Consider the following 274,569-nt stretch of genomic DNA (forward strand, 5'->3'; position numbering starts at 1 on the left):
AACGACGGGTAGGAGCCCCGCTGAACTACTCATGGGTCGCCGCCTACGGTCTCACCTGGACCAGCTCCACCCGAATTACTCTGCCACGGCTCCCCCAGACTCTACAAGTAAGGTCCGGTCTTTCAGAGTAGGGGACTCAGTATATGCTCACAACTACACAGGGGGGACATTGTGGATGCCAGCAAAGGTCATTGGCATCACGGGTCCTCGATCGTATTTGCTGGAGCTAGAAGATGGGCGAAATTGGAAAAGGCACATCGATCAACTTCGAGGTCGCCTTGCACACTCCAACATCAGGGATGAAGGCGAAAGTTTCCTGTCTACAGAGAGCCAACCGCAGGAAAACTCCATCGCAGGGAACAACGACACCGGCGAGCTAAGCGTGGAACAGGACAACACGCACGCAGCTAAAGAACCCCCAGTCAACGCAGCCGAACTAGCTCCTGAATGCCCAAGCAACGAAAGCGGAAGACCTCCAGAACGGGAAAATGGAAATGCACCCGATCCTGCAACTACTTCGAACCAACATGCACCCGATCCTGCAAACACTTCAACCCAACCTGAACTACGACGTTCCGCCCGAGCAAGACAAACACCCACCTACCTAAAGGACTATGTCACCTACCGTAACGTCCCATCTAGGAGGGGAGGGGTGTTAGATATTAACATATATCAGGATAAGTCTTCCCTCTGGTCCGCTCCTACCGCGGGAAACAGGTATTCCTCTGATTGGTCGAGGGGCGTGCCCACTCCCTATAAAAGGGGAACCCTCCGACCTCAGAGCAAGCTGGATCACTATTATCACTAATAAAGAGCTGTTAAGTCACTTCGTGTCCGCAGTCTGTCTCTCGTTGCCCAGATCTAACAAGTTTTATAAAATAAACCTTAAACATTGAATAAAGCACGATGCAAATTTACTGTTCTTTGCCCAAAAAGATGACATAATTTGGCTGAGTAATTCTATTTAGTGAAGTCAGTCAAACTTGGTCTTTTGGTCATAGAAAGGCACATCCCATTCTATTTTAATGGTTTTACACAAACTTGATGGCAGTTTGTAAAAAGTTTTCTGTAAAATTGTCCGCTAGGTGTCCTCATATACCAGTTTGCAAAAAAAGAATAATAAGGGTTGAATGCTTTGTTTCAAGCAATACAGTATTCAGTCTTACATTTAGGACATGTCATTTGTAATTTAATTGGGACATTCCTTTCAGGTAGGGGGCCAGCTATTCTTGATGCAGCTCAGATAAAAGTAAATACTATGTTCAGAGTCTTAATCCACTTAGCAAACAGCAGTGCACACACCACAAAAATGTGTTGGAGAATGGGGAAATGAAATACCTGGCTGAGAATTCACTGATTCTTTCAGCCAGAGATACTGCAACATAGAAAGATTTTTTACTTTAGGTCTCTGAAATAAATTTATAATTTTTACCATTTTTACATGATTCACACTAACAATGGACATATATTGCAAAGATGGAGCTTACAGTTAACAATTTTTTTGATCAAAGTCCCAGATTCTTAAATTATATTTTACAACATTTTAAAATAATGTTTTTCATTTTCTTCTGATATACATTTTGTCATGGATACTATCTAGGATACTTCATTAACAAAGTGGTTGGCATCATGTTCAGGAGATGCTGTTGGCATCTTCTGAACATGGGTGTACTTTCCTCCCCTCCCTCACTGAGGACCTTCCTGTTGCATCTCCCCATATGCCCTCCTCCATGACCGTGACTCAGTCTACTTTTGCACACACGCTTAATGTTCTTTGAAAAGTTGTTAAACATGTTCAGAAATCACCTGACTCTATGTATCACTTGTCACTCTGGCAACTTGAAAGGTGTCTAAATCCTCCATCCCAGGCACCTGTCCAAGTCTGCCCGTTATATGTTAAGGAAAGCAATTGATTGTTGTTTTTCCTGCCAGTAAATGACATTTAATAGGAGCGAAATCAAAGCCTGGGGAATCACCAATGCCTCACATTAAAACTACAAGGGTAACACGTATTACCTAAGGCAGACTAGAATCCAAAAATATATATGATACACTTCTATTTTACCTTACATAATTCTTGCAACAGCAAAAATGCCTATTCTGAGGCTCTCTTATAAGAATGCTTTGTTCAGTCCTGTTAACCATAATATTTTCAGTATATTATTTCACATCAGAAGAGCGTGTTTTTCTGAAAATAGTAGGAATTTCTTGTAAATATTAATATCAGAAACTCCAAAATCAATGTCAATGTTTCACATTTGTTATATTTTTCTTTTCCATCTTCCTTCTTTCTGTGTATCATGTAATTCTGAATTTATCTGAAAGTATATTTCATTTTAACTGCAATCATACTGTATTATATTATGACAAAAATTATACCATATATTCAGAAGGAATAGAGACCTTTTAAAAATAATACTTGAAATTATCTTGCTAACCTTAGAATAGATTTGGGTTCCTTTTTTGTTAATGTAAACCCATACGTGAGACATGAATCACTTAAAAAAATCCCTGTGCCAAGCTTCCTTCAGGTACTAATTTATCAATGTATAGAAAAATGCCTTTTAGAATCAGTTATCAAGTATCACACATTTTTAAAAGGCAGCAAGAACAAGTTGTTGATTAACCTACAGTCCATTGCTGAAAACAGGGGATAATACAATAATTTAGTCTTATCTAATCTGGAGAACATCTCCAGTACATTATTACACTACAGTCCTGTATTTCCCAACCAACACAGTGATCAGATCTAGAGGAAAGCTGATGAAATAGCTCCTCTTAAGACTCTTCCCTGCATCCTGGAAGATATAATTTCCTTGAGTTTCTAGAGCCATTCCAAGTGTCATTGTGGCAAAATAACAGATGTGGATGGGCTTTATATCACTAAGAAGAGCTTGTGTTTATCTGGTCAGATAACAGTAGCTGTGAAAACTCCCTTTGCCTTGTGGCTCTGATAAATAAAGGCTATTCATTTGTGGGGATTATTCATTGCTTTTGTGGTGCTGTATTCCTCACTAGGCAGTGTTTGCTTGGGCACGTAAATCTGGGGAATGGGTCTGCAGTCTATTCATCTGGCATTGCCTGTGGAGATTCTCAACTATCCAGATCATGGTTTTCCCAAAGATGCGGTTCAAAGGCAACTGGGGTTTCTTGGGTTTTTTTCCTCTTGAAAATGTTTCACTTCACATCCAAGAAGCTTCTTCAGTTCACTTCTTGAATGAGAAGCGAAACATTTTCAAGGGGGAAAAAGCCAAGAAAGTCCAGTTGCCTTTTGAACAGCTACCTTTGGGACATCTGGCATTGCATTTCGTGCTTTCCTCTGCCTGTTTTTCAAAGCCTTCAGAAACAGCAACAACTTCCTGGTTACTATCTGACAATAAGCATTTGAGTGTTTGGAAAGGGTGTGAACTGGACTGGAATAGAGTGGAGAAATAAGAGCTGCAGTTATGCTCCCGCTAACACGTTTTTCCTGGTTGCCGAAAAGTGGTAAAGAGAATGAAAGCTTTTTTTTTTTTCAGAGAAGTCTGAGGATGGGGGTGGAGGGAAGAAAAGCTCCTATACATTTCCTCCTCCTTGAAGAAATACTCTGCAAGATAAAGGTGAAGAGCCAAATTCTTGTCAGACAGAATCCCAGCAACAAAGTCACAGCTGGAAGGAAGAGAAGGAGGGGTACCGGAGAACGGAAATTAGTTATCCCAGTGGTGGCCTCTTAAAGATATACCAAGAAGCTGCTAAATTATTAGGCCAATATTCTATTATAGAATATTGCAGTTGCCCAGTTCTGAAGAAAATGAATTGCTTGTGAAGGAGCATTATCATAATAGTTGATAGTATATAAAGCCTAAATGATAGTATAAAGTAATGCCCAACTTTAGTCATATTGTTATACCAACATTACTTCTCCTGCTGGCAGTTTTCTCTTTCGGGAAGTGAAATAAGCCATAATAGGATCATTTGTTGTTAACCTGGTGTTAATTAATAGGAAGCCTTCACCGAGGAAGTAAAAGCAGCAGGAACACAGAGAGAAAATGATAATGCATGTTGTTGGAATTGTTGATTTAATAGATTACACGTGAGTATAGTTGAATGTGTGTCTTGGACTTTCAAAAAAACAAATTTTAAAAAGCATTAGTAAAGTCACATAGCAAAGAAGCTAATAGGGAAGAAAAACTTAGAGGAGATGGGAATTCCTTAAATAAATCCTCAAAATACAATTTCAATGTGTTAAAATAATGAAAAACAGCACATATATAAGGTAGAAGTTGTTAGATTGGGTAATGGATAGGCACACACAGGCTAACGGTAACAACAGCTCTTTATCAAATACAACAAGTGAGAACAATCCAGCGAAGGTTGAGTCTGACAGCAGCCCTTTTATAGGAAGCTGTCAGACCCTTCGACCAATAGGATTAAACCTCTGTTCCCGCCAGAACAGAGGACCTTGGTGGAAACCCCTGTAGTTAGAACAAGTATCTAACAGAAGTGACCTGTTCTTAGGTCGCTAAGGAAAAAAAAGTGTAGAATTGTAATCTTACGCAAAAGCTTAGAATGAGCTGAGATTAAGGACATTAATAACAAAAAAGTTATATTTGGGTATGTTCAAATTAAAAGAAAGAAAAAGAAAACATCATACATTCAGTGGTGCAATTCAGCCGGTTCTATCCGGTTTGGGCCAATCAGTAGTGGTAGTGGCAGGAGCCCACCCATCCGGATGTCATTGTGTCCCATTTTTGACGCTCTGCGTATACGTGGAAGGTCTGCTCACATTTGTGAACCGGTAGCAAAGGTAAATTGATTTCACCCCTGCATACATTTGTTACTTTTAGTAACAAAAAGTGAATTAATTTAACTCTTATTTTACCTCAGTCTTCTCAGAGAAAAGGGTATGTCTTTAACCAGGCAATTGTAAAACTCAGTGTGAAATGGCAAGGTTGAAGCTTGAGACTGATTTGAAACATGGTACTGATAAAAATATACCTTTAAAAAAAAAATAAAAACCTACATCTCTAGGAGCAAATGAATTGTGTTCTAGAATCGGGGGGGGGGGGGGGCTTTGCTGGTTAACCGGCAAAACCTGTGTGCATGATCTTTGAGAAATTCTAGTGAACAGGTAAAGTGCCACATGCTTGGAGGAATGTAAATTCTCTTCCAAAGAGGAGAAAAAAGAGGGACTTAGAGAATGACAGTCAAACTGAAATCAATATCTGACGAGATTCTAAAACAGATTATAAAATGATTAATAAAACAAGAAAACATTATTTTCAAGGTGCTTAAGCTTAGCTGAATATAACTACATCATTTTCCAAACGTTGAGTCATTGTTAAAATTCAAACAATGCATAAATATCAATGGCAGTATAATTTTCGAATTGCTTCATTTCATTCACCAGTATATCCTCTTGCTTTTTTCATAGCTGTCTTTGATGCCAGAAAGATAAAGGAACTTCTCATAAAAGCTTTGCTGGAGTCCCATAATTTACATACAATGACATAAATTGATTTGGAAGAAGCTCTTTCATACCTGTTGGCATTTCCATATGATACTGTAATGATTCTTGTAATAATAAAAACATGTTGTTAAGTCTCCACTTCTTCAGGCTGCAAATTCCTCAGTTTAACCTTAGAATTATTGATTATGTTCTATATATTAGGCACAATTTCTACATTTATGAGATTGGTTAGCAATTATAAATCTAGCATGTATTCTCAATAGGTTTTATGAACTGAAAAATAATACTGTAAGTATATATTTGTATCTCCACATTGAAAAGAAATAGTAATGACATGTAGTCTTAAAATAATTCAAGAATATTTATATAGTTTCTTCTAGATAAAATGGATTTGTCTGTTTAAAGGGGGAGTTGGAAATCAAGTATTAGAATATCTCCTTCCACAATTTCAAGAAGCAATTGAAACAATCTTACTTGGAAATTTATTTTGTTGTCATTTGAGCCATAAATTGAAGCAATTGTTGTTTTCCAAAAATTCTATTTGAAAACACAGTATTATAGATCTCCCTCATTGTCTTGGATTTCTTTTCCCAGATTCTGTATACTTTTGTTCACATACATAGCTACTTCATTTTCTTCCCTATTTGTCTGAGGCCATAACTTTTGGCATTACATTTGCCTAAGGCAGTGGTTCTCAACCTTCCCAATGCCGTGACCCTTTAATACAGTTTCTCATGTTGTGGTGACCCCCAACCATAAAATTGGTGTCTCAGTTCCTAAGACCATCAAAAATATGTGTTTTCCGATGGTCTTAGGCGACCCCTGTGAAAGGGTCGTTCGACCCCCAAAGGGGTCCCGACCCACAGATTGAGAACCACTGGCCTAAGGCCACAAGATACTAACATTCAATAGATTTATATGCTTGCTTTTAAAATACGGTATGTCACTTGAAGACACATAATATACTGTGTTCTTTTAGCCCATCAATATCAGTTGAGAATGTATTAATTTGATCCACCGTATCAGTTCTCAAATTAATGTAGGTGTCATAGTCGCTTCTCCTAACTCGTACTCCTAACCCCTAATTCAGAAGGTATCAAAAGCTGCTGAAAATCAAGAAAAGCCAGGATGGAGGCACCACCGTATCCCAATCCCGCTAGAGATAATCTACATATATGATCAGTGTCATCACACTACAATACTTTGTGCCAATCTGAAACTTGACTGAAAAGGTCTAGGTAGTCCTTTCTTCCAGGACCTTCTGAAATGGCAAACTGACCATGTTTGAGGAAGGACAGCCAGTTCTGGTCTAGTGTTTAAGGTATGAGGCTAGAAAGTGGGAGACCATGAGTTCTGCATTAGCCATGAAAGCTGACTGGGTGACTTTGAGCAGATCATTCTCTCTCAGTCCAGCCCACCTCAAATGGTTGTTGCTTTGGGAAGGTGAAGGGGTGTGGGTGGGATATTTCACAGCCTTGAGTTATTTGTAGAAATAATAAACACAGTAAGTAGGAAAAATAAGGTTTTCATGCTTTCAAGGTAAATAGATTGGATTTTATATAGATCCAGAACCTGTTCCCACTGAACCTAGAGAACATGGACTCAGATTAGATTTTTAAAAAGTTTCATGGCTTTCCAGATCCAAAAAAAAAGGACACCACAGTAATTATTGCTAACAATTCAACTTGATGAGTGACCCTAGTTCTAGCAGGAATAATTTTGTAAAGCACATGGAAGAGAACAGAATGCCATAGGGGATTATTTTAAATAGTTGGGTTGAAAAAAATGTTGGTCAGCATGTGTTTTTTTTAATTTTCTACAGTACTGTGACTTCTAGAAATGCTTTTCTCAACTGCTTCTTCTCTATAAGTAAGGGAACATATAATTAATATTTACAAAAGATGCCCACAGAATAAACTAAACTGATTTATTCAGCTAGTTTAACTGTATAGTCTGCTTTACCAAATATGGGTTTTTAAAAGTGTCCTTGAAAGCGTGCTTATCCAGAGAGGAAAACAAATCATTTCAATGTGATTTATCAATTCTTATAGTAAAGTAGCATTCTTGTTACTGCCGTGGACAGTTTAAAGGAGAATATGAAGAATGTTTTGCACTGCTTCAGGGAGCCACAGTAGGCATGTCTGAGGAATATCTCTTAGAAAGTACTGCTGCTTTTTATTTCAGTAGGGGCTCAAATGGCATACAGTAGGATCAGCAATGTGACTTAGTGAACATGTTAGTGTGTGCATGAATGTGTGCATTCATGCATACATCAGTATACATATATGTTTCAGGACATGTGTACATCAGTATGAAGACTATGGGAGAGTTGATTTATTTATCCAGAGTTACTGCGTTGTGTAAGAAGAAAACATTTTTTGGAAACGTATTGAGAAAAAGTAGATGTAGTAGTTTGTCATTTGTGAAAATGCTATAGTCAAATCAAGACAGTATAACAAGCTTCCAAAGTTTACATCTTAGGGACTTTTCTAGCTGATATAAATCTACTTTGATCTGATTTTGAGCATAAAAAAATAGTCTCAGTCATTTGATCTTCACAACTCATTGCTTTCTTTCTTTCTGCAAAATGAAATTGGGGCTGCAAAATTTAATCAAGATAATTAGAAGATTCATCAACTAAAACATATAATTACAGATTAAAACTTTTCCCTAGATAATTAACTGGTCTAGGATCGATGAACACACAGTGGTACAGATTGCAGAGACTGAGTTTAAACAAGGCTTTCAAATCTGTGCTTTTTCACATTATTGATGGGACTCTGGGATGTGAATGAGCCTTTGCTCCGGCTTAAAATGCTCACCACAGCCCTCTTGATCTGCTTGTACTTATGGAAGATCATAGGTTTCCATTATTTCATTGTTAGGTTGTTTCCCTGTTTTGGAATTACTGCTACCACAACCACAGATTTGTAATTCCACATCAAGTAAAAAAAAAAAAATCCAACCCAATACAATATAATAGCAGAGTTATATGTTTGAAAACTGCCCTTACTAGAATCCATCAAGTTCTGCAGTAGGTCTTAGAAAGCTTCTTTAATAGTTAAGCCATATTTACATAGATCCGGGAAAGCCTTTTTGATTCGGGATCGTGTCCTGCCCCATACATCCCTGCGGCCCATTCGCTCACACAGAGAGGGTCTCCTCCGGGTGCCGTCCTCTAGAGATTGTCAGAGGGCGGTGCCCAGGAGTAGGTCCTTCTCTGTGGCGGGCCCTACCCTTTGGAACAACCTCCCCCCAGACATTAGAACAACAACCGATCTCCGCTCCTTCCGCAGTAAACTGAAGACCCACCTGTTTCGGCTAGCCGGCCTGGCATAACTCAACAACTTTTCCACCCCTAGGTCATTTTTTAATTGTTAATTTTAGTTTTTAAACTATTAATGTTATTGGGGTTTTAACCTTTTTGAGTATTGTAATTATTTATTTATTTTTTACCTCCTCTGTATGACACTGTGCTGATTGTTGCTTGTGTACGTCGCCCCGAGTCCCTGTGGGGAGAGGGGGCGACTAATAAGTTTAAATAAATAAATAAAATAAATAAATAAATTTGCATCACAGTGATACAACCAGTTGGCAAATCTGGCCAGGGATTTTGTTTTTCAAGCAGAGAGTCCCAAAGAACATAGTATTAATCATAGAACTTTCTTGACAGTGATACAGCTAACATTTTTGGCCTGCCTTTTTTCCCCTCTGAAACTTGGAGTTTTTAAAAAGTAATTAATTACCTGATAATGCTTTTCAGATTCCTAATGCTTACAGACAGGTACAGACTTCAACGAATAGATGGAACTGCAGAAAAAAAACAATTGCAACTAGCTCATCTTCTATAGAAGACCTGAATATTGCATGGATCAGAAGGAGGGCTGAGAAAATTACTACAGATCCTCACATCTTGGAAGTAAACTGTTTCAACTCCTCCCCTCCGGATGCCTCTATACATGCCAAAACAACTAGACACGGGGCCAGTTTTTCCCCCTCATGCCATCACTCTGCTGAACACCTAATCCTCACAGTACTGTTTTGTGTCTAAGGATATTCACCCATGTTGTATGGCTATAGAATTATTATTATTATCTTTCTCATCTTCTATACCACTCACTCTTATTGGTATCTGAATTATGATTATTATTCTGTTGCTTTGCAAGTACACTGAGAGCTCCTGCATCAGAGAAAAATTCCTCGTGTGTCTAATCATGCTTGGCCAAATATTCTATTCTATTCTATTCTATTCTATTCTATTCTATTCCATTCCATTCCATTCCATTCCATTCCATTCTCTTCTATGCAGCCTAGATGTCCTATCCTCCTTTCCTCACCCTCAGAGAAGCAATGATAGAGCACAAAAATCAGCAGTTCAGCCAACACTTTGTCCCCTCCTTTAACTACCTAGCTGCGTTTTGTGGTTAAGGATAGTGGCAAGAGAGGCAACAATTCATCATGGCACCTTGACTTCCAGGCAAAGGAGAAGAAATTCCCAAGAACCAGAAATTAGAATTTCCCACCAATCAGCAATTACTGATCCCACAGCTCCAGAGGAAAGAGTGCAAGCGTATCTTAAGGGGGTTTCCTCTGGAGTAGAAGATGGGCTGATTTAATTTCTGAACCAGATCAGCTTGTAAGGACTGACAGAAACTCTTACGGTTTCATGCAGATATAGAGATGAAATGTCAATTTCAAACTGATGCAACTCTTGCAAATGGAAGTGACTAGGACTGGTCTAGAATAGCAGGAAGCCTCCAGACCCTCTAAGGGTAGTGGATTCTGAGATATTTAGTATTGGGATCAAAGTATCCAGAATTGACTCTTTAACTTTTTTAACGTTTCATGAACTTTCTAACTGCCTAATGTTCTTGTCCTTTTGTTTATTTAGGCACTTCATTCCACATCATATGATACTATTGAAGGGAACATTTTTATCCAAAAGTATCTGAAGAAAAGGAAAAGGTCTTCTGTGTTCTGAAGAATAGATAGATCTTTCTGCTAAAAACATTTGTTTAATTTGTTCTGTCCAGATAGACACAGTGGCTCAGTAGCTAAGACACTGAGCTTGTCGATCAGAAAGGTCGGCAGTTTGGCAGTTTGAATCCCTAGTGTCGCATAACGGGGTAAGCTCCCGTTACTTGTCCCAGTTTCTGCCAACCCAGCAGTTTGAAAGCACATAAAAAATGCAAGTAGAAAAATAGGGACCACCTTTGGTAGAAAGGTAACAGTGTTCCATGCGCCTTCGGCCTTTAATCATGCCGGCCACATGACCATGGAGACATCTTTAGACAGTGCTGGCTCTTCGGCTTTGAAACAGAGATGAGCACCACCCCCTAGAGTTGGGAACGACTAGCCGATATGTGCGAGGGGAACCTTTACCTTTACCTCACTAGATAGATACATAGATAGGTAGATAGGTGGGTGGGTAGGTAGGTAGGTAGGTAGATAGGTAGATGATAGATAGATAGATAGATAGATAGATAGATGATAGATAGATAGATGATAGATAGATAGATAGATGATAGATAGATAGATAGATAGATAGATAGATGATAGATAGATAGATAGATGATAGATAGATAGATGGATAAGAGAGAGAGAGAGATCATACATATATACAATCATACATAGGCCCAGACCCTTACCTATCTGTATAATTTAGGACCTTTCATACACATGGCTTAAAACAGAACTTGCAATTGGGAAAATCTCTATTGAGCAGGGTGCTCATTTGCATTTATAAGAGAGTCTCCAGGGCAATTTAAACCCCACGTATAAACATGCAGTTTGGGTTAACATAAAATTACAAGATTTTCATTATTTGGTTGAAACCAAGGACACTTTAGTCTGGGAACTCCCTTTGTAATTCCCCCCCCCCCCCTTCGTATGACGTTATGATGGTTTCACAATGAAACAATGTGTGAGAACAAGCTTCCAAGTGCCAACTGCACCACTTTCCCATCTCCCAACATGCACTTTAATCTTTTTTATCTCAGCCATCACCTTTGAGCGTGATTACACTTTACCCATAAAATTGTAAGTTCAAGGTTTTCAAAACATTGGGAAATTTCAGTTCTTCTCTCCAAAGTGGTATGTAAGAGAGGCAGGGCTCAGAATCTATCAACATGATGCAGTTTTCTCCCATTGCAGGATTATTTGTTTACTGAAGTTAAAAAGTTTATATCCTGCCTATCCTCTGTAGACTTTTAGGTGGCTCACAATATTCATAAAAACACAGAAATTATTAAAGGGCAAATTGTTGAAAAACACTCCAGCATTTAAATTATTTAAAGCAACAGTTTGATAAAACCAGCAACAAGTGATACTTTAATAAAAAGTTTCCTAAAACATCTTCATTAATTTCTATAAAACTGCTTGTAATGAAATAAGGCTTTCGCCAATGCAGATAGTCAAAATGCTCTTTGAATCATACCATCGAAAAAGATCTTGAGGGTTGTGGTTAGAGCAATCAAAGTCAAACACATTCCTCAGGTGGACCTCAAAAGAAAGAATATTTACAGGCAAAGATAGTTGTTCAGGCATTCGATCCTAAAACCACTCAGGTTTTAAACTTCAGTGCTGGGACTTTTAAGTTGTACCAAAATAAACTTGAACCCAGTGCAGATATTTCAGTAAGGAGTTATATGCTGCTTTATGCAGTTCCTTTTAGCAAATCCAATTCAACATTCTGGACCATTCAGAACTTATCAATATCTTTCAAAGGCAATCTTGAATAATTCACATTGTGACAGTGACGTGCGGTGAGGTTTATAGCTGGTGAGGCTGGTGACGTCATCAGGAAGGCGGGGAATGGGACCACGTGTGCAGGAGGCTGAGGCAGCCTCAGCCTCCTGCACACATGGTTCCATTCCCCGCCTTCCTGAGTCAACATGAAGGGGACCGCAGAGTGTGAGCCGCGGGACTGCGGAGCGCGCTGCACGGTCCCCTTCATGTTGACTCAGGAAGGCAGAGAATCGGACCACGTGTGCCTTTTCCCTTTTCCCTTTTTTTTTTCATGATGAGAGCGGTGAAGCTCTGCCTCCCCTTCCTCCCCTGACCGCATGTCCCTGCATTGTGATCATCCAGAGATGAAGCGAAACCATGACAAAAACCTCCATTTTTGAAGAGTGGACATAGTTGATGCACCTGGCCCTTCTATTACTGATTATCTGATGTTTTCTCTGGGGTCAGGTCTAGGTCCAAAATAACTTGAAAGCTACATCTCTGTGTTTTCAAAGAGAGTGTTACTATCCTCCCTACAGAGTGAACTCCAATTCTTGAATTAACTTTATTGATCAAGAGCACTTTTGTGGTGTTTCCATTTGAGTTTGAATTGCAACCCATATCTACTCTAGTATGTCCACTAGCAACGATGTCCTTTGAGTCAGGAAAGAAAAAATAGAATATTATCTGCCTATTTATTTAAAAGGTTCAGATAGCCATCCATCATCCTATTGGTGACACTAAATTCCAAAGTCCTAGATAGTCTTGTGCAGTAGTTTCCTGCATATATTAAATAGCACGGGGGAGGGGGGCAGTGGTGGGTTACTACCAGTTTGGACTGGTTCGGTAGTGGTTTGGTGGCCTGGGCTGCTGGAACCAGCAGTGACCCAGGCCTGCCACGCCCCCTGCACCTACGGTGCCGCCATCTTGTTTTTTAAAAATTTTTTAATTAAAAATTTAAAAAATGAATGCACAGAGCAATTTGCATATGGGGCACATCCAGGAGTGAACCAGCAGTAGAGACTGCCAGAACCCATCCATGAGGGATGGAGGAGATAGAATCTGGTGGAATCTCACAGACCCATATGTGTGAAGCTGAGGAGATATTTCCTTTCTGTGAAATCAACCTTTCAGAAGGAATTAAGCCATCATCAAACTATATGTGCAACTCCCTTCTCTGAATATCTGTCAAGAAGATACTATGGCCAATTTAACAAGGCCACTAAAAGATCTAGCACGGTGGTTCCCGACCTTTTTTTGGCCATGCCCCACCTAAGCATCTCTAAAATCCTGGTCCCCCCCCCCCCCCCCGGGGACATATCATTCTTACTTTACTCAAAAAGTGAACTCTACTCATGTGGAGGAAGCTTAAAAGGCCATTAACTTGGTTTAAACAAGGTTCAAATTGCCCCCATTAAAAATCAAATTGCCCCCATGGGGCATGGGCCCCACGTTGGGAACCATAGATCTATCAGGACAGACCTTTTTTTCCTTTGATAACTACTAGCAAGTTTGCACATGAGAGGTGTCTTCGGGTTTTTGACTCCTGGTGACTCCCTGAACAAATTCCTGCAGTTTTATTGGCAAGATTTCAGAAATGGTTTTTCCTTGCCTTTTTCTTAGGGCTGAGAGAGAGGGACTGGCTCAAAGTCATTCAGCTGGCTTCATACCTAAGGCAGAATTAAAAGGTTCTCTCATTTTAACCTTCAATAAAATCCCTGTGAAGTCATTTGGGCTGAGTGGAATTCATTATTCAATTCCTTATTGAGGTTTGCAGAGTGCAAAAACTTTTTTTTAAACTTTCCTCTTCAAAACTTTGCTGCATCTTATACTCCGGTGCGTCTTATACTCCAAAAAATACGGTATATAAAACACTTAAATGTACAGCATACATCTTCCCTTTTCAGGCCAGCATAATTGGAAGTCAATCAGATGGTTAAATGATTAAAGAACAACCAAAGACCTCTCTAAATGACCTAGAAAAGTTATGTTGATAGTATTTTAAAATAAGTGATGATGTCATTGATAAATTATAATTTATTATTAAGTGTAATTCCTGCTTGGAATTTCTGTAGGATTTTCTGCAGTAACTAACACACTCCAGACTTCATATAGTCAGAAGTTTCAGATATTTCTGGTGATTGAAGCTACTGCTAATCATATTCTTATATAGTGGAGCCAAATGACCTTTGGATATTTATACATTCTTCCTTGTTAATATGTCTCATAGTGAAAGCTGCCACAGCAAAGCGCTACCTCCTGCAAACCAAGCAAATGAGCCATGCACAACTCCCAGATTCCTTTGGCTAATCCCCCTGTGATCTTCTACTGCACTCTTGCCCTTTACTGACTTTGCTAATGAATAGAATAAAGGATCTGATACATCTACTCATCCATACAATCTCTCTCCAATCCCTTGTTCTGGAAAATTCAAATAGGATGACCCTGTTCTTGAAGACCACCCTTTTTAACACAATCAGTTGAAAAGCAATTTGAAAGTCTCTGGTATAACCTTGGTTTTGATAATCTTATAAAGTTGCCCCACAGACCAATGTCTAATAGGACAGCCTATTAGCTTCTGAGTCAATCTGTCCCATTATCAAATAGCACTTATATACCACTTTACAGTGCTTTTACAGCCCTCTCTAAGCAGTTTTACAGAGTCAGCATATTGTCCCCAACAATTTGTGTCCTCATTTTACCCACCTCGGAAAGATGGAAGGCTGAGTCAACCTTGAGCCTGGTGGGATTTGAACTGCTGAACTGCAGCTAGCAGTCTGCTGAAGTAGCCTGCAGTATTGCACTCTAACCACTGTGCCACCGTGGCTCATAAAATAAAATAGCCTTTATCATTAGATATTTCTCCTCATGGTTTACCAAATCTCTTATGAGATTTATACTGTTTGGCTCTGGATCTATCTGTGAATGTGGAAATTTTTAAAGACAACCTATTTTACTTTTTAAAATTCAAAGAATGGAACATTCCAGCCCATTCCCCCATCAAGCCTGAAAGCTTCTGTGCACTCACCTCAATGAATTTTTAAAAGTGCATCTCTGTTTGAAAAGTTGTACAGACCAAGGATGAATGAAATGGAAGAACCATGAAGAAAAAGGCCAGGAATTGGAAAAATTACCTGTCTTCAGATAGTACTTGGTAGGAAGACAGAGCAAGTAAACAGATGTGTTCAACTTATCACACTCTTTTGGCTAAGTCACAATGTATCTCATTTCTGTTTAAATCGTGGTCATTATTTCTAAAGTTGTAGCTTTCTATATAGCATGCAAATCATTTTGCAGACATGTATTTTGATATGCTTTTTGATATGCTTCTACTTTAAAGGTAAAGGTTCCCCTCTCACATATGGGCTAGTCATTCCTGACTCTAGGGGGCAGTGCTCATCTCTGTTTCAAAGCCAAAGAGGCAGCACTGCCCAAAGACATCTCGGTGGTCATGTGGCCGGCATGACTAAAAGCCGAAGGTGCATGGAACGCTGTTACCTTCCCACCAAAGGTAGTTCCTATTTTTCTACTTGCAGTTTTACATGCTTTTGAACTGCTAAGTTGGCAGAAGCTGAGACAAGTAACGGGAGCTCACTCCCTTACTCGGCACTAGGGATTCGAACCACCGAACTGCTGACCTTTCTGATCGACAAGCTCAGCGTCTTAGCCACTGAGTGGTGTCCCTTTCTATCTTAGCTTGTTTAAAATTCATGAGTGAGTCAAGCTGAACACTTCTTTTGGAGGTAATTTCCACAGTCTAAGCGCCTACAGTAGAAGGCCACCAACCATGCATGAGAAAGTGATGCCAGACCACTGAAAGTGACTCTGAATGAGATCAATGCAGTAGACTTTTATTAGTGTGAATTATGAGACATCCCATTTTTGGATCTGTAGAAGTTAATGCTCTGAATACATTTTATGCCATTCTTCTTTAATCAAAGATTCCCAACCTACTCTTTTCTTATTAATACTGATTTACAGGGATCAAACTGCCACAATCAATCAAATATCGCAACCCATAATTAAAACCAGTCTTTAAAAAAAAAACTCAGCAAAGGGAAAAGTCCTCAAAATGTTTAAATATCAAAAGGCTGCAAATTGTCCACAGGAAAGTCAGCACAACCTTACTGTATGTCCTCCAAGATTCTTTGTTTCTGCCAACAATTCATTTTGTCTCTCTCCATGTCTTTCCCCTAGTATATGAATCCTGGTTTTATGCAAATGAAATGTATGTGTGTGTGTGTGTATATATATATATATATATATATATATATATATATATATATATATATATATATATATATATATATATATATATATATATATATATATATATATATATATATATATATATATATATATATATATATATATATATATATATATATATATGACTATGTGTGGTTTAATATACTTTTTACTCTATTTTAAAACTTGGGATCAATTGAGATGGGATAGGAAGGAGATCATCGACTATAAGTGTGTGTTAAAAATAAAAAGTTAAATAATAATGTAAAAGTAATAATGTTGACATTTAATTTAATTACTGGTATTTGCCACCTTTTAACACCTTTTGCTACCCTTTTCCACTGCATCCATCAACAAGTCAATCAAAACCTGGTGTGGCCCTGGTCCCCAGCAAGTTGCCCATCAACTTAAACAAACAGCACGGAAGATGGAATTCCATCATAGAAATTATATATACAACGTTGTTGTTTTTTATCCTGGTGTATATAATTGTACATGAGCAGAAAACGTCATTACACCATTTTTACTTCCCTCTTCTCTGTTAGCATTTGTCCATATCAAAAAGATTTAGAATGCTTTTGAATTCTACTGTTTTGTAATAAGTACAATCCAATTCATTGCAAGATTAAGCATCTGAAGTATGCCTGTATTAGGAGAGGGGGAGAAGCTGATTTTCAAAGCCAGTGCTTGACAAGCTATTGTAGGTTAAATAAATGCAGCAGCATGGGCTGCAGCAATGTGTAACTGGGGGAGAGCTCAGTCTGTAATCTTTCAACGGAGAATATATGTGTTGTCAACACAGAGAAGTGTGTCTATTTTCTTCTATGGAAAAGGTCAGGGGGTAAAATACACATTTGTTCTGTTAAGCGTACAGATACACAGTGAGAAGGTGTTCCAGAAACATTCCTCTTAAGGAGGAGAATTAATTAGACAACTGAGTTTTACACTTTGAGATTTCTTTGCTTCCATCCCCAAAGGAAGATCCTGAGAAATGTAACGGGTACATATTTTATGAGGAATCTTGTGTCTGTTTGCTACTGACCCAGCCACAATGTAGTGATGGAGACTGAGATGGAATGTTTGTGATGTCAGCTAATGACTGCAAGGGAAGGGGTATTCTGAAAATCCTCCTTTACCATTGCCTGAGCAGAATCAATACTCAGCCTATATTAGATGAGTAGGAATTTATGCATTAGACATGAAGAGGCACAACGTTACTCATTCTGTTGCCCATGCAGTGCCTTTGTTGAAGGCGAAGATTTATGCAGCAATCACTGTCAACTAGAAGATGGAAGTCTTGGTCAAGATCTTTCTGGCAGAATCGCTTTCCCCAGTCTGGTGTTTGCCAATTCATTGCAGGAAATTCATTTCTAGAAATGGTAGTGATTACAGTCACAAGCACCTGGAAGGTGCCTGTTTATGAAAGTCTGCTCTGGAGCAGAGATGGCAGCTTGTATTCTTCCCCATTGGAAGCTCTTGTTTTCTCTAAATCCAGTGAAATGCCATTTTGTTCTTATTCTGGTTCTGTTTTATGGTTGTATCAATAACATGCCACTCAGCAGTAGCCATGGGGAAAATGCTTACGGATCACAGCCCTGCTCTAAAAGCTGGAGATAACTCCAAAGGATCTTCTTCAGAAGCCAAATCTACATTTTGAGGAATCAAGGGCCTTTGGTCACCCTTTGCCCTTACCAGGATGTGAGCTAAGTGAACTGGATTTGACAGGCTATTTTGCTGGTAAACCTGATGTGAAAAGGACAGGCTGCACCTGTGATTTGAGGTCATTGGTCGACTATTCTACCTAGCCCCTTCTTCTTTTCATGGGCATGCCTTGGCTTGCCTGCTGTATTGTGCCACCTCTTTGTCTCAGCTGAGAAGCATGTCATCCAGTAACGGCTGGGTGCCATAGTGGTTGTTTATATTTGTTTACCTCCCTGGCCTCCCTTGGGTGCACAGAAGGAAGGAGGCACTCTAATTACAGAGCAAGGCTGGAGTAAAGAGCTCCCTGGGGCAGGTTGCTCTGCAGGACACACAGCAGAGCTTTACAATACCAAATGCCAAACAGGCCAGCCATGAGTTAGGACCTCTCTTAGTTTGGCTATTCTTATGCCACCTTGATTTGAGAGTGGATTCGTGGCATTTCTCTACTACTAGAGAGTTCCAAGTATTCATAAAGGGACTCAAATGAAGGATTGAAAGGAAGGCATGGGGAAGATGTTTAAAGGAAGGCAACAGGCACCTAGGAAGGAAAAGGGTATCAAGGAAAGGCTACTAGTGCTTAGAAAAATCCTTGTGGTGGATTTTCTTGAAAGTACAGAAAAAGGAGATGGGCTTCCTGAAGCAGGATTCTTTTCCATGAACATTTTTTCAGCACAAACATGAATGTTAGCTAACCAATTGGCTAGGTGACATTGAATTAAGCCTTGATTCCTGGTGACTGCATGAATGGGTAAAGACCAACTTGAATTACAATTTGTAATTCTTCCACAGATATTCCTATACTCTCAGACTCTATCCACCATATCCATTGTCTTCACCTTATCTAATTATGTTGCGTGACAATATCCATAAGTATAGTAGCTGAAAAGGATAGGAACTATATCCCTAAATGTCTATGGCAGGGCTGTCAAACTCCCAGCCCGTGGGCCAGACACGTTACCTGCTGGCCACAGCCACTCCCGGTTTAGTGAAGGGAAAAAAGTCCCGATACATCATGTGACGCCACCATGATGATTTGAGTTTGACACTCCTGGTCTATGGAGATTCTCAGCCATCCAGGTCATGCTTATCCCAAAGGTGCTTTTTCAAGAGGCAGTTGGACTTTCTGGTTTTTCTTTGAAGATGTTTCGCTGTTAAGGTTCTAAGTAACACCCCCAATGAAAGAAGACTCCGAGGGTTGAGTTTCTTCAAAGTTCCATTTTATTAGAGACGTCATATTGGCACATTTGGGGAAACCCAAATCTGAAAGTTTCCAGTTTTTCCCCATCCAAACCAAAGTTCAAGTCCCTGCCCAGCACCCACATGTCCATTACATGATCCAATCAGGCATTTATCCCCACCCTGCCACTGCAGGTGCAGGGCAAGATGTCCTTGACTCGCAGAGAAAGGAATGTTGTTTTGACTACAGCTGAAACTCGAAAAATCAGAATATCGTGCAAAAGTTCATTTATTTCAGTAATGCAACTTAAAAGGTGAAACTAATATATGAAATAGACGCATTACATGCAAAGCAAGATAGTTCAAGCCGTGATTTGTCATAATTGTGATGGTTATGGCTTACAGCTCATGAAAACCCCAAATCCACCATCTCAGAAAATTAGAATATTACGTGCAATCAATAAAACAAGGATTGTACATAGAACAATATCGGACCTCTGCAAAGTATAAGCAGTACTTGGTTTGGGCCCCTTTTGCAGCAATTACTGCCTCAATGCGGCGTGGCATGGAAGCTATCAGCCTGTGGCACTGCTGAGGTGTTATGGAAGACCAGGTTGCTTCAATAGCGGCCTTCAGCTCTTCTGCATTGTTCAGTTTCATGTCTCTCATCTTTCTCTTGACAATGTCCCATTGATTCTCTATGGCAGTGGGTCTCAACCTTCCTAATGCCATGAGCCTTTAATACAGTTCCTCATGTTGTGGTGACCCCCAACTATAAAATTATTTTATGTTTTCCGTATTTTTTGAAAATATGTGTTTTCCGATGGTCTTAAGCGACCCCTGTGAAAGGGTCATTCGACCCCCAAAGTGATCCCGACCCACAGGTTGAGAATCACTGCTCTATGGGGTTCAGGTCAGGCGGGTTTGCTGCCCAATCAAGTACAGTAAGGTGTGCGGCGGCGGAAGCAGGGGCGGGGGGGAGGCTAGCTTACACCAGCTTGCGGCTTTTGTGAGGAAAGGCCTTCAGGCCTTTGCTCACGAAAGCTGCCAGATGGCGTATACCCGTAGCTGAAAGGAGGTGGGCTGTGGCGGCGGGGGAGGAGGCTAGCTGCTCGTGGCTTTCGCAAGGGAAGGCCTTCAGGCCTTGCCTCGCAAAAGTTGCGAGCTGGCGTAAGCCGCATGGCCGAAAGGGGGTTTCCTGTTATCCCCCCTCCCCCTCCTCCCATCTCCCGTCTCGCCTGGCTGGCTAAGCCTGCCTGGCGGCAGGCCTAGCTGACCTGGTTGTCCCTTGTCCCTTCAGTCCAGCTTCCCTGCTGCCTCATCGCCTGCCTGCTTCCTGCAGCATCCATCGCATCAGAGAGCTACTGGTTCTGCCTGCTGGTAAGTGACCCTTTTTTTTTCTTTTATGCTTTTCATGTTTTTTTTAAAGAATATTTTATTTATTGTGTATAGAATTTTTTTAAATCGTTTTATTTAAAAGTATTGAGTATAGAATTTTTTTTTAATGGTTTCTTTCAATTTATTGTTTGTAGAATCTTTTTAAAATGATCTTAGACTATTTAAAAAATATTCTATCAACAATAAATTAAAATAAACCATTTAAAAATATTCTATACTCAATACATTTAAAGTTTATTGTAATGTATTGTGTTTGGAATGTTTTTAATGGTTTTTAAGGACTTTTTAAATTATTTATAGAACTTGCTGTACCCGGCCACGCATTGCTGTGGCCTAGTCTGGTTAAATGGAAAAGAAAGAAAAGAGAAAGCGCAAGTCCCGTGGCAGAGGTGGCCCCGCATGGAAGTGAGCCACCACGGAGGATGTTCCCACAGGCCCCGGCCTGGCCGAGCTGAGGAGGAAAGGAGGAGGAGGTGTCCGCCACCCCTGACCCGGCTTCCCTCAGTGGTGGCGGCGAGAGGAGGCATCCGGCATCCCCTGAGGAGCAGGAGGAGGAGGAGGAGGAGGAGGAGGAAGGAGCCGCCTCTGGCGATGCGGACGTAAGGCAGCCCCTGCTAGCCACGGCCCCATCTAGAGATGCCATTGCGCTGCAGTTGCTGCCTCATGGGGCACCCAGCGGCCGCCCCAGTCCCACTGCACCTCAGGCTGACACCGCCGCCACTCTGTTGGAGCCACCTTGGTGAGGCTGTAGCTGGCTCCCTGTGAGGGGGGTGGAGAGCGCATGCAACTGGCTGGGCTGAGAAGATGTTCCGCCTCCACCTCCTCTGGAGCTCCACTGGGCTGGGCGGGGGGAGGCCGTCTTAAGGGTGGGAGGAGGCGGCCAAGGGATGGGGCAGGCGCCGCCCCGCCGCAGACAGCAAAGGCCTGGCGGGAGGGGAGAAGAGAGAGGGGAGGGAGAGGCCAAAAGGCTTCGGCTCCCCTTGGTGGAAATGGTGAAGCTCGTCGGAGGAGGGGCGGAAAGGGGAAAGGGTGCAGCCGCAGCCCAGCCACACATATAAAGGGACCGTCGGGACGAAGCTGGAGAGAGGCTGAACTGTTCCGAATATACTATACTCAAGAAATGAACACTATGGTATAGCGTGTGTTGCTTTTATGTCCAGCAGATGGTACTGGTTTTCAAAAAAGCATGTTTTTACAAAAAAACATGTTTTTACCTATCACAGGTGTGACATCTATATAATATATGTATATAAAAACATTTGTGTAGTCGAATGCAACGTTGTTTCAAAATTTCAAAGCAATCGGTGAAGAACCTTCAAAGATTTGAGATTTTGAACAAACAAACATTACATTTTTATTTATATTTAAATTATTTTAGGGGAATTTTTATTTATTTATTGTTTATAGAATATGTTTATTACAAGAAATGTTATTCCTTTTTGCAAATGGTTTATTTGTGATGCAATATGTTGCTTTTAAGTGTGCAGGTTGGTGCATGGTTATGTGTCTCAAAGTGGCTGCTTTTCTATGGGCAGGCCAGCTTGGTGCAAGGCAGCTTTGCCAGATTTTGTGTGTTTCTGTGTGATACCTGATTATTTAGATAATTGTGAGGTGGTTGCTGATTCTGTGAGCTTCCTGGCACTGTCCTTTATAATTTCCCACAATGCCTTGATGGTTTTTATTCCAGTGGCTTTGTCTTTCCTGTCCTTAGGGTTAGGGAAAAAAACTGATTTCATCTGCAGTCTTTTGGAGGAAAATTGTTGTTTTTTGGTGTTTTCCTGGGACTGTCATAGTTTGTTGGTGTGTAATGTACCACAGTTATCTACACATTAATAATGATCAAGTACTAATAATATTTCCTTATACATTTTAGTGACCTTTCCTTACATAATTGGTGTTTTCTTTCATACTTTTAGATTTCTAATTTTTGTTTCTGTTAGTTAGCAATTGCTAAAACAAATTCCATGTGAAAAGGTATTCAAAGCCTTCTTGATTTTAATTGTCAATTTATTTATTCCTGCACATTCTAATATTTATTCATTTTCATATCTCTGTTTTTCCACTGTTGTGCAAACACAATTCCAGAAGCTGCGAACATGTGTAAAATTAAATATGTATTGTATTCCCTTTCAAATAGCCAACAAAATATTTCTGGTTTTAAATCCATATCTTGCTTTACCATTGCTTCTAACCACTAACTCTTGAATAGCTACTTGGACCGACCTAAGTACTGAACCTAATTCATATATTCCTGTTTTTTTGAACTGAGAACTAAATTTCAGAACAAGAAATCTGTATTGCTTTGTGAATCTACCTATGACATTCATTCTTGATCTAACTTCTTGGATGAAAGACTATATCTTTCCTGTTTGTTGGGGGACATCCTTCCTGAAAAGACTGTACATTGTTGAGTGAAAACAGAGATGCCTTCTGTTACCTGTAGTGTAGTCCTCAGCTTACAACCACAATTGAGTCCAATATTGTTTTATTTCTTCTGCAGTTAGTATTATTTAACAGGATGAAGAGGCAACAGAGTATGACCGCTAGGACAGTCATCTTTCCTATGTAAGTAGCTGTTTTATTGCTTTGTGTGCTTGTTTCATCCTTAATATAGTAGTGCAAGCAATTAAAGTCTTCCTTTCTGTATCTCTTTGTGCAGGCCATTCATTGAAGCAAGGTGGTCAGTTGGTGACTTCAACACACAAAAGGAGAGTAACCTTCATTTTCTATTATTTTGTGTGCTTGTTTCATCCTAATGCAGTTCATGCGATTAAAGTCCTCCTTTCTGTGTCTCTTCTTTGTGCAGGTTATTGGAGCAAGGTGGTGAGGTGGTGGTGTGCAGAATACCCGGCATGGCAGTAATCTTCCCTCTGTAAGTAGCTGCCTTTATTGTTTTGTGTGCTTGTTTCATCCTAATGCAGTTCATGCAATAGAAGAGTTCATTTCTGTGTCTCTTCTTTGTGCACGCCATTCATTGGAGTCAGTGATACTGAAGACTGGCAAGGACAGTCATCTTCCTTCTGTAAGTCGCTCTTTTATTGTTTTGTGTACTTATTTTAATCTTATTGTAGTTTATCCATTGGGGCAAATAATTCAGTGACATCATCTTGGCCACTCCACCCGGTCACATGGGCGGCAAGCCACTCCCACCCGGTCACATGAGCGGCAAGCCACTCCCACCCAGTCACATGGGCAGGAAGCCACTCCCGCCCGGTCACATGGGCGGCAAGCCACTCCCACCCAGTCACATGGGCAGGAAGCCACTCCCGCCCGGTCACATGAGCGGCAAGCCACTCCCACCCAGTCACATGGGCAGGAAGCCACTCCCGCCCGGTCACATGAGCGGCAAGCCACTCCCACCCAGTCACATGGGCAGGAAGCCACTCCCGCCCGGTCACATGGGCGGCAAGCCACTCCCACCCAGTCACATGGGTGACAAGCCACTCCCACAAAGCAGGCCACACCTACAGAAGAGGTTCCAAAAAAATTTGAAACCCACCACTGAGTCCACTCCTTGTGAAAGTCCCCAACACTTTTGAATGGCCTTTTCCTGACAATCCTCTCCAGGCTGTGGTCATCCCTGCTGCTTGTGCACCTTTTTCGTCCACACTTTTCTCTTCCACATAACTTTCTATTAATGTGCTTTGATACATCACTTTGGGAACATCCAATCTCTTTTGCAATTACCTTTTGAGGCTTTCCTTCCTTATGGAGAGTGTCAATGATGGTTTTCTGCACAATTGTTAGGTGAGCAATCTTTCCCATGATTGTGATTCCTACTGAACCAGACTGAGAGACCATTAAAAGGCTCACAAACCCTTTGCAGGTGTTATGGCTTAATTAGCTGATTAGAGTGGGATACTTTGAGCCTTGGATATTGCACCTTTTGAGATTGTGGATTTGGGGTTTTCATGAGCTGTAAGCCATCATCATCACAATTATGACAAATCACGGCTTGAACTATCTCGCTTTGCATGTAATGAGTCTATCTTATATATTAGTTTCACCTTTTAAGTTGCATTACTGAAATAAATGAACTTTTGCACGGTATTCTAATTTTTCGAGCTCCACCTGTGTATCTACCCCGCTCCATATAATCCCCCCTCCCAGTTTCCCACCGTAATAAATGTGGCAGGCCTGAAGGCCCAATGCGAAAGTTGGTTTCCAGGCCTGACATTCGCTTCTCATCCAAGAAGCTTCTTCAGCTCTGTAAGGCTCTTCATTCTTCAGCTCTCATGAAGCTTCTTGGATGAGAAGCGAAACATCTTCAAGGGAAAACCAGAAAGTCCAGTTGGCTCTTGAAAAAGCATCTTCGGGACAACTGTAGCCCTAGTATAGCAGGTTAAAAATGACTGGTATTAGTTTGCAGTCTTATTTACAGCCTTGCAACCTAGTAAGCAAGTAGGAACATAACTTTCAAACAAATTTTGGCAATTCAGAGCAAATGAGCTCATCTTGAAAGCAATACTGACTGCCTTGTAGTGTGTTGTGCCACCTTTTCTTCTGTTTCAACCAGATTTTCCTTTTGTGCCTTGCTCTATAATGGCAGGTTCATGGTGCTTATCTCCAAGCCAAGGGAACACTTTACCTATTTTGTTTTTATGACTTATTTTGATGTCTGTCGTTCAGGATCAAGACTGCCCATTCCTTCCACCCCCTTTCTACCTGACACAAACCTCCCCTCCAGGCCCTCTCCTGCATCCTAGGAGAGGGGGTTTAGGTAGGTTTTTCAACAAATTGTATTTCTCGAGGAATTACTGCCTACAAAAATTGGCCCTAGCCTGACTGCACAACAGGAGTAGCTGGCTGTGAATTAGGAGTGTTGTAATTCAACACATCCAGGAGTCACTACTACTGTCAGTAAGAGAACACTCCATTTTAGCTTTTTCTGGACAGTTGTTGAGGAATAATTGGGGTTTTTTGTCCGATGAATTGTCAGCATTCAAAAAAAGATGCTGAATTCTTGCATCATGATGATCACTTAAAATTTGAGTTTGTCAAATTTGGGGAAACAATTATGACCTGAAAAGCTTTAAATGACAACAAACTGTTACTCTAGTCAAAATCCAGCTCCTCTTGCCCCTACACCTTCTTGCTTGCTTTAAGCCATTTTCCAGTCCCACGTCATACAAACACAAGTCAACCCATGTTCCCTAATGGGTCTGTTATCTGTTTCAGAGTTATACATACCTGTTACATACAATCCTTTCCAGTTTGGGATATGGAGTTGTCTGGTGCACAAGTAAAGCAGGATAAAATGTGAATTAAAATATAAAAGCGAGACGTGACAGAAGGAAGAGATAAAAGCTGCTTGTAAGACATGTACAAAAAGAGGAAATGTCAAAAGGCCCAAACCACAGAGTTCAGCTAAAGTTCTTACAAAGCCATGTAGTCAGTACCTGTGGCCCGAGACAAAAGGAGAAGCAAGACAATATCTACTTATGAGGCTTCTTTTCTCAACATGACCAATAAGAAATGGGTTAAGTGTTTCAGTGTTGTGCTGCTTTTGAGAACATATAAGAATGTGTGCTTCCACGAGGAGGGTTGTTCAGAAGTTGCATGCTAGCCTTTGACTAGCTTTTCTGAACCTGGCTGCCAATAAACCTCTCCTTGATCCCGAGACGTCTAAGTCCTGTCATTTTCTGCAACACAAGGAGGCCTGTCATTTTCCAAAAGCATGGTTTATTCATGGCTGAACCTTTGCAGTACATTCTCTGTGTAAGCTTCACTGGTACAATTTCAGCCACATTTAACTTTTCAAATCAAAGGCAGTTTAGATTCAGCCCAGCAATTTTGGGAACCTTATAAACCTGAGCACAAAAGATGACACTCTCTCCTTCCATTGCTGAGCTATCATAGATACTCCTTCTGCAATCATCTAAACATCATTAGTTCTGAGCACTCTCTTGGTAGGGAATTTCCATCCCAAGGGATTTTGCTGAAGACGTACTGTGCCAGTGCCTCTGGGTGTTTGGCTTGCCCTTGCAAAGAGCAATTACTTGGGTCAAAAGTATTGTCTGCAGTCTGGGGTGCCTGGATTATAACGCTGGATCAGCAATACTTGCTGTGTTTTGACCTGTAGAGGTTTTTGTTTTAAGTGTATACTAGCTTTGCATAAACCAACCAGTAATTTTTAACTCAATTAAATTATCTGAGCCCAACCAAGAAGGTTAGATTTTGGCTCACAGTGTTGTGTGAACAGCACAAAATGGTAATTATCCATGGATATTTCATGGCATAAAGAACAATAGGAAAGATATTTCTTAAAATGATTAATAGGAAGTTGGCTTATAAAAGAATGATCAGATCTATGATGCAAAAATTCCAGATGACCAAACAACCTCTCTTTGTTACCACCTAGTAACCTAGTGAATATGTGAAATGGCTATTAGTTTGAATAGGAAAGCAAAGCTTGTCTAGTGAATCCTAACATTATTTAGGATGCAGAATTAAAATTCAATGATATCAAGACTGGAGAAAGAAAATTGGATAATAAAACTATCACGCTTTGAATATCCTGCTTGATCCTGGATTAGAATCACTCACACCAGAGGTGGTATTCAGTAGGTTCTGATCAGTTCTGGAGAACCAGTAGCAGAAATTTTGAGTAGTTCGGAGAACCAGTAAATACCACCTCTGACCTCCCCCACCCTCATCTATTCTCTGCCTCCCGAGTCACAGCTGATCAGGAGGAAATGGGGGTTTTGCAGTAACCTTCCTTTGGAGTGGGCAGGGAATGAGATTTTACAGTATCCTTCCCCTGGAGTGGGGGAGGGAATGGAGAGTATCCTTCCCCTGGAGTGGGGCGGAAATGGAGATTTTACAGTATCCTTCCCCTGCACGCCCACCATGCCACGCCCACCAAGCCATGCCATGCCCACCAAGCCATGCCCACAGAACTGGTAATAAATTTTGAATCCCACTGACTCACAAAGACACACACTTTAGAAAGTCCATGCTTGTGATGTCTCATTATGCACAATAAGGAATCAGGTGAACAGAGAGTATTTGAACTTCTGGAACCCTCTTCACACCAGAAGCTGGAAAGTCCTAAACTTTGAAGTCTAGTTTCTTCATTACTATGCGGCATGTGTCCACCCCTTCTGCTCCTCTGCACCATTCCTTACTTTTTTTCCCTAGCAAGAAATGTAAAAAGGCGCTGGATTTTCAGAATGAGAGGGGGGGAAATGTAAACAGAAGAGAGTGGAGGGAAGGTCCGGAGATCCATCAGTTGTGACTTGCTCAGAAGGCAAGGCTTCAAATCCACAGAAGGAAACAAAGACGACTAGATTAGCATTTCCAAACTGAGCAAAGACTGGCCCCATTGCAGAACTGTTTATTCTCGGCGTTGATTTTCAATATTTAGAATGATTAGCAAGTGAAAGCAGATTGTTGCCAAGATGGATTGATGCCAGCCTCTACGCTCAGTGAAAAGGGGGGAGGGGAAAAAAGGACAGCAAGAACCAGAGAGAAAAGAAAGGCTTATGGTATATTTTCTCCCAGTCAATTAAGTGCTTTGAGGTATTCACGTTTGACCAATTGGGAAAGAAGATAGATTGTAGAAGAGCTGGGCAGGGGGGAGGAGAGGAGGAAAAATATTGTAAACAACCAACCAAATCATAAACGTACTGATCCAAACTCCTCTTATGTAGAAACTTTGGTCTTCAATTCCATGCTGTATAGTCACTGCTCAAGATTTTAGGGACTAACTTCAGACAATTCAGTCAATATCTAAATGTAGGAAATTATTTGCTCTTCCAAGAAAAGCCATCATTTGGAACAAGATTAGTTATTTCTACTACCTGCTCACAGTTATCTCTGGACCATTCGCAATATAAAATTGTCTGATGTTAAATTTACTATGGATGGATTCTTGATTTTCATAGTATTTCACAAATACAACAATTTGGGCTAGATGACCTACAAGGTATCTTCCAGCTGTGTTACTCTAAGTGCTAAGTTCTAAAAAAAAGCATAGGTATCTCACTAAAACCTAAATCTGGGAGTAGATCAAGTAATCCCAGGGGATCTGAGGGAAGTAGATGGGGGAGTCCTATCCCAGGTGTCACTTTTCATGCATAAGAAAAACCTTGAGATCCTGGTTCATATTTATAGTGTGTGCCTTGCCATTGAGATTTATTCGGTAAACCAGTAAAGCTGAGCATATGAAAAAACAGTCCAACCTATCAAAAACAGCACCACAAAAATCAGATTAGGAACACGTTAAAATAGGAAAGAAAATGGTAAATGAGCACCTGTCTACCCTAGACATGTTCAAATCACCAGGACCGGATGGATTACACCCCAGGTTTCTGAAGGAACTGGCAGACAAGATCTCAGAACCACTGAACTATATCTTTCAGAGATCTTGGAGCAGCAGGGAACTGCCAGAGGACTGGAAAAGAGCTGATGTGGTTCCCATCTTCAAAAAAGGGGAAAAATAGTTCCGGGAAACTACAGACCTATCAGCCTGATCTCAATACCAGGGAAGATTCTGGAAAAGATAATCAAGCAATGAATCAGTGAATACATAGAAGTAAACAAAGTAATAACCAAAAGCCAACATGGTTTTGTCATAAACAGATCATGTCAGACTAATCTCATTGCATTCTTTGACAAAGTGACAAAATTAGTGAACCAGAGGAATGCTGTCGATATAATTTACTTGGACTTCAGGAAGGCATTTGATAAAGTGATAAAGATCATAAGCTACTAATAGATAAAGTAGAAAAAAGTGGGTTAGACAGCATCACTACCAGATGGATTCGTAACTGGCTGACCAACCGCACTCAACATGTAGTCCTCAATGGAACTGCATCTTCATGGAGGGAAGTATGCAATGGAGAACCCCAAGGCTCTGTTTTGGGCCCAGTACTCTTCAACATCTTCATAAATGATTTGGATGAGGGGATAAATGGGGAACTCATCAAATTTACAGAAGACACCCAGCTGGCAGGAATAGCCAACATTCCAGAAGACAGGCTTAAGATACAGAAGGATCTTGACAAACTTGAACATTGGGCACTATCTAATAAAATGAAATTCAATGGTGAAAAAAGTAAGGTTCTACATTTAGATAAGAAAAACGAAATGCATAGGTACAGTACAGGTGGGTTGCAGGTGGTACCCCCCCGGTGCGGGTGTATCGGTGCCTTCCGGGAGCACCGGGTACCATTCTGGTATGGTGCTCCAGAGGGCCCACCTGCCTGCCCAAGCTCCTTACCTGTATTTGAGCTCTTCCCCACACGTACACGGAGAGTACGGTACCTGCGCGACGCTCCGCCGAGCAGCTGGAGCATCACGGAGGCATCGTGGAGGTAAGGACGCGCGAATGTGTGCATATGGGAGATGCCGGGCCCCGTTGCACCGTACCGGTTGCACCGGGATCCGGAACCCACCACTGCTACAGTATATGTGGTACCTTGCTCAACAGTAGTAACTGTGAAAGGGATCTTGGAGTCCTAGTGGACAACCATTTAAATATGAGCCAGCAGTGTGCAGCAGCAGCTGCCAAAAAGCCATCACAGTTCTAGGCTGCATCAACAGAGGGATACAATCAAGATTACGTGAAGTGTTAATACCACTTTATAATGCCTTGGTAAGGCCACACTTGGAATACTGCATTCAGTTTTGGTCACCACGATGTACAAAAGATGTGGAGACTCTAGAAAGAGTGCAGAGAAGAGCAACAAAGATGATTAGGGGACTGGAGACTAAAACATACGAAGAACAGTTGCAGGAACTGGGTGTGTTTAGTTTAATGAAAAGAAGGACTAGGGGAGACATGTTAGCAGTCTTCCAATATCTCAGGGGTTGCCACAAAGAAGAGGGATTCAAATTATTCTCCAAGGCACCTGAGGGTAGAATAAGAAGCAATGGGTGAAAACTAATCAAGGAGAGAAGCAACTTAGAACTGAGGAGAAACTTCCTGACAGTTAGAACAATTAATCGGTGGAACAGCTTGCCTCCAGAAGTTGTGAATGCCCCAACACTGGAAGTGTTTAAGAAGATGTTGGATAGCATCTGTCTGAAACGGTATAGGGTTTCCTGCCTAGGCAGGGGGTTGGACTAGAAGACCTCCAAGGTCCCTTCCAACTCTGCTATTCTATTCTATGAGCCAGCCAAAGAAGGGGGTGATCAGGGTTTATCAATGAAACTTTACAAACCTTGCAGACACACACACACACACATGCCATTTAAGGCCTGACCCAGGAAGAAACGAAAGTGCATTGTCCTCATTATAAAATGGACTTTACCAGTTCAGGTCCTCCATGCATTTTGGATAATAAAATTCATAGCATGACAAATGACCCTGGCTGATAATACTGAGAATTACAATTCTAGCGTATCTGAAGAGATATAAGCGGGAACTAATTTTGTCACTTATTTGGGAGAAATTCCATTTCTCCTCAGCTTAAGCGCTGGCCTAGAACTAGATGTTTATACTCTATGCCACAGAAATCCTTCCAAGGAGGCATTTATTAGGAACATGCCTGCTAATGTAACCGTATGTGGCAATGACCTTGGGAGACAGAAGGAAGAGTTGCAGACAGTCAGTTAAGAGGCAACTGAGCCTGCAGGAGGAGTGGGTAGTGGGGCAAACATCTCAGAAGGGACCTAGTTTCTTGGATGCTAAATTTGAAGGGGGAGATAAATACATCCAGACTTGCAAGATTATGTTAATGTAACCTTACAATAAAGTGGGATTTGCTATTTTGGGGTGGACGTCTTGCCTGAGCTTCCTCGTAGGGCTGAGAGCCTCCTTCATGGATATCTTGCCATCTTGCACTGGCAACCCTCTCTTCTTCCCCATCGCTTCTTCTCTTTCTTACTTTAGCTTGAAATATCCGTTAAACAGAAACATACGGGATCACTTGATTTGCTGCATTGAGGTGCCCCCAGAATGAGGCCATCCGCAAGGAGCCTATTGTCTAGAAAGACTCTGAACTTTCCTTCTGTGGGATCATATTGCCCTCAGCCAAACGGTGGATTTCGCTCCTTGTGCGGATTTATGGGAAAAGACCAGCAGCGTGATTGCCATTGAATAATACCGTTGCACAATTCTGTTTGAGCAGCCCCGCCAATGGTAATACATTTGCGCGGTTCGCCAAACTCCCTTTTCTAACAATTCCTCCCCTGCTCCCTCCCACAGCTCAAGGAGAATAGTGCTGGGCTCTTTGTGAAACTGACTGGCTTAAACAAATAAATAGATTCCACAATGTCTTTCTCTCCCTCCTTTGCCTCTCCCCCCCCCCCAGCCACGGTTTGCTCATGGTTTAGGAGGAGGGAAGCGCGCTATTTTCCCCAGAATGGAGGGAAGCAAAGAAGGCCAAGGGTGGGGAGCGGTCCTGCTCACAAGCATTGGTGTTTGAAATCATACTTTACCCAGGCAAGCCTGGGCAGGCTCAGTAACCAAGAGGCCATGACCTGCCTTTCTCGTTGATTTCTTTCTCTTTTTTCTTTTTTCCCCTCCTTCTCCTAAGTACACATCGTGCTTTGTGAGAGGCAGGGTAGTCTCCCCAGCTCACATTGGAGGGCAAAGTTTACAACCCAGGGGGAATTTTTATTGTCTCACATTCTTTTGCTCAATCCCTACGTTGGATGTTGGAAAGCCTTACAAGTTATGATGGAAGCAAAAGAGTTTCTTCTCCCATTTCCCTGATCATATGATCTCTTACTCCCCAACAGATATGCAGTTTGGAGGTTCTTGTTTTACAACCATGGAAAGCGGGAGCGCCAAACCCAACCTTGTGCGCTGGGGGGAACACCATTGAGAAGATTGTTTTGCTAGTTTTAATTTGGACAAAAGAAGGTCCTTCTTTCTTCCAAGCCTCATATGACACCGCTTTTATTTCTCTCTCTCCCTCCCAGGGTTTGGCTGACTTTTTCTGCTGCCTGAATGTCACAGGATATTTTTCATTGGTTTCCATGTTTCCTGGACACGTAGGATTTCAAGGGGTGTGTGTGGCTTCTGTTTTGTGGAAGAAGGAGAAGAAGGCATGGTTGAATAGAACCCACTTTTTTGAACTCTCCCAAAAAATATTGAATACCTTGTCATTTATTTTTATTTAAAGTAAAGAAGGTTGATTTGGGGCACTGGTGCTGGATGTGGTAGTGGTGGAGGAGTCTGTATCTTTCTTTCTTTCAATTGGCAGGAGCTCCAGCATCCCCCAGCTATTCTGGGCTTCCCTAGATCACATGACACTGCCCTTATTTTCCTTCCAAGAATTTAAACATGTTTTGTCCTTCTTGTTTTAACAGCAATGATTCTTTTTTCTTGCTGAAGCCAGCAGGGTCCTTCCATCACAACAATAATATAACAAGCATGAAAAACTACAGGGTTTCCCTACCCAGTTTGAGGGAGATAGATCAGGTGACACAGATATGTCCAGAATTCTATCTTGGGCATCTGGGAAAGATATGGTCAACCCCAATCCTTTGGACACTGACTGATTGGATATATTAGCCATGCCATTCATCAGACGATGACCAATCACTAGCCTGGCATGCAAACTGTAAAAATGAGAAATTAGCATGAGAGAAAGCTTTTGGATGGAGATCAAAATCTGGAAGAAAAAAAACTCTTTAAAGGAGGCTGTTCTTTTACCAGTGAAAGCACATTAATTCATCAGCAAGGAAAGGCCTTTATCACATTTCTCGATTGTTTCTTAAACCAAACCTGCTCCTACTTGCTGCAGTACGAAAAATGTTAAGCTTCCTGAATCTACCACTTGCAGGGTAAACTGCAACATCTAAGTTGGAGGTGGTGGAGCTGGTGGTGGTGGAGAAGGTTGCTTTTGGTTGAGAAACCACCCAAGAGAAACAATGGAGCATTTGTTCCTGTGTGTGTTACTCTTGGTACTCTGTTCATTTCCCCCCCCCCCCCCCCCATTCTGCTACTTCACTTGATTGTAAGTACAAAGGGAAAGAAGGAGAAAAATAATGGCCTAGCTAATTATTCTGGATGATGAAGAGTTTGAACTCTATTCAGTAGGAAATTGGTCACTGGAGCTGTTGAACACCTTCAGATGTTTGTGAAATAAAGATCAAGGACATGCTGCATATGTTCTGTGGTCAATTATCAAGTGACAATAATCTTCCCTTTTCTTGTTATCATCTATTTCCAATATCAATACAATTTCAGGAAAACTGAGTAATAGGGTTTTTTTGCAATTTGTTTTCTTTTTATTTAAATTCCAAGCACCAAACAGGGTTTATTTGATCTTGAGCATTGAGGCACATGGAACTGATTGAATGATTGATTGATTGATTGATTGATTATGTGGCATCAAGATATTTTTAACTGCTGGGGGCCACTTAGATTTATTTTATCCATGGAAATATATCCTTAAGATGGATACTCAATTCTTCCAATGCTGCCCTTGGATTGGATGAAATTAAACCATAAAAATGTTTCCTTACTTTAATTCCCAATACAAGGGGAAACAGTGTGCTAAAAATTGATGGCTTTGCTTTTACGTTTTATCCAAGTATTCTAAGGATGCACTAGGAGTCCAGAATGGGGCCTGGGGAAGCACATGTAGCTCTCATATGCTCCATGTCCTCTGTGGCAGGCTCTGTTTTAGAAGATGTTCCCAGGCTTATGCCAAAACAGCAGGAAAGATTGAAAAGAATTATGGCACATGAATGTCATCCATATAGAGCTGCCTTACTATGGGAATGGAGTACCATCTCCCCATGTGTCCTTTACACTGGCTATTTTGACCCAGTGCCTTTGTAACCTGAGCTGCTCTCTCTCTCTCTCTCTCTCTCTCTCTCTCTCTCTCTCTCTCTCTCTCCCTTTGCTCACCCAATGTCTTCAGGGATCATTAACAGGCCATCCTCACTAACCTTTCATGTCCTATTCCCCCCTCCCAGGCTCCCAGAACCAATTGCTTCTGATCATAATTAACCTCAGGTGGTTTCGTTTATTAGCATCCTTTTTGTAGTCTTGCTCTAGTGCTTCATTCATACAGGTACCCAGTTTCTTGTCGTTTACACCCAGCTCTGTACATTGCAGAAAAAACAGGTGTTTTCCTCTGCAGAGATAAATGTAACTGATATATTTTTGGAAAAACTGACCCTTTTCATCCAGTCCTACTTCTGTCCTGTTCCTCTCTTTAGAAAATGTACCAGTGGAAAAAAACCACTGAGATCTTTTGTTCCATTTATGTTAAATGCTATGACCTGGAATCTGTGGATGAATGAATCTGTGGATGGATGAATCTGTGAAATAATTCCTGGATAATTGACAGGATTTTAATCAGGAAAGAGGAGCACTGAGGAGAGAAAAGGAAACAAGCAAGCAAGTGTGTAGGTATCTATACTTAAACCTAACTCCAGCAGATGCCACTGAGAAAGAAGAGCTTGGAGCAAGATCCTTGTACAGGTGGGTCTACTCTTGGCCTACTCTGCCTCTCTTGTGGCTTGGTTGAATGATAGTGCAAAGGTGAGAGGTGAGAGCAAACAACCCCCAATGGAGATGGACTCATTCCAGCAGATGGAGTATAGTGTTCATATTCCTCATGATGAAAAGCATATTTGAGTGTGATGGCCACTTTTTAAATTGACCTCCCACAGCTGGCAAGTGTATAGGGCTCTTTGACTCTGGAACCTTTCCCTTGTACCATTCTGCCACTTGGTGTTTCCCTGAGTCCAGTTTCTTATTTCTTTGTCCCAAAGGCAAAGGATGCTGACATGCCTTATTTTACTCAGAGGCAAATGTTGAGCAAATTTTATCTGACAAGACCCAAGTTAAACTACAAATGACAGGCCAAGAGAATGGTTTGAATAAGGATGCTTTACTGGATGTGCAAAAGAACCTGACTAAAGTTTTAAAAACTAAAAAGGAAATAGCAAATTATATTTGTGGAGAATGACCTGGAAAATGTTTTCCCATTGGATTTAAAAAAGAGGCTTGTTAAAGACTCAGTGGCATCTTGAATAAATCTATACGATGGGATAAAGAAGAATGGAAAAGAAATCAAATTAAATCAGATTAAGACTGTTAGAAGTAAAAAGAAATTGGTTTATTTGATCAGAGTTAAATAATTTTTTGCAAAGTTTTGGCAACTGTTTATGAACTTTTTGCTGACACTAGTTGTTGAACAGTTGATATTTGATGAATTTGTGATGGGATAAGGGATGGGATATGTTTGAAGAGATACCTATTTGTAACCACATAGGGGGTGTAGAGTCACCAAGTTTGTTGATGCTTGTTCTGATGAAGGTTGAAAACCACTTCTTTATGTTTGTTTTCATTCTATTATATTCGTTCTTCTCTTTATATTCTTTCTTTTTCTCTGCACTTTTTATTCTTTTCTATTCTCTTTCTCTTAGTTTAGTTTGTTTTCGTTTTTACTTTTCTAATCAAGATTCTTAATAAAATTATATGTAAAAAAAACAAAAAGAAAATGGAGCTACAATGAAGTAAGACAGATAAGAAATAAGAGGGGGTGGAAGAAATAAGAGATTTCTGAATCTACTCAATCTACTTGGAAAACCTTAAACTTATCAGAAATGCAATAAAAGCTGAAGTTTTGTTTTTAAAATAGAATACAGTAATTTTTCTAAGGATATGCTTATATTGCTAATCATGTTTCCCAGATATATTTCATGAGTTTTAGTTTTGCACTACTTATAAATATTTGAGTTTTAATCTTCTGCTCCATTTTGTGGTTTTATATATATATATATATATATATCTTACAGGGGGTTCCACGGTGCCTTAATGTATGCAATTGAGCTGATTTTAGACAAATATTAGTGCATATTGCTTTGCCAGTTGTGTCCTACGAAGCAAACAATTGCAGAATCTTACCTTTTGAAGGATAATAAGAACTATTCCAATTGAAAAGCATTGGACCTATGTGTGGTGCATCCTTGTTGTAGAATAGTCTTGTTAAATAGATGAGCTGGTAGGGATAGGTATATGAAGTAAAAGCTGGCTCAGATCCATTCTTTGTTGATACATGATAAGCCATATTCTGAAAATCTTTCAACTGATATAGTTACCAGAGAGGGTTTTGATTGGCATATGAAAATCAGAGCATATCGCCCTATTCTTATTCTAAATGTATTGGCTCACTCCCAAGCTTTGCTCAGGATACTAGCTATGACCTTTACAGAATTAAATGGCTTGGAACTGTTTGCTTCCATATGAATTTGACTGGCTTGTAGAAAAATCTATAAAGCTTTTGTATGAAGTGAGTTTCCCACTCCTTCTTAAGCCATTTAAAAAGTTAACCGTTTTAATGACTGATCCCACTTGAGGACTCCATACATCCTGAAGTTGTTTAATGCAACTTTTCACATTACTGCCTTATTTGCAGTCATTTTTACCAGTTGTATATATATATATATTCTTCTCTCTTGTCATGCTTCTACATTGAGATTTTAAATGTGCATTGTTGTATTTTTCAATTGTGATTTTAAAACAATATTGTAATTTGAAATCTAGTTCTGAAATTGTCTTCCTCGGCCCCTTTGAACTTACTCACATTAGGGAAGGATGATTTAGTGCCCTGATGGTGAACTTATCATGGGTATGAAAGGTGATATGCCATGGCATCTTTGGGTGACATGCCAGTGTTCACCAACACCCACCAACAACTATTCTTGAAAGCATGCCTTGTTCTCATATGATTTTTGAAGGCTGTAAAGGTAATGAGAGAATGGGGTGTACTCTGAAACTCACACAAGGCATGCTGCTGTGTGGTTTTTGGAAGCTGCAGAAGCTGTGGAAGAGTATGCTCCAAAGCCAATTCAAGAATGAAGGCCTTGTGCGACCCGAAACAGCCTCACGTAATCCACAGGGGTCTGTCAACAGAAAGAAAGTATTGGCTGAAGGTAAGTGGCATGATAGATTCTGGAGAGCACTGAGCCGCAGGTGCAATTTTCTTGGGGAATGGCACACGGTGGCCTTCTTGAGTAACAAGAGTTGTGCTAGGGCAGAAGTCGAGGCATATACTCTACATCAGACCCAGGCTTAGCGTAACTGCCAAGAGCCTCTGTTCAGGGCGGCCTTGATGGAGGAGAGATAGGGGATTGTTTCTCTTTTATATATGTTTGTGTGTGTTTGTGTGTGTGTGTTTGTTTGTGTGAGAGAGAGAGGGAGAGGGAGAGACAGACATGTCAGCAGAGTCAAGTTTGGCATTTTCTGAATTTTTGACATCCTGAGACCATCCTCGAATCCAAAAATTCCTGAGCTGACTATAATGTATATTACAAAGAAATGCAGTTTGTACATATTTACTTGGTTATTACTGACTGAGTAGTGGAAATGAATAAGCTCGGGATAAAGCTCCGTGCAATTCCCAATCATCAGTTTCTCCATCTCCCTTTCTCTCTCAAAGCTATTTCAGAGTGACCCCCCCCCGTCACTTATACCAACCTTGAAATGATGAAGAGATTATAACTCGGTTGATGCTAACTCCCCTTTTCCTCCATCTGACCAATGGGATCTTATCTGAGCTATAATCAGCTGTGGTATAGCAAATATCTCCTTCATTCCACACAAAATAAGACAACTGAGTGTCCCCTATTCTGTGTCTTTTAGTACAGGAAGTATGCCTTTATTTAATGATTTTCAAAAAAAAAACCTTTGAGAGGTTGCTATGAAGTGAAGCTATCTGAGGTCAAATTGATTATTTAAAAAAAAGGACTAGACAACAGCCCTGAAGGGGTACTGAAAGCTTCCCAAATGCCTCATCCCCATTTCTCTCTTTCGTTTAAAAGCAACTATGAATGGTGAAGGGGAAATGATAGCATCTCATCAGTTGTGCAAGTTGGCACGTTTTCCGGTAGCTGCAGCTACAATTGCATATTGATATAACCGCTGGATTGAGTGATGGGGGAGATAAGCTCTAATAATGAAAGCAGGAAGAGACGAGGTATAGGATAAGATGCTGAACCACTACCAGAGGGAAAGCAAGTGATGGTTAATTTAAGCCCAAGAGGTAGGAAGCACATTAAAGTGAAAATCCTCACCAATGGCAAAATGGATTGCTTTCAAGATATGCAGAGGGAAGTGAACCAACTTGGATATAAATTCCACCGAAGCAGAAATAGGAATGACTCGGCTCGCCCAAAACACTAGCGTGGGATTAGAAAGCTTCAGAATTGACCTTGAAGTGGTGCAAAACCAAGAAGACACTCCCTGGTATTTTCCTGGGTGCATTGTGGGGAAAGGGATTCCATGAGGTCCGCTGCAGCGTATTTCATATCATTTTAAGTTTTTGCAAGAGTGGGGGAGAGAGAGAAAATAAATCTGAGCACCCAGCATAGAAGTAGGTTGTCCTGGTGATAGGAGTAGCTATTTCCGAAGTAGTTAGTAGTAGTGGTCTCCAGGAATATAGAACAATCTCTTGGTAGATCAGATTGCTTTGGCTATATATCACGAGCTGAATAGCCTCAGAGGGCTATTTCAACTATACTGACTCAACGGAGAATCTTGCAACTGCTCCAGAACTAAGAACAACTTTAAGTTGCAGGCTGAAACAAACTTCAAGAGCAAACAAGTGTCTCGGATCCCATATAGAGTGGACATCATTGCATCAGATATACTTCTGCTAATGAGATTGCTGCTGTGTAATGATGCATAATGACCATATTTGGCCTGGTATAATCGGATGGCCTCCGTGTTACTAGTGGAAATGCTGTATTTTGCTCTGCATACTTGCTTTTGACTATCCTCGCAGAGCACTGCCGAGAACAATGAATGTCTTTTAATATATTATAGAGCAGGAAACAAAGTGTACCAATGTTTTGTTTTGTTTTTATTTTTTTTAAATAGCAAACAGCTTTCCATAGTTAAATTGCACACGTACTGTTGCCGTTTTTCATGAGTAGGAAACAAACCCCAATCCAAGCCAATAAAATGGAACAGAAGAGAAATAATTATGTTAAGAAAAAGCAAAAAACCAACCAACGCTCCCCCTCTCCCCCTATGTCTGGTTTGATATCCAGCAATGGTATAATTTCATTGCCAGTAAGTTTCCACAGTCTTGAAGGATGTGCAGTGCACTTCTCTTAAGTTGGATCGTTCAACCTACTCCTGGAGCAATTTCACGAGTGAACGATGACAGAAGAAATAACTAAATCTACAAAGTGAGATAGATTTGAAACCAGACTCAAGTTCTGTCGGTGCTATATTACAGCCACTAGTTTTGACAGAACTTAGTAGCAAATCTATGAATCCAAAGCCTAAAACGAAAGCATGCTACCCATTGCAGTTTGAAATCCTGGATGCAATACAATGTGTAACTTGCTATGGAAAACAGTACATTTACAGCACAAAAGCCCCCTGCATAGAAATTGCTCATTTTCACTCTTCGGTATCCTGTTAGAGTTCTTGTGGAACTGTAGTTCTGTCAGGTGCAGAGATGTAATTGACAGGTTCACTGCCATTAACTTTTAGCGTTCCTTGGTTGGGAATTAAAGAGGCCGAACCATTACAGAGGCTTTACATTTGTACTATAGCCATTCAGAGAGAGCCCTCGACTTGTTCCAATAGCAAACTGGCTTTGCTCCATAGTACTTCACTTAATCTTGACAGCAGCTGGTGGTCCAAAATGCTGACATTATGTTTATTATTACTATTACTTTAAAAAAAATAAAGGAGAATGGAAGCAGAGTTTCCAGCAACAGTCAATCCAGAAACATAGAACCAGTTTCACTGGCATCTGCTTCTGCTGAAAAGAGCTGAGACAAATTCAGGATTCTAAATTTACAAAATAAACATTAGTTCGATTACCTAATTAGAACATTTAAATTAGAATATACAACTGTCACAGGCTTCTAAATTAGGTTGGAGTCATTGTATATACCCTATAGAAATCAATAGCAAAGCTCCAATTAATTTGAATATAAGGACAGCAAATGTACATAAAGTTGCAGCTTTAACCATATTGCTAAATTACATTTCTATGCAATTATTGGTAAGGGAAAGGTAAGCTATTATTCAGATGCCTCAAATTATTTGTTTTATGTGTTCGTGGGTGGGCCTGAATTTTGAAGGGCCATATCCTATGGTAAAAAAAAAAAAAAACATCCATTGGCTGGACCAAGCCACATCCAAATGTGTATTAACTTAACTGACCTCAGTAGAAAAGTGTAGTTAAACCAACAGGATTTTAAAAGACTAAAATCTGTATAGATCACAATTATTATTGAAACTATTTCATATCTGAATTCATGGAATTACAATATTCCTAATTTTAAATGTGACATACTAGTCCTTGGTTGTTTCAAAACTGATGCTGTACAGATGGTCCATTTTGCACATAAATTCCATTTTCACATTACTTTTAAATTCTATGTTATTCCATCACTTACTAAAAATAGAGGTTTTCCAGCAGTTATTCCATTTTTTTAATTTTAAAAAATTCATGTACATGTATCTTCTGATATGGTTAAGACTGCTCATATTGTTTCCAACAGCAAAGCTTCTGTCTCATTCACAGATTCCCCCTTCCCTATTTTTTTAAAAAAATCTAATATTTTAATTACTAGTAAGTTGACTACATTTTGATTAAGAAAGAAGGGGGGTTAGAACCTGAAAATAATAGCTTGAATTCCAGATCAGTTCCCCCTGCCCCAATAATGGGTATACCTCTGATGCTAAAATATCGTACAATTCTTCCACAACAAATAAATTTGTGGGCTGAATCTTATTCAATGCCAGGAAACATAATTGTTTTTACCAACACCATTATTACCAGGAGTCCCACATCTGTTATGAAATAATAGGAATGTACTTCATTCCACAGTGACTGTACTTTTTCAGCTCCTGAAATGGAAGCAATATATTTTAGAATAGGTACAGCCAGGTTCCTAAAACTGCCCATAATCCTTAATGGCCAAATTGTCTTGAAACGTCAGCTACTGGAAGTTGCAAAGAATCAATTTAATGCTGGATAAGGTGAAGGAAAATAGTATTGGTACTATTTTTTTTGTTGCACTACCAATTCCACATGCACATTTATTTCAGGGAATATTTCCAAGATTTTTCCATATGCCTCAAAGTTGTTCAAGAAGAATAATGAGTATGTGTACTTTATTTCCCTTAAATCAGGGGTGTCCAAACTTGGGAACTTTAAGACTTGTGGACTTCAACTCCCAGAATTGGCTGGCTGGGGAATTCTGGGAGTTGAAGTCCACAAGTCTTAAAGTTCCCAAGTTTGGACACCCCTGCCTTAAATAGAGACCTAATTTGGTGTTGCCCAGAACTGCAGGCCAAAAAAACCTGCAGACTCTTGGAGAGTACATCAAATAATCTTTGAGGATGGATGCAATCTAGACTCTGCCAGTTGGTCATCCATTTTCTTCTAGACTGCTCAGTACAGATTGAGGAAAATACTCCATTTCCTCCAAATACAAATTATTGACTTTCATGTTGCATGATCAGAAGCCTCCGGAGAAATCGTCTAGGCAGTACAAACCAAACCAAAATCACATGCACATTTATTGTGCATGCCTCATTCACGCTTACTCTCCAGCTGATTTGGAAAGGCCTTGAAATCTCTCTCTCTCTCTAGAGAGAGAGGGAGACAACTGAAAGCGGGATCACTGTGAGAATAATTGTTAAAAGACTTTTGTAGTGCCAAACTAATAATACATTTTTCTTTGCAGACTAAATGTGAATTCAGCATTACTATTTGTGGCACAGCACAAAGCTCTAAATTTAGATTCTCTCTTTCTGCAGAAGATAAGACATGTATCCATGATGTGGGTAATTTCTAAAATTAAGAGCATGCAAAATATTCAAATTGAGCTCTTTCATTCACATAATCTAAGGGCACGTGTTTTTGTTTTCTCTGTATAGATTTGATCAGAAGAGTGTTTTTTTATCACACACAAATCATTGTATCTGCTGTAGAGTAATGTAGCACCATAACTTTTGCCCTGAGGATGTGACTCTTTCCACACCAGAGGTTTAAGAGTGAGTAAGCGTATGAAAACATACATATTTCAAAATGCTTTTTGTAGCACTTAGGTTAACAGCTTTAAAGATATGTAGGCAAGAAAAAATGGTGCAGAATTTTTCAGTACTGTAAATTCTACTTGGACGCTGAGCCTTAACCCGAATGGACCCATTGAAGAAGCTCCTTTAAAAAGTTAACTTCTATGAAATACCATTGTGGTGTCTCTGATAAGGCTATTATTTTTCAAGACATATTTTACATAACTACCCTAAAGGTCCTCATTTTACTTTATTTGAATACATTCAAAGGCTATTATGACAGCTGATTCTAGGCTAAAAGTGCCTAGTTAGATGAGAAGAAAGTTCAGTTTTAGTTCAAAAGCAAAAGTAACTCATCAGAGTGAAGATTTAAGTTGTTCTTTCTTTAGCATTTTCTGCTGTGTGTATAGTGGTCTATAGTGTTCCGCTGTTGTGTAGAAACACAAAAGAACATGACAATTATGAGTAGTTTTGGTTTGCTTACATTAATCAGTTCTACATTGCTACTGGTTGGTGAGTCACATAAGACAAGGCATAACTTAAAACAGAGAAATGTTTTAGCAATTCTGACCAGAAGACAAGAAAAACAGAGCCCTGCATAATCAGCCAACTGAGCTGATGACTGAGTTGTTGAAGCATGCCACAAATCCCTTCATAAGCTTCTACTTATAAAAAGGTGTAATGTTTTTAAAATAAACTTTAACATCAGAGGGTTTACCTACTTTGACTTTTATGTCTAGGTATTACAGCGTACAGAGTCAGTCAAGAAGTATTTTAGATACAAAAATAAGTAAAAAGGAACATCTAGAGTAAATCAAGTCCCATGTATAGATTTTTTAAAAATCTAGTGGCAGATGTTCCCACATATGTATTATATTTCCCTCTGAATAACAAGCATTTGATACACTTCAATCTGAATTTCCATTATTACAAATAGTCTTCCCTTCCTACCCAACCCAATACTCTACTGATTGTGCCCTCTGTAGCTAAAAATATAACTTTCATTACAGGTCTATAGATAGATAATAGCTTCTGTTTTAAAAGCTGGAAACAACTTGACCTATTGATTTATTTCACAGCATATAAGTTTTAAAATCTAAATTGATCTAGTGTGGTAGACAGATGGTTGCAACTCCTTGAACAGAGATGGAAATTGTACTTGCCTGCTAGATTGTCCCATGTTTTAGCTAGCGATCCTCCCTGGGAAAAACAAATACAAGCACACTTACCCAAGAAAGGAAAGAAAGAAGGAAGAGGAAACGGTCAATGATCTAGTATATGCTAATCATCAGAAAAGGCCTGCTCTTCCAACCTCTTCAAATGTCCTCCCTTCTCCCACAAAGAAATTATCCCCTTTTCATTTCCCTCTAGCCCCAAATAGGGGAAAAAAACCTGTATTTCTTTAAAAGAACACAAATAGACACTGTATTATTATTATTTGTTATCTGTTGGGGTATAGTGTTCCCCATATCAAATGTGTTACTTTGAGATACATCCAGCCCCAATTATCCAGATCTTCTTTTTCCCCCACCCTAACTTTTCAGTGAGACAGCAGGTCCCAATACTAAAGCTGTCTCATTTCTCATGGATTCTTCCTTTTGTCAAGTCCTTCAGCCCTGGTACCATCTTGTTCTTAAGAGTTGGTCAATCTTGAACCTTCCAATCAGGGAACGGTCTTTCATTAAAGACACCCAGCATTGCTCCAGTCATTCATTTCTGTTTGCAAAGAAGGGTCATTGAGTTCAAATAGTGGATCCATGTTGACAGAATTTGAGAGGTAATCATTTCTCCCTTCATCCCAGGGATGCTGAAGAAAAGAAGTGGCAATAAATGTTTCATCAAAGTCCAAGCTACTCTGGTTAGATTCTGTGAGCACGTAATCTTGGCCAGCTGGGCACCACTCCTGTGGGCAATCGATATGTCTTCCATGCACTGTCAAGTCTACATCCCTGGTTATCGGACTGATTGGAGGAGTAATTTCTAGATCCTCAAAGGTAGAGAAATCACCATTTAAGGTGGTATCAAAGATAGCCTCCCAGTCAAAATCACCTTTGAGAGAGCCAAGCTCTGTCTGTTCTTCCTGAGTAAGCATAGGGGAGCTGGAGAAGCGGGCTGCCTTATACATTCGTTTCGGCAGAGGCTGCTTGCGCTTATGGCTCATTTTTCCATCTGCTGGGTTCCAGTTCTGGTCACTGGTCACTTCTTCAAATTCTTTGAGCAGCTGCTGCTGGGACTCTAAATTGATCTTCAGGATGCTGCTGTTTTTCCAAGAGGTTGCCGATTGGTGAGCTGAAGAACTGGAACTTGCATCCTGTTGGATTCTTCCGGTAAAGGCTGGGTGTATCTGCACGGGGGGCATCCTGCGTTTTTTGAAAGCTCCGTTCATCAGTCTGTCCGCGTACTGAGGATCAATCTTCCAGAAGCCACCTTTTCCCGGTTCATCTTTCTCTCGGGGTACCTTGATGAAGCACTTATTCAAGGACAGGTTGTGCCTAATGGAGTTCTGAAATTTAAAAGGCAAAGCTTAATATGAGTTGTTCTGGAAAGGGTGCTAATTTGTAGGGCACCTCTCTCCACTGACATGAATGCAGTTGGGTATATAGACCCTTTGGGATGACTATGTTCTTCCCCCAAAGGAAAGATGGAACCCTGAAATGGTCTACAAGCTAAAACAGATCTGGTTCATCATTTAACAAGTACATTACTCATACCAAACTATAAGGATCTGAAGGTCATTGCCTTTAAGATTAAGCAGCATATCTTTTAATGAATGGATTACATTCATATTGTGTTTTTAGCGGATGCCCTGCAAGTGAACTAGGGTAAAAGCCATTTAGCCGTTGAGTACAATCTCCTGCGTATTGCGGGAGCTGAAATTAAAACATCTCAGGCAGATAAGAGGGTTATTTATCCTCTGATTCCATACTAGAGTGAAGGGGAGTCCATTATCTCTCTGAGGAATTGGTTCCCCTGTTGAATTGCTCTTCTGCTTAGGAAGTTTTTTCAGATGGACTTTGCTTTTCTGTAACTTAATTTTCTAGAAGCTTTATTAAATGAAAAATAATTTTGTATATCACTAGCAACTGTTTTTTAGGTTAAACAAAAAAAAGTCAAACAGAATATTGGTATCCAGGCTTTATCCACTTTCTATTGTACAGGTAGGATGGATTTTCCAGACTGATTATCTTAAAATGCAAGTTAATAATGAACTATGGGAAAAAGACATTTTCCACCTGAGTTATAAGTTTATACCTGTTTTGACTGCTTAAGGAACCTTCAACCTGCAGTTCACTAATGTCTCTAATACTCCAGAATTTTGAAAACCACTCTTCCTAAATTATACATTGTTTAAAAAGATTAAGCAACTAAACAAGTTTTAAAATTCAAATTAATGACTCGAGACAAATACTGAATTATAAACCATAAGGAGGATCACTCTCTTCTCAACCTCATATTTCTAATATTAAACTGATACTAGGATAACGTCATACCGGCAAGTATATAAATTTCAGCTAAATAACCCAGTCCTACATTCATATTTTCTAAATATAATTCTATGGTTGTTGTATATTTCTGTACTCTACTGAAAAGAGGGGTTGTTGTGTTTTTTTTAAATCCCCCTATATTTCATTCCTTACTAAAAAGTAAGAAATGATTTAGTGCACAGAAATAGGAACCACAGCCAGTATTATTTCTTTAAATTAAGGTTATGTTTATGTCTTGTAACTTAAGGAAAATAAAGCATCAGTGAGCTTTTTTTTTTACCTCTAATGGACCCTAAAATTGCATGCAAAAATAAAACTAAACCATGATTTGTTGAATAAGCCAGTGCCAATCTGGCAGAGAAGTAAAATAGTTCTGGTTTGCCTGGCCAATTCTTGCTTTGTTCCCTTTTCTTCTCTTCTGCCAGAATACAGATGCTTCCCTACTTCCCAGCAGCAGTAAAGAACTAATCTGCCAGTCTGTGTGTGAGAGGTGTTTTCTCTTTTTTTTGTATAGTGGGCTCTTTGCTTTTGTGTCTCTGGAGGTTTTGTGTGTGGTTCTCCGTTTAACCTCTCAATATGTGTGAGAATGTTGCTGCCAGAAAGAATGAGAAATTTTGGGGGAGAAACAAGCAGGCTTCCTTTATTCTGAGGAATGGTTTCTCTGCTGGCTAATATGTACTGCCACATACTTCTCTATTTTGATGAGAAACATGGGTAGAAAATGAAAACAATTAATCAGATATTACTTGCTATGATTAAACCAGTCATTCATTCAGTCAATTTCAAGACCAGCTTTGCTGTAAAAAAATAAAATGTGGTTTGTTTTATCACCTAAGGTGGAGTCATTTTTAAAAGTCACATAAAGGTGATTTCGTCACTAGCGCCATAAAGTATCTTCATAGCGTCACCCAAGTGTGGCTGAAGTGATATAATGCCTGTCCTTGCAGTTGTGACTTTGGCACGATGATGTTTGGGAGACCCTAAAAGATCCTGTTAATTGCCAGGGAAGAAAATGTAACTTTAATCAAAACAAATCTTAGATTAGTGCCCAGTGTGAGTCAGGGCTGTCTGTTTTCGGGAGTCACTGGTGAATTCACGGTTCCTATTTCATGGATTTTAGGTATGCATAACCACAGCAATTTACAATGGAATGGAAAACATAACCTTCATTCCATACCTTCAGCTTTGGGGAAAAAGCAACTTCCTTGCTCTCACAACACTAGAGAGTAAAAAGGCTAGCTAAATATCTATTACAATTACATGATGGCCAGAAAGCCAGCATTATCAGATTCCACCCCCACCCCGAAATACATCTGGGCTATTTTTAATGTGCTGTGGCCCTACAGATAAGAATGATGTACTGTTGGATTTAGTTTAATCCAGGACAGATACAGGTAAAAGTAAAGGTTCCCCTTGCACATATGTGCTAGTCGTTCCCAACTCTAGGGGGCGGTGCTCCTCTCCATTTCAAAGCCAAAGAGCCAACGCTGTCCAAAGATGTCTCTGTGGTTGTGTGGCCGGCATGACTAAACGCCGAAGGCGCACGGAACACTGTTACCTTCCCACCAAAGGCGGTTCCTATTTTTCTACTTGCATTTTTACATGCTTTCGAACTGCTAGGTTGGCAGAAGCTGGGACATGTAATGGGAGCTCACCCCATTACACGGCACTGCCAACCTTCTGATCAACAAACACAATATCTTAGCCACTGAGCCACAGATACAGATGGGCCCACATAAAAAACGCTTACTTTACCCACTTGCTTGCCTATTGAATTATATCTGCACCCCTCTGTGCTACATCTCGGGCATCCAAAGATCATCTAATCATTTTGTTGAGCTTTGCACAAAATGGTGCTCGCGTTCACGATCAAAATGCAAAATCATAATGATCAAGAACCTCAATAGAGATTGATCCTCAAAAGAGACATTTCCAATTTTACAAAAGAAAGAATGTGTCTAGAGTGGTGGAGCCCAATCCCCAAAGAAATTCAGTTATCCAGTAAATAACTTGGTCTTTCAGTACACAAAGCCAGGCGGGTGTTAAGAGATTGGATATGGTGAAGGATTGTGTGTGGATTTTTTTTAATGTTGCCTAGATATCTTTATGCTTATTCATCCATAATCCTTATTGCCAAAGAGCAAAAGCAGGACTTGAATGCCTGGAGGGCTAAATAAAAATCTATTCCTCCAGGCTGAATTCCCTGGGTATCTTGGCTCTTTTCCAAAACATACAACTGACTCCCACAGGAATCTCCTTCCATCTCACCACCACCACCCCTCCGCCCGCCCTGCTGATGGGAGGCCTGACATTTTGACTTGGAGTCTGTATTTACAGGAATGGGAGTTAGTGAGACGGGTGAGAATGTGGACACCAGTGGAGGGGGAAAAAGAGAAAGAGAGAGAGAGAGAGAGAGAGAGATAAATTCTTGCAAACAAACTGATCTTGGATGAGTTAGAATTTATTGTATAATGAAATCTTATAAGGGTCAGTGAATACTCTCTTCCCCTGCCTTAGAGTCATTTCAAATTTGCTGGGCCGTTGACAGCTGCTTGTGCCACAGCTAATTAGCATTTTTATAATTTTCCCTGCAACTATCAGCCAAACCACCTGCATCTTTGCAAAGAGATATTGAATGTTATCAGAAAGAAAGGAAAAAGAGAGAAACAGGTGTCTAATCTAACAGGTTGCACATACCCATAAGATCAAGCTTTTCTTTCCCATCTCTCTCTCCAAATGTTAGCGTTCACTTACGTTATTTATTCCTTAAAAAAAACATAGCATCTCTCTGTTCTATAAGAATCTCATGGGAAGCTAGGAGATTTAAACATCTGGCAATATGCTCGAAAACCTGGTACTGTACTTCATGTTCATTAATTTTTCGCTTTGTGCCCTTTACTCATATTCTAGTAATTGTTGTTCTGTAAACAGAATATAAATTTTGATTCTGAAAACTTGTGTCAACCATTAACAAAAATCTGAGTCCCTCATTTAGTCACCTATATAACAACTATGGGAGCTTTAGGTGATGTTTGCATTATTATGATGCTATTCTGCCAAGTTCATGGGTACTTTATAGATTGATTTCCAGTTCTCTACACATCTTTATTTTTTAAATTTTAAATAGATCTATCTATCATCTATCTATATCTATCTATCTATCTATCTATCTATCTATCTATCTATCTATCTATCTATCTATCATCTATCTATCTATCTATCTATCATCTATCTATCATCTATCTATCATCTATCATCTCTATCTATCTATCTATCATCTATATTTATTTATCTATCTATCTATTTGTCTCCCTCCCTCCCTCCCTATCTATCTATCTATCTATCTATCTATCTATCATCTATCTATCTATCTATCATCTATCTATCTATCTATCTATCTATCATCTATCATCTATCTATATCATCTATCTATCATCTATCTATCATTTATCATCTATCTATCTTCTATCTATCTATCTATCTATCTATCATCTATCTATCTATCTATCATCTATCTATCTATCTATCATCTATCTATCTATCTATCTATCTATCTATCTATCATCTAATTTGCACAGCCAACTAACATGCAAAAAGTGGCTATGGACTACATATAACAAAGCTAAAACAATGATAAATAATAGAATGGAATGGAAAGGAATGGAATGGAATAGAATAGAATAGAATAGAATAGAATAGAATAGAATAGAATAGAATAGAATAACAGAGTTGGAAAGAACCTTGGAGGTCTTCTAGTCCAACCCCCCTAGGCAGGAAACCCTACACCACTTCAGACAAATGGTTATACAACATCATCTTAAAAACTTCCATTGTTGGAGCATTCACAACTTCTGGAGGCAAGTTGTTCCACTTATTAATTGTTCTAACTGCGGGAAATTTCTCCTCAGTTCTAAATTGCTTCTCTCCTTGATTGGTTTCTACCCATTGCTTTTTGTTCTACCCTCAGGTGCCTTGGAGAATAGTTTGACTCCCTCTTCTTTGTGGCAACCCCTGAGATATTGGAATACTAGTATTATGTCTCCCCTAGTCCTTCTTTTCATTAAACTAGACATACCCAGTTCCTGCAACTGTTCTTCATTATGTTTTAGCCTCCAGTTCCCTAATCATCTTTGTTGCTCTTCTCTGCACTCATTCTAGAGTCTCAACAGCTTTTCTACATCGTAGTGACCAAAACTGAATGCAATATTCCAAGTGTGGCCTTACCAAGGCATTATAAAGAGGTATTAACTTTTTTCACCATTGAATTTCATTTTGTTAGATAACAGCTAATGTTCAATTTTGTCAAGATCCTTCTGTATCTTAAGCCTATCTTCTGGAGTGTTGGTTATTCCTGCCAGCTTGGTGTCATCTGCAAATTTGATGAATTCCCAATTTATCCCCTCATCCAAATCATTGATGATGTTGAAGAGTATATATAATAATACTTATTATATGTTACATGTAAGTGTTACTTTCAATATTGAAAACAGTAATATTATAAAAAGGCTTTTTCAAGAATATGCCAGATTTCCTTTAAGCCTAAAAATTCATTATCCACAGTATTTGTGCGGGTTTTCCAACAAATTACTGAAAAACCAAATTATGTGACTCCAGAAATTTCATCAGATTAACATTTTTATCACTTAAAGATGTATGGAATTTGTTCAGATTTAATTTAATTTATATTTAATTTAGGACAAATTAAATTAGGACTAGGGAACTGGTACACTACTTTGGGACCAAAGGGAGTCCAATATGGAGGGGAGCCAACATCACCTGGCGGGTGACTTCTTGATATAAGAAGCCCTCTACTTAAGAGATCAAACTTCATTTGATGATTATATATTTTGTTGGGATCTACCTAGAATTACATAAATACATATGTTTGCATATATGGATGAATGACAGTAATAGGAAGCTGCTTATGGCCATATCAGGGTATAGAGAGACATAGAAATGAGCAGAAAGTTCTTTTAAAAACTTTCTCAAAGAAATGCGTCCTCTCAATAGGTCGGAAGTAATGTCAATCAGCTCAAGACATGACATTCCTGTATGTAGATAGATAAAACAAAGAAATTATCATAGATTTATCTTCAAAAACAAACTTACAGGAACACATATCCCAGTAATATCACCGAATAAGAACAATTTACTGACATAAATGTCTTACATGAGGAATCTCTACACCCTTCTTCCATAGTGGGAACTCATGACATGAAGGAAAAGAAGTGCATATATGAAATAGTTGTTTTGTGCTCAGGGTAGGAATTATTCAATATATTACAACGAGGTCATTATTGGCAACATAGTGGCAACCCTGGAATAAAGACTGACCACAGTCAATTGTTAGCACTTCAGAAATTAGGTTGAATTTGAACATCTGTGAGGGGGTTGGAAAGAATTTCAAGTGGTGTTGGTATCTTTGGACAGGCAATAAAATTGTATTACTCACCTTTGGTATCTTCACTATAATATCCAGCAACTGACTTACTACTAATCAGTTACAAAAAGAGAAAATGTTAGCGGTTTTCTCTGCTATGCTGAGATTCAACATTACACCCTAATCTGTAATGTTACAAATATAAGGGAAGTCAGATACAAGAATGCCTGAATGAAATACATTTTATTTTGGTTGAGATTAATTGGGGATGGTGTTAAAAAGATTTTTGCTTGTATTATGTTGGCTTTTAAGTATCCATCTTCTCCTGGGAAATGTGGACAAATCACAGGCAGGAATCATATACACTAAACTAAATTATGTTATCATTTGTTTGGCTTTGCTGTGCATTGTACGAACTTAGCGGCTCGGATTTATAAATTATGTCTTAAAGTAATGTGTAAATCCATAATGACTTACTCAACAAACAGTGAATTTAGTGTGACGCTTGAAATAAGCTACACTTCTACAAGCATTGAAATTACAAATAAACATGAGATATACCATGTCTCCTTATATAGCACTCAGCCAAAATTGAATAAGTGCATTAGAAAAGATCTGGCTATTACCCCTTACTTGGTCTTTTCTGGTTTTCCTATTTACTTCACTTTGACTCAAGTATATTTTAACAAATCACACAGAGTGAAGTATAGGATTAGGTGTGACAGCTATGGTAGTAATTGGAGATTCAAATAAGTATATGGCAGATTCCTATCTGTTCCTTCTGGGCGCTCCTAACTACTGACTCTTTGATTAAAGTGGCTATGACCAGTACTGACATAAGATTCAACTGTAAGTTCAGTTGGCTTCTACATGGAATGAGGGAGGATGCCATCTTGTTTTCTGCTTCAGGAAACAAACTGTTTTGGGCTGTTCTTGTGTCGAATAAAATAGCCCATCGCTTCTGTTCCCTTCTTTTCTCCCATTATCTTTTCTCACATGCTTATTACTAATTCTTTCACATCTTTCTTCGTCTTCAGTCCTGTGGAACACCAGATGGCATCCAGCTCTTTCCCTCGTATATAACTGATATAGCCAGAGCTTTTGATCTTCCCTCTCCGATGGATTAAAGGATGGGGGGGGGGGGGTGAAAAAGAATCTTCCTTAGGTCAGGTTACCAGTTAATGTGTGCTTTCCTTTCCCCTGTTCCAACTCACTCCATAATCGGCAAAGGATCGGTTGCTTTAAAGTTTTCTTGACTACAGTGGCATTAACCTGGGTTTTCCTGCTTATGACAAACCAAAATCTGAAGTATAAAAATTGAGCACTAGAAGCTGAATATGGACTGCTTTTTATAGCAAGTTGCCATTTCCAGGTTCTTCTGGAGAATCGAGATATTTCAAGATACAACAGTATGTTAATGGCAAAGCTAACAGCCTTCTCTTTGGGCCAGTGTAATATCAGCATTCAAAAGCCTAAACATTCCAAAAGCATTTTAGTTAGCATTATGGTTCAATAACCCTTCCTAAAAAATATAAATACCCCTGGGGGAAAAAATCGACTGGCCTCTTTTCCCTGTAAATAATTCTCTCATTTTGGGGGGATCTACGTATATTTGTGACTGAATGGAGTAGAGGCATCCAGTGTATGACAGAGAGGTAATAGCTTCCACGCAATTTTTAGATGCACAGTATCTGTGATTAAGTTGACATATTATTCTAAGTCACCGTGTGTATGTTTGGGGTTCAGTGTATTGTGTGAACCCAGCCAACATGGTTATAAATAATAGTTTATGGTGCAATGACTCCAGTAAACTGTACTTTGTTTACTAATCAAAGACAGTTGGAGAAGAAACCCCAGAAGTGTTCCATTGGCTTAAGGCCTACTCCAGTCTGTACAACATACTTTGGATGCCTTTCATCGGAAAGGGAATCAGAACAGAAGTGCTTGAGGTTTGAAAATAATGCTATTAGTCTATGCAAGACTTAAAATCTTGGTTTGCCTCCTATCCCATAGAAGGAAGGGTGACAGGCCACGTTTTTTGTACCCCAATGGTGGCTGAATCAGTGGATGCAGTCTAAGACATATTGGTTTATACAATAAATAGACCTGGCCACTGTGAGAATCACTATCTGATTTCTTATCCTTTTGTATTTTTTTAAAATAAACCACAGTTAAACTACTTAACGCTTGTCTTGTCCACTACATTTCATCTTTCCACTTTTATTTCTTTATTCATCCCTCATTTTCCCCATAGTTTCTGTATATTGTCTACAACAGCCTTCCCAGGTAGCTTGTGGATTATGGGAAATGCAGTTCGACATATGTGGACAACTTGGGGAAGGCTGTACTTGGAGATAATATTTTATATTGGCATTCTGGTTGTGTTTTTCTGTTTTCTATAACTACAACAATTAGCCTCTGAATAATCCACAGTGTTTATCCTTCAGTGGGAAGATAATAGATCACTACTACCTTTAAAGGAAGAACATGCCTGTTTACATTGTTTTGTTTTCTCATTTACAACAATCTCTTGTGCTACTAAGTGCTTACTCCAAGCAAAACACTTCAATAGGAAACACACTGAGCAACAGTAATTGTACTCAAGGGAGAAGGAAGCAGAGAAAGGTTCAGGGCGAACACTAAGTGCCGTTAGTTGCTTTCTAATGTCATGGTGGGTTGTCAACAAATCTATTCTTCTCTCAGAAGTGTCCTACAGGCAGAAAACTTAGCAACATGGTTCTCATATAAAACGGCAAAATTGGAAAAAAAGTTACGTTTTGAGGAAATTTGGTCCAAAAAGTAAAAAGATAACTCTATAACTTAAAAGTGCTAAAACTGTTTGTAGATCTAGCATAATTGTTTCTGAAGTCCCTGAACATGTAATTTTAGAAGTTACTCTTAAGCACCATAAAATGTTAACCTGATTTATCTAGTATGCAAAGGAATTGCACTGAAAGTCGTAGACAAATTGTCAGGACAATTATAATAAGCCATTACTACTGTTGGATGCATTTTGAATGGAAAGCTAGTCATTAATTCAAAACTATTGAAGTACACAGGCACTATACCTTCCCATACATAAGTAGGTGTCTTACTCAAAAGACAGTTGCCAAAACAGAAATTTTCCTAATCACCTACCTGCCATGTGGGGTCAGCATGCCGGAAATAGCAGAAATTATCAGTAATCCATTTATAGATGTCTGAGAGGGTGATTTTTGTTTTCTTGCTTGCTTCCATTGCCATACAGATGAGGGTAGCATAAGAGTAAGGAGGTTTCACATGAGGGTTGGTCTTGTAATCTATGTTTTCTAGCGGCTGGCCTTGTAGATGTGCAGTCCTGGATGTGGAAGAGGAAATTGGCTTGCCAGGGGTATGGGGCATTCCCATGCAAGCTGGATCACCAGCAAGGGGAGAACATGGTGCAGCCGAGCCAGGTATTTTGTGATAACCATGAGGATCTGTGCTGCATAGGGAAGAGGATGACTTGCCCATGTTTGCATTGATGATGGAGAATTCCTGAAGCCACTGTAGACTGGTCAAGCTGTCGTCCAGGTTGCCCGAATCCATCATGCTGTTGTCCTGACTTTTTTCTTCCTCTGACTGCATATTTTGCCAGCCGTCAGTCATGCCAGTGGAAGCCAAAATAGGCAGGTCCAACATTCAGGAATTGTGGGAGAGCAGGAAGGGGGGGGGATTGGAAAAGAACGGGGAGGATGGGTAAGGGAACAATCCTGAAACAATAACATGAAGACGTTCAAGGTCCCTAACCACCACTTGAGCAAGTTGCTTCCCAGCCAAAACATCAAAAAGCACAGGAGCCATATACTGGATGTAACCCTAGAGATTGGAGTCACCCTCTCAAATCAAATCAAATCAAGTCATCCTTCTCAAGTATAGTAGCTAGCTTTATATAGGCCCAGGTGATAATTTGGGTGGAAATCAACCAATCCCATTTGTGGTGAGGTTTTTTTTTCAGAACTGCCAAGAGTATGAACAGCTTTGTTCCTATCAAAACACAGAAAGAAACATACCACTGAAATAATCCCTGATATTTCTCTCAAGAGTTGTAACAATTTCTTTAAGTTCAGAAATTAAAGGTATTCCAAAATTGGCTCCTTCTTTCTATCTTTTACGTTATCACTCAGCATGAGAGATAAAGAGCAACATTTGTTTTTCTTTTTTCCCCCCTGTGGAAATCGTCTTTGAAAAAACAAATGGAGATATGAACACATATATTTAAGGCAGCAATTCTCTATACACTTACCTGGGAATAAGCCCTATTAAATACAGTGATATCTATTTCTAATTAGATATGACCAGGGCTGCCCTACAATAATACTAATAATTGAATGAACATATCTTCCATCATCCCAATTAATAAATACTGGTTGTATAAATTCTTTTCACAATGGATAAAACTGCCAATCCTATCCTGGGCATACAACATTCAGTACAAATGGGGAAGTTTTTTGTTGTTGCTGCTGAAAGTAGCTCAATACAGAACTCGTTATGCGATCAACCTCCGCCTCAGTTGAACAGTTTGAAAATTATTTCCATGGATGATACTTAGACAATTTAAACAAACTAGAAGATCATCTTAGCTGACTCACAGATCCTTATAAATTTTCTGGGCAATTTTAAGGGTGTATAAGTTACAATCATATCATTAACTGGGGAAATCAACCACATAAAACAGCAATAAGTACTTGTATTTAGGTGTACAGTATCCAGAACTAAGAAATGAAAGCCATGCCAAGCACTGTTGTGTTAAAGACACAGGAACCCGATCCCAAATACACGACCAAGATCATTACCTTTAGATAAGGTCTGCTCCACTCCCTTGAAATGAAGGTTTTTGCTCTTTTGATCATTGATTCAGGGATCAACCCACCATCCCAATTTGATGGGAAGGAGAAATTATATTCCTCCCAATGTAATGGGAGGTAAGAAACCTAAACGTCCCTCTTCTTAGCCAGCCTAATAAATAAATAATCTTACCTGCTCCTATGAAAAAATAAAAACCACCGCAGCCAAAGGTTCACTGTTAAACGGGGGCTCTTCGGTGGGGTAACGAAGAAAAAGGGGAGGGGGGAGAGAGGGGGGGTTTCTACTGTTCTCCCGTCGGATAAATTATTAAGGCTGCCAGAGCCCTTTTATCCCAAAGGTACTGTGATTTGTAAGCAACAGAATGACTGTCAATAAGTAGCTGCTCCAAAAGGCTTCTCTGGATGCCATGGAGACGCTCCGCCTCTATAAACAGCTTCTGCCCTTCTCATTGGTCTTCGGGTCTCCATGGAGAGCGCAATCATTGACAGCCCCCCTCCCATTTTTCTGCTCAGTTCTATGAGTTTGCACCAACTTTTTTTTTTTTTAATCCTCCATCAATCTTCCCTTTCCCGGTGGTTTTTTTTTTTAAACTACTAGTTAATTTTTAGTTGCGGGTCAAGACCGGCAACTAAATCGGAGACCGGAGTTTTCCCTACGCTAACACGACACGAACGTCTCTCTCCCCGTTTGGGCGCGCTGGGCAAGGCGGGAGGCGCGGGTTGGCTTCCCGAGGGCGAGGGATTGGTATGTGGTAACTACGCCGAGGGGGCGCTTGAAGCTTTACTGCTGTGAGTTTCATTAAGACAAATTAAAGTCCACTTGAAACGGCTCCCAAATGCCCATTCTTCTTTGGGTGGCGGTGGCGAAGGGGGCCCGTCTGCCAAGAACAAACAGCCCAGCAACCAGAAAGATCCATGCCTTGAAAAGAAAGGGAACCATTTAAAACGCCTGCTCCTTCCTTCCAAAACTTGGCAACCTTGAGTTGCTTTGCCCAGCCTCCTCAGGAACGGGCTGTTGTGGCTTCTCGCTTTCGTTTGCTTGTTTATTTAGATAAACCATCATCATCATCATCATCATGATCTACCAAACAGTGCTTCTGTCTTGAAGTTGTCTTTTCCAGAAGAGACACTGGAGGAAGGGGAGAGGACATTCAGGGGCAAAAGGGACATCCCTGCTCTTGAACTCTTGCCACAGCTGCTTTGACATTCTGCTTTTCATGAGGTTAAAAGACTTCAGGGACCAAATTGTCCCCATGCCTAGAGCTCATGCAGTAAAGGGGCGCTCATGCGCTGAGGCAGAGGCATGGGGAGGGAGGAGTACACCAGCCTCCTTTCTCCTAGCCGCTGAGTTGGTTCTGAAAGTGCCTCCCTGACCTTTATGCAACCTGATCGGTGGGGAGGGGGAGAGGTGGAACCAGAGCTCAGGTAAAATTAGGGGGGGAGACGACAGACCCTCAATCAGATAGATTGCAGCATCTTTCCCCCTTTTTAATTAAGAGGCGGGGGTAGAAAACCTCTTCTTTGTCCATCCGTCCCGTTCTCTCCCTTGAAAAGAAAACATAATTGGGAAGGATATTCAATATTTATCACATTCTTCAAGAAACTGCGGTCAGCTTCTAGCACCAGGCCCTTTTATTCTTCCAACTTCACTAGCCAAGGAAGAAAGTTCTCTGCTTGGAGCAGCCTTCCCAGCACACTGCTTTTACAACACTCTTCTGTTTTTCCTATCCCTCAATTCTCATTTAGTCGCACTTTGCATTTTGCAAAATGCATTCCTGCATGAGACATTGCTCTACAAATGGAAGAATCAACCTACCTTTTCCTGGTTATCCGTTGCTCTGATGAATTTTTGATGGTGAAAAGCCTTTTTGTGTAGAGAGAGACATTGGTGACATCATGAAATCTGACTAGTGGGATCCAGGCACTTCTGTTAATCAATCACCTTTTTTGCATTCTTTGAAAACTCTTGTCAGGGATAAGGATGGAAAATGGAGAAACAGAAGCAGTCCCTCTAGGTAACAAAATAATGAAAATGAAAACCCCATTTTTATTATTAGGTTTTTTTTAACCTCACCTGCATTTTTTTGTTAACATAAGATGGCCTATATACATAATACTCCTTCCTCTTCCTATTTTCCCCACAACAGCCCTGTGAGGAGGGTTGGATTGAGAGAGAGAGAGGGTCTGGCCCAAAATCACCCAGCTGGTTTTCATGCCTTAGAAAGGCTTTAAGGAGGCCTCAATGTCTTCCAATTTCTTACCTGCAACTTAGCAAAATCTTTATTGGCTTCTGATTACCAAAATATGAATTAAGGTACCATAGTTTAGTTGTGATTCAAACAAAAGTCAGGGAGGCCCAGGGTCAAATTCCTAAATAGTTTTTATCAAACCTAACCTACCTCACAAATAATACGAGTGAAAATTACACTCAAGTTCATGGAGGAAATACAAGGAATGAATCCAAAAGTCAGAATTACAAAGCATTGGAAGACTTTCCCTCTGGTACAAGTTCTGCTAACACAAAGACACCCTCCTGCATTAATGTAACTTCTCTGCACTGATATTTGCATACCATCCAGCTTATAAAACTTCAGACAATGCCCCTTTCTGGCGGTTACTGGTTTTGGAACCTGGCCCAGCTCAGCCGGTAAAGGTTGCAGCCCTGCCATTTGGCCACTCCCCAAAACAATGTAAAATGTGAGTGAAAGAATGCTCACCCTCCTGCCTTCCCCATCTAAAACGTGAAAATTATGTGCACTCAAGTCTTTGTTGTCGGAAATGGTGGACTTCATCTCTCATGGGCCAGACTAAATGGAAATTTGGGGATGCAGCATCCTGGAAGGCTGAGCTACTGTCTCAACTGCCACCCAGTTAGAACCTGTCTTGTGCTAAGGCATCCATGGCTTGAGGTTCAGATGAATCTTCTTTTCATTTCATAAATAAAGGCAATGATTGGCACTTGAATTTTACTTCAGTACTGGTATGGGCTCGAAGAGGATACTGTCCCTTCAGGTGTCCTCACTGTTTCCCTCTTTGCGCCCCTTCAAAATTTACTTTTTGCAGTAGCTATCTCATTCTTTTTAATAGTAGGCTAGATTTTTTAACATGGCAAAAAAGCAAAGATGCTGATAATTTAGTTGTCCTTTGAATTAATAAGGCACAGCTCAATTTGCAGACAGAAGTAGGATTGCATGGTAGAAAGGAAAAAGAAAACATGTACTTTTAACGTTGCGGTAGTGTTAATGTTGCTATCTATATTGCGTATAAAAATAAAGAAATCTTTAAGCTGCGCTGCTTGCTAATATGCAATTGAAAACGTTTCTTTTCAGAATTACGGTTATTCCTAAAATGAGAGCAAAATTTATGTTGGCTTGCTTGCTTCCTTGCAGTTTATATCAGGAGGGTCCAACCTTGCCAACTTGGCAACTCCCAGAACTTTTCAGCAAACAAGGTTGGACACCCCTGGTTTATATTATTTTAGGTTAGGGAAATATTCACTTGAGAGTAAAACATGGCTGTCACCTCTTTTTTATTTTGCATTCTTCAGGAAGACTTTATCATGCAACACATAGGCCAGTGGTGGGTTCCGGATTCCGTTCCAACCGCCCCGGCGTCACCCGCACACACACACGCACGGGGCATGCATCCTACTTGTCAGCAAGGCTTCCGCAAGCCTCCATGACGCTCCAGCTACTCAGCGGAGCGTCGCGCATGTGCTGTATGCACTATGCACATGCGCGGAAGCCTTAAAAGACAGGTAAGGAGCGAGGGGGGGCAGGGGGAGCCCTCCGGAGTACCGTACCGGGGCGTACCACCTGCAACTCACCACTGACATAGGCATACCAGTGAAGGCCCCAGATTTTGCTGAACGGTATCTCCACTCCAGTGGTGGGATTCAACCAGTGTAATAACCATTTCGCTGAGTGCGCAGTTTGTTTCAAAACAGCTCTAAAACTTGCCTTCTATTGCAGCTCCGGTGCGTAAAAAAGCTGAGGCGTGGCAATCCGCTCTGCCGTGCCTATCAGCTGGGCTTCAAAGGAAATACAGGACTAGCGCAGCGGGTGGGCAGGGCTAATTGCTGGAATTACAGGTTCACGCGAACCTATCCCACCCCTGCTCCCCTCTCTCTTGACTATATTGACTGGGGATGCTGGGAATCCACTCATCTGGAAGACTGCATGTTTTGGCTTCTTTTTTGGTCAGGAAACTATCATGAAGTCAGTATTATCACCATTACCTTCTTCATTTTCTTTCATGCTACAGGTTTTCAGACTTTGGTCTGCCTGGTTTAACCTAAAAGGTGGTCCTTTTAAAACTTAGCATTACACTGGTTTTTCTCTCTGTTATCCCCAACTGCAACAGGAGAGGGAATGGGGAATAGGGACATTTCATCGGCCTGGCTGAAAGAACAGCTCTTGTCACTGAACTGTACCCAGTTAATCATTGTACAAAGATCACTACAATTGAGGATCATTATTAGGAAATGATGTTAATTGTTTCCACTTTTTCCCTGTCCCTCTTCCCTTCTGTGTCATGTTTTTTCGATTGCAAGTCTGCATGAAGGAACTATGGAAAATAGAAAAATGGCATGGGTACCACTTCAAGCTTCCTTCATCTTTTACAGTGCTGGCAGAGACTTCTGGGAATTGTAGTTTAGCAAAATCTGGCAGGATTTAAAACTGCCCACTTCTAAAATATTGTAAATAAATCTGTATAATGGGGGGGGGGGGGAGTTCCTGAGTACATGGAAAGAAAAGCTCAATTTTTGCAAAGTACTGCCTTAATAGTCCATACTGTTTAAAGACAATCAAAATGCATTGCTTCTGTTAGAGATTGACAATTACTGAAACACATAGTTTTTAATATATTTGTAAAATTAACTGATTAATTCAGCTGGGAATGGGTAGAAGGATTTAAAAATACAAGGTATTGTTGCGGGGAAATAAGGCTTTTTAAAACTTACAATATCCTATAGATTCGGAAATGTCTAAATCTGGCCCGCCTAACCTTTAAATGCCATCACCACTTACATGTAGTACTAGCTTATTTACTTCTCTGTAGTGTCTTTCTAGAAATAATCATAAGCCTAAGGATGCATAAATTCTCTTCCATACATATTGCTTTCTACAAGCTGAAGTTCCAAGACAAGTTGGCTCAGAGTTTGGTTTTTTTAACCTTTAAATCTCCATGGGACCTTCGTTTTGAACATGTCCCTTCATATTTGATTCCCTAGCCAGCTTTCTGTTAATAAGAACAGTCTCTTAAATTCCACATACTGTAGAGAATAAGTTGATTTCTGTTAAAAACATACCTCCCTTGCTGCTGTCCTAATCCTGTGAATTTTTCTTCTGAAGGAGTTTTGTAGTATTATTTCAGAGCAAACGTTATTGTTTTTTTCTCTTAGGGCAACATTCTGATTCTGAAGGAAGTACTTTTACTATTCTTACTATAGTTTAGACCGGTTAAGTCTCTGTGTTGCATTTTATGAATTGTGTAAGTAATTTGAATTAATTCCCCAGAATAGTATGAAGCTGTATTGCAGCAGGCCCCCCCTCCCAAATCTTCATTTAAAAAGAAGAAGAGTCCAGTGGACATTGGGAAAAGGGCTGAATGCAGTACTTCTCTCTTGCATTTGAATGTCCACGCAATTGTGCCAGCGACAAGGAACTTTTCATTTTGAAAATGCAGAAAGTGTGTACCGTTTTGAATGAAAGTTGTTGAATAAACCACAGGATCTCCTCCCACCCACAATCTTTAATCTTTAAAAAGCTTACTTTTGTCTGTGGGGCCTTTTGTGTAAGTCAAACCCCTTTCTCTGGACTAGCAACATTTGGCTCTTGCCTGCCCTCTTCTGGTTTTCAAGCCATATTACCTCTCCTAAATAATTTACTGGTGCCTTATGCTAACAGATAACGAATATTTCCATATTCACCTTTTAATTTACAAAATAAAGATATTAGAAAGTTACTTCTCCTTTAAAAAGGGCTAATTTTCATTCTGCATTAACTGGTTCCAACACATTGATATTAAGTGGCTACTTTTACTACAGGACTTAACAACTTGACTTAACACTTCATTTAGTGACCATTCACTTCAGTGGTGGGTTTCAAAATATTTTACAACCTCTTCTGTAGGTGTGGCCTGCTTTGTGGGAGTGGCTTGCTGGCCATGTGACTGGGTGGGAGTGGCTTGGTAGTCATGTGACTGGGTGGGCGTGGCCAGCTTGTAAAATGTGGTGAAACTCACTTAACAACACTCTTGCTTAGCAACCAAAATGTTGGCTCAGAAACTCTGGCATTTGAAGCACGCAAGTCTTAAAGCTGTCAAGTTACAAGACCCTTGCACCCCTAACTCTTTAGAAAAAAAAAACCAGGGGTATTCAAACTTGACAGCTTTAAGACTTTAAGATTTAGATAGGACTCTTAGAGGCGGGCGGAACAATTGGTGAGCCAGCCAATCAGTGAGCAGCAGGCGGGGCAAGTGTGGTGCGGACAGGCGGGGGGAGGGAGCTGGAACCGGTTCTAAACAGCACGGTAGATTTCTGGAAGCTCTTCTAGAGGTTAGAACTGGCAGGAACCCACCCCTGATTCACTTACAATGGCATTAAAAAAAGTGACTTATGACAGTTTTTCATACGACTGTTGCAGCATTCCCCATGGTCACCTGATCAAAATTCAGATGCTTGCCAGCGTCCTGGATCATGTGCTCACCTTTTACAACAAGCAAGGTCAATGGGGAAGCCAGATTCATTTAACCTGTTACTCATTTAACAGCTATACTTTTCATTTAACAAATGTGGCAAGAAAATTCATAAAGTAGGACAAAGCTCACTTAACAAATGCCTCACTTAGCAACATAAATTTTGGGCTCAATTGTGGTCATACGTCAAGGACTACCTGTATTTCCTTGAAGGCAATGCCACTTCTTAGAGGCTTTAGTGTTATCCAAGTCATAACTGACATGATATGAACATGAGTTGCACAGTACAACGGAGCAACTTCATTGAAGACACAGTTATAATTTAATTTCTGATGCACTATCACATCTTAAATCCCTGTCCAACAATGTCTTGCTTCCTTCATCTTCCAGCCATTGTAAAGGATAACAGATAAGAGTTGGAAGGGACTTTGGAAGTCTTCTAGTCTAACCCCCTGCTCAGGCATACCATTTCAGACAAATGCTTGTTCAATCCAGGGGTGGGTTTCAGCCGGTACGCACTGGTACGCTCGTACTGCTTCGTGAAATTTAGTGTGTCTTCCCGTTACCTGAGCTTCCGGAGGCCCCATACCGGAATGCTCCCTCCCCTGGTAAAAGGGAAAAAAAAGCCATTTGAAATTATCCCTCTGCCGCTGTGCTAAAAAGACGGGAACCAAGGCCAAGAGATAGCAGGATGACTAACCATATTTGGTTAACCCCCATAGCGATAGGAGGCTGAATTGGGAGCTCTGTGAATTGGCTTGTAGGACACAGAATGGTCATAGGATTTATTGGGTACCAGTTTTCGTTCATAGAACATATCTATGAAAATAACAGGAAGGGATGTGTATATGTGAGAGGGGGGGAGAGGGAGAAAAAGAGAGAAAGGAAGAGAGAAAGGAAGGAAGGAGAGATGCACACAAGAAAGGAAGGACGTAAAGAATGGATGGAGAGGGAGAGAAAAGAGAGAGACAAAGAAAGAGAAAGAGAGAAAGAAAAAGGAAAGCGAAAGAAAGGAAGAAAGAAAAAAGAAAGAAAAAGAAAGTGGCAGAGAGATGAAAGAAAGAAAAAGGGAGAGAGACAAAAGGAAGGAAGTAAAGAAAACAAAGAACTTATGACCATAATTGAGCCCAAAATTTTGGTTGCTAAGCAAGAGCGTTAAGTGAGTTTCACCACATTTTCCAACTTGGCCATGCCCACACGGTCACATGACCACCGAGCCACTCCCACAAAACAGGCCACACCTACAGAATAGGTTCTAAAAAAATTTGAAACCCACTAGTTAAATCTCTTCTTTAAAATTCCAGTGTTGGAGCATTCACAACTTCTGGAGGCAAGTTTTTCCACTGATTAATTGTTCTAACTGTCAGCAAATTTCTCATTTCTAGGTTGCTTCTCTTCTTGATTAGTTTCCATCTTGTCCTTCTTTTTGTCCTGCCCTCAAGTGCTTTGGAGAATAGCTTGACTCCCTCTTCTTTGTGGCAGCCCCTGGGATATTGGAACACTGCTATCATGTCTCCCCTAGTCCTTCTTTTCATTAAACTAGACATTTCTAGTTCCAATTCCAGCAACCATTCTTTATATGTTTTAGCCTAAAGAGAAGCAGATTATTTGCTATCTGTGCACTGATGTCAGCTGGAAGGATTCAGATTTCTTGGGCACTAGGAAAAGATTTGGGACAAACAAACCTATGCAAGAGGGAAGGCTCTACTTGAACTGAAATTGAACAAAAACTTACAGATACATAACATCCAATGGCTGATATAAACCATGAAACAAAAGTAATTTGTGTTGGGCAATATCTTGTTTGGAAGAGTGCAGTTATGTCCCCAAAATACTGTTAACTGATAGACCAATGTTAAATATGAGTTAATTGGTGGACATGTTACATGTTAAAAAGAAAATTATTCACTACGGATTTATTTTGAAAGGGACTGCAAATAAAAATGCCAACATTAGAGTTCCTATGTACAAATCCATAGTATGCCTGGATCTGGACTCCCGAATACTCTCTGGTCACCATGTTTGAAAAAGCAATTAAGAGAGTTGAAAGAGAAACAGAAGAATTCAACCAAAATGCTCAGCTTAGTTGCATGTCTTCTCTACAAAAAAAATACTGGAATGTTGGGACTCTTTAGCTTGGGAGAAAAGACAAATTGGGTGGTAAATATAATTTGTGTCAAGTCGTTCTAATAGCTATTAACTTGGATGGCTTTCAAAAGAGATTGGATAAATTCATAATAATCTGTCAAAAGACTTTTGGTCTTTAAATTTGATGCTACTTCAAGACTGGTGATGACATGCTTCAACATATCACCTGCAAAGGGACAACTGCAGTGTGTGTATGTATGTGTGTGTATCTTTTTCCTCCTTGCAAGGACTCCTGAGGCATCTGGTTAGCCATTTGTGAAGAAACAAAATGCTGGACTAAACTGGACTTTGTTCTGACTGGACATACCTGTTCTAGTATTCCTGAATGTTCTCTTTTATATCAAAGCTCATCAAGAAATTCTAGCATGTATGAGTTACTACTCACATGGGAAGAACTGCTCCTGACATGGAAGAATAATCTACAGTATGCATAAACCAAAATGTGGTTTGGAAGCTTGGTCTATACAGAAAACAACACAAAGCTAGTTCACTCAGGATATAGACTGAAATCTGGTTGCTCCATGTGCAACCATGGGGGAGGGTTAAGATGGGGAAAAACCCAGGTGAGTAGCAGCAGCTGAGGGGAAGCATATGGAAAAAATATGGGGCAGGTAGGCCAATGAAATATGCTCTACTGGGCAGGGATTTTTACTGCTGAGATCATCTAGTATACTGCAGATCATGGCTTCAGGAGGGAAGAGAAGGAAAGGCATGCACTGGAAACAGTCACAGTAGAAACACTGTGTTAAAGGAGAAGAAAAGGCATTGAGCATACGGGCAAGTAGCAGACGTGGTACTGGGATATTGGCTGTGGCTGGGACCAAGGAGGAAAAGTTCTGGGATGATCAAGGCATGGCAGAGAAGGAAGATGGAAGTTCTGGGAACATGAGGCCATGTAGGGTAGTAGAAACTGCCATAGTGGGAGAGGCTGAAGGGAGGTGACACACATGGTTCTTGTTCTATTTGCAACATTTTTAAAAATTTTGTTTTCTTTCTGAAACACAGAACCAAAGTCTTTGGGATTTTGTTCCTGATGAACTGTGACCAACCCAAAGTGGTTTGGCAGAACTTTCAGGATGTGGTGGTTTGTTCTGGGTCTCAATCATAACCTATATGTCTTTTGGATTCTTTTTTTTTTTAAACTTTCTAACTCGGACATCCTGCCCAATCTTAAGTCTTTGAGCTTTTTGAACTAAGAGCTCTTGAAATTCTGTATTAATCAATATATAGGATTTCCTTTCTGAGCACAAGCTAATAGCCTTGCAATAGCCATCGGAACTTTTCATTTCTTTGAGAATGTTCAGTACCTGAAACAGTGTGGCTAGAAAGGGCAGTGAGTTTCAGACATGACGCAGGAAGCAGTAAGGTACGCCCTGAGCCCAACATACACCTGATTAACATTCATCTTTAAACTTTGGAGACTTTTCACAGCTGTAAGAGCAGCTGTGAGAAATAAAGCACTGAAAAAATGTGAAGGTAACACACTTTCCTTGCCCCCTCCTAAAAACAGACTCTTCCACTCAACAGCTTTCTTTCCATTGTAAACAGTTTTATTCACTCTTTGAAAGAGTCATGCAATCCTAAATACATATTGCATCATTGTCATTGAGGTGCACACAAGTGTATCCAGAGGGCTTCATCCTTCATTGCCCAGAGTCAAATATAGCTGGAGTCCTGAGTGAGGTTCCACTTGCTTATCTGCTCCCACTCTTTGCTCATTGATGTTTTTCAGGTCGACCCAATCTCTGCATCTGGCAATTTCTGTTTTCACAAAAACAAAAACTGGCTAGGAGGGGTGCATGAAACATGGCCTTCGTCCCTGAGAGAAAAAGGCTACAAGAGAAAGCTACATTTTAGAATGGCCTTGCTGGGCCATTTCTTTTCCCGCCATTCGATTCCCATTATTACAGTCTTTATAGAAAGATGCCTGGAACATTAGGACCACACACATTTCAAGAGTATTGGTGAGAACAGAATAAAGTATATACACATCGCCTAAACCAACCCCACGATCCCTTTTAACATTTGTCCTAATTGCAGGCATTGTCTCAATATATGAACATTTTACAGGCATACTACGTAACAGATGAGGTAAGCTCAAAGAAATGCACTTTTGCCTAGTTTTCTACATGAAGAATGAGAACAGTTGGACAAAGTCATGCTCATAGGACAAAGTAACTTGCATGGGTGTTCACCAGAGGTGGGTTGCTGCCGGTTCGGCCTGGTTCAGCTGAACTGGTAGTGGCGGCAGCGGGAGGTTCCAGCCACCCGCCCGGATGCTTCTGCACATGCGCAAGAGAACCAGTAGTAAACGAGTTAGCAACCAACCATTGGTGTTCACCAGCTGCACCAAATCATGTGAAGACTCCAGATCCACTAAGTCACTTCATGGGGCATTATTCTGAATGCCCCTCAAGTTCGTTCAAGCTGAGCATAATTATCCAAGGTTTTCTGCTAGTTTGTTGCTGCTGTTGTTGGACTTTCAAAATATCAATCTTAACTTTCAACAATATCAATATTGTTCATAAAGTCAAAGAACTAGGAGGGGCCACATTTAGTCCGTCAAATCCAACCTCCTGCTCAGTGCAGGGATTCTTAGCCGATGGCTGTCTGGCATTCACTTTACACATGCAGTAAAGGGGCACTCACCATTTGTTTCAAGCTTTTCCTAACATTCAATTGAACCCTCCCTTAAGTTCATAAGTACATGTCCTGTATTCTAAAAAGATAAAGAACAGAACTTGATCTTCTTCTCTGGGTCATCCTTTCAGGTCTTTGAAGATGCTCTTTTCCTCCTAGTTTTCTGTTCTCAAGGTCACTCATTCTCAGTTCCTCTTTTCACAAGTCTTCATTTCCAGCTTCCCCATCATTCTCATGGCTTTCTCTGAACTTATTGCATTTTATTTTAAATATTTTTACTGTTTGGCATCAAGAACTGGGATTGATGGATAAGATCTCACTATAATAAAATGGAACAAATACTTCCTGCAATTTGATACTTATAGTTACATGGAATCCAAATTTTATTTTGCCTTTTTTTTGCAGCAATGCCACCTGCTGATTAAAAATTGTCAAAATCTTTCTAACCAATATCCAGTTAGATATTCATTCTATACCTGTACAATTGATTTATTTCCTATACAATTTCACATTTATATATTAAATTTCATTTCTATTATTTTTGATCCATTATTATTTTCATTATTATTATTATCTGTTTTTGATCCATTTTTATAACCTGTCAGGATTGTTCTAAGCCTTATTTCTAGCTTTGAAGGTGTTGTCAGTAAATCTGAGAAGTATCGTGTGTCACACTTGGTTAATAAAGAATTCTAATCAAATTTCCTTTTCTCATTCCAGTCACTTACAAAAGTTCATTTGATTTGATGTGGAATTATCGATGGATACTCTTAAATATAATTTTAAAAATCAACTGTTTAATTATTATACAATTCAATCCACAAGTAACCAGCTGGCTAATCAGAACAGCATGGGATATTTTTTTTCAAATTCTTTGCTGAAATAAAAAATACTGAATTACATCTGTGGCATTTCATCCTGTAGCTAGGTTGCTAGGTTAGACTTCTTGACAAATCCAAGCTGGCTTCGGTCAACATTTTGAAAACAAGGTAATTACTAGATCAACTTCTCAGATACTGATATTAGATTGATCTCTAGTTCCTCTGGATCCTTCTTCCCTGTTTGAAGAGGGAAACATTTATTCTCTTCTGCCTTGCACATTCCCTGATCTCCAAGATTTTCCAAAGATCATGCAGCACTGTCAATCAGTTCCTTTGATATCCAAGGATAAAATTCAATTGATAATTGAATTAATTTTCTTATTCAAAAATAAACAGGTATTTCCTGACCATATTTCTTTTGCCCTCAAATCTCAATCCTGTCACTTTATTCTGTTCTTCCCAATTGCTTTTGTAACATCTCATTGTTGGAGAAGATTAAGTCAAAATAAGAGCTGAGTAGTTTTGCTTTTGTTTACTTTTACCATTTTTACCATTTTTTTTTATTGTTTAGTTAATGTGTATTTAAACTCGGCATTTTTCATTAAGCCATCCAAGGATGCAATGGAAATGCTGCCAATGTAGCAATGCACACATTTGTTCTTATGTGACTACACAAAGTAAGTATGATAGTACCTGAGCAGATTTGCATTTTAAACCTTGAAAAGGGGATGAGGAATGACGCAGAACGTGACGAGGTGCACTTTGTCTTCTTCCTTTGGAGGCTACACAAGATCATCATCCAGAAATTATCTCCTGGAAAATAACTACATCTCTGTGAAGAATTGTCAGTTACTATAGCTTATTAACGAAGACCTAGAAGCAAGGATTCAAGGTAAAACCAAGCAGTCCACCACCATTACTCTGATGGAAATTATAAATGAATCCTTCTCATTGAATGATTAATGGAACTAAATTGTCCAGCTGTAAAACTTTATGGTTATTTTATGGTTAATCTCCAATAGGATGGCACCCAAAGACAGGTAAAGCAGCTTTAAGTGGGAAAAAAAACCCCTACACGTCTACAGTGAGTAGTTTTGCTCCCTCCATGTCTTCAAAAAATTGCTTGAATGCCATTTATGTCCATAGCTTCAGTAGTCCAGTAGAGATCGTATCTCCAAAACTTCCATTAGTTTTAATGCATATATTCAAAAATGGTTGGCCCCAAGATACTGGAGATTCACCAGATTGCTAGTAATGTTGGGAAGGGAGGAAAGAGAATTGCAGCGCGATCATTACATAAACAAGCAAATAAATGTTTTTCAGTGTAAAAGAAATCACATTGCTGCCTTGGTATGATTTTCATATACTCGTCACCAAGGGAAATATGTTAATATGATAATTAACAAATGTGTAATGAAAGACATCTTCAAAGAGGCTTTACCCATATAAACAGACTTTAACAACATGCATGTAGTTCAAGTGACATCACCATACAAATAATGTATTTAATATATCTCTCAACAAATTGCTATTTTATGACAGTTCTTTTTGTTTTCCCCAGCCACACCTTCACGTACAGTTAGTTCATTTCCTTTTGCTGAAGGGGAGGGACATCTGTGTGAATTTTCAGAGAAATCTTCATTGAAAAGTTTCAATTAGAGCTAGCTACACTATTTATCTGTCTACTTGGAGAGAACTTATTTCTTTACCAAAGTACTGTTGGTACTAGGTGTGTTAATTCCCCTGAAACCGCATTGTCTCTGTATGTTACATCCCACAATTCAGCCCAGATCTTGAATAATCTATAACTGATATTAGATCTTTGGCATTAACCCCTTAGATGTGGCTCAGAACAGCTAACTGAGCATGTTTGAAGGGTAACTAAAAGGCTACAGGATGAAACTGGAACAGATAAAAAGGCAGATCATTACGTTTCTTCTCAAGTCAGCAGGCATTAGGTGATATCAAATGCATTTATCACTCCGGATGAAGACATGGTGCTCTTCCAATGCATAGGTTTGGAGGTGTGAATTTGTTTCCGCATACATTACGTTTTCACAATCACACATTCAGTATGTACATGCTAAGAACTTAACAGATAACCTGGCATTAATTCATAGCTGCGTAGCAGAAGGAACCCAGTGTTATGACAATCCCCAAACAAGTGTTAGATTAAGAGCATAAAAGGAAACGGTGATTACAAAACAGGTTGAGTTGGCAAAATAAAAATAGGAGGGAAGGGAGAGAAAATTTATGGAGGTACCAACCATCAAATCCATCTCAAGCTCATTCATCTCAAGCTCATTCATCCACCCTCTCCGCAAGTTCATTTTTGCACAAACCACCACCACAAACCATTGAGTTAGTGATTTTTTTGAATGCTTAGTATTATGTATCTATTTAAAATAGGTATCATATGATCTGCAGTACTTGATGAAGTTTGTACCCACGGCTTTGCTGTTCTTCTTTGTTATTGTGAAGAGGTGTTTAGTATCATTATTTTTTCTTCCTGGTATCGATGACACAGAGGTCCCAACATATACTACCTATCTTCAGCAAACTCCAGATCAGCATTATCAGAGAAGGGGTGTTTCAACATTTGGCTGTGGTTTGGAGAGTTGTCAGCTGATGTTGGAAGATCTATGACAAAGAAAAGAGTGGACAATATTTTGGATGTGAACTCAGCCAAGTTCAGAAAGAGCATATCAGCATTCCAGAGAAGGCAATATCCATATTTGCACCTCAACAGGTATCAGGTGAATTACATTATTTACAGGTGAAACTCAAAAAATTAGAATACCATGCAAAAGTTCATTTATTTCAGTGTTGCAACTTAAAAGGTGAAACTAATATATGATAGACTCATTACATGCAAAGCAAGATAGTTCAAGCCGTGATTTGTCATAATTGTGATGATTATGGCGTACAGCTCATGAAAACTCCAAATCCACAATCTCAGAAAATTAGAATATTGTGAAAAGGTGCAATATTCTAGGCTCAAAGTGTCCCACTCTAATCAGCTAATTAAGCCATAACACCTGCAAAGGGTTCCTGAGCCTTTAAATGGTCTCTCGGTCTGGTTCAGTAGGAATCACAATCATGGGAAAGACTGCTGACCTGACAGCTGTGCAGAAAACCATCATTGACACCCTCCATAAGGAAGGAAAGCCTCAAAAGGTAATTGCAAAAGAAGTTGGATGTTCCCAAAGTGATGTATCAAAGCACATTAATAGAAAGTTATGTGGAAGGGAAAAGTGTGGAAGAAAAAGGTGCACAAGGAGCAGGGATGACTGCAGCCTGGAGAGGATTGTCAGGAAAAGGCCATTCAAAAGTGTTGGGGACTTTCACAAGGAGTGGACTGAGGCTGGAGTCAGGGCATCAAGAGCCACCACACACAGACGGATCCTGGACAAGGGTTTCAAATGTCGTATTCCTCAACAAACAACGTCAGAAGCGTCTTACCTGGGCTAAAGAAAACCTGGTCTGTTGCTTGGTGGTCCAAAGTCCTCTTTTCTGATGAGAGCAACTTTTGCATCTCATTTGGAAACCAAGGACCCAGAGTATGGAGAAAGAATGGAGAGGCACACACTGCAAGATGCTTGACATTCAGTGTGAAGTTTCCAGAGTCTGTGTTGATTTGGGGAGCCATGTCATCTGCTGGTGTTGGTCCACTGTGCTTCATTAAGTCCAGGGTCAATGCAGCCTCCTACTAGGAGATTTTGGAGCACTTCATGCTTCCTTCCGCAGACGAGCTTTATGGGGATGCTGACTTCATTTTTCAGCAGGACTTGGCACCTGCCCACACTGCCAAAAGCACCAAAACCTGATTCAATGACCGTGGGATTAGTGTGCTTGATTGGCCAGCAAAGTCGCCTGACCTGAACCCCATAGAGAATCTATGGGGCATTGCCAAGAGAAAGATGAGAGACATGAGACTGAACAATGCAGAAGAGCTGAAGGCCGCTACTGAAGCATCCTGGTCTTCCATAACACCTCAGCAGTTCCACAGGCTGATAGCTTCCATGCCACGCTGCTTTGAGGCAGTAATTGCTGCAAAAGGGGCCCAAACCAAGTACTGAGTACATATGCATGCTTATACTTTTAAGAGATCCGATATTGTTCTATGTACAATCCTTGTTTTGTTGATTGCATGTAATATTCTAATTTTCTGAGATGGTGGATTTGGGGTTTTCATGAGCTGTATGCCATAATCATCACAATTATGACAAATCACTGCTTGAACTATCTTGCTTTGCATGTAATGAGTCTATCTCATATGTTAGTTTCATCTTTTAAGTTGCATTACTGAAATAAATGAACTTTTGCACGATATTCTAATTTTTTGAGTTTCACCTGTAGTATTACTAGTAAGATTAGTATCACTCTATAAAATATTACATTGCTCATATAAATTTATTTAGGCTTTCCTAGGATTCTACATTCCTCTTCTTATGTTGGCATTTATTACAAAACATTCTATTAAATCAAGTGCTTTTTAAAAAGGCACATTTATATTTTGCTACCTCTGAAAGTATTGTCAGATCAACTGCTAATCTTCTATTTTAAAAAAGAAGTCTAAACAGCCTAACATGCTTTTGAGCCTTCCACTCAGTCATGTTTACCAAGACATATTGACAGGTTTGCCAACATAAAATAGCTGGTTGTAGGAACTTTGCTACGGCTTATACTGGTTACTTAATTAATACTGAGGGGTCAATAGATTTGAAAGTGGAAGCTTCTATTATTCCAAAGAAGACAAAGTGCTTTCAAATATTCATGCCCAAATATCTTCTATGCAGTGTTTCTAAACAAAATAGGTGTTAAAGTATTCAGCCCTATTCTGGTTAAATCTCATTTGCGGCAGCCATTCCTAAGAGGTAGAACTTTGCTTCTGCTTTGGAGAAGAGAAATACTGTTGAGATCCTTGATAGGACTCACTAAGTTAGCCCTTTCCAACTTAGACTTCTCTAGATGGAATAACAACTTCTAGCATTTCCACTAAGGATTAACCAGGACACTGGCTTGGAATGTGGGGAGCTGTATCTCTATCATATTGAGATGACACCAGTTGGGGAAAGGTGAGTTTGCTGAATAGCCCAACAATAAAAAGAGCACAATGGCAACTGTATAGCTTTATACCAATTTACACAATAGCAGATAGACAATACTTGAGAATTTGATAATAAAACAGCCAACATTTTCTGCAAGAACATGAACCTGAGATACTTTAAGCACAAAAATGACTGCTGTTAACCTTGTGACAGCTATTTTGCTACTGACATAGTTAGTATATAAAAAATTGTTTACACTATTTTGTTTGACTAAAACCCAGGGTTACACACTGCAAGATATAAATTTGGCTCTTCACTAAATACAAGAAGCAACTAAGATTGCCTTCTGTGTGTATTAGTTTATTTGAGATGTTCAATTTTTAATCCTCCAAAGCTAGAAAAAAATATCCTGCATTTCTACACATTATATATTATAATGATAAGACACTTCTGCAAAAATGTTTTTGGTCTCACATACTTTTCAAAATATGTTTATTGCAGCATAAACGTATGGCCATTACATTCAACCATGGATTTAAATTTTCTTTTTTTTAATTTTGATCTCTGATGTACAGTACATAAACATCCTTTCAATTGAAGAATATACTTGGAAATTATACCTATACTCCAGCAACACTACTTATAAGAACTTTTAAGTTATATGGATTCCTGGCAATTGATGCAATGCTTAATGACAAGGAAGATTGAGGATAAGGGGGTGAATACCAACAAAGCCTTCTAGGAAAAAAATGGTTAAAAGGAGTTGTCAAGTAGTAGTCCACCAAGTAGAAACCATATTACAGTCAAGTAATATGCAACTATCAAATTTTGAAAATTAAAAATTAAAAATTAAATCACATTACACCGAGGAGAGCCAGCTAAAGAATGTAAAAAGTAACCTGGCCAAATCATGTTTAGTCAATCTGATGTCTTCTATAATTCTTGTAGAAGTCCACTGCTTTTTCTGAGCTGCTTTATCCAGAGATAAACAGTACCTAATCCTAAAAGTAATGTATAGCCATACTGCTACTTCTTCTTTGCCCATTCCTAATCTAGAATGTAAATAGACTGGATTTGTGATAAATCTCATCCATGTCTTATTTTTTCAAATTTAATTTTCTGTAATGGTGTTTTGTTGGGTAATTATTTTGTTTCATCCAGTAAATTATTGGTGCAAAAAGATTATTGTCTGATGGTACTTTCAATATTACTTTATGTTTTTTATGCGCCAGTGTGTTCTCACCATTTTATCACAGGGGGGAAAAATGGTGGTGGAAGGGGCAAGGCCTGCAAAATGCTTTTTTTTTGACAGTCAGTGCTATATATTTCCAGTCTCAAAGTCTCCAGATTCCTATTTGCTTGCATGTTTTTAGCCATCTCCCTTCCACAGCATTCTATCTGGGAAATTCTTGACATGGCCAGAAGAAAGTCCTTTAATGCCCATTATGGATTAATTCTAATGCTCCTTTAAATCTATCCATGTTTTAGATCAGTGGTTCTCAACCTGTGGGTCGGGACCCCTTTGGGGGTCGAACGATCCTTTCACAGGTGTTGCCTAAGACCATCGGAAAACACATATTTTCGATGGTCTTAGGAACTGAGATACCAATGTTATGGTTGGGGGTCACCACATGAGGAACTGTATTAAAGGGTCACGGCATTGGAAAGGTTGAGAACCACTGTTTTAGATGAATAAAAACATAATGACATAATCACCTTCCCTTTGGTCAATTTTGATTCCATTTTTCTCCTTCTCATTCCATGTGGCTGAACAAATCCACCAGGCAGAACTTCTAAATGTCCCTTTTATCTTTGGGACTAGCTGTAACAGTGAACTCTTTGATAATAAGTTTATATTTTCATCTGCGATCTTACTTACATGGATATGTCTCTATCTTCAGCCTGCACACTTCTTTTTATTTGTAAAATGTGCAGTTTCCTAAGCCAGCTGTTTTGGGCAGACAGCAGTAACTTCTCAGTAAAATAAAGTCAGGATTGTCCCAGGAGTGAGGCTACCGACGTTGCTACTGGTTTGCTTCGCGCGCGTTGTGCGCACGTGCACTGAGACCTTAACTAGCCCTATACTACTGGCTTTCGGATCATGGCTATGAGCCCAAATAGCAGCAATTCCTATATTCCTTTTCCTACATTCTTTACATCACCAAATACAATGCAAGTTCTCTAGACATATTTCTATCCAAGTGATAAAAGGAACTGCTTGATCCTGGAGAGAAACAACCCCCACCCACCCCCATTAAGGCTGTGCCTTTGATATTATCAATTGATTTTAGAGAAAACAGAGGGTTTAGCTAAATAATGCAAAAAAAAAATTAATGATAAGTGAAGGCGATGGCAAATGGGATCTGAGAACAATAGCCATAATTATTGTGTGTATAATATTTACTCTCCGTACTTAAAAGAGATTGTACCCAGACAGCACACTGTTATTGTGAATATATAAAGTTTATATACAACCCAAGAAAATTGTACAATATAATAATAATAATAATAATAATAATAATAATAATAATAATAATAATAATAATAATAATAATAATAATAAATCATGTGTTGTCCCAATTGTAATTGGAGCCCTTGGAGCAATACCTAAAGGGCTACCTCGCTATTTGGAAATTCTAAATTTACCTGACTTGAACATTCTGACTCTACAAAAAACCACCCTACTTGGAACAACTTATATCCTCCGACGTTACCTTAACAGTTCCTACCTAGGTCCTTGGTTAGGACTAGAGCTGTTGAGCTACCAACCAGCCCCAATGGCTGTGAATCTCACCAAAGATTAACATAATAATAATAATAATAATAATAATAATAATAATAATAATAATAATAATAATAATAATAATAATAATAATAATAAATCATGTGTTGTCCCAATTGTAATTGGAGCCCTTGGAGCAATACCTAAAGGGCTACCTCGCTATTTGGAAATTCTAAATTTACCTGACTTGAACATTCTGATTCTACAAAAAAACACCCTACTTGGAGCAACTTATATCCTCCGACGTTACCTTAACAGTTCCTACCTAGGTCCTTGGTTAGGACTAGAGCTGTTGAGCTACCAACCAGCCCCAAAGGCTGTGAATCCCACCAAAGATTAACCAAATAATAATAATAATAATAATAATAATAATAATAATAATAATAATAATAATAACAACAACAACAACAACAACAACAACAACAACAACAAAACAAAAAAAACTGTTCCTGTGAAAAGAAGTCTTAAAAAAATAATAATCCTATATTGCAGAATGTGAGTTGTATGTTTTCCAGGTGTGAACAACAAAGGACTTTATGTATCTCATACCTATTCCTCAATGTTTATGGGACAGGATTCCGGAGCTGCAGCTGTTCAGTAAAAAAAGAAAGACCAAAAGCAAATGGTAAACCAGAGAAAAGAGAGACCACACAAATGCACAGACATGAATGGGGCGGAGGGGTGTGTGTATTCCAGAATAGAGAGGGGAAAAGAATGAAACAACACCAGCTTCCTGCATGACATTTATTGCCCCACCCCCCACCCCGCCCCAGAATAACTTTTAAAGAATTTTTGCACAATGTCTCTGGGAGATAACATTCCAACTTGGGAATGTGCCAATCAATGTAAATCCAATCTGCTTTACTGTCCATTTTTCAGAGCATATTTGTGTTTGGAAGTTATTTTTTAAAAATACAGATAAAAGGTCATTCCATTTACCCAAAGAGGGCAAGAGATTTAGTCCTATTTTTTGAAAATGTATGAAATTCAGATTGATTTTTGGCTTCTTCTTTTTTCTACCAACAAAAATGCCTCCTCCGTGTCTAGAGAGGCTGATTCTCAGTGCTTCCTTGAATGGCTAGGTGACCCTGTAGCCACACAGACATTTGGGTCAATACAGGATGTGCTACAAAAGATAAGCAGCATCCACATTATTGTAAGAGCATGTATTTCAAAAAACCTATTTTCAAAACAGGGATGAAGGACCCTGGACCATTGTACCCATGGTATTCCTGCTAATATTGGAAGTACCAAATGCAAATTTGTTTCAGCTGAATTCATACCTGGATTATTTTGCCTTCCTAAACTTGAAGGTGGTAACTCCACATGAAAGATTCCTAGCTTAATACTGTAGCCTGGTCTTTGCCAGTTCTTTATATTACTAGAAAACGTTATGATCCATTCTGTAGCAAGAATTCACTAGAATGTATGGGATGTGTCAGAAAGAAATGGAGATAGTCCTATATAATGCTCCAGACTACTTTCTCTCTAGTTAAGGGCTAAACTAAAAATCGAAACGCAGAACTCCGGGGTCCTAAATCTCTGCCTAAGCTTCTCAGCCTTTTTAATTAAATTATTCCATATTCAACAGAAATGTGCACTCTATCCCACAATAAAAGCACAAAACGGTAAACATTACCAAGTTTTTTTAAAATGACATTTCTGCTTTTTTTTACATACGTTTAAATTTAGGCTATGAAGTAATGACTAGAATGTCTCTCTGTCATTACTGTAAAACACAGACTTGCTTCAGAAATACAAAAGAAAGTAATATACCTTAATAAAGTATCATGTGAAAAGGCTTCTGAACATGTTACATCTCAGAGATCAGTGCAAAATGCCACAAGGTTTTTATACTTGTGGTTGGGAGATAATGAGTCAGGAAAGCAAAGTTAATGCTTGAAATGACCACATAGTTAATTAGAACGTGAATACAGCATTCATTCATCCTTGCTTAATTAAAACTGCTGGATTGGTAACTATTTGTGGCACTAAAACATTTCACTTTCAATAAAAACCACTTTGCAAATTGCCATTAAGGATCCTCTTCGTGCTATTTTTTCATTAGATATTCAAAGATGGGGAACCTGAGAATTAAATATCTCTTGTAAACTTCACACATATATACGGTATCTCCACCCACTACATATATACGGTAGTTCCATCCACTATCGCATATGCTTATGTATTTTGTTCTATAACATGTACACCCAAGACAAAAGTGGTTCCTTTCTTCCCATCCATCTTCTTTCTAAGTGGGGCTTCCTATCTCCACCATTCTACTCGGAATGTGGATTAGCAGCACTTACCTGTATCTGCTTTTTTTTAAAAAAAGAGAAGAGGATCCAGAGACTAAAAGACCCATAAGCCAAGGTGTGAAGTTTACCCAGAAGATGTTAACTGGAATAAGAGTTCAAACTTCGGAGGGAAGAAAATGGAGTGTGAGGGAAACTCAAGGACAACTTCAAAACCTCTCCTTTGCCAACAGATCAGCCCAACCATCTTCAAACTCTACATGCTAAAGGGCTTAAAGCCACATGCATCTCTGCACAGCAGCTCAGGAAGCCATTCTAAGTTCTGCTTGAGTGCAACTTCTGTGACACTGAGGCAAGTCCATGTTGTTTCTCGAGCACCTGAGAAGCAGCAGCATGGCTTTGCTCAAAGACTCAAGAGTTAGTCAGCAGGCGGGCGGGGTGGGGTGGGGTGGGGGCAGAACGTTTGGCTCCGTACACAAACAGTGAGGGGAAGGGATCAGCAGAAAAATCTTGCAAGCAGCAAAGCCACCCAAAGGTATGCAAGCCAGAAAAACTGAAGCCGCATCTTGTGGCAGCAGAGTCGTTAATTAAATTTATTCCACAAGGTCCCAAGGTCCTAGCCTCCCTTTTTGAATCACCATAAATACTTCAGGTGATACTGCAGAAGAAACACCTCAAGTGCCCTCAGGTACAGCCTGGATACTAGGAGAGATGGACGTGATCCTTATTCGCTACAGTTCCCAAGTTAAGGTCCCATTTCAAGCTCTGACTAAGGTCGACTGGGCAAAGCTATAAGGAAATTCTAGTGCATGTTCTTCAGGAAATCCCTCCAATCCCTTTCTCATTTCTAGGGATCTCTAAGGAAAGAAGGGGTCCATAGTATTTGATAGAAACATGCACCCAGTATATTGGATTGGTCACGCACAAGGCAGAGAGCGTGGGGAAAATGAATAAAAAGTTGATGCCCACCAGGTGATTTCTCCTCATACTCCCATTGTCTCAGAGAACACCCAGAGGCTCTTGTTTGGCATTTCTGATTATTGTCCGCCATCTTGTTTTTGTGTGTGGGTAGAGAGGGGGAGGGGGGAGCCCTGACATTCAGTGATAAGAATATTTATCCAAAATTTTAGATTGAAGTAATTTAAGTACAGGTAGCCCTTGACTTAGTGACCATTTGAAGTTACAACGGCACTGAAAAAAGTGACTTTGTGACAATTTTTCACACTTGTGACCATTGTAGTACTTCTGTGGTTACATGATTTACATTCAAATGCTTGGCAATGGGTTCATATTTATGACAGTTGCAGTGCCCCAGGATCATGTGACCATATTTTGACAAGCAAAGTCGGTGGCGAAACTGGATTCATTTAACAACCTAATTTAATAAAGTGATTCACTTAACAAATGTGGCAAGAGAAGTGGTAAAGTGGGACAAAACTCAACCAATTTCTCATTTAACAACATAAATCCTGGGCTCCATTGTGGTCATAAGTCTAGGATTACCTGCAATTCGAGAAGGATTTTTCTTTACATTTTGACAAAGAGAGGATTTTCTAAAATGCTGTATTGAAGGTCTGCTCATATTCAAGAATTTTCTTTTCCCCCCAGTTGAAAGCCCAATTGCTTTTTTTAATCAGTTTGCTTTGCTCGAAACAAAGGGACAAGCTGTTGCTCTCCATCCTTATTTGTTCAATGTGCTGGTTGACAAGCTTGGCATGGACCCAGTGCCATATTTTGTGAAACAGACTCATGAGCTTACTGATCACTGTTTTTCACCCCTCCTTTCGTAGACCATGGTTAGGTATTTCAAATTTCATTTCGGAGGAATTATATAGTAAGTCTAGTATATAGTTCTCATCTTGGGAAGTTAAAATTGAGAGTATCTAATCTATTGAATAAAAAAGGAAAAGCAGCACAAAATAAGATGCACTTTTCCCTCAAGCTTTCAGATTTCTTTTGGCCTCTTCAAGACCTTTAGAAAACTGTAATAAGCATTTTTCCCCATCTGTTTTCCAGCAAATTTGGTTCAGAGACAGTCTTTGAAAAGCCAAGTACTTTACTACTGATTATTAATAGCTGATATTAAGCTGCTCAACTATCTGTGCAACTCAAGCAGGATTGCAACCATTTAAAAAAAATTACAACTGGAAGGGTCATGAGTTCATATTAAATTGTATTTACCTTGACATTTGGTTAGGATTTACTCAGTTCTAAACGTGTTTGTGTGTATGTGTGTGTGTGAGAGAGAGAGGGAGGGAGGGAGAGAGGGAGAAAGAGAGGGGGAGATATGGAGGAAGGGAGGGAGAGAAAGAGGAGGGAGAGAAGAGGGAAGGAGAGGCAGGGAGGAAGGGAGAGAAAGAGGGGGGAGAGGCAGGGAGGAGGAGAGAGGAGGCAGAGACACACAGCGAGAGAGAATGTGTGTGGTTCTGTATGCAGGTATGTAATTAATATATCTTTACAAGTAATATTCCAAAGAACATCTTTTTTTCATCTTGAATTGATCTTGCATATGCCTGTGTTTAAGTGATTCCTGCTCTAGTAGATAGAGGATATTGTAACTATTGTTGCAGGTCTCTTATCAGCGGGCACATATGTAGTTGGCACAGCAAACCCTGGATTGCCCACAAAGTTTCCCAAATGGAATAAATTAGGAAGAGAGACAAGATGACAATAGGAAAAGAGATTTAGCTCGCTAGTAGCTATGTAAGGAAATCAAGGATGAAGAAAGCACTCCTTTCAACCGCATTGAATTATTATACCAACCAAGAAAGAGGAAGCCTTGAAACTTTGGGGAAGGCGAAATAAGCAAGGAATAGGTTGCCATGGTTTTTGAAATGATGGCAATTTTACTGAACTGATGGAAAGGGTCTGGTGCAACTCTGTTTTAAAAATGTGAGGTACACACCAAAGAAAGTTTAGGTATATTTATCTAATTGAAATCTAAGGAAGTTACGAATGCAAAATTGGGCAGTGTTAAAAACCAAAAATGCTTTTTAAAAAAAAAAAAGGGGGGGGGAACTAACCAGTCCTTGACAGTGGCATTGTTAACATATCAATTCAATCCACATTTCAGTTTCTTCCAGACCCATAAAAGGACAGTCAGTAAAGTTTATAACCATTCAACAACATAGAGAAAATGAAGGAATGGGAGCATGGGCTAAGGAAAAAGAAAAACTGGTACTGTGTTGGCACAGAGTGAACATGAACTTTCACACTGATGAAATCCAACGAAAGAGGAAAGAGAAGAAACAAAACATACCGAGAATTAGTAACCAACTAAAGTTGGGGTTATGATGTTGGGGCTTCACCAAAGGATACTAAACAGGTCTCTGAGGAAATTTTGCTCATGTCTGCTCATTATCTGTCATTATTGAGCTTCCTATGCGTAAGGATAAAAAGAAATCTAAGGACTTCTAGACAGACATAAAATAAGCTGGGGAGATGGCAGTAATCAGTTCTTCTTATGCTAGGAAAGTAAAAATTGGTCATTTCATTGACTGAATGAAATAGACACTATCAAATGGATTTCCCTTCCCTTCAAATTTTCAGCTATACTTCCGTAGCTCGTACTCGTATGGTTATGGTATGGGGATTACTGGAGCTGAAATTACTTCCAAAGGATTCCAGGATGGGAAAGCTGAACTAGGTTTTCTAAAATAAGAACCCAAGAAGTTCCTTTTCTACCTACTGGAACTATCTGCCTGTAGAAGACTTTGTCTTCTATTTCTATAGACCTCGCTAGATTGCTTCTTAACCTTTAACCTTTAGCCTTTAACTCTTGCTGGGAAGAACTTTGACTTTGATCAGGCTTGGGCTCAAATCTAACTACCCAACCTATTTCTTATAGCAAATGGGTGTAGTCATCTTCAAACGACACACTTAAATTGCTTCTAAATTTGTGTCTTCCCTCCAAAGTATTCTGAAAACTGTAACTATGTGAAAGTGCCAGGCAAACTGAGATTGGGTAGTTTATAGCCTGATCCAAAACCAGCTGTGACGCTAGTATCACCCTTTTTATTTTCTTGGATTTAAAGAAGTTTAAGAGAGAGAAATGATTGTGAAAAGAATGAGAGAAGGGAAAAGCAGGACAAGGGGCAAACAGCAGGAAGTAAAAAAGGATACCACCAATGATGCAATTTATTAAACATGGCTCTCACAGTCTGCAAAAACTAGAGACTGAAGGGTTAAGGTATTCTAAGCAGTTTCCCAGAAGGTACTGAAACTGCAATTATCAGCATTCATTGAAGAAAGCCACCTTAGAAATTTGCATTATATTTAGGAAATCTGACCTTTATCTTTATGATCTAGGTGTGACGTAGGCAGAGTTGGGCAGGGGAGGGAGACAAGAGAGAGTGGTTTTAAGTATCAGGAAGATGCCACACAAAATAGCATTCTCCTTCCTATCCATTTCCCTACACTGTATGACTCATATACTGTGATTAAAGGCTGACATCTCTCAGGTGGTGGCGGGATTTAAAGCAGAGGAGGGATATATGAGAAACTGTCCTCCCACCTCCCTTCAAAGTTCATGTTCAGCAGACAGCCACTCACCAGGTAAGCGGGCCTCAGAGCACACCTTATTATCCAGACCTTTCACGCTTGCGTTGCCAATGTCATTGTTATTGTCACACTCCATACCTAGGTATGCGCCTGTCCTTTGGCCTGCAAAGGAGTTAATGCAGTTAGAGAGGGGGTGAGGCTTTGGTTTAATTCTGCTCCTCTTTAAGGCAGCAGAAAACATCACACACTTCAGAAATGAAGAAAACCTCAACAGTGGCCAAAAAGGTAGAGCAGCCTTCTCCAACCTGCTACCTCCAGGTCTGTTGAAATTTCAAATCCCCAAATCCCCAATTACAGTCTCCGCTAGTTGGGAATTCTGAGGACTGAAGTCTCTACATATCTGGAAGACCTCAGGTCAAGGGGGACTAAGGTAGAGAGTGGACAATAAGAGATGGGGATGCAGCGGCCAAAAGCTATTGTGGCTGGTTTCCTCCACCACCTCCATTTTCACTTCCTGTTTCAAGGACACTCTTGCCAATATGGAAATATAAATGGCACAGAGGGAGATATTTGATCTTGTATGTAAAGGTATCAAATAAACCAGTCATAGCACCAGAGAAAGCTCAAGGAAAGCATCTATTTCGTGGTTTAAGTTGTCTCTGGCTGGCGTCTATGGAATATTCTGAACAATCAAAACATACTCTTGTTGTAACAAGATGGCAGAGCCAGATAGGATACAATCCTTTCTCCAGGAAGGTTTATTCAAACGGCTCTGAGAAATCACAGCATCTTCCCCAAGGCTATGGGTTTCATTATTCTGGGCAAGACGCCAAGAGAAAAATAAAACTCATGGTAAGGGTCTATTTGTGTACACCACTGTTGTTGAAGGTTTGGACAAATTTTAAAAATAAAACAAAACCTATGCTTAAAAAAATAAAAGGGGGATTCCCCATTTGTATACTGCCCGATAACATTCATCAATGTGAAGCATTTCTGACTTTGCTGACAACGAGCAGGGATCTAATCAACCTTAGAGTTCATTTTAATATGATTTACCTTCATAAGAATTTAGATAACCTGAAAATGTTTCTTGCTAATATTCAGATCTAATTTAGACTACAGAATGAAACCAAAGCTGAAACACGTAGGGGGGATTGCCTCAAAAGGAAACACCAAATTATTTTAAATAATATTAACAGCAACAATAACTTTCCCAACTTTTAAATAGTCTCAAGAAAATCTGAGAATATAGTCATTGAATTTCAGCAATGAAATGTCGAATGGGGATATTATTCCAACCCTGGTAACTTTCAGACAATTGGAGTCAAAAATAATTTGCTGATTTATTGCCAGTAAGAAACAACTTCATTTGCCCATTTTTCCTGATAATTAAACAAGGAGAACTGGCACAACTCTTTAAATTTTCCATGTATTCAAATTTCTTCTACCTGCTCATTTTAAGAAAGGCCTTTCGCTTCAAACTATAGCAATTCAGTTAGCAAACTGAAATTGCCCCAAAGCAATGTTGCCTCAGCTCTGCTCTTTCCTCATGAAAATGTGCCTCAGCTCTGTCTTCTTTCCCTGGCTGTGCTAGATGTGAAAGAGAACCAACATGGGGCATGAAGCAATGCTGTATTCTGTGTTACCATCTTCCTGTGTGGGAGAGGCATCCTCTTCTTCCCTGACATCATTCCCCTGCCAAAAAAAAAAACACACACACACATATATAAGGTGTGAATATACAAATCAATGATTCACCATGTAGTAAAGATGATATTTCCTGGAAAGCTATGGCAAATCTAGACAGCATATTAAAAAGCAGAGACATATTAAAAAGCAGAGACATAACAAAAGTGCGTATAGTCAAGGCTATGGTTTTCCCAGTTGCAATGTATGGCTGTGAAGGTTGGACCATAAGAAAGGCTGAGCGCCAAAGAATTGAGGCCTTTGAACTATGGTGCTGGAGAAGACTCCTGAGAGTCCCTTGGACTGCTAGGCAATCACACCAGTCAGTCCTAGAGGAGATCAACCCTGACTGCTCTTTAGAAGGCCAGATCCTGAAGATGAAACTCAAGTACTTTGGCCATCTAATGAGAAAAAAGGTCTGAATGGAGGAGAGTCTAATGCTGGGAAAGACTGAGGGCAAAAGAAGAAGGGGACGACAGAGAATGAGGATGGAGTCACTGAAGCAGTAGGCGTGAGCTTAAATGGACTCCAGAGGATGGTAGAGGGCAGGAAGGCCTGGAGGAACGTTGTCCATGGGGTTGCGATGGGTCAGACACGACTTCACAACTAACAACAAAGGATGATATTAATATTTCCACAGCATTCTGTCCTCTGAAGGTGATTGGGGAAGCTATAATGTGGCTAATCCTTTTGCAAGTACCTCCTTTAAAAAGCATACAGAACATTTTCTGAGTCGGATGTACAATTCCAAATGATAAAGTTTGAAATAACAGATCAAATGCTGGCCTGTAGATAGTCTTTTTTTTTTTTTTTTGCACAAAGCACAATGCAAACTTTTAGTAGTGTGAGGCAGTAATTTAGACTAGGCCAAAAGGAACAGTTCGATAAAACACCCACGGGCAAGAAATTATCTTGCTTGTTTGAATGAATACAATATAAAAATAATAGTTAATAAAAAGAAAAGACAAAAAACAAAGGGCAGACTCAATGGACCACTAGGTCTTTTTCTGCCATCAGTTTTCTCTGTTTCTATAATAGGCTCAGCTAAGCACTCTGGCCACAGTAATCCAGTCTAAGTATATCGAGTTTCTCCATACTAGCTTGTTTGTTTGCTTGCTTCCTAATTTATCTACACAATTTATATGGCTGCCCATCCTATAACTCTGAGCAGTATATAAAAATTAAAAACAAAAAAATTATTTTAACAATCCAAATGTCCAAGATGGTAAAAATCATTTCCCAGAACAATTACAACTAACCTGCCAGCAGAGTTCACAACTTCCCAGCCTAAATGCTTTGGGAAACAGCCAAATCTTTAGTGCCTAACAAAAAGCTAGCAGGAGCCATCTGGATCTCTGGTGGGATGCTATGTACTTCTTCCAAACAAACAGAGATTACAACTTCCAGAATTTAAAATCAGTATGAATAACAGACTTGCTACCTGGGAATTCTCAGAATCATAGTCATAACATATTTGGAGAAATGAAATTGAGAATGCCTGAGTCAGGCCAAGGTAAAGGTAAAGGTTCCCCTCACACATATATGCTAGTCATTCTCGACTCTAGGGGGCAATGCTCATTCCGTTTCAAAGCCAAAGAGCCAGCGCTGTCCGAAGACGTCTCCATGGTCATGTGGCCGGCATGACTAAATGCCGAAGGTGCATGGAATGCTGTTACCTTCCCACCAAAGGTGGTCCCTATTTTTCTACTTGCATTTTTTACATGCTTTCAAACTTCTAGGTTGGCAGAAGCTGGGACAAGTAACGGGAACTCACTCCGTTACGTGGCTCTAGGGATTCGAACTGCTGAACTGCTGACCTTTCTGATCGACAAGCTCAGCGTCTTAGTCACTGAGCCACCGCGGCGCTGAGTCGGGCCAAACTGTTCTTTTATTGATCCAGAGTATTTCCTGCATCTTGTTGTTCTGTGAATGACTCACATTATTTAGATCAACTCCTCGTTGCTTTAACCTGGAATACCATCTGGGTCCTAGTCCTAAGAATGATTCCTAGCTATCTAATCTACATTTTTGTGGGCTTTACTGTTTTACTTTGCCCCATGGTTTCCACTTGCTTTGTGTTTTGCCTTGTAGTATGTTGTTAAAAAAGATTTTGCATACAAATAAAAACTATGGCTCAGAGACAGACCTCACTATCCAAGCTCTCACATATAGAACTTTACCTCCGCATCTCGTTCCTCTGCTGAGATACTGACAAAATTTCCATCAGGAGAAGACTCAACAGGAGTTGACTAAGAAAAAAGAAGAGAAAACTGAAAAATGTTTATGGGCAAATAGTATCCTATATGGACAAAACATAATCTACCAAATCACACCAGTAGGACCAACCCAAACATAACCAAACATTGTTTGTCTTTCTGAAATGCTAATTTACTTCTTTACTTCCTCCCTGAATGAAAAGGAGGCATTTGAAAAGATACGGAGATGATTTTCCAGGAATCAAGTTTGTGCTGTTCCCAGGGCAAATGACATGGTGGCTACAGACACCTTTTGGGCAACTGTCTTGAATGTTAGATGTGGCCACTCAAACTCCATTCAAAACATGTACCGGACTATTAAAAAAAGAAACCCACTATGTGGGGATTTCTTTTAAAAGTGACAAGCATTATGAAGTAATTTGCCTGAATATGTTTGCTTGCATCAAATCAGGAGCATTTTTTTCATCCCCCTGTATTGCAGCTTCTGCTGCTGCTCGTCCCTTGATTAGTCTGGAGTTTGATCTACTTACATCTCCTTCTGAAGGTACCTCACTGACAACAGCAGGGGATGCAGCCATGTCTCCATCTTCTTCCGTGCCGGGGGCTACGTAGGAACCTGACATGGAAGACATGGTATCTGTGCTGATTTCGGAGTGCTGACTTTGGGAGGAGGCCATAGACATGACTGACTGAGCGAGACTGCTACTAACAGGATCTAAGGGAAGAAGGGAGGTGGCAGATAAGGCAGAGTTAGAGAGAGATGTTAGAGGAGCCACCCTTGCTACAGTAGTATTTGCATTTCACTATGTGCAAACTTGAGCATCATTTGCTGGAATGGTGGGGTGAACTTTAAGAAAAAACCACTCAGCCAGAAGTATTTATGAGTGCCCACGTTTCAGTGGTGGTTTTGCTCTAAACAATTGCATTTCTTGTGCTGCTGGTCTCAGAATATAGTCAATAAGATAAGATATTATATCTAGCTTCTGCTGAATTGTCTCTGGACAGTTCATAAAAAAGTTTGTCCACCTCAAAATCTTACAGATGAAGTGACCCGCAAACTTCTTAACAAATGCAATAGCATAGCTTTTCATCAGTCAATGAACATAATATCCTGGATTACGGGACATATAGGCAGCACATATGCAAAATCATTTATTTGGAAGTAGGTTATAGAGTGGATGTGAGGCAGGTCCTTTAGCTTGTTAAGAAAACTGCAAGGACTAGTAAGGCAGTCTCCAAAAATCAACACTGAGTCAAAGGCAGAAAAATTCAACTTGCATTAAACTGGAGGAAAGAAAAAAGATTAGAAACACCTTTTCTACTATACCTTCTGGAGAAGAAATGGTAGAGGAAAGGGGTGTTCCTGTGCATGAAGATGGATCTATTGCTCCTGAGGAGGATAGGGTGAGATTTTCGCTTTCAGGTGTCACACCACAATCCTGAAAAACAGGGAAACCATAATCTATAATGAAAAACTATTATGAAGTAAGTATTACAAACTGGATCCAACTCAGTCACTCAGTTTGACCACTATATTAGTTTACGCTAACTAGGACACTTTCATTATACATGGTTTTCTCTTCTAGAACTAACCAGCCAACATGGGCATTACTGAGAATTCTGAAGGACATAAAGGGAAACTGGTAGATTTCCCCAAGATAGCTTTAAATTAAGAAAGATGTGAGGACAAGAAGAAAATTTGGAAGATCTTGAGTCATTTTCCCAAACCAACTGAAGCACTGGAAAATGTCACCTTTTCAAGATCAGTCTTATAAAATGTTACACTCTAACCCAAATCTATTTCATTAGAGTAGAACAATTTTAAGAGGGGTGTTATGTGCTACCGCCTGTGGGTACAGAGAGTAACCAAAGTCCTATCACTTTCAGATAGCAAATCTTCATTACCCCTAACCAACAAAGGTTTTACTCAGCATTTTTGTATCTGGCAAAACAATTTTAACTGAGGTGAGAGGAATTCCAGAGCTTGTAAAGTTCAGTTCTCTTTCAAGGTAGATATTTGCAAGCACCTCTGATTCTTTTCCAAGTTTAAATTCACTAACATGCTTGCAGATTTAACTCCTTTATATGCAAAGGGAAAAATCTTCCTTTCCCTAATGTATCTTCTATACTGTAGGTCTGCAGGAGGAAAAAAGTGAGCAGCAGTTAGGCTCAAGTAATATTGAATAATATTAATAATAGGAATTTTAAAAGAATCACCTCTCCACGAGGACAGGGAGACTTCCTTTGGGAAATCCTGACTTCAGATTCACTACAAGCCTTATCCTCTTCTTCATGTAATACGGAGGAATTTTGTGAGATTGACCTGGTGAAAACACACAAACTAAATGTAACTCCTTTGTAGAAAACACACAAATTAGAATGAGGGAATGGGGGTCTTCAAAAATGCTACAGAAGACTCCATTAAGAGCTAGTTAGATACATTAATAAATCTAGTGGATAGGCTTCACAGGCACCTGTGAATGATACTTGCATCTACAACAATACTCAATGACATTCATGGGTCCTCACCATTTTTTAAATTATTACTTCTTTAAGAAAACTGAAATGCCTAGACATTCATGCAGGGATGGGCTTTTGGGAATTTGCAGGGGTTCAGGAGAACCTCTAGCTAAGATTCTGTGCAATCCGGAGAACTCCCAAATCCCACTCTTGGCTGACCCTGCCCACCCCAACCCGCCCCTCCCAAGAGTCTTCACACAGCCCTTTTTGGATGCAGGTAAGTGCAGGGCACACGCAGAGGCACAGGGGGTGTTAGATATTAGCATATATCGTAGTAAGTCTCCCCTCTGGTCCGCTGCTACAGCGGGAAACAGGTATCGTTCTGATTGGTCGAGGGGCGTACCCGATCCCTATAAAAGGGGAACCCTCCGACCACAGAGCAAGCTGGATCATTACTACTATTAATAAAGAGCTGTTAAGTCACTTCGTGTCCGCAGTCTGTCTCTCGTTGCCCAGATCTAACATTGGCGACGAAGGTGGGATCGAGAGGCAGATAGGACGAAGAACGCTACCTCCAGAATCTCCGGATTTGATCCAGCCCAGGAATTCGGCAGAAATTCCGGCCGCCATATCAGATCACCGCAGCGCGGCAAATTCAAACAGAGAAGATGGCGATGCATGCTCCCCCCGCTCCTTTCGACCCAGAAAACGACGAATGGGAAGCCTTCATGATTCGTTTCGAGTGTTTCCTCGAAGCGAACGAATACACGGGGATCACCGACGCAAGGAAGAAAAACATTTTCCTCGGCTACTGCGGAAAGGAAGTCTTCAATACGGCCAGAGACCTCACCGCGCCTACTCCAATACAGGCAGTATCATGGGCGACGTTGCAACAGGCCCTACAGACTCATTACGCGCCAAAACCTTCCCGCCATGTTTGCCGCCAAGCGTTCAACACGAGGAACCAGAAGGCGGGAGAATCTATCAACCAATATGTTGCAGCCCTACGTAAAGCAGCCACACATTGTGGATTCAGAGACCTGGATGAGCAGATTATGGATCGACTCGTTAGCGGGCTGAGAGACATTTCCCTACAAAAGCGGCTGTTAGCAAAAACCAATTTAAGCCTACAGATTGTACTCGAGGAGGCAAGAGCTTCAGAAGCAGCAGACAGATCAGCGGAGACAATTCAACGCGGGTTCAACACTGACCAGCCAGCGTCAAGACACACCAAAGTTCACTACGAGGACACAAGCCCCGCCTACGAGGATCCCGAGTTCGAGGACAGTCACCTGATGCGGAGCAGTCACATGAGGCCTGGGGGGAGACCCGGATCCCGCTTGCCGCCCTGCGCAAGTTGCGGAGGGAATCACCCCAGGTCTACTTGTAGGTTCAGGAACGTTGTTTGTTCGCACTGCAACAAACTTGGGCACATCACACGAGTGTGCCGGAGCGGAGTCCCTGCCTCATGGCAGCCACCCATGTACCGCCAACAGAAGCCCAACCCAGGGGCTTGGCGGGATCAGAAAGGGCGCCCAGAGAGAAATCCACAAGTGTATACCCAGAGAGAAAATTCCCAAAGAGCTGAGCGAGCGTATCCCCAGAGAGATTACTCACAAGGAGCTGAGCGAGCGCATCCCCAGAGAGAATACACACAAAGAGCTGAAAGAGCGTTCTATCAAGACGCTCAACGAGAGTATTTTCAGGATGTAGACGATGAGATAGAGTTGACCCAGAGAGAGGAGTTGCGAACGTATCTCACCACAATACATCAGGTCCGCCCTAAGCGGCCAAAAAGGCTGAGAGTCACAGTCCTCTTGGAGGGCTCACCCTGCGAGCTAGAAGTTGACACAGGATCGACCCTGACGATCATTTCATGGGCATCCATGAAACAGGCTATCCCTAGCCTCAGAAAGAGCCAACTACGCGCTCCAGACGTCCTGCTGCGAGACTACCAGGGGAACCAAGTCCCCATCGTGGGCCAAGGCACATTCCACATCCGTTTCAAGGACATCGAAGCCCAGCTGCCCGTGACCATCGCCAGCGCACCATTACAGAACCTTCTGGGGCTTGATTGGTTTGAAGCCCTGGGGTTAGAAGTCACTGGAATTAACGCCGTGAGAAACAGCAGTGCTGAACAGATTTTTAAGGAGTTCGAGGATGTGTTCAGCCCCGGTCTTGGTAAGTATGTGGGTAAACCAATATCATTCAATTTAGACCCTAAAGTGGCGCCAATCCGAATTAAACCGAGACGAGTGCCTTTTGCACTCCGCCCAAAAATAGATAAGGAAATAGATAAGTTAGTGGAGCAAGGAATCCTTGAGCCGGTAGATCACACGCGCTGGGAAACACCCATCGTGACCCCAGTCAAACCAGACGGATCAGTCCGCATCTGCGCGGACTATAAATGCACAATTAATGTCGCGCTACAACAGAGCGCATATCCTGTGCCTGTAGTACAGCACTTATTGCACTCGTTGGGGCCAGGAAAGGTATTTGCTAAGTTAGACATGGCACAAGCTTACCAGCAACTGCCAGTTGATAGCGCCACAGCGGAGGCCCAAACTATAGTGACGCATAGAGGAGCATTCAAATGCAACCGGCTACAATTCGGCGTGAGCATTGCCCCAGGATTGTTCCAGAGCGTCATGGAACGACTTTTGCAAGGGATACCGGGAGTCGTCCCCTATTTTGATGACATCTTGGTGTCCGCTGCAAACGAGGAGCAATTAAATAAAAGAGTCAGAACTGTTTTGGCCAGAATCAGAGAAAAGGGTCTCCGCCTTAAAAAGGAAAAATGCCAAATTAACGTGCCTAGCGTAGAATTCCTGGGTTATAGAATCGATGGTCAGGGAATATACCCCACTTCAAAGAAAATTAAGGCGATCCAGGATGCCCCCACACCACGAAATCAGACCGAGTTGCAGGCCTTCCTCGGATTACTTAACTTCTACAGCGTTTTTCTGAGGCAGAAGGCGACCGTTGCTGAGCCACTACACCGTCTACTCCAGAGGAACGCACCATGGAAATGGGGACGATCCGAAGCTGCAGCTTTCGCCGGGGTAAAGCGCCTGCTCACCACTGACTCACTGCTTGTTCAATACAGCCAGACCCTACCGCTGGTATTGACCTGCGACGCATCACCCTTCGGAGTTGGAGCAGTCCTCAGCCACAGGATGCCCGACGGAAAAGAAGCACCCATCGCCTTCTACTCCAGAACTCTTTCATCGGCCGAAAGGAATTACAGCCAAATGGACAGGGAAGCGCTGGCTGCTGTAGCTGGAGTAAAGCGTTTCCACGAATACCTCTACGGCCGCGATTTTGAACTAATTACAGATCACAAACCGTTGTTGGGACTTTTGGCGGGAAACCGCCCCACCCCGGTCTCCCTTTCTCCACGCATGACCAGGTGGACTGTTTTCCTGGCTGCGTATTCATACAAATTGATTCATCGACTGGGCTCCACTCTCGGACACGCAGACGCACTCAGCTGTTGCCCATTACCTGACATTCTGCCAGACCCCACTCCAGAAGTACCGGTATTGCTCATTGACTGTTTGGACTCTGGACCGGTTTCTTCATATGACGTTGCAAGGTTCTCCTCTAAAGACAATGTAATAAAGCAAGTTCAAACTTGGGTTTGGAGGGGGTGGCCGAAAGGAAACGTGGGCCCGGAATTCAAAATGTTTTGGTCAAAACGGGACGAACTCTCAGTGTTACAAGGTTGTTTATTGTGGGGGGATCGAGTTGTTATTCCGTATGTTTTACGTAGGAATGTATTAGATGCTTTACATGTGGGTCATCCGGGGATTGTTAGAATGAAGGCGTTAGCAAGAAGTTACGTTTGGTGGCCAAACATGGACAAAGAAATAGAGGAGTGGGTGGCCACTTGCGACCCATGCCAGGAATCGAGACCAGCACCCCCGGAAGCGCCCGCCACAGAATGGGAGAAACCTAAAGCACCCTGGTCGCGAATACACATCGACTTCGCAGGGCCATTCCAAGGTCAGACTTTCCTTATAGTTGTGGATGCATACTCAAAATGGCTAGATGTAGTCCTAATGACTTCAACCACGGCAGAGGCAGTCATTAAGGTTCTACGGCGACTTTTCGCCACTCATGGCCTGCCCGACCTCCTAGTCTCCGATAACGGGCCCCAATTCACGGCCATGCATTTCGAAACGTTTTTAGCAGGTCAGGGAATTCGGCATGCCCTAGTCGCGCCATTCCATCCGGCATCAAACGGACAGGCGGAGAGAATGGTGCGATTCGCAAAAGAGGCCCTCGCTAGGATGGGTCCAGGTGATTGGCAAACACGCATTGACCATTACCTCCTAATTCAGCATATTACCCCAAGCGCAACGACGGGTAGGAGTCCCGCTGAACTACTCATGGGCCGCCGTCTACGGTCTCACCTGGACCGTCTTCACCCAAATTACTCTGCCACAGCTCCCCCAGACTCCACAAGCAAAATTCGGTCTTTCAGCATAGGGGATTCAGTATACGCCCACAACTATGCAGGGGGAACATTGTGGATGCCGGCAAAGGTCATTGGCATCACGGGTCCACGATCGTATCTGCTGGAACTAGAAGATGGGCGGAACTGGAAAAGGCACATCGATCAACTTCGGGGTCGCCTAGCACACTCAGACCTTCGAAACGAAGACGAGATTTCCCTGCCTACAGAAAGTCAGCCACGCGAGAGCCCCATCATAGAAAACTACGACACCTGCGAACCAAGCTTGGAACAGGAAAACACGCACGAAGCAGAGCAAGCCCCAGACAACGCAACCGAGCAGACTCCAGAACGCCTTAGCAACGAAGGCACAAAACCTCCCGAACGTGAAACAGGAAAAGCACCCGATCCTGCAACCACTTCTAACCAACCCGAACTACGACACTCCTCCCGAGCAAGACAAACACCCACATACCTAAAAGACTATGTTACCTACCGCAACGTTCCATCTAGGAGGGGAGGGGTGTTAGATATTAGCATATATCGTAGTAAGTCTCCCCTCTGGTCCGCTGCTACAGCGGGAAACAGGTATCGTTCTGATTGGTCGAGGGGCGTACCCGATCCCTATAAAAGGGGAACCCTCCGACCACAGAGCAAGCTGGATCATTACTACTATTAATAAAGAGCTGTTAAGTCACTTCGTGTCCGCAGTCTGTCTCTCGTTGCCCAGATCTAACAGGGAGAGCAAATAAGAGGCCTCTGGAATCTGGGGAGGCTGTTTTCGCCCTCCTGGAGGCTCAAGGAAAACCTCTGGAACCCGGGGAGGGCAAAAACTCCCCCCCCCACACATTGTGGTACAGGAGGCTGACTAGGCCACGCCCACCATGGCCACGCCCACCCAGCAACCAGGCAGAGAACCCCTTGCTAAAATTTTTGAAGCCCACCCCTGCATTCATGAGATCTATGTTCTCCAATGAGAACCTAGCCTTTTAAAAATTACAATAATAATCAAATAATTGTCTGAGGGACACCAAGCAAAACCATATGAATCTGAATCTGGAAAGATTGTTGACCAAAGGATTGACCAAACAGACTTAAGGAATAGGGTATTGGCCATAAGGTTCTACTGCCTGCAGCTCATTTACTCTTGTACAAGAGGGAAATGACAAGAGGTCACTTACTTGGACAGGCTCTTCTTTAATGTATGTCCTTGACTGCCACAATCTGATAAGCGTTCAAGGGAAGGCAGTGTCTGGATGGGAGGCAAGTGGCTGTCACTGCCATATGTGGGTAGCATGCCTGACACATGGTTGTCCCCAAGCACACGGACTGGAAGGGCTGCTGGGGATGGAGTGAGAGGCCCATTAAGGGCTTCCAGCAAGGAGACCACCTCATAGCCAGGAGGGATGTTTTCTGAAGACTTGAGGGACAGAGAAAGGTATGAGAAAGAGAGGTTATTCTTAAGCAGCAGGAACTGTTTACCAGGAAGCTCAAGACAGAACAGAAAGCTCAGAAAACTCTCAAAGAGTACACAAAATAGAAAGAGAGACCAGGATCCCTGATGGAAGAGGAGTGGCCCTGCCACTCTGGAACAGAGTTCTCTTCAGCACGGTAGAAATCGGATTGCTTTTAAAGGGAAGTTAAAAATCTTTAATCTGCACTAGCTGATAACCTAGTGTTGCCCAGATATTTATTTATAGGGGGGAAATGTCCAGACCAAACATAATTTCTAATGTTGGATTTTCCCCCTTACCAGAGGGAGCCCCCTTGTGGAGTACTGTGAAGCCATTACCCTAGCAACTCCACTGTGCTGTACAGTAGAAGCCATTTATAGTACAGTAGAAGCCATTTTAAGGCACAACAGGCTGTATCTTAACAGAACACACACACTGAGGGGTATTAGGGGTATCTTACCCCCCACATTATTTGTTTCCAGAGAGTAAGTCATCTGTGTATCAAGTTTGGTTGAAATTGCTCGAAGTGTTCCAGAGTTATGCTGGAACATACACACAAACACACATATAGCCATTTTTATATAGAGAGATTACTGGGTTAGTAAAGGCTTTAGCTTTTCAACCCTATTCTTTTTTTAGCTGAGAGTTCTGTGTCAGTAAATTCACATTCTCATTCTCTCTCTCTCTCTCTCTCTCTCTCCCTCCCTCCCTCCCTCCCTCCCTCTCTCTCTCTCTCTTTCATAACTGGTTACTGGGGCTTGAGCTATCTTTACTGAATTGATTTGCAATTATTATCTTTTTTGATGTTTTTTTTGCTGTGCCTTGGTCATGGCATGTAATAATTAATTAATAGTTGCCTAGTTTAAGCTCTTTATTCTAAGCCAAGTAATTTGGATTTCTTAGCTTGAAATATTTTAGCTGGTAGAAAAGATTATGACCTGAAAAAGGATAAACACTCAGGAAGAAAAACACATGCACACAAAACACAGTCTTTCTGAACATAAATAAAAAAGATCTTTGTGGTCACACTCTTCTATACTTTTGCCATAAAAATAAAGACTTAGCTCACTCCTTCTGCAGAAAAATTCTTGACTCATATTTCTACAGATGATACAAGCCACTTCTGTAGAAATGTTCTATGCATTTCCCCAAAAGTGGATTGAATAAGATTAGGCTAGAATTCTCTTTCCCAGCATCAAGTTTTTTTAAATGCACATTTGTTTAAAGACGAATCAGTAAATAAGGAGGATCACTGAACAATATCATTTGCAGGCTGAATCACTATAATTTAAAATGCCTTACCGGCTGGCTTTCAATATTGCAACTTAGTTATTGAGATATTCTAGTTCTCCCCTAAACTTCATACTGGATCTGTGCTTAAGTGTGGATGCACATTAAAATATGGCGCAAGCAATTGCCTTAATCATCTCATCTGCCAAGATGCCGGCAAGTTCTCTAGCTCCTGGGTTCCCGCTTCTGGCGCATCATGTTTACTAGCTTGATTCTGCTTGGGGAATGACTGTTACGCTCCCTGAGCAACCTGGAGAAAAGATGGTATTTTTTTTTCATATTTATTTTTAGAAAATATATTTTGCCTTTTCACTGTTTTAAAAATCCCAAGGAGGATTTTTTTTGCTTCTTTTTTCTTTAGCACTTGTACAAATTAAAATGTTTAAACAAACATTTTTTCTTCCATAGTTGTGAAAAATACTATGCCTCTGAAATTTGCTACTACTCTATTGTCTCTCATACTTTGGTATAATTAATTTGGTAGGATAGTACAGTTGTGCAATTGATTCTCGTTCTGCACAATGAAGGTATCTTAAGTCTATTCTTTTTTCACACTTTTACACATGCAATGGACATGGACTGGAAAGGAAATACAGAAAAGTCCATTCAAATATGGTCCTTCTTCTCAAACACAAGCAGGTCACAATAAATACTGCTTGAATTGGTTCTTATTTGTTTTCAGAGTTTTTCGGCGGATTTGGATAAGATCTGGGCTTGCCATTTCCAGTTCTAATGTCATTACAACTTCATTGTCAGTGGCATTTCTTTCTGGATTACTCCTCTACAGAAAAGGTGGAAGTGGGGGGAAAAGGCTTCATGGTGCTCAACTCTTCTCCCAAAAAGAATGAGCAGCCCAGAAGACCATCTCAGCCAAGACGGAATAAGATCAGCATCTGAACAATCAATCCACCCATACTCACTGAATGTTCCTCTGAATCGGATGTCTGAGATGCAATGATGGGGTTGAAGTTGGTGGGGGAGAGGGGTCCCATTTTTTTCCTCATGGCTCTGATCTGTAGCAAGGCCCGAAATGCTGTGAGGAAGAAATGGGAGAAGGATGGAGAAGGACATTTTAAATTCAGTTAAAAATCTCTCTGAAAAACCACCCAAGATAATAGGTGACTGTGACCACTAAAATACTAGTCAAATATGATCACAGTTGGCTGCATTATCCTTCTGATACCCTGTTTCCCTGGGATAATAAGGCAATGGAGCTTTTGAGTGCATGCGCTAAAATAAGCCCTCCCCAAAAATATTGCAACACAACAGCAGCCATGAGATGACCATGCTCGCCGCCTCCTGCACCTCAAAAATAATAAGACCTCCCCAAAAATATTGCAACACAGCAGCAGCCAGTGAATATTTTGGGGGTCAAAAGAAAATAAGATCCTATTTTCGGGGAAACACGGTAGTTGGTTGTTAAAAATTAAATAATCTCAGCCTATCTCGGGTGTAGGCAATTGCTCATTTCTCAAAGTGAGAGGATCAAACATACATCTGATCTTCCAGAGAGGACCCAATCTTAATATAAAAAAAAAAGATTAGGACTTACGTAATCTGCAGATGGGACAATTGTTAGCTTGATAGCGCAAAGTGTCAGCACAAGTGTTGCAGAGACAGAGATGGCGGCAAGGTAAGATCAAGGTGTCTCGGACGTCGGAGAGGCAGACTACACACTCTGCACTATTGTCACTCACCTCATCCTCTGCCACCTGGATTAGAAAAGCTTGCTGGTATGCATGTCCTTACAAACATGTGTCCATAGTGAATTCATGGGAGGGAGGGAGGGAGGATAGGGAGGAAGAAAGGAAGGGAGGGAGGGAAGAAAAGAGAGGGAGGGAGGAAAGGGAGGGAGGGAGGGAAGGGAGGAAGAAAGGAAGGGAGGAAGAAAAGAGAGGGAGGGAGGAAAGGGAGGGAGGAAGGGAAGGGAAGGAGGGAGGGAGGGAGAGAAGGGTTTTAACATGGAAACTTCCAGACAATCTGGTTGAGACTTTGTACAACATGTACATTATTCTCCACATTTAGCTCTAGTTCTCACCTTTGAATCCTGTGTGTTATATTTGTTTTCTATCCCATAAATTTCCTGAAGGAGATAGCTCACTCCATCCACCTAGAAAAAGCACCAACACTGAAATTACGTGGGAAAATAAGGGTCAAAAGGGGATACGAAACTCCAGAAAGAAAGACTGCGAAACAATTTTCTTCTTTCTGTTTCTTTCCCAGTGATAAACTGCATTAATCTAACTTGAACAGGCACCTTTCCATAATAGGAGAAAACTGCTTACAATGAATTGATGACCATCTTTGGTTTCTATCCACTGGTTGGTTAAAAGCTCATTGCAACCAATGCTGTTGGAAATGGGCTGGATGGCCATCAAATTCCTTGCCACTGCACAAGGAGCTTTCCCTAAAAAGGAACAGGAACTAGTACGTGGGGGAAAACAGAGAACCTGATCCCACCGGCCCCACACTCACCACTTGCTTCTGTTTGAGGGGTTTCACACAAAAGCCGCCATCCGCATGCTGAGAGGAAGAAATACAAATGTTCAGGTGGACTTCAACGTCACAGTCCATCAAAAGAAATCCCAGAGGACAGGTGTGATGAAACTCACTCCCTAAAACACAATTGTACTCCACAAAGAAAATGTCTCCCATTCATATCATCCCTGCCTTTTTCTTCAAAAATTTAACAATCGCTCTCCTTTTAACTCAGACCGTTTTTACTCACCCAGCATTATTCTACAAAATTACCACTGCTCAAAAAGACCCCTGTAGTTGTGTTATCTTCCTGTTCTTCATTATATATCTTTAACCTTGTAACTATGTATTTTACTTCATTTATTACATTGATTCAACCTGCATACATTCAACATGGGAATTTGGATTCATGCATTTTGCACATTGGATCAGCAAGAGCCCAATGTTTACCTTCTCAAAAGTGGCCAGCAATACATGGCAGTGACCCATATGCTCTGCAAGACAAGATCAAAATTGAGGTTCAGGATGATACATAACTTTTGCAGAAATCGACGTGGACTGCTACATTTTCCCCCTGCGGTTGTCCTTAATAGTAGTAGTCTTAATTGACCGCAATTATAACCTGGGTAATTAAATATACATATATGGTTCATTACAGATTCCTTTCTAAAGGTTTCAGTTACTAATGATATTCAACAGGACAGAGAATCAATTTAATCGGCAGTAATTTTTAGAATGTACAGTGGCAACTTGCAAGACATGTCAATTCAGCTTCCTATCGCGATGCAATCACCATCTGGAGGATGCTGGTTATTTGCACCCATTCCACTTTAGCTTTCAATGGGGATATGGTACTGAAATTGCTTTATTCATCTTAATGAAAGGTCTATACTTGAAACTGTCTGAGAAGACTGATCCCATTAATTCTCCTGGATCTGTAACCAATTTTTGATACATTGACCATGGTATTCTTTCTGAGCTTTCAGAGAAGATTGGGCTCTATAGTGGTTCCAGTGATGCTGAGGGTTTATCATCTTGTACTTTGACTGAGAGGATGGCAGCATCTTACAGGATCCAATCTCGAACACATCCTATTCAACAACTACATGAAACCACTGGAGGAAGTCATTTGCAGCATGACAAATGGGTTGTAGCATGCTTAGCGGGCATGAAATGCTATCATCTTCAATACCAGTTCGGAAACGAGAGCACACAGGGGACGCTTCTGCGCATAGCATCCGTGATAACGTCTGGGCAGGAGCCTCCCGCCACTACTGGTTCCTCCGAACTGGGGCGAATCGGCAGAATATCACCTCTGATGCTTGGCCATTTTATCAGTGAGAGGGACAGCATATAAGTTTAATAAACTTAATAATTTGACACTTTTTTCTCTTGCTCCTTTCAGCAAGCTCCGAGTAAGCAACCAAAGCTGGTTCAGTTCAGTAACAGTCTGCTGAAGGAGAACATTCTAAAATTAAATCCAGACAAAATGGTGGTATCGTTGGTAAAGTACGAAACTGAATAAGGAATTGAGATACACCCTAGTTCAGATAGGAGTGCAAACCCTCTGATAGAGCAGGTTCACAGTTGGGAGAACTTCTTCATCTCCACTGGATTTGTGGGTGATGTCTATGGCAGGGAGCACATTTGCACAGCCAAGATTAGTGTGCTAGGACAATCTTTTTTAAGACAGAGTTTCAGAAATGCTATTACCTGCTTTGATTTACTCCTGTTTTGATTACTGCAATCTAGTTACTTGGAGCTTTCTTTGGAAAATTCCTAGAAGTGCAATTGATGCAAAATGCAACAGCTAATCTGCTAGCCTGCAGAAAATACAGAAATCCTATTATGTCTGTACTTTTAAAATTCCACTGAATATCAGAGGCAACTACGACAAGTTGTGATAAATTTAAAAATCCAAAATGATTTTCTTGCCATTAAGACCCTCAGGAGGTGTGTGTGTGTGTGTGTGTGTGTGTGTGTGTGTGTGTGTGTACACGCTCTAGTGGTACAAAATTGTCTACCCCAGAATATTTTGATCCATTTCAGGGGTTGCAGAAGAGATCTCATATGTTGCAACAGGCAAATTAGTGGATTGAGCTACCCCAAAACATGAGGACTGGACAGAAAGTTCTGGGATAAAACACACTGCATTCCTTGGTCTTATTTTTCATGCTCCCAGGCAACGAAACACATCCATAGGAAATACATCCCTTGTCCAACATCTCCCAAAATTAAGACAGTGTGTAAAGATGTAGCTTCTTTACCAGGCTATTGCTCAGCCTGATTAAATTTTCAATTTTAATTTTCTAATTTTTTTTTAAACCTTGCTTGCCACAATTTCTTTGAACAGAAAGTAAACTGTTTACCAAATAGAATAAACAAATAAATAAAGCATGAACGTAAACCTTAAGAGCATCCTTACCATCTCCCTCATCTACCACTGCAAGAACCACCATGGGATAAATTTCGCGGTCCAGATCAAAGCTCAGCTGCAAAGAATGAGAGGCCTGAAGTAAAAAGGCAAGTGATCTTAGAGAGTAAAATACTGGTAGCATCAGTAGAATTATAGTAATCCACTCATGTGCCCAGCAAGCATTACCACAGGTGTGCAATACTATAAATGCAGGCAACCTGGGGAGTCCTCATTTAGCACAAACTGTCTGGAAACACTCTGCTTTTTAAAAAGACAAACATACAGTACATGTGTTACTCCATTAATGTAAAACAGTACATTTTGTTCCCCCGATAAAGATCTCTATTTTGTACAGCATGCACGGGCCCTGATGGAATATGAATCTAATAGGATGAATTGCTCAAAAAAGTAATTTCTCACTATTAATTTCTTTGAAGCATGCTTCTTCCTTACCTCTTCTTCAGCCCATTCTGAGGGATCAATGCTATGGGAAGGCAAACAGAACTGCTGGCATACACCTCGTTTATAATGGACAGTCTCGGAGTGTAAACTGCTCTCCTTGGGGATATAACTATAAGAAAAAAAGTGGATAACCCAGAGTGAACAATCCCACACAATGCTCTTATCTTCCCAACCTAGTAGGGGGTCTTCCAAGATATGGAACATCATCTTCAGAGAGCATTTAAAGCCACCTTCTGACTGACCCAATTTTTTTCTTGTTGTAGCAATAAAGTTATATATCATTTCTGCTCGTCTGTAATATATTTTATTGATACAGTTGTTTTATCACTTTAATTGCAATGCTGCTCTGAAGAATCACTAAGCCACTGAAAGATTTGTAAAAAAATTCACCCCTAAACAATTAATGTTGTTATTGGCCTATCAGTTAATTTGATTCTTGGTGGTTACAAAAACAAGTCTCTGGAATTTTCTTAGCAACATTTTTCAGAAATAGCTTGCCAATTCTTTCTTCCGAGGGCTGAGAGAGAATGTCTGGCCCAAAGTCACTCAGCCATCTTCTGGGCCTAAGACGAGACTAGAACTTAAGTCTCACAACTTCTAACCAGCACTTTTAACCACTCCACCGAACTGGCTATCATAAACTAATATAACTAATGCAGATATCACCCAGAAAACAGCTCTTCTTTCAGGCATGATATCAATATCACATTTTCATTTTTGTGTTACTCCCCCTTTAACTTGCTATTATCATGCTTATTAGACTATCAATTTCTCAAATGGAAAATAGTCATATGAGGTCCTATTTTCAAGGCCATACAACCTGCAGCCTTCGTTTGTTTTCCAGCTATGCTGATTGATTAGGAGGCCCTTATTTGCATCTTTGTAACATCAGTATATTTAAGGTAGCTTCCATGAACACTTCCATAATAGCACTGTTTTCAGAATCTGCAGTGATGCATCACAAACCAATTCACGGGGCATAGGGTCCTCAAAAGCCATTTTAAGCTAAATTCTGCCACACCACAAGGCAGGAAAGCACGAAGCTACGATTCAGGCACATATTTGTTGCAAGAACCTTGGAGATCACCTTTTCAAATGGGGCCATTAACCTCTGCTTGGCTGATTTCTTCTCCAGCATTCCAACTTCCCAAAGAGATACGGCAATAAGCAATAACTAGGCTGTGTGCAGTTGCTCCTTCAGCTGTATAAACTTTTCTATTTCTGAGCCTGATGCCTGTCTCCGCTTTCTCCATGTATGTTAGCTGCCCATGTAAGTCACTTGTGTGAATTTTGTGCCCAGTTCCCTATCAAAGATCCAGGGAGGGTGGCGCCAAGTCCCTTGCTGAAGCCCTTAATTATAGTAGAAGTAACACAGAAAAACACAGAATAGAAACAAAAGAGAGAGATAAACTGACTTAATTTTTGTAGGATTTTTTTTAAAAAAGGATAAATCTAAATGTGAAGTCCTTTTGAGCCTGGGCTTCCTAGCCTCCCTCTCTGATGAGTCTGTATCTCATTTCTTCACCCAATACTGGAACACAACGTTAATGCCCCAGGCTTTGTTAGTCAGTTACCTACCAGCTGTGTGCAAGTGGTAATTAAGTACCAACGGTGGAATATTTTGGTTGCTGTACACTGCTGGATTTTGTATACTATAACTGCCTTTATTTTCCACACTGTACTTTTCAGTATCTTATTTTTGGGGGAGAGGAGTGTCCTTAGCAGTATTATTTTCCTTCTGAAATTATTTTCATTTTTCTTTATATGTCTGGTGTGCATAGTACAAGTATGTATATGTATGTGCACAGATAGGTAAGAGTAAAGGTTCCCTTCACACATATGTGTTAATTGTTTCCAACTCTAGGGGGCGGTGCTCATCTCCGTTTCAAAGCCAAAGAGCCAGCGCTATCCGAAGATACATCCGTGGTCATGTGGCTGGCATGACTAAATGCCGAAGGCGCAAGGAGCCCTGTTACCTTCCCACCAAGGTGGTTTCTATTTTTCTACTTGCATTTTAACGAGCTTTCGAACTGCTAGGTTGGCAGAAGCTGGGACAAGTAACGGGAGCTCACTCCGTTATGCGGTGCTAGGGATTCAAACCACCAAACTGCCGATCTTTCTGATCAACAAGCTCAGAGTCTTAGCCATTGAGCCATCGTGTTTGTATCTGTGCCCAGATACAAACAAGCAAATGCACACTTGCCATTCTGATTAGGTAAAGTTAATTCTAATTTTTTATATATAATTGTTGATTTAAAATATTATAGGGCTGCTTTATTTTATGCCATATATCCAAAACATATTGGGAAATTTTAAAACCTTCTATACTCTGGTTCTTGGCACATGGATTAATGTTCCCTAATGTGCAGCTGCTCGTCATGAGTTAAAATGTGCTGCTCAAAGGAGTGCTCTTAGAAAATAATATCATTTTCACTTTTACTCAATCTGCAGTATTTTAGTGCTGAGAAAAATGCAATTCTTTTACAAGAAAATGCCATCATTGTGAGTGGAAGTGCTAGGCTTCATAGAATGGCAGATTCCATTGACAGCTATAATTTCATGTTATATCAAAGCAAGACTTTTTCTTTCTTTTTTCTTTCTTTCTTTTTTTGGCAATGATGATCAGCAGACTAGAGAGAACTCGTTTCTCAGAACTCTGTAAGGGAACATACTTCTAAGGGATAAAAGACAACAAGGAGCATTCAGGCAACTTCCATGAGTTTAGCCAGCACGTAAATTTAAGAGGATGATAGTGCCTATCCATTCTGCTGCCAATTTTTACATTTTTCAAACTTCATTCATTCAGCACAATTTCTGAACCTAGACTCTCCCTATAAATATGGCCAAAAGAAAAATGTTGCTGTGATCGCATATAAGACACTCTTTTCAAATATCGCACACCAAAATGGAAGTTAATAGGACCGGGCTTCTTACCTCACATACATCAATCTACTTGAACCGTATTTGGTGGAAAGCTACCTAGATTGTGAACCTAACAGGCGTGATCAAACTCTATTACATACTTAGGAGGAAGTTGCTTGAAGCAGTTAGTTGCTCTTTATCAACACATGGGTACAGTCCTTTCTTATATCCAATGAAATTTAAATCTGGCACCTCTATCCAGGGGTGGGATTGAAACTTTTTAGCAACGGTTGCTGGGTGGGCGTGGCCATGGTGGGCATGGCCTACTCAGCCTCCTGGACCGGGGGGGGGGGGCGTTTTTGCCCTCTCCAGGCTCCGGAGGCTTTTCTCAAACCTCCGGGAGTATGAAAATGGCCTCTCCCAGGCTCCGAATGCCAGAAACAGGCCCGTTTCCAAACTTCCGGAACTTCTAGGAGGCCCGTTTTTTGCCTTCCCAGAGCCTCCACATAGGACCTGCACTTACCTGGCATCCAAAATGGGCCATATGGAAAATCCTGTGAGGAGCGGGATGGGGTGGCGGGGCCAGCCAGTCCTTGCAACTACTGGTTTGGCAAACCAGATGTAAAATTAGCATCTGGTTCGCCCAAACCGATCCGAACCGGCTGAATCCCACCCCTGCCTCTATCCCCTTTCCTACAACTTGATGCTAGGAGGCAATTAGCTGTGGACTTACCAGCTTTCCTACAGTAGATACTCCAGCCCTTTACTTAATATAAAACAGCAGAGGTCATCAGAGCATTTTGCGTGGATATATCTTGGATACAAATTTGCAGTTCCCTGAACAGACAGCCCTGTCCACGTTTCCTCTAACAATGAGCAACGATAGCTATGAGGTGATACCTTTCCTCAGCTCTCCTTTGATTTACCTCACCACTCCATTCTGAAATTCTTCAGTGGCCTGATAATAAATGGTTATGGCCACCCGTGCATCCGTATCGAACGTGAACTCTACGTTGTACTGGACTTTCGCTTTGCTGACTTCTTCGCCTGGAGTCTTCACTTCCTCTGTGCATCTAACAGAGCAGAACAAAGTAACCATACATTTGGTACAAATGCTGAAGATCCAACTTTTTAAGGAGTGATTTGGGGACTTCTAGGAGTAATCATCCCAATAAATCTGGAAGGCACCAGGCTGAAAGTTGCTACAGTATGATTGTGCATGTTAGAATGCAGTATTGCAGGCTAATTCAGCTCACTGCCAGGAGTTCGATCCTGACTGGCTCAAAGCTGGTTCAGCCTTCCATCCTTCTGAGGTGGGTAAAATGAGGAGCCAGACTGTTGGGGGCAATAGGCTGACTATGTCAACCGCTTAGAGAAGGCTGTAAAGCACTGGGAAGCGGTATGTAAATCTATGTGCTATTACTACTGTCAACAATTGCCTCTGGTTTCTTAGAAATACAAGACCAGCATTTTTTTTCAGTTATGTTCCTTGGAACCCTAGGGTTACATAAGAACTTGATGAGGTTTCGTAAGAGACTGAAGTTCATTCAAATCTAGCCAATTTTCCCTAACTACAGCTACAGGTTCCATGTCATGAAAATGTCTTAACCAGTGGTGGGATTCAAATAATTTAACAACCGGTTCTCTGCCCTAATGATTTCTTCCAACAATCACCAAACTGCTCAGAAAATTAACAACCGGCTCTCCTGAAGTGGTGCGAACTGGCTGAATCCCACCACTGGTCTTAACCCTTGTTCGGTCCCCAACTCTGGTCCATGGACCAGCATCAATCCGCAGCATGCCAGAAACCGGGCCACCCAAACAAGCAAAGTCCCATCTGTGGGATGCAGGCAACACATGAAACCACATCCCTTCTGGTTCACGGAAAAACCTCTCTCCACGGAACTTGTCCCTGGAGCTCAAAAGGTTGTGGGCCGCTGCTCTAGACCATAACCAGAAGAGTGGTATTACCTTTTCTTGAACTACTATCTCACTATCTTCACTGGGGCATACTTAGAGTAAAGGGTTCTTGAATCCAGGATTGGCACAGGTTTTGGGTGATTACACCAAGTTTCTGTACCCAAAGCTTTTGTAGGTATTTTTCCCCTTATACATTCCAGAAAGTTTGTCCATTTGTTTGTTACAGAAGAAATATCTAGTGGTAGTTTAAGAGGCTGCTCTCTGACAGTGAGCTCATAGATCAGCAGCAGAGCATATTATTTTGTATGCAGAAAGTACAAGGAGTTCAAGGTTCATAATCTCCTAGTAGACCTAAGAAGCTTCCCAATAAAAACTGAAAATAGCTTGCTACGCCTGTTGCAAATATAAGAAGGCCTTTAATACGGCTATGTGCTGTTTCCATACTTCTGGAAGCATGTGTTTATTTTATTATTTTATTTATTTTTATTTAATTTAAAATGGATTAATAAATAAATAAAATGTGTTGAAATCACAATACTGAGATTTGGCACGAGAATATGTCTCTATATTGCTTACTTCAGCTAATATTTATACCTATTGGCTACATTTATTTATTTATTTATTTATTATCCCACCTTTATTATTTTTATAAATAATTCAAGGCGGCAAACATACCTAATACTCCTTCCTCCTCCTCTTTTCCCCACAACTACAATCTCGTCAGATGGATTGGGCTGAGATAGAACGATTGGCCCAAAGTCACCCAGCCAGTTTTCATGCCCTTCTGCCTTCTAGCAAAGTACTGCATGCATCCCTCTTCCACTTTTTCAATAGTTCTTTCTCAATAAATAATCCAAATGTTTTATTGTATCCTTTTTATCTACACATTAATCTGCTATTTGTCAGTATGAGACAACACCAGCGTTACCTATGATTACCGACTTTCTGCCAGGAGCTTTCCAAATTTCCTTTTCTTAAGGACAATATTACGTGTTTTCCTCCTTTGCTGGGCTCTACTATGATTGGAGTGGATGGGAGTGAGGAACATCAACACATCAGTCATTTCCTATGAAGACTGAACTACCTGCAACCAGATTGTTCATATTGCCACCAATGATTATAAGGGAACGGAATCATACCATAAGCGCTAAACCAGGCCTGTCAAACTTGTGGCCTGCGGCCGGATGTGTCACGCACAGACCACACCCACCCCAGCTCGGCAAAGGCAAAAAAAAAAATGTCATGATACATCATGTGACACGATCAAGTCAGTGACGTGTGGTGAGGTTTATGGCTGGTGAGGCTGATGACATCATCAGGAAGGCGGGGAATTCTTAACAAGGCGCCAGCCACAACTCGGTTTCCAGGATCCTTTCGCGAGCGAGCTGGCAGGGAAATGGTAGCCAACGGTCCGAAAAGTCCGTCACACTTTCTGCTTTCGCGAGCAACTTCCCGTAAACCTGCCATTGCTCAGTGCGAGGAAGGGAGCCGCTCGCGCATGCGCATTCGCCCTGGAACATGAGCTCCAGCGTCAGAACCCGACAGAAGGCGGGGAATGGGACCACATGTGTAGAGGAGCCTCCTGCACCTCCCTCTGTTCTGCACACGTGGTCCCATTCCCCGCCTTCCTGAGTCAACATGAAGGGGACCGCGGCTCGCGCAGTCCCATTCCCGGAGGCTCCTCAGCGCCTTTTCCCTTTTCCCTTTTTTTTTTCATGATGAGAGCGGTGAGGCTCTGCCTCCCCTGCCTCCCCTGACCGCACGTCCCTGGATCAAGTTTGACACCCATGTGCTAAACCATTTCTGCAAAAATATTGAAGTCCCAGGTTATTGCACGGACAGCTTTTGCCTAGAATCACTGACTCTCGAGTATGAGTATGAGAACAGAAGAGATAAAGGACAAGAATATGAAACCAGAAAGCTAGTCCATTAGCATAATACAATTCTTCCAGGTTGTTGCCGAGAAAGTGACAGTTGAAGATTATCCACCTGATTTAATGAAAACTGACACTGCTGAATTGCAGGATGAAAACAACAAGTACCAACTAAGGCCTTGCTCGCATGTTTTACATCTTTGCCTATTGTTTGGATTCTCAGGAGACAAACACAGACTTGTTACCTTTGCAAAAACAGAGTAAACCCAAAGGAATACACGGCAGTGCATTTACAGAGAAACATTATAAATGACTTCCAGTGCAAGGATGCCTGTTTTAAGCCATACTTCAAACACACTTAATTTCTGAATCCACTTGCATGTAGAACCATATGCAAGTTTTAGATCGGGGATGGGGGTGGAGAAGCTTATAGAGAGCAGTTAGAAATCAAAATCAAGGCATATTAACTTGGTGGAAAAATATCTTATACTGAGACCTGTTCATAATTGCTCTTATGCTGTCCAGAATCCAACTATTTAGTGAGGAGCATTGACCACTAAGGAAGTTCTCCCTTCCTCCATGCAGATCTACACTGTAAGCAATTATTCCCCTCTAATCCCAGCCTAGCAACAAAAATGAATTCAACTTCATTTAAATCCTATTGTCACCTGTAGTTATCCTGAAAGCCAGACGGGGAAGATAAAGACCAAAAAGAGACAAGAAGCTGATCAAATCATTTTACACAACACTTGGAGAAATTCTTCCCCAGAATTGTTCACACTTAATCCCCGTGTTAATCTTGAGGAGCTGCACACGGATACGCCCTGCTGCACAAGAGCGGTTGGACTGCTTCCAACAGGCAACATCTGTACATAATACGGTAGCTGTTCAGAGCTAATTCTCACTTTACTTTTTGAAGTCAAGTTCAAAAAATACCACCCAGCTTTCATGAGTCCTAAAGCACAGGACACTGTCAATAAGCAGCTGGCCTATGAGATTGAGTAGCTAGACCTCCCAATTAAAGAAATCCACAAAGATGGGGATTTCTGCTGATTGATCTTCATGTCGGATGAGAGCTAGGAAGCTTCAGCTTTTAAATCACAACTACGATGTGAAGAAGACAAGAACTGCTTCACATAAATATGTGTCAGAGGGAAGCTTGCCTCTGCTGACATATTTGTGTTTTGCGCTTTTGATGTAATTGCATCTAAAAGCTGCAAAGATGTTGTTGTCATACTGTATGTAAAGAATTACTATATTTTTACAGAAATACACAATATCACAGATGAAAGCCTTCTTGAAAGTATTTGGGGGAATATTGGAAGAAAAAGAAATGACATTGCTATACGTATATTTGGCTAAGTACGGCTGAGATGTGCAAGAAACACACCAATGAAGTAATGGGGGACTTTTAACTATCCTGATATCAACTGGGAAACAAACTTTGCAGCAGCAAGTGGGAGATCAAAGAGGTTCCTCAGATGTCTACCTGACAATTTTGTCATCCAAAAGTGGAGGAGGGAACTAGAAGGTCAACTACATTGGAGTTAATTCTTATTAGTAAGAATGAAGTGGTTGAGAGAGTAGAGTTGTGGGAACTTTGGAGGAGAGTGACCATGTCATACTAGAATTCACCATAATGCAGGCATAGGCAACTGAACAATTTCAGATTGCTGGCAAAGGACTGGAAAAAATGTAGTTCCAATATTTTTTTTTTAAAAAGGAGGGGGAATGGATCCAGGAAACCAGCTTGACATAAACACCTGGGGAAATCCTGGAAAAGATAATCAAGCAGTGGATGAACAAGACAAGAATGAACTAAAAATAAAAAAGGTGATTACTAGAAGCCAACATGGGTTTGTTAAAAGCAGATCATGCCAAACAAACCGTATTGCCTTTTTTGATAAAGTGACTAAATTAGTGGATACAGTACACTTAGGCTTCAGTAAATGTCTATGGAGATTCTCCGTCATCCAAGTCGTGGTTGTCCCAAAGATGCTGTTTCAAAAGGCAACTGGACTTTCTTGCTTTTCTTTGAAGACGTTTCACTTCTCATCTAAGAAGCTTCTTCAGCTCTGTAAGACTCTGTAAAGGCTTCAGTAAGGCATATGATAAAGTAGACCATAGCCTACTTGTTAGCTAGAACAATGTGGGCTAGACAGTACCACCAGCAGATGGGTTTGCAGTTGGTTCACCAACTGCACTCAACGTATAGTCCTCAATGGAACTATGTCTCATGGAAGGAAGCATGCAGTGGGGTACCTCAAAGTTCTGAATTTGGCTCAGTACTCTTCAACATTTTCATAAATTAGCAAAATGAGGCGACTGAAGGAGTGCTCATCAAGTTTGCAGATGACACCAAGCTGAGGGGAATTACTAATACGTTGGAAGATGACTCAAGATTCAGAAGGTTCTTGACAGCTTTGAGCATTGGGTCCTATCCAACAAGATGCAATTCAGTGGTGAGAAAAAGAAGATCCTTCACTTAGGCAGGAAAAACCAAATGCACAGGTACAAAATAGGCAATACTTGGCTCAACGATAGTAACTGTGAGAGGGATCTAGGTGTCCTAGTGGACCCCCACTTAAGTATGAGCCAGCAGTGTGCTGCAGCTGGCAAAAAAGCCAATGCAGCCCTAGATTGCATCAACAGAGCCTTAGTATCAAGATCACAAGAAGTGATAGTACTGCTCTACATTGCACTAATAAGGCCTTGCTTGGAATATTTCATACAGTTCTGATCACCACAATACAAAAAAGATGCTGAGGCACTAGAAAGAATGCAGAGAAGAACAACAAAGATGACAAGAGGGTCTGGAGGCTAAATCATGCAATGAACATCTAAGAGAATTGGGAAGGCTTATCCTAACAAAGAGGTGTCATGGTAGCCATTTAGTTGAAGGGTTGTAACAGGAAAGAGGGGGTTGATTTATTCTCCAAAACACCCAAGGGCAGGACAAGGAGCAATGGGTGGAATGTTATCAGCAGGAGAACCAACCTGAAACTCCCTCTGGACAGTGAGAACAACTGGTCAGTGAAATAGCTTGTCTCACAGAGTTATGGATACTCCATCACAGGAGGATTTCAAAAAAGATTGGACAACTATTAGTCTGAAATGGGCAGGGGTTGGACTAGAAGACCTCCAAGGTCCCTTCTGGCCCTATAATTCTATGGGTTTTTTTTCTTAACCCAAATTTGGAAAGTAAAAACAAAACAAAACAGCCCCAAGTCATCTAAACCAGCCATGCTACTGTACTAGACAAGAGAATTTGGTACAGCAATGTATTTAAATTTATACACATATCAAAGTTTACAGTCAATTAGGCCAAGAAATCTTTGGTCTATTTATGTTCTGTTTTTCCTGTAGAAGGTCATTTCCTTGTGATTCTACCCACAGAGGCTTTAGAAAGCTGAGTTGGGGAGATAAAATCCTTGGAAAGCCCATTTTGACCTGGAGTAGCTTTTCCAGCTTGGGCCTTTGAGAAGTGCTGAGGTGATAATTCTTTGAATTCCCAGCTAGCACAAATAAGGTGGCTTGGAATGATGGGATTTACATCTGGGGGGGGGGGGAAAGGTTGAGGAAGGCTGGACTGGAGAGTAGCAAATCTGTAGTTACCCCATCACACCTCTGTCTGGTCTAACTTTGTATTCTCTTCCGTGGCTCCTAGGCAAGCCCATTCAAGCAAACAAGTTCCCTTCAAAAAGCCTTAAGCCACAGGAAGTCCCATTCACTAAGTCATCTTAATGCGAGGCAGTTCTCTTTGTTGGGGTATTTTTTCCTGCTTTGATTGAGTTAAAGGTTCAAAGTGCAGAACAAATCCCTGTTCTGAAATCACCGACTTACTTGACTAAACGCAGTGTGTCTTTGCGGATGTTGATCAGGCTCCTCAAAGTTTTCACTGGCTCCTGGGGAGGAGGTGCTGCATATGGAAACTAAACAGAAAAACAAAAGGAAATGCAAGGTTTAGATGTTGGAATATAAGTCAGACTATGAGACTGGAACTGCAGTGAATAAACAAATCTCCATGCCTAAGCAAAACATGTAGTCCTCAACTTAGTGATTGTTTGAAGTTACAACAGCACTGAAAAAAAGTGACTTATGACCATTTTTGACTCTTATGACCATTGCAGCATCTTTATGGTCATGTGATCAAAATTCAGCCGCTTGACGACTGATTCATGTTTATGATGGTTGCGGTGTCCCCAGGTCATGTGATCACTTTTTGTAACCTTCTGACAAGCAAAATCAAAGGAGTAAGTGTTGAGTTCACTTAACAACCGTGTTACTAACTTGACAACTATGGCAAAGAAGGTCATAAAATGGGGTAAAACTCACTTAACAAATGTCTCCCTTAGCAACAGAAATTTGTGGCTCAATTGTGGCTATAGATTGAGGACTACTTGTGTAGCCTAGACATCTGTTCCTGACTTTTGGGAGCGAATGAAGATGAGACCTCCCCAAAGATCTCAATACCCTGTTTCCCCGAAAATAAGACCTCCCCAGATAACAAGCCCAATTGTGCTTTTGAGTGCATGCGCTAAAATAAGCCCTCCCCCCAAAATATTGCAACACAGCAGCAGCCATGAGGTGACCACGCTCACCATCTCCTGCACCTCAAAAATAATAAGATCTCCCCGAAAATAAGACCAAGTGCTTATTTCAGGGGTCAAAAAATAAAGACCTTGTCTTATTTTCAGGGAAACACAGTATGTACTGCATTATGCCCCACAGCTCAATTAGCTTTGGTTTTTTTTTTTCTGAATTTTGCAATTCAGCATGCAGGTAGGATCAGGTAAAATGACAAAAACAGCACTGTATCATCCACAACGTAACTTTTACCCATGAGAGTTGTTTTCCAAGGACTAGACACAATCACAATCCTTGGGTGTATAAACACAAGCATAGAATCCAAATCATGTGAAGTATTAGTACCGCTTTATAGAGACTTAGTAAGGCCACACCTGGAATACCGCATCCAGTTTTCGCTACCATATTACAAAAAAGATGTTGAGAAGAGCAACCAAGATGATTAAAGGCCTGGAGACTAAAACAAATGAAGAATGATTACAGGATTTGGGTTTGGCCAGTGTAGAGAAAAGAAGGACTAGGGGGGACATGATAGCAGTATTTCAGTATTTGAGAGGCTGCCACAAAGAGGAAGGGGTCAATTTATTTTCCAACAAACCAGAGGGCAGAACAAGAAACAATGGATGTGAGATGGGCGGTGCTTGATGTCGCAACGAGACGACATGCAATCTTGGGTCTCCAGGATTGCTGTCGATATCTCTGTTTCTGGATGGTCCTTTTGGACCTAAACTGTTCTGAAGGAACAGTGATAGAGAAGCGCATGTCCTGCTGATCTCAGGGGCATTGCAAAGCCCTGATTAATCCAGGAGAAAGCTCTTTTTGCCAGCTCCAAGAGAAGCAACCAAAATGGCTGCCAAAGGTTGGGACAAGCCTCTGAAACAGAAGCAGTACAGGAGTGTGTCGAATTGGTGAGAAAAAATGTTATTATTAGATAAGGAAAAACCCCAAAAAAATGGAATTTAAAGAAGAAAAACAAGCGGCGAATCAACTCTGGTTTAAGACGATCGTGTTATCTTTTCTACCTTAACTTTGTTTGTTTTCTATGGATGGATTCTCTACATACACCTCTTACTTTTAAACTGGACTAGTCCCTTTTTTCCCCTTTCTTCCTCTATACTTTCTCCATTTTTTGTAATAATGATAACAAACCATTTATATGTACTAGATTGATAATGTGAAATTTTATACAATACTGTAAGTAAGGATATGGAGATGACGTTGAAAAGCCTTTTTATAAAAGTTAAACAATTTTATATAGAATAGAATATAAAGATGCAATATCATTGGATGATTTCAGGATGATGTAATAAAATGTCATAATAGAAATTTACTTTAAATTTAATATGATTTATGTTGAAAGGATGCAATAATAGCTAGGCTTAATGGATCTTTAATAATTATATCAATTTGTATACGTATATTAGATTGATGATACTAATAATGGGAGGAAAAACAGGGAATTGAAAATTATTAGAGAATGTTATCAATGCTAAAATAATAGAATGATGCCACAATAAATTTAGTTAAATATAGTTAAATTCTGAGTGCAATGTACAACGTAATAACAGCTATAGTCAAATAAATGATTAATAATGATAACAAAGCATTTATATATACTAGATTGATAATATGAAATCTTATATAAACCGTAAGTGAGGATCATGGAGATGATGTTGAAAAGACTTTTTATAAAAGATAAACAATTCTATATAGAATAAATTATAAAGATATAATATCATTGGATGATTTCAGGATGATGTAATAAAATGTTACAATATAAATTTACTTCAAATTTAATATGCCTTATGTTGAAAGGATGTAGTAATAGCTGGGCTTAATAATTATAACAATTTGTATACATGTACAGTGGGGCAAAAAAGTATTTAGTCAGCGACCAATTGTGCAAGTTCTCCCACTTAAAAAGATGAGAGAGGCCTGTAATTGGCATCATAGGTAGACCTCAACCATGAGAGACAAAATGTAAAAAAAAAACCAAACTATCACATTGGCTGATTTGGAAATAATTTATTTGTAAATTATGGTGGAAAATAAGTATTTGGTCAATATCAAAAGTTCATCTCAATATTTCGTTATATATCCTTTGTTGGCAATGACAGAGGTCAAACGTTTTCTGTAAGTCTTCACAAGGTTGGCACACACTGTTGCTGGTATGTTGGCCCATTCCTCCATGCAGATCTCCTCTAGAGCAGTGATGTTTTGGGGCTGTCGCTGGGCAACACGGACTTTCAACTCCCTCCAAAGGTTTTCTATGGGGTTGAGATCTGGAGACTGGCTAGGCCACTCCAGGACCTTGAAATGCTTCTTACGAAGCCACTCCTTCGTTGCCCGGGCGGTATGTTTGGAATCATTGTCATGTTGAAAGACCCAGCCACGTTTCATCTTCAATGCCCTTGCTGATGGAAGGAGGTTTGCACTCAAAATCTCATGATACATGGCCCCATTCATTCTGTCCTGTACACGGATCAGTCGTCCTGGTCCCTTTGCAGAGAAACAGTCCCAAAGCATGATGTTGCCACTCCCATGCTTCACAGTAGGTATGGTGTTCTTTGGATGCAACTCAGCATTCTCTCTCCTCCAAACACGACGAGTTGTGTTTCTACCAAACAGTTCTATTTTAGTTTCATCTGATCATATCACATTCTCCCAATCCTCTTCTGGATCATCCAAATTCTCTCTAGCAAACTTCAGATGGGCCTGGACATAGACTGGCTTAAGCAGGGGGACACGTCTGGCACTGCAGGATCTGAGTCCCTGGCGGCGTAGTGTGTTACTGATGGTAGCCTTTGTTACATTGGTCCCAGCTCTCTGCAGGTCATTCACTAGGTCCCCCCGTGTGATCCTGGGATTTTTGCTCACCGTTCTTGGGATCATTTTGACCCCAAGAATGGTGAGATCTTGCGTGGAGCCCCAGATCGAGGGAGATTATCAGTGGTCTTGTATGTCTTCCATTTTCTAATTATTGCTCCCACAGTTGATTTGTTCACACCAAGCTGCTTGCCTATTGCAGATTCAGTCTTCCCAGCCTGGTGCAGGTCTACAATTTTGTTTCTGGTGTCCTTTGACAGCTCTTTGGTCTTCACCATAGTGGAGTTTGGAGTGTGACTGTTTGAGGTTGTGGACAGGTGTCTTTTATACTGATAACAAGTTCAAACAGTTGCCATTGATACAGGTAATGAGTGCAGGACAGAGGAGCCTCCTAAAGAAGAAGGTACAGGTCTGGGAGAGCCAGAAATCTTGCTTGTTTGTAGGTGACCAAATACTTATTTTCCACCATAATTTACAAATAAATTCTTTCCAAATCAGCCAATGTGATTGTTTGGTCTTTTTTTTATATTTTGTCTCATATAGTTGAGGTCTACCTATGATGCCAATTACAGGCCTCTCTCATCTTTTTAAGTGGGAGAACTTGCACAATTAGGAGTTGACTAAATACTTTTTTGCCCCACTGTATATTAGATTGATGATACTAATAATGGGGGGAGAATATGGAATTGGAAATTTATTAGAGAATGTTATCAATGCTAAAATGATTGAATGACTTAGAATAGGAGGAAGCATAATAACAATGTATACAAAGATATCTTGATTGTTAATATGTGAATTTTGATAAAATTCAAGTGAGGACTACGGAAAGGACACAGAAAGACTTTGTAACCAATCGACGCACTGTGTGAAATTGAAGAGGGTTTTATGTTATATGTGTTGTGTGTTTGTGTTTGTCTGAAAATTTAAAAAAATATTTTTTAAAAAAGAAACAATGGATGGAAACTAATCAAGGAAAGAAGCAACCTGGAATTAAGGAGAAACTTCCTAACAGTGAGAACAATTAACCAGTGGAACAGTTTTTCTTCAAAAGTTGTGGGTGCTTCATCACTGGAGGCTTTTAAGAAGAGACTGGACAGCCAGTTGTCTTAAATGATAGGGTCTCCTGCTTGAGCAGGGGGCTGGACTAGAAGCCCTCCAAGGTCCTTTCCACTTCTATTCTGGTTGACACAACACAGCAGAGCAAATCTGTAAACAATACTTTATTGCAGCACACACCTTCCCCAGCAATAAGCTATTGCTTTGGGTCAACTCCATTTTTCTAGGACTTTGCAAGGTGATGTTGCCAAATAAATATGTTTCCAGTCCTCTGTACTTAGAATAACAGTATAACAGAGTTGGAAGAGACCTTCCAAATGAACTGTTCTTTGACGTAATCTTTCTGGGACGCCTTTTCTCCCACCTGTCCTTTGACTTAGTCTCAACGAAGGCCAAAGTTCCTTGGGTGTGTATGTACATATCTGTCAGTATGCATTTACATCCATGAATACACATGTCATCTCCCAGCCCAAAGATCTTAAAGCAAAGATTCACCACTAGGTTCTCCCTGGATCATGCACAGCCCCCAAACCTTTTGCTGTGACTGTCAAGAGATTTCCAGAAGTTGCTATTGAATTTTTAAAAATACTTCGAACAGGATAATTATAAAAAATAAGCCTGGATTGAAATCATTATTAAATTTAATCAAAAGTAAATGTAAATTGAATAGAATTCCTGTACTGGCACCATCCTCTTTTTATGGTTCATCTCAGCATCCAAAGGCCAAGAGTGACCCCCAAGCTTTACAAAATTGTGCTCTTCCAATCCTTGGAAGCACTTCTCAGTGCAGTATCCCCCCCCCCCCCTCTGGTTGTTGGTAAGGATCCGGGAGCAGGGGCTGAGAGCATGCACAATGACTTGCACTGTAGTTCCAGTTGGGACTGCTGGATACCCCAGGCCCCTCGTAGAGAAGGAAGCAGGGAAGGGAAAAGGGGCAAGAGAGATTTACTTTCACTAATAGAGCTACAGAGTCAAGAAAATCAAGATGGCGGTCACTCTGTAGAGATTTAGGATGAGCCAAGATAAAAAGGAGACAAATTAAGGCAAAGGTGGAAACCTAGCTTTAATATCAGAATACAGGTAGTCCTTGACTTACGACCACAATTGAGTCTTAAATTTCTGTGGTCAAATGAGACATTTGTTAAGTGAGTTTTGCCCCGTTTTACAACATTTCATGCCACAGTTGTTAAGTGAATCACTGAAGTTATTAAGTTAGTAACTCGTTGTTAAATGAATCAGGATTCCCCCCCATTGGGGGAATCGACCCTCTGGAACGACCTCCCCCCGATATTAGAACTACCTTGGACCTCCGCTCCTTCCGTCAGAAACTCAAGACCCACCTGTTTCGACTAGCCGGCCTGGCCTAATTGTAATTATAAGTAACACTCACTACTGACCTTCCTGGATGGCTTTTTAAATTTTAAATTTTGGGGTTTTAAATTGGTTTTAGAATTGTTTTAATTATTTAATTAGTTTGGGTTATATTTACAGACTGTATGTTTGCGTTGTTATGTCTGGCGTTTTATGTCATGTTTTGTTGTTTTTATATATGAACGGTCTGTACACCGCCCCGAGTCCCTGGGGGGAGAGGGGGCGGTCTATAAATTTAATAAACCTAAACCTAAACCTATTGACTTTGCTTGTCAGAAGGTTGCAAAAGGTGATCGCATGACCTGCAGACACTGCAACCATCATAAATATGAATCAGTTGTCAAGCGTCTAAATTTTGATCACATGACCATGGGGATGCTGCAAAGTAATAACAGTGAAAAATGCTCATAAGTCACTTTGTTCAGTGCCATTGTAACTTTGAACGGTCACTAAATGAGTCGAGGACAACTTATAATTATCAACAGCAGATGAGCTACGAAAGTAAGGAACCATTCTCTTTCCCCTTGTATCTCACATCCCCTTTCTTTCCCTTAATTTCCTATATTTTTCTTCTCTTCTTTCTATTTTATATAATTAAAAAATAAAAATATTTTGCAAGAGAAAGTAACCATTTGTTTCTTTGAAAGCCCTAGACCTGGGATGGCAAACCTATAGCACGCGTGCCACAGATGGCACGCGGAGCCACTTGTCAGGGCACACGAAGTCACTTCCAGTTTGCTCGTGGGGTCGTTTTTTGCCCTCCAGAGCCTTCAGGGAAGCCTCTGGAAGGCCCCTGAAGGCTCCAGAGGGCTTAAATCAACCCTACAAGCAAACCGGAAGGCTGTTCCTGAACTTCCAGTTTGCCCGTAGGATGGTTTTTTGCGCTCCAGAGGGGCAGGGGAGGGTGTTTTCACCCTCCCCAGGCTCCTATAAAGCCTCTGGAGCCTGGGGAGGGTGAAAAAAGGCTTGCAAAAAATGGGGGGTCACGCCTGGTATGCACGCATGTGGGCTGGGGGGGTCGCACATTGCATTATGGGTGCGGCACACCCACACAGGACCCCCCCTGCACTCCCCCTGCTTATGGCACGCGAGCCAAAAAAGGTTCGCCATCGCTGCCCTAGACCAAGACTCTAAAATGTGCCTTTCAAGATGGAATGGTAAAAACAGGTAGAGGACTCCTTTTTAGATGAGACTCTCATTTTCTTTCCATTCTCTGTGACTTTGTAGACATGCCTTTTTGGACACGTTAGAGCAGCCTTGATAATTTCAACCCCCACTTGTGGGCACATGCATGTCTGTCCAGGATGCTTCCACTATGGCCTGTAACTGAGAGAAATGCAAACCACATCTGTACCTAGATTCAGCACATTGTAAAGAGAAAGGGCAAGTTGCCAGCAATCCCTTTATGTTCTTATATTCCCCCCTCACCAACCCCTTTGACAATTGCTTTTATAATAGTCTAAAGTGCCCAGCGGAGTGAGAGGGAGTATTTTTAGCTTGCTGATCCAGCAAATGTTAATTTCGATCAGTATCTGGCAGTGCATCCTGTGATGATTCTTTGCTGGCTGTCTCAGATCTCCCTATTTAGCCAGCTGTACTCCAGAGTTGTACTCCAAAAAAGAAAAAAAGATTTCTGCTTCGTGCTAGTCACCTGCAGTGTCTTGTAGCAAGAAACAAAGCAGAGAGATATTTTTTTCAGGTGTATGGTTTGCTTGGAAGGAAAGGAAGCAAGCAAACTACACAGAATCAGGACTGTGGAGACAAGAGGGATGTGGTGACTTTAGTCATTCACGTGAGTGGCCAAAACCTTCTGATTTTTCAATTGAATTTACTAAAACCCACACGAAGTCAAAATTAAGAACACCTGCCTTTTATCCATTACCCTTTCTTATCATGTTTGTTGGCTTGCTCTGTTCTTTCTTTTCCACAGCACATCAGAAAGGAACGCTTACTCATGAAACTTTAATGTGGGTTGCAAGGTGTGTGTCTTTTCCCTCCTGACCACCAGCATCCTGCCCCACAGTACCATCACATGCTATCTTTCAAGTGAATTTATGCAAGCCTATATATGTTTTATTACTCCAACTTCTGGAGTGTACGTTTATTTTTAGTTTTTATTACTGTTATATGGGGTTCTATTTTCTATTACTTTATTACTAGGATTGTTCTTTTTATAAGTTACATATACAGTAGTTTCTACATATTGTATTATTACTGCATTTTATTATATACATTATAAATTGCTTAGACACCCCCCCCCCAAGGGTTTGAAGTGGTTTATAAGTGCCTTTGATTTGTAAATGCATTTATTCTTCTAGAAAATCAAAAGTCACAGAAGATCTAACAAGCCAGGTTCTACAAGATTGGGAAGAAAAAGGCCGCACAAATCCACAAGAGTCACTAGATGGCAGCAACAAGTTAGTGTTTTCTGTACTCCACAGCCACCTCTAGTGGTCATTCTGCATTTATGCAATTCAGATATGGTAGCCTTAAGAAAGTCTCTCCAGAATACAGGAGCATGCTTTCTGCAATCACATTTTACATGGAGAATACAGTGAGATATTTTTAAACATAGTGAAAACTGTATTTTCCAAGTATTGCAGTTATTCATCAGGCAGAGAAAGAACATTGTAAAATGGGACTACTAATTCAGAACTGGATTTCTCAATCACAAGGTTTTATTAAACTCTAACTGGCATTCCCATCCATAGCTATATTATGTTATGTGACCATCACTTATCTTACACTAGCAAGAAGCTGAATATTACTGTCAGCTTGCCAACAAACCAATCTGGCATTTATCAATTCATAAGGAGGTTAGGGTATGAACAAAGAAAGAACAATATCCACATTTATTGATGATAGGAAACCTCTTATAGACTTTTTCTGTAAAAATAAAAATGATTTGTGATTCATGGTTTTGATGATTAGACAGGGAGATTATATTATTTTTAGAAAGAAGATATAATGTAACTTTGAAGAAAGGTTAAAATATTTTTATTTTTTTATAATTTATATATAATTATTATAATTTATAATAAGATTTTATAATTGCTGTGAAGAATATCGGAGGCCTTTTAATCTTTATATCCTTTTTTTTAGTTTCTTTTCTATTCTTATGCCACTTTTAGCTTTTTATTGTTTTTCTCTCTTCACTTTCTCCATTCTGTTTTAGTGTGCATTGGTTCTTATTGCTGTTAAAACTTTCAATAACAATTGTTTCAAAAAAGAAGCCAGGGTAAATAGTGCTACCCTTCATGTCAAGTGTTTTAGTGCCTCCAAGTGGTAACACACTAAAAGACTTTAACGCAACACACAGAAGGTAATAGGTATAATTACTAAACTAGGACACGATTATCTAACAGCTGCTTTCATTTCTGAGGTATAATTATTATAATTCAAATACAATGGTTACTATAGTGGGTCTGATGGTACATTTTAATCTATTGCTGTATCTGTTGTATTATTTTTGGTACCAGGGTTTATGGTATAGAGCAGCAGAAAAAGAAGGAAGTCTAAAGTGATTACAATCTGCCTTTGCAGTCAAATGACTTCTGTAGGATCATATCACAGATACTGCAATAGATTCATTAATATATGCCACCAACCTCTGCATCTGAAAAATATAAAAGCCTCCCGACAGGTGTATTTTAAAAGACATCTAACCAGGATATGATCCAACTGCAAATGTAGAAGGGTTTTAGAAAGTGGAGTGACACATGTGGTACAGTTCAAGTTTCTTAAATTCACTAAGTGCAGTTGTTGCAAAATATATATTGCATTCCATGGAGATCGTTTGGACTTCATCCAAATCTAAAAGCTCCAAGGTTCATTTCCCCCAAGTTGCTAATTTCCCTCTGCAAGTTTGACAAACAGATGTACACCTGCTTTGTACAATTGTGGTTTTAAAAATAAGTGCTGTGATTATTAACAACCAAGTAGCTACAGTATGCCAAAAAGATCACTGCAAATCTCACTCCCTGCTTCTGTTCAACCAGGCCAAAGGAGAAAACAAAAGGAACGGATGTAAACAATTTACGTGCTATAACTTTGAAGCCAGACCTATAGTAGGAGTTATGATACAAATGAAAGAGACAAACAAACACTGTCAAAGTAGAGAACCCCTCTTAGAATTCAACAATAGCAGTGCATGAGAACTAATGTTAATTGGAGCCAGAGCAGAGGTTGTATTCAGTGAGTTCTGACAGGTTCTGGAGAACCGGTAGTGGAAATTTTGAGAAGTTCGGAGAACGGGCAAATAGGCTGGCCCCGCCCCCACTGCCTCCCAGCCCCCCTTTGTTGCCCTGAACAGGAGAACGGAGCTGAGAAGCAAGTTAGTGGTGGTGGGGAGGGAATGGGGATTTTGCACTATCATTCCCCTGCCACGCCACGCCTTGCCTCACCCACCAACTGAAACGGTAGTAAAAAAATTTGAATCCCACCACTGAGCCAGACTTAAGAATACTTCGGAAAAAGCATAAAGGAGAACTGGCTCCAATTAAAATCAAGCAAGAGCTACACTTCATGGAGACAATTTTGTACCAAAGCCTGCAGAAAGAATATGCCTTTCAACCCAGGATTTAGTACCTTTAATCTTCCCAATTTCCTTTCTTGGCTGATCTATACTATAAATCCTCATGCCAAAAATAATAGCATTTAATAATTTAACAATTGTTCACATGATTTCTTCCAAGCTTCTTTTATTGGAGTGTTGGAAGAAATGTCCTTCTGGATTCAGCTCCAAGTGGGGAAAAAGACACTGGAGACGTGGAGGCTGCTTGGAAAGATGGTTTAATGATGGACAGGATCACATGGCTTGAATTCTTGAACAGAAAAGGTGATCACATGCTTCAAGATGTTGGGTGAAGAAGAAAAGAGAAAGAAGGGCTGAAAGTTCCTGGCTTTATACTCTCTGTTCCTGTGTAAGAAATGTATTCTGATTGGTTGTCAGACTCCCATGGGGCCATGCAGGGTCAACTCTCTAGGCTATGTTTTGAGTCCAAGTTTGAGTTTCCAGATGCCATGTGGTGAGTGGGGTAAAGGGCTAATACCAGTGGTGGGTTGCAGGGGGTACGCCCCAGTATGGGCATATCGGTGCCTGCCGGGAGCACCGGGTACCGTTCTGGTACGGTGCTCAGGAGGGCCCACACGCCTGCCGTCCTTACCTGTATTTGAGCTCTTCGGCGCTTTCGCGCATGGAGCATACGCACCTGCGCAACGCTCCGCCGAGCAGCTGCAGCATCGCGGAGGCGTCGTGGAGTGTCGCGGAGGCGTCACGGAGCATCGTAGGAGGTAGGGACGCATGCGCTGTATGCTCTGCGCACGGAAGTGCCAAAGAGCTCAAATACAGGTAAGGACAGCAAGCAGGTGGGCCTTCTGGAGCACCGCCGGGCCCCGTTGCACCATGCCGGTTGCAACAGGATCTGGAACCCACCACTGGCTAATACTACCATACCTTAATCCCATCAACCTGGAGCTGAAGGGGAGGGATCTTTGTCACGTAGAATAGACTGGCCGAGGCTTTTTTAATGGCCCATTAACAAAGTTGGGGGCTATTTAGAGTGAGTCTGTTTCCTTCCTAAAAATATGTTTCCCCGTTTCTGATCCAGGGAAATATAATATTCTGCCTTTTCAATATTTCCCAGGATATTTCATTTTTTAAGGAGAGGGGTGGGTGGTAACTTCCTACAGGAGTTTGACACACTCATTTCAATTTCTTCCAATTTCACATGCTCAGTAACACTTGTACTTATATTGTATTCCAATGAGGATGGGAAATGGGCAGTACCATGGAATGATATACACTGGGGTGATGCAAAAATAATTCTGGAAGCCCACAAGAATTTTGGCATAGAGAACAAAACGCCCACTGGGACAGAGTCACTGTTGGCTCTTCTCTGAACCTTCACTCTTGGTTAGTACCTTTCACTAGTCACTTTACTTGTCTGCCTCCTCACTTTATGGCAGGTATCAACAACACAATCCAGTGGTGGGTTCCAGATCCCATTGCAACCGGCACAGTGCAACGGGGCCAGGCATCCACCACATACATGTGCACATGTGTACTTACCACCCGCAATGCTCCAGCTGCTCAGCGGAGCGTCATGCAGGCACCATACGCTCCGTGGGCGGAAGCCTCAATCAGCTCAAATACCGGTAAGGAGGATGGGCGGGCGGGCCCACTGGAGCACCGTACCAATACCTGGTGCTCCCAGCAGGCACCGGTTCACCCGTACCAGGGCATACCGGTCATATCCCACCACTGACACAATTCCTGCAACCCACATAAATGGCTTCTGCAACTTCCCCAAATAAGAATAGCACAATTAGAAGGGGCCTTGGAAGTCTTCCGGTGGAACTCTCCTGCTCAAGAAGAGATCCTATGCCATTAAAAAAAACTCTCAATCTTAAAACCAGTAAGGCTGGAATCTCAGGTGATTTCAATGTTCAAACATGAAAACAAAATACTGGGGAGGCTGGCCACTTAAATTATTTTAAAACTATTTTAGGGTGCCTACCACCTGAAAAGATTACTGTTTCACACTTTAAACCTGCCTGCTCGGAAGAATGTTAAAGTTGCTTCCATGTAAGGCTCTGTAGTACAGTTGAAGTACCTCTTTTCTACGTACGTACAGCACTTAATATAGAAGCACATTATCAGGTGAGACTGTCCCCAAGGCCTAAACTATCCTCTTTAATGTTTTCTCAGAAATAAGCCCCTGGTTAAAAATTCCTTGTACATTTAATTAGAAGCTTTTCCCTTAGAGCTTCTGTTTCCAACCATCCCAATTCATGCAGTAATAGCATTATGCACAAACTGTCTGATTTAATTATTGCAAAACAGTCTAATAGTACCAAGTGGTTTTTTAAAAAATAAAAAAAATAAGATACTCCTGGGCATGAGCAACAGCATGAGTAGCAGTGGAGATTAGCAGAAACAGAGAACCCATTAAGAGACTTACAAAGTTTTACTGATTTGGTTTGTACTTGATATTATGTAATTGAAGTGACAGTGAGAGAATTAAGAAATCTTAAGCTACACTTTTGCTGGAAAGGTGGGTTCCTCTTCCTTGCAGGTACTCCAATAGAGATAGTCATCACTTGAAGGTGCTTTAATTTTATTTTGCACACAGACCAGGAACTTGGATTCAATGGTGCAAGTAATACCAAACAAAATTGGTATCTACAAAATTCTACATCTTGTTCCAAATCAAAGCAGACCAAAACTCTATCCCAATTTCCTAGGAACTCTACTGTTAGTATCTGTCTCTACTTTGGCAGATCATAAGAAGACCAGGACATAACACTTTACATTTTCTTGTGTCACAGGAACACTTACAGAATGACACTGATCTTCAAATACTGTACTGCTCAAAAGCATTTTGACAGCAAGGGCAAAAGTGTATTTATTACAATTCTACAAAAAGGCACATAACTATGGCCAAAATATTTCAGTGCTAGAGCTCAGGTTTTGATGCTGTAGTCTGTAATACCAGGTTGGATGGACACGATTTGAAAAGGTATCTTCAAGCTGCTTACTCTAAGTAAAAAAAGAAAATCAAAGCTTACCAAGATTACATTAAGATACACTCAAAATCATTGTTATTGAGATTCAATTTAGGCCATCAAGAAATCGGAAATAATTCAAGAAACAAAGCTAATAAGTTAAATTCTGATTCACGTGAGATAAATTATACATAAAGCCCCAATATTTCAGCAGCCTTTTCCCAAACTGAACCTTTCTAGACGTTTTGACTACCAGTCCCATCAGCTCATGAACAATGGTCAGAAACCATTTAGCTTGTAAAAACAAAATATCTGAAGGAATAGATGTGGGAGAATTGATCTATAACAATCCCGAAGTACAGATAAGTTTCTTTTCTTTCTTCTCTTTGTATCCCCTTTTCACACTTTTCTTCCTTTTTTTTTTAACTTCTCATCACTTTTTTTTCTTTAAGCTTACTTTATATCAGGGGTACCAAACTCGACTTCATTGAGGGCCACATCAGGGTTGTGTTTGATCTTGGGGGGCTGGGGTGGGCTTGGCCAGCTCAATGTCACTCGTGTTAGGTGGCCTGAGCGCTCTGCAATTGAAAGCAGGCTACTGAGCTCCCTTTTTCGGCTGCGACGTCCTCTGCAACCCTCTTCCAGTGGAAACAGAGCTTGGGAGTGCCACATACGGCCCTCACAAGCTCCATTTTCAGCTGTGAAGGCCTCCTGCAACCCTCTGCCAACTAAAATGCTCCGTTTCCGCTGGGAGAGGCACCGCGGGCTAGTCCTTCGCTGTTTCCATGGCAGCCCTGCGGGCCAGATCTAAACACCCCCTGGGCCAGATCCAGCCCCCGGGCCTTGAGTTTGACACCCCTGCTTTATATTATTTGATGTTTAACTGTTATCTTGGTATTTTTAAAAAGTTACTCAGCTCTGCGTTGAACTGTAAACATGCTTGATTTTGACTCAGAACAATGTTTGAATTCAGCTCTTGTAAGCCATGTATGATTCTAACCAATTGTTTTTGTTGTTCAGTTCCTAAGTCATGTCCGACCCTTCGTGACTCCATGGATCATAGCACACTGGGTTTCCCCCATCCTCTACTGTCTCCTGGAGTTTGTCCAAATTAACCAACTCTAGTTTATTCCAAAAATTATGGTTAAGCCAACCATGGCCTAGCATAATACAGCAACCATTAGTGGCCATTAAATACTCCCCTATTGATTAAACATTTACTTCTGAGCCATTTTTCCCCCCGCTTAAATTCAAATCATCGTTCAAATGCAGTGGTGGGTTCCAGCTGGTATGCCCTGGTACGGGCGTACCGATGCCTGCTGGGAGCCGCATTGCGACGGGATCCGGAACCCACCACTGTTCAAATGCTGGTTTGGCTCATAAAAGCTGCAGAATCCTTTTGAAAAATAGAAAAGGGTTGTTAATATGTTGCAATGCTATGTTGTTTTCATAGTTCTGGGATTTTTTTAGAAAGTACCGATAGAAACAGAAGAGAGGCACTCTGAATAAGAATGGGATATCTACAGCTCCAGCTTGAGAGAAGGGGAGACAGTACTTGGTTATTCCTTATTGGTCCCAAAGGCTCCATTATGCCCTTTAGAAACTGCTGAACTTTTTCCAGTACTCATAAAAAAAGACAAATTAGCAGGTATCCTGTCTAGATCAGCAAATAAAAGGAATTAGCCCAACTCCCTATGGGAACTGAAATCAGATAAAGATATGATCTCTCTTAATGGAGAAGAAATACATACAGGCCACATACTGTAGGACCAGCCAAGTATCACGGAAAGATAAAATTAAGCTGTATTTCAGAGAAGCTATTCTGTTCCTTTCCTCCCCTTGCCTAAATGCGTTTCCACATGTCTTTGAATGGAGCACATCTATTTTGGTTTCCTGTAAATTAAGCTCTGCAGGGTTAAACGCAATAACAAAGAAATAAACCAGGCTACATTCAGGAATTATATTCATTTCATTGTTTTATATTTATAGCTCACCCCGGTCCTAACGGACTCTAGGCAGGAAATAATAATATCAAAAATGGATTAAAAAACCCTACCTGGTAACTTCAAGTGCACTATTTACTCAACCCCTGGAGAAAATGCTACTGTGACTTGTTTTGAAATGCCTGTAAGGTAAGAGCCTTCAATATCTCTGGAGTAAACTTTTCTACAAACAGGGGTGGTTGCTAGTGAGAATGGCTATCACCTGGCCAGAGTGGGATATGACCGGTACACTCCGGTACGGGCGTACCGGTGCCTGCTGGGAGCACCAGGCACCGTTCCAGTACGGTGCTCCAGGGGGCCCGCCCGCCCGCCCTCCTCACCTATATTTGAGCCGATCAGGACTTTCACACACGTGCACGGAGCATACGGCGCATGCGTGACGCTCCGCCGAGTAGCTAGAGCATTGCGGAGCCATCGTGGAGCGTTGCAGGTGGTAAGTACACATGTGCGCGTACATGTGGTGGATGCTCAGCCCCGTTGAAGTGTGCCGGTTGCACCGGGATCCGGAACCCACCACTGTACCTGGCTCAAACACCATGGAACTCATGAGGAGTGTAGATCCATGCCTCTCTAAAGGACAGAACTAGATGAGAAGGCTCTTTTGAATTGTCATTAGTTTGCTTCTTCTTTTTGTTTTGTTTAGAGTTGCTATTATTGTTCCACCATTCCTGCTCCCCACAGCATCAAAATATGATAACCCTAACTTGCTGACAAGAAGCAAAATTCATTTCTCTATATCCCAATTCCCTCACTCCATGCGAAGGGAAATAAATGATACTCCCCTCATTCAGCCCTCACTTCACTTTCTGGGCATTTGTTTAGCTATGCTCAATGAATGACTAAATAATTAGCAGTAAAGAGTTAAGGTTAGGAAATACTTTTTGGGGGGGGGTCTGCACATGCGTGTCTGTGTTCCTTCAAGTCAGTGTTGATTCCTAGTACCGGCCTGCACTTTTTTTTGGGCAAGATTTCCCAAATGGTTTGCTTTGCCTCCTTCCTAGGGCTGGCAGAGGCTGGTCCAAGGTCACCCAACTGACTTAAAGCAGGGCTAGAAATCAGTCTCTCAGTTTCTAGCCTAGTACAAGAAAACAGTCTGGCAAAATGCTAGCTACAACTAAACAACATTTATAGATATAGAGCAGGGGTGTTAGACTGGCGGCCCGTGGGTCAGATGCGTCATGTGCAGGCCACGTCCACCCCAACTCCGTGGAGAGAAAAAATGTCGCGAAATGTCATGTGACGACAACACGATGCTGTGGGTTTATCACTTGTGCAGAGGTTAGTTGCTCCCAGTTTGGCCCTGATTGGCCGAACCGGTAGTAGCGGTGACGGGAGGCTCCGCCCACCCATCTGGATGCTTCTACACATGCGCGAGCGCACACAGAAGTGCGCCTGAACCATTACTAAAAAAATTGGCAACCCACCACTGCACCCATGATATAGAGGCAGGATCCCTTCAAATGCCAGAGGGGCAGAGCAAAGATCACAGAAAGTTGTTGTCTGCCTACCCTGCTTTTAAGGCTGGCCTTTTCACTGTGAGATTAGCTAGATCTGCTTGGGTGATGATCCAACATGAATTCTACTTATTCCCTAACATTCTGCCCAGTTGACAAAAATCAACCATCTTTTTTCACTATAAAACATTTGCACAAGTTTAAAAAAAGAAAAGAAACGAGAATGAACACATTTACAATTTTAACACAGCTAGTGTTGGCCGGTTAGGCACAGAGATAAACTTTTCAAATATTTCCCTAAGTTATAATTAAACAAATCACTCCATGCTCAAGAACTGAGGCCCCATAGACGGGGCTGCTTCTTCACAAGCAAATGAACTTCAAACACGTTTCTTGAAGGAAATGCCCAATTACAAAATAAATAGGGGACCTTCAGAATATAAATAGGCAGTGGTGTTTAGGCAGGAAACCATCATCCAATTTCCCTCTGTGTCTTTGATGTCTAAAGAAGAAGTGATTGCTCTCTTGACTAAGAACCAACATGTGTGGTGCTTTTGTGGCCCTTGTCCTGATATAGAAAAATGAATCTTCTGTATTCTGCTGGATACTGGACATTCAATGTGCCAGAATCTTAAAGGGGGAAAGAAATATGAATAAAAGGCACACAGCATGGCCAGTGAGCAAAAGAAGAAGGAATGCTCTGATGTTTGCCAGCTTTATTTTTTAAGACTTGCTTATTAACATTTATCCCAATACAGAGGCAACAGCATTAAGGATAATTTCCATTTCCCCTACAGAATGGAGAGTGTCTTTGTTGTTTATTTTAAAGCAGTTATTTTCTGAACATGGGTTGAAGAGATCCAGTGAGCTTCTGGGAAAAATGATCCAAGACCATCAGCTTTCAGGCCTACAAGCTTAACCATCTGCTCCAGGCATTATTAATTCACCTATTTTATTTGGGCAACTTCACCGCCTCAGCCAAATAGAAGGGAATGTTTTATAGCTCCCAAGCACTGCTGTTTGTTTTTTCATTTTTTCCACACTAATGTAATAAGACCGGTGGAAGGAGCTTGATTAATAAAGAGGAAAAGATGAAGCAAGCAGATTATGCAGACGTCAGCAGAACGTGATAGCCATCAAGAAGTATCTTGAAGTAAAGTCTAGCTGCACCAAGTAAGCTGGCATGATTATCTTGGTCTTTGGCTGATGAAAACCAAGTATTATGACTGTCAGCTGCCTGCAATTTGCCAGTTCAAATCTCAGCAGGCTCAAGGTTGACTCAGCCTTCCATCCTTCCGAGGTGGGTAAAATGAGGACCCAGATTGTTGGGGGCAAGAGGCTGACTCTGTAAACCGCTTAGAGAGGGATGTAAAACACTGGGAAGTGGTATATTGCTATTATCTGCTCCCGATGTGAAATGCAGTGTGAAGGTGAGGGGAAGCTTCTTGAAAAACAAATGTACACATTTTTACAATATAACCCTCGATTATTTTTATTAATTTACATCACTTTTAGAATAGGTACAGAAAAGATATTCTTTTCTTGCTTTTACTCTGGAAATGTATCTTCTTTTATGGAATACAGATGCATTCACAGGTAGTCCTAAACTTATTACAGTTTGTTTAATGACCATTCACAGTTACGGCACTGAAAAAAGTGACTTAGGACCATTTTTCACACTTATGACCGTTGCAGCATCGCTGTGGTGGGGTAATCAATATTCAGATACTGTGACTCATATTCATGATGGTTGCAGTGCCCGGGGGTCATGTGATCATATTCTGTGACCTTCTGACAAGCAAAGTCAATGGAGAAGCCAGATTCACTTAACAACCAGGTTACTAGCTTAACAACTGCAGTGATTCACTGAACAACTCTGGCAGGAAAGATCATAAAATCGTCCAACTCACTTAACTACTGTCTTACTTGGCAACAGAAATTTTAGGCTCAATTGATCAAACTCCATGCTGTGGGCAGAGTTAGCCTGCAGTACTGCATTCTAACCATCGCACCACCAGAGCTTAACTGCAATCTATTGGCCTGTGCTGATCCACTGCAACCTCTCCATGTTTACTGCTTGTTAAGTGGCCAGACCAGAGTCATATTCACCATCTCCGTCCCTGCCTCCTCATGGTCAACACCAGTCAGCTGCTTCTATGTTTCACTAAAGTACTAATACAAGAAACAACAGGAGTAATAGAATTCAAAAACCTGACCACTGTGAGCAAATACACCACAATCATCAACTCTAAATACATGTGTGTTATGCTGAGTGAAACTATGTTTTGGCACAAACTATCCTCAAAGGAAAGTGGAAATAGCACAACGAATGGGGTCTCACAGGTTGAAGACTGTCTTGTCTGCAGCTCTTTAGGAGAACTCTTTAGTAGTCGTCTTTTTCTGTTATGTTCTTGAGCAGCAGGCTTGTGCTAAGAGTTTTTATCAAGGCCTGGGTTGACAAAGTCACCCAAGGGGTAAAGAAATAGTTAATTTTGGATTAAAATTTTCCAACAAACAACAGCTGAAAAAGTATAATGAAGAGAGTGATAAGCAATACACCTTGAACCATGACTCCCATGCTCATAAAAACAAATGTGGAGACAGGAGTGTTTCGCTTGACTTAGTAGTTATTGCATTTTATTTGGTGGTCAATGTTAGGTAAGCTCCCCGTTAGGAGAGCGAGTGTGCAGAGAAGCGTAATGAGAGTGGTGTTAGAGAACACACAAACCAGCATACAGAGACACTACAGTTTAAATAGGTTTTTACTTTCGTGGAAATAGATGTATTCAGAGTTCAATTTACACACCGTTCAATCAGTCAGTTATCCATCGAACACAGTCCAGTAACATATAATCAGTTCAGCACATAAAGTCGCTAACAGTAGCAAAATTCACAGTAACTCACGATACAGCAGTATCCATCGATCAGCATCTAACAAACAGAGAGCTAATAGTCATTCTGGCTCCATCTTATGGCTGCTTGAGGTAACAGCAACCAATCACATTACAGCAGGACTTAAAGAAACAGTACTACTCTCATGGCTTATATATTGCTGACCCAACCGTTAGATTACGTTCCTAACAGTCAACAACTGTGGAAACGTTTGAGAAATACGTGTAATCCAAAACAAAAAACAAAAAGGAAAAGAAAAGCCACAGACTATTTTCATGGGCACCCTGAATGATCCCAGATAAAATTCTTGTAGGACTTGCTCTGTTGTCCTGTCAAAGGCATAGTTGTCTTTTGTTAAAAAAAAATTCAACAGAGTTCCTAGGGCAGAAATGAAAAGAAATCTTTAAAGTGCTGTGGAAGTGAACTTTTAGCTAAAGAAGGGCAGGAAAAGCATCCAGGCACACTAAGTTATCAAAAAAAAACCTGAGATATCCAATCTGGCTAGCTAATGCTTATATGGTCAATGCTTAACGCTGATACAAGGAGCTTCATGTATGTTGGATCTTCTTTGCTGACTTAATCAATCATTTTCATCTTTCCCCTCACAAGGACAAGCATTTTAAGAATCAGGTTTTCTTTTTCTCAGAATCTGAAATATTGCAGCCTCTTCCAACCAGAGCTGAAACTTTCCCTCTCATTCTGCTCTAGTTGGCAAGTATGCCTGCACCTTGCTAGACGGCTTCTGCATGGCATCAATTGAGAAGCACTGGGTTATTTGGGATATTTTCTCTAAGTGTTCCTGTAGCTTCCCGGCCATCACCAGAAGCATTTCTTCAAATAGAGTAATTGTGGCAGGATCACAGCTACCATAAACCTTAAGGTCACTTCAGGGTTGCGGACATCATCCAGTCCTCTGAAAGAGGTTTCAAATATTCCCACTACTCAATCGATCAATCAATCCCTGAATATCATAAGGCTCAGATAGACATGTGGTCATATCGACATTTCCAAGAACCTAGTTCACATCAGGCTGCAATCAATCTCAATTTCTTATGAACTCTGGTTCTTGGATCTTTCAAACTACAGCACCGTGATGGCAAACCTATGGTACGCATGCTACAGGTGGCACACAGAGCCTGCTCTGCAGGCACGCTAGCCGTCATGCCAGCCCAGCTCCACCGCATATGCGCGTAAGCCTCCCGCCAGCCAGCTGGTCTTCAGGTCTGTCGTGCATGCATGGGGGGTGGGGTGCATGCGGGGAGATGCGCATGCACATGCCCAGGGGGGTGCGCATGCATGGGGGTGCTCGCATTGCATTTTGGGGCCTCACGCAGCACCCCCATGCCCTATTTTTGCTTCCAGGTTGGTGCAGGAGGCCTTCCAGGCCCAAAACAGGGTGCGGGGGTGGGGGGGGGGCGCTTTCAGCACACGACGCCAAGAAGGTTAGCCATTACTGCTATAGAAGATTATAATGTGAGCTTTCTATGGAATGACAATTAAGCTTGTCTTCATTTTTTTCTTAGTCCTGTCCCTGATCCATTGCAAATCCTATTGAACCTTCATCAAGGTTCATCAAAGTCTGAAACTGGAAAATCAAGCAAGGTGCCTGTAACGGGCAGCTCCAATCCTGCAGGGGAGTGAGAGCTGGCCACCCTACGGATCCTGGCTGCCTCTTTTATGATCTCACAAGGTAACCCTCGGAAATCACTCCCTCTGAGATGGAGTGTCTCTCTTCTGCAACGCAGGGCATATCGATAGGTTGTTTCGAGAGAGTTGGGTGATAAAACACTTTGAACATGAAAGTGCTATAGAAAAGTATTATGAATTACTACTACAATAGGCTTTTAAAGTTCCATCGCATTGGAAGCAAAGCAGACTTTGAAAACAGGGAGATATAAAGCCTTGAGCATGTCAGGGAGCTTTGGATAAACGCCTCATAAAATGCTTTATCATCGGAGATGAATGATGAAGGTGATGGGCAACCATGAAAATATGTCATTGTTCCTTCTCTGATATCGATGTTGACCATGATCAGAGACATCAAAGCGGGCCTAGCATACTTTATGCTTGACTGCATGATGCCATTATATTTTCTCCCTTCTATATACCCACAGCTTCCTCGGGCATTGAATTATTATTTTTTTTCCTTTTTCTTATTACTGAATGGCTCCTTACACATCCATCACATGCAGAACGCTTCAGGAGTCTGCAGAAACTCATCTTGTGTTCTTTATTCCACCCCAAGGACACTGTTCTGAATGCAGCAGAGAAGGAGGAGGAGGAGAAAAAGCCCTTCCGTCCATAATTAACAACTCACACATCTCAGAGGTCTGTAGCAGGGCCTGGCATTTAATGCTTTGCTGTAGCTAATAGGCAATCAAGCAAACTTTCACTTGAGGATTTGAGTCAGGGACTTTCCTTGATGCTCTTTGAACCAACAAACCCAGACACAGAGAAGCTACAAAGGAATGATGGAAGATGAGGATAAGGGAGAAAATTGTTTATCTGGAATGCTCTGTATTAAAATATCTGGCTTCTCTTAAAAGGCACGTAGGAGAGATACATCTATACACTTTGTTTAGTAATTGTTCACAGTTACAATCATGATTTTTAAAAAATAAACTTTTATCCAATCATTACGTTTACAACATTTGCTGGTCTATAAAACAAAGAAAAACTGAAGTAAAATCATAAGCACCCTTGTGGTTTCACTTAGTGACTGCTTTCTTTAACAACCAAGCTGTTTGTCCCGATTGTGATTGCTAAGTGAGAACTCTCTATATTTAAACAGAGGAGTTTATATTTGTGTGATAAATGCAGGACCAAATTGCTTGGCACCTCTTTTGTGAAGATGGGCGCAGGGATATGTACAAGATGGCTTCAAGTTAGTTTTTGACTTCTGGCGACTGCTTGGACAGGACCTTGAATTTTTATTAGCAAAGCTTTTCGGAAGTGGTTTGCCACTGCCTACTGCCTAAGGTTGAAAAAGAGGAACTGGTCCAAGGTCACCCACCCAACTTCACGCCTAATGTGGGACTAGAACCCACAATCTACCAGTTTCTAGCCTGCCTTAACCACTATACCAAACTAGCCTTAACTGCGTAAGTAAAGGCACTCAGATTCTATACAATCATGGAGGCTCCAAGGTTTTGTGTGTAAGTTCCCTCCTCTGATTCATCCCATCACAATTTTCTCAATCTCCCCTGTTTTTTTCCATCAACTTTCATTCTTCTTTCATATATATTTTGTAGTCAAATTCTCTTTGTAGTCACATTCTATATGACCAAACCATCTCATCATATGTCTTTCATACTGGCTGTTCTCTTGTGTATTCAGCTTATAATCATTCAGCATCCATTCATTCTTGAGCCTATCTTTTCTTGGTTTATCACATACATATTCAAAGTAGACATTTTGACTGCATTCAACATTCTTTTAGGTTCCATCATACTTTAATTATCAAGTACATGTAACAAATAAGCAGAAGCACATTCTTATACACAGCCATTTTCACTTCTTTTGACAAAACACTCATTCCGCACAACAGGCCAACAGGCCTCGACTTCTGACCACGATTGAGCCCAAAATTTATGTTGCTAAGTGAGACATTTAAGTGGGTTTTGCCCCATTTTACAACCTTTCTTGCCATGGTTGTTGAGTGAATCACTGCAGCTATTATGTTAGTAATCCAGTTAAGTGAATTTAGCTTTCTCATTGATTCTGCTTGTCCAAAGGTTGCAAAATAGGATCAAAAAGCCTCAAAACACTGCAACTGTTATAAATATGAACCTATTGCGAAGCATCCAAATTTTGATCATGTGATCATGGGGATGCTGCAGTGGTCATGACTGTGTAAAACATTTATAAGTCACTTTTTTCAGTGTCATTGTAAGTTTGAATGGTCACTAAATAAACTGTAGTAAGTTGAGGACTACTTGTACCCATTAACTTTCTGTCAGCAGTTGCACATCTTTAAATCCTTCCATTTTTCTGTTAACAAAAAGGAATAGAGTATTCCAGGACTGTACAAAAGTTTCCCAATCTGAAACAGAGCTTGAACACAGGATGTTAAAGCCATTCCAGACAGAAACAGCCTTGTTTTAAGCCTGAAAGCGATTCAGTTTAAATTCAGAACCCTTTTGATGTGTTCAGAAAAAATCAAAGCATTTCCAGTAAGATTGGAACAATCAGTTTCAAACTTTAAGTGGATGTTTCACAGCTCCAAACTAACTGCGTATGTGTGTGTACACCAGTGGTGGGTTTCAAATTTTTTAGAACCTCTTCTGTAGATGTGTCCTGCTTTGTGGGCGTGGCTTGTCAGCCATGTGACTGGGTGGGAGTGGCTTGCCAACCATGTGACCGGGTGGGAGTGGCTTGGCAGTCATGTGACTGGGTGGGCGTGGCCAACTTGTAAAATGTGGTGAAACTCACTTAACAACGTCTTGCTTAGCAACCAAAATGCTGGCTCAGAAACTCTGGCATTTGAAGCACGCAAATCTTAAAGCTGTCACGTTACAAGACCTTTGCACCCCTAACCCTTTAGAAAAAAAACTCCAGGGGTGTTCAAACTTGACAGCTTTAAGACTTGTGGACGTCAACTCCCAGAATTCCTCTTCCAGTCATGTTGGCTCAGGAACTCTGGCATTGAAGTGTGCAAGTCTTAAAACTGTCAAGTTACAAGACCCTTGCACCCCTAAACCTTTAGAAAAAAAAACCTCAGGGATGTTCAAACTTGACAGCTTTAAGACTTTAAGGTTTAGATAGGACTCTTAGAGGCGGGCGGGGTGATTGGTGAGCCAGCCAATCAGTGAGCGGTGGGCGGGGCAAGCGTGGGGCGGATGGGCGGGGGAAGGGAGCTGGAACCGGTTCTAAATGGCACGGTAGATTTGTGGAACCTCTTCTATAGAAGAGGTTAGAACTGGCAGGAACCCACCCCTTGTGTACACACAGACACACACAGACACACACACAATCCAGAGCTTTTCTTACTGGTACAGGTCTGTTCCCAAGAAAGTTGAGGTCACTGTTCTCCCCAAAGAGATAGCCTTCAGGATGTGTAGAGTCAAACTTCTCACCTCCCATGATGAAGTGACTTGCAAAGTAGCTTCCTGAAAGAGAGAGCACAAGTCTGTCAGAATCAAGTAGAAAAGGGAAGGTAGTGATTTATAGGACAAACAAAAAAGCACTTCAGAGAATCAGGGAATCAAGCATGGCCAAAAGCAAATCAGTGGAGTGTAGAATAGCTCATAAAAATAAAGGGTTTAATTTCACACACAGCTGGCCTTTAGAATTGTGGACAAATATTCCAGAAACATCCTGCTCTAAAACTTGGAAGCCAAAAGGATAATGAGGAAAAAGCAAAAAATTCAATTTTCTTTCACCTTTTTGGAGGGCTTGCTGCCTCTATAAATATATTCCTGTTGATAAACATTTCCTTCCAGTTTCCAAACCTGAAAACTCATGTTTTAGAATGAAAATAGCACTTGACACTTAGACTTATATACCGCTTCATAGTACTTTAAAGCCCTCTCTAAGCAGTTTACAGAGTCAGCCTATTGCCCCCAACAATCTGGGTCCTCATTTTACCCACCTCGGAAGGATGGAAGGCTGAGTCAACTTTGAGCCTGGTGAGATTTGAACTGCCAAATTGCAGGCAGCCTGCAGGCAGGCAGAAGTAGCCTGTAATACTGCACTCTAACCATTGTGCCACCACCATAAGGTACAAAAAGCCTACAGATCATGGTTTCTACAATTCTTTCAAACAGTGCCCTTTACCACCATGGTCACAGGAGGCTGTGGTATTTTCTTCGGTGTAAAGAAGTACCATGTTGTGTGTGTGTATGTGTGTGTAGGTATGTATGTGTATGTATATGAAGTAGTACGTTTCTCCTTTCCTCCATTTAACCTGTGAGATTATCTGCATGTCCCAGGTGACCTGGCTTGAACCTATAGCCATTTCCCAGGGACACAGATGCATAACATTATCCACCACCCGCTTCCAGCCCAGCAAAAGAGCACTTTGCATCCATCTTCCTGTTGCTTCCTATCAAAAGTTGTATTTCCCATTCTTAACCAGCAGAAGGAGTGTTGTTGTGTAGGCAATTAGTAGTACTTCATTTCAAGGGTAGACACTGCCTCCTCTCCGAACTGGCTAGTAGACAGACCACTTTCTCCCCTCCAGTTACGGACATTTGTCTTGGACTGCTGGGTGTGAATTATTGGCACACAATTATTACTTTCCAGCTGGGCCACATTTTTCCTGTAGTGCTTGGATCTTTCAGCAGATCACAGAGAAATGTGTGTGGTGGAGAAAATAAATGTAACTTATAAAATGAAGGCTGTGCCTGTTTTCCTCCGTCTTTTGGACATGACCAGGTTAAATCCAGCTCCTCCCTTTATCTAATCCTATCAGACCCAAACTGACTCCCAGACAAAGTCTACTGTAATCCCATCTAAACAAAATAGAAGCCTCCCCACTACTTCACAATATGACCTAAGTGCAGCCTTAACAAACAAATTGCAACATAGTGGAACCAATGGTAAATCAAGGATTCTCCTCTGGCGATCTTAAGATCTCATCAACTTAATACAAGACTTCTCCAGTTCTGCTGCTCTCCTGAAAGGGACGTTTCAGCTAACAGCAATAATCTCATGTTGAAGGTCAGTAGAGATTCTTAGTCATCCAGGTAATGGTTGTCCCAAAGGTGCTTTTTCAGGAGGCAACTGGACTTTTGAAGATGTTTAGCTTCTCATCCAAGAAGCTTCTTCAGCTCTGACAGGATAGTGGGGAATGGAAGGATTTATATTCCTTGCAGACAGCTGGTCATTTGCATCCTTTTAGAGGATCATTGAAGCACTTGGAGGTTTCTCTGTGTCCTCAGGGTCACCTGAATGGTGCTCCTGGTCCTGTAGTCTGCATTTCCCCCCCTAAAAATCCATTCCTACTACCACACCATTCAAAGGGTGTTCATCCCAAATTGTATAGCTAAAAGTCTGTAGAGATTCTCAGTCATCCAGGTTATGGTTGTCCCAAAAGTACCTTTTCAGGACGCAATGTTTTCTCATGTTGAAGGAGCAGGACCTGCTTCACTTCCTCAAAAGCTTCCAACAAATCAGATCCTTAGGATTTCCCACCTCAAATTTCTATAAAAATCCTTTGCTTTTCATACAGAGTTCCTCTTTCCTGTAAAACAGGTGCCAAATAATAAACATTATTTTCTCCCCCGCCCCGCCCCCAGTACTGTGCTGCCTTCCTCAGGTACATATCTCTCTCCTATTGCAGTTTCAGGTATGCTTAAAAATTGAGAGCGAGCTTAGAGACTTAAGACAATATTCATAGGAGTTTGTTCTTTCAGCTCCAGGGTTTAGCTTTGTTGTTTAGGTTAACAGTTGATGGTCAGTGGGGACATCTCAGCAAATGATTGTATAGCCCACTCCCAGGCTGGGATTCACTTCAAAACTATGCTAAATTTATTTGAAGACAACAATTGTTTGCCTTGAAAAGGAAAAACTGCCATTACATCAGTCTTCTCACACAAAATGGCTTCTCTTTTCATGAAATTTTCTGATATCGTTGAAAAATTAGCCATGTTTATGTATATGTGTATGTCTCCCTCTGTGTGTGTAAACACAACATAAGCCAGCCTTGGGTAAATATGCAAATTTCATGCAAATAATTACCCTCTGAGATGCTTAACTCTAAGTACCACTGAAATTTCTGAATCATACATTGTCTCAAGGAGACTGATAAAAAACAGTCCTACTGAAAATCACAAGCTGCTTCACTTCTAAGGCCCTGATAAACTCAGCAGTCCCCAGGGGGCTTTAAACAAGGGGACTGAGGTTCATCCAGGGACACGACACATGTTCGGCTTTTGCAATTTATTTGCAATTTGTTTGGAATTTAGTTTCAACTTTCTAGGAATACCAAGGTAAAATAATTTTTTAAAAGCCACCGTATCATGGTAAAATGTCTTGTAATTTGCATTTTAAAAATAGAAAAATTATCAGTCACATTCAGGAAAGTTATTTTGCACAGGTGAGTTATTACCATTTTTCTTTTATCTGAACTATTACATTGCTATCTATGTCCTTTATAGATTACACTGAAGCAAGTCTTTTAAAACACCTTCTCACCCTGTAGCAGCAATGGATTACCTTGAGGTACCTTAGGAACCACTAGCATACGTTTTAAACCAGAGGTTCCCAACCCCAGGGCTGCAGCCTTGTACCAGGCTGCGGCCCATTGGGAACCAGGGAGCCCAAGCAGCAGGCAAATGCATGGACGTGTGAAGTTCCATTTGGGCAAGCATGCTTGTGAAGCCATCCCTCCTCCCTTTCTCTGCCGCTGCTGCTGGTCCATGGAGCTGGAAAGGTTGGGGACCATTATTCTAAGAAAGGGGTGTCAAACTCAATTTTATTGAGGGCTGCATCAGGGTTGTGTTTGACCTCAAGGGCTGGGGTGGGTGTGGCCAGTTCAACATTACTTGTGTCAGGGGCTCCTGTGGCGGCTTGAGCACTCTGCCAGCGAAAACCGGCTCCCAAGCTCCGTTTTCAGCTGCCAGGGTGTCCTGCAACCCTCTTGTTCGCATGAGGCTCTCCCGAGCTCAGTTTTTGCTTGTGGAAGCATCGTGGGCGATCCTTCACTGTTTCCAGGCATCCCCATGGGCCATATCTAAGTACCCTGGGGGCCAGATCCAGCCCCTGGGCCTTGAGTTTGACACTTCTGTTCTAAGCCACTACAACTCACTACACATATTCTAGTATTTACTAGAAACAGAATTTGTTATGAGCTCTTTAAAACTTTTCGTATATTCTAAGCCACTTAATTTGCCTTTTCTAAACTGGTGATATCATTGGAAGTGCCTGAATTAATAAACTCAATAAAAGGAAATATGCTTTATTCCTTTTGGTAACGTAGTTTTAAAATCCTTCCAAATAATTAAATGTGAGTGAATTGAAATACCTGGTTTAAACAAATATTTCAAGTTTCAAACTTTACTGGGAAATTTCATTTATCAAAGTTAAGATATTGCGTGATGAATAACGCCGAGCATAAGCTAATACACTCTTTTAAAAGGTGCAAAAAAAAAAAAGAACTCTCACTGTAATCAAAACTGTTTATCTATTTGCAATTCAGAAATCACCATCGTTTCAATTCCAGTTTAACAAAAATTCCATTCGGCTATACCAGAAATATCAAACAAATAGTTTGTCCTGATCAAATAGTCCAACTTTATATTCCTTCCTTTTGATCTTAACAATCTTGATATTAAATCATTCCAATGATAGTCTTTGGCATTCAAGAGGAGTTTTCAAAGCTTTTACCAGCCTAAGTCTGTAAATCCTTTAAAGAGGCCTTGACCAAAATTTTTCTCAGGTATTCCATGTCTAGACCTTTTCTTGATTTGTTTTTTGAAATCCCATTTTGGTAATCTCAATGTCATTGTCTTCCATGTCTTTAAACTATATGTCAAGGAAACATGTTTAATTTTTTTCCTCATCATTTTCTAAAAGTTTATCCCCTCAAACCTTCTGAAATATTATTATTATTTCAGTTCAGTTTTCAAAAACATCCTTAAGATAAGAAAATGTTATAGCTTTTCTGCCTGGTCCATTGTTCCCTCGAGTATCCACCTGAACCTTCAGCAAGCGTCAGTTCCTAATATGGGTTTAATTCCATTTTAGACATTTCCCAAGATTAGCTGCCTGGCCCAAAGTCACCCGGCCAGTTTTCATGCCTAAGGCAGGATTAAAACTCATTGACTCCTAGTTTCTAGCCTTAACCACTAGACCAAACTGTCTCTTCACTGTATATTCATAAAGTAATTAAACTGAATTTCTGAGAACATGACTAGAAAGTGTGTTTGGCTGGCTTACAGTCCGTATTAAATCTATGCTGCTGCTGAGAGCAAAGATGTCATTTCCCTTTGTTGCCAACTCCCAATCCCTCAGGAGATGGCTGTTTTACGGTCTCCTCACTAAGAGCTGCCATTCAGAGCACTTGTGGTGATCTCCCAATTTTTCCTTCTCCAGAGAAATTCAAAAGACCAGCCTATCACCACTTCGTCATTCTTCACAGCGGTCGTTGTCTCTGCTCACTTGCAGAGACGTGTTCAGTCTGCCATAATTCAGACCAGAAGCCAAAATAATATTACTTTAAAATGAAACAATATCTTAAATATGACAAGAAATATCTTGCCATATTAACTGAAGCTAACATATTGTTTTAAAATAATATTAAGTGTATACTAATGCGTGTATGTTCTTGCAGGCCAAATAAAAAGTTACAGTATGAATTCCTTCCAATTACAAAGGCAATGCATACAATTTACTGTTGTATGAAAGAATGGGATTCTTTAAGAAAAATAAACAAATGTGTATGTGGATACGTATGTTCCACAAATGCCTTCATGTTCTGTCACAATTATATTCTAATCAAAGGGTTTAATAATAAGAACATCACACCTTTAGTAATATAATTTTAATGACAGGCAGGCCTGTGGTGGTGTAATATGTCAACTCAGTAGGTGGTAGGCCCTGATTACTTGTGTCTCCGTTCAGAAGCATATAGTAGCAAAGTTGTGTTTTATTACTACTTGGATAGGAAGTGACCAGGATTTTTTATCCTTTATTTCAACTGAGGAAAATAGAGGGCACAACCTTACACCTCTGCCACAGTAGCATTTTCACTAACTAAGCAATTCAGAAGTTATATGCTTTGTTATAGAATAAATATATGGACATCACACGCACAAGCACACACATATTTTATTTCCCAAGTTATTTTCTGGCTGAGTGGATTGAGTGGACTGAAGGTCATTATTAAAAATTGCTCCATTAATTCAACCTGCTCCCTTGGCTGTTTCTGTCCTCCACCTGGCAAGGATTCACAGGTTATAGAAGTGCACAATGATAACTCTAGTATTGCCTTTGCACAGCACAGTATAATCTGTAAAAATAAAAACAAGAAACAAAGGCACCCCGTTTTATTTCATTTAGTAAATTCGTCATCTGCTTTTCATTGTAAAACTGCTAAAGGAAAGCCTGTTACCTTTGCCCGCATCCCCGCAATTATGTTTGCACAAGATGGCGCACAAGATGCACAAGATGTTTGCACAAGATGTAGAGATGGCGAGCCAGTTTCTGAGAAACAATGATTTCAATTTGTTAGCACCATATAGAATGGAAATACTTCCTCTAAAACAAGGTTTAAGAATGCATCCAGGTGAGGCTTTTATTGTGATATCTCCCTATTATTTCATAAGATTGTATAAAGGGATTGGATTTCTGCATTGGCAGTATAAAGACTCTGGTGACTGTGGTAGGGATAAATTAACTACATAAATTAAAAAATGCTCCATTTCAATAACCATAATGAATAAAGTAACAAGTAGACAAAAAGCAGCATCTAATATCTTTATTATAGTGTAACATTCATATATTGCCCTTAATTTAGAAGCATGCTTTCTTGAACTATCCCAAATAACTCTTTATCTTTCACATTTTTTAATGTAGATTTGCATGTGTACTGAGCCAATCTAGTGAATGTTGCCAAATGGATCCTTTGTATCAGTTTTTTAACCTCCTCTCACCATAAAAAATTGTGTTTCACATACTGTCCACTGCAGAAGGGGATTATACATTTTTAAAATAATTCACAGGTCTGATTTACTATGTATAAACATTGATAGTAATACAACATCTCCGCCGATCCTAAATTGTAGACAAGCAAGGAAAGAAAAATAACATTTTCTTTCATTTCAAATAGGCGACTATACAAATATGATACATAAACAAAGTAAACATTCACAAGAAGAGTTATTTTAACATTTTGCAAGTAAGAAAAACACCAGGTATCTTAAACACAGAAATGTTGCTAGTGTTTTCTACTACTCTGCAATCAATTATTGATGACTGCTGCTTTTTGCCCCTATTTTTCCATGTGCATAATTTATAGGGAAACAGATGCACAGGAAAGATGGAGAGAGAAATTGCTGCCTAGAAATATACAGTGAATTCCTTCAGATCTCAACAAAAACAAAAAAGGTTCAACATTTTGGGCAGTGTATGAGAAAGGAAACAGAATTATTCAGAATGCTGTCTTCGCCTGAAGCACTGAAGGTGGAGGGGGAAAGGAACAAGACTGTATTTAAATAGCAACATCATTTCATCTTTTAGTATTTAGGGAGCATAGTATCGTAAAGTATCATAAAAATGTCAGTAATTCTGATCTGATCAAATAACCACAAACTCCATGAAATTTACTATATTCTCTCAAAATAATTATAATTATAATATCGTTTAATAATTATTATATCGTTTTGCTCACTTACAGACATTTATCTCTTTGATTTGTGTGTGTGTTGTGAGTACATATTTTAACCATGGAATTTTGCATGGAAAGTTTCAAGATTAACAGTGTGCATAAGGTACTTTTCTACACAGGTGCCCAATCTATCTATACGGCCAGTTCCAGAATTGTAATTGTTTTTCAGCTAGCTCATACTGTAGTGTTCATGGATGTACTATGCTGTAGGGCATCCATTAGGTTCTCTGGCTAGATTGGAAACTCGGTCCAGGAGCCTTGTAAGAATATTACTAGTATCTTACTCAAACTCAGTACAGTAGTTCTTCTGATGAACAGCAGTTTCAAGTCAGTCATATCCACCTATACATCTTCACCAGTGGTGGGTGCACACACGCGCAGCGTGCGCATGCATCTTAGCGTGCGCATGCATCTTAGCGTGCGCATGCATCTTAGCGCGCATGCAGCACTCACATGCATCTTGACTCACATGCAGCACACACACGCATCTTAGCATGCACGCCGCGCGCGCACGCATCTTAGCACGCATGCAGCACGTGCATCCTCTTAGTGTGCATGCAGCACGTGCATGCAGCTTAGTGTGCATGCAGTGCACACATGCATCTTAGCGCACATGCAGCATGTACATGCATCTTAACATGCATGCAGCACGTGCATGCATCTTAGTGCACATGCAGCACGTGCATGCATCTTAGTGCACATGCAGCACGTGCAGCACACGCATGCATCTTAGCTCGGTGGTCATTTTGAAGGCACTGAAGACCGCGAGGTGGTGGCATTTTGAGGAGGTCGAAACCTCTACCTCCGATCGCGACTTTTCGGGCTGTTTAAAACAACAGCCACCCGTTGACGCAGATAGCAGCCACTGATCTCCTGCAGCTGTGCCACCCAAAGGTGTTCAAACAGCGCTTTCTGGACACGTGAGTAGGGGGAAATGGCGGATGCCAGAGAGCAGGCTTCCCGAAGAGATCAGGCCTCAGAGGCCCAGGATGGTGATAGGCCCCATACCAGGGAAGATGCTTCCAAGCCACTGGCAGCCCAGCACCCTCCAGAGCTGCTGTTCAAGATGAACAATGCAGGCAGCGAGCTCTGGAGAAACGTACAGCTAGAGCAGAGAGGCTGCAGGAGGCCCAGAACAGGCCTGATCCTCTACATCGCTCTAGTCAGCTCTCACCTGCAACCAAGATTCTCCATCTGGGAGCGGTAATAGACTCAGTAAGCAGGACTAGTCCTACTATCCCCAGACCAATGTTCCAGTCTGCAGACATTGGTTCAACAGGTGCACGCAAGTCGGTCCGTTTCCATCTTGGATCTGCCATGGCTCCTAGGCAAGATGGTGTCGTGCATTGGGATAGTTCCTTGGGCGCGCCTACATGCAAGAGCTCTGCAATGGGCTCTCATCCCATATCAGAAGAGACTTATGAGCAATTCATCAATGACAATTCCGCTCCAGGCCGACGTGCAACTGTCTCTACAGTGGTGGTTCTCATCGGCTCTAAAGCACGGGTCCAAGTTCAGGGAGCCAGAGAGAATCACAGTCACCATGGATGCCAGCTTATTTGGTTGCGGGGCTCGGATGGGCTCCCAACTGGCACAGGGCTGGTGGACAGTCTCGGACCTGCGCCACATTATAAACTGGCTGGAACTGAAGGCAGCTCGCCTGGCACTTCGCAAATTCCGGGACTCCTTAATCTACCAGCATGCCCTCCTCCTGATGGACAATGTTGCCACAAAGGCCCACATGAATTCAGGGGGGCATGCACTCCAGGAGCCGTTGGCTAGAAGCGCAAAAGCTCGGAAACTGGGCAAAGAGACATTTGTCTTCAATAGTGGCGGAGGACATCTCGGGGACAACAGATCATCAAGTCAATTGGCTAAGCCGAGCAACCATAGACCATGGAGAGTGGCAACTCCACCCAGCAATCTTTCACAAAATTTGTCTCCGGTTCGTCACACCAATGGTGGACCTTTTTGCAACCCCGGCGAACACATTTCTTCTCGAGGTTTCCAACTCGAACCGCATAGGGGACGGATGCCCTGAGAAGCAGATGGCCAAAAGGTCTACTCTATGCTTTTCCACCCCTCCCTCTGATTCCGGGGACCCTGAGAAAGGTAGAGGCAGAGAGAGCAGACATAATCCTGCTAGCACCGCACTGGCCCAGACAGCCATGGTTTGCGGACTAAGTCAAAATGTCCATCTCCAACCTATGAAGGATTCCTCAGGAGGAGATCTCTTTGTGCCAGGGTGTCCTAATCCACCCGGATCCTCAGTGGCTCAACTTGACCACCTGGCACTTGAGCGACCACCTGGCTCCTGAAGAACGCAAGTCTCTTCCCGAGGGTCATTGCGACAATCGAGGCGTCTAGGTGTCCGTCGACCATGAGGATTTATAATTCCACATGGTTGGCGTTCGTCAGATGGTGTTCCTCCTCCAACATATCACCAACTATGGCCTCTGTTTCCAAGTCCTTAGCTTCCTACATGATGGCCTAGACAAGGGCCTGTCCCATAATATCCTTCAGTGGCAGATGGCGGCAATGGCCTCGGTGCTCGCCGGGGAAGGTACTACTCCTCTGTCACAACTCCCACATGTCAGGACATTCCTGCGGGAAGCAGCGAACCTGCGCCTGCCCACGATCCATAGGTTCCTCATGTGGGACCTTCCCCTGGTTCTTAAAGCCCTAACAGGCTCCCCCTTCGAGCCCTTAAGGACAGTCCATCTCAGGCTTCTAACTCTGAAGGTTGTGTTCCTGGTTGCTGTTCCACCAGACGCATTTCGGAATTGGGGGCCCTGTCATCAAGTGGAGACCTATGTGTATTCTACCAGGATAGGGTGGTCCTACAGTTGGATCCAACGTTCCTCCCAAAGATTAACTCTCCCTTCCGTAGGGTGCAGGAAATCATACTCCCAAACTTTTGCCCGGTGCCATCCCATGAGAGGGAGTGCCTCTGGCACCGACTAGATGTCCGCCGGGCCCTACGTATCTATCTCCAACATAAGGCGGCATTCCGTAAATCTGACGCAATATTTGTTTCATTCCAACTCACCACCATGGGGGCCAGGGTCTCCTCTTCGACTATTGGCAAGTGGCTAAGACAGTCCATCATCACAGCATATGAAGCTTCAGTTCAGACTCCTCCTTCTGGGATCACAGGCCACTCCATGCGGAGCGTAGCAACCATGGCACCGTGGGCCACCAGGGCCCCATTGGAGGACATCTGCAGGGCGGCTACATGGACAAGCCCGACACCCTTCATTCACCACTATCGGCTGGATGCCTTCGCATCCACTGAAGCATCCTTTGGATGCAGAGTCCTTCAACAGGTAGTGGCCACCTCACTTCCTACGTCTTAGCCTTCCCGCCCTAGGGACTATAGCTTGGTTACGTCCCACGTGTAGCTCCTCCCGCACCACACACTGGAAAATGAAAGTTGGTCCTTACCTGAACGTTGCTTTTCAGTGTGGTGTGGGAGGGGCTACATCCCTCCCTAGTTAGATGTAGTCAGTCAGGAGGAGGGCTAGGGTGGCCTGGTTGTCTTTATGTCATTTCAGTGTTCAGCATTCGTGACCTTGAGGAAACTGGGAGAGTCTTTGGACCAATAAGCTTTGAGAATATCCCATGCATAGCCCCTCCCAAACCACACTGAAAAGCAACATTCAGGTAAGGTCCAATGTTCATTTTCAACTCCCATTTGGTTTTACCTTGATTGGAGCACTGTGAATAAGGATTTGTGGCAACAAAACAAAATTGCTAAGTGGAATAATATTAACAATCCATAGAAGAAATTAATATGTTCACTGGTGACCTAGCATTTTAACAAGCTACTAATTATATTCCTAAAAGCCCAAGATCAAGCACACTTGGGAAGGTAAAAATACACTTTTGAAAAAAAAAGCAACTAATGAGCCAACATCCAAAGCTTATATTTTATAAATAATGTACAATGAGCCTGAACTTCATATTTATGCCTTTTCAAAAGAAAATAATGCTTTTAATTGTTGCCTCTTAAGAGTCTGGATCTCCTTTGGACCACTCTACAGCAGGTGGTTATTAGCAAGATGTAATCCTCAGAATTTACACCTTCCAAGCAGCAGCAGGAGTGATGGGTGGAAGGTGCAGTTGGAAGCAGAGGAAAATAAGGCTTCTGATATTATAAAGCAACGTTACATGGACATATAAGGAAGATCTATGACCTGCTTCTGCTCACAATATTTATCTCTGCCTGCCAATCTTGGGAGGCAGGTATCCTCTCAGAAACGGTGCTGGAAAGCTACTCAGTCATGGCCAGCAAAGTGAAAACTCTCTCTCTCTTTTAGCCCCTAACAAAATTCCACTTAGAGAGTCATGTTTTGGGGAAAGGCATTTGCCTGAATGCTTGGGAGTGTTATTGGGCAGTTAAATGAGATGATGCCAGACTAGGGGACCTAGCCACCTGTTTCACAACGCAGCAGTGGCTTTTATATTTTGGATCTCACCCAGCTTGTTTCTCCTCTGGCCACCATCCAAAATTAACATTGTGCAATAAAAAAATCTGATTGGGTTGAGCCCAAGGCCTTCAGGGACTGCTTTTATCCTGGAGCTGATTGTTGTTCAAGTGTCACCGAGAGAACAGTCATTCTGCAATCTGCACTTTTTTCTTTCCAATTTGTGATAAGCACTCCAAGAATCGCTACATCAGAGCTTGCTTTTTTCTTCCTCTTCTCAACAATCCTTCCTTGCATGCATGTCATGTACGTTAACAGACTGTCTCACTACTGATATCTATTAAGCTGCCTTGGGAGCATCTTGACCTAAAAAAGTTATAAGGTCCCTGAAACAATAATGCACACCATCATCTAGAATGCCAGCACGTAGAATGAACTGCTAAAAGAATGCTAATAAAACAATTATGTCAATAAACTAATTTCAACCCACAAGGACCTCTCTCTGCAAAACCCAACAAGTTTAGAAAGATTAAGTTTCAGACATTTGAAAACTCCTTAATAGTAATAACAATAGCACTTACACATGTATGGAAAAAGCAAGAATTTCAATTTTCTTTCACCTTTTTGGAGGGCTTGCTGCCTCTACAAATATATTCCTGTTGATAAACATTTCCTTCCAGTTTCCAAACCTGAAAACTCATGTTTTAGAATGAAAATAGCACTTGACACTTATACCGCTTCATAGTACTTTAAAGCCCTCTCTAAGCAGTTTACAGAGTCATCCTATTGCCCCCAACAATCTGGGTCCTCATTTTACCCACCTCGGAAGGATGGAAGGATGAGTCAACCTTGAGCCTGATGAGATTTGAACTGCCAAATTGCAGGCAGCCTGCAGTCAACAGAAGTAGCCTGCACTCTAACCATTGTGCCACCACCATAAGGTACAAAAAGCCTACAGATCATGGTTTCTGCAATTCTTCCCAACAGTGCCCTTTACCAGCCATGGTGACAGGGTTCAACTGCCAAATTGCAGGCAGCCAAAAGTCAGCAGAAGTAGCCTGCAGTACTGCACTCTAACCACTGCAGCATCACAGCTCATATCTACCAATAAGTACGTTATTTTACATTACCAACAAATATTGGTAGATTTTCTTAGTATGCAATCAATTTTATGGAATTCAACATACAATGGTTCCTGCTGGAGGTTGGAACATTTTGTGGTTGACGCATTCCTGAGATCAATGAGTGAAGCAGATTTTATAACATAATAGAAATGAGACTTAGAAAATACATTATAGGTATAGGCAAAACCTAGCACCTACTTCAGTGATGGCTAACCTTTTTGTCATCGGGTGCCGAAAGCATACATCCCCACTCCCGCGCTCCCCCCACCCCTGCCCCATTTTGGGCCTAGCAGGCCTCCCTAAAGCCTCCTGGGACAAAAAATGGGCTGGGGGGGCTCATTGCACCCCCATGCTTCCCCCTTCCCCTGCATGCACACCTCCCACTCCTGCGCATGTGTGCACTTCTAAAGCATGCTCCTTGCTCCTTGCACATGCGCAGCAGAGACCCAAAAATCAGCTGGCCAGCAGGAGGCGTGCAGGTATGCATGGTGGAGCTGAGCTGGGACGACGGCTCGCATGCCCACAGAAAGGGCTCCACATACACCTGGGATGACGGCTTGCGTACCCGCAGAAAGGGCTCCACATATCACCTGTGGCACGCATGCCATAAGTTCACCATCACGGACCTCGTTAGTTAAATCTTTCTACGTGCCTGCTCCATCTGTTTGCGCCTGGGGAAAAAAGGCAGAAGGAAGTGACCGCCAATTGACAAACTTGTAAAACAAAGAACAGGTCAGTGACAAAGAGAGTATGCAATCACTCTACATCCTACTGCCCTCATGTGGTGAACAATCATTTGGTACTCAACAGTCAGTGCCAATGGATTGGACCTCCAGCATTCAGTCCTTGTAGAAGAAAAGTGGGGTGAATAATTCTATAAATACAACCTAAACTAGTTTGGAATTGAATAACTGAAATTCCATGAAAATACTTACTTAGTAATGTGCACATTAACACAACATCAGTTCTCTCTTGAAACTTCTTGGATGAGAAACGAAACATCTTCCCAAAAAACCAGGAAACTCCAGTTCCCTCTTGAAAAAGCACCTTTGGGACAATCATGACTTGGCTGACTGAGGATCTCCATAGACATTCAACTATGAAATATTTTTACTATTCCTTAAGCAATATCAAATGAGTTCATACATGACACAAGAAACTTAATTCTTTATTCATAGCCTGCTATCATTATTGTTATAAATAACTCAACGTAGTGAACACACCCAATAACCTTCCTCTTCCTATTTTCCCCAAAAGCAACTCTGTGAGTTGGGCTGAGACAGTGTGTGATTAGTCCAAAATTACCCAGATGACTTTCATGACTCATAGTTTCTGGTTTCTAGCCTTAACCACTAGACAAACTGGTCTTAAATATTTTCTTTATACAAATAATTGTATCTGTTTATATTTTTATAATTCATTTATATAACTAGATGTTGCTTTAAAATAGAAAAGGGATGTGTATTGATTTCAAGGGAATATCATACCATAAAACAGAAAGGGAGGGAAAAAAGCTAAAATGTTTTGTTCCAGTGTAAATATTGGCCGTACTGTTGCCTGATGAGAAAATGGCCAAGAGCAAAAGAAGAGACAGTGGGAATGAGTGAATGAAGCAATAACCGGGTTTGATCCACCACATAAATGCTTTGAATAAGCAGGTTTCTATTGCAAAAACTGCTGGGCAACCTGAACTAGCGTCAGTGTTAAGAACAAGCCCGATTCTTTCTTCACTGGAGCCAGTCAACGATCTATAACATTGATATTTGCTGAAAGAGAAAGCATCTTCCAATACAGCATGAATCATTTAAGTATCAGGGACTGGATAGATTTCTACTTCCTTGGATTTGTAAGAGAGATTTCCCTTCAGTTACATAAAAACTAAAAAGACAAGTTATATTCAAACTGCCCACCCACCACCTGTGGGGGGGGAAAATGGCTGCTGAAAGTGTTAATATTTTAATTGCTGATTAAAAACAGGGCTTTTAGTTCAATAATATTTTGATCTGCCTGGTGAGAGACATTTAGCATTTGCAACAGCATAATATTTCCATTTATAAGCTGGACTTCCTTCTGAAATGCCAGCCTTGAAACAGATGGGCCATAACTTATGGACAGAGGAAGGAACCCTAAAATGTAATTTCTAGCAAATTAAATCATCCAGGGCCAGGGAATTACCATTTGGCATCCAAAACAGTATTATAAGAGGGGTTCGTAGAAAAAAAGATAAAGGTGCAGCATGAAGGACAGCATGATGTGATACCTGGGTATCATTTGTTTGCAGAAAAAAAATATTCCCCTTTTAGAGTGTTGGAAGAAATGTCCATCTGGGTTCAGTTCCAAGTGGGGAAGAAGACACTGGAAACATGGAGGCTGCTTGGAAAGATGGTTTAACGGTAGACAGGGCCACATGGTTTGAAGTCCTGGGGAAAAAGATGATGACATGCTTCAAGATGTTGGGTGAAGAAGAAAAAGGGCCGAGATCTTGAAAGTCTCTGGTTTTAGGGCCTCTCTGGCCTTTGATTTTGATCTTGTATTCTGATTGGTTGTCAGACTCCCATGGGGCCATGCAGGGGAAACTCTGTAGGCTGTGCTTTGAGTCCAAGTTTGGTTGCCTTGTTGGCTGATGTAATTTTCCCAGGTGCCTTGTGGTGAGTTTCTGTAATAAGCTAATCCTACCTTTGTTATATAGAAGACTGGTCCAGGCCTTTAATGGCCCATTGACAAAGGTGGGGCTTATTAAGAGTGAGTCTGTTTCCTGCCTAAAAACATGTTTCTCCATTTCTTATCCAGGGAAATATAATATTCTTCCTTTTCAATATTTCCCAGGATAGTTCATTTTTCTAGGAGAGGGGTGGGTTTTAATTTCCTACAAGAGAAATTACAAGATTTTCTTAAGGTTAAAATAAAAAAGTATGTATCACAAATAGGTATGTGTTTTCATACCATTAGAGTGTAATATCCATTCTACTGGAAAGCAAAGTATACTCCCCCCCCTCTCCCTCCCTCCCTCCCTCTCTCTCTCTCTCATGTCCACTGCGATCATATATAGATCCTTGGTGAGTGTTATCTACAGCTGTGTGAAAAAGTCCTGCACGCTTTACGTTTACGGTTTATGACATTTTTTGGATAGGCCATTGATTTTATGATATTTTATGCTAACTGCTATGCAAATATTGTTATATTTAAATAAATACTAAATAACTTTTTAAATGAAAAGGATAAGCTTTTTGCAATTTGGTGCTGTTTGGTTGGGGATTGTGAATTTTCTTGCATGCTTACAATGCATGTTTACAATAACTCTGAAAACAGATTAACTGATGCGTACCGAGTGGCATACGTGTTGCAACTACTAAGGCCGATGATAGTATTTTGTTAACATTTTTATTGTTTGTGGCCCTGAAAAGGACCATTTAGGTAACCAAACCAAACCAAACCAAACATGGTTACTGATATGAAATTGGCCACCCCTTATTGCTTATCACCAGGGGGCATCGCTTCAGCATAGATTGTATAAGCCTTTGCACGTGATCTTTGATGACAATGTGGTGCCAGGCTGCAATAATGGATTCAATCAGCTCCTGCTTGGTCTTTGGATGCTTCTTGCTTATTTTGTAACCAATCTTGACCCACAAGTTCTCAATTGGGTTCAAATCCGAGCTCTGAGCTGGCAGGAGTCGAACACCATGCTTCTTCATCCACTGCTGGATGGACTTAGCTCGATGACGAGGAGCATTGTCATCCTGGAAGTAAAAGTCCTTCCCTACAAGTTGTTGAGCTGAAGGAAGCATGAAGTCTTTTCCAGGACTTCAACATACTGCTTGGAATTCATGATCCCCTGCACGATTTGTATCCGACCAATACCAGAAGCAGCGATACAGCCCCAGATCATCACGTGCAATGGATGTTTCACAGATAGATTCAGGCAGTATGGCCTAAATTCTTCAGCTGGAAATCTTCTGACATACTTATTGCACTGATTCCCAGTCAAGTAGAAATTGCTCTTGTCACTGAAGATGACCTTGGGCCACTGTTCGTTGGTCCACTTGGCATACTTCTTGGCCCAAGCATGTCGACGAGAGCGGTGAGTGTTTGTGAACAAAAGTTTACTTTGCGCCCTTCAGCCTTTGAGCCCTCTGGCAAGCAGTCCGCGATGCACTGCGGTTGTGCACACTTTTATATCACATGTTTCACCCCAAATTCTTGTAATCTGAGGTGAGGTGAGCTTCCTGTCAGCCACTGAAATGCGTTGCAGAGGCCGATCTTGCCATTTTGTCGACTTTCTTGGTCTTCCAGAGCAGAGCCTGTCATCAACTGAACCAGTTATTTGGTATTTTTCAATCACTCTGCTTACTGTGGTGCGATGGCATTCCACTCTCTTGGCTATTTCTGTACAGGAGTAACCCTCTTCATGAAGCACAATGATGTGATGCCGCTGCTCAGTACTGGTGAAAGCAAAGGCCTTCATCCGTGCCCGCAGAGCTAAATTAAATTTCCGACTACAGAAATTTCCATCAAAGTACTAATTTTGCGTGGTTTCTGTGAGTGAAAAGTTGATTAAACATGTAAATACAGCTTAAAACTGAAAGCGTGCAGGACTTTTTCACGCAGCTGTATACTGTGTCTTTCTTAGAACCATGGAAATCAAAGCGCACTGGAATGTTGTGTGTTCTCTCACTGACAGTTGGTGAGTACAGTTGCACCCAAGCATACTTTGTTTCAGTGTACTAGTTGCAGACCAAGCCCTTTTATTAGAAGGCATAATAGATCAAATATTACTTACTCCAAAAAATTAGATCAGGCTTAAGTGTAGCCTGAAACTCTTTGTTCCAAAACAATGCTGTGGGGAAGAGATAAGACAAGCACATGCTGTAAAAGAAATAAATAAGTTCTTCATTAGTTTTTCCCAGCTTAGGTCTGTGTAAAAGTTTGGGAGGTTCTGAGGTTGGGAAGAAAGGCTTTTAATGAGGATTCTCTTGATCACAGCAGAACTTGTTTAAAAAAGAGACCATCTTAAGAATATTCAGAAGCTTCATCCAATCAAAACGTGGCAGCCCAGTTGCCAATTGGCGCAAAGTATCGAGAGAATTTCTTGTGGGAAGACCAGTGCTGGTTGCCAATTGTTTCCCAAGCACAGATTAAGATATAGACTTCTACCTTTACAACCTTAAGCAGCTTCTGATTACCTGAAAGGCCACCATCTTGACCTGAATGTTTAGGCATTAAGACTGCCCTCCCTTTCCAAGGTCCCATTTGCCAGGAATAGAGAGACTTTTCCTACATTGTTCCCAAGCTATGGAATGGTTATGCTTCCTTGGGAGATGTGTTCAGCCCCCATTCTTTCTGCTTATAGGGAAACAATGTTTATAGCCAGGTTTTCAATAGTTGGTTCATTCTTAATTCTTTATTTTTTACTATTAGCCATATTTAATCACACCTGGGTAAACATATGCGATAAAAAATGGAAGAAACATCATAACTGTTTAAAACTCTCACCTTTTTCAATCTGCCAGTTTCAAACTGTCTGGTGCAAAAGCAAAAACATCAAATGGTTTTTCTAAGAAAAGTTGCTTTGCTACAGCAGATTTTATTGATCATCACAACCTTAGAGAAAAATAGGCAGGAGAAAGGGAACTTAAACAGGCTGTGGGTGCTACCAAAATATGTTTTGTAAGGGATTAAATGCATTGAAGCAGAGTAGAATTCAGCTGGACACTTGGAATCTAATACAAACTGAATGGGCACAATTAAAATGCATCTTATGCATGCAGGTGTCAGATGAAAAAAAAGACAATATGAAAAGAATTAGGACTTAAGGGAATTGTTGCCCCACCTCTCAAGATGCCATTGACTCAGCTTAAAGGCCATGATGGCACAGCTGGAAACATAAACATCATAAAACTGTATCTGTCAAACTCTAGATTAAAGCCATGCATTTTAGATAAATTTCTCAAAGCATTACTCTTATGCATTACCGCTGATCCTGTCATCCTCAAATATTTGCAAAACATTCTCAATACTAGCATATTGCAGTATTTGCTTTGCATTATTTAATTTTATAGCAGCCAGAATCCAGTGCTGCTTCACTAAAAACAAACAAATAACAACAAAATCAATCCACATTTTCTGAAGGCATTGACAACGTGGATAGGGTCAGCTTGAAGCATTTAACTGTTTGTGGCAAATGACAAGCTAATGTTCTCCATCTAAAAACAGAACTACCGCACTGGAGGGTTTCGTCTTTCAGCATGGGACAGAGTAACTTTCTCCTGAGGGCAGCAATGGGGAAGGCCAATGAAGGCCCAGGACACTCTCCATTTTGTAACCTCCAAAGCCCCCTCTAGCAGTAAGAGCTGAAAACTGATGGAAAGTGTCCTTTAAAATAGGGAGTAGATATATTAGGAACAGATATATACAGTAATGGTATGAGAGAAAGACCTTGAGAGATGGAGTAAAGAGATCCTGCCTAAGGAATGATCAGATAAGAGAGGACGTAGCCTGCAGCTGGACAATGGGCAGAACAAGAGGCTCAGAAGTGGCCCTTCCTAGTTTCTTGGCCTTCAAAGGAGATGGTGGGAAATTTGTACTTTCAGACTTACAAGATTTTGTTAATGTACCTTTACAATAAAGTAGAATTAGCTTATCTGGACTTGTTTCTTGTCTGGTCTATCTGGTAAGGGTGACAACAGATGATGGCTATAGAATAAGAGAGAGCCAAATGGTGTAGAGGTTCAGGCATTCAGGTAAAACCGGGAGACCTAGACCCAGCTTAGGCAAAAAACAACAACTGGATGACCTGGGACAGTCACTTAGCTCTAAGAAATAAACAATGGCAAATCACTGCCAAAAAAACCTTCGAGGACTTATCTAGGCAGTCACGAAGAGTCAAAGATCACTCCCCAAAAAGAGTAAGCCCTACATTTATGGTAGGCATATCAGAGTTAATAAACAAAACCCTCAATTCATCCCGAAACTTTACCCATGTGTTTGATATGGCTACCCTTCTCTCTTTGCCCTCCATCATCCAAAATGAAATACTGTACACAATTTAAAAATACATAAAATATAATTTCCTGGTAGGAAATCACACAGCCTTTTTGTATCAGGTGTAACAGTTCTGCAAATGTGCTAACTGCATTCTTGAAGAAACCCTGGCTATTTTTTATATATATAGTAGTCTGTATGCAGATGCTACAAGGTAAGGTAATCTTGTTTAGTGACTATAGTTAGTACCAACAACTCAGTCATTAAGCAAAGTGATAACTATGTGAAATCACAACACTCATTTCACCTTTCCTTTTTGCTTTACAGATCTTTGGAGTAAAAAATGCAAGGATTGGTCATGAAATTATTTTTTCATCACTCTCATAAGTGCAAATAGTTGCTAAAAAGGCAGTTTCTAAGCAAGGATTACCTCTATAGACACAACTTCCAATCCAGAAGCAATTTCTTTATAAGAATATTTCTAGTGTTCCCAGTTTCTTTAAAAAAACAATTCTTGCTCTTAACATTGTACCTATTGCTTATGGTTCTTTTCAGTCCCTTTTCCAGCTGTTCCTTTGTCCTGGTTTTTATTTTCTAAATACTCTTCCCACCCAAGTTTCATCTCACCATCCAGTCTGTGTATGAGACCTGAAAATGGGACTGCTGTTATAGAGAACCCAAGCAAGCAATTGCTGGTTAGAACATCAGTCCATTGCAGAACAAGGATTCCTAGGTTGTCACTCCAGAACAAGAACCAGGAATTGGAAGCAGACAAAAATCTTTAGCTTGAAATTGCAATTTATTAGGAAATGAAAAAACCACGAATCGAGTTTTTATATAACATAAAGATAGTAACATAGAGATTTTTTTTCTCCCAATTTGTTCAGCCATTCCCTTTGCCCGCACATGGGAACAATCAAATGTTTGCTTGATCCAAATTCTAGATTGCCACAACATCTGAACCAGGCTAAATATCTTGATGTTAGAATAGAGGCTTCCCTTCCTTTTTTAATTTGTTTAAAAACAAAGGTGAAGTTAGAGGACAAGTTGTCTTTAATAACTGCATAGTGGCTGGGTTTAATAAAATATAAGGAAACCCTCATTTGTTCCTTTAGAATAAAGATAGACAAATCTATACTTACAGGCTGTAAAAAAGTAAAATATGAGTGTTACTTCTGTACTAAACATACAGTATATGTATTTGCTTTAATGCGACCAAAACAAAACAAAATATCCTAGAAATATTGGATATAGCCTTTCTGAGGCTCAGGGAGAAAACAGGAAGATAAATACGGATGGTTTGAAAAAATCAGAATCGCATATGACTGTAATTAAAAATGGATTTAAGTCTCAGAAAAGTGAATAGCATGCAGTAAATTGCTTCAAGCCAGTGTTTCTAAGCCGAGCATGCTCCAGACAGATGCATGGAACCAACATAGCCATTGCTGAGGACTCTGGAAGCTGAAGTTAATTGGTTTGGAGCACCGTTGCCTCTTCCTCTCTGTGTTTCTTTGCAAATGGGTCAACCCTGGATAATGTAATAGATAGTTGCAACTATCTCTAAGGTAAGGGATGCAAAGTGCTCTGGATTCCCAAAGAAACAGACTCTACTTGCTAATTAGTGGTATTATTAGTGCACCAATGGCATTGATGAGAGAGAAGCAGCAGCATATTTTTTTACTTCTAAAAGTCTCTGTCCTGGATAATATTATTGTCCATATATTATTAGAAAGAGAGGCTTGTAGAAGAGTCTCCCATAAAAGCTGGGGGACTGGGAAAGTCTGACAAAGAGCTGCCTCAAGAGGAGCAACGCCTAATTAAAGACAGTGAAATTATTGTACTCGACATAATCCCTGAAGAAATGTATAAGTTCTGACTTCAGAGATTGGTACCAGGAAAATATGACTAGAAACAATTTAAAAAATAGAATGAAAAGAACAAATCTTATATGCCTACAATGAGAATAAAAGTGTGAGAAGCCAGAAAGTAGAAGATAGGGAAATTTGCAGTGTCCTTCTGGATATAATTGCAGAGATATTTTTGTGGGTGTTAGCATTCTGCCCAATTCCCACAAGATGCAGAGTTTGCAGAAGAATCTGGGTTGAGCCCCATAAAGCCTAGTGACCTACCAGTGTTTACCTGGCTTTAAAAATAGAATTATGACAAAAATGCAAAGGAAGTGGAGGGTTGACAAACTGACAAGCAGCACTATCCAAACACTATTTATTCATCGCCGGGGTGTCAAACTTGATTTCATTGAGGGCCGCATCAGGGTTGTGTTTGACCTTGGGGGTCAGGGTGGGCATGGCCAACTCAAGATCACTCATGTCGGGGGTACCTGCGGTGGCCCAAGTGCTCTGCTGGTGAAACTAGGCTCCCGGGCTCCGTTTTCAGCCTGGACGGCTTCCTGCACTCCTCGGCCAGCGAAAACGGTGCTTGAGGGAGCCCGCATGTGGCCCTCGTGAGCTCTGTTTTTCGCTAGGATGGCCTTCTGCAACCCTCAGCCCCAGTGAAAACTCCCGAGCAGGCAGAGCACATGGGCCGGTCCTTCGCTGTTTCCAGGGTGGCCCCATGTGACAGATCTAAGCACCCTGTGGGCTGGATCCAGGCCCCGGGCCTTGAGTTTGACATCCCTGATCAACAAGGAAAATATGGTCCATGTGTTGCTAGTACTTCAGATAATCCACTGAAATGAGGAATCATCTTTTCCAAGAGATCCGTCATTCTACAGACTTGCCTCTCTTTAGCAAATCCAGGAAATCCAGGATGAGGCAAAATCTAATTGCATAGCTTGTATTTTCATTGTTTTTTTTTAGATATGTACTGTATGTAGTTGTGTGCTCAATCTAAGAGCAATCCTGCTGAATCAAATTACCCTAGTTTGGTTTTAGTTTTTTATTTTTAATAGTGGCTGGGCCTCAAGACCATCTTCTATCATCTGGTATTCAAAGATACACTATTTTTTTGGAGATTATTAAATATCTATCATGAATGTGAATCTCTTTTAAAGACCAATCTAAAATAGTAGTGGCTATATCTTACTGTACTGAATTGTAGAGCTAGTATACAGTATTTGGGGATAGATGTTCAATACCATATAGCACCCTTTATGATGTTACAACCCACATAATTTCCAGATCACACTGGCAATCATTATGATTTCTCAAAACAATAGGAGCTACACCTCAACACACAATATGGTATGGTATTATATTGTGTATTAAAGAGTTCTTCAGTCTTATGGTGTTGGAAGATTTCAATTAACTTTCTGGTGGGAATGCTTGGATACAGTCAAGACATCTATGAAGACCACTGTTAGCTCTTTGAGGTAGGACAAGTCAAGTAACAGGCACAGCAAGGATTCTAGGAATGTTCCTTATTGCTGTAGGATTGCCAGGCCCAGCCCAAGAACAACATAAAACAATCCAGCCAAACTTCAATTTGTTATTGCTTGCTTGATTAAACCTTGCTTGATTAAACCTTTACTATTCTCACCCCAGCAAATATACATTGGGGAAACCTAGGAGAGGCTATCTGAGCTCTTCCTCTGACTCCTATCCAAATCTGACCTGTATTGTCTCTTGTCTCACACACACCCTCCCTCCTTGAAATGTGTTCGTCTTCCCTGGAAACTACAATTTCACTGTAGTCCACCACAAGGACAAATAACAAGATCTAGAAAGTCTCTCAGAGTATCTCTCTCTTCCAACCTTTTGTTGTTGTTTCTTCAAGTTAGGTTTATTGGCTTCTGGTGACTGCCTGGACTAATCCTGCAGTTTTCATGTCAAGATTTTGGCCATTGCTTCCTGAGAAGCAGCTGAGAAAGAGGGTTAGCCCAAAGTCATCAACTGGCTTTGTGCCTAAGAGACCACAACTCAATATCTCCAGTTTCTAGCATCATGCCTTAACTATTGCAAGAAACTGACTGCAATGTGAAGCAAACAAATCAAACTGGGGCCATTCTGAGTTCAAACTATCTTCTTGCTCAAGACTGACTAATCCCTCATGTAATTGTTCAATCGTGCCTTCTTCCTTCCCAAGGCCTGGTCTACAGTCTTTCACAGCTATTTAGATGTAATTTTCTTTCAGGCAGAAGCAATGTGATCTGAGGGTGGGGGACTATTACAAGCACTCTCTGACTGCTATGGAGTTGTTTGGTGCTACTACCACACCACCATCCTCAACAGGGAGAATGGACCTATTTGATCAATCCCACAAAGAATCTAATGCAACAATTGATTTCAATAGGCACATGAGGAATTTCCTCAGGCTCTGTTGGGTGGCTCTACCCACCAATCCAGAATGTTCCTTATTTTAACCTAGAAGCTCTGGGAGAAGTGAAAGAGGAAATGCCTAGGCTAAAGCATTGCTGGAAGACAAAGAAGGAATCCAACAGAACACAAGCATGGACTTACATTCAAGCCTACATTGTGATAATAAGAACAGGACAACTTCAATATGTACCTGCTCTTCCTACTGCATCCACAGAATGCTACCTTGCAGCCAGTGGTGGGTTCCTGCTGGATCGCACCGGATCGCGCGCGCTCCCTTTCAGCGCTCCACCTGGCTTGCGCGCTCCCTTTCAGCGCTCCACCTGGCTTGTGCGCTCCCTTTCAGCGCTCCACCTGGCTCTCGCGCTCCCTTCCGGCGCTGAAACCGGAAGTACAGTCTTGCCCCGCCCCTGGCGAAGCAACGACGCCTGTCTGCGCTCCACCAGCTCGGCTGGGAACGGAGATGTTTCCTCAGCGGAGCGGAGCGCCTGAAAAGACTTTTCAGGCGCTCCGCTCCGCTGAGGAAACATCTCCGTTCCCAGCCGAGCTGGTGGAGCGCAGACAGGCGTCGTTGCTTCGCCAGGGCCGGGCAAAACTGTACTTCCGGTTTCAGTGCCGGAAGGGAGCGCGAGAGCCAGGTGGAGCGCTGAAAGGGAGCGCGCAAGCCAGGTGGAGCGCTGAAAGGGAGCGCGCAAGCCAGGTGGAGCGCTGAAAGGGAGCGCGCAAGCCAGGTGGAGCGCTGAAAGGGAGCGCGCAAGCCAGGTGGAGCGCTGAAAGGGAGCGCGCACGATCCGGTGCGATCCAGCAGGAACCCACCACTGCTTGCAGCCCTTTTTAAATGGCCCAGAGCTTATGACAAAGGGATGAGTCAGAAGAACATTTGCAGGGATAATAGGAGAAACTCTCTAGTCATCTGGAGGAAAAAACTGCTGTGAGTCATTTGCAGCTGAATGTCAGTTAGCCACATCATGATGAAGTGACAGAGACCTGTTTTGGAAAGAGTTGAACCTGGGAGTTCTTAGGAAGTAGGCAGGATTTTCTTTTGCATAAACTTTGCTACCTCTAGCTGATAATCTGCCAGCAATAATAATACAAAGGTGGTATGCTACCATAAATTCCGAAGTATTTCTTCAAAACCATTTTTACATGAGGCCATCTGGTATGTGTCCCTTTTGAGTCGCAACATGACAAGTCTTGTCTTCCACTTTTAGTAATCTTCTTGCAAGCTGGAAAAAAGAATATCTTCGTATTTTGTCAAGGAATAACCAACGTGTTGTAGGAATATTCATGGTAGTGTAACTAGACTATTTCCGACACTGGGCGTTTCCATTAAAATTGGAATTAAAGGCAGCAGATTATGAACATTCTTTCTTAGTAGTAGGTAGCTTCATAATGGCCAATAATTCATTCTTTCTATATCTGCTTTGATACAATGAGCATACGGGCTTAAAAGAGGTCACTACTTCTCCTCAAAGACAGTGTTTTAAAATGGACTAAAGAAGATATATTTTTCTCCATCTTAGGATGCCAAATAGTTCAATATGGTCATTGAGCAGACTGGGAATTTATCATCTGTCTTAAGACTGGTATTTAATTATAGCACCAAACCTATTTCTTTTTGCACAGATACTAAACAACCTTCAGTCCAGAATGTATTTTAGCCAGCTCTCCTCCTCTAATAAAATGCAATCCTATCTTGTTTGATGATATTATTTAAAATGATACAATCTGCAAATCTAATTAGATCTGCAAATCTGTATCAGCAAAATACGTTAGAGCTGCAGAGTTGTGCTTGACTGACTTGTTGACCCTGACTTTCATATTCTACTTCAGTAGATTTTTAACAGCCCCGTTACCGGAGACAGTTTTAGCATTCTTCTCATAAAAATACTATACTACTGAGTATTCTGTGTGCTTCAGTAACAAGACTCTATCCATTCCCCTTCATGAGAAAAATCTAGCTGCTCAGTGCAGCTAAGTCCCATTAATTCCTCTGGAACGTCCTGATTTACAGTTGGCCCCAACAAAAGTGACCTTAGGAAACTATTAAGAACTTGGTTCTTCTGCAGGCTTTGGGGCCCATATAAAAGGAGATCCTATTTTACGAGATGTAGTAGACATTGAAAGTCCCAAAATGTCAATTAATTTTTGCTACCATAATTTCATTGTGCTTGAATGTTTATTTTATACTGATGTAGCCTGCCAAAAGCTTCATTTGTGTGAGTTGGGCAGCCATATAAATCTCTTAAATAAATAAATATTTTTTAAAGAAGGATTCTAATGTTAGATAATTTACCACATAGAAAATAAGAAAAAAAATTACAGCAGGGTAAAATCCTTTGAGTATTCTTGGCTAAAATAAGATTACTTTACAATGATGTGGTTTCAACCTACCAGATTTTCAATTATATCGTTGGGCGTTATTTCATGTTAATATATACAGCATATTCTTTTGGAATGAGACCAATTTTGAATATTGCCTATTTAGTACATGTGTAAACATCTCTGTAATCTTGTGAGGTTTTAGGGGTCACATATATTAAAGAAGAATCTTCATTTCCCACTTTAAAACCACCGGACACATTTGGTTATTACTAAGTAAGGAGATACATTTTAGTCTTGAATCACATAAGAAATTGATTTTGTGGAATAAATTAAGTTTAAAAACAGAAGGGAAAACTTTTACTGGAATACTTCTGCTATATAGGGATCAATACTTTAAATCAGTTGATTCTCAATGGTTGTTTTAAAGATTTTGACACTGTGTTGAACATTAGTTAGCCACAATGTTAACAATATACAGCTACCAACAGCTACCAAAGCATTTGCAATTTTAGGCTCCTTAAAAGATGCAGCATTCAACAGAAGCCAACAATTCAATTCTACAAGGAATTTTTAAAAGAAAATAATAGTTGTATATACTGTATACAGTTATATGCCTGAATTATGGAACTAAAAATTAGAATATACAATTTTGGAAAATCCATATGTGGATTTTGGCCTGTTAATATTTTTTAAAAGGAATGGATATTTGGCAGCCCCACAGGCCAATTCTAAGCACCCCACGGGCCAGATCCGGCCCATGAGCCTTGAGTTTGACACCCCTAAACCATAATTTTCGGGGGGGGGATGACAATAGCTAGCTTCATTTGTAATATCTAGCTACAGTTGACACACAATGAATGTTTGCACCCAACACTGAACCAAATATAAACGACATTACATCTATGCATGAAAACAGTTATAACAGGCAGGTTTTTTTATTCTTTCATCAACAACAGAAGTTTGAAACAAGGAACTAAAAAAAAAGAGGATTAAAGATCAAACGAGCGAACAAATGCCTTTTATGCCTTAATAATTCCAGCATCATACTGATTTGGATTTATAGTTAGCTCCATTCGGGATGCTCAGAGCAGTTAGCAAATGCAAGGGTCAGCAAAAACAGTAAGATTTATCTAAGTCATTTAGATTTCTCCAGTTTAACTCAGAGCCCTATAAATCAGTGCAGTAAAAAGGAATGAGTCATAATGCCCCCATAGCAATGCCAAGAATAACACGACTGTCTTATTAGGGTGGCCGTCCATCCTATTTTAGCTCTCCTACCTCCTCTGATTTTCTTATGCCCTCTAACATGGCAAATCTGTCACATCCTGTCAGTTAAGTCTCTAACACGTCAGGATTAAGCTAATACTGTTAGACGTCCATGTCCAATCCACTTACAGACATTTTAGATGCTCCAAAAGCAGCAATGTTTAAAACCCCAAACCCTGTGAGGTGGTAGCATTTTGGATCGTAACATTCAACTATACAACCATCTAAATAAAATGTTGACCCATCATATACGGTAGAGTAAAAGCTAAATGTGGATTCCCATCTATGAAGATCTAAACAGCTAAGAGCCAGATTGTGCTTTGCATAATCTTCCTACATAAACAATTCATCTGTATTTTAGGATCTCCATTGAGAGCTCTATTTTACATTTGACTATTGACACTATATTGATGGGTCGGGTGGCAGCATCCTGCCTGATGAACTGACTTGCCTAAAGTCCACAATTCCGCACACCTTTACAATGAACAGGTGCCTATTTTGGGAAGACTACGACCTGCATCTCAAAGATGATGGTTTTAATAGGACTCCAAATCAACAGAACAGCTGAAATAGCATTGCTAACAATCCATAAGGAAATAATCTTGAGGGCTCCACATTGAAAAGCATGACATCTGTGAAGACCACATACAACAGCAGGCCACTGATTGGCCCAAGATGCTCACAGCTCTGAAAGTGACTGAAAGAAGCTGCAGACCTCTGAAAAATTCCAATGCTTTCTAGATTTACCTAACTTCCAGCTACTGTATTTCCAATTAACTGTGCCTCCTCCATTTCTTATTTCCCCCCCTTATAGCACAGTGACTTCAGCACAATTGTCAATGGTTGTTTAGAATATCTCATATGGGCACGATCATTCATATTGTCTGTTCATAACAGAATCAATACATTCAGAATCTACATGACTGTAACAGTAGAAGATTGTCCCTTTAACTGATTAAACCCCATTTCCAAGAGGGAGAGAGGATGCTGGACTGAAACAGATACATTTTCCCTATACATGCTTAGGCATAATATGTGGTATGGCTCACATGATAGGATACAGCTGACATTGCCTGATTCTGCAAAGCAAAGAAGGATCAGATCTATTTTTCCAAGCCCACCTACTTCAAAGATATTTCTGCTTGCACGTGTATTGACATCTTTGTTTTGGATTTTTCCCAAGCTATGATTTGAGGCTTGACTTTGCCACTGTGTTAAATGTTTTGCATAACTAGCAGCTGTTGTAGTATTTGAAAGGGTAATTAAATAAAGGCATACAACTTTTATCCAGGAAAATGGTCTCTGGGCAGGAGCATTATCAAGTTTATGTTTTGAATGTCACACACAGCACCACTTATAAAGATGTAGTAGACAGACGTTTTTGTTTGTTTTATTTATTCATCAAATTGATATGCTGCCCATCTTACCTGGTGTGATTCTAGGCCATTAGCAAAAAGAAGCCATACAACCATGCAAAGACACATACAATAGTTAAAAGCAAAGTTAGAATTAAAACAAAGGTTTAAAGGTTTTTTTTTAAAGTCCTAATTTTTCTTTCCAGACTGAATAAAATTTTTGTTGTGTATCTACTCCCTCCTTGCTGCATCTTGTATTTAGCTTCCAGTATTTTTGCCTTTTGAAATAAGAAATACTGTATACTATGCTTCTGCTTAGCATTTGTGAGGAGAAATATCTGGACAAAAGGGGAAAGGCTTTATTTAGATTTAGGGATCAGCAGAAGATCCCTTGTTCTCTGATTAGCTATGATGCTCATTTCTACACAATCAATTCCCAAGCCATCTGTCCTTCTTCTTGCCCATCTCTTAGCTCAAGGACGCACTTTTAAAATAAGGAGGAAGAATCCTGAACACAGAAATAGTGGGAAGGGAAAGACATAAAATATGTCCACACAACACATCCATAGTTTAATTAACTTAATTTTTCTGATGCACTTGAGGGTTTCTTTATTTGTTTTCCTTCGAGCCATTCTTGACCTCTGGTGACTGTATTGACATATTCTTAGCAGAAATGGTTTGCCTCCTCCCTTGGACCAACAGAAAACAACTGACTGAAAGTAATGTAAATTTTTGCATTTAATACTCTTTCTTAATACTCTTTCTTTTGTTACCACTTCCCTCCTCTTTGAAGTACTGTATTGTTTTTAATTTAAAGAGGTAACATGGGAGCTGAATTACCTGTTTTGCCTGATACACCATTAGCTCCAACAGCAATCTCTGGGCAGGAATATTATCAATTTTTTGTTTTAAATGTTACCCAGCACACTGCAGGTATTTCTTTGCTACTCACTCTCTCCCTCCCTCTCTCTCTCCCTCCCTCCCTCTCTCTCTCACACACGCACATGCGCGCACATACACACACACATACATTCTTGTGTGATAAAGGCACTTCTGTGTGACTATAAAGGTGTACAGGAGTTTATTTATTAATTAAATCAAATATTTATTATGGGTCATAGCATAAGAAGGGTGAAATACAATTAGTTAAAAAGCTAAAAAGTATAAAATACAGAAAGTTAAAAAACATTTAGAAAATTAAAAAGTAAATATAAAGACAAATATTTAAAAAAACTTATAAGACCAATTTATGAGTGACTGGGTAGTTTACAAATAAAAGCTATGCATTCTTATAAAGAGAGAGATAGTTAAAAGCAAAGTTAATTAAATTATTTAATTAATTAAATACACAATCCATGAATGAAACTGTCCTTCAACTTTCAGGCTGTGACTCCTGATAACTAGTATTTTTATTATAAAAAAATCATAGGAAAAAATGCAACAGTAGAGAAATTCAAAATGCTACTCCTACTACTAACCCCATCCAAGAGCACTTGTTTGCTATGTTACTTCAGCATGGAAAGGCTTTCTTTTGAGTAGGTTACTGAAGTTCTTTTTTCTTTAAGAAATGCAGGCATCATCTGTTTAAGATTATAGTCCCTCAGAAAGCACCTTCTATCCCAATTGGAGGAAGAGAAGTTGCTAAATGCTAACAGCCAAGCAGATACTACAAACTGATTCCAGCTGTTATGCCTGCTGAAAATGCAGGCACATATTTTCAGTAGAGAGATTGAATTCATGTTAGCATTGACTTTGCAATGTTCTTTGGGAGCAATTAGTAAATAATTTGGGAGAACATAGGCATCATTACAGGCTTTCCCTCCTTTTTCTTTTAGTTTCCAACTTGCTTAACAAGGGTCTCACCCCATCTTCAGTGACCAGCATATATATTATGGGACGACAAAGTGGCTATAGGTACATGGACCAACGTGTTCTAGAGACCTACTTAGAAGCTTCGAATGAGGTTGCATTTCCCTAGACAGTTCCAGTGTGCAACTATGGTGTGGAGGGATTTTTGCACTCAGCGCTTCTGCTTGAGGGTAACTGTGACCAAAAGGTCTTTGCAGAGATTCACCCAATTACATTTCCTATATTGAGAGGCCCTATTCACAATCAGTCATACCTTACATCAACTACAGTACCACAATGCACACTCTACATGGAGCTACCCTTGAGGACACTCAAAAGGTACAACTGGACCAGAATGCAACAGTACGCATAGTTAAAACATGCTAAGTCTGTCCTTGTGCTACTACATGAGTTATATTAGTTATCGGTGCAATTTGAAGTCCTGGTTATTGTCTATAAATGATACAGGGCTTAGATCAGGGATGTTGAATCTGTGGCACGCGTGCCAGAGGTCCTCTCTGTGGGCATGCACGCCATCGCCAGCTGCTCTTCTGCAGGAGTGGTGGAAAAAGGCCTGAAAAGGGCCAAAAAAACAGGCATACATGTACCAGCCAGCTGGTCTTTGTTTTTCCGGCGGTCCGGCGCGCCCACGCATTCTGGTTTGAGCACTCAGTGCCATAAAGTTTCACCATCACTGGCCTAGATATTTGCAGGACTGCTGTCTCCCATTGTATTTGCCCATCCAGTAAGATCAGACTAAGTTGATATACTTAGGTCCCATCTATTAAGCAGCAACATCTTATGGGGCCTAGGTTCTCTATTGTTCTGCTTCCCCCTGAAACAACATGATCCCCTCAAATTCACACAGCCCATTCATGGCTGCCTGCAAGACCTGGCTATTTCCATAGGCACCAACTGAACATGTCAATATACTGGTTTCCAACCTTGGCAACTTTATGATTGCTGGACCTCTCAACTGCCAGAATTCCCCAGCCACCATGGGTTGCCAAAGTTGGACATTCCTGTGTTAGGGGTAGACACCAATAAAAGTGATCATGTTCAAGTGTTGTTGTTTTTCACCCTGCCATGACTGTGGGGGCCTTGTTTTAAATGTTGTTTTGCATTAGTCACCCAAAGCTATGCATGAGTCAGTGACTATACAATTTGAAATTATAAAATAAATAAAATTATAAATAAAAGAATTTATATAAATAATTCAGAAATACAGGATTTTACTTCCATGTACATGGGACTTCCAAGTTATTCTGTGACATAAATACATTTCTGATGAACATTAGCCAAAAAAGCTTCAGAATGTTTTAGTAATAAGAGCATCCTATTTGGTATTTTTCAAATTCATAGAAATAGAGTCAGTCTATAGTTTAGGCTGAACTAAAAGTTACTACAGTTAGTTCTTGATTTACGACCACAATTGAGCCCAAGATTTCTGTGGTTGAGTGAGACATTTGTTAAGTGAGTTTTTCCCAATTTTAGGACCTTTCTTGCCTCCGTTGTTAAGTGAATCGCTGCAGTTGATTAAGTTAGTAACCCGGTTATAAAGTGGATCTGGCTTCCCCATTGACTTTGCTTGTCAGAAGGTCGCAAAAGGGGATCACATGCCCTTGGGACACAGCAGCGGTCATAAATATGAGCCAGTTGCCAAGCCTCCAAATTTTGATCACATGATTATGTGGATGCTGCAGAGGTCCTAACTGTGAAAAACAGTCATAAGCAGAGGCAATATTCATCCGGTTCTCTCCGCTTCGGGAAAACCGGTAGCGGCTGCTGCAGTAGACTCCACCTACCCACCCCGACATAATGCTTGAGCACTGCGCAATTCACAGACACGGTGCATATGAGCAAAGTGAGCGCGTGTGCGCGCTCACATTTGCGAACCTGTAGGGTTCACCACTGGTCCTAAGTCACTTTTTTTAGTGCTGTTGTAAATTGCTTAGTCATTAAATGAACTGTACTGTTCTAAACAAAAAAACTGTAACCATATATCCCCATAAACATTAGTCTGCTCAGCCCTTGTAACATGCATCACAGCCTTCAAGATGGGGACATCTGCAATAGGAGATCAAAAAAGATAGTTTTCAATTATAGGCTGGAACCAGCATCTTGACTATTTTGACTCTCCACAACCCTACTTCATGTTAATATAAAGAAATTAGGTGGATACAATTACATATTGAATTCAAATTGACTTACAATCGTGTGTGTATGTGTATACATACACAGTATATCATACACATATAGCATTGTAAAAGTGAAATTCCCACCTATTGTCACTCATATACTGGGTTCCTAATTTTATCTAAGTTCCTGTTAATTTTAATGATTTTATATTGCTGTTTTATTGTATTGTAAGCCTCTCAGTATCACTTTGGATAGTAAGATGAGTGGCATATAAATTTAATAAATAAATAAATAATATTCATTGACTTATCATATCTATCTATAGATAAGAGCAAAAAGCAACTAAACAAGCATTTTCAAGGAGAAAAATACCTTGATTCTAAAAGATGACCTCTCGGGATTAGTCGCAAAAGGTTTGAATGCTCTGCCAATTCCCTTTTGTTTTGAATTATGCTATCCTGTTGGGAAATAGTCTTCAAAACATGTAATTCAATATAATGAACAGAAATAGGATTTTAGGTACTGTTCTAAAGATGGAAAAATATATTGCTCCTGAAAATCTCTTTACAAACTGTTTATCAACGCTAAGGTACCGGTAGCTGTAGTTTCACAGCAAGTTTGTTGAAAACTTTATTTCATATTTTTTGAAATTGAAATTATCCCCAACTAATCAACCAAGGCAGAAATGTATGATATTTTCCAGTAGACCCGAGGGAGCGGCCACAGGAAAGCCTGATTGGTCCAAAGACTGAGGGAAATTTCTTTTAACCTCCTCTTTCCCTGTTGGCTCCCAGTTCCTCTCAGTCTTTGGTCCAAACAACTGCTTTGGTTCCCAGTATTTCATTGAGAAAATTAGGTAAATTTATATTTCTACAGATTCGATCCATTGGACATTCTAAATTCCAAAAACAGCTGCTGCCTTGCAGGGACAGGGTCCTTCGTCCCGCAGCGCGTAAAGGGACAGCTAATTAGCTTTCCGCTCTCCTCTTGTGACACTGGGAGCTCCGACCAATTCCGGAACTACGGAGATGTCGGGCTCCTTATAGCAGCTACACAGGTGAGGCTCCAAAGCAGGTAGCGCCGTTTGGGCTGGTGGTGGTTTCAATTTCCCAGCCGCGCGCCCTTCTATTGAGCCGCGGCTATCCAAACAAGCCACGATGGAGTTCACAGGCCGTTTGAAGTGCGCAGCGAAGCTCCGGCGGCTATTTTTAAGCACGCACGTGGAGGCTGCCATTTTGACCACTAATTGAGCCTCATTGCATCGCGGCCAGGGTCGGGCTGGCAGTTGAAGTTTCGGCGCTCCGCTCTTCACCCTCAAGGCCTCTGCACCGGTTGGTGTCTCCAGGCAAACCCACAGAGTTCGGACGCGTGAGTGGCCGGATGGCTAAATCACAGGCCCAGAGAGGCGGCCACATTGAGACCGGATCTGGGGGAATGGAAGGCCCTAGAACTAGGGCAGCAGCAGCCAGACCTTCTGCTGCTCAAAGACCATCAAGGGCAGCCCAGAGAGACAAATTGAGGTGCCAGTGTGACCTCAAAAAGGGGATTGCCAGGACTGAACAGCAGGCCCTGGCCACCAGGCCTACCTCCCACAGTAGGTCCTGGTCCCCATTAAGGCCAGGATCTTATTAATCGGGCTGTCCCCCCAGGGGCTTTAGTCCTTCCCCTTCTGTCTCTCCTAATAGGCCCATCAGACAAACTGGCATGGAGGTCTCTCCTTTTCCTCCCACATCTACCCAAGGGATCTGGGAGGATGCTGAGGATCAATTGGAAGGTTCCTCCAGGGGTTTCTTCCTCATCAGGCCCTGGCTCCCCTGGAGCCACTGGCTGATCAATATAAGGATGAATTTGAGAATTTAGAATTATTGCCCGAGAGCATTCCACCATATAAAAGGGGTTACTTCAGCCCTCAACCAAAGGGAATTCCCCCCTCCGAGGGATAGGACGACCCATTCCCTTCAGCAACCAAGAGATCCTTCGTCTGCCCAGAGGCAGGTGCCTGCTAGGCCTCCTTCTCCCTCAGTGGTTAGTGAGGGATCAGTGTTAGGCGAGGAACCTCGTCAAGACATGGGGTTTTCAGAGAACGAAGAGCCTGACCCCGCTGCATTCCCTAATCTATTTGCTCCTCCTATGTTTAAAACTCTGCTTCACAAGGCCAGAAAGACCACTAAGGTGGAGACTGGGGATCTGACTGTCCTTCAACCCAGGGATCCTAACCTAGTCATGTTTTCCAATGCCGCCACCAATAAGGAGGAGGTCCTTGCTCTTCCTCTGTTTCTGGAGGTGGTAAAGAATCAGTGGGCCCGCCCCTCTACCTTTCCCAACCCTGGGAGCAATGACCGCCGCTTCTACAATATGGAGCAGGTCTTCTCCCAGGCACTTCAATTGCCCACAGTGGATGCCCCTGTGGCTTCTTTGGCCAATGCGTCTTCTGTCGTGTCAGGGGACGTAGCAGATAAACTAAAACCTGAGGACAAATGCACGGAACTTACCTTGCACAAGAACTTCAACGCTTCTGCCTAGGCAATAAAATCTGCCACTGCGGCCTCCTATTTCAATCGCTCGGCGGTCATGTGGCTGCGCCAACTACAGGATCACATTCCTGTTCAAGATGAGCGACTTCAACAGGATATCACCAAAATTATTGCGGCCACCCAGTTTTCTGTGGATGCCACTTTAGACACTGTGAAATATTCGTCCCAAGCCCTCTGTACCTCAGTGACTTCTAGACGTCTACTACGGCTTCACAACTGGCAAATGGACTACAAGTCCAAGTGGAACTTGGCAGCTGCCCCTTACGCAGGGACCAATCTCCTTGGTGAATCATTAGACCCGATTCTCATCGAGAATAAGGATAAAAAGAAGGTCCTGCTGACCAACTCCAAGAAGCCGGACAATCGACCGGTTCCTATCCGAAAACACTCATACAGGGCTCCTGAACCTGAGTACCAACAAGCCAGGTTCTTTTCTTATAGGTCAGATAGACAGTCCCAGAGGCAGTACTATCAGGATAGGGGCAGGTACCAAGCCCAGTCCAAGCGGGGGGGCGCGGCCACCCCTTCCGTAGAGAGAAATAACTCCAACCCAAGCATTCCAATAGGTGACCGCCTGGCTCTGTTCGCACATCAGTGGGATCTAATCACAACAGATGCATGGGTACGATCCACGGTCAGACACAGCCTTTATCTCGAATTTCTCTCCATACCTCCGACCTTCTTCCGGGTGTTCCCCCCTTCCCGGGATCCAATTCGTGCCCGTCTGATGTCCCAAGCCATCCAACAACTGCTGGACATTCAGGCGATAAAACCAGTCCTGGTGTTGGAACACGGGTTGGGTCACTACTCCAATCTATTCGTAGACCCGAAGAACTCGGGGGGATGGAGAGCCATTCTGGATCTCAAGCGCCTGAACCAATTCCTAGTCTACAGATGATTCAAAATGTCCTCCCTGGGATCCATCCTCCAGGAAATCAGGAAGGGCGATTACCTAGCATCAGTAGATCTAACGGAGGCATACCTTCACATTTCAATCCTCCCCGTCCATCGCAGGTTTCTCCAGTTCTCTCACAAGGGTCGCCATTTCCAATACAGGGCTCTTCCCTTCAGCCTAGCCTCTGCATCACACACATTCACAAAGGTCTTGGCGGCATTGGCGGCTCACCTCTGCTCTGTCCCGGTGAGACTCCATTGCTACCTAGATGACGTGCTCGTGCAAGCCGACTCACACGCACAGGCAGTCCTCGATCTTTGCCTGACCATCCAGACATTGCAGGCCCTGGGGTTCTCTATCAACTTTCCCAAAAGTCATCTCTCACCCTCGACAAAGATCCTTCATCTGGGGGTGGTGATAGACTCAGTGGCAAGCCTAGTTCGCCTCTCTCCAGAATGACTCATCAGCCTCCAGTTGTTAGCACGGCAGGTTCGCGCAAGAAGGTCAGCTTCCATCCTGACCTTGGCCCACTTGCTGGGCAAGATGGTGTCATGCAGAGAGATCGTGCCTTGGACCCGCCTTGATTCCCAAACCTTGCAGTGGGCCCTTATCCTGTTTCAACGGAAACACATGAGCAACTCCCTGCAGCTCATCCTTCTACCAACAGATGTATGCCTGTCAATGAAATGGTGGCTGTCCCCGGCTCTTTGACGTGGGTTCCATATTTGGGAACAGGATCGCATCACCACCGACGCAAGCTTATTCGGTTGGGGGGCCCTGATGAACTCCAGGTTGGCGCAGGGGCGTTGGACAGTGTCGGACCTGCGCCACAATATAAACTGGCTATAGCTGAAGGCGACCCGGCTGGCCCTCCAACAGTTCAAGGATTCGATCTCAGACCGTCACATTCTTCTTTTAACCGACAATGTGGCCACAAAAGCCCACATAAACCGGCAGGGCGGGACTCACTCCAGAGCCCTCTGGCTGGAAGCCCTGAAACTCGGCTCTTAGTGGGGTGCGGAGTGGTCGAGTGGTTTGTTTTCCTTCTGTTTGTGTCTGTTCCTATCAGTTACTTTTGGACATTCACCTTCGAGGAACTGGGAGCCAACAGTGAAAAGAGGAGGTTAAAAGAAATTTTCCTCAGTCTTTGGACCAATCAGGCTTTTGGAATATCCCACGTGTGGCCCCTCCCTCTCATCTACTGAAAAGAAACGTTCAGGTAAGGACCAACGTTCTTTCTAATAAAGAAAAACAAACCTCAATGGACTCAATGGGAATTGTTTTAACTAAGTGAGCAGAAGATTAGTCCTACTAACAAAACTCGTGAATTTGGAATACAGAGTACAGAATTCATATTCTATATTGTGGCATACAGAGCTATTCCTATCAGCCATGTGAATGTTACAAGGCTAGCATACTGTGGACACTTTCTCCCGTTTGCTCCCACAGGCGCTTCTGCTATGCATTTCCAGGATGACCAGAGGCTAAAGAAAACAGGGGTGTCATACATCACTGCAGAATATATACATAATAGCAGCTGCTAATCCATATCTCAACATCTCTTTGCATCTGCTCCCCAGTATTTTTTTCAGGAGCCTGATAATTTAACAAAAAGTGCTTTTCCAAGCTTAACCAGTAAGTGTTCAGAAAAGACCCTTCTGCCTTAATTAACCCAGCTAATTGTTGCAAGCACAAAAATATGCTGTTAGATATTGCACAATAGGTATGCAAGATCTTTATTCCCCTGTCAATTGCCTTTATTAAGGTTTGCTTCCTTAAACTGCTATTAGTACTATTACTACTATTAATAGTAAAAGAAGACAAGCTCCACCTTTGGAAAACAATATGCCTATGAATGTGTGTGTGTGTATATGTATGTATGTATGTATGTATGTATGTATGTATGTATGTATGTATGTATATGTGTGTGTGTGTGTGTGTGTGTGTGTGTGTGTGTGTGTGTATGCATGCTGATCTTGTTGTATTCGGGTCTCTCCCCCCCCCCCCTAAGATTGAGTATTGTATGCAGACAAGACCATCAATATGATGGTCTTGTCTGCATCCAATACACAGCATTTGTTGTTTTAAAAATTAAATTCCCCCTCCCATCAATACCAGAGCTCATCTCATTAGCAGGGGGGATGGTTAAATGTTACATTGGAAGATTGATGGGGTATTTTACAATGCAATCAGCGCACTAACAAGAGTATACAACTAAACAGGCAGGCATGCCAAGTGGCACAGGACAGGCAAGAATTTACCAGGGGCTTCTTAATTAGGGGTGGAGGGAAGTGGATCTCAATTCAGGACCGCGCGAGGGAGTCCTGTTCTTTCAAGCAAGAATTCTCAAAGAGCAGTTGCTGCCGCGAACGAAAAGCAGCTTTTAACCCCAAGCGCGATGCCACGAATGTCACTATTTCCATCCGAGCCGCCACCGCAATCCTTGCACGCCGGCGAGAAAGAGGAGGCGGGAAGAGAAAAATAAATAAATAACCACCCTCCCAAGCAGCCGGAGCTTGCAAAGGGCGACGTTGCAAGAAGGGTTGTTCTCCTGACCCTCCAAAACTCTCGGGAAACTCCTTCGCAGCCACGGGGGGGGGGGGAGAGAACCCGCCACGGGAGCAGCCCCCCTGGCGGGAGAACGACGGGACGGCTGCGAAAAGGCGCAAGGGGGTGGGGGGATTGACAGCAAGGGTCCGTCCCGCCGCTCGCCTTAAAGCCCTCGCTTAGCCGAGCTCCGGGGTTGCAGCCGCCGCTTGCCATTCCCTCAACCCGGAGTACGGAGCGCGCGCAAAACCCTGCCATGCGGGACTCCCCGCAAACCTCTCGCATATTTACCCCATCCCACCCGCTCGCTCCGCCTTACCCGATTTCGGGGGGTATCTGTAGAGGGAATTGGACGGGACATCCACCTCTTCCACTCCGGCGTTCTGCCGGCTGGTGAGCGCTCCCATGCTTCAGGCGCGGCGGCAGCGGGCATCCGGGGTTGCGGAGGGGGAGGGAGGGAGAGGAGGGTGGTGCGTCAGCTTCCCAGTTCGCCCCTTCGCCCGCCGAGCTGGAGTCGGCGACGGGACGCGCGGGGTCGGTCGGTGGCTGGCTCGCTCCTCCCGCCGCGGCGCTGCTCCCTCACTGAGGAGGCTGCCGCATTGACTTGCCTCCTGCTGCTGTCCCCAGGGGGGTGGCGGTGCCTATTGCTTCTCCCCAGCCGAGGAGTGAAGCAGCCATTTCGGGCACCCCCTCCACTCCTTCCCCACGTCCACCACTTTTCCACAGGAGCCCCAAGGCTGAAGGAGAGGGGGGGAGCCGCCGCGCTAGTCCTTCGCGGAGCACTGCAGCCGCCGAGCCGGGGGGAGGAAAGGCGCGCGCGGGCTCACCCGCGCAGTAACTAGCTCAGGTCGAGCGGCGGGCGTCGCTGCTACAAGTGCAAGAGGCAACCCCAGGAGCAGCGGCGGCGGCAGCAGCATCTCCGCTCACTGCAGTAGCTTTGCAAAAGGAGCTGGGCGCCGCCTTGACGTTGGCGGTGGCGGCTCCGTCCTCCAGCCAATGGGGGCAGCCACGAAAGGACGCTGGTTTCGCGTCCCCTCCACCTTCCCTCCCTCCCCCCCCCCAGTTCCTTGCCCCCTCCGTTTCTTCCAGTGATCATCCCAAGTTCACCTTGGAACGATTTAAAAAAAATTAAAACGCCCTGTTGGAAAGGCGATGGAGAAATGCTTGGAGGGCCAGCTTATCATTTTAAAGCACTGGAAAAGTTTGGAGGGAGAGACTGTTTTAACGCCGGAAGCTTCCCGTCATCGCGTCTCGGCCGCCTGCCTGGAATTACCTTCGGTCGTCTCATTAAAAAATAAAAATGTGCCAGCCGCAAGACGGGAAGAAAGGCCCAGCTAGTCCGGCTGTGCCAAGACAGGAAGGAGCCTTTTTGAACAGAATGCCGTTGTTTCCCCCCCTCCCCCGCCCCGGTTTCTTAACCGTTATAGAGTTGCTGCACTAACCTCTCGTTTCTACTAGGTATTTTCTTGCGATGACATCCAGAATACTAACGGTTTGCCCAAGTGGGCAGATCAGTCATCATAGTTGGGATGTCATTTGACATCTACATCGCTTGATTCCCCCCACTCCACACACACACACCATATCTCAGTTTTTACACTCTCCCCAAATATCATAGAAGTCGTTAAAAAAAGGGGAAAAAATGCAAGGTTTGTTTAGTCCCTGTAAATTGAAGGGAACATATTCTGAAGTGGGTCATGACATTCGGGAGTCACAATGTGAGTGAGTGACTGGCATTCATTGTTCAATCCTCCTATCACGTTCTATTCCTGAATTTTGTAACACTGGTATAATCCCATTATTGTAATATCAGTAACCTACGTTTATAACAGTAAAGGATGCTGTTGTTTGTCCTTAAACTTACTGGGATTCATGAGTTTAGCTAAAATTGCATAAAGGAGCTGTCTTTTAAAAAAGGAATACTTCAGAAACTATCCCGTAAATCTTTCCCATCTCTGTTTCCCTTCTCCAAAACCCTGATTTTTTTTTAATGCAGAATACATAGTTGCTGAACTCCCTCCTATGCATGATATACACCCCAACTTGGTAAACTGTAAGCCAGGCAAAGATGAGATGTAGCATCAGTTTCAAAATAGCATTTTGGTAAAGTTATATTTTGGAATTCTGGTGCAAAAGTAAAATACCTACAGTTCTCTTTGAGGCTTGGGTATTCTGAAGGCGAACCAAGGGGGCTGTGCTGATGTAAAGGCCAACCCCCCCCCAAAAAAAACAAAAGCAGGGGCAGGGGGGAAAACACAAAGAAATATGGATTAAAAACTCAGAAGTCATGACACTACCTTCAAGGAAATATGAAAAAGAAATAAAGCATGAACCCATGAGGATAGAATGGCAATATTTATTTATTGGTTAAATATATTTACTGTCCATCTTGCTAAGGGGCTACTCTGGACAGCTTACAACAGTAAACATGAAGAAATGAAAAGAAAAGTAAATATAACAGTATCGAAGTAATGAAATGATAAACAATGGAATAAATAATGTAGTAATATGAGATTCAAAATGGACAGGGGGGAAGCAAAGAGCACAGGAGGGAGGTGAGGTTTGCTACCAGTCAGGTGGATACCTCCAGTGTGGTACTGCCCCATTAGGTCCCCCATATCTTTTAGATGTACCATGAAATAATTATATGGAGCTGTGTATTGGAAACCAGCCTTTACAGTAGATTTAAAATCTATCTGAGCTGAACATGTTTACTTGAAAATATGTACTATTTAGCTCAGTGGAATAGTCAGCCTCCTTGGGATTGCCATCTAATGTGGCAATATCAGGCTACCTTGGGCTGCCCTTTAAGAGTATTCAGACGCTGCAGCTGGCACAGAATGCAGCAATGCAGACATCTCTAGAGGCCCTTAGAGTGGCCCATGTAACACCATTGTTGTGCAAGCTGAACTGGTTGCCAGTTTTATTACTCAGTCCAATTCAAGGTTCTGGTTATTACCTTTAAAAGCCCTTTATGGAATGAGTTCAAACTAGGAAGCCATCTCACCCCCAATGGGATTGGCTTGCCCCACTCACTATGGAAAAGGGGACATGCTGCAGATCCCGTCAGCCAAGGAATTTCAGCCAGCGGGATCCAGGAGACGAGCATTTTCTCCTGTGATTCCTGGCCCCTAGAACATCATGCTGCTTGAGAGATCTGATGTCATCCTCTTGGCCTTCCAAAAGGGCCTGAAAACCTGGCTCTGCCAATTGGCCTGGGTGGGGCATCCCATTTTGGAGGTGGTTAGTATATTAAAAAGAAGAGTCCACCTGCATCCCATTTACAGTATGTAGTAGTTCCTTCTTATCTAGTTTTTTTTTAACTTGTCATGTTTGATGTTGGATTCACATCATATACTGACCCTTAAAGAAATTTACTTTAGGCCAGGGGTGTCCAAACTTGGCAACTTTAAGACTTGTGGACTTCAACTCCCAGAATTCCCCAGCCAGCAGGAATTCTGGGAGTTGAAGTCCACAAGTTTTAAAGTTCCCAAGTTTGGACACCCCTGCTTTAGGCTAACATGAATGCAATCCCAACCTTGATGGTTGGTTGGTTTATAATTCAGGATGACATGTAAATTTTTTAAAAAATAGGGTAAACTGAGTAATCCATAATTTCCAGTTCAGCTTGCTCAAACAATTCCATCTTTCACTGAGTCACCAATGAAAACTGCCTCCCTCACTGAAATGTGTGTTTTATTATCACGTGACCATCTCAGTGAGTGAGATTTATGAGCTTTAGTCCACCTCTTCCCTCAGAAAATGGCAATTGCAATATCATGCTGTTTTTAGAAAGAGATTATATATTTATGTTCACATCTAGATGGTTGCTGATTTTACTAGGGCCCTCTCACTCATTAGTATCTACACCAACTGCTTCTCTAGAATTTCAGGCAGTGTCTGAAGATGCTAGAGATGGTGCCTGGGACCTTTAAGGGAAGCATATGTGCCATTACTGAGCTATAGCCTTTGTCTCTTTACTCCAAACAAAATGTATTATGTAATACACTGTTATGCTATTTTTCCAATTCAAGATATCACACACAAAGAATCAATATAAGGATCCCCCCAAAGAAACAAAAACAAAAACAGATGCATCTGATAACTAAATTCATCAGCCTAATCCTTGGCAGGATTAGATTTGCCTAATGCTATAACATGAGATAAATGTCGGCTTTACTGTCTGGGAAATTAGATTGAGGAAAACTGTGTATTTTGTCTATAAATGATATCTATTTGTTCATTTGTGCACTTTTAATTAACCATTAACTAATCTAACTACAATGTTCAGTATAGCTTTGTCCCAATATTCTTTTTTCTTCTAGGAAGCATTTGATCTTAATATTTTTCACAAAAGTTGATGCCTTATAATAAAATGTGTTAGCCTTGTAAAATGCTATAATTATTATCACTTGCTAGAAAATCAGAAAATACTCTGATAATAGTATAGTCCACAGCTGGAAGTAATCAGAATAGAGAGACTATTTAGGGAAGCTTTCAGTTGTCTATGTGGTTTCGCAGTGCTTTTTTTCTTAGAAGCAGAATTCTTAGAAGACTTGCTCATGCAAATGAACTGGTTAATTATTTTTTAGCTTAGTGTGTTGTGGAACCCCAGTCTTCATAATGTCAGGTTCCAAATAGCATCCAATATAAAATCAGAGTCTGAGGCAAGAGATTCCTCAAAGTTCGAATTTATTAAAAGAGCCATGTTGGCACATCTGAGAAAACCCAAATCTGAAAGCTTCTAGGTTTTCCCACCCAGTTGAAACTTCAAGATCTTACCCCAAGACCCACAGGTTCATCACATGGTCCAATCTTCCACTGCCATGAAGACAGATTTCGCCCATCCAGTTCCCGCCAGGTGTAGAGACAAAGATGACCTTGGCTTTCTAAAAAGAATGTTATTAGGGCAACATATCACCCAACTCCATATAATCCCCCCTCCCATTTTCCCACAGTAGAAAGTGTGACAGGCCTGAAGTCCAAAAAAGAAAAGATGGCTTGCAGGCATGACACATAGTTAATTTGGGTTTAAGATTATGATTATATTATGATTGGTTAGTTTATAGCATATACAAACCTAGATCATTCAATAAAATAAACTACACAATAACTGGCTCAGCTGAGGAAAAGCAGAACTCCCATTTTGTGGAAGTTACACTAGTTGTCATATAGCAATACCACAGACTTATATACCATATCACAGTGCTTTACATCCAATAGTGAGATTCAAAAATTTTTACTATTGGTTCTGTAGGCATGGCTTTGTGGGTGTGGTGTGGCTTTGTGGGTCTGGCTTTGTGGGCGTGGCAGGGGAAGGTTACTGCAAAATCCCCATTCCCTCCCCACCCCACTAACCTGCTTTCCAGCTCCATTCACCTGTTCAGGGCAACAAAAGAAAATCAGCTGGAGGCAGCGGGGATGGGGCAAGCATATTTACCGGTTCTCTGAACTACTCAAAATTTCCACTACTGGTTCTCCAGAACCTGTCAGAACTGGCTGAATACCACCCCTGTTTACCTCCCTCTCTAAGCAGTTCACAGTCCAATCATTCATTACTAATATGGCCATATATGGCTTGAGTCTCTGCTACCTTCAGAATGGAGGCTTATCTGTAGGGATCCCTGATCTGTGGAGCATCCTTCCCTAAGGCAATATGGTAGGCCTCCAACCTTTTAGCCTTCTGGAGGGCCATCTGGACTTGACATCTTACTATCCTTTCCTGGCAGTAGGATTTTTAATTGTGTACTATAGCACACGTGGGATTATGCTAGAAATGTTATTATTGTTTTATTGTTTTTAATATTGTGCCCAACCTAGGACCTGCTAAATCAGAGAGCATACAGACCTTTATAATAAAACTACCAACCATGGATAAGCACCTTATACAAACACAGCTACATAATAAGGTATGATTTTTCAACTAATCTTGGTAAAGGACTTCTTCTTTTTCTGATTTGTGGTTACCCTTTCTTTTTGCTTAGGTTACTAAGTCCTTTGACCTTACCCCTTGCCCATTTAGTTTGCTTCCCTCTAGTCCAGGGGTGTCCAAACTTGGGAACTTTAAGACTTGTGGACTTCAACTCCCAGAATTCCCCAGCCAGCCATGCTGGCTGGGGAATTCTGGGAGTTGAAGTCCACAAGTCTTAAAGTTCCCAAGTTTGGACACCCCTGCTCTAGTCCATAAGGAGGCACAAAATATGCCAAATGCTAAGGGTTAGGATTAGCCTTGTTAATGAGGTGGCCAAGTGACACTTCCTATAGGGCAAAGTAGAGTGTAGGGATTGGTGAATTTTCCTGCTAGTGACAAAAAGATTCCCCCTGATTGGCTAAACCAGTGGTGGGTTGCAGGAGGTATGCCCCGGTACAGGCGTACCAGTGCCTGCCTGGAGCACTGGGTACCGTTCCGGTATGGTGCTCTGGAGGGCCCACCCGAGCTCCTTACCTGTATTTGAGCTCTTCGGCACTTCTGCGCACGCACACGGAGTGCACGGCGCCTGTGCAACACTCCGTCGAGCAGCTGGAGCATCGCAGAGGCGGCACAAGAGGTAAGGACGCATGCACGCGCTGCACGCATTCATGTGGTGGATCAGGAACCCACCACTGGGCTAAACTCAATGCTTGAGCTATCAGAATGTGATAGCTATCTGCTCACTCTGTAGGGCACCTCGTTTTTATAGGGGTCTGTAAAGCAGTTTGTTTTGCAGAAATTTGGGGATAAGGAAAACTGTGTCACATGGAGACATCCTTAAAGCATTTTAGGAAGACATTTTTGAGTTGTGATTTCAGGCGATTTCCTGAGTCAACTGAGACATTCAACTAGCCTATGCTTGCATCTGGGATTGTTTGCTGTTTGCTGTTCCTAAATTTAACGTTATTTTTTCTTTTCTTTTTTTCCATGAATGAACATAAGATTCACCAGGTGGCTTTTCAAACATTGTTTTAAACATCTCCAATAGCTTTAAGTTAAGCAATTGCAAAAAGTGATTGTAAAGCAAAGTTAGCAAACCTAGTGGCCTTTAGCAGATTCTGCTGTGTTTGTGAACATAATGGCAGATCCCTTCCACTCCTGGCACTACCTGCATGGCTATTGTCCTACAGTCTTTTCACAAAGAGCAGCCATCCGGAGTATATGTGGGTGATCTCCTGCCTGTACCTTGTCTGGAGAGGCCCCCCAAAAACCAGTCAACTCACCTTTTTAAAAAAAGAAATTGCCAAGTTTGTTATCTCCAATGTCTTGGCAGTACGTTCAATTCACCTTGTGTGTCCCAAAAGTTCCAAACACCTTTTCCTCTTTGAAGGAAGTGTTGCACAGCTCTATTATGTTTAATGTGTTTGACTGTAAAGGTCAACATCATAGAAAACTTCTGTTTCTTTCCTTGTGTCATTATTTCTAACAATGTAATAAAAAATCTATTTTGGAGGCCCCAAGCTTACCCAGTTCACATTTCTCCTTTCAAAGCTAAAAAACACTACAGTGCTAGAACATAATATTTTCTTTTTGGGGTACAAAAATTCTGGTATATGCGAATTCTGGATGCATCAACAAATTTCAGTTTTATTCTAAACTAGTATAGAGGTTTTTTTAAATGAAAAATACTAAGATGGAGGGTATTTTTAATAATATAAGATTGCTATACAGTTTTTATTATAGGACCAAATCCTACCACCGCTTATGTCTTTCACTTCAAGAAATTATTACTAATACTTAAATTAGGAAACCATTTGGAATATATTTATTTTATATTTTATTTTATGTTATATGTTAATTAAAGAGCCACCATGGCGCAATGGTTAGAATGCAGTACTGCAGGCTACTTCTGGCTGATCCCCGGCTGCCAGCAATTCAGCAGTTCGATTCTTACCATCCGGTTGACTTACCATCCTTCCGAGGTGGGTAAAATGAGGACGCAGATTGTTGGGGGCAATATGCTGATTCTGTAAACTGCTTAGAAAGGGTTGTAAAAGCACTGTGAAGCAGTATATAAGTCTAAGCACTATTGCTAAGTGCTATTGCTATTAATTACAAAGATGGTTTTCATAGTTTTCATTATCTATTCTGAGAAAATTATATAGGTTCTTGGGATAGAGTGGCATTACAGAAATCTGTATAATAAGTAAAATAAGGGAACTATTTGGTATGTTTGGATTCCCAGTGGATTGGTACAAAAATACGGTGACCTTTTATCTTGTATTTTATTGAATGAATATGGTGAAACTTTTTGTCGCACTAATTTCTACTTGCTATTTTAAAGCCATAGCCACATTTGGTCTAAAGTACCCATTAAAGGAAGGATCTTACTAGAAATGTCTTGCATGTGGATACCCATGCGGCAGTCACAAATGTCTCCGTAAAGAAAAGTATCTTTTTCCAAAGCTTGCAATAATAGCTGTGTGATCCCAAGAAAATATGTTATTAAGTTAAGGAGACACTACAGCATGTCTGTGTCTGCTCCAAAATACCTTGTTGCATGTTTATTTGTTCATGTCTATCTTCCTAGAACGAAGCCTAAAATTTTAGTCAAACTATTGAATTTTACAACTCTTGTTTTTAATCCTTGGTAATTTTGTTAATACTTTTAGTGAATCAATTAGTCCACTGATTTTGAGACTATTTATCATTCAATTTTTAAAATTTATTTTGTTTTAAGTGTCTCAAAATTGTGTTCACATCAATCACAATGAAGTATCAGTGTTAAAATAACAACTATTCTGGTCAGTATTACATCTTGTTCTTCAAGATGTTGTGCATTTTCAGTCCCTTAATGGTATATCTTTATTTATTTATTTAGAAAATGTATTTGCTGCCCATCTCATTCAATAGCTCTGGGCAGTTTTATCCCAAAGTAATTTATTGTTGCTTTGAATAAGCAAGATCTGAGGAAACTGATTTTTAAACTTTTGTTTAAAGCAATGAAGGAGTGTTCCTTCCTTGTTTGTTCAACCCAAGCATTGGTTATATGGTCGATTTCATCTGCATTACCACTGCTTCCCTTAGGCCTACAAAATAATCTAGACAAAAAGCACACCCAAAAGTACTAGCACTAACTTTAGTTTAAAGTTAGATTAACAGACTCTTGCAAGACTGAAAGTGGTCGTGGTGGCGCAGTGATGAATGCAGTATTGCAGGCTAATTCTGCCGACTGCCAGCAGTTCGATTCTCACCGGCTCAAGGTTGACTCAGCCGTCCATCCTTCCAAGGTTGGTAGAACCCAGATTGTTGGGGGAAATATGTTGACTCTGTAAACCTCTTAGAGAAGACTATAAAGCTCTATGAAGCAGTCTATAAGTCTAAGTGCTATTGTTATTTCTCCTGTCTTTTCCTTTTACACTCTGGAAAACTAGAGAGTGTTCTTTCTAAAATGTTTCCACGTCCTCCCTCTTTTTGGGGATTGAGATATCTTTTACGTGCCCAGTTGTCCAGTCTATGGCAGTCCCATCTTTCTCTCAAGATCATTCCCATATTCCAACTGCTTTTGAAGTGCTAAATTGGTTAGAAGTTTAGTTAGAAATCCATTGTAGCTCCTTAGTCAGTAAGCCATTTTAAACTGGGGTTTAAACTGGGGTTGATGAAATCGGCATTCTATCAATAGAAAGGTGTTCTAAAAATCATTTTCCTTTGATCTTAAAATAAGAGTAGTACAAATATTCAAAGTTTAATAATGCAATCACTTTGATGTTGGAAATCCTGTTCAGGAATTATGTAGAACTCTATAGTCTGAGTTGATCCTATTTACAGATAGTACCATTTTTTGGAGAAGCAAGCACCTGGATTATGTATGACCTTCTTGGTTATCTCCTAATCCTTGGAATATATTAATATATCTAGAGCTATAGAGTTTTTCAAGCCTGTGCAACGTGAATTGAGCCAAAAAAAGATTATATATCATTAGAAGGAGAAACATACAACAAATCTATAGCAATAGATTATTGTCAACATTTGTTTTCCTTTAACAAGCTGGCAACAAAGATTCCTGAGCAACTTGATCAAATTTTATGGACTGTTTTGTTTATGCACTCTAATTTTTCAGACTTGTTTCTTTATTGTTTCCAACATTATGTTACATTGTTAATAGGGCTGTAGTATGTGTGTGAGTGTGTGTGCATTTAAACAAAAATGGTAAATATTTAAACTGATATGTGACAAATCAAGATAAACAAGGTAGTTGCCCTCCATTAGCTAATAACACTCCTTGTAATCTAGATAAGAGTCGGATTTTATTTGAATCTGATTGTTACCACAAATACATTACCAAGAATAAGAAATATCTGTTCTCAGATGCTTCTATTTATGCTACTTTATTGTTGCTCTTTTTGCTGCTTATACTTGCACTATTTTGGTAGATAAGCAATAGACACACACTGACATATTAATGCATATTTTGCTTTAACAGGGTAACAGACTAATTCTCTCTCATCCCATGCTGGGTACCTTATGCTTTTGTTAACACTCTTAAGTTAAGCTCCTACTTAATAAAGATATTTCTTTTAGTAGAAATGAAATCTCATTCATCTTGCTTTGCAACTGATTTTATCACTTTTTTTTACTGAATACTATCTTGTTCAATGAGACTCATTATCAATGAATGTGTATCAAACTAAAGATTTAAAATGGTGTTTTAAAATTATGCTCACATCAACCATTATAAGGTATCAACATTTAAACAACTACTACTCTGGCCTTTATACAGTTTTATGTTGTTTTCTTCAATTTCCAGTTCGGGCTGGATTTATTCAGGCCAATCAGGATTCCCAAAATATTAGACTTTTAAAAGATGCATACATATCTGAAGTATATCTTTAACTTCTTTGGGTTCTAAGAAAGCTTTTGAAAATTGGAAACTTTTTGGAAATTTTTGAGGCACTGGACTGATACGGTTTATACACTGGATTGATATGGCTTAGTCAGGTTTTAATGGTACATCTTCATCCCAGTTAAACCATTGGATACAAATGCATATTAAAGCATAGATATAATCAGCAAAGTAATTAGCATGTTCAAAAGAAAACATTCAGTGTAGAATTTTTAAAAGAGGTACTTTCTCTACTATCATTTTCTAAAAATGATGTATTTTTTTAAAAAAAAACAAAGTGTTTATATTATGTTCCTCCTCACTCCCACTCCAAAGTAGCAATGGAAAAAAGACTTTTGGCATCTTTAAAGATTTGCTTGTAACACCATCAAAATTCTCATCTCTTGCTTAACTTTCTTATAGTATCAATTGTAATTCTTAAGTGTCTTTCATTATGCAAAACCCAAACCATGTTAAAATATCTCCTAGCATTATATCTGAGCTAGATCCGTCTTTCTACAGGATTCAGGTTACAAAGCTCCATGCTTTTTTGGGAAGGAAATCTCATTCAATAAGCCTCCCTTTAAAAGATCATGCAATGGCACTATGAGTTGATTAAAATGGCAACTCTGAATCTCCCAGAATGCCCCAAGAGCGTTGCTTTCTTAAGACACTAGGAAATTGAAATGGCAAGAATATGTAGCCTTATGAAGTACTAAATAGAGTGGACCCTGCTAAAGATGCTGTATCTGACTCTTCATAGGTCACACTTTAGATTCGTGTGTAAGTGTGCCAATAGGCTGCGTTTTAAACATGCACTGGGTGCATTGGACTTTTAAGATTATTGGGAAAGTGTTTCTTCAGCAATCTTCTTAAACAGGTATTCCTTACAAGTGTTGGGATTCTATTGCCCATAAGTCCTAAATTGGCAATTACAACCTTGGAGCTCCATCCCCACAAAATAATTAACTGGGTCATGGGGAGGGGGGATGATTATCATACTACTAGCAGTTCAAAGAGGAATTCACCTGGTCAATTAACCCAAAATGTTAGATTTACCTCAAAAAGGGACAGTGATATTTAGGGTTAAACACTACTCACAGCAAGACATGTGATGAAACTTTTGATCATGGATGTCTAGGGAGATTCTCAGTCATCCAGAGGTCATTGGTTGTCTCATAGGTGATCTTCCCAAAGGCAGTTGGACTTTGTTTTGTTTTTTTCCTTTTTCTTGAAAACATTGTGTTTCTCATCCAAGACGATTTAAATCAGTGGTTCTCAACCTTCCCAATGCTGCGACCCTTTAATACAGTTCGTCATGTTGTGGTGACCCCCAACCATAAAATTGGTGTCTCGGTTCCTAAGACCATCGAAAATATGTGTTTTCCTATGGTCTTAGGCAACCCCTGTGAAAGGGTCGTTCGACCCCCAAAGGGGTCCCGACCCACAGGTTGAGAACCACTGATCTAAAGAATCTTCCTTAATGAGAAGCAAAACATTTTTAGGAAAACCTAAAACCTAGGAAAAAAAGAGTTCAGTTGACTTTTGGAAAAGCACCTTTGGGTTTTGACCATGGAAGTAACTCATATTTACCTCTTCATGTCCTAGAGAGGTCCAGTAAAAAAGGAACCTCTCTAGGTATTGTATCTCTATAGGTATTTCTGCTCAAGATCTGGAGTTTGATTCAAATGTAATGGAAGTGAAGCAAATAATGATGGTCTCCTTAGGGGTTAGTTGGGCAGGCTGTTATAATAGCGGCAGCAACACAGACTTACAGTATGGAATCATAAGCTGTGGTGCATGATGGTGGGTGTATGAACTATAATGTGGTTCACTGTGTTATGGGAATACAGTAGGGGTATTTGTAGTGCCATTACCTCTAGAACATGCCAAGTTGGGACAGGCTGATGTATTTAATTGTTATCTTTTTTTTTTTTTTTTACTGATTCAAAAAGTAGGGGGTGGGAATTCAAACATTTGAAACATTTCAAGTTATTTATCAATTATTGTTTCTCTCTGTCTGTCTGTATTATTCTCTCTTGTGAATGCTCAGCAAGCAACAGCGGCTGCCTAAAAGCACCAAGAATTGTATATTAGGAGCATTTAGCAATTTCCCATTTGCTGCTACTTATGTGCCAAGTTAGGAACAGATGCCCAGAGTTCGCTTAAAGTACTTAAAATAAGTGATCGTTGGACACTGACTATAGAGGAATTTAATCACCTTAGCTATATTTGCTTAATGTTGGCATTTCTGACATACTGGCAAAAAATCGCTACGCCAAAAATCAGGTATATGTATTTTTGTCTCCCAGCAGCTAATGATATAGAAAAGGCAGTTAAGCTTTTAAGTTATACAGAATCCTTCAGGAAACAGATTGTTCCCTCTTTATCTCATATACACTATGCAATTCAAAAGCTTGCATCCTTACCATGACTAGACCAAAGGAACATGAGAGGACATGAGTCAGAGCACACAATTTCTATAGAAAGAAGAAAATGATCAAATTAACTCATTAACCTGAAGTGGCAGCTGTCATCAGTCTGCAGGGATAATTAACTGGAAACTATTTCAGCACGCTAAACCTAAATTTAAATTGTTTGGTTTGGTCTTAAATGCATCCTGCATTGTGGTTTATTGGACATAGCTATCATTAAAAAATCCTAATACTGTTCATGAACCAACCTACATCTGACAACACTGAAAATCAATGAGCAGAGATTTGCTGCCCTGTTCCCAGGTTTGGTTTCTTAGTTTTGCTTATAAATCTTTGTTCTCTTTGTCTCCCTTGCTTCCTTGCTTCCTTTCTTCCTCTCTCTCACCACAGTTTCTGCTTCACATTCCAAATTCTGCATATCGCAAAGAGCATAATTGGAATAAATTATGCAAATGGTAACACGTGTTGCATAGCTCATTGACATATAGTTCAATAAAGACACATCACTGTTACATTGGATAATATGGTGAGCTGATAAAAACCACAGCTATACACAGTCATGGTGAATCAAGGGGAAAAAACACCACCAACCTCCTCAGTCAGAGTTCATTTAAAAATCATGAAACAGGCTGTTGAAGTCTAGAGAAGGCAATAATTCTCTGCTACGCCTGCAAATCCCCATAAAGCATAGACCATTATGTACAGCGTTCAATGTTTTACACGGCACTTGCTCCAGAGGCAGCAGAGTATTTTATGGTGCCATACTGCAGTGGAATGGCGCAGTGTGATTAAAAGTGCCGAAAGAAAATCAGAGCTTAGCAGTATTTTTGAAATGCAAAATGGAGAGCTTCGCTCTTGTCTTTTTCTTTGATCAAGCACGGCGGCTCACCATCGCAATTCAAAATCAGGACCCAACTGGAACTTTTACAGACTGAATCATCAACATTTGAAAGAAGTAGAGATTGCAGCAATTACAACCGCAACATTAATTGGGGCAATTGGGACTTTCCAATCCTGAACATTCTACAAAGCCTTTGCTGAGCCTCTCCTCTTTACCCAGAGGTCTTCTAATGTGAGGCTAGGCCAGAGGTGGAGTTCTGACCATTTCTGGAGACCCAGTGGCCGAAATTTTGAGTAGTTCAGAGAACTGGTAAATACCACCTCGGACTGGCCCCTCCCCCATCTATTCTCTGCCTTCCAAGACCCAACTGATGGGAAAGAAATGGGGATTTGGCAGTAACCTTCCCCTGGAGTGGGGAGGGAATGGAGATTTTACAGTATCCTTCCCTTGCCATGCCCACCAAGCCAAGCCACGCCTGCCAAACCACATCCACAGAACCAGTAGTAAAAAAATTTGAATCCCACCACTAGGCTAGGTTGAAGATGCCATAGCTAAAGATGAAGCAAACACATAAACAGAGAAGACCATAAGCCAGATATCTTATCTAAAATCTTGTTTGCTTCTTATCTACCAGGGAGTTGTCTAAGAAAAGGAATGAGGCAAATACAAAAATGTCACCTGAACCAGGCAAAAGTTAGACTTGAGTGCATGGAAACCTCACTCCATCCTATCAACAATTGCCAAACATATAAATTAACAAAGCAAGAGTAGTGCCAGTCTTATGAAATCAACAAAGCAAGGACTTTGGGGGGGTAAAGGGGGTCCTGAATTCCACTCATTTCTTGAGTTATATTTGGATCCAGACTTGGTAGCTTCCATCCTTCTAGCTAGTCCTGGTGGGTCTATGACAATTCGCCACAACCATCATGCCACAGGATAACTTGCTGCAGAAAAAGAGTTACACTAATAACAAAGAAATGGTAGAATAGAATCATTAAAGAAAGAATGCAAAAGGAGGGACAGAATAAAACATGGTAAAGGTAAAGGTTCCCCTTGCACATATGTGCTAGTCATTCCCGACGCTAGGGGGCGGTGCTCATCACCGTTTCAAAGCCAAAGAGCCAGCGCTGTCCGAAGATTTCTCTGTGGTTGTGTGACCGGCATGACTAAACACGAAGGTGCACGGAACGCTGTTACCTTCCCACCAAAGGTCGTTCCTATTTTTCTACTTGCATTTTTACATGTTTTCGAACTGCTAGGTTGGCAGAAGCTGGGGCATGTAACAGGAGCTCACTCCATTACGCGGCAGTAGGGATTTGAACCACCTAACTGCCGACCTTTCTGATTGACAAGCTCAGCGTCTTAGCCACTGAGCCACCTTTGACAAAAAGGGACATATGACAAAAATTAAAATATTTTTTAATATTTGTCCCACAGAATTTTGATGTATTGGCTCTAATGAGTTAGCTGCGAGTTGTCCCATTCTGGTGCCTGGCAGCCTAGTCAAGAAGGACACAAGTAAATGTGGATTAGCATGGGTTCCTGCATGTGAGAAAGAGCAAATGGGTATTGTAACTAGTAACTCAACCCCATAGAGCACAACCAACACAAACTCTAAAAAGAATTACACTGCCATATATCATAATTATCTCAGAAACCACAAATAGATTACTACAACCACATGGAATCATTGTAGCACACAAGTCAACTAAAGCCCTTCAAAATATCTTAAGCAAACCAAAAGACCCAGCAGCCCCAAAGGAAAAAACAGGAGTCAGCTACAACATACAATGTAGAAACTGCAACAGCCACTATGTAGGACAAATAGGCAGAAGACTGGCAGAACGCATCCATGAACGCCAACTGGCAGTCAGAAGACATGACAAAAATTCTTTAATTTCAGAACATATATAGACAGATTTAACCATAGTTTCAGTTGGGAAAATGTGACAATCTTAGACCAGACCAAAATGCCAGGGAATTTCTAGAAGCCTGGCACTGACAAATCAGCCATCAAATGGACATTAACATCTATAGACTATGCAAAAGAGACTATCACCCAGCCCAAAAGAGATAAGGACTCCAGCACCTCTCCACCAGTAATCACCACCCAGATCAGCATAGATTAAATCCAAGGTTAACTTCAGACCAACAATCAAGTAAGCAATACCCCAATCAAGAAACTGCCTAAGAGCCATCAGTAAATAGCCCAATCAAAAACCTCTAAGACTGCCCCCACCCACACAGACAGGCAAGACATCAGATTATAAACTGACAACAAACTGAATTCCTTACTAACACTGATGATGTTACCTAGTTAGGGTAATGAAACATCAGAGAGCACCAAGGACCCCTAGTAAAATGTTGCTGTTACTTCAAATTCACTGGGTCTCTTTGTATTCCCAAGAACCTGTTGTAACTCGGTATTTGATTGGACGTGATTTGTGTGCGTCCCTAATGATTCCCCTACTAGAGCTGTGTGTCTCATCTGCTCTAGGTTCACCTACTGGAAAGCTTGGTAGAAAGCAAGGAAGATTTACACAATCTGCATGGCTCAACAGGCTGCGAATATGCAAGTGAATAACCATAAGCCAAGCCTGGAAGCACGTATAACACTAACTTGCTCCATTCTGGAACTACAGTCTTCCAATAGCAGTATTCCAATATCTCAGGGGTTGCCACAAAGAAGAGGGAGTCAAACTATTTTCCAAAGCACCTGAGGGTAGAACAAGAAGCAATGGGTGGAAACTAATCAAGGAGAGAAGCAACTTAGAACTAAGGAGAAATTTCCTGATAGTTAGAACAATTAATCAGTGGAACAGCTTGCCTCCAGAAGTTGTGAATGCCCCAACACTGGAAGTCTTTAAGAAGATGTTGGATAGCCATCTGTCTGAAACGGTATAGGGTTTCTTGCCTAGGCAGGGGGTTGGACTAGAAGACCTCCAAGGTCCCTTCCAACTCTGCTATTGTATTGTATTGACATACAGCAATAGCATTAATAAAATAATAATAACCATCCTGGTGCTGGCAAAGACAGTGTTGGAAGAAATGTCCTTCTGAATTCAGCTCCAAGTGGGGAAAAAGGCACTGAAAACATGGAGGCTGCTTGGAAAGATGGTTTAATGGTGGACAGGATCACATGGTTTGAATTCCTGAATAGAAAATGGGGATCACGTGCTTCCAGACGTTAGGCAAAGAAGAAAAGAGAAAGAAGGGGTTTGCTGAGAGTTCCTGAGTTTTTTATACTCTCTGTTCAGCCCCACCTCTCTGTTTCCTGTTCCTGTGTAAGAAATGTATTCTGATTGGTTGTCGGACTCCCAGTCAGTCTTAGCTAACTTTGTAGGTTGTGTGTCTTTTGAGTCCCAAGCTTGGTTGAGTTCCCAGATGCCATGTGGTGAGTTGGGTAAAGGGCTAATACTATCATGCCTTAATCGCATCACCCTGTTTCTACACAGCAGTCTAAGTCAAAACTAAATAAAGTAATGATGTCCGACCTACAAGCAACTGGAGGGTGCCATGTCAGGAAAGATGTATACAGCATACAGAAGGGACAGGGATTCAGTTGTGATGCTGCAACCATCATCTTGCCCGTTTTAATTTCCTCACAAATGCTGCTGAGCCTACTCCTTAAGCTATCTCACTGTTTAGTCTTAAAATATCTTTTCCAAAAATATTTTTGCAGCGAGAAATGCATTTCAGCCCCACACTTCACTTACTTTACTACAGTTAAGCCTAGCTGGTTCTAGCTTAACTGAATTACATAAAACAGCTGCTAGAGAAGTTAAACACGGGAGAAGAAATCTGCATTTGCTTCTGAATGCTGGCCTTTAGAAAGGTTCTTGCGCATTATTGCATCTTGTTCATATTGTAATTCTCGGGGCAGTCTTTAAATCTTCCCGAAACCCAGCCCCACCTTCAGGAACTACGGTAGATAGCAGCTAAAACAACATGCTGGATAAGTTGCAAATAATGTTACATAAACATTTAAGTTCAGTCAGATGCAGAACAGAGAAATGAAACTACCTGTCTCTCTTTTCAATGAACTTCAAGGTGTAAATCTTTCCTTTTAAGCTATTCTTTTCCCAGCCTTGAAATAGGAACACACCTGCTCCAGGTTTCCACAGTCATTCTGTCCACCTCTGCAGAGTACTGCTGCCCGTCTTGCCAAAATGAGTGGCCAAACAAGTCAAGAAAATAAACTCCCCAATTTTTAGGATTTGTTCATGGTTTAGGAATGTGGATCAAATTCAGACTTTCTATGTATAGCTTTTGCCAGAAGGTGGAGCCAGCAGCAGGGATAATAAATTCAGATTTATCAGTTGAAGAAGCTTACTATAGAAGTGTGTAAAACATTGCCATTATACAAAGCAATAGATGTTGCAAAGCACATATTTTTCAACTGGACTGAAGGCTGATGGGGCAAGGAAGTGAGGATGCAGAAAATAAAGTGATGTAGCTTGTCCCACCACTTAGCTTTTCCCCACCAAAACTCTCGAAGGCTGAATCTGAAATTAAAGGTAAAGGTTCCCCTCGCATATATGTGCTAGTCGTCCCCACTCTAGGGGGCGGTGCACATCTCTGTTTCAAAGCCGAAGAGCCAGCGCTGTCCGAAGATGTCTCCGTGGTCATGTGGCCAACATGACTAAACGCCAAAGATGCACGGAGTGCTGATACCTTCCCACCAAAGGTGGTTCCTATTTTTCTACTTGCATTTTTACATGCTTACAAACTGCTAGGTTGGCAGAAGCTGGGATAAGTAACGGGAGCTCACTCCGGCACTAGGGATTCGAACCGCTGAACTGCCGACCTTTCTGATCGACAAGCTCAGCATCTTAGCCACTGAGCCACCCGGACCCTTGTGAATCTGAAATTAGATATTCCATTATTTTCCCCCAAGAGAGCCTTTTCCATTGCTCTGCCTCCATGCAGGGACATATTTATTTTTATTTACAGGACTTATATGTCCACCTGGCTCATATGACGACTCTAGACAGCTGTCAGCAATCCATTGAAAATAAAAGTTTGAATGTTGTCCACTGGACTTTTTTAATGCTAAATTACTGATCTAAATAGAGGAGGACTATTGTCAAAGACAATCCATGCTTCATGACTCACACACTGCAGTAAAGCACATCTAATTATGGTTTCTAGAATAACCCACATTTATATTAATTCACTTAGATGCAACCAAACAAACCGTATTCTGGCATGGTACAAAATAAGAACCAACATGTAGAAATAAATAGAAATAATTTGCATAGTTACATTGTTGTGAAGCTACTTGGCAGCTGATCCGGGAAGGGATAATGATTTGCAAAAATAACTATACTGATGTAAATAAATTAGAGGAAAAAGTTTTTCAAGGGAAGGAAGGAACATTCTGCACAGAAAGGTACATAGATATAGGTTCCTCTGTTAACAATATGGACTTATTGCCTCCTTTTAACCCTCTTCTGATAGCCCTAGGATTTCCTTTTGGTATCTCATCCGTGTACTAGGTGTGATCCTGCTTAACTTTTTAAGAGCAGATTATGAGTTGGCTCTGTGCCAGTACTTGCTGTAGATCACTGCAAAGCCCTCAGTTTATGCCAGGCTTATCATATAAAAACGAACTAAAGGGAACTATATACATTTGATAACGCAATAAAGAAACTAGGACATCTGAAAAAGTGCAGTGAATCTTGAGCTGGGGGCTGGGGGGGAGAGAAGAGAGAAAGAAGAAAGCAAGAACAGTATATATTTCTTAATTTTTCCCCTCTCGTTTTATATTGCAAGAATCATTCCTACAACCACCCTTATGTCTTTTTGTAAAATGCTTTTAATATTTTTGGAAGAAATGTCCTTCTGGGTTCAGTTCCAAGTGGGGAAAAAGACACTGGAAACATGGAGGCTGCTTGGAAAGATGGTTTAATGGTGGACAGGATCACATGGCTTGAGCTCCTGAACAGAAAAGGGGGATCACGTGCTTCCAGATGTTGGGTAAAGAAGAAAAGAGAAAGAAGGGGTTTTGCTGAGAGTTCCTGGGTTTTTTATATACTCTGTTCGGCCCCCATCTCTTCCTGTTCCTGTGTAAGAAATGTATTCTGATTGGTTGTCGGACTCCTATGGGGCCATGCAGAGGCAACTCTCTAGGCTGTGTTTTGAGTCCGATTTTGGTTGAGCATTGCTTCTTCCCAGGTGCCCTGTGGTGAGATGGGTAAAGGGCTAATACTATCATACCTTAATCCCATGGCCCTGGAGCTGAAGGGAGAGGTCTTCGTTATGTAGAATAGACTGGCACAGGCCTTTTAATGGCCCATTGACAAAGGTGGGGGCTATTAAGAGTGAGTCTGTTTCCTGCCTAAAAACATGTTTCTCCATTTCTTATCCAGGGAAATATAATATTCTGCCTTCTTAATATTATCCAGAATATTTCATTTTTCTAGCAGAGGGGTGGGTGCTAACTTCCTACAATATAATAACGGGGGGGGGAACCAAAAAGGGACAAAACACAAACATGCATACATTGTCAAAAGGGGGGGGGGAGTAATCACAAATGCTTAAATATAAGTGAGAAAAATACAACTTTTTACCCTTATGCGAAAGTGCAGGAGAGCAAAGGTTTGTCTCCCTACCAATTTCAGTACTGCTTCCTGCTTTTCTAAGAACCCGGCTAGAAGCTGGATTTGAAACTCTCCTCCATAAATAAGCCTCCCACCTACTTAACCTTTTCAAGTTGTTTTAAAAGGCATGCGGCAGTACTCAAGCCAGGTGCTACTGAAGGAGAGAAAAGACAAAAGCAGCAGCATGGCCAATTGGGTCACTTCTGCTTCTGGCTGATATAAAGGCAGCAAATCAATTGCTGCTGCCCCCCCCCCCCCGCCACTCCACAAACCAAATACAATCTAGCCACCCGAAGGGAGATAAGGTTGTTTGCCACTGTTTGCTCTGCCCACCTATTTTTTTACAAAGCTGTGATACACAATTCCTGCTTCTTTTGTGTCGTGGCTTGGCCGGGCTGCTTTCAAGATAGGGAAGCACAATCGGATTGCAGCATCTCATGGCAAAGTAGACCCCGTTCGTGACACTGGGTAAAGAGCCTGTGTTCCCTATGAGATACAGAAACATTCAGAAGAACAATGGAGCATTAAGACTGCTAGGGAGGTTGAAGGTTTGAGCACTGAATTTAGAATCTCCAGAAGTGAATATCACAGGCAGATGTTGTTCGGGAGTCACAGAATGTCCCTCTTCTATCAGAAGATGCAAACAAATATATAAAGTTCTCGAGTCCTCATGCTGAATAAAGCTGCTGTCCTCCCTTTGTGGCACCTGGCAAGACACAGCAAATAAACAAAATTTAGTCTGCGATTTTTGTTTATGTATCAATTTTTAAAACCTCTCATCTGCTTCTGTTGGAAGAAATGTCCTTCTGGGTTGAGTTCAAAATGGGGGGAAAGACACTGGAAACATGGAGGCTGCTTGGAAAGATGGTTTAATGGTAATTAATGGTACTCATGGATTGAGTTCCTGAGCAGAAAAAGTGATCACATGCTTCAGGTATGATGTTGGGTGAAGAAGAAAAGAGGCAGAGATGCTGAAAGTGCCTGGTTTTATGCCCTGAGCTTGCATTCTGATTGGTTGTCAGACTCCCATGGGGCCATGCAGGGGCAACTCTCTAGGATGTGTTTTGAGTCCACGTTTGATTGAGCATTGCTTCTTCCCAGGTGCCCTGCTATCATGCCTTAATTCAATCACCCTGGAACTGAAGGGGGAGATCTTTGTTGTGTAGAATAGACTGGCTCAGGCCTTTTAATGGCCCATTGACAAAGGTGGGGGCTATTAAGAGTGAGTCTGTTTCCTGACTAAAAACATGTTTTTCCATTTTTTATCCAGGGAAATATAATATTCTGCCTTTTAATATTTCCCAGGATATTTCACTCTTCTAGGAGAAGGGTGGGTTTTAACTTCCTACACTTCACAGAGGGACTCTGGGCAGTGTGTAGATAAAATATCAAAAGAAAAAAAAACAGTATATAAAATTTAAAATGGCAAGGGTGAATTAGAATTTGCTCAGAAGGCCACATAGCCTTAAACTTGGCTAAGGGGCATCAGTATGAATTTGAAACTGAAACACAGTTTGAATGGTTTCTCTGATGGCCTCTCTTGGTGTCTGCCTGCCCCATCATCAGATCTAGCAGGGTGGGGTCATGCCCTAGCGTTCCTTTTTCAACCATTCCCATCTTGTCGGACCCCGGAGTCCTGTCTTCTCAGTGGCAACACCTGTCCCCTGGAACAGCAAAACTCCCCACTCAAATTTGGATGATACCCACCCCTGTTAGCCTTTCGCAAAGTTCTAAAAACCTTGCTGTTTTCATTCAGGCCAGGAGGTTCGGTGAGCTCCGCTGCGCCTTTTTTTTATTGCTCACCTTGGGTGCCATGGGTCATTGCTTAAAGCTGTTGTTCTAATTCTCACAGGCAAACCAGAATCACTGTTGTGTGATTGGCAGGCATATTACCGTGGATGATTTAAATAAATAAATACAAAACATGAGTTGGCAGCTAGGCAATCGGCATGCATTTATAATCATTGGAAGCATTCCAGAGTCACATAATCGCCCTTTGTGACCTTCCCAGCTGGCTTCCAAGAAGCAAAGTCAATAGGGAAAGCTGGACTCGCTTAATGACTGTGTGATTCACTTGACTGCAGTAATTCGCTTAACAAATGTGGCAGAAAGGTCATAAAATCAGGCGCAATTCACTTAACAATCGCTTTGGTTAGCAATGGAAATTCTGTTCACAATTGTTGTAAGTTGAGAACTGTCTGTAATTATATAAATCATGGCGAATGAAAAATTCATTGTTCTGAAGAAAGTTACTTATCGTACTTTTGCTAGTCATCTAGAAAGTCCCAGGCTTAAATCTCTCCCTACATTTCCTGCATAAACATAAGGTAAAGGTTCTCCTCGCACAGCTCACTCTTGAGTTTTGCTCTTCTCACACTGAGCGAACTGAGATTGTTGGCCGCTAAGAATAATAAAAAGTGCCATTTTAGACACATCCAGCTTAAAAGAAAGAGAAAAGCACCATCAATTCAGTTGCCAAGTGAAGATGGCAAAATGCTAACAAGGGGACAAAAACAAAAAGCCCAGCCAGTTTCCTTTCTTTCCAGACTTTAGGATGCAGAATAATGGATTCAAGTTACGGGAAGACAGATTCTGGTTGGGAGGGCGGGTGTGAGGGGAGAAAATATTAAAGGCCTCTTTTTAACTGAAGATTTTCAGGTGGAGGTTAGTAGCTACCCTGTTTTCCCAAAAATAAGACCTCCCCGGATAATAAGCCCATCGGGCTTTTGAGCGCATGTGCTAAAATAACCCCTCTCCAGAAAAAGCCCTCCCCCAAAATATTGCAACACAGTAGCAGCCATGATGTGACCACGCTCACCGCCTCCTGCACCTCAAAAATAATAAGACCTCCCGAAGATAAGGCCAAGTGCTTATTTTGGGGGTCAAAAGAAAATAAGACCCTGTCTTATTTTCAGGAAAACACGGTATCAATCCAAGATGTTTTAATCTGGTTAAATCTGCATTGAGTATGGCATTAGAAAGGGCCAGTTAAGACAACAAGTTCCACCCTTGATTCTATGAGTTCTCATTTTGGACTTGAAAAATAGGAAAATTCAGAATGTGTGGAGGCCACATTCAACTCCTTATAGATACAGTTTGCTGTCGATTTCTTGGAATGCACTTTGGAACTACAAACCTTTGCCCTTTTTATAAGTAGGTAGATTGTTTATTAATTGGTTAGTCTTACAAGCAAAAAGAATGAAAGAAAAATTAAATAAACAGGATTTAATTCCAGGGTAAAATAGATAAAAGAAAATGCAGTGGGAAATACAAAGAGTCAACATTCAGAAAAATACATCGCCTTTACAGGATATTCTAATCTGTTTGATATAACAGGTTCTTAACTGCTTTAATTATAAATTTAGTGGTTCTGCTCACAATATATACATTAGAGTTCAGGAGAAAATAGAACAATCTGTGATTCAGTTCCCACTGGACTGTTTTTTTCAAGTAGGGATGTTAAATATCTATAAGCCTAAAAGGGGCATATAGGTGACAATCAAACAAAGCATGACAAATATCTTTGATGGCTTGGGATACCTTTTTTTCTAGGTCATTTTATAGGAATCAAGCATATTTTTTTGCAAGAGGAGAGAAGTCTGCTATTCCACCAACCAGCCCTGCTTTTTATTTCAGTAGATTGATCATAAACGTAACGGTTCTCCTCGCACATATGTGCTAGTCGTTCCCGACTCTAGAGGTGGTGCTCATCTCCGTTTCAAAGCCGAAGAGCCAGTGGTGTCCAAAGACGTCTCTGTGGTCATGTGGCCGGCATGACTAAACCAAAGGTGGGTTGCCACTGGTTCGCACCCGTTCGGGTGAATCGGTAGTGAAAATTGGGACTGGGTTGCCAAACTGGTAGGGACGGCAGGCTGTTCACGCCCCTGAACTAGTTCCCTGGTTGCTGCTACCATTGCCGGTTGGTTTTTCAGTCATTTTTTTCATGTTTTGCACGCGTGCAGTCTGCGCAGCGAAGCGGCAGCAACACCAGCAGCAACTCACCCCTGGACTAAACGCCGAAGGTGCACAGAGCACTGTTACCTTCCCACCAAAGGTGGTCCCTATTTTTCTACTTGCATTTTTCATATCCTTTCGAACTGCTAGGTTTGCAGAAGCTGGGACAAGTAACGGGAGCTCACTCCGTTATGCGGCGTTAGGGATTTGAACCACTGAACTGCCAACCTTTCTGATCGACAAGCTCAGTGTCTTAAACATAGGGCACGCCTAATTCTCAGTCCTGCCTCATTCACAAGGATGTTGTGAAAATCAAGTGAGGCTATGAGAGAAAGAACAGATACCATCCTGAGTTCTCAGACAGGATAATAATGCAATAGTAAAATACAATTCATCAGAATTGTTTGATAATAATTATTTGCGTAACAGTATTTTGAACACTTGCTTTTTTGCTGCTGCTTTTCACTTTTTAAAATTGTTGCAGCAGAACGCTCTAAAAAAAAACCTTTAAGAGAAATAATGGGGGCAAACTGTCTTTTTAGAAAGTAGGAAGAAAGTCTCAAAATTGGAGCACAGGAGATGGGAAAGAAAAATAAGCATCTTTGAGGAATTTGATCTTTGTGGATTTCAGAATTCACATCTTCTGAGTGAGTGTCCTGTTATTCACTAGCTTCACTGCTTATTGAATAGTCTCCTGCAGTTCTTGCCTCAAGAAACTAAAGTGTGTGTATGTGTGTGTGTTTGTGTGTGATTAGATGTTTTAATAAAATATGCCTCTAAAATGTGCATTTAAATGTGAATAGTATTGCAGGTTTACAAATAGGTAAGGTGCTGGCCAACAAGAAAATAAGTCAGGATGGAGCCCTTAAAAGTGAACATTGGCATCCGATCCCTGTAAAAGTGGGATGGACTAGAAACATTGTGTAGCTGCATCTAAACATTACCTAGGCCAGTGATGGCGAACCTTGGGTGCCAAAAGCATGTCCTAAAGTGCTAGCTCACATGCCCACCCCCATAATTTAATGGCCCCCTTCCGCTGTGACCCCTGCGCATGCGCACCTAACACCCTCCCCCTCGCTGTGTGCACAGCTTTCTTGGAGGCTGGGGAGGGCAAAAACGCCCTCCCCTGCCTCCCTGGAGGCCCTCCAGAGGCTGGAAACAGCCCGTTTTCCGCCATCCACAGGCTCCAAAGGCTTTCTAGGAGCCTGGGGAAACCAAAAATGGCCAACAGGCAAAGCAGAAGTTCAGGAACGGACTTCTGGGTTCTCCTTTGGACCGTTTTTCTCCCTCTGGGGGCTTCAGGAGGGTTTCCTGAAGTCTCCGGAGGGAGAAAAACAGCCCAATGCGCAAACCGGAAGTCCATTCCTAAACTTCCGGTTTGCATGTTGGGCTGTTTTTCACCCTCCGGAGGAAGCCTCCGGAGGGCGAAAAATGGCCAAAAATCATGATCGAAAATCAGTTGGTGTGCTGGAGCTGACAGGGCAACGCCTCACGTGCCATCAAAAATGGCTCCGCGTGCCACCTGTGGCACACGTGCCATAGGTTCACCATCACGGTCCTAGGCAATCCAGCAGGCACCCTCCCACGCACACAGACCTTATTAGCCTTTTGGAAACTGGGAAAAAAATGAGTCTATGGGGTCTCTCACCATTATAGAGTAGGGGGAATAAGAACTTTTTCTGATATAGTCCAGGGTTGCATTAACGCTCCTAGCAGCTATCTCACACTTGGCTGGTCAGTGGTCAGTGACCATAAGCAAGCCCTTCTCCCATGCAGTGCTTCCAAACCATGAGTCTGCTATTTTGTCTCTTTTTCCATACATTTTTTTCTCTTTCAGTAAATGTAACATCTCACATTTTTCCTTTCTGGAAAAGACATCTTGTTCCTCTCTTTTCTTCTAACCTTTCCAGATTAGATTGCAATATCATTCTGTCATCTTGGATCTTGTCGAGACTTCCAAACTTTGTATCATCTGAAAATCTGACAAGCAGCTCATCAATCCTATCACCCATGCCACTAATAAAAATGTTGAATAACATTGCACTTAGGAATTATACTGGTTACAGTGTTCCACCTCAACGTAGAGCCATCGGTGCTGACTCGAACGTGATTAAATAGCCAATTGTGGATACACCTGACTCAATGGTAGGATTTAGCCAGTTGGCACCACTTCGGGACAACCTGTTGTTAAGTTTCTGAGCAGTTTGGTGAACTGGTTGTTGGAAGAAATCATTAGGGCAGAGAACCGGTTGGTAAATTATTTGAATCCCCCAGCTGACCTGACTGTATTGCCATTCAAATCACATTATAACAGCTTATCAGTGACAATGTCAGAAGAACCCTGTCAAAAGCTTTTGGTGAAACTGAGGCACATTATAGTCACAACATTTTATACATCTACTAGATACCGTATTTTTCAGAGTATAAGATACACCTTTTTCCCTCAGTAAAGTGGGTGAAAATCTGGGTGCGTCTTGTGCACCAAATACAGCATTTTTGGCCTACTGAAACCCCGCCCCTTTTGCAAAAATGTTTGGGAGGCTTGCAAAGTGCGCCTGAGAGCTGGGGAGGGCAAAAACAATGGGCTGTTTCCCCACCGCCGCCACCAGCCACTAGGAGCACTCTAAGAGCCTCCTAAAGCTCTTTTATGAATGTTTCATAATCATAACAATTGTATACATATATATTAGATTAATGATACTAATAATGGAAAAAAACATGGAATTGGAAATTATTAGAGAATGTTACCAATACTAAAATAATAGAATGACTTAGAATAGGATATAAAAAATACTTTATTATTGGATATATTGAAGATGATATAATGAATTATTATAATATAAATGAATTCATAATTAGAATACCTTGTTTAAAATGAATAAACAATAGTGTTAATCAAACAAATGAAGTACTATAATAATAATGTATACAAATATATTTAATTGACAATATGTGACTTTAGATAAAGTTTAAGTGATGACTATGGAAAGGATGCACAAAAACCTTGTAACCAATTGACATATTGTACGTAATTGAAGATGTTTTTATGTTATATGTCTTGTTTGTTCATGTTTGTTTAAAAATAAAAAAAAATATTAAAAAAAAGAAAACAGCAGACGTGGAGATGAAAGATCTGCCTTCATTATCTGTTCAACGATTGGTGATGGATCATTTCCATTAACATCAAGTGGCAGAACTTTAACTATTTTGTTGTTGTTAGTTGCGAAGTCGTGTCCGACCCATTGCAACCCCATGGACAACATTCCTCCAGGCCTTCCTCTACCATCCTCTGGAGTCCATTTAAGCTCCCGCCTACTGCTTCGGTGACTCCATCCATCCACCTCATTCTCTGCCGTCCCCTTCTTCTTTTGCCCTCAATCTTTCCCGGCATTAGGCTCTTCTCCAGTGAGTCCTTCCTTCTCATTAGGTAGCCAAAGTGTGTTTGATTTTGTGTATCATTCATGTTTGTATCTTTTTCTGAGGTTGGAACTGGTGGACTGGAATAAGAATAGTTTACTTTGTGACTGTTTTGCGTTTGACGGCAACACGTTGCCAACTCCCGTCATTTTCATCCTGTGATGAAACTTAAGCTTACCATTTCTCTCTTGCCTGTGGCCGGTGATGGTATCCACCATCATTATTTACAATGGATTCATGTGTTGACATATAAGGTATAAAACTAAGGCTCTGGCCTCCAGTTCCCTAAATGTTGTTTTCAATGTTTTCACAAACTTACACTTTACACAGATGAAGTTTGCTTTGTCTTGTGGGACATGATGCATCTTTTGGAGATGATGGCCAGCATTCCATCTATGGGCACAATACAATACAATACAATACAATACAATACAATACAATACAATACAATACAATACAATAGTAGAGTTGGAAGGGACCTTGGAGGCCTTCTAGTCCAACCCCCTGCCTAGGCAGGAAACCCTATACCATTTCAGACAGATGGCTATCCAACATCTTCTTAAAGACTTCCAGTGTTGGGGCATTCACAACTTCTGGAGGCAAGCTGTTCCACTGATTAATTGTTCTAACTGTCAGGAAATTTCTCCTCAGTTCTAAGTTGCTTCTCTCCTTGATTAGTTTCCACCCATTGCTTCTTGTTCTACCCTCAGGTGCCTTGGAGAATAGTTTGACTCCCTCTTCTTTGTGGCAACCCCTGAGATATTGGAACACTGCTATCATGTCTCCCCTAGTCCTTCTTTTCATTAAACTAGACATAACCAGTTCCTGCAACCGTTCTTCATGTTTTAGTCTCCAGTCCCCTAATCATCTTTGTTGCTCTTCTCTGCACTCTTTCTAGAGTCTCCACATCTTTTTTACATCGTGGCGACCAGAACTGAATTCCAAGTGTTCCAAGTGTGGCCTTACCAAGGCATTATAAAGTGGTATTAACACTTCATGTGATCTTGATTCTATCCCTCTGTTGATGCAGCCTAGAACTGTGTTGGCTTTTTTGGCAGCTGCTGCACACTGCTGGCTCATATTTAAATGGTTGTCCACTAGAACTCCAAGATCCCTCTCACAGTTACTACTATTGAGCATGGTACCACCTATACTGTACCTGTGCATTCCGTTTTTGTTGCCTAAATGTAGAACCTTACTCTTTTCACCATTGAATTTCATTTTATTAGATAGTGCCCAATGTTCAAGTTTGTCAAGATCCTTCTGTATCTTAAGCCTATCTTTTGGAGTGTTGGCTATTCCTGCCATCTTGGTGTCATCTGCAAATTTGATGAGTTCCCCATTTATTCCCTCATCCAAATCATTGATGAAGATGTTGAAGAGTACTGGGCCTAAAACAGAGCCTTGGGGTACTCCACTGCATATTTCCCTCCATGTAGATGCAGTTCCATTGAGGACTACACATTGAGTGCGGTTGGTCAGCCAGTTACGTATCCATCTGGTGGTGATGCTGTCTAACCCACATTCTTCTACTTTATCTAGTAGTAGGTTATGTCTACCTTATCAAAAGCCTTACTGAAGTCCAAGTAAACTATATCAACGGCATTCCTCTGGTCCACTAATTTTGTCACATTATCAAAGAATGTAATAAGATTAGTCTGGCATGATCTGTTTTTGACAAATCCATGTTGACTTTTGGCTATTACTTTGTTTGCTTCTAGATGTTCGCTAATTCCTTGCTTGATTATCTTTTCCAGAATCTTTCCTGGTACTGAGGTCAGGCTAATAGGTCTGTAGTTTCCTGGATCTATTTTTTTTCCTTTTTTGAAGATGGGAACCACATCAGCTCTTTTCCAGTCCTCTGGTAGTTCCCCGGTGTTCCAGGATCTCTGAAAGATATAATTCAGTGGTTCTGAGACAATATCCTTTATTCTATGGAGGAAGAGAAAGAAAAGGAGAGCAAGAGATTTTTTCCATGTTTGGGGGGCACTGGGTTAAGCTGGTCAAATGAAATTGCTTGGCTGCAAGCTGTCTTTCCAGAATATACCATCTTACCCAAACCCCGTCCCTTTCAATCCCCCAACCCTTAGCTGCAATGGAGAATACAGGCAGTTCTCCATTTACAACCCCAATTGAGCTCAAAATCTCTGTTGTTAAGTGAGACATTTATTAAATGAGTTTTGCCCCCATTTTGCAACCTTTGTTAAGTGAATCACTGCAGTTAATAAGTTAGTAACCGATTTTTAAGTGAACCTGGGTTCCCCATTGACTTTGCTGGTCAAAAGGTTCCAATGACCTTGGGACACAGCAATGGTCATAAGTATGAATCAGTTGCCAAGCATCTGAAATTTGATCACGTGATCATGGGGTTGCTACAAAGGTTGTAACTCTGAAAAATGGTCATGTCACTTTTCAGTGCTGTTGTAATTTTGAACGGTCACTAAATGAAATGTTGTAAGTCAAGGACTACCTGTAGAAGGAACATGCTTTGAGCAATTCACGAGGAAAAACCACCGGGACTGTGTTGAGCTAGTTGTCAGAGTGGATTAACTGGGTTAGAATGCTTACGAAACAGATAATTCTCCCATCTTTGACTTAGATATCATATGCGTGATATGAACAAGGTCATATGCAATTATGAAATCTATTTTTTTTTCATCATTGGCACCATGAGATGCACAGACTCTTCTCCTGGGGCAAATCTGATCTCTTTATGCCTATTTGTCCACCTACTAGGACATGGGAAGCCACGGATAGCTTGCTGAGATACTGTTGTCTGTTTCTGGAGACACTTTCTCTCCTTTGCTTGGGAAGGGTGTTTGTACCCTGGGCAATGCAGTCACTGCATACTGATTTGTGCCTTCCACGGATGGCTAATGCAGGAACGTTGTAAATGAATGACAATGAAGATTGGTAAGTGGTAAAAGGAATTTCCAGAAATACTATGGGAACAGATCAGTATTGCTTCAATAGTTTTTGCTTCTAGTGTTACTATTGTGTAATTGTACTTACTCGAGTTAGAAGTGCAACTGAATTAGGGAGTGGCAGGAGGTTCGTTGTCTCCCTCCCCCCAATAAGCATACCCATGATCAGGCTGTAACCAAACTTCCTCAAAAGACTGCCTGTCCCAGCATGTTTTACTGTCATAAATTGATTTACAGGAAATGATTAGCCCAGAACGGAATTATAGTGCTTCAACACCCTGGTATGAAAAATAAACATAATATGGTATTTTCACAGGATGCATAATTCAACATTGGCATGAATGAATGAATGAATTTGGGCCAATCGCTCTCTCAGTGACACTTTATAATGTCATTTTTTTTGTGAGCAAAAAGACACAGGAAGAAGAACTTTTTATACGCTGTGTTGAATTTATGAATGAAAAATGAGATAGTGTAATGAATTAATAAACACAGCTCTTAAGTCAGTGTGAAATCTCTAGCGATTTATTGATAATTTGGAGGCAGGAGAAAATCAAGAGTACGGTTGATGTCAAGTGAATAAAAAAAGCAAAAGTTGTGTACAGATTAAAGAGAATTACTTCAATTGGGTTCATTAAAAGGTAACTTAAATCCAATCAAAATATAAGTCAGTGCAAACTACAGGTAGTCCTCAACTTACAACAGTTTTGTTAGTGACTGTGGAAAGTTACAACAGCACTGAAAAAAATGACTTATGACCATTTTCACACTTATGACTGTTGCAGCATCCCCATGGTCACGTGATTTACATTCAGATGCTTGACAACTGGTTCATATTTATGACGGTTGTCGTTTCCTGGGCTCATGTGATCATCTTTTGCGACGTTCTGACAAGCAGGCAACAGGGAAGCAAGATTTACTTAACAACTGTGTTACTAAAATAACTGCAGTGATTTACATAATAAATGTGGCAAGAAAAGTTGTAAAACTCGGCTAATTCCTAAATGGAGCTGTTGTGTATTAAAGCAGTTGTATATGCAGTTGGGGACGGGGTGGCTCAGGGTATGGGGTGGTTCAGGGGCTAAGATGCTGAGCTTGTTGATCAGAAAGGTCGGCAGTTCGGTGGTTCAAATCCCTAGTGCTGTGTAACCGAGTGAGCTCCCGTTACCTGTCCCAGCTTCTGCCAACCCAGCAGTTCGAAAGCATGTGAAAATGCAAGTAGAAAAATAGGAACCACCTTTGGTGGGAAGATAACAGCGTTCTGTGCACCTTTGGCGTTTAGTCATGCTGGCCACATGACCAAAGAGATGTCTTTGGACAGGCTGGCTCTTCATCTTTGAAACAGAGATGAGCATCGCCCCCTAGAGTCGGGAACGACTAGCACATATGTGCGAGAGGAACTTTTACCTTGCCTTTATATGTAGTTAGCACTCCTGGGTGACTACACTTTGAAATAAAGTGGTGGATATTTTTGTTAAGAGCTGCCCTTTTTGTGCTAGGGCCAGGCAATGACCCCCCAAGTCGAAAGGTCAATTTTCCATCCGACCTCATAATGTCAGTCCAACCTATGCTAACTGTGATTCACATCTGCCAGTATACAGCAAAATGTTGTCAGGAACTGACTGAAGGGGACCGTCTTCATTTTAGAGGGCCGCAAATGTTGGGCGTGTGATTGAGCTTTCTTTCATTCAAGGCCAAAAAAAAAAAAAACCATATGAAAGAAAAAAAAGCCGAGTTCCGTATTTCTCTAAGGCTGCGGGTTCTTCAAAAGGAAGTTATTACTACTGGTACCAGTTCATTCCATTATGACTTAGTAATAGTAAAAGAAACTAATATAGATTTCTAAAAAAAACCCAACAGTTCCGATCTTCATTCTCCGCATAAGGATCCGGAAGTTCGCGAGAGCGTAGTTTCCGATAAGAACGGTGAATGTTCTACCTTTTTCAATTATATGCTAAAGTTCGCTTTCAGGATAATTATGTATTTTCAAAGGAAATGAGACCCTGCTGCACATCCTTGCTTTTCCAGCTGGGTATATTTGTCACACAGAAGTTTATCAATGAACTTGTTGTCTATAGCTATACTTTTTTGTTCTTTTTTTTTTTTTACAACAGTGGAAAAAAAGAACGGGAGGAGGAGGAGGGAGCAAAGCAGCCAATCAACAAAGTGAGTAGAATTTCCAGTTCAGTTCAAACAAGAGCATAGTTTTTTACCCCTCCCTTACGAGAAAAAAAGGACCAATAATGACCCCGTTCTCAGCCAAAACACAGGAGCTAACCAATGAGCAAGGAACCTGATAGTTTACTTCCTCCAATGAAATATAAGCAACGGGGCAGAAGGGGTGGGAGCAAGAAAGAGAAACATCCACCGCCTGGAAGATTCGAATCGAACGTTCATACACGCAGAGAATACTGCAGCAACCAATCAGCGGGCTAAGAAAGCGTGGAATCGAACGTTGAGGCACCTCCGGCTTCCCCCTCTGCCCACCCCGATTCTCTCCACATGCTCCTCCCCTAGATGCTGTTGTTTGTGGTGGTGTAGCTGCCGAAGAACTACGAGAGGGGAAGGGGAAATATCAACACAGCCTTGTTCCTGCCGACTGAAGCTGGAGAGGCTTGGCTCGAACCCGGCGAGAGGACTAGCTTAAAGCCTCGGAACAGAGAAAAGCGCCTGGTGTTTCGGGCTAGAAAGGAAGGAGGAGAAGCCTTTGTCGATTTTGTTCCTCCCCCCTAAAAAAAACACGTATCCCAGCCGCCTCCACCACCTTGAGTGCGTTTGGCTCTCCTCCTCCCTTCCGTGTTGTGGTTTCGCTTCTCTCGCCATGTCGGTGAATATGGAGGAGCTTCGGCATCAAGTCATGATTAACCAGTTCGTGCTGGCTGCGGGCTGTGCGGCGGATCAAGCGAAGCAGCTACTGCAAGCTGCACATTGGCAATTTGAGGTGCGTTGCGAGCTTTTCTGGTTCTCCGTCTCTTCCCCTCTCCGCCTTTCTTCGCGGGGTGGGGGGAAAGAATCACTACGACCGCCCTCCCACGCCTTAACTAATTTTGTGGGGGGGTCTGGGTTCGGTGGTGGCTATGGTGGTTTAAGGGATATTCTGCTGCCCTGCCCCCCTCCCCCGATGTAAGGCGAGGGAGCCTTTCCCTTGGCACTGGGCATGTAAACAATCCATCAGAGCCATTTTAATAACTACTGTGTCTTTCTACAATGAGTGCCTTCCGGGGCTAGGAATGTGCTAGGCCTTAGCGTGTTGACTAATCTGTTGTTGCTGCTGGTCGTGGGAAAAAGGGGAGGAGGAGGAGGAGAAGCGAGTGGACAACATTAATAATCTTGAATTGGCCAGGCGGCGAGAGTGCAGAACGCGTGATCATACAGCCTACTGGCCGGGGGGGAGAGAGAGGCTGATTCGAGCATTCAGATAGAATAAATGGCTTTAAAATATTCCTCCATGGATGTGCACACATCTCCTTTAAAAAAAACGACCAAGAGGGGGGCTGAGTGTGAAGATTTTATCTTGCCCGCCCATCCCCCTTCACTTCATTCCTGAGTGAGGCACCCGATTTGGAAGCAAAGGAATATCAAGGAGATTGTCCGCCCCGCCCCCCCAGTCTATCCCCCCTCCCCCCCCAATTATTTAGGGACGTTAGTTTCTGAACTAAGCCTGCTAATAATTTGCTGCTTCGTATGTGTGGTCTTTATTTAGCTGGAGAAGAAACGAGATAGCCAGTTGAGATGTGGTTAGAAATTCTTGCTTTTAAAGGAGTCTTGTTTGTTTACATATGGTCCTGGTCTAGCCACAATGTTTTAAATGCCTCCTCTGTTTTGATTTACAAGACGAGGAGGAAAAGATTGGTTTCAGCCAAGCCCTTGGCATCAACAAAGATAAATGCCTTTTGTCCATTTCTGCTGGCCATAGCATTTATACTTAGAAAAGCCATCCACCATGAAGCCAATCTCCACTCCACCCCCAGGTTGCCTTTTAAAACTACACATTTTTGTTGCTCTGCCAATTTTTTTAAGTGTTAGGGGTAGAAACTTTCTTATGACATTTTAAAATGTTCCCCCGACCAGCTTTGCTCGTACTGTGTTGGACTACAGTTCACTTCATTCCCATTTGGAGGATGGCACCTAGCTAAGCTGCTGTGGTCTTTATTGGCTTGTGGGTTAGAAAACCTAGTTGAGGCTGACAATGATTACCTATGGGTATGTTGTCCTCTTGTGTGCTGTGTTTGTGGTTTCATTTTTTCCCCTTTCCTTCCCCAAAGGGAGAGGAAAAATTAGCATTGTCCTAGGTCAGTGCTTTAAAAAAATGGGAAGAGGAGGGAGAGTCATGGGATGGACAAGAATGTCCCTGTAAAAAAAAAAACCTTGCTGTATTACCCTCCAACTTGATTTTCCTTGGAGTTGTGGCCCCTTGTTCTAACAGTAGGCTTGTGTATTTGTATTTTTTAAACATAGACGGCTTTGAGTGCGTTTTTTCAAGAAACCAACATTCCCAACACCCATCACCATCATCAAATGGTAAGTAGTTCAAAGTTCTCAGGCTCATATTGTTCCTCACAATCCTCCTCCTCCCCCTTTTGTGAGCACTGGAAATGTACATTAGGTGAATAGTTTATGTGTGTGTTTTAATGCCTTGAGCCTTTCTTGTTTCCATGAACAAAGTCCAACCTATCCTTAGTTTTTTTTTTCCATACCTCTTGGAAAGCAGGTCTAAAAGAGAAATAAAAGACCACGCTGAGCAGTGCTTGAGTTGTCAAGCCATGTAAATACGAGGAGGAACTCCTTGTCTTGGATATGCAACGTCTGCATAATTTTACACAACCTTTGATACTGGGAGGGAACAAGAGCCTGCAGCCAGCAGTGGTTGTGCATTCAAAGCTGTCAGCTCTACAGACAGCCATATTGCTCTGCAACAAGAGAAACACAGACTGCAAATGTAAACAAGAGCCAAAATGTCTGCCAGGAAACAGGGACTTCTGCTTCTCTCACCCTCCCTCCCTCCTTCCTCTGCCTTTACCTCATATGGAATTGTTTAACCATTTTTATACTCCATAATTACTTAAAATCCAGGGAGTTTAGAAGAAAGGAGGAAAGCTGGCAAGCTTTTAAGTACACCCCCTCCACATCTCTATTAGTGTATATTAGTGTGTTTCGTCTAAACTTGAGCAAAACTTTGTGTGACCTTGACTGAGGGCAGGGTTTTTTGGCAAGCAAAAGAAGTTTTTTTTTTAAAGGAAAGTGAACTAGTATTGTGTGCAAAGATAATAGCAAATACAGACTAAGCTACAGCATTTCACTTGTCTATTGTTGAAGCCTATGTATAGCTTTAGAAATGTAAAAAAAATAAATAGAAATCTCTAATAAAATTCTAACGTTGCTTGTTTGTTTTTCTATCTACATAGCAATGTAATTATATTTTCAATATTTATCTACTAATGAATGCTTTTAATTGTAGATTTCAGTTAGACTTCATATTTTGACTAATACTAGAAATATCTAATGTATTCTGATAACATTGATAAGACTATTTCTCCATTAGAAGTACTTGTTAATGAGAAAGTATAATTTGTGTTCGGAAGTTACGTTTTGTAAACGTTAGGAAAATATAAATGACATCTAAATGACTACTGGTTGCATCAGTGTGCTGTATTGTAAAAATGTCTAAATAGCTTGTTTTTACAAGTCTTTTGAAATAATCTATACAGAAAACAGGCTTTACTGCATTTCATGTAAAATAACTTTCTGCAATTTTTTGAAATTGACAAGGACCACGATTATCAGATTTCAGTGTTCTGCAACTGGTGTTCTATCAAAAAGTCTTGCACTATTTTCATATGATTTTATGGAGGAAAACACTGGGCACGGGAATTGTAGTTTAGATATAGCAAGAGGGGAATAGTTTTATTAGAGCCAATAATTTGGATTTGAAAAAGGGTTCTTCTACATAATGCAGAAGCTGCAACATTCATTTCATCCTTGAACCTGGATGGTTTTTAATTTTGAAAAATGCAAGGTGTTTTTTTTTTTAAAGAGTTATCCAGTTTTTGAAGGGATAGAGAGAACTCAGCCTTTATATGAAATAGTTTAAAGCAGTGTTTCTCAACCTTGGCGACTTTAAGTCCTGTGGACTTCAACTCCCAGAATTCCTGGCTGGCTGGGGGATTCTGGGAGTTGAAGTCCACAGGACTTAAAGTCGCCAAGGTTGAGAAACACTGCTTTAAAGGGTCTGAAAAAGCTTATTTTCTACCCAAATCTGGAAGGAAATGCATACAATGTGTAATTTTTAATTACATATATAACAATGTACAGAAAATTCGTGTATTTTTTGTTCTTCCACCAATGTAACAGAATATACACGGTAGAAACTTGGAAAATAATATGTTCACAAGTTTGCTTAGATAACCTGGAATATCATCATTTGGTTTTCTGTTTAGTTTTTAGAGAGAGGGTACAACCTGCTTTAAGTTATTCTTCAGAGTCGTAGGAAGCTGCCTCAGAGTGTAATTGACAGTGGATCGTTAGGTAGACAGCATTCTTTATGAGTACCTGCTCCCCCTTTTTTCAAGCTGGGGAACACGACAGTATGAAAATGTGTGCTTTACCTTTCTGAAGAGTAAATGTTACAAAGAATGTGAAACTTTGCATTTGGCTTAGAAAAAGATCGCAGATCTGCCGTCTAAAATACGGCAGACTTTTCAGACAGTATTATATGGCTTCAGAATATTTGAATTTGTTTATGCTGATTCTATTTATATTACTGGGGGGAGGGGGTGAAATTGCAGGTGTATGTGTCCGTTCCCCGTCCCCCTCCCCCCCCCACTTCTCCCTATGAAGTTCTCTACACAACTGATTGCATGACGCTGGCATAAAAATTCAAGCTGTGCAATAAGAAACTAGTATAGGGATAAGTGTTCTGTATGTGATTGCCAAGTGGTGACAAATGATTCATAACTGCCCTGGAAGCTAAAACAAGCAGCCAGTGAGCTAATTTAAGCATGCTCTTTTAAACCTAAATGTGAAAGTAGATCTCAGGTTTGCTATTGAGCTTGAAACAAGGGTGAACATCCTGGACCAGTTTCCTGTGTGACTTGCAAGGAATCCTACTTGTTCCCCAGTAAAAAGCTCATTGTCCTCAGAATTGGTTGACTTCTATGATTTCAAATCTATAGTAGGGAGGTCACCCTGCATTCTGGGATTGGGTTCTTGCTGAAAATGGACATTCCTACAAAAGTAACAAAAGCAGTTTCAGCACAAATTCTAAGACTTTCTCCCAGTGTTGGAAGCGGCCATAGTGATTAATGTATCTTCCTGGCTGGAGTGTTTTCTTCAGAATGCCTATTACATGGGTGCTTTGGATTCACAGACTGTCCATTACCCCATGTTCCTTCCTTCCTGCATGCCTTCCCCTCTGTATCACTCTTGCTCTTCCTGCCATACTTGCCCATTTTTTGTTTTAAAACCCTTATTTGGCCAGCAGTTGAAATCCTTGCAGTTCATGAACTAAAATCACAGAACTTCTACACCAAGATGTCTTTGGTTGTGAAAGGGCCTTACAGAGAAGAATCTTGGTGAAGATGGCCAGTGGGGCAGCAGTTGGTAGGAAGGGGGCAGCAACATGGCTGTGGGGGCTTGGGTGCCTTTGAAAAGCGTGTTTTGCCTCCTGGGGGTAGAGTCATTCCATAGAGGCAGCCTGCTTTGTTTCCCAAGGGGCTGCATTTTTGCATTTCTGAACAGGTATTGCTGGTAAGGAGTTGAGCTGATGGGTGCCCTTTTACATCCAGTTGCTGGATAGAATTTCAGTGAATGCTGGAGGTCTCTGTTAATAATATCCCAACCCCAAATTAGCTTAGAATATTCAGGAGCCTTTCTTCTTATGCAGCCCCTTGCGCAATTCAACAAAGTAGGATTTCAAACTTGATTCAAGGTGTTTGAAATGCTTAGCACACAGCAGGGGAGCCTGTTTAATCGGTTTTATATTCAGTCCTTGGTGCTGGGCATCCTTCTGTACATACTGCTAACAAATCCATTTCTGGCCTCGCTTTTTTTTAATTCCCCCAAAGGAGGTTACTGCTATTAATTGACTGTTATCTGCCACTTGAAATACATACAACACACACACACACACACCCCTTACATACCCACACAGACATCACAAGAAAAGCCCCAAATGAGTAAATATGCAACAGGCAGGAAAAATCCCATCTTCCCATCTGGCAATTTTAAAATATCTTGTTTCTTTCCTTTGTGTGCCTCGTGTGCTTTGCCAGGCCGTCCCATTTATTCATAAATCTTGTGTGTTAGATGCAGATTTCGGCCAAACAGAACCGCATGTGAACTGTAATGAGACAGCAGGGCCCATTCTTGCTTGCTTTGGAATGTTTCTCCCAACTGCTGAGTATTAAAAGAGTTTACAGTTTCTGCATTTGCCAGGGACAGTTTAACAGAGATTACAAACAAAGGATATCCTGTCTCCTCGGCAAGGCTGTCTTCTCAAGCCTTCCCTCCCCCTATCTTTTTATAACCAGTTACACATTAATCAGGAAACTAATGTTCAAGTTATGATTTGCCCAAGCATTATTCATCTACATTTCTCAGTTGCTTCTCAGACTTAACATGGTGCCTAGTTTTGAATTCCATTTTTGCTGCTTATAGGGCATTCCCCAGTGTGAATTAGGAAATTCACAGCTTGTGAACAGAAGAGATTTAAGAAAGTTGAGCAGAAAAGAAACTTTACAAAATGCTTTATTTAGGAAATGAAAAATTATAGGTGTCAGAGATATTCTTGCCAGTAGAAACGAATAGCAGGAATTGTAATGAAAAATCTGAGGTTGCTGTGTTAGAGAAAACTGATTATTATACACAGTTGGTGAAATTCTTGCAAAGATATTGTAGAGAAACCTATGGAAGTAAAATCTGTAAGTTGTGGGTAGAGAAGATACATAAATGTATTCAAACACAAACTCAGGACAAAACAGTAGTAGAGATCATGTTTTAATGTTTTAAGTACAGAAGGTCTAAAGTTCATTCGCTGAAGAAAAGACAGTTCTGCTTGGGGAATTCTGGGAGTTGAGGTCTGCTAATATTAACATTGCTGAGGTTGAGAAACACTTGAGTTAAAGGATGAATAGTTGGCGATGAGACCTCTACATATCGATAGACCACTGAGTTTGAGAATATGTTGATTTTTAAAGAAAATCAGGGGGCAAAATCAATGAAAATTGTGCTCCCTTTTTTGTGCTTGGAGGGTTTGCATTCATCGGTTTTCTTCAATTGGCCAAGAAAGTCTTGATTGCAAAGTGTAATATAGATCACATCCTAAAATTTCCTCAAACAAAAAGCTGATAGCTTTTACACAACTGGTGGTGTGGAATTTGGGACCAGTTCATCAAATGTATTTCTCCTGCAAAAACTGAGCCAGTTTTATCCTTTAGCTGAATTACCTAGGCATTGTAATGGCTGAGACCCAACGTCTGATCCCCTTTGATATAAATAAGAAAAAATGGGATAAAAGATCTTTAAAGGGCTCCAGAATTTATGATGTCCTTGGATTTCTGGAGTAAGAAGTGAATCCTGGGCTTAGGAATGGCTATTTTCTTGGCCCAATTGTTAGACTGTGGATCTGCAAAAATAGCTTTGGAGAGCATTAAACTGAAGAAGAAAGATAAAGTGCATAAATTATTTATTTTTTGACTTCCCAAAAGGACCGTTTGTTATCAGTAGTCAGCTGATCTAGAAAAATCTTCCTTCATAGGCAGAGGAATTCAACAGTTTATTTGTATTAGTGACTGAATTTGTGTTTGGGAGTACTGTGGGGCGAAACATAACACACGTACATTGTTCTTCCATTTTGCCGCAGGCAGAATGTGAGGTAGAAGACCTTTTGTTCATATCCATATGGAGTTGAAGTGGAGATTTTGGTAGTCTCTTCATACTATTTCCTCATCTCTTCCCTATACTCTGTGAGTAGGATCTCCATTGACTTTTGGAAGGGCAGGCAGCTAATATTTGCCGCCAGAACTTGCATTGCTTTCCTCATCTGGTTTCCATTGTTCCATTAGTGTATCTGAACCCGTGACTGTTGGGAGACTTAGATTCAGGCTCTTCTGTGAGTCTTCTGAAAGTTTTCCAAATCAGTACTGTATCGTTAATGCCTATCTTATCTTACAAAAAAAAAACCCCATCCTCCCCTCAGAATCTCTTGTCAAGTTTATGCTACAAAGGAAAGGAAGCTCTTTATGTTCTTCCTCTTTCCACCTTGTTCAGGAGACGCTCTCACCAGAGAAGGAGCTGAATACAATTCCTGTAAGCTTAAGGTTTGTTTTAACTTCTTTATCTAGGTTTAAAAGTGGAAAGTGAACAAATAAAAGAGGCTTATCATGGACACTTTTTAAGGTCTGAACAGTTTAAGATCTGTTTTCCTTGATTTATACTAGTTTCTTTACCGAGTTTTGGATTTGTGCATGAGCTGAAAGAATTGTGCTGTTGTATTTCTCTTCCTCATTAGTTCTAGAATGATGAGTCTAGATTCTCAGGTCAACATAAGAGGAAGAATATGGTGCAGAAATGATCAATTAGGGCCAAGTTCCAATCCTTGCTTGGTTATGGAATTCATTCAGAACTGTTGTGTTAATCATATCTCAACCAACCATTTTTCTGGTAGGAAAAAATGGTGTGTGTATGTGTAATGGGTACCTACCAAACAATAATAGAAAGGGTGGGATTTTTTTTTAAAAAAATGGGGGGATATGGCCTTAAAATATATGCATGGGTCATGGCCTTGGGGCCTTGATGCATGAGAAATCAGCACACCTGTATAGACACAACTCTGGAACTACAATCAGATGGAACATGGTGGTTCCAACATAGCCTTCCTTAAAAAATGCTGTGAAAGTTGGACCCTAAGATAGGCTGAGCGCCAAAGAATTGAGGCCTTTGAACTATGGTGCAAGACTCCTGCAAGTCCCTTGGACTACAAGGCGATCAAACTGATCAATCCTAGAGGAGATGAACCCTGACTGCTCTTTAGAAGGCCAGATCCTGAAGATGAAATCAAATACTTTGGCTACCTAATAAGAAGGAAGGACTCACTGGAGAAGAGCCTAATGCTGGGAACGATTGAGGGCAAAAGAAGAAGGTGACGACAGAGAATGAGGTGGCTGGATGGAGTCACCGAAGTAGTAGGCGTGAGCTTAAATGGACTCCTGCTGGAGGACAGGAAGGCCTGGAGGAACACTGTCCATGGGGCGCAATCTGTCGGACACAATTTCACAACTAACAACAACAAAAATATGCTCTTGTCATATCTTATATTGTAGCTCCCATCTTCCCCTATACATTTGGGAGCTAACTAAGGGTTATGGGTATTGTTATCCATACATAAGGACAGCAGCAAGTCAGGGAACACTGCTCAGACACAACCAAGGGATACAACTACATTGCTAATGATACAACCACATAATTTCTGTCTCAGGCAGATCTCGTTAATCTTCAGTTGTCCTGGCCCCTTTGTTTCTCTTGTAGGCTTATTAGGCTGATAGGTAATAATGTAGGAGGGAGGCAATCCAAACATTTTATTTCATTCTGTACTTTGTAGTATCATGGACGAGGAACACACATCCTGGAGTGCTCTGCCTCTTATTTTTAAATCTGTTGAAGCTGCAAATCAACTAACCTCACCCCCCCCCCTTTTTATTTATTTTGGATGTTGCATGTCCCACATCAGTATATAGTAATGCCATTAATATGCATGCTCCTTTATATTTAATATATTTATTCGCTTCTTTTCATAGATACAGTTAAATTTGTATCAATTCCTCTAGAAAAAAAATTGTTTCGTGCCCAATCCAGAGAAGTCTCACACATACTCCTTTCTAGTATTAATGGTTGACTGTAGGCTTGCCTAGGACTGTCAGTGACTCAAAAATTGCTAAAGGCTTTGGTGGTGAATGGGATACTAAAATAGTACCAAATGGTGCATTTAATAGAGTTTACACCGATTACAAAATTTATTTTTTCTTCGCTAGAATTTAATGGTGAGCAAATGTTCCCTTGGCCCCTTCTAAGTTTACTTTTACTCTTTTGATACTGTAATGGAGACTCACATTCCTCCATCAGAAGAGCATATAGACTATAGTTTAGTTGTTTTAGTGTCATAACCTCCAACTACCCAGCAATTGCATATGTTAAAAGCCTTTGAAGCTCAGTTGCCCTCAGGCTGGAGTCAAATACTGGTTTCGCTGGAAACTTCACTTCCTCGTGGATAAAGCTCCACTTGACCAGAGTCATCCAGGGCTGATAACTTCCACTTTATGCCACTTTATGAGACTACTCTCTAGGGAGCTTCCTTTTGAAAAATTTCAGTAAATTCATAATTAAATGGATAGAGTCACAGCTGGTGAAGGCCAGAACAGACTTAAAGTAGTCCCAGTGTCTCCTTTTGCTTTTGCAGGCTTAAATAATCAACACACAGAGACACACACAGACACACACAGGCTGACCTATAAAACCTGATGCCAAACCATATTAGACATCTCAAGGATTGTCATCTGGGAATTGTGTTCTCAGGAGGGATATTTGAGATTTAAGATACTTTTTGCTCCCTGGCCTTCAGGTCCATGTGCCTGATGTTAGTTGACATGTCCTTTCAGATTCAGAGGGAAATGATTTTTTTTTTTACCTCAGGAGATTTAATATATTTAGCTGTTGGCTATCTTAAGTGCCAATTGGGAAAAAGTCAGGTTACAAATATCTCTCTTGCTCTTTCTCACATATACATGCTAACACCAACCTAAACTTAGATATGTACCTTTTGTTAAACTGGCTTTTTTTACTGCTTTATTTTTCCATTTGTCTCTGTGTTCTATATTTCTTAAAAAAATATTTGTACAAACCGGCCAAGAAATCTTGCTGGGAATGATTTTATTAACAAGCAAAAAATAGAAATACATCTTAAATACATGATAATAAGGAGAGGTTTATAAAACCAAGGAAATTATGTAGATTTGTCCCTTGAGTTTGATTGGCATCTGAATGTATACGGAGAGGAACAATCATTTGCAAATGGAGGATCTCTACTACTGAGTTTTTATAGTATGGAGGTATTGAAAATAGGGCACAGAAACTGAAGCTCATCTGTTTTCTCTTGCTCTCCCGCACCCAAAACTATCACCTCGTGGTCTGTTTACTTGATTTATAAGTACAATTAATCTGCCTTGGATGTAACTAAAAAGAGTTTTGGGGTGCAGGTTGTGCATTGTGTTATTTTTATGCTAAGGTTTGATAAATTCAGCCGCGCTTTGGGTAAACCTTTTGATTCCTTATTGAGGTGACCATTTTCCTCCCAAAAGAACAGACTTCAAGTAGTTGGAGCTGAGCAGACTTTCACATGTTAATGTGTGCCCTGCAGTGTTGTGTTGGTCAAAGTCGGTTTCTCGTTGCTTGGTCCTCTTAGTATTGGCCTATCAAATATTTCTAGCAGAATCAGCACAAGTGCCTAGGTTTCCATCTGAATGCACTCTCCCTTTCTTGTCTCACCCTTTTATTGTTCCTCCCTCGCTCTCGGTAATGTTGAAACGTCGATGGTAATCTCTGTGGGGCAGGACAATTTGTGTGTACCATTTGTGTGTTTACTTATGATGTTCTGCAAAGCAGTGTGTACATTATTGGTGCTGTATAAATAGCAAGTACAGTCAAGCTTTTCCATGATACTCTGTGTCAGCATATGCATTATGGTATTACTATTGCTAACCTAATTAAGGATTGTAGTCTCTTCTCCTTGCACACACACACACACTCCAGACTCTCTCCCCTGAGGGATTATTTTAAAATATCAAGGATATTTAATATGTTTGAGGTAGAAGATGGGTGTAGCTTAGCCAAAGATGAGCTGGACAAATGATGTCAGGAAGTTACTTTGGCTTAGCTCATAACTAGAACGGGGTTTGAAAAAATAAAGAGCAAAGCAGTAGAAGCAAAAGTGAGAGCTAGGCAGCATTCCGTGCTAAACGTCATTGTCTTGCAGTCAAATAAAGGAGAAGGAAATGTCTGAGGGTTTTTTTTGCATCATTTGGGAAAATTGTCCTACATTTTGGGGGGGGGGAGGTTGATAAAAATATAAAAGTGAACACAGGGATTTTGTTCCAGGGATGAGTATATCAGAGTTGATCTATATTATTGGGGGTCTGCAGTCACACAGATACAGGTAATCCTTCACTTACAACCATTTGTATAGTGGCGGTTCAAAGTTATGACGACACTGAAAAAAGTAACTGATAACCCTTTTTTAAAAAAAATATTTAGATAATTGCAGCATCCCCATGGTCACAGAATCAACATTCGGACACTTGGCAACTGGCATAAATTGTTGACAGTTGAAGTGTATCCTTTACTTTTTGCAACTTTCTGAGAAGCTAAGTCAGGTGTCAAACCCGATCACATTGCGGGCCATATCATGACGTATTGGGATGCTTTTTGTCTGTGTGGAGCTGGGGTGGGTGTGGCCTACATGGGGCCATATTGGGCCAGCAGACTGCCAGTTTGTCAGGCCTGAGCTATGTCAATGCGGAAGCCGGATTCACTTAACAACCGTGTTACTAGCTTAACAACTTCAGTGATTCACTTAACAATTATGGCAACAAAGGTCATAAAAATGGGGCAAAATTCACTTAACTCTCTTGCTTAGCAATGGAAATTTGGAGGTCGATTGTGGTCATAAATTGAGGACTACCTGTATAACAATTTGACTTAGTTTAGGAAAGGAAACAAGGGAAAAAAGTATTTTGGCCATTCTCCCATATCTCTCAAAAGAGACTCAGCCATTTTTGCATTCTAGTTGCACCAGCTCAGGTAGGAAAAAGTAAATAGGCCAGCTGTAGAAGGATTTTAATCCTTACTCCACAGTAGGGTAAAAATACAAGTATTTTGCAGGGCCTTTTCTACTAGGGAGCCAATTGCAGGAGGCTGGGAACAGAAGACATAGAGTGAGGGATTAATCATTTCCTCTCTGGTTTGAATGCCTTGACTCAGCTTAGTACAAGGAGGAAAACTAAAAGAAGGCCGTGGCTACTTGTCAAGTTAATATCTGAATTAGTTTAAGGGTTGAAGATAGCCGAAGAAGTTTAGTAGAGGCTTGAAAACAGGAAAAGGACCGAAAGGACGCAGAGAAGAATGAGGGGAACTTTACCAAGAAAGTAAAATCCAGGCAAAGTGGAATTGATTAGATCAGGGATTCTCAAACATTTTGGGCTCAGGATCCCTTTACATTCCTAAAAAAAATTGAGAACCCCAGAGAACTTTGGTTTATATGGGTTGTATCTTATTAATATTTTCTACCAGAAAATAAAACTGAGAAAATATCTATTTGACTATGTGGATTCCCTGAAAAGGTCTTGGGGACCCATTTTGGGAATTATTAGTTTGAAGGAATCTCAGCTCACTCTTGAGTTTTGCTTTTCTCACACTGAGTGAACTGAGATTGTTGGCCGCTAAGAATAATAAAAAGTGCCATTTTAGACACATTCAGATTAAAAGAAAGAGAAAAGTGCCATCAATTCAGTTGCCAAGTGAAAGTGACTTGAAAAATAGGAAAAATCAGAATGTGTGGAGGCCACATTCAACTCCTTATAGATAGAGTTTGCTGTCGATTTCTGGGAATGTACTTTGGAACTACAAACCTTTTCCCTTTTTATAAGTAGGTAGATTGTTTATTAATTGGGTAGTCTTACAAGCACATAAAAAGAATGAAAGAAAAATTAAACAGGATCTAATTCCAGGGTAAAATAGATAAAAGAATTGCAGTGGTAAATGCAAAGAATCAACATTCAGAAAAATACATCGCCTTTACAGGATATTCTAATCTGTTTGATATAACGGGTTCTTAGCCGCTTTAATTATAAACTTAGTGGTTCTGCTCACAATATATACATTAGAGTTCAGGAGGAAATAGAACAATCTGTGATTCAGTTGCCACTGGACTGTTTTTTCAAGTAGGGATGTTAAATATCTATAAGCCTAAAAGGGGCATATAGGTGACTATCAAACAAAGCATGACAAATACCTTTGATGGCTTGGGATACCTTTTTTTCTAGGTCATTTTATAGGAATCAAGCATATGTTGATGCAAGAGGAGAGAAGTCTGCTATTCCACCAACCAGCCCTGCTTTTTATTTCAGTAGATTGATCATAAACGTAACGGTTCTCCTCGCACATATGTGCTAGTCATTCCCGACTCTAGGGGGTGGTGCTCATCTCCGTTTCAAAGTCGAAGAGCCAGCCCTGTCCGACGGCATGACTAAACGGCAAAGGCTCACGGAACGCTGTTACCTTCCCACCAAAGGTGGTCCCTATTTTTCTACTTGCATTTTTTCATGCTTTCGAACTGCTAAGGTTGGCAGAAGCTGGGACAAGTAACGGGAGCTCACTCCGTTACGCGACGCTAGGGATTCGAACCTCTGAACTGTCGACCTTTCTGATCGACAAACTCAGCGTCTTAAGTTATACAAACTCTGCATTTGAAAGGATGCAAGGGATCAGATCTTGGTTGCCTTGCATAATTCCCAGCAGCTAGAGCAGGAATGATATAAATGGATTTGACAAAGGCAAATGCTTTATTTACCAAAAAAATTCTCTGAGAAATAAGTCAACAGAATCTGCCTTTAATCATATTCCCTGTATGCTTTGTATGATTACCATCCAGTGCAGCCACTTATTTGCTTTATCGCCCTGGCCTGCAAATTGTGTTAAAAAAGCAATAGCATATTGAAGTTGCTGAAGAGGCTCGTGGATTGTGGCCAGAGACCATTAGTTTGATAAATAGGAAGTGGTGCAACCTAGAATGAATAATTTAATTTATACGTTAGAGATGGTGTTGAAATCTCTTCAGCCACGCTGGAATCTTTTACTTTGAGGGCTGTGCATATAAATGCTCTGCACTCTGCAGTTTCATGTTATAAAGGTCGTACCCTGCAGCTCAACAAGACCAAATGCACAGTCAAAATCTGGAAGCCAGGGAGAAACTGTGTGATCTTTCATGGGGAGAAAAAAAAGCCTCTTTCCTTCCATGGATAACAAAATCCAAAGCCAAAAAAACAATATCAGGAAAACCCTTTGCTTAGGCCAGATGTCACTGAAAATGTCTTTCTGGATAAAGAAAGCAAGTGGACAAACCGATCCATAATCATCTTGGAATTAGCTTTGGCTTGGAACTCAAACAGTGTAGTGCAGTGTTTGCTTTCTGTTTAACGGCAACATTTTCTCATTCCAACATTTGCGAACCCCTGTGGTTCAGAATGACATTGTGTTATGCAAAACATTTCCTGAATGTTAGGGACAACGGGAATTTGATGTGAAAGGAGCACATTCCTTCTATGCACAAGATCAGTTTGCCCCCTTTGTACAACTGAGTTTTGCGGAGTAAAAAAAAATATTTTATGGTAAATGCAAAAAAGTACATATAGGGTGCCTATATGAGGAAGGTGTGATTTGATTGCAGTTCTGTGGGCTAGCAGATGCTTATAGATCAGAATCTTCAAACATTCAGAAATTTACTGCATGATAGGGCCACACTAGGAAGACAGCAAGCATATCTGCTAATTTATGTAGGAATCCTCAATTTTCTGAACTTTTAAATTTTACCCTCCAGTTATAGTGTAGCCTGGAATTGATTTAGTTTGGTTATGGTATTGGTCTCCCACTCTTGTTTTTGCTGGGGTGGCTCATCTGCATATTTGCATCCTCCTTAAACTACTGTAATGAGCCATTTTTTTGGTCTGTTCTAAATGTCTATTTGTCTATCTCCCTCCTTTTTAACCCCTAAAGAGTAATTTTATTTTACAATACATTAATTATGCAGAGTTGCTTCAGGTTCAAATGGTTGTTTTCTCACATAGATAGTGCTAGCACAATGTGGACTTATGAAAAGTCAGTTAAGTAAAGATCATTCTGGCACACATAAATGCTTTCACACAAGAAATGCTAATTAATATTTCCTTGGTTATTGATGCTGTTGGGAGTTTTGCAGTTTCCAGGGCAAGTTCCAGAAATAAAGGTAACTGTCTGTGAAGTTTGTGGGCGTCTGTGTGCATAGATACAAATGGATGTGTGTGTCTGTGTGCGAGAGATAAATGCCAACATAACAAGCTCAAGGCTATTTTTTCCTATTTGGATTGCTTTACGTGTTTCTATCACCTAGTGTTGTTAAAGAAGACTTTGCCCTCTGGGCAATTAAGCTTCTTTATGCAAGAGAGGCCAAGCCTAATTTTTGTCCCTATTTAGCCATAGTGCTGCCTTCTGGTACTTTGAACCCTTGACCATGATGGCTGGGCATTATAGGAACTGTAACTCTATTTGGAAAAGGTTGGGAATAATAGAGCAACTTTTGTTAAACATTTCTCCTCTTTGCAGCAAGGAAAAAAAATCTTAAAGAGAAGTGTGGTTGACTAGCCGTCCCATAAATGTTAGCAACGATGCCTTTTTGGTGCCACAGAACTCAGCCCATTGAATTGTTTTTGTTGATGTTTGAATAGGGCAAGCAGGAAGGTTGAGTCACATATGTGGAGCATTACGCAGTCACTTCCGCTCGGTTGAAACCTCTTTGTTGTGACAGGCTCCATTTTTCCTATTCTCGGCCTGCCGCTTCCAGGCTGGCCAAAGTAGATGGAAGGATTGGGGGTGGTGCAGCCAGGACAGGCAATCTATCCTTTTCGTTTTAATTACTTTCACAAGCCAGAATGCCAGATTTATTCCATGCAAATCAAGCGAATTGCCTGGATTGCATGTGAGATGCCTGTGCGCATCAAAGGGCTGTGTGTAAGGGCTCGCTGGCACTTTTTAATCATACGTTTTAATCACCTATTTTAATACAAAATTAAAATGATTTTGAGAAACAGGGTTTGGACCAATATTTCTCTCTCCTCCAATCTTTTGTTAGTGCTTTTCTTCCATTGTAATCCATGGCAGTACACATAGTTCTTACCCACAACTCAAGTGTGGTAGTTTGGCTTGAGAGAGCACGATTGGGCCACAGTCATTTGGTGAGCTTTTATGGTTGAATCTAGCTCTGCTTGGTTCTGTATCAGCTTAATTCTATATCTCTGGTATTTCTATATCTCAGAGATATATTCTATATCAGTGGCACCCAAACGTTTGGAAACCAGGGACCAGTTCCGTGGAGAGAGGTTTTTCCACGGACCGGAGGCGTGTGGTTTCACATGCGGCCTGCATCTCGCGGATGGGGATTCACTTTTTTGCTCCGCCCAGTTTCTGGCATGTCACAGCCTGGTTCCAGTCCAGGGATTGGGGAACCCCCAGTTCTACATCCCTTCCTTCCTTCCTTCCTTCCTTCCTTCCTTCCTTCCTTCCTTCCTTCCTTCCTTCCTTCCTTCCTTCTTTCTTTCTTTCTTTCTTTCTTTCTCATAGAGAATAGTTTTTTTTTTCCCCTCCTGAACCTGGCCTCACCCTTTCCCCACCTCCCATTGAAAAAAGGAGGTGTAATGTCACCAATATTAAAACAAAAGCATAGTCCTAGAACCAGGCCTGCAATTGAGAACTACAGTAGAAAAAGTGTTTTTTTGTTTGAGAAGTTATAATTAGAATGGAATGGTCACAGCTTACCGGGAAGTAAAGAAGCTTGATGAGGGAAAAGACTTCTGCAGTCTTTTGTTTCAGCCTCTCCAGAGGATTTGTGATGATGCAAGCTGCTGGCTGAATTTGTTTGTAAGTGGGGAAGGAAAAGCAGTCTGATGCCTGCTAATATGATTAGTCGACCTATCACAGAGCTGATGCTGTTTTTTGTTTTGCAACATGGCGTTGTTACATTACCTTCTGGCCCAGATCTAGTCATATCCCCTTTCTCCACTTGGCTTGCCATGGGCAAGTCACAGTTTATAATGTTAACTTACCAGAACCATGGTCTAAGCTTGCTAGTGCCCTTCAGATGAAAGGCTACTATAAAATAATAGGTTTGTAGATAAGATAATTTTATATAGCCCGTCTTACTTAAATATCCTTCAATCTGGTTTCTTTTCAGATAAATTGAGTATCAATAATGCCATGTGGCCAAGGGCTTGTGGGATTTGAAGTCCGTCACATCTCTGGAGGGCTTTAGGCAAGGGAAGTCTGTTTTAAGCTCATTCCACCTATACACAGACAATTTTGCCTTAGCCCAGTGTTGGCGAACCTTTTTGGCACCAAGTGCCGAAATGGGAGCCCACACATTGGGGGAGCACCAGAAACCAGAAGAACAGTTCCCTGGCGTGCATGTGTGCACCGGGAAGCTGAGTTTCCAGCATGCACATGCACACTAGTCACCTTGTCTTTCAGTTTTTCCTGTGCACTGCTTGGAGAGTCCAAGCAACGGGTTAAATCAGTCTGGTTGCCCTTGGACTGAGGAACTTCTTTTTTCCTGACCACACCTCCTAGTGTGGCCACTCCCCAGAATTTTTCCTCAGTCTGCCCGTACGGATAGCTATTTGTGAGCTCCAGCTGAATTAATCCTTTGGCTTGGACTCTCTTAGTAATTTCTTTCCCTTTTTTCCATAATTCTCCCTTCCCATCTATTCTTGGTTTTTTTCCTTCTAAATTGCTATCTCTACAGCTGCTTTTGTGCTGTTCGGAGGCCAGGAGGTAAGCGTGTTGGGGGGGGGTTGCTCCATAGCCATGCTGTCGGCTGGCGTGGAGACCTTGCCGCTTGCTTTAAAGAGCGCGGCAACAGCGGCGAGGTTTTAAATTGAGCGTTTTGTTTGTTTTATTCGAGGATTTTTTGCTTCCTAGCCTGTTTTCTCGCCCTCAGCCGCCGAGGATGAGCGTGCGACCGCAGATTAAGCTTGCGGTCGCTGCTTTCAACTCCGCATTTCCCCATGCTTTTGCAGCGGCCATTTTTTGGCACGAAAAATTCACTCCTTTGTAAACGACCCCTTGCGCTCAGCCACGCTTTGCCAGGAGACCGCCGGGTGGTCAGGGGGCCAAGGGCATCGCGGATGGCATGCGAACACGGGATCGAACCCCAGTGGCTCCCAGTACTTCTCGCCCTAGTCCAGTTGATCCCCCCCCACTAAACAGGCCTGCCATCCCACCCTTGAGTCTTCCATAGTCAGTGAGGCTTCCAACCTGGAGGACCCTGACCAGGAAGAACAAGAGCTCTCGGATGACGAGGACCTCCCTCCAGATGCGCCTGCCTTCTCAGGGCTCTTTAAGCCGAATCTCTTTAAGTCAATCCTTCACAAGGCTAAGGCCGCTACCAGGGTAGGAATCAAACCCAAGCCCGCTCAGACCTCAGCCGACTCGACCCCGGCCAACCCCAACACGGCCATGTTCGATGTTCCTACTCCTCAGCAGGAACTGGTGCCGGTACCTGGGTTGTTTCTAGACCTAATACAACACCAGTGGACCCAACGTTGTCCTCTCCCAGTGGAGCGGACAAGAAGCTGTACAGGATGGAGCCCACCCTGGAGGATCTCCTGGTCCTCCAGCCATGGACCCTCCCATCGCTGCCCTTACCTCCAACTCTTCCCTCCCAGCAGATCTATTGGAGGGCCAGAAGGCGGAGAAGGCTTGCCACAAGACTCATCTCACGGCCGATTGGGCCATTAAGGCCTCTTCTTCTGCGTCCTTTTTTAATAGGGCCTCAGTTATTTGGCTGTGCGAACTATTGGCCAAGCTCCTGGCGGGGGACATGCACCTTCACAAAAGTTCTATCAGTGGTTGCAGCGCAACTCAGGCGCAGGCCCGTAAGACTTCAATGTTACCTGGATGACATTCTCATCCAATCGTCGTCCAGGAAACAGGCCTTACGGGACCTCCACATCACCATGAGGTCCCTCCGGAGTCACAGGTTCTCTTTGAACCTGGAAAAGAGTCATCTCACCCCAACTACCAACCTTCTCCACCTGGGGCCAGTGATAGACACCTCAACTTGCAGGATGTTCCTTTCCCAGGACAGGATAGACAGCTTAGTATCCCTGACCCACAAGGTTCTGAGCTTGAGGCGAGTCTCCGTGCTACTCCTCTCACAACTGTTGGGGAAGATGATCTCCTGCTTCTCGGTTGTCCCCTGGGCACGGTTCCATTCCAGAGAGTTGCAGTGGCTTCTCCTGCCCCATCAGAGAGCCAACAGGAGCAACTCATCCATGACGATGCGGCTTTCCCCGACTGTGAAGAGATCTCTCAAGTGGTGGCAATCAACAGCTCTACTGAAGGGACACCTTTCACGGAACCTGCGAGAGTGATCATCACGACAGACGACAGCCTTGCCTGTTGGGGGGCACACATGCAACATCGCGTAACTCAGGTCAAGTGGTCTCCAGCCGAAGCAGCTTGCAACATCAACTTCTTGGAGCTGCGGGCAGCGAGACTTGCCCTGTGACATTTTCACCAGGACATTCTGCATCAGCACGTCCTCCTGATGACGGACAATGTGGCCACCAAGGCACATATAAATCGCCAGGGCGGCACCAGGTCCAGGAAACTCATGGCAGAGACAGAGGCCCTGGGCAGGTGGGCGGAGCATCACATTGCATCCATTTGCTCCGACCACATCTCGGGAGTGGACAATACTCAGTCGGACTGGCTGAGCAGGACCACCATAGACAATGCAGAGTGGCGATTGGATCCAGTCCTGTTCCGCCAGTTGTCTCGCAGATTCGGCACCCCCCGTGATCGACCTGTTTGCCACCCAAGAGAACACGCAACTCCCAACGCTTCTTCTCCCGCTTCCATTCACGGGGGGCGGAGGGGACGGATGCCCTTCAATGTAGATGGCCTCAGGGGCTGCTGTACACCTTCCCTCCTCTCCCGCTGCTACCACAGGTGATCTGCAAAACCACCGCGGAGAGGGCGGAGGTCCTCCTCGTCGCACCCCACTGGCCTCGGAGGTCCTGGTATGCCGATCTTGTCAGCCTGTCGGTGTCCACTCCATGGTGAATCCCTCAAGGCCAGATCTCCCTCAGCCAGGGGACCATACTCCACCCGGACCCCCACTGGCTCCAGCTGGCCATCTGGTACTTGAGGGGGACCTCCTGAGGAGAGAGGGCCTGTCGGAGGAGGTGCTACGTACTATCCAGGTGTCCAGACATCCTTCAGCGACCAGGATATACGACTCCACTTGGTCCACCTTCGCCAAGTGGTGTGACAACCTCCATTTTGATCCAGTCACTGCACCTGTTTCCCGTGTACTGGACTTTCTACAGGTGGGCCTAGGCAAGGGTCTCGCCCCCAACACCCTTCGTGGTCAGGTGGCAGCACTATCCACCATTTGGTCCAGTGATCCGACCCAGCCCCACAGCAAAATATCAAGGGTTCGCTGTTTCTTAAGGGCGCCTCCAACTTATACCCTCTGGTGGTTCACTGTTATACCACCTGGCAGTTATCGGTGGTCCTACAGGATCTTACTTCACCGCCCTTCGAGCCTCTACGTACAACATCACTTCGACACCTCACCTTAAAAACTGCCTTTCTTGTTGCAATAACATCTGTGAGGCGCATATCAGAGCTGGCGGCTGTATCAGTCTGGGAGGACCTTTGTGTCATCCATCCGGACAGGGTCATACTGCGTCTGGACCCTGCCTTCATCCCAAAGATCAACACCTGGTTCCACAGGACGCAAGAAGTCATCCTACCTAACTTATGCCCGCGCCCCAACTACCCAAGGGAATGTGTTTGGCACAAGTTGGACATCAGACGGGCCCTGCGGATATACATCAAGCGTTCTGCAGACTTCCACCCTCTTTGTGTCGTTCCAGCCAGGCTCCTTGAGTGAGAAGGTGACATCTTCTACGGTCGGCAAGTGGCTGAGAGCATGAATTGCAGCTGCATACGAACATCAGTCCAGTGCAGTACCTCGACACATTACCGCTCATTCCACAAGGAGCGCTGCCACCACCGCGGCCTGGGCCACCCAGGCTACCATTGACGAGATCTGCAGAGCGGCTACCTGGTCTTCACCATCACCCTTTGTCAAGAAATATAAATTGGACATGTATGCTTTGGCCGAAGCCTCGTTCGGCAGGCAGGTTCTCCAGGCGGTTGTTTCCATGACCGAATCCCAGGACTGACCTTCTGCCTGCCCTAGTGACAGTAACTTGGGTATGTCCCATTGCTTGGACTCTCCAAGCAGTGCACAGGAAAATGACCATTGGCTTACCTGAAGGGTCCTTTTCTGTACACTGCGGGAGAGGCCAACCCACCCTGGCTTCTCCGTCCAGGGATTCATGACCGTCGTGCCAACTTGGACTTTCCTTTACTACTTCATCATGCTTCCAGACTTCATGGGTTCCAAACCTTTTCAAAATTCTGGGGCCAAGCAACACCAGGAGGCGTGGCCAAGGAAAAAGATTCCTCAGTCCTAGGGCAACCAGACTGAATTAACCCATTGCTTGGATTCTCCCGCAGTGCACAGAAAAGGACCCTTCAGGTAAGCCAATTGTCATTCTGGTGCACATGCACAAGCAAAGACCACCTGGCCGGCGTGCTTGCGCGTGCCGGAAACCAGAAGCTCAGCTTCCTGGTGCATGCATGTGAGCTGCTGTCCTGTTTGCACAAAGACCAGCTTGCAGGCGCGCATGTGCACACCGGAAGCCGGAAGGGCGATAGCTGGCGTGCCCGGAAAGATGATGCCATCACAACCTTAGCCCATCATCTCTGCTCCAGTCCCAATTTACATGCATATATCTGAAGGGACATAACTGGAAAAGAAAGAGAGGTCATGGACCTGACCGATTGCAAGAAGTTTCTTTTGTTCCTAAAGTTAAAAAACAGCTTCACTTTTTTGTATTTTGTTTGGATACCTCTTTATAAACCCACACCCATATGTATATATTTGTGTCTGTGTCTATACCCAAACAGAGGTGCTATATAATGTAAAATACTTCCTCTTTGATGATGGATTTCTCCAAGCGCACTTATATGTGGGATTGGTGGGGAGGGAGATGTTGGGATAAGAGAGGGGACAAGACTAGTGAGAGATCAGTTGTAACTCATTCAGAACAGCAAGATGGAGAAGAACCACTGTTGGCTTGTTTTGTAACTGCTTTTGTGGTTACGCTACTGCTCGGTCACTATGCTGTTAACATGGCCTCAGCTTTCTAGAGAGAAAGCATGCAACTGTATTTTAAGTTTGATGTTAGTTTGTTTTTCGTAATGTCCTATTCTATTATCGCTGGTTGGGGGGGGGGGGAAATGGGCAACATGAGCCCCAAAGTCTTTCTTTTGTGAAGTAAGGCTGAAATTTTTGCATTAAGGGCATGTTTGCCCAGAATTTAAACTGGCAAGTTGGTACCATAAAGAATAACAAAACATCAAAGGAGTAATGGCTGTGCATCTTTAACAACACTGAAGAAATGGGGTTAAACATTGCTAGAAAGCAAATGGCAAAAGATGGCCTTGGCCGATCTGAAAAAGCTGAGAAGGATGAAGCCTGGGTGACACCCATTTAGGAGGTCCCTGTGAAACTGAAAGCTACAAGTTAAACTAAGGAGTAAAACAACTACAACAAGCAAATAGAGGAAGAAAGTGGCAAAGCACTTCCATATTGTTGCTGGGAAAGCAGCATGGGCCTGTCCCTAAAGTCACAAGACTGTCAACCAAATGCCCTTGGCCCCATCTTTTCAGTCACCCAGAAGTCTTCCTTGTGTTTGACCTTGAAAGATGACGTTGTTAGCTTAGCAAAGGGGTGAGATAGCAATTCAGAATATGGAGGAAGCATCGAGAGAACCTGAGCAGGATAACCGGCAGAAGTGAGGCTGCCTATAGCCTTTGTGATTCCTGAAAGCCTTTGTCCACAATGCAGCCCCAACCTGTGGCTTCCAGGTATGTGAGGGGACCTATCTCCTGGCTGTATTAGAGATTGTGGGCGATGTTATGCTGCATATTTTAATTTTTTGCATTCGTTGTAATTGTTTTGATTCTTATAGCTTGCCACCCAGAATCATGTGTCAAGATGAACAACTACGTCACTTGATTTCTCCCTCCCTCCCCCCCCTCTCTCTCACACACACCAGGGTTACTACAGTTGTACTTTCTCTTCACTTTTAGAAACTGTCTCCCTCTTATAAATAATTACATACATACATACATACATACATACATACATACATACATACATTCAAAACTTACTGAAAATATATTTTGGGCCTGCTTGAAAGGGACTTTCTTTTAAAGTTGCCAGTGTGAAATGAAAAACAGATCCAGGTTAAATGTTCTTGGCAGCCAGAGTATATGTTTTACACATTCAGCTGCTTGAGATTAGATACTGGTTGTTAATCTGTAATGAAGTCACATTGGGGGAGGAATAGAGTGGTCTTTGTTTTAAAAGAACATTTTGAAATACAATGTTGCCTTAATTCTTTGGAATCAGGTTTATTTATAGTGTGATTTGCCTACCTTTATACGGTAACTATGAAAGCAGAGGTATTAATAATACCAATATCAATATCCTGTGAGGCAGAAGAATAAAGGCGCTAAGGTACAAATGGTAATATAAAAGGTTAGCTCATTGAATCATTTATTCACAGGAGGTCTAAGAGCTTTTCCCAATCATTGGTCTCCCAGGATGTTAGGATGATAATTCTCAGAATTATTAGCCAACTTTTGATCAGTGGAATCTTTAGTCCACTGAGCACAGATGGCGGGACACAAACTTGAGAATGGTGTCCTATGTACAGAATTTAGATATATTGTGGCTAACTGACTTCTGCCTTGAAACACTTAACAGCTTGTCTAACGCTTCCACAAAAGGTCTTTTGGTGATTCACTACCACCATTCATTAGTTCCACAGTAGTACTTAATACAAATGTTAAGGTTGCAATTAAGCTTCATCAGATAGGGTATTAGATCAAGATTCTTTTTTCTACAGTACTCATAGCACTATTCTCAATAAAGTGCAATTATTTTGTGATGTCAACATGGCAGGGGTCCCTGGTTAGATACAGAATAGAATCGCATCCTATGTGGCCTGATGTAAAAAGAACCCTAGATATCTCTCTTAATGAGCCTGTCATTGTCCTCTGATGACAGGAACATGGGAGAAAAACAGCTTTGATGGATGGACAATTGGTTATGAAGCAGAGAGCAGGGGGGAGAGAGACTGAGATTGATTTGATAAATAAAAAAATGAACGTGTGTGGTCTGGATCAAAATGATAGGCTTGGGTATACAACTTTGTTTGAAAGGAAGTTAGAAAGAGAATGTGCATTGTATAATGACTCTCTGAAGCACCACATGTAAAATTGGTGCTGGAAGAAGTAGGTCAGTTGAAATTACTTGCCTTAAGGCACATTTCTCTAACCCTCACAGAATCTTTGATCAGTTTCTTCATGGATTTTCACCTGAAAGTATGAGGATTTTCATGTTTTTAGAAAACTACTAGCAATTCCAGTCTCCTTTAAGTTTATAAATAAGTTGATTATCTCCACAGCCTAGAGCTAAATCAATACCACGATTCTTCCTTTACATCATGGATGGGCAATCTTGGGTCATATACCCTCCCTACGAAGTAACACACCAACCACAGTCTTAGAACTGTGCTGCTAAACTGATGGATTGATTATGTCCCATCAAGTTGTTTTCAGTTTTTAGTGACTGTCTAGGTAGTTGGCAAAATGGCTGGTTTTGCATGGCACATTTTTCCTACTAGGGAATGAATGAATACACACACACACACACACACACACACACACACAGAGAGAGACAGAGACAGAGACAGAGAGACAGAGACCCCATGCATATATATCAGCTTGGGGAATCCTAGGGTCTTCAGAAGTCTATAGATTTGGCATTAACTTGTTTTAAACAGCTCAGTAAAAATTCAGGATATAGTGAGGAACAGGGTGAAATTGTAACTAATCCTGGAACAAGCCTATTGAAGAAAAAGTTACACCCTGAAATGTTTTATATGACCAAGGACACAAAATGTGAAGATTTTTTTTTCAAAATATACTTTCAGCTGATGGAAACACATAGTAGCTGTTGCTCAACTGGATGGGAGGCAAATGAGCTCCAGTCTATACGCTTTAATATATGAAAGGATGTACAGTTCCCTAGCTTGTGTACATAAATTATCATATAGAACATTTGCTAAGTAAATGAAAACATACAGGAGCCATTCCCAAGGTATGAAGAAATTGGAGATCATATCTTTTGAAAGGCAGTGCTGGACTGGTTGACGGAGTTGCTTTTAGGAAATACACTGTTGTGTAAATAAATGGGTACATCTCATTATGCAGGTGGATCATAATGGGTGAGCAAGGCTTAATAAGCATACATTATTGGCAGGCTTTCAGTCTCTTGGCTGGAAGAGTTTCAGGGAGTGTTTGTTTTTAGTAGGGTTGGGAATGGGCACACTTGCTCTCCTGTACACCATTGAATATAAACGCTGGTGAGCACATACGTCCACCTACTTTTCAACCTGTTTCGTTTCATAGGAGGAATGAGGGTAATGCATTGAGGGGAACAGGGATTTGGTACAGTTCTTCTGTGCCTGTTCTATAACCCTATAGATTCAGCCTTGGGTAGTTTAAGTACCCAGAATGAAATGGTAAAGCTAAAACAAGTCCTTGGTGCTCTCTGAGTATGATTGCTTTCTTGCAGATGTTTCATTTCCCAAACTAGGTAACATCATTAGCAGAGATGACGTTACCCAGTTTGGGTAATGAAATATCTGCAAGAAAGCAATCATACTCAGAGAGCACCAGGGACCCCTCATTTCAACCCTGTGCTACAAATATTCTCCTTTATTGGTAAAATGGGTCCTTTCCTCAAAGGGGTGAGAGAACCTCATTTAGAAAAAGAAAACTTGCGTTGATGCAACATATAAACATTAGGAAATGGAATAGAGCAGGCCTATATTCATTCCCAAAACAAAGGACATAGGGATGTGTGTGAATTGCACCCAGCAGGGAAGGTAGATGGTAGCACTCAAAACAATTAAGCATGTTGTGCAACAGCCAGATGTAGGCTGGGAGGCCTCCATCTTTGATGTTTCAAGTTGGTACACCTCAAACTGAGGACTTGAATGTCACTTAAAAGATAGTGAGAAGGCATTAAGGGGTCTGAACACTTGCTGGGGTAGTGGACCAAGTCTGGGCTGTGCCATCAGAACAGAGCAGAATGTTTCTAAAATGGTATTGAAATACTCAGTTAGAATATAGCAATAGCACTTAGACATATACAGCTTCACAGTGCTTTACAGCCCTCTCTAAGCGGTTTTCAGAGTCAGCCTATTGTCCCCCAAAATCTGGGTCCTCATTTTACCCACCTCGGAAGAATGGAAGGCTGAGTCAACCTTGAGCAGGTGAGAGCCGAACTGCCAAACTGCTGGCAAACGGTAATCAGCAGAAGTAGCCTGCAGTAACACACTCTAACCACTGCGCCATTGTGGCTCTTATATATAGCATATATAGCATGAAAAGCATGGCCCTCCCAAAGAGTTTGGAGGAATCTGCTCAATGCAAAAGGGAAGTGTTCAGATCAGGCTTTCTTTGTCGTGCAGTTTATAGAACCAAAAGATTATCCTTTGTTTCCACTCCTTGATTAATAATTTCTTAACACTTTTTATTGAACATTTATCAATATCCAGCTGTAAATTTGTACTGCCTGCTTTTAGCAGTCTTAAAGCATCTCCTTTACATTTGGGTGTAGTTTTATTTCAAAGCATAGTTATCCTGGAGTAGTTTGCTTTTAATGCAGAACCTGGACTCTTGGTTTTAGCAGCTAGTAGAAGTTGCATCTAGCAGGATCTCAGGCTGATTTTACAGGGCAAACAGAATAAGATGGTGGGCGTTGGGTCCCTCTTCACATGGCTCGTTTGCTACCCCACCTCCACCATCTTCTCAAGGTCTTCTTGCTTTCCCAGCTGTTGCTCATATTTCCCAAGGAAACCCCCTCCTCCTCCACCAACACATAATTTATTTTCAGAACAAAAAATGTTTGAATTGGTTCCTGTGTGCACCGAAACACCAGAAGACCACATAATTTGATTTGGGTTAAACTATTCAAAACCTACTATTTAGTTCACCGATTGAGTCACAAAAGGAGAGTTTTGTGCAGTCCCGGACACAGCGAAGATGCTGTACGATAGAAATCAAACTGGGTGGGGCAATCCATTGGGAATGTTTCATTCCACGGATAATTCCAAAGCCCACCATATCTTGCCGTTCCTTATCTCTCAGAGGTATCATTTCTTTTTGAAAGCTAGATGGGAGGAGACTCCGATGAATCAAGAAGTGTGCTGCAGCACCCAGGGCCGGAAGAGATGCTAATGAGATATAATAATAATAGTGCATAGGCAAGTCTAGTAATTCCCCCTCCCGCTAAGTGGAACCTGGTTATGATACAGCATACAAGAGGGCCGTCTTTTCCACATAGGAAAATATAAGTGTCCTGGTAAGAGCGAGTTTACTCATTGGTGATGCCCATGACTTGCAGTCACCGGTTTTACAGTACTTACTGTGTTAATTGGAAATTATGCAAAGTGCATGCATGATTTGCATGCTTTGCTTTGATGGCACAGAATGTGGGACTCTCTTTCTTTCTTTGGAATTGTATCAGAAGTTGTGGGTCAGTGAAAATTTGCAGTACAACTTACCCGTACACTTCTTGTGGCTAAAACATTCCTGCGATTTGCAATCCATAGATGTGTCATCAGTTCTCTCCAGTTGCAGAAGACACTTAACTTCCACTGACTAACCAGCTTCAGCAACACCTGCAATTTATTTATAATCTGGGCAGCAGTACTGAACTCCTCTAATATGCTTGATTATATATTCATTAGAATTTGGCTTTAGTGTGAATACTTTTGCAGTCAATCACTCTTGCCTCCCTTATTCATTATATGGAGAGTTTCAGGCTCCCTTCAAATTGAAGCTTTGATCTTAAACTTTCTTGCCATAAAAGTCAGGCTTGAGAGAGAGAGAGAGAGTTTTTCCCCTCCCTTAGCAGAAGAGTAACTATCCTTTGAAAACCATGCTTGAATCTGTCTCAGTAAAGAAGGCAATATATGCCTTTTAGTGCTTGGGTTGCCCCTTTGCTGAGTATTCATAACTCCAGGCTTGGGAAAAGTAGCACTCATGAGATTGCTTTTATATTAATATCAAGTGGAAGGTTTTAGCGCTTTGATTGAACTTGATTGGTCAAGGGGACAAAAAAGGCCCAAGCTGTTAGCTCTTCTACAGTGCCGCTTGCTCTTCTCCCTATTATTGATGCTGTAACAGCTATTTCTACAGCCTAATATTCTTTCCAGCCTGGTATTCTTTTCCTTTAAATTGTGCTTCTCAAGAAGAATGCTTAAATGATAAACCTAGCAGGCTATTTGCCAGTTTATGAGAAACACCTATTAATTTCTGAACTATTGCTGCTGTTATCTTCTACAGTTCCTGAATATGGGGGTGCCACAGATAGTGCCTCCTTTCCCCCTTCCTTTTTCGCCCAGGAACTGTAAGGAGAAAGTTGAGGTCCTATGAACCCACAAACCACATCCTACACTATAAAAAGTATCTTGCCAAATTAGGCCTTAAGATAATTCAACCACAAATAAGATAAAGGGCAATTCACAGACTAGTTGAATCGGTTAGTCTTAAAAAAAGGTTCATCCCGCTTATTGAGTACCGTCTTTTCCTTTGCTTATCAAAAGTATGTGTGCAGGATCCATTGCCACCCATCTAAGCGGTGTTGAGACAGACTGTCCCTTTAAAATCATTTTCAGCATCTTTTTAGTTAAGGTGGGAAAAGAGCTAATGAAAAGAATGGTGTAAGAATTTAGCTTTTACTGTTATGCTTATTTGGGATTCAGTTTCCATTAACAAATGTAGAATACATAATAGAGGATGGTGGTCAAACTGGATTGATTTTAATGTGGAGCAGTAAATTATAACTCTGTTCACTTGATGTCTGTAGAGATTCTCAGTCATGTCGGATCATGGTTGTCCCAAAGGTGCTTTTTTTTTTTTCAGGAGGCAACTGGACTTCCTTGTTTTTTCTTTGAAGACGTTTCACTTTTCATCTTCAGCTCTGACAAGATAGTGGGGAATGGAAGGATTTACCGTATTTTTCAGACTATAAGATGCCCCAAATTGCTGGGAGGTAGAGGCCGAAGGATGGGGGGCAGCAGATGGACGGAGCTTGGGCAACATTCACTCTATAAGATGCACAGACATTTCCACCCACTTTTTTGGGGGGAGTGCGTCTTGCACACCGGAAAATACGGTGTATTCCTTTTAGAAAGCTGGTCATTTGCATCCTTTTAGAGGGTCATTGAAGCACTTGGAGGTTTATCTGTGTCCTCAGAGTCACCTGAATAGCGTTCCTGGTCCTGTAGTCTGAAATTTTTCTCTGGAAATTCATTCTTATTCCCACACCATTCAAAGGATGGCTGAGAATCTCTACAGACTTTTAGCTATGCAGTTTGAGATGAATACCCTTGGAATGGTGTGGGAGTAGGAATGGATTGCCAGAGGGAAAAAATTGCAGGCTACAGAAACCAGGAGCATCACTCAGGTAACCCTGAGGACACAGAGAAACCTCCAAGTGCTTCAAGGACCATCTAAAAGGATGCAGATTCTCTGCAAGGAATATAAATCCTTCCATTCCCTACTATCCTGTCAGAGCTGAAGAAGCTTCTTGGAGGAGAAGTGAAACGTCTTCAAGGAAAAAACAAGAAAGCCCAGTTGCCCCCTCAAAAAAAGCACTTTTGGGGTCTGTTCACTTGAGTTAGATGTAAAAGGTTGAGCTAGAAGGTATCATGTGTTTGGCAAGAGAAAACTACCGAATCATCAGAGAGTTGTTGGGACTAGTTTAAATACTGTGTCTTGAGTGCTGCCATATTGATACCATGTTGATCAAGTGATGGAGTCCTTAATTATAATTCTGTTCTTCTTCTGTCTTCTTCAGATGTGCACACCTAGCAATACTCCAGCCACGCCACCCAACTTCCCAGATGCTCTAGCAATGTTTTCCAAGCTGCGGACTTCAGAGAATCTCCAAAGCAGCAATAGTCCCATTACGTCCATGGCATGTTCTCCTCCAGGGAGCTTCAGCCCTTTCTGGGCCTCTTCGCCTCCCAACCACCAACCTGCCTGGATCCCTCCTTCATCACCCACCAGTCACAACCTCCACCATCATCTTCATCATCAGCAGCCCATGTGGCCTCCTGTGTCTCAGCCAGCACCCCCCCAGCAGAAAGCCATGGCAGCAATGGATGGCCAGAGATAAGACTGACGTTTTTGGATGGGAAAGAAGATGGGGCAAAGGGGGGGAAAGAGGATATGGCAAATCTGAGGCACGGGAAATGGGAGGGGGGCGTTTTTTTTTTCCTCTGAAGATCGCACTGGAATATTTTATAGTTTTTTTTTTAATTGATGATATGTCATCAGTTATCCCCATGATCCTTTTCTTCTTTTCTTCCCCTATCCGCTCTTCTGGAGAGTTAGTAACTGGTCTCTTCTCTTTTTTAAAAAAGAAAAATATATATATAACTATAATATATAAATATATAAATATATCTAATGTATATATACATCACAAATGAAAGCAACGGAATTGCAAAGATCCAGGTGGTATTCTAAGAACGCTGCTTGGGAAGAGAGGCGGCTGCTTTGAAAACAGGATAAAGGCGCCTCCCTTGAAACATGTAGGTGTTTGGGGAGGGGCCTCAAAAATTGTGTGGGAGGGGGGGGCTCTCTTGTTTTTGTTGTCCTCTTTCTTTTCCCATTGGTTCCCGGGGATGTGGCAATACCTGTAGCAGCTAGAGGGTTGAGGGGCCTTGGGAAAAGAGTCGTTGAAGGAAGCCACGCGTCCAAAATTGTAGCTGCCCTTGTCCTTGTGTGAAGAGACCAGGGCTGGAAGAGGTTGCAGCTGAGACATGGGCATTTTAAGAGGCCTGTTCGGCAGAGGATTATCTGCTGAAAGAATGCAGTCTCCCTTCTCCATCAAAATGTGGTGGTGGGGAGGGATTTTTTTTTTGTTGTTGTTAATTTTATGCTGCAGAGGCTGCTCCACACTTTTCCTGTAGGCCACAGGAGAAGCTGAAAATAAAGAAATAATGCAAAATGCCTCTGCTGTTAGACACTTTGGGGACTTTCCTCTTCAAACAGCTTGTTGCGTTTGGCTCACAACTTTGTGTAGACATAAGAAGTCTATTTTTTGCTCTCTCATGTCTCGGGCAGGAGTTAATATATGTGCACTCTAACAAAATAATTTTGATAGCCAGGCTATAGCTCTTTCTCCTTGCAGCAGGCTGGATTTTTTCCCCCTTGCTGGTGTTCTCTTCTGTTTTTTTTTTCCTTTTTCTTTTAAGAAGGGGAAAGATGCTCTAACTTGAGTACAAATTTGTATCCACATTTCCCCATTTTGGCCTATTGAAACTTTCATGATGGCTGCAACAGGTACATCCCAAATCATTGAAACGTGTATCTTGCCATGAACTAAAATATCTTCTTGTCCTATTTCCTTCCCTCCTTTCCTCCCTTCTTCTTGGAAAAATTTTCCCCCCTTCAACTCTCGGGCTGATTCCCTTTAAAAAGGACAATGTTTAAGCATTGGGGAGGCTCATCCAGAAGGGGAAACAGCTGAATTTTTCAAAGGCATATGCATCACGGAGACACGAGCTATTATAGAAGATGGATCTGTTGGAAGGAAGGCTCCCGATCGCTCCCTTCAATCCAGTGGCAGGCTAAGAGTTGAGGTTCTACATTTTTTAGGTTTTAAAATCGGAATCTTGCTTAAAACAGGTTGAAGGTTTTTTATTAATTTAAAAATAAAAAAAAAACACTTTTTTAATTGACTGGTCCTTGTTTTTTTTTTGTCCTTTCAAATTCTTTGTTGCTGGAGGCCCTCAACCTAAAAATAGATGTCTCTGAAATTTCATAATTAAGAATTTGTAAGAAGACAACAGGTAACTTTGCAACTGCCGGCTGAGTTTGTGCACACAAGCCAATAGTTGTCAGTATTATATTTGCATTCCTTCAGAATTACTTTTATGTTGCAGGTTTGTTTGTTTTTAAATAAACACTTGGATGCCACATTCTTTAGCCTGAACAGTTTTAACAGAGCCATCCGCCCAGCAAGGATCAGGAAGAGCCAATTTTGAAGAAATTGAATAACCCAGTAACCTACAGAGAAGGCCAGAGGGAGTGGTGGCACTTTGCCTTTGTTGAGTTGTTGGGGGTGTTTCCCCCCCCCTTTTTTTTTTTCTTTTAAAAAGTTTCCTGTGGTTCCACCAGGAAACAATATGTACTACCTCTAAAGCTGACATAATTCTTTCCGCAGAGTCTAGAATGACATCTTGCAGTGACTGAGAGCTTCCCTTAGCAAGGGTTGCAGTGGGTGCCTTAAACTTAAAAATTAATTTCACCCTTAAAAACTAACCTTTCTTTCTACCCTACATCACTCAAAGAAGAAAGGTGGGCTTGAGAATTTCAGCTTCATCCCTAAGGGAGTATTTTGACTACAGTGTAGAGGGGACAACATTGTTGCATCCACATGTTATCAGTTGTCTACCGCTGAACTGAAAGGGTCCTTCAGTCTTTTCAGACTAGCGGCATCTCAGCAATTCTGAGAGGGTATAAATGGTGCTGTCAAAAACCAGCTGTCTTCTTGAGTGTGGCCAACCACAAAATACCTTCGTAATGGAAAGCGTAGCTTTTGAGCTACCATATCTCCCCCCCCCACCTCCCCAATTCTATTTTTTTTTTAAACAATCTTGTGGAAATAAGGTGGGGCCCAGAAGCATTGTTGAAAGTGCTGGTTATGCTTGAGGCTGTTTCTTTGTTTTGAGTGTGCCCGCTTCCTGTGCATTTATTTTCAATTCAAATGATTTAAAATTTGGTAGAGAAGGGGGGTTTGGCAAGTGCTGAGGATCTCGTTGGCAGGCAGATTGTTGTCCCCAGGCAGCATGTTGATGCCCAGAGGTGATAAGAAGTGAAGAGCCAGGTTCAGCCATGGAATTACTCAGCCAAAGTTGAATTTCAGTAATAATGTTAACATTTTGCCTAATCGCCTCATGTCAGTTGAAAGTTGATTTTGGTGACCTGGGTTTAACACAAAAGCCTGACGACATGGTTCTAAGGCCGCAGTAATAGCTGAATGAACCGGAGCAGAGCCTCGATTCTCAGCTCTGCTGGTCTGTGGCTTGAAATGAAGGTTGTCCACAGTCAGCTCATCATGTAGGCCAGGGGTGTCCAAACTTGGGAACTTTAAGACTTGTGGACTTCAACTCCCAGAATTCCCCAGCCAGCATGGCTGGCTGGGGAATTCTGGGAGTTGAAGTCCACAAGTCTTAAAGTTCCCAAGTTTGGACACCCCTGATGTATGTAGGCCAAGGAGGCTGAAAGCTGTAGCTTGTCTAAATTGTGTTTTGTAGCATCTGCTGCCCGTGTGCTTCAAGTGAAGAGGTTTTGCCACATAACATGAGGCAGAAGGGACTGTTTTCTGTAATTGCATGCTTGTTGAAGTGGCTTGTTGATTTACATAACTCTGATGTACATTTTACACCTGTTTCTGTAATTCAATTAGGATTGCAGGCAGGAGAGAGTGGGAATGTGCTCAGAGGTAACTTCTCTAAATCATGCTTTGCTTCTCATACCATGGACCATGCTGAACTTACATGGCTTCCCTCCCACAGTAGAGAGAGCTCTGATTGTGCAAACTTCAGTTCTTCTGCCTAGGCCAGGGGCCGATAACCTTAAACACTCAGAGAGCCACAAAGGTCCTAACCGGAAGCCCCCCCCCTTCAATTTTGGAGCCGGCCGGAAGTCCGGTTTCTCCACCATAGAGTCTCCTCCTAGTGCTGTGTCTGTTTTCCTCTACTTGTCCTAACCGAAAGCCCTATCAATTGTGGAGCTGACTGGAAAACCCACCCCTTGCCATAGAGTCTCCTCCTGGCACGCCTCGCTCTCCCTCCCCCCCCCAACCAGAAGCTCCTCTCAAAATTGTGGTGCTGACTGGTGACTGGGAGCCGCAGCAGAGGGATGAAAGAGCCACATGTGGCCCCAGAGCCGTGGGTTGCTGACCCCTGGCCTAGACCAGCCACAGTTAGACTGAGCTGAATAACCCCATTTCTTCTCCCCCCCCCCAAACATACAACATGTTTCAAATTGCAACAGAAGCTTCAGTGGACATAAAATACGGCAGCAAGGAGACCAAGTGGTGTTTGTTCCCATAATACAGAGCTTTGGACTGCTGATGTCCACATATCTTTAAAGAAGACGTTTCCTTATTCTACTCACAAAGGAGATTCAGGATGATTCTTTGTGTCCAGGTTCAAGGAGCAGCTGATAAATTACAATGCAGCACAGTGTGTAAACAAGAGTTAACTGGGCAGCTGTTGCTAATAGACTGCTTATTGCTCCTTGAAAGCATCAGTGAGCAGCTGTGGCAAAAGGTATTTTGGGAAGGAAAGAAGAATGGAACTGTCTGGCTGTGTTATAAGACGTTTGGCTTCTGTCTGTTATACCCTTGGATGGCTTTGTTGTACTTTGTCTAAGGGTAAAATGGCAAGGAGGGTTTGTAGTCATCCAGGCTTACCCTGTAAGAAACAAACCCAAGTTTTCATTTGAAAACATAGAAATGTTTGTAATTATGTAAGCACTGAAAGACTTTTCCCAAAATGTACATATATATATTGATGGGGGCTTGTGATAAATGGATGCAATATGAAGTGCCTCAGTTTAGGATGTGTTCTGTGGCATATCCCATTGTATGCACCACTCTGCATTTAGCTGCATCCTCCTTCCCTTTTACATGTATTTGATGTATTGTGGCCATTGAGCATTTCAGACCACTTTACGTTATTTGAGGCTTTTTCCATCTATTGTCTTTTTCTTTTCTTTTTTTACTTCAATGTTCTCTGAAGCCTGCTAATTTCAATCTTCTAAGTCTTGCATTTGAATTACTATTAGAATAAGGTGCTACTGCATCTAAATGGTAATATTATAGCTTGCTCTGCATACCTGGCTTCAAGTATGCCTGTGTGTGTGTGAGAGAGAGAGAGAAAGACAGACAGACAGAAAATCTTCCTTACTGTAATACCCAGTGTCATAATTATGATGTGGTAGATGGGGAATTCATTGCTGAGAACTAAGTCCTGGAGCTTCAAGTTTGAAATTCTAATTCAACCGTTTAGAAGCATCAGGCTGTTAAAATATTTCAGTAAGGTGCATTAGGTAAAGGTAAAGGTTCCCCTCGCACATATGTGCTAGTTGTTCCCGACACTAGGGGGCGGTGCTCATCTCTGTTTCAAAGCCAAAGAGCCAGGGCTGTCATATGGCTGACATGACTAAATGCCGAAGGCGCACGTAATGCGGTTACCTTCCCACCAAAGGTGGTTTTTATTTTTTCTACTTGCATCTTTTATGTGCTTTCGAACTGCTAGGTTGGCAGAAGCTGGGACAAGTAACAGGAGCTCAGTCCATTACGCGGCACAAGGGATTCGAACTGCCGACCTTCTGATCGACAAGCTCAGCATCTTAGCCACTGAGCCACTGCATCCCTAAGATGCATTACAAGGTGTTTATTTAGAACTGCACCCTATCAAGATTTTGTTTTTTACAAAAAAAAAACAAAAAAAAACCTGGTCTCCAGAAGCTTCAACTTCAAAATCAAATTGCTTGCCAAGTGCTGGGCATCCTTGCTTAGAACTGTGAGAGAATAGGTTTGTTAGGTAGCTAGATTGGATGGTTAAACATCAAAATACGCAAACATGTGGTAAATACTTACGGAATGGATCCTGCAAGGACAAAATGTATGGGCCTATGTCAGTGATAGCAAACCTTTTAGACACTGAGTGCCCAAACTGTGTGTGCGGGCATGCCAAAACTGAAAGGTGCGCATGTGAATGGGAACATGCGCGGATGTGCACACATGCGCAGCAGAGACCCAAAGACCAGCTGGCCGGCAAGAGATACGATATTTTTCTATCCTGAGCTGCTGTTTCATCGTTTGCAGGGAAACAGAAGCTCATGAAAGAAACCCAGGGAGAAACAGGTAAGTCCTTGATTTACAACAGTTCATTTACTGACCGAAGTTACAATGGCACTGAAAAATGTGACTTACGACTATTTTTCACTCTTGCGACCATGGCAAGGATCACCATAGCCATGTGATCAAAATTTGCCCGCTTGGCAACTGGTTTGTATTTATGACGGTTGCAGTGTCCTGAGATTGTGTGATCCCCTTTTGTGACCACCTGACAAGCAAAGTCGATGGGGGAGCCAGATTCACTTAACAGCCGGGTTACTCACTTAACTGCAGGGATTCACTTAACAACTACGGCAAAAAAAGGTGATAAAGTAGGGCAAGACTCACTTAACAAATGTTTCACTTAGCAACCGAAATTTTGGGCTCAATTGTGGTCGTAAGTCAAGGACTACTTTTCTTTTTCAAAACAGTGGAAGGTTTCTCTTCATCAAGGCAAAGTGGGCAGAGTCCACTTATCTTTGGATCACACCAAATCAAAATTTACATTTAGCACCTTGGGAAGAAAAGCCATTGCTTCCTTGGTTCAGCGAACCAACTGATCTGTTGAAGAATGGAAAACTACTGTTACTGTTTACACTTGTAAATTCAGACATTTTGTACAGATATTGTGCAACTGGAAAGAAATTAGTAGGGAGAACAAAGTGCTTTCGTGTTTTAAATAAGTCAGAAGTGGCATTCCTCAAGAGTTAGTCATGGGCCCATATTAGGAAATACTTTAGTAGTAACCTGGGTAATGGCGGTAGGAGCCTTTTAATTAAGCTTGCTGATGGCGCCACAGTCACCTGCATTGTCAATATAGATAGGGATCAGGCCTAAATGCAGCTTGACCGGGCTGACGAATAAGGGCATAAAAAGAGTGGAGTCATGATCTGGAAATCATGTGCTAGGAGTGGCTCAATTTCTCTTTTTGTAATAACTTTATTGGGTTTTTAAATTTATTTATTTTATTTTATTAGACTTATAAGCCACTCCCTCTCCTCGAAGGGACTCGGGGCGGCGTACAATAAAAAAACACATCACATGTTACACGGAGGAGGTATAAAAAACTCACAACATCAATTATTACAATTCATAAAATAACACAGTAACAATAGAGTTAAAAAACATTAAAATACCCTAAAATTTAAAAATTGCCAGGGGGATTAGAAGATAGAGCTATAGTTGAGCCAGGCCGGCTAGTTGGAACAGGTGGGTCTTAAGTTTCTTGCGGAAGGAGCGGAGATCAGTAGTAGTCCTAATGTCGGGGGGGGGGGGAGGTCATTCCAGAGGGCTGGGCCCATCACAGAGAAGGCCCTGCTCCTGGGCGCCGCACCCGGAGGAGTCCCTCTCTGTGAGAGCGAATTGGTCGCAGGGATGTATGGGGCAGGATGCGATCCCGCAAGTAACTAGGTCCTGTGCCATGGAGCGCTTTAAAGATGGTGATCAGCACCTTGAAACGCACCCGGTAGACCACGGAGCCAGTGCAGCTCGCGCAGGAGAGGTGTTATATGGGAGTATCTCATACTCCCCATAATTGCCCGCGCGGCCGCATTCTGGACCAGCTGTAGTCTTCGGGTGCATCCCAAGGGGAGCCCCATGTAAATAAGAAAGAATAAACACTAATAGGTATGATAAAGGAAGGAAAGAAAAAACGAACAATACCAAAAGTACAGTGGGGGAGAGAAAATTTTCTGGTTTTGTTCTACAATAATTATACACATAAATTTAGAAGAAACTATAGTTAACAATATAACTCATTTTTTTCTATTATTCTAATTGTCAAACCCATTTGTCATAATCCCCCCCCCCCCGTTTCGTGAAAGTCCAAAGGGGTTTTTCAATAGGCATTAAACTTGATTAGTGCCTTTTCTCTAATCCAAGCTGTTTGGTGAACCATCTTTGCAAGTTCCATCACCTTCACCATCCACTCTTGGGATTGGCTTGCATCTTTCAGAAAAGAACAAACTTCCTTGTGGTGACAATGCGCCAAACAATGAAGACTTCCTAGCCTTCTAAAATATCTTGCCCCTTGATGAAGCCTAAAAAATGAGTCCGCCGTTCTCCTCTGGGACCTCTTGGCTTTTGGCAAGCAGATTATTACTGTGACCACCACCATTTTGTTCTAACTTGCAATAAGAACAACTTACAAGTGGTTGTAAGAATTCACAAGATGGTCTGATCATTGTTTTAAACATTCAAAAGCTGTGTATTGGCTTTACGTTTGCTTTCTCTCAGTTGGCATAATGTTATGAAACCTTGGCTGGATATTTGCTCAAAACCTCGTGCCCAAAGATACGGTGAAGAGGGCTGGAGGAGCGGGGGGGGGGGGAGAAGCTGAAAAGTAAGCTAGCATCTTGGCTGTGCTTTGCAAACAAGTCTGAAAATAGCCTTATAGAATGTCAACCAATAGGAAGCCGAAGAAGTGCAAAAAGCACCCAATGGCTTCAAGGATGGCACTTGGTAGAACTTTCAGCGATCATTCCATGCTATCCCATCCCTGGCACTTCAGAAATCTGGTCCCAGTTGGCTGGCGTGGTCCAAGAACTTGGCGTCACCCCTGTTTGATAGTTGTTTGGCAGGTGCTGCTGTCTGTGCCCTTATATGGAAGCCTTTCATCTGTTGCATAAGCCCTGATTGAAGCCTACTACAAGGTTGTTTCAACTCATCCTGTGATGCGGTGTAGATTCTAGGAAACCTGGATCAAGTTCCTTACCAGAAAGAAGGTTTCCTGGATTTCAGTTTATGTTGCAGTCCTTGCTGTGACAGATTCTACGAAAATTCATTCGGAGCATAAGATTTTTCACTTCCCAGTAGCAGGCCTTCTTCCTTGTCTTGAAACTTGTTTTCGTTAGCATAAGGGCCAGGAGGACACAGTCATATTTTTCCCCCTCTCATGCTATGGTTGCCGTTCGCTTTAATTTATATTTCCTTAAACCTTTACTTTCAATGTATGCTTGCTATATTTTAAATTATTTAAAGGACAATGGGAAAAATAAGCATAAAAATGAGAGCTAGATCTTGTTGATAAAAACAGATACGTATAGAGACCTTACAGGGACATGGTGGCTCAGTGGCTAAGACGTTGAATTTGTCGATCAGAAAGGTTGGCAGTTCAGCTGTTCAAATTCTTAGCACTGCGTAACGGAGTGAGCAGTTCGAAAGGATGTAAAAATGCAAGTAGAAAAATAGGGACCACTTTGGTGGGAAGGTAATAGTGTTCCATGCGCCTTTGACATTTAGTCATGCCGGCCACATGACCATGGAGACATCTTCGGACAGCGCTGGCTCTTTAGAAACGGAGATGAGCACCGCCCCCTTGAGTCGGGAACAACTAGCAAATATGTGCGAGGGAAACCTTTACCTATATAAATTTTGCTGCTGATACGATCAGCCTACCCCATTTCTATAGGAAGTGGATCGTGGGGAGGGATTAAAACAGCTCTGTCCTAAGCATTGAGCTACTTCCATATACCACGAAAGCAGGCATTATCAGGAATACTGTATTTATATTTGATAATATAATATTACTGGCTTTATATTTGATATGGAGGGGCCTTAAAGGTTCTGAGCACTGTGTACACAAAACAGCTGAATGTATGGTCATTCTTTCAATGTGTATTCGACTCTTTTTCTTGGGACAACCTTTATTTGCATGGATATGGATTCTTCAGAGAGACAGATTTATTTAGGATCCAATCAGGGTTGTGTCCTCCTTCCCCGCATAACAACATTGACTTTCTTCAGATTTAGTTCACACATGCAGATTTATCCTGGGCAACTTTGCATGTGATGTATGAGTCATTAGAGATCAAACACTCTGGGTATCATCACTGTCTCCTCAAACACTATCTTGCACACACATTGAGCGGTGAGTCACAGACAAATCAAGTTGTGTGCCGAATATGCATGTAACCATCCCTTTGATTAATTCAACCTAAAGAGCTGATTTTTTTTTGAAGATACATTTTGATTGTTCAGAATTATCAGGCCACTGTCTCTACGCAGTCACAACTGACACGACTTGAAATATGACGCTCTGTGTAGGCTTTCCTTTGTACAATGCCTACATTTTATTTATTTTTTGCTCCTTTTCTGTCTCGTATCATGGTAACTAACTGATTCATGATTGAGTTAACCACTGGCCAAGTGCCTGTTCCAAATTCTTGCTTTTATATTCCAGGGACTTTTCACTCTTCTGGCTTTTGCAAGGCAAAGGTCCCTTTAAATGGCTGTACTGTTGCTCCCAGGTTCAGGCCTAATTGCTACAGAGTGCAGTATAAAATGTAGAGAAAATCCAAAGCTGGATCCAAATATATGTTCTATATGCCATGTTTTGATTTTTCTTTCTTTCTAAGATTTTTTTCCTTATGTAACTTACCTCTGTACCTGTTAAAAAGCGCAAGCCCACTCATTTGCAAATATTTTTACTTTTCAGCGTTATGTGTTAAGCTTTATGAAACCCCAATATACTTATCCCTTTTCTAGCACACATTCAGGACAAAGAAAATTGGCCTACTGAGAATAGTGTAAATCCTCCCACTCATCCTAAATACCATCCATTTGTCTTTAAACGATGAACTGACGGACTATCAGGACTACTGAAATTAGTTCAGGGGCAAGCAAACATTCCCTTGGTTGCCTGAATGTTCCTGCTAGAGTATAGTAGTCTAAGATCTGTGGAAATGCAAACACTGAGTAGATTAAATTCAGTCCTAGTATGCTTTACAAAAGGACACCTTGGCTAAGATGCTGAGTTTGTCGATCAGAGAGGTCGGCAGTTCAAATTCCTAGCACCGCGTAATGGAATGAGCTCCCGTTATTCGTCCCAGCTTCTGCCAACCTAGCAGTCTGAAAGCAAGTAGAAAAATAGGAACCACCTTTGGTGGGAAGGTAACAGGGTTCTGTGAGCCTTTGGTGTTTAGCCATACCAACCACATGACCACGGAGACGTCTTCGGACAGCGCTAGCTCTTTGGCTTTGAAATGGAGATGAGCACCGCCCCCTAGACTCGGGAACGACTAGCACATATGTGCGAGGGGAACCTTTATCTTTTATGCTTTACATACACACTCCCCAACTCAAATGCATAAGGAAAGCATTTGCTGTCTAAGAGGGAGGCCTAAGAGCTGTATTCTTACTGGTCTCTTTTGGTTAACTCATTTTTTTAAAAAGATAAAATCTTGATACTTATTTCTTCTCTCTTTGAGACTGGATCTGCTCAGGTATTTAATGAACCAGCATGGAGAGGAAGAGGCAGGATTTGGCCACCATGCTACTTTCCTCGGAGTGACAATTGACGCTGGCAGGCTCATTCACACACACTACCTTTTACAACGGTTTTAAGCCTTATTCTTTCCTTAGCCCTGCCTATTGAACACAGAAGAACAGGAATACAGTCTATTCTCCACCTGGCTGCCTGCTGAGAGGCAACTTTAGCCAGCAAAGCGAAGGCTGCGGGTGGGTACCCTGAGCATTCAGTTAGGATTACTGTGTACACCGCTTGTTCCGGCAATAACAGGCATGTTTTCTTTAGGGATTGGGCCGACTTCAAGCTGCGCTTCCCATAGGCTGTGGCTTTTCATGTGACTGCTGCCAGGCAGAAGTGCAGTGATCAGTTAGTGTTTAAAGGCTGCAACAGCAGCGCTATCTGCATAAAACATTAGCTTTCCCCAGCCGGGTGCCCTTTACGTGTGTCGAGGCTGCTTCTCCCAGAATTCCCCACTTCCCTGCTCAAGAGCTTCAAATCTGTGGTGCATTACAACCGGCCGTGGGAAGGGGAGGGGGGATTTCGTTGCTGTGCCATACATCTAGATCAGGTTTCAGCCTTCTGTGAGCTGGGCTGGAAAAAGTTACTCATTACAGCTCAGAATTGCTGTAGTCATGCACTCTGTGGCCCTCTGAACTTGCCATTCAGGTCCTATCCAATGCTCTGTTTTGGCAACAAGATCAGGAAAAACAATCAGCACTGCCGTTGATATTATTTTAGGCATCCCAAGTCAAGTATAGTTGGCAGCTAGGCTGTGTCCTTCATCCTTATACGTAACCCCATTATGCAGCTCACAAATGCTTGAACATTGCTTGTTAATGTTTATTGTGGGTAAACATTACCCGCTTGTTTAAAGTATAACATGCAATGTCTTGCTTCTCCATTTTTGTTTATCGGGATGGAGAAAAAACCCAGGTGGATTTCTCAGATGGCTTCAGGGGGAAGGCTGCAGAACAAAGTCTGAAACTGTTACCTTAAACAACAGTAAGGTAAAGGTAAAGGTTCCTCTTGCACATATGTGCTAGTCATTCCCGGCTCTGGAGGGCAGTGCTTATCTCTGTTTCAAAGCCGAAGAGCCAGCGCTGTCCGAAAACATCTCCGTGGTCATGTGGTTGGCATGACTAAACGCTGAAGGCCCAAGGAACGCTGTTACCTCCCCACCAAAGGTGGTCCCTATTTTTCTACTTGCATTTCTATGTGCTTTTGAATTGTTAGGTTGGCAGAAGCTGGGACAAGTAATGGGAGTTCACTCTGTTATGCGGTGCTAGAGATTCAAAGCACCAAACTGCCGACCTACTTCTGATCGACAAGCTCAGCGTCTTAGCTACTGAGCCACTTATAAACTATAGTACAGCCAGATCATACTTGGCTGACTGGGACAGTGCAAATAAATCAGAACTTCAACCAAGGCCGAAACTCTTCTAGCCATCCTCAACTTTGCACCTCGAAGGTTCCCTCCCTTCCCTGCAGTGGGTTATTTTAAAGCACTAAATGATGCTGCTCTTGGACAGAGGCCAGTTAAAGCCAGGGAAAGTTGAAGGAAGAATTAGTCTAATGTATTGGACAGTGAATGGCATCAAAGAAACAAGACAAGCTAGTGCTTCGGCTCTGGCAGGAATATCTGTCTCTTCGATTGTGTTGGCCTTGCAGGAATTGTGGCTTTTTTCTTGTAGTGTGTCCTGTCTGATGTTTGTGCCTGAACTTCCAAATATTTCTGCATTGTCTAGGACTGCAAAATCGGGAGGCAGAACATGCAAGATGGGCATTTTTTATTATTAAAAATTATTGTTACTTATTCATTTAAAAAAATAGGGCGCCCAACTCTCTCGTGGAGACTTCTGGGTGGCTTAGAAAAGTAGAAAGCCCAAACACAAAACTCCAAATACATAGGCTTAGAAATACTCTTTAGAAAGAGGATCGGCTTTCTTTTGCCGCCAATTATACGCAAAATCTAATGGTCAGGGACCTCCAGCTAACCACTTCAATTCACATTTTAATAAATAGGCATGACTGTGAAACAGTAGAAGAGAATTTGAACTCAAAGGCTTCCCAGCTCCATAGTTTGGGAAAGTGAAGGACGGGGGGGCTGAAATTAATACCAAATGGTATTAGGTTTTGTTTACACCAGCTCAGCAGGGTTTACAGCGCGCAGGCGTGCATGGACGCACATTCTCTAAATCTGGTTTGACGCCTCTTGTGATCTGAAATGATCTGATTGAACAGTTGAAAGCCAAAATCTCCTTTCAAGTGATCTATTCCCATTGTTAGAGTAATTCCTTTTACACACAGTCTTGCAAGACTTAAAGAAGTGCCCCTATTTGATCAAATCAATGGTCTTTTTTTAGGGCTGATGATTTCCCCCTTATTAAAGGTGACATTCCTTTCTCCTTATAGGGAGGGGATGGAGCTGCTTAGCTCTCATTTCTTTGCCTGGCGGGGGTGGAGCACATTGTTTGGGCCAATATTTCAAAATATTTGTTTTGATTTTTGAAGTTAGACTAGCTTTTACAATACGTTGAGTGAATGCTGTCATTTAAAATATTGCTTTTGTTATTTATGTTAGTTCTGAGTGCTTTTTTTTTTTTAATAAGAAAGGGAACTAAATAATTGTAAGTATATTGCGTTTTAAATACGTTTCAAATTTCCCACTGTGCTACCCACCCCTCCTGGACTTTTCAATGTACTTTTGTTGCAATCCGTTTGTCCTCCCCCCTGTGGTCATTACTTGAGCAAGATTGCCATGTTTAAAAGGAAGCCTTTTGCATTTTATAGTTTCCTCAACTCTGCTCATCAATACACTGGTATCCTGGTTTGGTTTTCCCCCCTCCAGCCAAGTTGCATATTTCAAAAGGAAGTGTAAACAGAAAAAAATACAAACACACGAATGATCTTATACAACCCTAATTTCTTCTCCCTACCAGATTGCCACAATAATTTGTGTGGGTTGCATACTTTTATAAAAGTATGCTTGTGTGCATTCCTCCTAGAAGCTACACTGCCCCAAAGGTAAACTCCTATAAATGGGACAATCCCCGTAAATGTACCTGTAAATAAGGGAACCCGTATACAAAAATAGTTGATACCATCTGAATGTAGGTAGTCCTCGACTTACAGCAGTTCATTTAATGACCGTTCAGTTATAATGGCACTGAAAAAATGACTTATGACCGTTTTTCATTCTTACGACTGTTACAGCATCCCCATGATCAAAATTCAGATGCTTGGCAATTCATTTTTATGGTGGTTGCAATGTCCTGGGATCATGTGATCAGCTTTTGCGACCTTCTGACAAGCAAAGTCAACAGGGGAAACCAGATTCACTTAACAACTGTGTTACTTATTTAACAGCTACAATGATTCCACTCAACAACTGTAGCAAGAAAGGTCCTAAAATGGGGCAAAATTCCCCAGGTCTCTCTTAGCAACATTAATTTTGGGCTCAGTTGTGGTCATAAGTTGAAGACTAGCTGTATACCAACCATTGTTGGTCTATACTCCACTAACACATGAAACAGAAGCAGACATAGACCATATACTCCTCATACAAAGCAGAAATAGCAACCCTTAGGATGAAATGAATGAAATCTGAGTTAACTGTTTGGAGAAAGAGCAGAGGTGTGTGTGTGTGTGTGTGTGTGTGTGTGTGTGAGAGAGAGAGAGAGAGAGAGACTGATTACTTGGGGCAAGAAGAAATAACTGAAGTGTGGAAAAAAGAGACACGAGCCCTCTTTCCATATTATCAAAAAGGTTAAATCTAGTCTTAACAGCCATTCTCAAGAAAGTAATCTTTGGTTAATCTTCAAAGGCATCCCTGTTTGACAGCAATGATATCTACACCCATCTCTTTCTCCTGGTCATTCTGTTTTCAACAGGTTCAGCAAAGGGAAGAGGGATCCTTCAGCTCATAGGTAAGGATGCTGGATGGAGGGCATTTGAGGGGGGTGGGGCCTTCTGTCTTGTAAATATCCAGCATTTTACCTGGGCTTCCACTTCATTTTCTCTGTGTGTATGTGTGTGTGTGTGTGTGAATGCCTTTGGGTCAGGGTTGATTCCTGGCAACTGCCTGGACAAATCCCTGCAGTTTTCTTGGCAAGGATTTACAGAAGTGATTTGCCATTGCCCTCTTCTTAGGGCTGAGAAAGAGTGACCGGCCTTAAATCGTCCCGCTGGCTTTGTGCCCAAAACAGGATTGGAACTCATTCTCTCCCAGTTCCTAGTGTGATGCCTTAACCCAGGGGTGTCCAAACTTGGAAACTTTAAGACTTGTGGACTTCAACTCCCAGAATTCCCCAGCCAGCATAGCTGAAGTCCACAAGTCTTAAAGTTCCCAAGTTTGGACACCCCTGCCTTAACCATTGTATCAAAGTGACTCTCTGAAATAGTCTTAAACAGAATTAACCCCCTTTCCCCCCTGTTTTCCTTTCCCGCACTGCTTATCATTCATAAATGTGGCATCCGACCACATAGCCGTTTCAAAGCCTTGTCACTCAGCAAACAAGTCATTTTACCACAGAACAAGGACGGGCCCCAGGGTGCGAAGAGTTGGCCTCTGTTCCTCACAGTCACATGATTTTCCATCCTTCGGGGCTTTGTCTCTGACATGACTTCCTACTAGGGCATGGTGACACATTTTGGGTTTCTGTTCGCAAGTTCTCATTCAGTTCTCAGTCTTCAGACTTGAGGGAGTAGGGTTTTCTTCCCAGCTTCCTTTCAAGAAGGAGTTTGTCCTTGGTTAAGGCTTGTGTGTAAAAGGTCTGTCTTTACTGTACTGTCATCTCTCCCAATTAAAACCCAAAGGAATTCTCTTCTAAGGAGGTTTCTTTTTTCAGACTAGAAAATATAGCTAGTCAGGGAGAAGGCAGAATTACGGAAAGAAGCCTAGCAGGAAGCAAAAAAAACCCAGCAGGGGAACCCTACACTCCCTCTAGCAATAAAATAAGCTAGAAATCACCAGCAGGAGAAATGTGAAAATGATTCTCAAGCCCTTGGAGAAAAAAAAGTAGAAAAACAGATGCCTCTTATCTTGGAGAAAAATGTCTGAGAAATGGCAAAGGGTGGCTATTAGATACCACCCAATGCTTTCATCCAGGGACTTTAACAGCTGCTTCTATGCATTTTATGCACCAAATGGGGAAAGTGCAGTATCTCACAGATCAGAAGTGCCTTAAATAACTATGCTAAGACTTCCCTTCTCTTCCACTCTGATTGGATATAACATCAACAAATGAATTGCGTATTTTTTTTTCATATTTTCTTTTCCTAGGAGCTACCCTTCCTAGACTGTAAAATTTACAGAGATTGTTAGATGGCAGCAGGGAGATAGAGACACCCCCCCCCCCTTCTTAACAGTTTGCTGCCATTTAGTGCTGGTGGGATGCGTTGGCTCAGTGGCTAAGACGCTGAGCTTGTCAATCAGAAAGGTCGGCGGTTCAAGTCCTTAACACCGCATATAATGGAGTGAGCTCCTGTTACTTGTCCCAGCTTTTGCCACCCTAGCAGTTCAAAAGCATGGAAAAATGCAAGTAGAAAAATAGGGACCACCTTTGATGGGAAGGTAACAGTGCTCCTTGCGCCTTGAATGTTTAGTCATGCCAGCCACATGACCATGGAGACATATTTGGACAGCGCTGGCTCTTTGGCTTTGAAATGGAGATGAGCACCGCCCCCTAGAGTTGGGAATGACTAGCACATATGAGCAAGGGAAACCTTTACCTTAGTGGTAGTTCAACTACCACTAAGCACCAGTCTGATAGTCTTGATCAGGGGTGTCAAACACTATTTCATAGAGGTCGGGCTGTGTGTGGCCAGGGTGGGCATGGCCAGCTCGATATTGTCACGTTTGTTGGGGACGCCTGTGGTGGCCCGAGTGCTCTGCCAGAGAAAGCAGGCTCTCAAGCTCCGTTTTCTGCTGCGATGGCCTCTTGCAACCCTCTGCCAGGGAAAGCGGAGCTCGGGAGGGCTGCTCGCGGCCCTCCCAAGCTGTGTTTTTGCTGGCAGAGGCACTGCGGGCCAGTCCTTCGCTGTTTCCAGGGCGGCCCTGCAGGCCAGATCTAACCTTGAGTTTGACAACTCTGGTCTTGATGAACACATTTTTCCTTCTCTAATTTTTTTTCACTGTTTTCACAATGCTAAGATGTTAGGCGTGTTTCCGATATTACTTTGCTTCTTGGATCTTAGTATATTTGGCAGTAATGGTTATGTGAAGATATGGAGGAGTCGTGGTAGCCGTGTGGTTAGAATGCAGTATTTCAGATTAACTCTGCCACAGCCAGGAGTTCGATCCTGACCGGCTCAAGGTTTACGCAGCCTTCCATCCTTCTGAGTAAAATGTGGTTCTAGATTGTTGGGGGCAATATGCTGACTTTGTAAACAGCTCAGAGAGTGGTGTAAAGCACATTTAAGGGCTTTTACTATATTTCCCCCCCTAAGATTTCTAGGTTATTAAACTTGCCTTCTCTAACCTGATAATCTACAGATGTAGTAGACTCCGTCATTGTTCCTAGTCAGTGCATCTCTCCTTATCTGTCTTGTTTCCTTTTATCATCCCCTTTATTCACACAGGATAATGTCTCCCTGGATACACTTCCGCTATAATTTAGATGCGCATCAGTGCTGCCCGTCTATTAATATTTTATCTTCCTGGATGCTGTGTTCAGAAATTCTCAGAATGAAAAATATGTGAATTCCTGACATTCAAAGTTCCTTTCTTTGAAGTAGAGATGTCTACATGAGACAGCAAAGTAAATGACATATTCATGGCAGGCTTATCCAATTCACCTATAAAGACCCACAGTAGACGTCCTGCAGTAATTATTTCTCTAACATCTGAAGTGCTGTGAAATGAGATATTAAGCGAAAGAGATCTCCTAAATTCCTTCCAATCTGGTCTTTGTTTTTAGGTCCTTTGTGACAAAGCATAACTCATCATACAGGTAGTCCTCAACTTACAACCACAACTGGGATCAGAATTTCCATTGCTAAGCAAAGTGGCTGTTAAGTTGAATCATGCCTGGTTTTTACAACCTTTTTTTTTGCCACAGTTGTTAAGCGGATCACAGCAGCTGTTAATTAAATAATGTCGTTAAGAGAATTCATCCTCAGTGACTTCGCGAGTCAGAAGCTGGCTGGGATGCTTCCAAATTGAGATCATATATGACTCTGGGATGCAGCAAACATTGTAAAAACATGCCAGTTTCCAAGCACCTGAATTTTGATCACATGACTGGGAATGCTATAATGGGTCATAAGTTTGAGGATTGGTCATAAGTCACTCTGTGCCGTTCTAACTTTGAATGATTGCTAATGAATGGTTGTAAATCTAAATCAAAGAGTATCTGTACAAGGAGCATGCTAGTAGACTTAATTCACCACTAGCTGATAACCCGGCGCTTCCCCAGGTATTTGTTTATCCCAATCCTCCTTCCATGAACATCGCCGCAATTTCTATTGGATTTATCTCTTTACCAGAGGGAGCCCCCTTGTGGAGTACTGTGAAGTCATTACCATAGCAACTCCACTGCACTGTAGAGTAGAAGCCATTTTACGGCAGTACAGTAGAAGCCATTTAAAGCACAACAGGCTGCATCTTAACAGAACATGCACCCCAAGGGGTGTTATGCAGGTCTTGGCGTATTTGGGTCTTTTCCCATGTAAGATTGAGAGTATCTTGGCGACGTTTCGACGTGGTCTGACTCGCCATCTTCAGGCTGGTGCCTTCAGCGAGTGGGACCTCGTCGAAACGTCATCAAGATACTCTCAATCTTACACGGGAAAATGAAGATGAAGCATTTCCACCTGGTCTGCAGGTTTGCTGGCTCTTTCCAGTAAGACGTTGGGCAACCAGCCAAACAAGTTGGATTTCTTCTCCACTTTTACATTATTCCAGAGATCTATGATGTATTACAGGATAAGATGAAGGATGGGGCATGCCTTGTGCTTAGTTTGGACACATAGTGCGGTTGATGGCATTCTGAATGTTTCTCAGGAGGATCTAGGTTGAAATCTGCTCAGGGTAGATAGTCTCTAACCCACAAGGTCATTTGCCTCTGTGCTGCAAGAAGAAGGTAATGGGGAGAGGAGAGAGCCGGACAAGCAAGTAACTTTCAGCCTTTCTTTTATTATACTAGTCCATTTCTTCCCTTCTCGGGACCTTAGAATCTCTGCTGCTAGTGTTTTGTCCTGCAGTTTCACGAATGTGTTACGTGTAGACTATTCAGAAAGTTTCATATGACAAATATATTACTCTTTCCCCCACTTTAAAGGGCATTTGTAGGCCCCATTTTAACTGACAATTTTGGTAACCGTCAGAAAGATCAAAGTTGGGGAAGAAAAGAACTGTAATGCCATCCTACATTCCTTTCATTGGAAATATATGCACACTATTCTGAAATCTTTGGCAGGTGGTATATAATGCTTAGCGATATGCAAAAAGGACTTTTCTGTCTCCTTCACAGTTCCAGATGGGAAATGAAGTTATGTGCCTTTATTCACCAGGTGCAGAGAATGAAATGTTTCCTCTCTTCTCACATGCAGTATTGAAAATATGTTTTACCGTTTCATGTATATATGGAAGAGCTCTGATAGATTTATAATTCCCATCAGAACCATGTTATCAGCTGAGTGTTTCAACAGCCAGAGTTGCTCAAGGGTTATTTTGAAAGGAAGGACAGAAATAGTAACCCATATTCACTGCAAGTGAGGTGGCATACATTTTAAAAAAACTTTATTAGTTTGAAAGTGAGGATGTGTGTGTAAGGAGAAAGATAATAAAGTGATGGTGAGAACTTTCTATAGACACCCAGGAACAGACCTGAGAACAGGTCCAGAGACAAACTCACCAGAACTGATCAGGTGATATGGGTCAGTCCTGGAAAGCAGGTTGTTGTTAGTTGTGAAGTCATGTCCGACCCACTGTGACCCCATGGACAATGTTCCTCCAGGCCTTCCTGTCCTCTACCATCCTCTGGAGTCCATTTAAGCTCATGCCTACTGCTTCGGTGATTCCATCCAGGCACCTCATTCTCTGTCGTCCCATTCTTCTTTTGCCCTCAATCGTTCCCAGCATCAGGCTCTTCTCCAGTGAGTCCTTCCTTCTCATTAGGTGGCCAAAGTATTTGAGTTTCATCTTCATTGATCTGGCTTTCTAAAGGGCAGTCAGGGTTCATCTCCTCTAGGGCTGACCAGTTTGCTCGCCTTGCAGTCCAGGAGACTCGCAGGAGTCTTCTCCAGCACCGTAGTTCAAATGCCTCAATTCTTTGGCGCTCAGCCTTTCCTATGGTTCAGCTTTTACAGCCATACATTGCAACTGGGAAAACCATAGCCTTGACTATATGCACTTTTGTTGGCAGGGTGATGTCTCTGCCTTTTAGTATGCTGTTTAGATTTGCCATAGCTTTCCTCCCCAGGAGCAAGCGTCTTTTAATTTCTTGGCTGCAGTCCCCATCTGCAATGATCTTGGAACCCACGAAAGTAAAATCTGTCACTACCTGCATTTCTTCCCTATCTATTTGCCAGAAATTGAGAGGGCCGGATGCCATGAAAGCAGGTACCTATCCCAATATATGTTGGGAGGGGTAGCTGCTTTCAGAGACTACCCATATCACCTGGTCAATAGGAAACGATAGATAACAACTTTTCTGTAACCAAAGTTGCTTTTTCTTGTAGTTATTTCTGTAATAGATACGGGATGGGAGCAAATAGATGCAGGCAGGACCCAACTTACGTTTCTGATCTTAATGTAGACAGACAGAGTGGAGTGAGTGAGCTGCAGTTGAAAATTATGTGTCATTCAGAGGTGAGAGAGCTCCAGGCTGTCAGATTCTGTCTGGCTAAAGATCCAACTATCTTTAAACCTTGCCCATGCTGGGTGGGGCTGTTACAAGTTGGATTTCAGCAGCATATTCTAGAAGGTACAAACCGACACATCTGTCTCTTATTTTAAATGCTCAATACCAGCATCTCAGAAAAAAAAATGGTCTTCTCATTTTTTCCCTGCTAACCTTCAAGTTTGGGGTTTGTTTTTTTTTCATTTTGGCATCATGATGTGTTTTTGTAGCTTTTCCCGAATAGGCATTTTTCCCCCTGCTACAAATACTTCTGCAAGTAAGTTTTCCTTCTTCATTGTGTTCTAAACATCTGGCTGCCAGTATGCATTTTTTTTGAAAGCGCTTTCATCTTATATGTGTAATTTTGTATCCACCTTTGGTTCAGCAAGCTGTACCCCATTTTTGCCTTTTTTTAAAAAGTGGATTTCCAAATCCTTTCAAATCCAAGTCTGTGATTCAATAGCAGTACCATGTTTCCCTGAAAATAAGACAGGGTCTTATTTTCTTTTGACTCCCCGAAACAAGCACTTGGTCTTAGTTTCAGAGAGGTCTTATTATTTTTGAGGTGCAGGAGGCGGCGAGTGTGGTCACTTCAGGGCTGCTGCTGTGTTGCAATATTTTCAGGAGAGAGCTTTTTTTAAGGGCATGCCCTCGAAAGCCCGATTGGGCTTATTATCCGGGAAGGTCTTATTTTCGGGGAAACAGGGTAGTACCATAGGAACTTTAACCATGGGTTTTATCAACCACATTTCAGGCTGGCTGGGATTTTGAAACAAGGACTATAACCTATCCTGAGTAGCGGACAGGTTAGGGAAGGATGTATAATTTATTAGAACATCTGTGGTTAAGACTGGCCCGTCTGCCTCTTCTCAGGATTATGCACTGATGTTCCTAAAGCTGAAACAAGCCTCTCCACTTGTTGAGGGCTCCGCTTCTCTTCCTTTGAGAAGCCTTGGCCTTGAAGCCTGGCAAAACTTAGAAGCCAGGATGAGGCTGAGCTGATTTTTGGGGAGACTTTCAGGAAGCAAACCCAGTCCGCTATGGCCCATAGATGAGTAGCTTTCTTCTGTCAAAGCAGAGAATGGAAGGAAAGATCCATTGCCCGTCCAGTTTACCCTTTGAGTATATTCTTCATCTACTTTTGATTTGCGTTGGTGGCTATAAAAATAAAGCTCTATAGAAGGCTTACAAATAGCACAGTGTAAATGGGATGGGCTAATTGGGCACTGGAGGCATTTTGGATTAAATCTCCCAGAAACTGTTGCCAATGACCCTGCAGGCTGTTTTGATAGATGGGAATCCAAAACATCAGGAGGACATTAGGAGACTTGCCCTGGTGTTTGATTATAAAGACAATTGACAATAAACATTGGTAAACTGGCTTCTTGAATAAATATTATTATTGCAAGATAGCGGATGTAAGTCAAGACAAATGATTCCATAATAGGTAAAAAAGTGTACTGTACGAGGAAAACACTTAAAGTGCCAAAATGCCAATTTGGTCTAGTGCCGAGGTGGTATTCAGCCAGTTCTGACCAGTTCTGGAGAACTGGTAAAGGAAATTTTGAGTAGTTTGGAGAACCGGCAAATACCACTTCTGGCTGGCCCTGCCCCCATCTATTCTCTGCCTCTTGAATCCCAGCTGATCAGCTGGGTCTTCTTTTGTTGCCCTTGCATAGGAGAATGGAGCTGGAAAGCAGATTAGTGGGGTGGGGAATGAATGGAGATTTTGCAGTATCCTTCCCCTGCCACGCCCACCAAGCCACATCCACAGAACCGATAGTAAAAAACTTTGAATCCTACTACTGGTCTAGTGATTAAGACACTAGGCTAGAAACCAGGAGACCGCACATTCTTAGTCTTGCCTTTAACATGGAAGCCAGCTGGGTGATTTGGGGGAAATCCTTCTTTCTCAGCCCAACTCATTTCACAGAGTAGTTGTTGTTCAGAAAATAGTATGAGGAAGGAGTATAAGATAGGTCGGCTACCTTGAATTGTTTCTAAAAATTATAATGGTGGGTATAAGTAAATAAAATAAAGTACGGTAATTCAGAAAGTAACCCCAATTATTCTAAAATAAAGACTAAATCTAGGAATGCCACCTCTCAACATTAGCTGAGAGAAGGCTGATTCAAATGTATCCGTCTTTAAGGGTTGAAATACTTAAAAGTCAATATTTAAAAATTGACCCGTCAATCTTTAAAGTCAAACAATGAAACAAATAATGGTTTCTTATAATAATAATTTGCCCTTTTACTTCTCCAGCTCTCTACCCTTTGCATCAACTCCAAGAAGAATTTTTAAAAATCTAACATTTAAGAAATAGCAGGTGAACTTATATTTGCTATATGACTCATTGCTCGAATGTGCTCATTTCTCTGGGGTGAGAGGAAAAATATTTACCTAAGAAAGAATAGATTATTTTTATTCACCCAGTAATTTATATAAGACAGTCCTCCCTTTCAGAAAGATCTAGAAACTATGGTAATAAGCCAAATGAGTGCATTGTCTGATAATTGTTTTGGGGAGTAGTATTAAAATTAGTTTCTTGAAAATAAAATAAAAATAGAATAGTTGTACCCTCAACACTAAAAAACTCAATTTATTCATAGAAGCTCTGAACAGAGAATTGAACCTGTTTCTAACCATCTTAGTTTCATGGAGTCCATGACTTTTGAATGAAAAAGTGTAACTAACAACCACAGGGTCTTGCAGCGTATAGTTTATTACAAAAAATACATGATCCCCTTGCACTGACTGGGCATTATAAACTATTGTCCAGCTATGAAGATCTCAAGCAGGGCAACTACGGCCTCTTTATGACCTGTGGACTTCAAGTCCCAGAATTTCTGAGCCAGCCATGCTCCCAATTCTGGGAGTTGATGTCCACTGGTCGTAAAGGGGCCATAGTTACCTACCCCTGATCTCAAGTGATCAGAAATGGAAGGAGCTAAGCTTCCAGCTAATTGCTGGTCTTATGCTGTTTGCAATGGTTTTCCTTAGCTTGGGCAGAGGAACAGAAGAGATCAAGGCTATCTAATGAAGAAATGGAAGATAGCTGATGGCACTTCCTGCAATAGAGGACTGAACTAGGGAAGAACATAGTTCATCTGTTCTGCAGGCCATAACTCTGTGCAGAGGTTACAGAAATATGTTTTATAAGTTATTGTACTGTGGGAAGGTAATTGGAGATGCCTCCCTAACTGTTCACCTGACTTTGCCATGTTTTCCTAACAATTTTATAGAAGATGACTTCTGTATCTGCAAAATGGAAGAGGGATAAAAGGTAAGCCTTGTTTGCATCATTCAGAAATCATCCACTCTAGAAATGAAAAGGCACTTTCTATATCACATGAAAACCCTCCTTTAGAGAGATCAGTTGCTTTTTCTCCATCATGGGGTGAATTCATAATTAGGAGGAAGTAACTTACTCACACAAATCACACAGGACCCAAAGAAAGAGGCTTAACATGCTTTTGGATAATGTATAAACATTTATTCCTATAAATAATACTGGAGATTTGGTGATTCATTTGCTACTTGAGTAACATAAAAAATGGTGATAGAAAGTTAGCTGCTGCTCTCAAATAACCGTAGCATGTTAGTGCAATCCATAATGTCATGTAACTTTTAGAAGGATCTAAATGAGCATTTTGGGTTCTTTGTTGGATTGTGGGATCATAATCCCACAATGTTGGATTGTGGGATTTAGCAGCTTTAAAATATTCCAGGCTTGTTTATTGGCACATTGGCGTCCACAGGTATCAAGTTGTCCAAAATATTGCCTCCAATTCTCCAGATTTCCAAACTGATTGTAAATTATTTTTAAATACGTTGTAATTTTTATTAAAAAAACAAAACAGGGAAGTCATAAAAAGAACATATAATATTGGGTCTTTGCACAAGCATGGATTTAATGTTTCATCTCTGTGATCTCATACCACTGTCCATGTTTGGCAGTCAATTATTTGAAATACTGCAGTTCTGTGGAAGTTGTGTACTTTGATCAATGAGTTGATCTCAGAGGGGGAGCCGGACCTTGCAGGGATAACGGAGACCTGGTTGGGCCACGAGGGTGGTTTACTCCTCGTGGAGATGTGCCCGCCAGGCTACCGTGCATTCCATCAGCCGCGGGCCCTGGGTAAGGGTGGTGGGGTGGCGGTAATTATACGGGAGAGTCTGGAACCGAGGGAGTTCACTGTGCCACAGATATCCGGGTGTGAGTCCCTTGGTGTGAAATGGGGCCCGAGGAGGCAGTTGGGCTTGCTGATTGTATACTTGGCTCCTCGCTATGCATCAGCGGCCCTGCCTGAGCTCCTCGAGCTGATCGCGGAGACGGCGGTTGATACCCCCAAACTTGTGGTTATGGGGGACTTCAACCTGCCGTCGACGGGCGAAGCATCCGAGGTGGCTCGGGAGTTCATGGCTTCCATGACAGCCATGGACCTGACCCAATTAATTCAGGGCCCCACACACAAAGGTGGGCACACACTGGACCTTGTTTTTGTCTCTGGACAGTGGACGAGTGATCTGGGAATAGGGGATTTGGTTATTACACCCCTGTCATGGTCAGATCACTCATCTCTCCGGCTCAACTTCCCCGGCGCTACCCCCCACCGCGGGGAGGCGGAACCAGACTGTCCCAGATGGTTCCGCCCCAGGCGACTGATGGAACCGGATAGGTTCCAGACGGAGCTTGGGCCACTTCCTGTAGCCCTGACCCGCTCCCGGACGGAGGACCTAGTAGCCGCTTGGAATAGGGCGGCTGCTGGGGCCTTGGACCGGGTAGCGCCTTTGCGGCCTCTCCTGCGGCAATGAACCACCCTGGCTCCTTGGTTTACCGAGGAGCTGAGGGTGATGAAACGCCACAAGAGACGCCTAGAAAGCAGGTGGAGGTCCTCACGCTCCGAATCTGACCGAACACAGGTAAGAGCCTATTTACGGACCTACCTTGTGGCACTGAGAGCGGCCAAACGTAGACACTGTGCCGCTCATATTGCGTCTGCAGATAACCGCCCTGCCGCCCTGTTTCGGGTGACCCGCTCCCTCCTATCACAGAGGCCGCGGGAAGCCCCTTTGCAGGGTAGAGCAGAGGAGTTTGGGGAATATCTGCAGGACAAAATCGCTCAGATCCGGAGTGGATGGGCCCCCTTCAGTGGACCAGGGGAGATGTCGGAAGCAAGTCTTGAGGCACCACGCTGGGAGGAGTTTGACTCTGTTGCCCCCGAGGATTTGGACAGGTTATGTGGGCGACTGCGAGCCACTGCATGTTTATTGGACCCGTGTCCCTCCTGGCTTGTACTGGCATCCTGGGAGGTTACACGAGGCTGGCTCCTGGGTCTTGTGAACGCTTCATTGGAGGAGGGGTCCTTACCGGTCGTCTTGAAAGAGGCGGTGGTGAGGCCCCTACTCAAGAGGCCTTCCCTGGACCCGGTGGAGCTAGCTAATTATCATCCCGTCTCCAACCTTCCCTTTTTAGCGAAGGTTGTAGAGAGTGTGGTGGCACAACAGTTCCCACGTCACCTGGAGGAAACCGACTATCTAGACGGGTGCCAGTCCGGCTTCCGGCCCGGTCACAGCACGGAGACGGCCTTGGTCGTGTTGGTGGATGATCTCTGGAGGGCCAGAGATAGGGGTTGTTCCTCTATCCTAGTCCTATTAGACCTATCAGCGGCCTTCGATACCATCGACCATGGTATCCTATTGCGCCGGCTGGAGGGGATGGGAGTAGGGGGCACCGTTTTGCGGTGGTTCTGCTCCTACCTCTCCGACCGGACGCAATATGTGCTGGCAGGGGAGCAGAGGTCGACCCTGAGGCCACTCACTTGCGGGGTGCCGCAGGGGTCGGTCCTCTCCCCCCTCCTGTTCAACACATACATGAAGCCGCTGGGTGAGATCATCCGTGGTTTTGGGGTTGGATACCATCTGTACGCTGATGACACACAGCTGTACATTTCCACCCCAAACCACCCCAACGAGGCCGTCGAAATGATGTCCCGGTGCTTGGAAGCCGTTCGGGTCTGGATGGGGGACAACAGACTCAGACTCAACCCTTCCAAGACTGAGTGGCTGTGGCTACCGGCGCCCCGGTTAAACCAGTGGATCCCATCGCTGGCCATAGGGGGCGAACAACTGCCCCCCGTGGAACGGGCGTGCAATTTGGGCGTCCTCCTTGATGCCCGGCTGTCGATGGATGACCATGTGGCAGCCGTGGCGAGGGGGGCGTTCCACCAGGTTCGCCTGGTGCGCCAATTGCGCCCCCTATTGGATCGGGACGCCTTACGCACAGTCACTCATGCGCTGGTGACGTCTCGCCTGGACTACTGCAACGCTCTCTACATGGGGCTCCCCTTGAGATGCACCTGAAGACTACAGCTAGTTCAGAATGCGGCCGCGCGGGCTATCATGGGGAGGACAAGATACTCCCATATAACACCACTCCTGCGCGAGCTGCACTGGCTGCCTGTGGTTTTTCGGGTGCGTTTCAAGGTGTTGGTTACTATCTTCAAAGCGCTCCATGGCACGGGACCTAGTTACCTGCGGGATCGCATCTCACCTCACACATCCCTGCGACCAATCCGCTCCCACAGGGAGGGACTCCTCCAGGTGCCCTCCACTAAGCAGTGTCAATGGGCGGCGCCCAGGAGCAGAGCCTTCTCTGTGATGGGCCCAACCCTCTGGAATGACCTCCCCCCCGATATTAGAACTACTACCGACCTCCGCTCCTTCCGACAGAAGCTTAAGACCCACCTGTTCCAATTAGCTGGCTTAACTGATTTATAGTCCCACTTTTAACCTCCTGGCAAACATCTTATTGGGTAGTTTTTAAGGGTAATTTTAATGTTTATTTGTATTTTAATTTAAATATTGTACAGTGCATATCCTACCTCCTCCGTTTACCTATTTGTATATTTAAGTATATCTATATTTTGTATTCATACTGTTTTAATATGACTGTACACCGCCCCGAGTCCTGTTTAGGAAAGGGTGCGGTTTATAAATTAAAGTTTATTATTATTATTATTATACTTTTTTCCCCATTTGCAGGAATTATTTCTTCACCCTGCCTCTGAACAATTAAGACTTATTTCCGGTGATTAAAATGGTCTTTTAAGAGGAAAGATGGCTTGATGGCTTTGTAGCTCTCCCTTGTACCCTCTTAGACCTTGTTTGCATGCACACATCACAACATAAGGATATGGGTGTGAAGGATTTATTATTTAAATCCTGTGACTGCTCAGAATAGGGATGTGTTGATTAACATTATTTGTTCCTTGTTCACTGAGGACAATTGTGGATCATTTTCATAATCTTTCGAGGTATTAGAAATTGTGGCAGTCTGCAAGTGCCCAAAATATCATCTTTAACATAGTACTTATTTTTAAGAATGGTTTTGGACTATTCTTAAAGATCTTATAGATATCCCTAGAAAATGAATATGACAGGGGACGGCAGTCTTGTGCCTTGTTTAGAAGAGTGTCTGTTTACCCAGGGGAAAAAAAGAGCAAGCAGGAGTCCAAGGAAAAGAGATGGTGTATTCTAGCAAACTGGTGTTCTGTGACTGGCCATAACAAACCTCACATCCATTGTGGGTCAGAGTATGCTTGCAAAATTCCAGATATGCCACTACCCCTCCAAAGTTTGCATGCCCTGATTCTTGGCCATCCACCCTCGTTGTGGGATAAGCATCCACAGATTTTTTGCTAGGTGTCTTTGTATTTGTACACATATATACTGAGGGCCAGGGGTGGGTTTCAGCCAGCGTTACTTGCTTGTGGGTGCACTGCTAACGCATGCACAATTCAATGGAAATTGTTCTGCTCATGCACAGAACTAAAAAAAAGATGACGGCAGTGACGGCGGCAACTGGAGAACTGGTTTGAAGGTGTGGCCAGCCTAGGTCGCTGCCAGTTTTGTAATCCAGGCCGGCTTTCCACTACTGGTTCAGCTGAACCTGGCCGAACCGCTAGGAACCCACTTCTGCTGAAGGGGATAGGGACGTAGTGGCTCAGTGGCTAAGATGCTGAGCTTGTCATTCAAAAGGTCGGCAGTTCAGCGATTCCTATAAATGGGTGAGCTCCCGTTACTTGTCCCAGCTTCTGTCAACCTAGCAGTTCGAAAGCACATAAAAATTCAAGTAGAAAAATAGGAACCACCTTTGGTGGGAAGGTAACAGTGTTGTGTGTGGCTTTGGTGTTTAGTCATGCTGGCCACATGACCAGAGAGATGTCTTCTGACAGCGCTGACTCTCTGGCTTTGAAACGGAGATGAGCACCACCCCCCAGAGTTGGGAACGAGTAGCACATATGTGTGAGGGGAACCTGTGCCTTTATACTGAGGGGGAGGGATTCTAAAGTTCTCCCCCTTTCTACCCAATAAATGTGAGATGGCTGCATTCCTTCAGATTTTACTGTCCTGTCAAAATAAGCAGTGCAAATCCAGGTACAGCATATTGATTCAGAAGTTAAGCCATTCCATGGCAGAGAAGCCACCATTCACTTCCCCAACAGTACCTTGAACTGAGCAGCACTACTGTTGATGTGTGACAACTATAGATTAGTCGTAAGGATCCTGTTTTCTGAACTGGCCTGTTTTTTTCCTGCCTCAAGAATGGACGGTAAGCCCATTATCATGGGCATGAAGAAGTGCCCTCTGACACTACTGATGCATTTAAGTTGAACCCATTTGCAATTCAAACCTCAACTGATGTTGGGTTAAGAAAATTCTGTTCCTTTGAGCCAAAACATCGATTGGATGCTTGACCAGTTTAAACAGTTCTAGATTCAATGTAAAGAACTCCGGTTTTAACTCTTGGGAATGTATGGACGCATATACATACTATTTTCAGTACCAATACAACACTGTGGCTTCTTCTTGCTTTCTTTTGTGACTTTTTTTCTTCATTATTCCATTAAATCTACAGCCCTAGAAGGCCACATTAGCTCACAAACTCTAAACCACATCCAACTGTCTAAAGTTAGGTAAGAGATATGGATGGCCCGAGTCCAAATAAATCAAGGGCTGAAATGGTACGAGGGACTTCATGAACTTAAGCAAAATTTGGAAAGTAAACAAAAGCTAGCAAGATGCAGTACTGTGGAAACAAGAAAACATAATGAGGGCATTAAGGGCAAGGTGTTTGAAAATGCAATAGGGGTCAGTGTATCTGTAGCAAAACCTGTATTTGGGTAAAGAAAAAAACCAGTATTTTGACACAGTGAAACTAAGAATGGCTTCAGGCTGCCTTAGGTGTTGAGGTGGGAATCAGATGAAGGGAATGTTATGAGGACACAGAAAGAAAAAGATGCTGCATGTTTGTATCAGGTGTACGTGAGAAAAGCCTTAGGTCCCACTGTTATGACAACATATAGGTATTTGAGAAAATACTGCTTCAAATACAATTCCATATTTGCTTCATGGTTACCAGGCAGACAGACCACATTGAAACAAGCTTAACATGTTTGTCTGCTTCTTAACAGAATTGTGGCATTTTCACTCTAGAATTCCTCCAACGCCTCAGATGTGCTCATAATACAAGCTCCCTAATGCTGCTGGTTTTATGATTCTAATGGATGAATCTTGCTCAGATTAGAGTTTGACTGTGTTATTTGAAAAGATCTTTACCCCCACAAGCAGGTGGGAAAGAGAATAATGATCTCTGTAAGAAGGGTGTCCCCTCTTGTCCCCTTGGCCAGGTTCTTGTACTTTGTTGATTCTTCTAAGTTTCCTCATGCTTACAAAGCTGTTTAAGCTAACCAATAATATGCCTGCATTAGCAGCTTCCATTGTTTTCTTAAATGAGGAGTTTTTTCTTTGTTGCATTAACCTACAAATATCAAACTCTGGAACCCATTCCAGAAGTAAAACCAAGCCAACCACAAACCACACCCCACCCCCAATTTTCAGAATTATGTTGGTGTTGGAGGACTGGCATACATAGATTTTGATGGGGAGTGGGAGTTGGAATGAAATTGTGATTATTATGAATTCCTCAAGGCTTCCAATATTATGCAAGGGACAGTGGGATAAAGGAAATGAGAATACTAGTTAATAATTATTCATGCATCTGAGCACACATTAGTGGCAATACAGATAATCAACTGATGACCTTAATACGGAGCAGATTTTCCACTGTAAGTTAGTGCAGTTGATAAGTGAGTCATCACATGACTGGATCTGATTTTACAACCATATATTCTGTAGTTGTTAAGTGAATTGCCATAGCTTTACTTAAGCAAATCACATGGATGTTAAGCAAATCCAGCTTTCCCGTCTGGTGTTTTTTGTCAGAAACCAGCTGGAAAGATCAAATATTATGGTTATATGATCACAGGAGCTGCAACTGGTCATAAGTGCAAGCCAGTTGCCAAATGTGGGAATGGTGTAACAGTTGTAAGTGTGAGGACAGGTCTAAATCGATTTTTCCAAGGCTGTTGTAACTTTGAGCCATCATTAAATGAATGGTCATAAGTCAAGGACCGCCTACATTACATTCAGCAGGTGGAATGTAATATAGAAGCTTGGAGGGTTTGTGAGAAAGGAATGATCTCTGGGAGAGAAATAAAAACTTGAGGGGGGAAATAAGCTATGGCCATGATGGCGAACCTATGGCACCCATGCCAGAGGTGGCATGCAGAGCCATCTCTGTGGGCACACACCGACATCAGCTCCACTTCTGGTTTCTGGTGTGCACATCGCCAGCTAGTCTTTGTGGGCTTTGGAGCGCCGGAAAACAGCCTGAAAATGGCCCAGAAAACGACTTGAAAATGGGCATGCGCACGCCAGCCAGCTAGTCTTCAGGTTTCTGGTGCTCAGATGTGCGCAAAGACCGCTGGCCAGTGTGCATGTGCATGCTGGAAACCCAAAGACCAGCTGGCCGATGTGCATATGTGCACTGACCAGCTGGTCTTCGGATTTCTGGCGCTCTGGCACACGCACATGTGTTTCAGTTTGGGCACTCAGTGCTGAAAAGGTTCGACATCACTGATCTATGGCATTCTTTGAAAGCTATTATTTGCACCTCTTCTCCATATAAAATATTCTCCATAAAAAATCTTCCATCTCTTTAGGTTTTTCTAGAGGGGACAATGAAGCGGAGGCATGCTAGCTTCCACAAAATTGAGAGCAACCTGAGAAATTCAGAAAATCCCTGAAAAAAGTAGAGGGGAGGAACTCTCGTTGGCTGTGTGTCATGGAAACAAAGGCTGGACTCTACTACACAAGTTTAACTGAGCATTTTGTAGGGCCATAAATGCAAACACAATGGGGGCAGCAGCCACCTAGAGATCCGCAGGGCAGAGGGTCCATTTAAAGTCAACACTACTTTAATTTAAAACAACAACAAATCTGGTGGCAATCTTCTGCAGGCTCAGCCTGCACACCAACACAGGAACTCGGGCCTAGTGGGTGATGGCAGCTGGAAGTGGGCTGTGAATGTACTGTAGCTTGTACTCAACCAAGGCAAGTGGTAGAATGCAGCAGAGACACACAAACGCTTTGTGGCTCTCTAATGACCCAGATTCTTGCAGTCCAAATCTGTTAGCCTCTATATTAAGGAAGCACCCCTAATTGTTTATTTCTTGCTAGTGCAATCCTGCACAAGCAGAAGTCTGCTCCCTCCAATGTAGCCATTGTCTTTTTGATGACCAACACTCAAAGGGAGGTCCATCAAAGAAGACTTCCTTGGATTCAAGAGACCACTATTTCTGCCCCTGGCATTCTGCCAAGATGATAGCAATGTTGGCAGAGAAGCCTGCAAAAGGCTGCTGGTCCCTGAGCCCTGGTCCAGTCCGATACTACTAGCCTTTTGCTAGTGCTATCAGTAAAAGGCAGAGCAGCCACCTAAATTACAAGATGAAATTCTTAAAAGGAAGTGCTCATTTTCATCCTTACAAACCATTTGGCTGAGGTTCTCAAGCTCAGGAACAATAGCTCCTCTGCGTGTTTTTTTTTTTTAAATGCAATGAAGTCTTTCTGTTGCAGGATGAGAGACAGATATTTGTGTAGTCTGGCTGAATTTTTGTATTATGTAACTAGGCACTGAAAGATCCACAGCCATACTGGGAAACCAAATGTTCTTTTCCACCAAAGTCTTGTTTGGTTTGGAAAGCTTTCTAAATTCTAAAGCGGTGATTTAAGATTCACTAGGGAACCAAATATGTTGGCCACAGAGAAGCGGAATCAGTTGCTTGCCCAACTGAAACAGTGTGATTACTTCAAATGTGTGCCTGAGATCAAGGGAATAATTGTTTGTCTTGTGAAGTCTAGGAATATTTTTGTTGGGTTCGCTCGGCTACTAAATTTTGACTGCTCCAGTGTCGACTTGGCTTACAGAGTCACCCTGCAATAAAGGCAACTACAGCTAACCAACCAGCACATAAAATGCTTCTAAAGGTGATGCAGATTACCAACCAATCAAGGACATGTCATTGTTTCATCCTGCACGTAATGCGGCACACTAATTCAATGGGACTCAGAGCCAGGGTGGATATTTTTAAGTGCTTGGCTATTTTGCATTGTTCAGTGGAAAATAATGGGTTTTTTTGCTTGAAATAAAAGCAACTGCTAACAAGCAATTATCCTCTGCCCTGCACTGAAGCAAAATACACCTCATGTTTGGAATCAGAGGAAAGTTGGGAATTCTACTGATCCTTATGAATGGCAGGGTAAAATAGTTTGCCAAAATAAACTTGTTATTAATAAGGAAAGGTTGAAGCAGCACGAGTTACTAATTTGGTGGCGTTAGGTATGGGCTTGTACATGTATGTATTCATATGAACAGATCTGCACATACATTAACAGTACCTAAAGCCTATCTTACCCACCGCCAACCCTAAAATCTCAGTGCAGCACACGTGTGAACAAGTTTATAAACTCCTGACCCTGCCTCTCCATACTGATTTATTGCTGTTAACAGCTGCTACTGATTCTCTAGAAGTTACTGTTTCTGTATAATGTACTGACCGCAGAGATTGCTCAGTCCAAGAGTTAGAGCATTACTTCCTGTGATTTCTGCACCAA

At 41.6% G+C, this 274,569-nt stretch overlaps 3 protein-coding genes across 7 annotated transcripts; 1 reads left to right on the forward strand and 2 right to left on the reverse strand.

Annotated features, from left to right (window-relative positions):
* Positions 1-40,307: 40,307 nt before the first annotated feature.
* Positions 40,308-56,606, reverse strand: FOXJ1 (forkhead box J1). Of its 3 annotated transcripts, none has more exons than XM_081957612.1 (4): positions 56,523-56,606; positions 54,663-55,255; positions 41,892-45,162; positions 40,308-41,761 (listed from the first exon to the last, which is right to left on the reverse strand). In XM_081957612.1, the coding sequence occupies exons 2-3, from the start codon at positions 55,182-55,184 to the stop codon at positions 44,341-44,343; spliced, it is 1,344 nt and encodes a 447-aa protein (XP_081813738.1). In that variant the 5' UTR covers positions 55,185-55,255; positions 56,523-56,606; the 3' UTR covers positions 40,308-41,761; positions 41,892-44,340. The 3 variants fall into 3 exon arrangements, with proteins under 3 accessions (XP_081813738.1, XP_081813737.1, XP_081813736.1); XM_081957611.1 differs by lacking the exon at positions 56,523-56,606 and adding an exon at positions 56,339-56,428; XM_081957610.1 differs by lacking the exon at positions 56,523-56,606 and having other exon boundaries at positions 54,663-55,499.
* Positions 56,607-66,734: 10,128 nt separating this feature from the next.
* Positions 66,735-177,457, reverse strand: RNF157 (ring finger protein 157). Of its 3 annotated transcripts, none has more exons than XM_081943575.1 (21): positions 176,875-177,457; positions 137,505-137,623; positions 112,664-112,752; positions 105,953-106,099; positions 102,156-102,273; positions 101,712-101,778; positions 99,737-99,780; positions 99,284-99,331; positions 98,847-98,918; positions 98,361-98,520; positions 97,729-97,841; positions 95,246-95,484; positions 89,366-89,471; positions 88,476-88,587; positions 87,679-87,863; positions 87,113-87,181; positions 84,893-84,941; positions 83,298-83,408; positions 77,041-77,081; positions 69,352-71,298; positions 66,735-67,030 (listed from the first exon to the last, which is right to left on the reverse strand). In XM_081943575.1, exons 1-19 carry the CDS (start codon positions 176,960-176,962, stop codon positions 77,041-77,043), a joined length of 1,977 nt encoding a protein of 658 aa, XP_081799701.1. In that variant the 5' UTR covers positions 176,963-177,457; the 3' UTR covers positions 66,735-67,030; positions 69,352-71,298. The 3 variants fall into 3 exon arrangements, with proteins under 3 accessions (XP_081799701.1, XP_081799702.1, XP_081799700.1); XM_081943576.1 differs by having other exon boundaries at positions 87,679-87,764; positions 101,712-101,796; XM_081943574.1 differs by having other exon boundaries at positions 101,712-101,796.
* A 32,379-nt stretch (positions 177,458-209,836) lies between these two features.
* UBALD2 (UBA like domain containing 2) lies at positions 209,837-242,281 on the forward strand. The gene is made up of 3 exons (XM_081957270.1): positions 209,837-210,462; positions 211,980-212,042; positions 240,397-242,281. The coding sequence occupies exons 1-3, from the start codon at positions 210,343-210,345 to the stop codon at positions 240,715-240,717; spliced, it is 504 nt and encodes a 167-aa protein (XP_081813396.1). The 5' UTR covers positions 209,837-210,342; the 3' UTR covers positions 240,718-242,281.
* Positions 242,282-274,569: the final 32,288 nt, after the last annotated feature.

The sequence above is a fragment of the Natrix helvetica genome (genome assembly GCF_964273705.1).
Source record: "Natrix helvetica genome assembly, chromosome: 1".
NCBI classification, from domain to species: Eukaryota; Metazoa; Chordata; class Lepidosauria; order Squamata; family Natricidae; genus Natrix; species Natrix helvetica.

Coding starts and splice junctions, on each gene's coding strand:
- FOXJ1 (XM_081957612.1), bottom strand. CDS start 55,184: ATGTTGGACCTGCCTATTTTGGCTTCCACTGGCATGACTGACGGCTGG. Junction 45,163..54,662: donor ATGCTGACCCCACATGGCAG/GTAGGTGATTAG, acceptor TTTAAATTTCAG/AACTCCATTAGGCACAACCT.
- RNF157 (XM_081943574.1), bottom strand. CDS start 176,962: ATGGGAGCGCTCACCAGCCGGCAGAACGCCGGAGTGGAAGAGGTGGAT. Junction 106,100..112,663: donor GACACACTGCGTTTAGTCAA/GTAAGTCGGTGA, acceptor CTGCTCTGTTAG/ATGCACAGAGGAAGTGAAGA. Junction 89,472..95,245: donor TTAAAGAAGAGCCTGTCCAA/GTAAGTGACCTC, acceptor TGTTTTCACCAG/GTCAATCTCACAAAATTCCT.
- UBALD2 (XM_081957270.1), top strand. CDS start 210,343: ATGTCGGTGAATATGGAGGAGCTTCGGCATCAAGTCATGATTAACCAG. Junction 210,463..211,979: donor CTGCACATTGGCAATTTGAG/GTGCGTTGCGAG, acceptor TTTTAAACATAG/ACGGCTTTGAGTGCGTTTTT. Junction 212,043..240,396: donor CCCATCACCATCATCAAATG/GTAAGTAGTTCA, acceptor TGTCTTCTTCAG/ATGTGCACACCTAGCAATAC.